Below are 235,053 nucleotides of genomic sequence, written 5' to 3'. Positions count from 1 at the left end.
CTCTATTATACGATGCGACACTTAAGTACGTTATAAGCCGCATAGCTTACTAGGAGTTGTACAGCAAGGGCAAGAGCCAGGTTACTAGCTAGCTTGTTAACTAGACTAAGAAGAGGTATCCGTGACACGGGTGAGTCGATAGAACGTGTAATCGGTATCAGATTGTTAATACACTCTAAAGAAAGAAGAAGGAAGGTCGAGAGAAGCTCGACCTCCGAACAAAAGGGAAGGGCAGCTGCTCGTGAAGCTGCTAACCAAGCATGCTCAGGTATACCCAGGGCAGTACTCCGACTGCACCCCGTGACACATCCCCCTCTTAAAACCGTGTATCGTCTCGATACACTGAAACCAGCGTCCGCAATGCCTCAAGCGGCAACCAAATCAAATCAAATGCCTCAAGCGGCATGCTCCAAAACTTTCCTTGCTCCAAACAAACTTTTCCTTCTATGACAGCGAGGCGCACAAGGCGTACAAGATGCGCACCACCAACGGTGAGGTTTTTAACAGAGCTGACTAGGTGATGTCGCAAGAGGTCTCTCGGAGACACCGACACGGCGAACCGCTGGGTCTCACGGAGACACACCAAGCTCGTCAATCAAGTCTCCTGTCCTTAGCGGGCTACAGACCAACAGCGTAACCGAGTCCCTCTATGTTCTCTAAGCCCGGCGTAACCCATCCTTGCGGCGGTGTATAGTTCTTAGGTCTGTCCGCACTGGGGTTTAGCCAGTGGAAGTCCGCAATTAACTCTTAACAATGTTCCAAGTCCTCGGGTTTGAAAACTTCTGTCAAATCTCCTCCCTTCTATCGTAGGGTATAGTATATGTTCTTCCATCGGCCCTTGCGCCGCGATGATACTACCTCCTTAACCTCCTATTCCTATTCCCCGTCGATAAGGTCGGGCGGTGGTGTGACGTTGTCGCGGTGTTGTGTGCCGTAGGGATCGTCGGCGACCGGTCGGAGAAGATTAGTATAAAAAACATCGTAGATCTGCGTTTGAAGGGCACCAAGATCGAGCTGGTAGACATTAGTGAACAATACCTTTCTTACCTTGAATAGGCCGGCCTTCTTGTCGGCTAATTTCTTTGTTGCGCGTTTGGTGTAAATGTTGCGCGTGTCGAGCCAGACTCGATCCCCTGCCCGGTAGGTGCGAGCAACCTAGTGATTATTGTGCCTCTCGCGGCGAGCTTAGGTAGCGACTAGGGTAGTCTTGCAATGGTCGTAGATGGATTAAAGTTCTTTGGCGAAGCGGTCTGCGTTGGCTTGATTAATTCTTTGTGCGGCTATGGGTAGCGGCTTGGCGTCTACGTAACGAACTTGGATCTCGGGATTGCGACCAAGTGTTGCGAAGAAGGGCGAAACTCTAGTAGCCGCCTTCGCGTTGTTAAGAGCGAACTCGGCAGTCTATAGCTATCGAGCCTAGTCGTTCTGGGTGTAGTTGACATAAGCGCGGAGGTATTGTTCCATAAGCTGATTCGAATTCTCGCTCTGACTATCGGTCTGGGGGTGCTATGTAGTACTGAAGTGTTACTTGGTGCCGAGAAGTTCACTTAGGCGCCTGTAGAAGGGATCGAGGAACTGCGTGCCCCTGTCTGAGACAGCGTAGCGGAAGACGCCTTGTTAGCTAACTATATGTCGAAGGACCGCCTTAGCAGTCGTTTCTAGGGTCATGTCGGCTACCGGAATAAGGTAGCGTCGTTTGGTGAGCTGGTCCGTAACCACGAGGATGTTGTTGTAGACCGGTCTATTGCTGTCAAGGGCGCTGTCTGGCAGTTGGACGACATAGTCTAGGGCGATGGAATCATACGCTGCTAACGGCACCGGTAGCTGACGGAGCTGTCCCTAATAGGCTTCCCTTAAGGCCTTAGTTCGCTTGTAGGTCTAGTAGTTGCGCGTGAAGCGTTCGCAATCTTCATAGAGTCCTGGCTAGTAGTAGTCTCGCGCGACGAGATTATATGTGCGGTCTCGGCCAGGGTGTCCGGCCAATAGTGCGTCGTGGTAGTAGCGGAAGACTTTAGTGCGAAGATCTTCATCCTTAGGAACGTAGACTCTGTCTTTGATTATGATTATTCTTCCTTGCTTGCGGCAGTCCCCGAGGGAGATGCGCGCGTTGAGCGCAGGTGGCAGACGTGAGAGACCGTCGTCGAGAGCGGCCGAAATGGCCTGTGCGAGGTCGTCGTTAGCGTACGCTTTCTGAATTATCTCGTTAATAGAGAGGTCCTCATCCTCGAGAAAGCGCATAGCGCACTGTCGTTAGCGCAAAGCTCTATGCTCCTCCTCGCGCGCCCGGGCGGCGGCTAGCTCGGGTAACAGCTGCTCCGTCTTTAGGAGCGAGACATTGCGGTTATCGCGGTCGGCTGTTTTGTCCATGTCTTGGGAGCGCCTAGTTAGGGCGTCGACCTTGCCGTTTAGTTTGCCGGCACGGTATTTAATCTAGAAGTCAAACTCTGCGAGGAACTTAGACCAGCGAGCCTAACGGCGGTTGAGTTGCTTCGTTAACATAAAGTATTCCAAGCTCCGGTAGTCGGAGAGAACACGCGTATAACCGGCGACCAGTTCAGGGCGCCATTCCTCGAAGGCCTTAACGATAGCCATAAGTTCCTTATCGTAAATCTCGTAATTGCACTCAGCTAGTAACATCTTCTTGCTAAAGAACGCGATAGGGTAGAGGACGTCGTTCTCGTCGTATTGTGAGAGCACTCCTGCCGAGACAGTGTCGGAAGAGTCGCATTCGAGAACACAGGGCTTTTCCGGGTTGTAGTACGCGAGGACTGGGGCGGTAGTAAAGGCCACCTTTAAGGCTTCGAACGTAGACTGGCAGTCGGCTGTCCAGACGAATGCGGTCTTCTTCTTAGTACTATCGATATTCTTCGCTCCTTGCCCTTTAGAAAGAGCCGTAAGGGGTCGTGCGATAGTGGAATAGTTATGTACGAATCGCCTATAGAAGTTAGAAAGGCTAAGAAAGGCCTATACATCCTTCAAGCAGAGGGGAGTCTCCTAGCTAGTAATAGCTTCAACTTTGCGAGGATCTATCTTCAATCTATAGGTTGTAATGATGATGCCTAAGTAGACCACCTCTGAGACGAAGAACTTGCACTTGTCAATGTCGAGGGGCAGGTCGGCGTCCTATAGACGCTAAAGAACTTTGCGCACGTGCTTAACATGCTCGCTATACGAGTTGCTGTAGATGATTAGGTCGTTAATCCATGCCGACGCGAAATCGTCGAGGTATTCGCCCAGGGTGCGGTTAATATAAGCTTGAAACTGGGAAGGGGCATTGGCGAGCCCGAACGGTACAACCAAGTACTCGTATGTGCTATATCGAGAGGTAAAGGCAGTCTTCCACTTATCGCCCTCTCGGATTCGTAGACGGTTAAAGGCGGTAACGATGTCCAGGACGGTAAAGATCTTAGCCTTGCCTATGCGGAGCAAGGTTTCCCGAATGTAAGGTAGCGGATACCTGTTCTTAATCGTAATAGCATTAACGGCGCGGTAGTTAATGCAAACGCGGATGCCGCCATCGCCCTTTTTAATTAAGAGCACCGGCGAACTACAGGGAGACTTGCTTTCCCGAATAACACCCTTTTTAATAAGGTCGTTAATATGCTTGCGTACTACAGCTAGCTCCCTCTCCCCTATTAGATATGGTTTCCGGAAGGGGATCTTCGATCTAGGCTCGAAGTCGATTCTAAGGTCGCTATCTGCTCTGTGCGGCGGTAGTAAATTGGGCAACGACTCGGCGGCTTGTCGATCGAACAGGTGCTTATAGTCCTTAAACTCGCCAGGGACGTCCTAGGTATAGTCCTTGTCGGGCTTGCCCTTTATGTATTTCTTAAAGTCGGAAGGACTGAGTTTGCATATTCGAAGTGCCCTGTCGACCTCCCTACAGGTTTGGTAGACCTTATTAGGAAGGCAGTCCTATACAAAGAAGCCTTCTTCGCCCCTCTGCATCGCCTCGTAAGCCTCGCTACTCGACGCTTAAGAGACGGAAATGGATTCGAGCTTGATGTCGCGTCGCGAATCCGGTTGTAAATAGTCGGCGTCTTCAGCCGTGGAATTGTAGTAACGGATGTAAGGAGCACTAGCTAGGGAATCGCGTGTAATGTGGCCCGCGCAACAAGGTCGGTCGAAGGTAATTGTGCCCTCTAACTAGTCTATTTGAGGATTGTGCTTGCGGAGCTAGGGGCCTCTAAGGACGAGATCGTACTCGAGTTGCGTAACGAAGCAAGGAAGCTCCTCCTTATGTCTATTAAGGTTTAGTTCTACGCTCGTCCATTTGGTAATTAGCGTACCCTTGCTACTATCAGTATATTCGACGCCTAGCGGCTTCTTAAGGGTCTTTTTTCCTATCTTCGCTACAAAGGCCGGACTGACGCAGCATACATCGGCGCCGCTGTCCATGTGGATGCGGATCTTCTGATTTCCTACTAGTCCTTCGAACACAATGTGATCCGAGATTTCTACTGGCAACGCCGCGCGAAACGCTGTCGCTGAAAGGTGTACTGACGAATTGGCGAGCTCTGGTGGCGGCTCGTTGAGCTCTACTACGGCCCAACGGAAGCGAGGCTCTTCCTCGTCTTCCTCCTCTTCGTCGTCATCGTCGGATGAATTAACATCGCCGCCTATGTCTTGGGCCTTGCGAATTGCCCTACGTTAGGCTTTCTTAGCCGCACGGCGAGTACGGCGGTTAGGACTAGTTAGGGAGGGGGCCTTGTATGGAACAGCCCTCCTGCTAGTGTACTCGCGAAAGCTAGTCTCCTTATGCGGGTCTGGCGGACGTGGTGGTACTGGTAATGAAGTGCCCGCTTCTAAGCTACTTAGGTGCGGGCGTAAGCATTTCCCGAATCGGCCTCAGCGGGGACAGTAGTGTTGTCCAACTCGGCTAGCTGGGTAGTCGAGGCGTTCTGCCGAGTCTTAGTGTTAGTATTGCCGCGCTCTATGCGGTGCTTAAAGAGTGGGCAGTTAGCGCTGCCGCGGTTGTGTCCTTCGGTCTTGCATACGAAGCATCCATTCGCTTTAGAGAGACGGTCCATCTCGGACTAAGTTATAGGCTTGTAGGACCGGCCGATCTTAGACTAGTCGTAGGCCTTAGTCATGCCATAGTTCATGCTGCTGAGGAGACTACGCTCCGGCTGGGACTTGTCCTTAGCCTTGTTGCGGGCGCGACTACCGCCTCTATTGCCGTTGCTGGCAGCGGAGGGCTCGTTCGCCTTCTGGCGGCTCAGGTCGATGTTAATGCGGCGTAGGTAGGCCTTAATCTCCTCGGCGGTGTTAAAAGACCGCCTAATCAAGTACTAGCCAAAGCGGCTACTCTCTACCGCGCGTGTCAAGTAGTAAGCCTCCTGTTCGGGGCTTTGATTAACATACATTATACACTCGTCGAACTCGGACAGGAAGTCGTCGAGATCTCCGTCTCTAGCTAACTTAAGGCTCTAAAACTTGCTCTGCATGTAAGAGTCTTCGTAGTGCTTGCTATAGAACACCGTAAGCAATTCCAGCACCTCGGCGACAGACTTAAAGCCCGAGGTGTTCACTCGCGGCTGGAGTTTCTTCTAGGCTGGACTACTAGTCTGAGCTACGCAAGCGTCGATACAATGCTCTATGTTAGTGTAGTGTCCTGACTTATACTAGAAATGCTTGTTAATCTTTTGTTTCTACTTAGTAAACAGCATTGTATCCTTGTCCTTGTCTCTATGCCACTTGTCCGGCTTCTTAAACATAACCTTCTTGTGCTTGTGTGCGGTGCCGAATTCTGACAGCACGGAAGCCACCGGCGAGGGAGCGCGCTGTAGTTGCTAGTTCTTAGTGTGGATAGGTACGCGGTACGGTGTGCGTCCGCGGAACTCGGGTTGTAGGATGACATTCGAAGAGGCTCGGGGGGGCCCCAGAGGGGTGGCCGCAGGGGTAGTCACCTGCTGTGGTGTGGGAGTAACGTCGCGATCTTGGTCGTCGTCGTGGCTGTTAAGGAGGTTGTCGAGCTCATCGTCTTCATCATCGGACGACAAGTCATCCGCCTTCGCGCGGATCTGCGGGGTGTTGATTGTAGCACGCATCTTCTCGACACGGGCCTTTATGTTCGGGGTCTTAGTTTCCAGAAGCTTGTCGAAGTGAGCACGAGTTATCTTGTACTCGGCGTGGAAGTGGTCGACGAAGGCCTTAACTTCAGATTCGAGCCCTAAAATCTGCTCCTAGAGCTCCTCTTCGCGCTAAGCAGATTCTTGTTCGCGTTGAATAGAGTTAGCGAGCTGCTCCGCCGTCGACTCGTTCTTGCGCTTCTATGTGGCAATGTCCCTCTGAATCCCCTCGATGAACGCCTTAATCTTGCCGGCGCGGGCCTCGTGCTTGTTAACCTTGTTAGTTAGAGAGCCGTTATACTTTGTAAGCTCCTTAATCTTGCGCTCCAAATCCGCGTTCGCATTACGAATACGGTTAAGCATTAGCTTCGCTCGAAAGAGCACGTCGTAGAAACGACCTCGACCTCCTATAGTGTATTTAGTATAGAAGTCCTCGGGATCGGCAAACTCGAACTAAGAGCGCTCGTACTTCCTCCTAGGGCGCCCCTTAGCATCGGTAACACCTTCTACGAATGGAATGAAGTCCACAAGGTCGAAGGGACTAGTGTGTTGTCCTAATGCGTTGCGCATTTCCTTCGAAGGTAGGGGTAGCTCGGAGAGAGAGTCTTCGTTGTCCTCCTCCTTAGCATTGCCCTTATGCTCGTATTGTTTACGAATCATCTTGTCCAGGTCGTCTTCATCCTCGATTTTAGTTACCTCCTGCTGTTCGGGAGGGCGGGCGCGCATAGCGGACTTCGCACGATGCGTACTCGGGGCGCGAGGGTGCTGATTACCCTGCATAGTGTTCTGGGACATGGTGTTCTAAGAGGACGCCGTGGCGTACGAGGCTTGAGTCTCGAATTGAGACTGTGACTAGGCGGGACGTTGTACCGCGGGCTGCTAGGACTAGTTGCGCATGTTCGTAGTAGACATTTGATCGAGGAAGGCTCTGGACCTGGATCGTTTCTAGGGTCTAGCGCGGGAGTTGGACTTGGACTTGGACTTGGGCTGCTTTTGGGCCTGGAGTAACTCGTTCTTGGTCGATTCGTCGATCTGAAGTTCTTAGATAGTCGACGAGTTGAATTCGTACTCGGACTAGGTTGGTGTCTTGTTTGCGTAGGCGCGTACTTCGTCGTCGCCGGTCATGAAGAAGAAGAGAGAGGTTGTACCTACGCTGAATAGGCGCGTATACTTACTTTCTCGTGTTTGCGGGTTTGCGGGTAGAATCAAGCTGCGGCGACCAGGCTGGTTAGCGGGTCGGGGCAGGTTTAAAGCGAGAGTATATGATGACACGGGTGAGTCGATAGAACGTGTAATCGGTATTAGATTGTCAATACACTCTAAAGAAAGAAGAAGGAAGGTCGAGAGAAGCTCGACCTCCGAACAAAAGGGAAGGGCAGCTACTCGTGAAGCTGCTGACCAAGCATGCTCAGGTGTACCCAGGGCAGTACTCCGACTGCACCCCGTGACAATCCGAAGCTAGATGCATCGAACGATGGAGTCTGGTCGTTACGCGTACCAAAAGAGAAGCTGCCGGACATAGAGGACCTGTCTGAAAAGCTTTCTAAGATGACTATTGCTAAGATTAAGCGTGCGAGAGCTAAGAGAAGTGCACGTGTAGCTGTTAATCTACCTAGAGACTTTCCGAAGTCTTACATAGCTACGCTGCATACTAATAACACCCCTGATTCTCCCGAGTACTACTCGTACAATGTCGCTAGACCTAGACTAGTGCCCTATTAGTTGTCTAGCAGCTCGAACCCCTTCTACTAGGAAGCTTCTAGGTATATATGCTTTTATTGCTTTAAACCCGGTTATAATGTTTACGAATGCAAGTATATAAACTACCTCCTAAGTGCGGGCTAGACACACCGCGACAGTAAAAAGAAGTAGTATATCGGACGAGAAGGTAATGTTAACAGACGAAAGGTGCAGTTTAGGAACTAGCCGGATTAGCCTAAGCTCCGGATAATAGCTCCCGCTATCGAGAAAGCATAGGGAAGGGCTATTACCTAGCCTGCCGATGCGAATATCGAGGATGCTAAGAAGTACTAGCCAGCTTATAAACTACCTACAGCTGCCTTTGCTCCTCGGACACATATACCGAGTACACCTCTTAACCCGGCACTTGTTCCTAGCCCTGTTCTACCGACCTTAAAACCTGTACCCTCGTTACTAGCTTAACCTAGTTACCTAGGCTAAGGCTTAGGTTCCCCTATAGGACCCGTACTAGCAACGAACATAAATAGAAACTAGTGCAACATCGTCGCTAGAAGTACGGTTCCTAATAATCTAGTGTACATTAATAAGCGAGACCCTCGTGCCCCCTATATAAATTAGATCCGTACTAACTCTCTGTCTGCGAACGCTGCGACTAGGCTAACGAGCACGGCTAAGGGAAAGGAGATAGCCGCTAAGCCGAGCAATAATACTAGTCGTGTTATAAAGCCAAAGAAGATAGTATCTATTAAGATCGATGCCCGCAAGATCCCTAATATAGAAGAGTACATAAAGGTAGTCGAAGAAGGCTCGTAGTCGACATAGGGCACTCTTACTAGTAACAGTGCATTTAACACCGGTAACTAGCCGTAGTCCGCAAACGACAGCCAGACCTAGGACCCTACTAGAAGCATAGATCTAGATCCTACCCCTCCTTCTTAGGGCTTCGTTAACCCCCCGCTGCTAAAGAAAAAGAAGAACTAGAAGCCTGCTGCGACTGGAAAGGGGGCGTAGAGAAGGGACATTTACCTTCGAGAGCGGCTTAACATAGAAAAAGTGCTGCTCGATAGGATACTAGCGCAACCGTCTAATATCCCTGTTAGGGAGCTTCTCGCTGCCTCGCCTGTAGTAGCTAGGGGACTTCTTAAGCGCTGTGCTCGGAACTAAGAAGACTTCGCAATAGCTGCTAAGGAAGCCGGGCTGTCGATTATCGTTAAGGAGGATAACATTGCAGCTACTGCAGCATACTAGTACGATATAGACGAGCCGCTTCGTTCTTACGGGGTGCGAGTCGAGTTTGAACTTAGCAGTGCTACTACTAAGCACATCCTGCCCTCTAGATTTTATGTACGCAATAGGTTCGTAGAAGAGATAGAAGACGATAACCCTACTTTCCTCGGTCCTATAGTTAAGGAGCTATATGTTATAATGCCCCCGAGACTAATGCAGGACCTGTACGAGGACCCTAAGGACGCGAGGTTGTCCTTTAACGACCGAGACTATGTTATTATACCCTCGCCCGTTGTGGAATGCATTATTAGTCCAAAACGACACAGGGAGCGTCGTGCTATGATCGACGAGGGATCTAAAAGGAACATTATAAGCTAGTCTGCGGTAAAGCGAGCGGGTGTTAGCATACGCACCTGCCGGCTAATACAGATAAATACGGTTAGTAGCTGTGCGGATTTCCTGGGTATTGTAGAGCAGGTACCTATTAAGGTTATAGGAGTTCTTACCTACTCGTCGTTTCTTGTTGTACGGACTGCACCTTTCCTTCTCGGCCGACTATAGACTAGACAGATGCGGCTTAGATCTGTAAACTGCGACGACGGGTCCCTCGAGTGCATAATCGCGACACCGGATAGAACAACGATTACCTTTACTAGAGTTAAGGGATACGGAGATAGGTACGGTCCGACCGAGGCATTTTACATAACCAAGCCCGAGGAGTCGGGAAACGAGTAGGCTACCGACACCCCGGTAACGCGGTAGCATTATTTAACTATCCGGAGGATTACTTACAGTCGTCCGGAACGAGACTACTAGTCGAAGTCGACCCGAAACCTTTCCTAGACCCCGGGTCTAGCAAACATTTCCTTAGCACCTAGGATAAAGTAAGGGCTTAGGATAAGTTCCGGACCGTTACCTCGACAAAATACACTATTAATCCCTCGGATACAGTCTAGGAAACCACCTTATAAGCTCGAGTAGCGTCGCTAATTATTAAGTAGGCGGATATTCTCTAGTTAGATTACCTCTAGCGAAAAACAGAATAGGAGGCAGGATCCGCTCCGAATGCATACACTATGTACAAACGCAAGGCGGACAAGATCAGACCCGTTAATAGTAGTATTTACGATACTAGCAGCAAGCCCCCTAGTAGTACTTTCAACTAGCGGCAGAGATGTCTTAAAAATAAGGCCAAACTTACACCGAGTACGCACCCCTAGGACAACAAGTACCTTATCCCTAAGTTTTCCAACATCGAGAAGGGTTCGAGACTTACCCCTAAACGTATAAATAGCTTTAAGACTACGATCGAATTAAAGCCGAAAGAACTCGAGCTTTTTTATGCCTGTCTCTTCCGACAAGAGAAGTCTCTTACTTAGGATTTCTTATATGTCGGTCGCCTAAACGAGGATGTTTCCCTACTAGTAGAGATCCGCACGATTCCGCACAAGGCCTAGCAGTGCAAGAACTTCCCTATCCCCGCAGCCCTCGAGAAGGTGGTAATACAGATAGTTAGTAAGCGAGCCTGCAATAGAGTAATCGAGCTATCCTATAGTGCATACCGGAACCCCTGGTTTATCGTGCAAAAGAAGCTAGACAACCTAAAGCTACTAAAAGCCAAGGACCCTATGCCGGAAGGGGAGCGTGTCCAGGAAAAGAAGGAGGAGAAGAAGTACCGACTTATTAACTTAGCTACAGAAGTAAACTATGTCACGCTAAGGGATGCTAACATGCCACCGGACGCAGACTCCTTTTCCGCAGACTTCGCAGGGTGCACTACTACCTCGCTTATAGACCTCTTCTCTAGATACGACCAAATACCCCTAGCCGAGCACTGTCGGGACCTTACCTCCTTTTACATACTGCTCGGGCTGTTTAGGCACACAGGGATTCCTATAGGCGGAACGAATTCGGTCGCTTAGTTCCAAAGGATTATAACTACTATCCTTTAGGAGCACATAAATCACCGAGCTCGCCCCTTTCTAGACGACATTAGAGTTAAAGGTCTACGTACTACGTACGATGACGAGGAAACCGAGCCTAGCATCCGACGTTGGGTTGCTAAACATGTTACGAACCTTAACGTAGTCCTTGCCGACATTAAGAGAGCCGGACTTACTATATCAGCTCTTAAGTCGCGATAGTTCTCGATAGGGGTACTAATTGTCGGGTACGTTTGTAATGTGCATAGCCGTTACCCTAATAAAGTACGAGTCGTTAAGATCACCGAGTAGCCTGCTCTAGACAACCCTAAGGAGGTTCGAGTATTCCTAGGTGTAGTCGTATACTTCCGCATCTGGATTAAGAAGTATACATAGGTGTTAGCTCCGCTGTACAATCTACTAAAGCCTAATATGTACTAGTGTTAGACTACCGAGCATAACGCATCGATAGAGAAACTAAAGAAGGCTCTCGTTACTACACCGGCTCTTAAGACTATAGACTACGTTTCGGGAGGATAGATCATCCTTGCTATTAATACATCCAGGGATAGGTTCGGAGCAGTCCTTATATAACAAGATGTTAACAACTATAAGACAAGACACCTATCTCGGTATAAAAGCGGCATCTAGAAGCTAAACGAGCGAAAGTTCGATACTAGGAAACTTAAGTGTCTCGGTGTTTTAAAGGCATTAAAAAAGCTAAAGTACTATCTCTACGGTGTTTACTTCCTACTTAAGCTAGATGCGAATACTCTAGTCTATTAGCTAAACCGACTACCGACCGACTTACCTAACGCAGTAATAACAAGGTAGCTTTTATAGATACGACTGTTTGATTTCGATGTAAAGCATATTCCCGGCCGACTACACAGTGCTACAGATGCGCTGTCTCGACGACCGCGTACTTAGTCCGATAACATCGACGAGGAGCATAAGCAGGACTACGAAGAAATAATTAACAGCATGCTATATATAGTATACGCGAATCGTGTCGAGGCCGAAGAGATTACCCCTAATCTAGAAGAGGAACTTGTTCGGAATAGCATTAACAGCTTCCTCTTAGACTTCTACCGCGATGTAACATACTACCTCCTAACCCTTCGACGACCGGTAGGAGTAAACAGGAACAGCTGGTATGCCTTTAAGAAACAGGCATCTCGCTACCTAGTTAGGGAGCGCTGCCTATAGTATTAGAAAAGAATTAACAAGCCGCTATGTAGAGTTATCGATAAGGAGACTAAGCAGAAGTCGATCATCTATATCCTCTATAGGGACCCTACCTCCGGCCACTAAGGGCGTAAAGGGACCTATATAAAGATCGCTTGTCGGTATTACTAGCAGGGCCTATATAAGCAGGTCCGAGATTTCATCGGAAAGTGCCCCAAGTGTCTTCTTCGATTGTCCGGACTAGCGAGTATGTCGGAACTGCACCTAAGATACAACAGCTATGTTAGCAAGTCGTAGTATGTAGACGTCGTTTATATCGATAGCTCCGGAAGCATTATTATAGCTAGGGAGTCTCTCTCTAGATAGCCGGAAGGAAGGATCGTAAATAAGGGGCAGAATTAAGGTATAAGCTCAAGGTAGGTCGCGAAGTTTCTTTTTAAAGACGTCTTTTCACGCACTAGAGCCTATAACCGGATCTTCTTTAATAGAGGGCCTAAGAACTACGGCGATGTGCCTTAACTACTAGCTTAAATAGATACAAACCTTAGTCGTGTGTCCGCCTACTACCCTAAAGCGAACAGTCTAGTCGAGCGTAGACATCCCAATATCCTAGACGTCCTCTTAAAGTGCACGCAGGGCAAGCTAAAGGGCTAGAGATCCTTTTTCCACGTAGCACTATAGGCAGACCGCACTACTGTTCGCAGGTCTACGGGATATACGCCGGCAAGTCTTTTCTATGCATTTAATGTCGTCCTTCCTATTAAGCTACGGTACGACACTTGGAAAACGATTAACTAGAAGATGGTGCGTACGACCGAAGACTTGCTAGCCGCTCGAGTAAGGCAGATCTTCTGCTCTAAGAAGGATGTTAGAGAAGTTACCGCCCTGTAGCGAAGGCTACGAGATGCCTAGAAGGAGTACTAGGATATAAACTATAATGTCGACAACAAGCCGCTTAAGAAGGGGCAGCTCGTACTGTTAAAAAGAGGCGAGCGAAAGTCTACCTACGAGAAGCTGTCCTTTCGATAGAAGGGGCCCTACCGAGTAACAAGTATAAGCCTAGACACCGGTACCTATAAGATTACAGAACTAGACGAGGTAGAGCTCTAAGGCATATAGTCTAGGGACATACTTCGGGTAGTCCCTACAGACTACCTCGAGCATGTTAATAAGCTCGAAGAGCTAACACGCGGCGACTTAAACCCTAAATGGCTTACAAGTGTTAAGAGTAAGGATAAAGAGCCGGCATTACCTTACGGCGACGACCCTACTGCTAAACAGTATAGAGAACCGGCTCCCGGACCTCCGAATATCGTGCAGGGGGTAAGGGAATCCTCGCTGTCCCCGGAAGAACGATTACAGTACCTAAGAATCTAAGTGCGGCTATAATTCGCATTAAAATGTTTCCCAGACTAAGGGTCTGGCAAACATAGCGACGGATGCCCTTAGCTTACTATAGTTGTTTCTTAGACTAGTAGTCTAGCAAAGGCTCTGCTCGCTCTCTCAGGCAAATATTATTATTACCCAAAGAGACACATACATTTCTTTGTGTTAAAGTAAGCTCTTTCGCTTATAACAAGACCCCCGGCACGACCTTATCTCCGTCCTCGCCGCTATCTATCTAATAGACCGACACCGCCAAACTCTTCCGCACTACAATTACTAGCGTATTTACGAAGAACAATTACAAGCAAATTCACGCACATAATCACGAGCGAGCAGCTGTTGTTATTGCCTCCTGCCGGCGGACATCTTTTAAAGGCTAGTACTGCCGGATAGGCCTAGTTGTTTGCCAGACTATTTAGGGAAAGGGGTCTAGTAAACATTTGCGAAGGATAGGACATTGCCTAGGTGTCTCTGCTAGCTACAACTAATCTACTATTGTTTAGAGCGTACTAAACATACGTTCTCTACCCTAAAGGGGAGGGAGTTATAATTTACGAAGCCTAGTTACCCTTTCGGACATTTAGGGGCTAGGCTGCCTTTTTCTGGACAATTATGCACATTCTGCTATAATTACGAGACTGCTAATGCGAAATATTTACTAACATAACAATTACCGACACAATAATTACAGGCCTTTCCTAAGGCCTTTCCTAACAATTACGAGCTCTTCTAACAATTACGAGCACAAGCACGCACACAATTTACGAACTAACAATTACTAACACAGCAATTACCGACACAACAATTACAGGCCTTTCCTGATAATTACGAGCTCTTCTAACAATTACGAGCACGAGCACGTACATAATTTACGAACAAGCAAGGGACCCGCTTTCTGCCTGCTCGCCCTACTTAAAAGCCTTAATCTTCTCTACACCTCCGACTTCCCTACAACATCTACTATATCTTCTTTCTTTCCTATCTCCTTGCACATCCCCTAACGACTCCTTTTCCTCCTAGACGAACCTTATCTGCGTCCTCGCAGACCTTCGACCTAATTAAACACCCTCTACGAGCCCCCCTCGACACACATACCAACCGAGCGCATTAGCGCAAAACAACACACATACTAACTAAGCGCATTAGCGCAAAACAACACACATACTACCCAAGCGCATTAGCGCAAGAACAGCTTCGAAACGATACGAGCGCACCGAGCGCACACAATACACCTTAATAACGAGCGCAACTGCGCATACTACTACCGACATAGACAACATCCTAGCTCGCCTCCGGAGCGCATCCTTAACAAACAATAAAGAAATGCGTATAGCCTTCTCGACTACGTAGAACACTAGGGAGCTAGGAAAACTTAAGAGTCTCCTTAAGAGCATGCCAGACGCGGACCGCGAGCGAGTAGTATTAGACATCGTTAATACCTTGGAATTAGGATTGGAAAAAGCAGCAGAGTTTGTAGTAGGTATGTGGGATTTCGTACAGATAAACCGGGTCCCTATTACCTTAGGAACCGGGAGGATTACTAGACAGGACAGTATTGCAGCTGCTTATCCGAGGCTAGTAGCGGCAGCTACGGATGGCAGGAGGACCCGCAACCGTAAGAAGGGCATTTACGACGCCCTTACAAAAGAATAGGGATAGGACGTAATAGATGCAAACCCGGAACTAAGGCAATACGTGTACAAATCTAAGAACATGGCAAAAGAGATTCGAAAGCTAGCTTCGAAGTACAAGACGTAGTCCGATAAGGGTACGATAGTGGCTATGCTTGTTTCACGAGAATACATTCGTCGGTACAGCCAGGGTGTAGGACAGGGTCATTCGGATCCGAGAGGGACTAAGTACAACAGTCGCCAAACTAGGAGGAATCGATCGCCCTACACAGGAGCAGATTAACATCGTGCGCAACACGTACAACCGGCATATAGATAGTCGTAGGTAGATGGTGCCCTATAAGCCTAAGGGAAAGGAGAAGGAAATTGCGTCTGGATCTAACACTTAGAAGCAGATCGAAGCACCTCCCGCTATAAGCACAAGGTCCAAAACCAAGGAAAAGCCAGCTAATCTCGTTAGTCTTCCTATGCGCGGTACCCCTTCCGAGAGTAGCTCCGGCCGCCCCTAAACGCCCTACTCCGGCAGATCTATTTCTAGCCCTAGTCTCGGAGGGAGTATCTACGCGAGTCCTATTGTTCGCACTACGGGAAGGGCTCGCTTAGTAAGTTAGGCAGTAACTGAAACATAGATCGCTCTCGGCATGCCTATTACGGAACCTACGAACACGACCTGTAATTGTAAGGACGCCTTACCTTAAATCATCGCTACGATTAATAGCCTAAGGAGGCTTCCGCTTTCGCAACGTCTTGCTACCCTAAACTAGCTGTTTCGATACCTGTAGCTGCTATACCCGGATAGTACGAAGCTAAAGGAGGAGTGCACGTTCCTGTGCTACAATTATGCGAGGGACCTGCTTCGATACTTCGGAATTAAGGTAAAGACCGGGAATGTAATAGCAAAGAACAATACGCTCTTTAAACTCACTACCCTTAAGTATAATACGTACAAGCTTAGCTAGCTAAAGACAGGTTCCGAGACGTACAAGATGTGGTTTAAGGATGCTCGTCCGTCTCGACTATCGGACTTCCTTAGGCCGTACCGCTTCGACAATAACGTCCTACGTAGAGAACTCGGCCAGCTTAACTTTAACGGCTTCTTTAACAAGGCTCGCTAAGCGATGTACTTGACGGCCGGTTAGGAGAACGAGTTTAAGAGAAATGGCACGCTTAACATTCCCCTCTTCGCGTAGATCGGATAGGACAAGGCCCTTTGTAAGATTATTAATAAGGAAATAGACATGTACTTGTGGTATTAGCGCGAAATCAATAGCTAGCCTAACTACGGATAGCTTCGCACGATGTGCTACTCTTAGATCTAGCAGCTTATCCGCCAGGACATCTTATACTAGCTGCTATATGTTCTTCTGCGAGGTAACTATAAGCACCGGCTAGTGTCGTACCTATACTACGCTAAAAGTACTAAGAAGGGCGACAACACTACCTTTAAGTATATCGACCTTACGGTTAGCCGCATAGTCGAGGAGAATCGCGGTATTAACTAGATTTAAGGTACGGTCTCCTTAACAGACGAGGGCAAGAAGGACTGTACAGTGCTCGTTAAGAGGATGTACGAGAAGGAGATCTTTTAGGAATAGTACTAGTAGATAAGGGCTAACAACTACGCAGACGGAGCAGTACAGAAGATTAATAATACGGTGCTACCGCAACACTTCCTAGATCGCTATAAGCTTAAGTAGGAACACGTTCCTTGCAAGGCATTTAATATTCGCATTACAGTCCCGCATCTGCTACATAGTGTCGACACTAAGGCCGAGACCGAGCGTCGAACGATTCTTCCCTAGTTCGTAGCTATGCATGTAGATGGTTCTCTCGAATGTGCCGAAGCTAGTAATTAGGAGATGCTGCGCAAAGCTTACATAGACCTAACCGCCCCCGAGAAGATACCCTCCGGGCTTATTAACAAGTACGGCAAGATTCCTTACGCCTTCCCTACGTCTGTGTCTTTGACACTAAACAACTATATCGCTGCTGTACTTGTTGCTTACGAGAAGTAGGAGAGCCCTAGAGTCGTCGTCGAATTAGAGAAGCTTATACGCCTTAATGTTGTCGATCTAAGGGCATAAATTAAGAAGTAGCGAGATGCAACTATAGCTCGAGTAAAGGCAAACTATAAGGATATTAAGTACGCGGAGAGGAATACGTTCGGTAGCCGATCGTACTACAACGCTAAGGACAAGCATCCGACCGACTTCTAGAAGCACTAACCTCTACTAGCTAAAGTCGCGCCTAACGATGTAGACGACAGGGAGCGTAAGCTGCTTAGGCAGGGAGATACGGATATCGCAGTACCCTAGGAAGTCCCCGACTTACTTATCGGCAAGGATAGCAAGCGCGTACCTAGACGCGATATGTAGTAGGAGGATAGTACTTAGCGATAGGTTTATAGCCTTTGCTAGACCTAAAATCCGTATTAGGTCTAGGAAACATTTAGTGCGAACAGGACATAAGGAGCGACTGTTTTCTGCACTAGCGCTTGTTTTAAGGTTCTTTTTTCTTTTTGTTGTTTCTTTTGTTTTGTTTCTTTTGTTTTAGCTGCAATGCATACGATAGACATGCGTAGTAGGTACAAAACCCGAGGATAGGGACAGTCTACGTTAGCAACAAGTTAAAAAGGACGACGCTAGTGCTAGATCTAGAGGGTTTTTACGCTTTAAGCGTGCACAATAGTATAGTTTAGGTTCTTACAGTGTCTGGGTCAGACACTACAGGAGGGGGACGGATGTAGTAGGGAATATCGCACTGTTACGTGTGGTCTGTATCTAGCTTCAGCTTCGTATGTAGGTCGGGGGATTATAAAGACATCGACCTCCGGAAGGACCTTGGACACGCATACGAGGCCTAATAGTACAGAGCTCTTAATACTACCTCCTTTGCCCCCCTACCTTTTACTCTAATTGTACAGTTTACCGCCCTTTTTGCCCCCTATGCTACTCCATACGTCCGCACTGCTACTATCCGCGGGAGATCGGAACCTTTGGAAGTTCCCCCCTCACACTGGCCGAAACCTCCGCGATAACATATTGTAGTTCGGCTTAAAAGGAGTCAGCAACGAGTCGCGCAAGTTCTTCAACATTCTCCATCTCGTCGAGCGCTCGTACAACTCTAGGATTACGGCTATGTTTATCTAGTTGCTGCTCGATCGCCGCCTTCTTAGATACCGCGAAGGGCTTAGCCGAATAGAGTCAGTGTAGGAAGCGGTGCGCAACTTGTCCCCGAGGACATATCTTAACTTGTTATATGAGCTTGGCCAGTTGTCGCTAACGTAGGACGCGTAGACTAACGAGGAGGATCCAGCGTTTACGAACTCTTGTCGATTGGTAAAGGAGGCTGAGCATGTCTTGACTATTCGTAAGGCGGTCCGTACGATGGACATTAGCCAGCTTCGTCGCATGGTGGATTACTTAATTCCATGCTTCACTAGTGCGAAGCAGACCAGCTATAGTCGTTCGATAATCTAGCTCCGCTCGCTGCTCGACGATGCCATCGCTAATAAGGAACTTCAGCATAGCGTCCTTGCAACTAGCGTGGTTAATCAGTCCGGAGTGTATAGCAAAGCAGTTGCATCAGACGAGCTGATCGAAGAGCATAACAGGATCCTCTCCGAAGACTTCGTAAGCAAAGGTAACTCGACTTACGATCCTACAGCAACTATAGTAGCCAAGGGATTAAATATAGTAGCAGCTTAACAAGCGCAGACTCTGATAGAAGGCGGGCTTAGAACCGACCAAACCACCTACCATACTAAGAAGAGTACCGCGATCGAGGTAATAGCGTATGCCAATTAAATCCAGACTAAGGGTTTGGCGAGAAGAAATCTAGCATTACCGGACACGGATGTTAAGGCCCGCGGTCTGTCGGATAACATCTTTGCCATTAGTTATAACATGCTTCCAGCGGCGGTTAAGGCTGCTAACGCTGCTAGCAAAGCAAAGTATGAGAAGTAGACTTGCAACATCTCGGACACGGCCATTAAGGGCACGGATAGGATCGATAGTGCGGATGTACGAGAGACTAGGGATAAGATAGAGGACGACGAGAACGATTACTTCCCGACATTCGAGGAGCTCGCCGTGCTTAACGTAGAGGTTGTGGACCTCTCCGGTATGCAGTGATAGTTAGCAAATTAGCATAGCGGAAGAGCCGTAACTTAGTTTAGAGCAGCGTGGTTTGGAGCAGCGTAGTTTAAAGCAGTGTGGACATAGCGGAAAAGCAGTGTAATTGATTGTCTAGTTAGTTGATTTAAAGCAGCGTTTGTCTTAAGATCGTGATATCGCAGTCCTTTAGAATAAAAGTCGTTGTCGCCAATACCTCCCTTTATCGTGTGTGATATTAGCTAATCTATGTGAGGTTTGGTCGGGATTAGACTTCTTGTTATTACACAAATCATATAATAACAAGAATTAAAGTCCCGGTTCTCGCTTGTTATTGTCGTCGCCGTTGCATTGTTGTTAGCAAAACTTAATAATAACAAGGAAGTAAAGTAAGGGTCTAGACAACTTATATCTTCCGTTTGAGGCCGAGTCGGTTTTTCTCTTCTTCAGCAATAACAATAGTATAAGCAGCAGCAGCAGCACTACTACTATATTGTCCGTCGCTCCTCCTGTCTGGCCGTCTCTTTTCTTCTTCTTTTCGATCTTTATTATTACCGCCGCCGCCATGTCTTGTCTAGGCTTCGGTATCTCGCTCCGCTAGTCTAATTCGTCGGTATGTTGTTTGTTTCCTTCGAGTCGCTTAACGCATGTATGCATTGCTAACATGACCTTAGAGCACTATCTGGCCTTCTGCTCCCGGCTTCGCCCCTTATGCGTGTCGTCCGCTGCCGCGCGACTGCATCGTTAAGAAGACTATTACGAAGAAGAAGCTGCCTTCCGCTGCCGCCGCTCTTAACAACCTTCGCGCGCGAGAGCGCACCTTTAACACACCGCGCCGCGCCCTCCTCCTCCCGGCTCAGCAGCAGCAGCACGACGACGACGATGCCGGCATGCCTCTCTTCTTCTCCCCGGCTCCCTCTCCTTCTCTTTCCTCCTCGCCTCTCTCCTTACGCGAGCTCTCTTAGTCGGTGTCGCCAGCGAGCTACCTTCTGTAAGTCCATCGCTAAACGGATCTCCTTCTACATTTGCTAACTAAAATCGATGCAGCCCTCTCTCCGCCGTCGCCGCCGCTACCGCTACTACTACTACTACGACGACTATGGCCGCAGCGCTAACAACAACAACAACAGGAGGAGGAGGAGGACGGACTAGTCGGCCGGTTGGAAGTAGAGCTGCTAAGGTGTACGTGCTAATAATTAATAGTGCGTACTATAGCAGCCACTCTAATGCGGTTGGCCAGGTCCTGTCGGACTAGAACTCGCGCCGGCGCTCGCATGCCGCGCGGATTAAAGAGACTGCGTTTGGAGAAGATCGTTCGGAGAGGTGTGCTCGTTATGTTAGGCGGGACCGTATTGGGGGATATACCCTATGTAGAGTGTACACCGCGGCTGGACGTGCTCGGTTTGATAAAGGGCTTAGTGTTAGCAAGTGTGCTCGCTGCCGCTTTGGCGGTTACGTATACGAGTAGATAGTAGCAGAAAATCTTGTTCGTTAGCGTTAGTTAATTATGTGCCTCCTGTCCTTGCGATGTCCTTTGCTATGTCCTCTGCTATGTCCTCTGCTATATCTATCTACGGCTACTCGTGCTCGGAGCTTTGACATGCGTCCTAGTAGCCTTAGTTAATTCGCAGAGGTCGTGGCGACATAGTTTCCTAGCGATTCGTCGGACAAGTCTACCGTTACTAAGTCTACCTTCTGCGAAACGAGCAAGGTTTACCTTCTGCAAAATGGCTAAGTCTACCTTCTGCAAAACGACTAAGTCTAGCACCTTCACAAGGTCTTCTTTTGAAGTCCAAAACGATAAAGTCCAAAACGATAAAGTCTAGCTCTGCGCTAGAGCAAAAGACTCCCCTGCCCTTCGGAGGTAGGTTGTAGAAACCGCATAAGTAGTTTACTTTCTCGTAACTAGGGACAGTTGGCGCGCAATGTACATGTCCCTTTTACCAATTGCTTAGTTAACAATTTCTCGGGGGTCTAGTACTACGAGTATCGCGCGGCCGGACAAGACTAGAGCCTAAAGAATAAGGGTTTTTAAGCGGAGATAGGCCAGAACAACAGGTAAATGCTAGACTAATAGAAACAGCCTTGGTTACTCCGCAAGGGAGCGAAACGAGCAGGCTAAGTCCTAATTGGACAGCGGTTAAAGGTAAATCTAGCTCCGGTAAAGGAGCGAAAGCAAGTAAATGACTCTAACAGCAGAAGTTTGGTATAACATCCGACAGCGGCACCTATTTACCTACTAAATAAGCGAAGGTTGCCTACCGCCGCAATAAAGCAACGTAGCTATTGTTTAAACTCGTTTGTGCGCAAAAGTTCCTAAAAGCGAGGCCGGATTATTCAGGCTAACACCAAGCCTAATAAACATGGCTATTTACCCGTCCCAAGGTGAATAAGGTATGTCGATACGATGAACGGGCATTCAAGCGTACGCACTACTACTAAGCTATGCCGCCTTTCCGATAGTAAGTCGGTCGACGATTAGATGCCCGCGTTAAGAAACAATGGTATATAAAGGTGCGACTGTGTGGCGTTGGTAGCGGTGCAGCGGTGGTAAAGGCTAGTAAGGTCAAACGGTTAGGTAACTATGCATTTGTTGCAGCTATTTAATAAGCTGATAAGAGACCGACTCTAAGGGCGGCAATCGACTCCTTTGCTGTCGTCCGGTTCAGTCTGGTCGAATTTAGTCTGGTCGAATTCAGTCCTTCGCAAGAACCCTTAGTCCTTCGCAAGAGCCCTCAGTCCTTCGCAAGAGCCCTCAGTCCTTCGCAAGAGCCCTCAGTCCTTCGCAAGAGCCCTCAGTCCTTCGCAAGAGCCCTCAGTCCTTCGCAAGAGCCCTCAGTCCTTCGTAAGAGCCCTCAGTCCTTCGTAAGAGCCCTTAGTCCTTCGCAAGAGCCCTTAGTCCTTCGCAAGAGCCCTTAGTCCTTCGTAAGAGCCCTCAGTCCTTCGCAAGAGCCCTTAGTCCTTCTACCATAACTATCCTGCTACTACAATCGTTCTTCGACAGTATGCGTAACCTTGCAAGCAGTCTAATCCTTCGTATCCGAGTCTACCTATGTATCTATCTGTCTGGTAGCAGTCCTCCTACGGCTACTTTCTTACTATTGCCCAGGATGTCTTATTCCCTTGCTCTTTGTTCCTTACTACTTGTTCGCAGATTCCCCTTCTTCGGGTCGGCAGAAGATCTAAAGTCCAGTGTAAGAACAGAAAGTCCAGGTGTGATAATAGAAAGTCTAGGTGTAATAACAGAAAGTCTAGGTGTGATAACAGAAAGTTCGGTAGCCTTAGATTTAATCTAACAGCTGTGTTTGCCAGATTTCCGCAGTTGGGTTCGTAGAGTCGCAGTTGTAGAGTGTTTGTATCGCAATGTTAAAAGGATAAGGTTAGGTTAGGCAGGCGTGACGTGTCGGCAAGGGCAGGCTTTACACCTTCCGCTGCTGTTTCGAGCCCTACTATCGCGACTCTTAACGACAAGACATAACGCACATACACACACCCTAACACCCAGAAATAAATACATAACATGCGGCTTACCGGACTCTGGCATAGAATCGCCTAAGCGGAGGCTTTAGAATACGACATTAGACGGATAAAGACACCGAAGGAAAGGGACGAAAGAGAACGATTTATGGGTTCATAGCTTAAATAGAATACACACGCTCTTCGTACACAACACACGTATTAAAACAAACTGGACGCCATCTCTGGTCGACCTGTCTTGCTTTTAAGCATACTAAACTCCGACCACGTCGCTTTGCGACCACACCGCTTTGCGACTACACCGCTTTGCGACCCTATCGCTCTCCGATCGTATTACTCTTCGACCACATCGCTTTTGGACTACATCAATTGCCGCGACGAGCACGACGAGGACGTACTAGACTCTCTTCCACCTCCGAGCTAACCAACTTATCCAAGTTACCGAACTCCGCTTCTATAGCCCTCGCTTCCTGGATTCTGCGTAATAGCGTACGCTCTCGACTACTGCCGCTGCGACGGACAGTCTTATTAGCATTACGCGCGCTAGTGGCAGCTGTGCTCACGGATGGAGTTGCGGATGTAGATGCAGACGCGGTTGCCGTTGCGGATGTAGATGTAGATGCGGATGTTGCAGCAAGCCCTGGAGTGACCATGGTCTCACCTTCGATGCGAGGAATCTAAGTCTTACGCTCTGCCTCTTCGCCAAGCGCCTCTAAAGCCAGGCGAGTACTAGCGGTGCTGGACCCACGACCTCCTGATCCTAATCCTGATCCTGTTCCCGTTCCGGCTCCTATCGCCCTTCCCCGACTACGGCTGCCCTTGCGACCGCGGCCGCCTTTTAGTCGACCTCTACGCCTAGGCCTACGTCCACGGCCGCTAGTATCGTCGTAATCTTTATCGCTATTATCTCTAGCCGTGTTAGCCAACAACGCCTAGCGAAGGAGAGTTGCCTCTAGTGCCGAGTTACCCGCGCGCTTGCTTAAACCGGTCTGTCTCTGCTCGACAGTAGTCTCTAGTTGTGTCGACTCGGAGACTGGCTACTCTCGACGCTCTTTATCAGCTGCCTTCTTAGCATCGGCGGCTGCTTTCTTGCGAGCATTCTCTTCTTTGGTCTAGTAGAACTTAACGTATACCTATAGAGCTACCTTTGTAATCTCCTTGGCTAGCAGATTTAGCGGAATTTCCTGTCTGCGCTCGGGACTGCTATCCGTATGCTACTTCACGAAGTCTGGAGCCAGATCCTTAATGTTATTAACAGACAGTTCCTCACCCTTACCCTCCTTACCCTCACCTCGCTCTTCGAGCGAAGTATAGCGGATGCAGGTGTAGAGCTCCTACATATACTCGTCTTCGATAATTAGACTGTACGGTAAAGGAGCTATTAGGTTAGTAAAGTCGTTCGTCGAATTATATAGGAAGGATGTCCGACAGAAATCCGCGAAGATTTGCTTTAACATTAGCATAAAGACCGCCTACTTGCTATTTGCTCGTAGAGCTGTCTTGCGCTTCGGGACGACTAGTAGCTCTCTGCCTTCCTATTCGATCAACTTTAGCAAATCTGGGTTGTGCATGTCGTAGCACAACGCCATTTCGACGGGCTGGGAATCGTACATCTTCAAGTGCTCCTCGTAGTATTTGTTGGACACTATTCGGAAGTATAGCGGCTTTAGGAGGTACCGACTGTTTAGAGCGCGCCGTACAACCTTCGGCATAGCGTCGCGCCACCCGATCTCCTGCTTCGTCCAGTCCTTCTTCTCGCTTATATCCGTGTCGCTATCGCCGTCCAAGTTGTTACCGTTATTGTCGACATTACCGCCTTGTTAGTCTAGATCTCCTTCGACATCCTCGCCTGGGAGGGTTGTGTTGCGCAGACCGCTCGGCCGGATCGTAGCATGCGGCAGAGCTCGTGCCGGCTCTGTGTCATATAGGACACGCTAACCCTCGCGCTGCACTAAGGAATCGTAGTTAGAACCTTCGGGAATACGACGCTGTATGTCGTTAAGCTAGTATAGGTAGAACCAGACGAAGTAACTATAAAGCGCAGCTGCGCGCACACAGCGACCGGCTTTCTAGTAGACATCGTTAAAGTCCTTGCTAATGGGAACCTTCTACAGGATTACCTACTTAATGTCGCCGACATTGCAGCCGTGGGCTAGAGATAGCGTGCTGTTCATAATCCGGACGATTAAGTTGGGCTTCTTATACTTATCGTATCGCTGGCTCTAGTTAAAGGATGGCACGCGAGATGTGTAGAAGGAGACGACATTAAAGACGTCGAGGCGACCACCTCCTCCCTAGCGATACTTGTTAATTCCTTTAGCGTTGTCTTTAGTTAAGTCGACTAGCTAGGTACGTAAGGACGCCGTTATATTCTTAATAGCACTACGACCATCCTCGAAGTTGAGTGTCTTCTCGATATTCTGCAGCGTTGCCGCGTTCGTCACTAGATCGACTGCGTTCTTTAGCTCGAAGTAAAGCATGCCGTAGTTGTTCAGGCCTATCTGGTCCTTCGGAATCGGCTTGGAGATGTAGCTAATGTTAGTGCGGTCGATACTAGCTTGGATAACCTTAGTTATAAACGCTTTGTCGCCGATTTAGCGGAAACTACCTCGACTTAGGATATACTCCCGCGTGTCTGCGGCATACGTAGCTAAGGCACCGAGCTAAACTGTGTCCTAAGGCACTAAGCCACGCTAGATGTACACCTATAAGAACTCCTTCCGGAAGTTCTTGCCCTATTTCTTAATTAGATAGCACTCGTCGAAAGCGAACATGCCAATACTGTCGCCTTTCTCCTTTATAAACTCTTAGAACTCCTTCGTAGCTATCTGTTTAGGGCTAGCTGCAATCAAACCGAACTTCCTACTGCGCAGCTTTCCGTACAGCTAAGGATTAGCCTTCTTAGACTCGGCGGTAATAAGCATGCACTACACGATATCTAATTTAGCGTTAAGCATCGTGCGCTTAATGTCTGCTTTTTGCTCCTCTCCGATCCGGTTAAGAGGGATAACCTAGATGACTATTATGCCTATAAGGAAGTAGTAGGCTTAGTAGAGCAGACTCTTGCTAGCACTCGTGCCGGCTAGCGCGAGCATATCCTTCTTAGCAAAGACGAGGATGTACCTAGATAAAGGTTAGTAAGCACGCATTATAGATTTTAGGGCTAGGATAGCTATATACAATATATCGACCTAGAAGTCTGTTAGCTAGTATCCTTTCTCCGGATAGAGCAAGTCGAGCACGACTTCGAGCGCATCACGGGTAATACGCTTCTAGAATGGTATACTATAGACGCTGTTGCTAGCATCTGTTACTAAGATCTAAATCTGCTCTACGGTTAATTCCTTAATGTCTACGCAGCGATCCTCGAAGTATTTAGTCTACTCGGCTGTAGGTGCGTTCTTTGCTAGCAATACTAGTCTCGCGATTCTCTACTTCGGCGCTAAACGACTAATTACTAGTCGGCCTAGAATCCTTACCGTTAGGGGTAGGATCTCTTTCTCCTTGCCCTTGCCTGCATCTTTCTTCGCCTTCTTGCCGCTAGCGCGTCTAAGGGTATCTGCTTCCTTGCGGTGCTACTTAGCCGACTTCGACGGTCCTAGCTGTACTATGTCGGGTGTTGTATGCGCTTTGTGTGCGCTTGGTTCTTAGGAGTAGATAGTAGGAAGTAGAAGGTAGGAAGTAGAAGGTTGTAGGTGGACGGTAGGAAGTAGATTACAGAAGTAGAAGACCGGTTGCTAGTGAATTAAAGATCGAGAGCCTAAGGAGGCAAAACAGTAGGGCACAAAAGACGTTTGTCGTTTGCTGTAGGTAAATGTAGGAAGTGTCTAGTCTACACTAGGTAGATAGTTTCTATTATTACGCGATTTGTGTGATAATAGAAAGTCACGACCCGCCAAGAAGATAAGCGACCCGGACTAGACTCTTCTATTCGAACTAGCTAGACTCCGCTGCGGCGTATAGGCTGTAGTTGCAACGATTGCCGGGGTAGATGGAATAAGACTGGCTGCCTACATATGTTGCTGTTGCAAATATTAACACCGACCTAGAGATTCTACTATGTAATGTACGACCAATTCTAAGGTTAACACGAGACTATTATCGTCTCGTTGTAGCGACATTAACACAGCAATATAGCAGCACCGGAAGCGAGTTACATGGAACGCAATGTTTAGCACGACGACAAGGATAGCTATAGCGAAGGTTAATACAACAACGAGCGACAGACTATAGATGCTAATAAAGGCGGGCTAGAGGATGTGATTGTTAAGCGTAGATAGAATGTTAAACACGCTTTAACAAACAATCTCGATGCTATCGACAGCCTGGAGCCGCCGCCGCCGCAGGAGAAGAAGAGGAAGAAGAAGAAGAAGAAGCGGCTCGGATGTAGATGGAACAATTGTAACCGGCTTGATCGATTTATCCTCGCCCCGGACCGACTAGAAGGCTGGCAACGTCCTATTAAAGCGATTTGCGACTTTCTGTTATTACCTAAATCGTGTGATAACAGAAAGTCTTCGATTACGACGCTAGGATATAAAGAAGTTCGATGCGTACGACTACCACGGGCACGCTAACTACCACAGGCAGCCCGCGCACGCTAACTATTACGAAGAAGCATTCCGCTAGGCAGCCCTGAACTGGGACTATGCTACCAGCTCTTAGCCTCCTTCCTCACCACCGCCGTACATCTCGGCCACTAGTTCTTAGCCTCCTTCCTTAACGGCCGCCGCACATCTCGGCCACTAGTTCTCAGCCTCCTTCCTTAACGGCCGCCGCACATCTCGGCTACTAGTTCTCAGCCTCTTTCCTTAACGGCCGCATCATTTAACGCTAATACCCTCGCGGGAAGAAGCCTACCAAGAGGGTCGCTATAGTAGTGGACCTTTGCGACTCGGATTAAGAGCAGATCTGGACTTTTTTAACGACGACGACGACGACTACGACGACGAGGAGGAGGAAAAGGAGAAGGAGAAGGAGGAGAAGGAGGAGAAGGCCGCTGCAGTAGTAGACCTTTGCGACTCGGACTAAGAGCGAATCTGGACTTAGAAGGTTACCCTTACCGGCCTACAAACGCCCTGCCCTAGCATTTCTAGTAACATCCCGGCTTTGCGATTGGTGACTTTCTGTTATTACTAGATTCGTATGATAATAGAAAGTCTTCGGTCGAGTCGCTAGGATAGTTAGTTATCGACTTAGATTTTTTTAGTAGAAGGATTTGGTGCATCGATCGAGGGCTAGATTAACCACTTCCTAACGCCGCATAGACAAGCATGCAATTAGAGTAGATAGAGCGTCTTCTGGCGAGACTCCTCGTGCAATTAGTTTATAGGATAGTAGTGTAGTGTTAGCATAATAAATAGCGACTTTTAGTAGCTATCTAGTACTAGATAGATATCCTTTTTGACACAGCAGTTCCTAATTTACTAAGCCTGCAATTGTGCACGTATAAAAATAAAATCTATCGCGTTGAAATCGCCGTAAAAAACTGTACAGCTAAGGATAGGTTGCACATTAGTGCGAGTGTTAGGTGTTAGGTAGTATTTGCATATATGGCTATCTAGTAACACGGATATGTCCCTTTTGTACAAATATTCCTTAGGCGCTCCGCTGTAGAGTCCAGGCAGCCTATATATAGAGAAGGAAGGTAGTAGTGGTGGAAGGAAGGTGGTATACGGATCCGGTAATTTCAAATAACGTGACGTGGCTGGATTCGGAAGTGGAGCGCACTGAGAAGGAGGCAGACCGGCTGGACGGTTTCCACTTCCGAATACCGAATGCATCTCCACCGTCCTCAAGACCTCTCCCACAACACTTCCGAGACAAGATCAAGCAAACCGAAGTCCCACGCTCAACATACCGCACTGGCACAAGATGTCCTGCAAGCACTCCACTACGATGATCGCTTCGACCTCTCCTCCCTCCAAGCCATCGTGAGCCACAATGGCAGCGAGACAACAATCCCTCTAAGCGAGTGGACCTTCGACCAAGACTCCCCCGGCTATGCCAATCCCTCAACCCTCCTCTGCATCGAGCGCATCCACGACGGCGTACACATCTGGAACCCCAGCATCAATCTCTCCCAGCTCTCCGACTACACCTCTCTACCCACGTACTACGGCGTCGCAACCCTTCTCACTTCCGACTCAGACCTCCTCTCCGCCTCCGGGATGCCCTCAACCGATGATGGGGCGGGGATACAGAGAGCGGAGTTCGAACGACTCGATGCTGGAGGGGACGTGGTGGAGGTGCTGAGAGGGGTTGTGTATCCAGGACGGAGCAGGGGTGGAACAGAGGAGGGACTGGGGCAACATGGGATCAAACTGAATTTGAGCGAGAGGGCGGCGAGTAATCGGAGGTTGGTGGCAGGGACGGCGTTGGAGGGGAAGGGATGGGAAGAGGTGACGGAGTATGTTAGGTGGGAGAGGGGGAGGGCGTTGTTTTGAGAAGGACTTTGAGAGTGGTGTATATTTATCGTCTTGCAAATCGCACCGACGTCTGCTGCTTCAAATATCATTCCTGGGATCTGGATGGCCCCCTGCTCTGTAGCATTCTCTCCCGCTCGGCGAACGCTGGAGATCTATCTGTACGTCACGCACGCTCTATCTCTATTTGGCGATCTCAATCCCTCCAGTAGCGCCTACACAATAGTCAGCTCTCTCTCTCCAAAACTCCTCACCAAACCACCACGAACTTACCAAGCATCTTCTTAATATCCCCATAAATCGCAAACTGCCCCGCCGTCAACCCACCAACCATGAACAGCCTCGTCGGAAGTCCAGCAAACGATCCACGGAACCCCAACTCGCCCGCGATCTTCACCAGTCTCGAAACGGTACCCTCACCGGGTAGACCCTTGGTCTTGTTGATCTTGGACAGCATAGTGTCGGCTGGCTGGGATACAATAGCCGCCGCGAATCCCGCGAGGAGACCGCAGCCGAGGTTGATGCCGGTCTGAGCGGAGTCGGAGAGGGTGGACTTGTCGAGGCGAGCGAAGGCGAGTTCGGAGATTTTTTCAAAGGCGGCGAATTTGGTTACTGTGTAGGGGACTCTGTGCGGGAGGAGAAGGTTCAGCCGAGTCTTTCCTTCTGATACCTCACAATGTAACTCACTGCTTGAAGAGAATCGGTCCAAAGCCACTGTAGAACCCACCAAGGCCTTCCGTCTTGAGAATCTTGGTGAACCCAGTCACGAGGCCTGAAGCGAACGTCTTGTCCGACACGAGTCGAATACGCGTCGCTTCGAGCGGGCAGAGAGCGACTGAGGCGAAGAACTCCGCGCTGGCCGCCGACACGGAGTAGACGGCGAGACGATTTTGACGAGCGGACTCCAGTCCGACGACCTCCACGGACTTCTTCTTGAAGAACTCGTACCCGCCGAATTTGAAGGCTCCCTGGATGAAATAGCCGGAAAAGGTCGCGCCGGCACCGGTCAAGAGTGCGGCGGCGCCTTCATTCTGGATGACTTGGCGAAACCCGCCGATCATGCCGCGGTTGTAGGTGAGAGGGTCGATTTGCATGCGCGTCTTGACGCTAGGAGTATGGAGCTCTTGTTGTCAGAGATCTTATTTCCCGGCATGGAGACTCTTCTTACTCACACATCTACGGGCGTGAATGCGCCATGGGTCACGGAGCAGCCGAGAGCACCGGCGAGGGCAAAGCGAGAGTACAGGTTGATACCCTCGGGAGGTGAGGAGGCCATGTCGACGGAAACAGTGGAAATGGAGAGGCAGGTAGAAGGTGTTGTCCGGAGTGTGGTGCAAATGCCATGACAACTTTTCGTCTTGCATCCTTCGAGTCGCTCGGGCGACGCCGGCGAGACGCTCCGTGCAGATCGGTCGTGTCAGGTTGATCAGCTCATGTCCACAGTCAACTCGCAATCAAGTCTCTGATGATTCGCGACTCATATGTCAGTGGGAGTGACCTCAATGGCACGCGCTCGGAGCGACAGTTGGACTGCACTGTCCTGTTGTACGACCGTGGCCATTGGTGAGGTGAGGTCGAGAGTCTAATCAAGTTTTCATGGGCCGCTCTCAAAGGTTTGATGAGCAGGTGGGGGCGCTTTGATATGTCATCATCAGCCACCACAGCCCAGGGCAGATTGCCGCGAAGGTCTCGAGCTCGTACCTTGACCAAGGATCCCACCACGCGGCCATCCCTTTGACTTTGCCTTTGTGTCATATATCAACATGCCTCGATACCCTGATGGCAGATTTTATTCAGTCTGTGCGGAGTCCCAGTGCCGAGGCTCTAATCTACGAAGACGAAGCCGAAAAGGCTCTGGACAATTACTACGATGAAGTAGAAACCGACCGCATTGCTGGAGATCAGCATCAGCCTGGCACTGAGATACGACCAGCCAATGGTGAAGGCATTTCGCATGTTCTCCCTTCCCCGGTCAAGTCGATCACTCGAGACCAGTCTGAGTTCACGTATCGAGATCTTCGTCTCATGGGACAGTCGGCCACCAACTCTCCTTTAAGAGTCATCGCTTTGATCGACTTTGACGCCTTCTATGCACAATGCGAGACCGTCCGCCTCGAACTACCTGCAGACAAGCCACTGGCAGTCCAACAATGGCGGGCCATTATAGCTCTCAACTATCCGGCCAGGGACCATGGTCTCAAGCGTGGCATGCCAGTCGACGAAGTCAAGCGTCTCTGTCCGAGCATTCACCTGCAACATGTTGCGACTTGGCGAGAGGGCGAAGCGAGCTGGGCGTATCGGTCTGATCAAGACAAGCACATGTCCAATGATAAAGCTGCGCTGGAACCATATCGAATCGAGTCGAGGAAAGCGTTCGCTTTGATCGAGAGCTGTCTGCCTGTCACTTCGACCGTTCTGCTGGAGAAAGCGAGTATCGATGAGATGTACCTGGATCTATCCACGTACGTTCACGACGTGCTTCTGGATCGTTATCCCGAACTTCTCATCTCATCACGGGATACGGAAGGCCAATACCTCCCACTGCCTCCAGCTACCAGTCTCGACTGGCAAGAAGACAACATTCTCGGCGATCAGGCGCAGAGCCTTGACTGGGACGCCGTTGCCATGAATATTGGTGCTGGCGTCATCCGCGAGCTGAGGCACACGGTACACAGCAAGCTCCACTACACAGCTTCGGCAGGCATTGCTTCGAACAAGATGTTGGCGAAGCTCGGCGCCGGCTGTAAGAAGCCGAACAACCAGACTATACTCCGTACGCGCGATGTGCCCGAGTTTCTATCGTCTCTGAAGTACAAGAAGATTCGTGGCCTTGGTGGACAGCTTGGTACGGCCGTAGAGGAAGCTTTCAATGTGACCACGGTCGCCGATCTCCTCCCCGTCTCTCTGAAGCAAATGCAGACACTTCTCGGCGCCGACGAGGGAACATGGATCTACAACGTCATCCGCGGTCGAGAACACAGCGAAGTCAGCACCCGAAAACTACCCCAGAGCATGCTGTCGCAGAAGACATTCACGCCAGCCATTGCCAACATAGAGAAAGCTTCACATTGGCTCCGAATGTTCGCAGCAGAGCTCTACGATCGAGTGGTGGCGCTGGATACTCCTACTCTCCGTCGTCGACCTCGGACGCTGGCTGTGAACCACCATATCAATGGTCGTTTCGGCCCAACTCGCAGCAGGCAAGCCACCATATCCACTGGCAGCACGATGTCTGCAGACTTGATCTATGAGCTTGCCAGCAGCAAACTTCGTGAGATCTCTGCCGAGGCCGTCTCATGGCCATGTGCTGCGCTTGGTGTTGTGTTGTCGAATTTTGTGGAGCTCGATACGCAGAGTCTTTCGATTACGACGTTCTTCAAGCCTGGAGTGCAAGCACACTGTGAGGACTCGATGGACTCGCAAGCGATTACGAACAAGAGACGGGCCTCGTTGAGCCTGATGAGCCCATCAAAGGCGACTAGGAGGGCATCATTGACTGCGCATCAGGAACGACCATCAACCGACTGTGTAGCTGCAGAGTCCTCGATTGCAACTTGCGATGCTCATTATCAGTGCCCGACTTGCAATGCCCATATCGCGGAATTGGACGTTCTGGAGCACCTTGATTGGCATGTCGCTATGGACCTGCAAGGCGAAGGATGATAAGCCATCACGATGGAAATGGTAATGACACTTATTGAGTCAAACCTGGAGCTCGTGCCCCAAGGTCGAGACGATGAGGTTGTATTCCATCTGCAACTATTGCATTCATGCCGATCTGAGAACATGCATGCGTGCGTCGACAGATGCCCTCACGGCCAGCTCGCAAGGTGCTCAAGCCTTCACTACTCGATCAAACCAGATCAGGCCCTCGATGTCCGGCTCCAACTTCAAGCCCATCTTGACCACCAGCCCATTCTCAATCACAAATCTCGCCTCCCAGAATTCTTGGTTTGCGCTCTCGAAAGGTCGGACGAGATTCACAAGGAAAAGTGTCCCATCGCTGAGATGCTCAAATTTCAACCAGAACCCGTTGCAAGACCGATCGCTCATATCAACGAAGAGCTTTCCCTCCTTGACTTCCATTGTCACCCCCCGATACCCAGAGTTCCAGTATTCTCCTGTGTACTTGTCCAGCGACCCCTTGAATGGCTGAGGTTCCTTCAAATCTGAGCAGACCTTCTCGAGGACGTCTTCCCTCTCGTGTGCCGACTTTTTCGCCATTTCATTGTACCCCTTCCACCTGATGGCGTTCCAATCTGGTCGTTCATCCTTTGGAATCTGGAGCAACTCGTCAATGAGCTCCTTCATTACCACCTCACCAACACTCGACGCTTCTTCCGTGTTACCAAAAAGTGCACCTCCGAGTCCGTGTTCCGGCAAGAAGAAGTGCACGCTGGAGAATCCGCCGATGCAGCCGTCATGTCGCACAATTTTCAGTCCGCGGTAGAAGTACGTTTCCCACGCCAAGGCGTACATTTGGAAAGAGGTATGTGGTTCCAGGTCGCCTGCGTCGGCATCGCCATTGCAGATGGTTCGTGGTGTGGTGAGGCCTTTCACGAGCTTGGGCGACAGCGGAGCGGATTGGGATATGAAAGCCTGCAGCCACTTGCAGTAATCGGTCGGCGTGGTGACGATGCAGCCCGCGCCTGCGGCCTCGGGAGTGTTGTCGTACGGGATAGTGCAATGGTGCTCTTTCTCTGCAAACCATTCGTAGCCAACCGCGAGCTCATGGCCCTGACTGGATCGTTGCGCGACTTCAGGATACAAGAAAGTGGACTTCATACCCAAAGAGTCGAAAATCTTCTCTTGCAAGAAGTCCGCAAAGTGCATCCCGCTGAGGACCTCCACCAAATGAGCAGCAACAGTAAACATGATATTACAGTACTGGTACTTGGCTCTAAGACCCGCATTCAGCTCCAGATTTCTCAGATTCCGCGTCACAGACTTGGGCGTGTCGGGCGTTGAAGCGGTCTGGCCGAGATACGATCCATCGTGAGTCGGAAGACCAGTGCGGTGGCTTAGGATGTCTTCGACGGTGATGTTGCGGGTGCAGTCGTCTTGCGACATGACGAAGTCGTCTGGGAGGAGCTTGGAGATTGGCGTGTCCCATTGGACGTGAGGGTAGTTTTCGTCATCGTCGACGAAGAGGCCGACGGAGGCGGCGGTGAGAGATTTGGAACAGGAGGCTATGTCGAAGAGGGTGGAGGGTGTGCATGGGGCGGAAGAGTCGAGGTTTGGTTTGCCGAAGGCTCGCGATGTTGTGGTTCCATTGTGGACGAGGGAGATGGAAAGGGCGGGAATGTGCCATTCATCGATGAGTTTGCTGTTCAATTGTTAGACCTGGGCTCTCGGGAGGGGAATGGTGTACGTGCTTGATGCGAGTGTTGTACTCTGCGGACTCGAAAAGATCTACTGCGGCTTGGGGATTGCTTTTGCCTGCCATTCTGGAGCTCATCGTTGATCCGGCTACTGTTGTTTATTCTGTCTGGAAACTATCTATGAGCAGGCTTCAGAGCCTTTTTGAGTCGCCGTACCAGCGAAGGATCCGGCTGACGAATGAGCCATATCTATGAGTGGCTTCGGCTCATGCATCATACGCCATGTATCGACTCACAATGAGACAAGCAATGGGTGGAGGCCAAGGTTCAAGTCGGTCCCACGATGTGAGGCCATTCAAACATTCCAAGGTATGCCTGAGGCTACAAGAGCTAAGTCATGCTTCGCTTAGTCACGGCTCCGTCGTGCCCGAGGTGGGTGTCTCCGTCTGTCTTCCATTCCACTCGTGCGTCTTCTTCCTTCCATTCCTTCGCACCATGCAGACGAGTAGCTGGGCATGTATGCGATATATTGTCTCTTGGCGATTCACGTCCAGAAGGCTGGATGCCGTGAGGCGCTGGCCATCTTTCGGAGGAGTATACGGATCCGGAGACCTACTCTTACAACTTGAATTGTTATTCACAATCTTCATCACTTTTCGGAGACAATCCTGCATGCCGCAGTAGCATTGCCTATCCGCTCTGCTGAACTTTTTTCACGAAATCTTTGTAGCAAGGACGATACCTGATCATCTCGCCAGTGCAACCGTGGCGAAGGCTGAGAGCTCTGGTCAACCAATGCAAGAAGCACTCTATGCTCAGAACATGCAAACCTGGCGACTGCGACGCCCATGTTTACTCTGGAACACAATGGATGACTTTCGCAGCAGCAGAGCACTCCACGAGTCCAGCGATAGGCAGCATGATGTGCCAATCGTGTGGTGCTCATAACTTCTGCAACAAATCGGAGAAGAGTCTATGGCTAGCCACGAGCACCAGTCCAATCAGACTCTCCAGAGCACCATTGAGAGCACGAGTAGGAGCGATTCGCTCGGATGTATCCAATGACTCAATGGAACACGGCGCACGGGCTGCGCGCATAGAACTACAAGCCTGACCTTGCAAGTTGCTACATTCAGCACACCACCTTACATCCCGAACATCTGCCGGAGCGTGCACGCTGTAGGTTTGGACCTACATGGTCTTCGCATTTCCGCCTGGTATGCCGAGATGCGCTACGTGAAGTCTGATAATAGAGCACACCGCCAGCCGGTGACAGGCATACAAAGTGCTTGAATGTCAACGGATTCGACTCCGGACTTTCCACTGCACAACACGGTCGTTCAAAGCGCTCTACTCAACACCTCATCGAATAATTGCCATAGACGCCCGATCGCAAAATGTGGACTACGCCGCTCTTACTCGTGTACGTATTCTGGCATCTGGAACGTTCTGTGGAATCTCAGCTGACTTCCGAGGCGTTGCTACAGCGGTCTCAGCGACGGCGAAGATGTCTGGCTGGTACTCCGTGATTCCCAAGACGCTGTTTCCTTGGCCAGTAAAGGTATGCACGACGCTCGCCTCCGATTTCGCGGGATGCACAAGCCAAACCTCCGGTGCGCCAATTATGGTGACCAGGAGAGATCCATCGGGTCGTACTGCGAGGTTCTCCGCAAAGTGGCCATCGGGAAATTGGTACACGGTCTTGAAAGCACTGTCTGGCAGGCTCCGAGCCTGAGCAAATTGGTCAGTGGGACGTACAGTTGCAATGGCTTCGGGAACGTACGGCCAGTCCTTCGCTACTCTCTTTTCCGGTATTGACCTTGAAGGGGCTGGCGCAACATGCTGAGGCACAGGTTGGAGAATACAGCGTCAGTGAAGTCAGTGGAAAAGAAGGGAGCTGGTCGATCTGGAGCCTGGACTTTTCCGGTGGCTCCGTGAAAGCAAGCAAGATCACTGCCATTCCTGCCGCAAGTTTTCTCAACGGTCTGACTTCCTTGTCGTCCAAGGGGATTGTCCTGGCCGCCGATTCCGCTCAAGGAGTCGTTTACCGCATCGACACCGTGACCGGGAAATCGAGCGTTGCGATCGACAGTGCCGCGCTGAAGCCGAATGCAAGCGCCACGTACCATCTGGGCGTCAATGGCATCCACGTCCACGGGCCGTACTTGTACTTTGACAATGCAGGACAGTCTCCCCTCCTGGGCCGCTTCACCCTGAGCGCCGACGGCACATCGTCCGAGTCGGCGGAGGTCATCGTCGAGGATCCCACTTTCCCCGTCAACGACAAATATTACGGCTTTGACGATTTCACCTTTGACGGCAGCGGAAATGTGTGGCTGGCGACCAATCCCAGCAAGCAAATTGTGAGGATCTCGCCTGAAGGCGTTGCCACCGTCGAGGCAGGCAGCTTGGACGATACTACGTTGCAAGGATGCACGTCTCTGCAATTTGGCCGCACTGCGAGCGATCGAAATGTGCTGTATGTGAATGTTAACGGAGCTGGAGGCAAGCTGGTGGCGGTCAATACATCGGAGTAGTTGGAGAGCAGGTGGTGCCTTCATCTGGAGAACAACGAACGCCGCGGAACATGCTCCGGATGCAGCAGCGAAGTCAAATGGTATCCTGGCTGGAGCTATCGTAGCAGGCTTCGGAGCGGTGACGCTTGAGCGAAAGAAGAAGTAGTCCAGATCGAGAGGATGAGGTCGAAGATCAAAGCATTGGCGCCGGGAAGAAGCTCGGCAAAGACATACATTGCTATAAACTGCCCGACTGTCACTAATCAGATTTTTACTGATGGCTGGTCAAACGTACAGTAGACGACAGGCCATTGGCCGTCCACAGTTGTGGGCTTGTGATGCACCATCGCACAGAACAACGGCCTCGATATCAGCCAAGCCCTATCCAAATACCGCTGTCCATTCCGGCATGCTGACAAAACCTGATCTTATCCTAGTGCTCTCTCTACGACTGAGGCAGACTCGATCAGGTTGGTGTCCCTCGTATAGAGGATGATGCCAAAGCATGAAGTGGTGTCCGCTCCCTGCGACACTCCCGAACCAATCTTACTTCGACAAAATGCCGACACCTGCCCAAAAAACGAGGCGCCATGGTCATGGGAAGCCAACACTACTTCCCTTGTGCACGAGTAGGGCTATGCAGCATGTTAGCACATCGAAGTTGTCACCGTTCAAGCTATGCCTGGACGTTGATGGCTTGCTACCAGAAAGTCCATCAATTGCGCCTCGGACTACGCCTGAGCCTGCAAGAAAGATTACCACTCCAATGTGCTGACACGCTGTACACCCATGCCAGGTCTCTTGTACGGCAATCAATGGGCTCATCATGTGATATGCTACCTGGAGGTCGATAAGTGCCAGGCATTTCGCACTCTCGCCTCTTATTTCCTTCCTTGACTTTCTCCACCCTACCACCTCGGTCTCCAATGCACACTCTTCCGCTACTTTCACACCACCACCACAAGGCTTCTACCAGCGTGACCCGCACGAAGACAGCCCGCAACTACACTTCTTCACAACGATGTGCTCCAACATGGTCGCAACTTTCGCTCTTCTCGTTTCGGTCGCTCTGGCAAAGTACAAACATGTCTGCGTCTTGAATGGAGCATCCAATGGAGACCACAACAAGCCCTGCCCTAACGAAGTGGGTGTTGATAATCTCACTGCGTAAGTATATGCTCTGCTACCCTCTGCGTGCTCCTTCCACTGCCTCTAGCTTTGAATTGTTGCCAGTCAGCCGGTGGTGCAGATTATGACGAGCTCCACTGCGGAGACAACTTTCCCAACTTCCCCTACGAATATCGCTGGTATTCTTTCTCCAACATCCCATGCCATGTCAGCCTCCAGGAAAACAATGGACAAGAAAATGGCCTCTGGGCGTGCGTCTACAGATAATCTCACGACTTGTGAATACCCTTCTACGCCCGCGGCCCTTGTGTCAACTATTCAACAGCAGCTCACCCTCATGCCCTTGGTCTTCCTCTCTGGTTGCGCCGCATGTCTCGCCCGTGGGACCGCGGAATCGATCTGATCTGGAGTTGCCTAGCTTGGACTATGCGACCTCTGAGCAATGGCAGGGAGTTTGGGAGACGGCGATCGGTTGTGGTCACGAAAATATCTATTGAATCTGGCGACGCAGCGCGAGTAGTTGAGGACGGCGCAGTGCCATTGTGTGACAGCGTGGAGACATGACACTCACAAATCGCTGACGCAGTATTGCATTCCCTCGAAATATCTATTCTTCTCCCGTACATCATTTCCTTTGGCCTTGCAATTGTGGGAATCGAAACGCAGTCGAAGATCATCTCTACCTTACTGCCGCCGTAAGTCCGTCCGTCCGTCCTCGTCGCCGGGAATCTTCTGTGGACGCCATGCTGACCACTGGTGCAAGGAGGCCCATTACGCGTGCATCTTTGTCCCGAAGTTCAACAAAGGCCAATGCTTAAGTGAGTCGCACTTTGTTCGTCATGTCGTTCGGAGGGTTGCGCTAAAATGGCACGCAAGAGTGCCGGCGTCGATGTGTCGTTCAAGGAAGAGCCGAGGGCTCTCTGACAACATGATCGGTCCGCGAATTGGACTTTTCGACATGGCGAGGATATGGAGGCGGTCTTCGCAGATGTCGTGGCTGCACTTGGGCAGATGTGTGCCTATTTTGCTGGCGAATCGAACGGATCGTTGGCAGCCGTGGGAGTCGCGAGGGCACATAACTCAGTTTGATCGGTCGTCGGGCTATACGTCAAAAAGCGAACCTCTGTCTCGTCAACAGCGCCGACGATCAATGCACTGCGAGCCATCCGATAGGAGATGGGCCCAGTGCTTGTTCTGGAGGCAGCAGGCACAGCCGGAGAAGACTTCTCCTGGCACACGATTCGTATACTCTCTCGTAGCGAACCAGGTAAGCCTTTCATGGCCATATCTGGCGTTCCATGACTTCGACTTCGGTCCCGACTTCCGAAGGACCAGGAGTGCTTTCGGTAAATGCTCCAAGCAGGGAAAAGGGGAAGATTGAGTTGGACGGACCCCTGAGTCTTTAGCCGCGCGGTGTCGGGCCTGCGACGAAGCTTGTCAACAAATCCACGTAAAAATGCCTCACTCGACTCGAGGTGGGCGTCGTCGTGGCCTGACTCAGCCTGGTCCCTATTGAACGCATTTGTACTGTAAGAAACGCAATGGACACAGCCAATTTCTGATTGCCAATTTCAAGCACACACCTCAGTAACGCGGAAGTTGCCTTTTCGACTGCACGGCACTATTGAACACCACCGACTATTGTTGCCTGGCCACCAGATTGCGAACTCTACGCGGCCTCCGAATGGACTGCACGAAGTCTGCGAGTGCGCGGCCTCCGAGTAGACTGCACGAATGCCGCACGGCTCAATCGGGCGCGTACGAAGAAGCCCACATTTTCCCCTGGAGCCAGTCATGAACCGCACCTACTCCGGACCGGACCATGGCTTCGCAGAACGATCTGTAAGATCAAGAGCCAAGGCATGTTTTACCGTCGGGCGACGTCGTCCGGCGTAGGGTGACGAAGAAGAGTCTTCCTCTCCAACGGCGCATCGCAACCAACTGCCGCGGCTGCTACGGTTCATCTTCTTCGGAATCCTTCGCGCGAGAAGGATTTAAGCTTATCCTTCCATAGCGCACGTTGCTGCTACTCTAGCGCTGTCGATCGAAAGGGAAAACCCACCTCGTTGATGGACCCCGATCATGTTCTGCGATCAAAGTATTCCATTGCGAACAGAGATTGCCCTATGGCTTGCCAAATTCCACATCGATCCGTCATCATGTAGACCATGAAACAGCTCATCAGTTGGCTGCTCATGCCTATGGCAGATACTGTCGCAAGAAGCTTCTCGGCTTTATCCTTCGTCAGAAGAAGAGTTACTCCACCCCTGAGGTTGCAAGCGGTGCTCGCGCCGGTCTATCTCTGATCTGCATCACTCTTCTTCAACAGATCCGTCTTCCCCTTGCTGGTCACGCCGCTTCTCAACACAGAGAAGTCCTTTGCTCCTATCATGCTTTATGATCAGCATCTTGCCGCCGAATCAACAGGATGCATTGATCCTACGGTACTCTCCGCCTAACAATCACCGCTTCGAGGTTCCGAGAACTCTAAGTCGACGCAACTGCAAGAATAACTCCATTTCTGCCCATGACTCCAAGATAGCAATTCCGTACCTGCATTAGTTGGAAGTCTGCTGCCCCTTCGAGCTACAAGGTTTTGACCATTTGTCTTCTGGCTGAATCTTCTTGCCCGTGCTTTGTCTTCTTTGGGACGCCCTTGGTGGACATGGACTTCTATCGCAGGTCTGTAGGTCCCCCCGCAACACCATGATGATTGTGGCTGACACGCGAAGAAACACAGACATCAGGACCGAGCCTTCGACGGACGAGGTGTGACAGAGCAGTCTTTGCCTCTTCAAGTACGTGAAAGCGACACGCCACACGAGATCCAGAGTATTATGACAAAGCTCTACTGACCACGCCGAGCTGGACGATGCTGTCTAGTGGGATGCATACGGCACTGCACTGCCCGGTGCTCGCCACCCAAGATGTCAAATATACTTCTGTCGAAAGACCATGTGGATCCTAGCGAATTTACACTCTTGTGTGTTCGCCGGATTCGTCCTTCGGCCGCAACCATATTGGACGCCGATCCACACACCAAGGACTTCGGGCGGCGGCGGTCCAGGCCATCTCGGGACTTGGAGCGTGTCGTGAGCATTCAGGGATGTGCATCAACATCCTTATATACTGCGACTTCGTCTTCTTTCCTTGACTGCTTCATCACTTTCGTCGCTCATTCTTTCGCTTGACAGCTCACACTCCTTTGATCGATTCCAGATCACCACACTCATTACACCCCGACCGACTGTGCCCATCATGTACACCAAAGCCGTCGCTGTCGCGTTGACGGCCGCCGTACACTTGGCCTCTGCCTATCCCGCCTCTCCCCCTTCTTACGAGGGTAAAGACACGAGCAAGTACGAGTCCTCCGACAACACCAAGACCGTGACCAAATACTCCGCGGCTTGCATCGCTTCTCTGAGCGTAAGTTTTGCTACATGGCTTCGATCAATTCGGTCGATCGATGATCTGTATCGATGACATGCACTGACATTGCATTGCAGAACGTCGTGCCCGTTACTCAGGTCTCGACCTCCTTGGTCAGCTCTTACACTTCTTCCAGCGAAGGCAGCTCTTCCACCGCTTCGAACTCTGGGAATGGAAGTGTGACCACCCCACCGGGTAGTGATGATCAGTCTTCTCAAGGCTCTTCGCAAGGCTCTTCTGGCTCTGGCTCCGGGAACGGAGTCGGAAGCGGAAGTGCGAATGCCCCATCGGGCAGCGGTGGCCAGACTTCGCAAGGCTCCTCGCAAGGCTCCTCTGGCTCTGGCAACGGAGATGGAAGCGGAAGCGCGAATCTCCCATCGGGCAACGGTGGCCAGTCTTCTCAAGGCTCCTCGCAAGGCTCTTCTGGCTCTGGCAACGGAGATGGAAGTGGAAGCGCGAATCCCCCATCGGGCAGCGGTGGCCAGTCTTCTCAAGGCTCCTCGCAAGGCTCTTCTGGCTCTGGCAACGGAGATGGAAGCGGAAGCGCGAATCTCCCATCGGGCAGCGGTGGCCAGTCTTCTCAAGGCTCCCCTCAAGGCTCCCCTCAAGGCTCCTCCGGCTCTGAAAATGGAAATGGAAACGGAAGCGTGACTACCCCATCTGGTAGCGATGGTCAGTCTCTTCCAGGCTCTTCCGGCTCTGGAAACGGGAATGGAAACGGAAGTGAAAGTGGAAGTGGAAGCGTGACGATGCCACCGGGCAGCGGTGCGACTTCGTCTTCGAGCGCTTCTCAAGGTTCATCTCAAGGCTCATCTCAAGGCTCTGGCTCTGAAGATGGGAGCGCGACAACGACGTCGTCGGGTGGCGCAGCAACTTCCTCTCCAAGCTCTCCTCAGGGTTCTTCTCAAGGCCCTTCTCAAGGCTCTACCTCAGCTTCAACCGACTCCGCATCTCAGAACCCATCTGCCTCTGCCTCTGTCTCCGGAGGCGGAAGTGAGACCCAACCGGGCAGCGGCACAACTTCATCTCCAAGCTCTTCTGAAGGCTCAAACGGCTCAACCCCATCAGGTGCCAGTTCATCACCGCCTGGATGTGTTGAGAGCAATGGCCTTGTATGCATTCCGGCCATTGCTGGACTCACCGCAGACAACTGCTGCCCAGGCTTGGTCTGCCGTATCCTCCAGATCGGAGAAGTCAAGCTTGGCAAACGCCTCGAGGTCTCCTCTGGCTCCACGACGATCGCGGACGTCCTTCAGTGTCTGCCGCCTCTCACCACCTCGACAAGCTCCATGATGGGTTCTGCAACGACATTCCCCGCAGGCCTGATTACTTCAGTTAGCGGAGCTAGCAGCGAGACCTCAAGCTCTGCCGCGGCTTCGCCTACGAACGACTCCGGTAGCGGTAACACAAGTCCCGGCAGCGGTAACACGAGCCCTGGCAACGGTAACTCGAACCCTGATGTCTCTTCATCTACAGACAACTCAGGCAGTGGTAGCACGAGCCCTGGCAGCGGAACTTCAAGCTCCGTCGCTTCCTCAGCTACGAACAACTCGGGTGGCGGAAACACAAATACAGCCAGCTCTACCTCGTCCTCCAACGGCGCCTCTTCCAGCGCTCCTTCATCCTGCATTCCTCAAAACGGACTTATCTGCACTCCAGACCTCCTTGGCATTACGAAAGACAACTGCTGTGAGGGCTTGACCTGCCGTATTCTACAAGTCGGAGAAACAAGCCTCGCAAAACGCCTCGTCGTTGGTGACAGCACTAATCCTCTTGCCGCTGTCCTTCAATGTCTGCCTCCTCTCACCACCTCCACGACTTCCGTCGCGGGATCTGGCGCATCTCCGTCCATGAGCAATTCTGCTAGCGGATCTCCTACCTCGATCGACGGTGCCTCTTCTAGCACCTCTGCGTCCATGACCACTTCCGCCAGTGGACCTTCAAGCTCGACGGGCGGCGGTTCTTCCGGCAGTGGCTCTTCCGGCAGTGGCTCCTCCGGCAGCGTAGGATCCTGCATCGCTCAAAACGGACTTATCTGTACTCCAGACCTTCTAGGAATCACGAAGGATAACTGCTGCGAGGGATTGACGTGTCGCATCCTCCAGGTCGGTGAGAATGATATCAGTCTCGGAAAACGCCTTGTCGTTGGTGATAGCACTCGCCCCGTCGCCGCGGTCCTCCAATGCTTGCCTCCTCTGGCGTCCTCTGGCTCTGGCTCCGGTTCGGGCTCCGGTTCGGGCTCTGGGTCCAACACTGATTCAACCTCGACCGTTCCCGCGTCATCGACAGGGTCCGCCTCGCCAAGCGGTTCGTCATCGTCCACGGGATCTGCTTCCGCCCCATCGTTCACAGCATCCAGCTCATCCATGGGATCGCCCTCGTCCACAGGATCTGTCCCGTCCGTCGCCGGTCCTGCGTCGTCTGCCGTTGCTGGCACTACAGGTACTTGCATACCTCAGAACGGACTACTCTGCATTCCAGGTCTTCTCGGACTCACCAAAGACTCTTGTTGTCCGGGACTTACATGCCGCATCTTGCAAGCCGGAGAAATCAGCCTTCGGAAACGTTTGGAAGTCAACCTTGGCGGCAACACTGTCGATGTCCTTCAATGTTTACCTCCTCTTTCGTCAGATGCTAGTTCGATCACCGGCAGCCTTGGCGGTCTCGGCGGCTCCAGTGTCTCTGGCGACCTTGGTAATACTGCCGGCTCGGGCAGCACTGACGGATTGGGCAACATCATCGGCTCGGGCAGCACTGACGGATTGGGCAACATCATTCCGTCTTCCAGCGCTGGCGGGCCGGGCAACATCATCGGTTCGGGCAGCACTGGCGGATTGAGCAACATCATTCCATCTGGCAGCGCCGGCGGTATGGGCAACATCATTCCGTCTTCCAGCGCTGGCGGACTGGGCAACATCATCGGTTCGGGCAGCGTTGACGGATCTGGTAGTATCATTCCATCTGGCAGCACTGGCGGACTCGGCAACATCGTTTCGTCTGGCAGTATTGGCGGATCTGGGAACATCATTCCATCTGGCAGCACTGGCGGACTCGGCAACATCATTTCATCTGCCGGTGCCGGCGGACCGGGTAGTATCATTCCATCCGGCAGCGGTTCGGACAGCATTATCGGATCTGGTAGCGCTCAGGGCTCGATCGCCGGGTCCGGCAATGCTCAAGGTTCCACCTCGGGCTCTATTCAAGGTCAAGGCTCGATTCAAGGATCCGGAAACGTTCAAGGCTCAATTGGAGGATCCGGAAATGTAGAGGGCTCGACAAATGCCTCCGGAGATGCTCAAGGCTCGACTCAAGGTTCTGGCAATGCTGCAGGTTCGATTCAGGGATCTGGCAATCTAGAAGGTTCCGGAGATGCTCAGGGCTCGATTCAAGGGTCCGGAAATATTCAAGGCTCGACAAATGCCTCCGGAGATGCTCAAGGCTCGACTCAAGGTTCTGGCAATGCTGCAGGTTCGATTCAGGGGTCTGACAATCTAGAAGGCTCGATCCGTGGCTCCGGAAATGTTCAAGGTTCCGGAGATGCTCAGGGCACTGCCGAAGGCCAAGGAGCCGCCACCAGTCAAGGCCAACTTCAAGGCGATGCTCAAGGTTCCGTAGCTGCTGAGGGCTCGATTGGAGGATCCGGCGATTCTGCCACTCCAGGTCAAGGCGTGGCCAGTGGTCAAACTAGCGGTCAAACCTCGACTGGTGCTGACGCCTCTGGAAACGCTCAGGGCCAAGCTCAGGGAGCTGTTCAAGACCAGGGCTCTTTCGATGCCAATGGCCAACTTTCTGGAAGCGCGGAAGCACAGGCGAAAGCCGCCGCAGAAGCACAAGCCGACGCAAAAGCTCAAGCCGATGCAAAAGCTCAAGGCCAAGCTCAGGGAGCAGTTCAAGACCAAGGCTCTTTCGATGCTAATGGCCAACTTTCTGGAAGCGTGGAAGCAGCCGCAGAAGCAGACGCAAAAGCTCAAGCCTCAGCCCAAGGTCAAGGCTCAACTGAAGGTTCTGGCAATGCTGCGGGTTCGATTCAGGGGTCTGGCAATCTAGATGGCTCGGTCCAAGGATCCGGAGATGCACAAGGCGTGGGCAGTGGTCAGACTAGCGGTCAAACCTCGACTGTTGCTGACGCCTCTGGAAACGCTCAGGGCTCTGCGAATGCTTAAGCCTCCGTCTGACAGACGAATGACAGCAAGAAGCACGGATAAGGGAAAAGCATAGCCACTTGTTTCTTTTTCCAGCGAGGCTCACGATCATCCAGCTCGGGCGTCATGGTACATTAATGTTTAATTGTTAATGAATTGAGATTATTGACGAGCCCGCTAGATATGTAGCAAAACTTCATCATCAATCTGGTACGCAGTCTTCTCTTCTACGTTTCTCCAGGGTGTTGTCTGAAGCTAGTCGGTGCATGGCATCACCTATAACACGAAGACGAGAGCGACATCCACCGGACTGGGACACAGAGTTGCACATCATCACCACAGCACGTCCACGCACTGCGATACGTCGCACACCAAAACCGTTGAAATACCCTGTCCGATCAGACACACTACCTAATTAATACATGCGCTGCATTCCCTCCTCGAAACGACATTCATCCAGCAAACTCAACTTTTTCCATCACCTTCGCAACGATACCCCGCCTGTCCCTGATCCCTTCGTCACATCCAGCGCCATTCCCCCTCACCCGTCCATCGCCTTCAAACTCAGCACTCCATCCGCCGCAATGTCCCAAGCGGGAATTCCGGTTTTCAATCCCTTTCAAACGGAAGTAGCGGACGCTTCGCTTCGCTCGACTCCGGCTGGCCAGAATGTCTCTGCCTAAGCAAGAGCCTTGGGAGGGAAAGGAGGGCATCCACCTGAATCGGTGCAACAAACTCCCGGGATTCGGCACCACCCCCCGACCCACGGACACGGTTCTTTGTTCTGATTGCAACAGCCCAAGCAGTCCCCTGAATTGACACAAGTCTTGTCGTAACAGGTGTGCACCAACCAATCGCGGGTGTAGCCGTGCTTAATTCGACTGGCTTGGCAATTTTCGTGGCAGACTTCGCATCTGTTCGGCTCGCAGGCGAATGGAGGGTAATCTGTGGGAGGGAATTAGATTCGACGACGGTGGGGTACGGAGGGGAATGGGAGCGACGTACGAACGAAGTCGCGGGGAATGAGGGACGCGGCGTCGTCGCGGGGAGTGAGGGACGCGGCGAGGGTGGTGGTGAGGGTCAGCGCGAGAGCGAGGAGGAGGTTGCGTTGCATGATTTCCGTGATGGGGGATGGGAAGGTTGTGACTGTGTAGGGGGGATGGGTTTGGTTTCGTTGTGCGGTTTTGGAATGGATGAAAGATTTTTGAAGATGGTGGAGTTGTTGTCTGTCTTCCAAGTCAACAATGAGAGGGAATGAGGCGCCTGTTATATGTCTCTTTCCCCTTCGGCGCACAGCAGCCTCAACACGGAGCGAGTGGACACCATTCGAACCCTCGTGTGAACTTGCGCTTGGAACATGTTAGGTTCATTGTTGACTTGACCATAAAACTTCCGTCTCGCAAGGTTCTTGGTGTGATGAGTCCCGCCTTCAAACACCGATGAGCGAGGTTCATCATGGAGTTGACCGTGAAGTGTGAACTTTCGACTCGCAAGGTGCTTGACATGGTGAGTTCCGCCTCCAAACGCCGATGTCTCTCGAGGAGAGTGCGGGGTGACCCTGCCCTGTAGTTTTAGCTTACCTTAGTTCTACCTTACGCCTGGACCAGACTTCAGGTTCCGACACAACCTGGAACCTGGAGTGGCGTGCCCTGGCCGCATGGAAGTACTTATTAGCCAAGGTAAATATGCCCCATCTTGAGCTCGGACCAGTGCACTCCCCAGATGAATGCCCATTCTCCGGGCACGTGGAGAATAAGCGAAGGCAGATCCGCGATTGTGCCTGGCTTAGTAAGTGCACGACGGTGACCTCCCCTCATGCTTTCATTCCGCGCGCCATACATGTCCTTCGCGAGGCGCAGAGATGCGTCGACATTGCATCTCCAATCCGGCCGGTCTCTTGAGCAGTGCATGGTGAGCCTTCTGGGCGCGATCTACAGCATGTTAGCACATCGGAGTGCTCGCCCGTCTTGCAGGCTCAGGGGCATTCCGAGGCGCAATTGGTTAGCATCCTAGTAAAGCAGGCCGTTAAACTCCAGTTAAGGTTGAACGGTGAGCACTCCGATGTGCTAACATGCTGTACAGCGTATCAGTGCATTGGCTTTCGACCTCTGTCCGCACCCCGGCCTAGAGTAAATGACTTCCAGCAGACTTTTTTTCGGTGCCAGCACTGCCAGCATCGAATCATGCCGCCAGAGAACTCTATACACGACAACACTGGAGACCTCGAAGCTCGCTTGCATAGCCGCACGGTCTTTGAGCACAGCAGATGCTGGTGCGACACGATACGACGAATGTGCGTGCACGCTCGCGACTAGGACTACAACACCGTGAGTTGCCGCATGCCATTCTACGACACCGTGAGATGCCGTATTCCATCCATCTACAAATCCATCACATCTCATAAACTTTTGCAGGATTAGACATTGACAGCCGTTGTGAAGCCTTCATTTCGCTCCACCCCGGCTGGGCGACGGGCACCCACACGTTTCGTCTCGGAGCAGCTACGCATCGTAAAAGTACGCAAGCCACGCCCGTTTGCATAATATACAACAGACTATGCTTTCTCTTTGAGCGTCAAAACCGTGCGCAAAAGCGTCAAGAACGTCCAGACCGAAAATACATCGATGGAGCAGAATGCAGCACCACAAGGTCCAGAACACTATGCCTGCTCACCGCGTGCGAATCGAGATGTCGGATCGCTGTCGATACGAGGTCGAAGGCCTGTTCGGGCAGATACGCTTTAGTAAAGTCTCCCACGTGTTACAGTCACCTCGCAGCGCCGATGGTGATTAACCGCTCTTGGTCGCTATTGCAAGGGTATTGCCATGCTTACCCGTGCGTCGTGAAAACAAGGGAGTTACCAGGTTCGGAGCAACCGTCCGGACGACCTTTCAGCACTTGCAATCCTTTTGGCATGCTCCAGAGCCGTACACCATGGGTACCTTGACAGAACATGGTTTAAGTGGGTCACCATCGCACTGGTGAGGTGACTGTAGTAAACTCTCCCCACGTGTTAATCTTCTTGCATTCCCCGGATTTCACTGTTGCCGACAGTTCCCTGCCTGACCACGTTCACGTAGCCGCATCGGAGTGGTCATGTCTCACCGTCCAAGCGGTGACTACGGCCAATCGCCTAATTACCAGGAGCTAGGCGAATGACCCCTGAAAATACCCCAGAGCCTGCAAGCAGGTGGCCACTCCGATGCGTTCGCAGCATTAGCGTCCACAGCACTGTATACCAATCTTCTAGTGAACGAGCATTGCTTTATGCGCTCGAGTGAAACCCGTCGCTGCCGCGAGCTCGATCTCCTTTCTAAACTCACTTCCCTCGCTGCTTAACTCCACGTTCAGTCCTTGCTCCACGTTCAGTCCTTGTCAAGAGGCTGTTAGCCTGACTACAAGGGCGCGCCAACGAGGCCTGAAAATCAACCCTGAGGCCTGCAAGTACGCCTAGAGCTGGCCAGATTAAATCGGCAAGATCCATATCAGCGGGTGGACTAGGATGGCCACGCGGACGTATCTTTCGACCACTATGGACTAGATCAAGCTAGCTGTATAGAGCAGGCGCTAAACCGTACGAAGACCTCTTGCCACAGGCATGCGACAGGCATGCTACTAGTATCTTACTTCTCGATTTTGTCGACAGCGACAGCGAAGGCGAATAACATCGTACGAAGATTCTAAGTGCGAGGACCGGTCGCTACTCTGCGTCTCTATCGATGCATAGAATTATTCCGACTTAGCCCGGAAGTCGCGTATTGCTACGCTAGACAGGGTAATATCGTCCACAGAACGGTCCATTCAGTCCACACGGTGGCCCACGCGGACAAACCTATGTTCCGCTATGGATGGCCACCCCTAAGTACGCCCACCAGCGGTGAAGGATCCGATGCGCTCGCATGCTGTACCCCGCTACGTCGCAAATCCCGGCTCGCTTGTTTTTGGAACGTGCGCTGTACCAAAAGTCAATGCCTGGATACCGGTCGGCACCACCAGGGGCCAGGGGGAGGCTCTGGCCCTGCGTGCGTTCACCTGTACATGCCGCACCGAACGTGGGAAGAATGTTCCACCAATCTCTGCGGCGAGAGCATGTCGAGACACGAAGACAACGGCGTTCGACCAGGACGACATCCATGAACCAATTTATGACCACAGGGAGCTACTCCCCACATCGACGGTTCGAGCCTCGTCGATACCATGCGTCGACTCATTTACTGGCACTAGCAATTGGGTCATTCGAGACCACGGCATGTTTTGTCCGTATCCAATGCGGTCAGGTGCTAGTATTGCACAGGGTGGAGTGAACACCGAGACAAGTTCTTCCACCAGTAGTCGCAGGGTAATTGTGTCGAAGGGCGACAGCGTCTGATCGGAACGACGAGAGGACGGCTTTTGACGGGACCAAATCGGGAACTCAGCTCTTGAACACGGAAAGTCAAGGGCTACTCCTCACTTGGTTGTAGTTTCACCCGTGATGCCCCGTGGGGAACCCGTCGTTCTTCGTCGATATAAGACACGGGACTCTTGCTCCTCCTCCCGTCTGGGCTCCTTCCAACGCCCCAAAGCACTTCACAATCCAAACCTACCTTACCGAGATCAAACTTCGAAAACCTACCACAACATGCAGCTCTCTCAACTCCTCATCATCGCCTCCCTCTTCTTCGACGCCAGCCTCGCCTGCGGCGGATTCAATGTCTGCGGCTGCTTCGACGAGCACAACCACATGATGTGCACCGAGGACCTTCCGTCTCCCTTGGAGGAGACTGATTGCAACGATTGGTGCGGCAGTAAAGTCTGTCTTGGGGACGGCGGCAGGTCCGGGCCGTGTCGTGTGCCCATCGGAAAATGCATCAAACCCTACGGCAAACCGGGGAATTGTTACGACAAATACAAGAATGACCCTATCAAGTCTCTCATCTTCGGCTGCGATCCAGATGGTTACTGCTGAGATGTGTTGTTACCCTACAACCTTTGATGCGAGACTACACGGCAGGTATGTTTTGTGTGATTTTTTGTTCGATTGACGAGCTTGGGAAGCGCGCACGCTGACATATCGCAGTGCAAACGGGCTGGACCGAGCGTTGACGGCGGGTGGAAAGGGAGTGAGAGAGGGAGAAGTTGTTTGGACTTTCGGCGGGTGGAAAGGAAGGGAGCGATGGAGAAGTTGCTGGACTCGCGGACGTGACACATAGCAACACTTCAATTTCCTCCATCTAGAATCAAGTCTTTCTCTTCTACGTCTCTGCGAGGTTTGGTGACGGATCGGTGAGTGCCATGGACATGGTCATCTAATGAGGCGACGATCTAGTAACCGAATTGCTTGGAGTCCGATCGGCGGTGCCTCGTGACCCTGGGATGGCACCCTGGAGAAACGTCCGCCTCTACTCCGCTTGTGCAAGGTTGTTCCTGGACCAACGTGTCCAGACTCCAGGGACTAGGGTAGTGCTTCCACAGCGGATTCTCGCTCAGCCGCGTAGGCCACAGTATGGACCAAATGGACGAGATTATGGACTACTTGCCCCTGTCTGGGGCTAAAGATTGCTCTCTCGTCGGTCGTTCGAGTTTGAACATAGCGTAACGTAGTACGAACGTGCCCGCCTGTCTCTTAAGATCGCGTGCTAATGCGACGTAGAGCGCATTTACTATCGCTGTCGTGTAGAGGCAGGCGAAGACTAGGGTGCACCTCGAGCTACTCGAAGCAGATTAGCGCCTTCTATAAACAGTTAGACGCAGCTAGTCCATCGTGGATAGGATGGCGCCCCATACCTCCAAATTGATCACAACGTCGATTTCTCGATTTCTGCGATTTTGGTGTTTTTGTCGAAAGACAGATCTGCATACTATTTGCTAAGGCCTATATATCTACTTCGATCGAGAGCGGCGTCCTATATTCCGAGTAAGGTAGACATCTTGTTTAGGATTATAAGAGATGTTTCTTACTATCGATATCGCTGTCGTCGTCGCTAGAATCGATCGGAGATATCTTAGTATAGACTACGTACTTTATATACTAGGCTTTCGAAACGCAGTATAGATTATACCTCGATAATACTATAAAATACGCAGACCCGACGACGACAGTAACGATAGTTTTCTTGCTTTTACGTAGTAGGAACGGTTTGCAGTTGCTGTATATAGACGGCGTAGAAAACGATACGTCTTCTACAGCCTTAGAACCGGCGGCTTGTGCTTTGAAAATCGCAAAGTGACGTTGTGATCAATCTGGAGATATGGTACACCATCATAGATGTATCGTCCGCATAGGCCAGCAGGTCCATCTACGGATATAGACGCTGTGGATTGTGGAAGCCCAACCCTACCAGGGACTCGTCCGTTCCTTGAGCGTAACACAGGCCCGTTTGGGGACAATCTTACGAATTTGGAGTCAGTGCCCATGGCAGAATGTTCGTCTCTCCCTTACCCTGCACCCTGGTGTGGTCATATATATCGTTAGTACCTACATGCGATTGGAAAGACGTGGTCGCCGTCGATATTGCACAGCTCGGGCGTCGGGTCCATCTTGCACGGCCAAGCGAAATGCTATACCACTTGCATTGGCTAAGGTCGCCGGTGATTATGTTGGACCAATACTACCATCGCTGATGCAGTGAAGACAGATTCGAAAGCAGGCGAATTGGTAGTCCAATAGTAGAGAAAGCTACTCGCGACGTTAGACACGTGGTACGAGTGATTCCTCCCTTCCTTGCCTCTCTTCCCTGCTCTCAGCGACATCTCGCGCTTGAGTTCAACCCGTGCGAACTGCTCCGATCGAACTGCTCCGGCAATAATCGGAATCATGCTGGGATGAGATGCGCCGTGGTACGACGACGCTTGCACGGTCAAGTGGAACAGGGAGTCTCCCAAGAGAGCAGTCGCAGTACCTCGTATCGACGGACGGTCCGTCAAGACTATTGAAATTAAAGCTCCCGCTGAAGGATTATACTTGTTTACGACAGCGGGGTGGCAGTCGGCGGCAAAACGGCGTAGAAGGGTATATAAGGACACGGAATCGCAGCACTACGTCCGTCATGCCATCCCACACCCTCCACCCCTGAAGATGAAAATGGAAGTCCTACTACTCACGGCTCTTGTGCGCCTTGCATTTGCCAGCGTTACCACTAGTCCAACTGATTCGCCGGCACGTACCTCGAGCGGTCTTGAGGTACTCCTGCAAAGCACTGGAAACACCATTATCAGAGCCACGGTCTCCAACATCGGCAACCAGGATTACAACATCTTCAGCAAGAATACCATAATCGACCAGTCCCCGGTCGACCGAGTCCAAATCACGGTCGACGGGGCTCCCGTTCAATCCAGAGGACTCCGACTCATATACGGAACTGACGAGCTCGACGAAAGCCTTTTCGTGCCCATCCCCGCGGGTCAGTCTGTCGAGGTCTCATTCGACATCGCCGCAACGCACTGGGTCCACCAATCCCCCCATGGCAAACACAAGATCACGGCGGTCGGTTCTTTCCAATATGCCGAGCTCAACTCCACCAAGATTGTTGGACATATTCCCTACCGAAGCAACGGCCTGGCCGTGGAGGTCGACCTTGTCAAGGCCGCAGCGGCCTTCGAAGGATTCCACCCTCCCAAGGACGAGCTTCGCAGGCGTGCTTATATCTCCGATAAGCGTTGTACCAAAGACCAGATCGGGCAAGTACGCAATGGAATGGAAGCGTGCGCGAAGGCTGCGCAGGCAGCCGCAGATCAAGCCGCCAAAGGCGGCTCGCTTTACACCGTCTACTTCAAGTCCGATTTCTACCAAACGGACATTTCCAAGCACCTGGGGGCGATAGCGAATGAGTGCAAGAATTTCAACCTCGGTGCAATCAGGATATACTGCGATGACGTACCGGGCATAAATGAGTGCAAAGTTGGAACCGCGGCGTATGCGATCCAAAACCCCGACGAACTGACCTTCTGTCCACCGTGGTTCAAGCTCCCGCTCTATGAACGCTGCGATCTGTCGGGTGAAGGCCGAGCTGGAATCGTCATACATGAAATGGCGCACTTCAAACGTGTCCACGACCCCGGGTGCGCGGATTACGCATACTTCAAAGGAGCCTCAAAGGAACTGAATGCTTATGATGCTTCGCAGAATTGTGATAGTCTCGGCTACTTTGCGATGGATTTGTATGGCAAATGTCCAGCGTGAGCCGGCACGACGACGTAATCAGGCCGCTGCAGATTCCACCGCTGGGAGCTTCTCCGTGAAACAAGATCTTAGCGCATTTGAAATGACCATGCTTCAGATCAGAACATATATGCTTCATCCCTCGTCTCTATCGTATACTCGACGTACTCGTGCTGCCTGCCGCGGTGGTCGTCGTAGTAGTCGTGACCGGCTGCGGCCAATCCGGAAACGGCGGTGCCACAACTCCATCACAAGATCGCTGCACCAGATACGGCGAGTAAGCAGTACTGCTCCCGTTCGACGCCGTGGACCCATCAGGCGCAATGACGGTAAGCCTGAATTCCGCATCGCCTCCCGCATTGGCGTATATGATCCTCATAGGGACATATTCGCCCAGCCTTGCCGTGTAACTATACGAGACGGAGGTCTGCGCATTGACAGGTTGGCTGGCGTTGTAGTGCTGCGTAGTGGCTGCATTGCCGCGGCTGAATTGTCCGTTCAGAGCCGTGGTTCCGACCCATAGTATTGCGATGTCGTCGGCGATGTTGAAGAAGAATTGGAATGTGCCTGCTTGTTGAGCGAAGAGATAGCCGCGGTGGTGGAGGACGGTCTGTACGAGAGTACGCGCGGGGCCACCGTAAATGGAGCCAGTTCCTCCGTTTGGCACGCGCGCAAGGCCGATGTTTGGTGTGGAGCCATTTACAGAGGGGACTACGGTCTCGAAGGGCTGGGCCTCGAACGCGGAGTACTGTGGATCGGTGGGGCTGCGGCCGCGGATGTATCGGTTGGTTTGGACGGCGTATTGGAGGCCATCGTTATTGCATCGCGATGCGGAGGTGCTGGCGGGAGAAGGTGTTAAGGAGGACGAGGAAGAAGACGATGTGGTTGTCGTTGTGCGAGTTGTTGTTGCGGTCGGAGACGGTGTTGTAGTCTATATTAATCAGTTTATATCCCTGGAGACAAAATAAAGCGCTACGTACCGTGGTAGTGGCAAAGGATGGCGTGGTGATAGTGGTCTGTAGCGATGGGTGATCGATCAGCAAGCGTCCCTTAGGGCAGAGTATTGACGCAGCATACCGTTGTGACAGTTGTAGAAATTGAGCTCGTTGTCTTTCATACACAAGTCAGCAGCGTCATAAAAAAGTTGCGGCGAGAGAAGGATGCGTACGGTTGTTATCGTAGGTGTGAATGTAGTCGTCTTTGATGTGTTAGCAATATACTGAGCAAATTCAAAAGGGTGGCTTGTACCGTCGTGGTGACTGGGGCGCTCGATAGACTTGAAGATGAACTGGTCGAGCTCAGACTGGAGGTGGAAGAGGTGGTTGTCTACGAAAATGTCAGTACTGATTCATCTTGCCCACATCAGACTACGAACCGTCGTTGTGATGACAGGCGAGATAGTCTATCAAAAGTCGTTCAGTAAGCATTCTGTTCTGGTCATTGCTTGGAAGTGCGGGGCGGAGGGGCACTCACGATGATTGTCGATGAGAAGCTCGATGAAAGGCTCGACGAAGGGCTCGAAGAAGAGCTCGAGGTACTAGTAATTGTTGTACTTGTAGTCGTACTAGGAATGTCCGTAGAGAAGAGGCTGCTCGATGATGAGGAGCTTGACGAAGAAGAGCTTGATGAAGAAGAGCTTGATGAAGAAGAGCTTGACGAAGAAGAGCTCGATGAAGATTCCGTAGATAGAGAGCTGAAAGATGTCGAACCGGACAACGTCGCTGAGCTCAGAGTGGCGCTGGATGACGGGGACGGCGATGATGATGAGCTCGACGAAGAGCTAAAGAATGTCGAGGAAGACATTGTCGTGGATGCGGTGCCAGAAGACGGAGTCTGCACCTCAACGATGCCCGACCTGGTGCCGCTGCCTAAGATCGTCGTAGTTCTTGGCTCGGTCAAAGTATCAGCTCCAGTGTACAACACAGTAGTCGTGGCGAGGGGTACAAAGCTCGTGGATTCCTCTGACGTCGCAGCAGGAGTGGGTTCAAAGATCTGCTCGGGCGTTGTCGAGATTGTCTGTTCGATCGACGTGGTAGTCGTAGTGTCGGTAATTTGTGTTGTTGCGGCAGAGGGACTAATAGTAGAGATCGAGATTGAGGAGCTTGGCGACGTCGTTTCCACGATGGACGCAGATGTGGTACCGGGAATGTTCGGTCCTGCCTCGCTGCTGGAAGATTGCGGGTCGATAGCAGCGGTCGACATCGTAGATTCGACTTCAGGTGGGGATGGGATCTCCGCTACTGATGACTCTGTCGCTGGTTCACTTGCAGGCGCAGAAGTCGCTGTGCCATCAGCCATTGGCGCGGAGGACACTGGAGCGGTAATCTCCGTAGAGACACTCGCAGGCTGAGTGGCCGGAGCAGTAGATTCTTGCGTGCTGGTAGCCGAGACTTGTGTTTGGACTTCCACTGTATCGGCCATCGTGCCACTGCCTGAAATAGTCCTGGTGATTGGTGCAGTGATACGCCCGGTACCAGTATATGCCACCGTCGTTGAAACAACTCTTACTGGTGGTGTCTGAACTTCGATTATACCGGACTGTGTTCCGCTGGGAAAGATGGTGGTCGTGATTGCGGCGGTGATAGTGCTACTCCCCGTATACTGGACTGTCCGCGTCGCAAAGTCTTCTGGTGTCTGAACTGGTGCCGTCAGTGCGGAGCTACCAGTGTACGGCTTTATTGTTGTGGCATAGCTCGGTGGTGGAGCAGACGGGATCTGCTCGAGAACAGTGCCTGGCACCGTACCTGATGCACTTGCAAGCGTGGTAAAATATGAAGCAGGTCCTCCGATCGTGGTGAGTGTAACGTATCTGTCCTCGGTGGTGAATACTATCACCGTTCCAGGCACGCCATCTGACGGCTCGGCCACAGTAGAAGTCAAAGCGCCGGTCAGAGGGTCCTGCCCGGTGTATCGGGACGTCAAAGTGTTGTATGTGCCAGCAGGAGTAAGAATGGCGACAGTTCCAGGAGTACTGCCTATGGGAACAGCGATTGTCGACGTGATCGGACCAGAGATGGACCCCGAGCCTGTATAAGCCGTCGTGACTGTGGCGAAGACAACAGCCGTTGACGAGCTCCCGCTGTACAGCGTCGTCAATGTCGTTGAAACAGGTTGCGCTGGAGGTGTCAAGATTTCCACCAAGCCAGGCATGGTCCCGCTCGGGGAGGATAGAGTCTGCGTGATAGGAGCAGTGATCACTCCACTGCCGCTGTACACAGTCGTGCGAGTTGAGTAGCCAAAAGACTGTACTGGCGCTGAAGGAGTCGATACAGGAGGAGAGGCGGACAACGCATCGCTAGAAGGCGGGTTGGAAGCTGCTGGCGTGTAGACGAATATGGTGCCGATTCCTGACCCTTCCGACGGAAACACGGTCGATGTGAACGGAGCTGTTATTTGCGACGTTCCTTCGTACTGTATCGTAGTGGTTACAAAGATCGGATCTGCTGTGCCGGTAATTGTCGTCGCGAAGGGATAGCCAGACGGTGTGAGCACTTGAACAATCCCCGGGAAAGTTCCCGAAGGCTGAACAATAGTCGTTGTGAGCGGCGCTGTTATTGGCGATGTTCCGGTATAGGCTGCAATTTCGGTCCTGTAGGCGCGGATTACAGGTGTAAAGACTTGAACATAACCTGGTCTCGTCCCGGATGGCGGTATTGTGATGGTCAGCGGAGCAGTAAGAACCGAAGTCCCTGTGTACGCTAAAAATGTCGTGGAGAGATCGCTGGAGGACGGAGCTGGAGTGGCTGCGTCTAACGGCGTCTCTTGTAGAGTGGCTGCCGTGGACGTGACGATAGGGGTGGTTGGAACATTTCCAGGAGAGGGCGCAGCTGTGGCGATGAGGCTGGTTGAACTCGAACGAGGGATGATCAGTTCAACCGTGCCCGGGAGACCGTCACGTGGCAATGCCACCGTCGAAGTGATGGCAGCTGTAATCTGGCCTTGACCCGAGTACTTGACTGTGTTGGTGATGAAGCTTCCGTCTGCTGCTGGATTGAGAACCTCAATCGTGCCCGGCGAAGTGCCTTGAGGGGTCGCGAGTGTCCTTGTAGTCGCAGCTGTGATTTGACCAGGTCCGGAATAAATGCCAGTCCGAGTCACGAAGGAGCCGAGACCAGCAGGCGGCGCCGATACTTCCATGGTACCTGACAGCGTCCCTTGAGACTCCACTAAGCTCGTTTCGACTGGTATCGTGCTCTCGGTAATCTGAGAGCTGAACTCAGGCTTGATACTGGAGTACCCAGGAACAGCCGGCGGCGTGATGACTTGAACGAAGCCTGGTAGAGTTCCATTTGGCTCGATCGTTGTGGTAAATGCTGCAGTCAGGCTATAACTCAACGTGGTCGTGACATAGCGCCGCACTGGGGTAAAGACCTGAACGATACCAGGCTGTGTGCCGGATGGCGGAGAGATTGTGGTTGTTATTGGCGCTGTAATGAACAGTGTCCCGGAATAAGCGTATGTGTATGTTATATATTCGGCTGATCTCGTTGGCGACAGTGTGACAACTCCAGTTGTGCTTGATGGTGCTCCTGCGTCGTATGAAGATATAACGCTAGCATCTGCTGTCTCTTGAGGCAGCGCCGGGGATGCAGTGACGATTACTATTGTCCCTGGGCCACTATTGGAAGGATATGCGATCGTGGAGGTCCGTGGCGGAGCAGAGATGTCGGTGCCACTGTAAATCGTCGAGGTAACATAGCCGAAGACGGTCGCCGTGACCGTGGAATATGGTGTGCCGCAAGAAGCAAAGACTTGCACTTCGACGGGTTCCGAGTCTCGCAACAGCGAATCTTTGGGAGAGTTTGGTGATCAGCATGGTAACATCGACATTCGATCAAGCGTGCTCACCAGCTGACGCGATGCCACACAAGACAGCACATGCTGTCAAATAAGTCAGAATCATGGCGGACTCATGCACTGGTCGCACTTCGTCGTCGAGATTTGATGTATCGGAACTCGAGGACACTCCAGACGACTGCTGTTTTGGTTGCAGTCTTGGCAACTAGACGCGGAATGTCCGTTCTCGTCGCCAAGCTAGTGTTCTCTCCCTTGATACAACTGATTGGGACACATTGCGGACTGCTTATCCGCGCCCTGCGTGCGGCAAGTTTAAGCATGCAGCTGTTCGTCGCATAGCAACGGAGGTCAGTCCTTCATCCATGGTCCAACATCGTGCTTCCTTCCGCTGACAATGCACATTCCCCGACACCACGCCATCCTAGCTCTCGTGAGCGGCGCCATCGCACAACAAGGCTTGGTGATGAGACTCCTTACCACCCACGATCGCTCACCGAAGATCTATAGACCTGCCAACTAGGCCAAGATTTCCGAAGGTCAAGCAGCTGGCAAGCGCACTGGCTGTGGCTTCGAGTCCGCCTGCTGGGCCGTACGTCGCTCGGAAAAATCACCGCCTTGTAACGTTCATTGACACCGATGTGCTCGCAGGACCATCCCTGTTTTGCACGTCAGAACCGCTGCGAGCATCCACCAGAGTTTCCTCTGGCTTCACCCTATTCAGGCATAGTTCACCACACGCGGACCACGCTTGTGTGAATCAGCAGGGTCCTGGCAAGGCGCTTTGCGATATCAGCACTTGACACTCGAACCGCGACGATCTTGTGTGTTGGAGGATGTTGGTACAGTACGAAGTCGTCGAAGCCGACACCGAAATGAAGAAGCTAGACATCGACCGAGTCAAATGTTTATTTGAGTCGTACCAGAAACTTCGTATCTGGTGTGTCGCGCTGTCCTGCGAAGGCTCCCTTTGACCGACAAACATCAGACCAAGCAACATCCGGCCACGCTGGCCGATCCTGGAACGCCTGATCTATATCCCAAACAGTCTTTGAACGCTTCGCAGCGATCTGCTCTTTCTGTACATGGCCTGCGCCTGACGCCATGCAGTTCTTCTCGTGCCACGCTCTTCAGATGATCACCTTCTCCTCAGCGCCCTGCGTCGTCCTACAGGTCTCCATTCGGACAACTCTTTCCATTCTTGTCCCGACTCCTCTCAAACACCTTATCGGGCAGCAAAAGTATCAAAACCCGCGAGAGCATTGGCCGAGATCAAGCGATTGGTTTTCGCAGTCAAGAATGCAAGGATTCGTGCGTCCCTGCAGGTTCAGTGACTGTACCGAAGGACTTGACAGTCGAACGTCAGCTAAGGCCGCGGACCGCCGAGCAGTGAAGTAGCTCGTTTGGACTGTTCTGCTACCAGAGCCGTGATCCAGATCCGAATACTGCTATCTGATAGTCCTTCAATCTGTTGGTTGGACGGATGATCGTGGATGAAATTAGATCCTGTTTCTCCAGGGGTTTGAGTCAAGAAGTTGAGAATACGACCGGGCCCCAAATCATCATCCTCCTCAACTCGGTCGCCCGGATGACCTCCCGTCATTGAGTTTGAGATGCTCACTTGAGCATTTCTTGCGCTACTAGCGTACCCAGAATCGGACTCTGGATGTGGTAGCTGCTTCGTTGAATCCGTATACGGCACACGGCCATGCACTCCTGGTCCTGCATCTCTCCCGGTTCCTCCTGCGGAGGAATGGCCCCTCAAGGACACGACCCTTTCGAGGTCGCTATCAATGCTAGCATGACTTGTCGAGTCACTCTCTTCGGCCAATCCAGGTAGCGTTCGCTCGGGTCGTGCTGAGGGCTCGAAGCTTGCCTTGAAGCACGATAGGAATCTGCTCAAGTGCGGGGCGTATATCACTCCAACGCTCTTGACTTTGACGTTGTGTTCAATGGTGTAGACCTTGCTAAAGTTTATTCGCGATGCTGAATCGAGTGTGTCCAGAGGATTGTCTGGAACGGCACGAATGCCGGGTCTAAGCAGTCCATGCTCCATGGCAAACGGTAGTGGCTCATTTTTACCGGTGTATATGACAGCATGATGCTTAGGATTTACGCCACGTTTGGAAGCGCCTTGCCGTCCATATGATACAATAGGGAGTGCGATAGAATGGCTTTCGTAGGACGCGACGATGACAAACCTTCGGACCTTGCTGAAGATCCGCTCCCCGTGGTAGGTTGACGACACCAAACTGCGATCGATGGCGATACCAGCGCTTACTGGAGCTGGCTCAGCCCACAACACGGCACAAACGCGACCAACGGCAAAGAATCCACGATTCCGGTGACGGTAATCAGGGAACAAGGTCGGAACCCCTGTTATGCTACCAGTAAGCGTGCGAAATTGTGGCTGCGATTTTTGGCCATATCTGATAGAAGGAGTTGGGTAGGGTCGATCGTCCAATTCTGGCCGGGAAATCTGGCCCGGTCTTCTCACGGCAGAGCGTTCGCCTGCGCTGTCCATTGAATGTGACTTGTTGTTGTCCTGTCCGGATTTCGATGTCTCTGTAGACAGCCGAGGAGACGGTTGTGTCGGATCTCTCAGGGGCCCTGCATCTGCGGCGCTTGGAGGATTGATCGACGTGATCGACCATTGGTCGCCTTACTTGGAAGGTGGAATGAGAAGTGATGTTGCACTGCTATGCCGCCGAGCGATCAATCCCGTTCGGTTGAAGATTTCTCCGTCGGCCGAGGGATGAAGTGCGATGTACATCTGATCGGGGAGGTACATCATCCAGCTGACTGCCCTGAGGCCAAGAGGTGACATTGCCGTAGTAGACAGGCGGCGCGCCACCCGAGCCGGCACGAGACGGGTTTGCAGCTGACGCAGGGCACTGTTGGGTGAAGCGTGGTCCGTCGACGGCGGTGTAGCCCTGGCTCACTGAGCCGTACTGGTCTGACGAGGGTACGAGACCGATGTACGACGTGTAGAGGTCACGATCTGTCTGAGTAGCACGAGCCAACGCTTCTTCTGGAACCTCGTGTCTCGACACTGGCGACACATCTCTCGAGACTTGCTGCAGTCTTAAAGCGTAGCTGTACTGCGACTTTAAAGTGCGGAATAGGCCATCGATTGTAGCACGCACCACGTCTAGGCGCTCTTCTAGCTCATGAAAATCGTCTGAGCTTTCTTCGACGGCATCGGGCCATGATGGGGAGGCTCGAACCTCCAATTGCTCCGACTGCTCCAAAGGCAATCTCAGATCTCCTACGACTGCGCTGACTGGACCTGGGTAAGCGTTGATCTCAGTGGGCTGAGAACTGAGCGGCGACTCACCCTCGATCAACTCGTTCTCAAGGTCTGCAAGATTTTCACACACGCTAGAACGTGCTATCGCTCGAGCTTGTGAAGGCTGTGAGCGACTTAACTCAAGGATCACTGTCTGTAGATCTGTTCGCCATAGCAAGAGTCGTGTACGTTCTTCGTCCCAAGCATGTATCGAAGTTCCGTACCATTTGTTCGCATTTGAGTTGGCCAGAGCCTGTTCGAGCGAAGTCACACAACGATTTACGCAGTCAATCGTTGGCTGGTAATCTGGATGCATGGAAGCGGTCCCAAAGGACGCATGGCTGTCCATGTCTTGTGGTTTGCGTGAGCAGTAATAATATTCAGGAGGGTGGGGAATGTGACACTTTGAGGCATCCTTGTTCGCTGCATTACCTAAGCATGCTTGGACTAACTGGAACCTCCTCGGCCCCTCCTTCCGCTACATCACTACCTTAGACACATAGTCACCGCCGGAGACGGGTCGAGCTTCAAATGGAGCTACACTGCCATTATGGAAGTTGCTGGAGTGGTACTCGGCGCTATTCCAGTATGCTTGCTTGTCCTCGAAGGCTGGGAAGCCGTAGAGCCGCGAGTGAAGACATTTTGGCATGCTCATATCGCCATATCTCGATACGTATGTGCTCTGAGAGGCCATCGCGACAACCTCGAAGTCATCATCAAGACGATGCTCCACGGTTGCATGCCTATCGAAAAGATTGAGCGCGATTTCCGAACCCTGCTCACAGAGGACTGGAGTACGCCAACACATATTCATTTGGCCAGCAAACTCCGATCCAAGCACGGAGAAAACTACCAACTGTTCCAAGCTGGCATGCAAGGTATCTGCAATGACATCAAAGCCGTCGTGATTATTTTAGGGCTCTGGCCTAGTCGTGACGAGGTATGCAGGACGGCTAATCTCATCGCGCAATATCGTCCTGAGCTGACACGTGATGGGACAGATGTCGAATGAGCAGCTTGATATCATCGTAAAGCAGCACCGCTCACCAAGTAGTGGTTCATCTCGAGTCCAGACACGGTTTCGCTTCACTTTCAAACACAAGGCTATCAAATCTGCATTCACATCACTCGCGACAGATATCGACTCACTGAGCAATCGATTGAAGAACAACCAAATCTGGCAGAACCTCAAACATAACGAGAGAGTGCAGGATGCATCTGACCAAGTGCAACGCCAAAGACATCACCTGAAAGCTCTCGCTCATGAAATCGAGCGAGCCACCGCCTCCGCTCGTCACACGAGATCAGTCGAATTCGCGATTCTACTGGATTCCGGGACTGTGGCGAGAGAACATATGCCGCAGGCAGCAAGGTCAGTGTTCTTATGCGTGAACCAGTCAGCGTTCTGGCGCTCACATTGCACGAAGATACCTCCTCGCTTTCCACGATCAGAGTTCTTGGAAGCAGGCCAATTTCCACGTATCAGACACAGAGGCAGTCCATGATCTGAGCCCCCAGCACGGCGGAACTCCTGCCGACATTGAAGATATTTGGAAACTAATCCAGACATTGGTCCAACCACAACAATGTATTGAGCTACATCTGGATCTCAGAGGTCAGCCTTGTCTGACAGGAAACTACATCCCCCAGCCAGGCTCTGGGCTTTCTACGCACCACAATCGACTAAATCTCATCTCCGCGCGTGGTATGCTCGGAAAGACTGTGCCCAGGGCAAGCCGACTACAGACCGCTGCCATATTCACCTCGTGGGTGCAGCTATTGTATGGAACACCTTTCATGACCACAGCTTGGGCCGCGGACGATATCAAGTTCAACGACACGGACCCCGGGACGCTCCCGTTGAAAGCTCCTTTGCTATGCCTTCGAACTGGCCTTGACCAGGTCTCAACGGCTTTGCAGTAAGCTCCCGTGATTGTCATGCCCTACTGTGCTGACATGCTGGACAGAACTCCCGCACCCGCCATGCAGGGCGCAGCTCTGTTTATGCTCGGCATTTTCCTCATCGAATTGTACACCAATAAGCCGTGCAGCGGCCTGCGAGATCCAACACACATCTCTACAACCGGCTTGGCGAACCTCTTGAACGAGCTCATGGAGACCGAGGCGCATGATTTGCCCATTGCCTACGCGAGAGCTGTAAGCGACTGCTGGCGCCTTGGACATATGCCTTCTGCATTTGATGCAGAGTTCGGAGATCTGACAGATCGAGTGACCCGAACCGCTGCAATACTCTGAGCGTCGGTTCTCGAGCAGCGGACGATTAATCATGCGCAGAACGCAGCACTTCTCGCTATGGATACCTTGAATACTGTCACAGTCGGTATCTTACTATTGTTCATTGGGCTGCGCTGGACAATGTAGTTTGCCACTCGTCGATTGACATGTTTGTCCATTAGCATCAGGGTCTTCAATAATCTGCCGCTTTCTCCATGTGAACGCTAGAGCAAGCATCCATGATCCTCCCTTTGGCTCCCGAACGGTCCTTGCGCTCCTCCAAAACTCCGCCAATGCTTCAACCAATTTGTACTCACCACCTACGCCTGACTCCAAAGTCCACACTGTTTTCTGTGCAACAAGCCTTTCTAAATCACCACCTTCTCCTTAGCGCCACCATTGACCCTCCGCGCATCGTCATAAAGATCTCCATTCGGACTACTCCTCCCACTCTTGTCCCGACTCCTCTCCAACACCTCGTCGAGCATGCCCGCGCTCGCCGCAATGAAACCCAGATACGGCTTACTTGGCTCCAGCACTCTTGAAAGGTACTCGGGGTGGTATTGCACGCCGACGAACCACGGATGGTCCTTCAGTTCGATGACTTCCATCCTCACGCCGGTTGAGTCCTTGCCGATGAACGCAAGACCGGCTTCCTCGAGTTGCGGAATGTAGTCCGGGTTGACTTCGTACCGGTGACGATGGCGTTCGGAGATCGATTCTCCGTGACCGTAGAGCGCGCGGAGTTTTGAAGTTTCTGAGCCGGGTTGCCAGAATGTTGGTTTGATACCCAATCGCATCGTGGCGCCCATCTCACCAGGATTGTGCTCTGGCATGTCGATGATGATGCGGTCCTTGTCCGCGCCATCGAATTCGTACGAAGTGGCGACAGGCAAGGGAATGTTGCAGACATTGCGGGCGTATTCGATGACTGCGATCTGCATTCCTAGACAGACGCCGAGGTAGGGCGTCTTGTTCTCACGGGCCCAGTTCGCTGCAGCAACCATGCCTTCCGTGCCTCTTCCGCCAAAACCTCCGGGGATGAGGATGCCCGCAGCGGTGCAAACTTGGTGCCATGCTTTGTGGAAGGCAGCCGGATCGGATTTTGACGTGTGCTTCTCCAGCGCTTCAGCGTCCACGTTCAGCACCTTGAGCTTCTTCCGACAGAACATGGCCGAGTGTTCGAGTGATTTGATGACAGAACAGTAAGCATCCGGTTGATCGAGGTATTTGCCCACAAGCACGATTTCGAGTTCGTCGCGGATGTGTTCGAGACCGAGGGTGAGTTGCTTCCAGGTCTCCCAAATCCGGATTCCCTTCTTCTGGAGAGCAGGGCTGCGAGGGAGGTCGTCCAGTCGGAGTGTGGAGGTCATGAGGGAGACGAGATTTTGCTCGTGGAGGAGGATCGGAACTTGGTACGTCGAAGGCATGTCGCGGACGGCCAGGACTTCTGCTGTCGTGACTTGACAGAAACGGGCGATCTTGTCGATGGCGCCGGCTTCGAGAGGTTTCTCGCATCGGCATGCGATGAGATCTGGGATCAGACCAGCCGAGCGCACGGCTTTGATGGCCATCTGTGTTGGTTTCGTCTTTTGCTCGCCATGCACCACCGGCACGTACGAAACGTGGATTTGCATGAAGTTGTCCCTGCCGCATTTTCTCCTCAATTCTGCCAATGCCTCGACGAATGCCATGCTCTCGATATCTCCAACGGTGCCTCCCAACTCCACAATGCACACATCCGGCTCCTCACCAGTGTCGTCCACCGGCACCTTTGCAACCCTCTCAATCCAATCCTCAATCTCTCCTGTGACGTGCGGCACCACTTGCACTGTTTTACCCAAATACTTTCCGTTCCTCTCTTTCCAAATGACCCTCTCGTAAATCTTGCCCAGCGTGATGTTGTTCTGTCGAGTCAGGGTGATGTTGAGATAGCGCTCGTAATTGCCCAAATCGAGGTCCACTTCGCCGCCGTCGTCGAGAACGTAGACTTCACCGTGTTCGCGTGGGTTCATCAGACCAGCGTCGACGTTGATGTAAGGATCGATCTTGATGCTAGAGACCTTGAGGCCCATGGTTTTGAGGAGCAGGCCTGCGGATGAGGCTGCAAGGTTGGAGAGACTCGGTCAATGTGGTTCTCATGCGCAGACGAGTGAGGAGCAGACATACCAATGATGCCCTTCCCGACGCCGCTGATCACACCTGAGAGGCATTGTCAATACTCGATCTTCAACTCCAGCTCGAGTCCTCGGAATATGACTGACCTCCAGATACCAGAACATACTTCATGTTGGCGAGATCTTCCGACAACACTCCAATCCTGCAATGCCAATCATGCGCTACTGTTTCCTGGGTCAGATTGCACCTTGTGGTGGCCTCACTCGAATGTGTCGAGGGGAAAGAGAAGAAAGGATCGTCGCGGGCAGAATTTGGCTAGAAACACGTTCGGACCGCGTAAATTTTAAAGTTTCGGGCGCGTCCCATCGAGTCGTAGTGGGGCTTTCTGTGGCCTAAGGCAGGAACGACCTGACGAGGACGACCTCATATTCATTGTCAAGATGTCTCCTTCATGAGACTGGAATGAAGCACATCTCATCTACATACTGGTATCCAGTATCGACATGAAAGCCCACAGAAGTCGGCACTGTACTTTCACTCTGACTTAGCTGGCCTCGAAAGATGATGGATACGTACATACGCAGAGGTTGATATATGGCAGGAATATGATACAGAGTATCCTTCTCGTCTTCCTTCATCCCATCATGACACGCCCAGTCTATCCTCGTCTCGATTTCTCGCAGTGATTCACAATCGACCATGCTCCGATCGGGCAATCAATCTCGGGTCTTCCTCCTCTTTCCCTTCTTCTTTCTTTCCACGGCTTCTTGGCTTCCATTGTCGCTGAGCCCATCACTTCCCTCACTGTCTTCTCCACCATCGTCCTCACTATTGTCACTCCCTCCTCCGCCCTTCTTGGCTCTCGCTTTTCCCTTGCCCTTCCGCGCCTCACTTCCCTTCTTCACCCCGACGCAGAGTCCTTGTCTCCGCAGCGCCTTCAACAGTCCACTGCTGGCCCTCATGCCCGGGAAGTCCTTGGCAGTATACACACTAAACACATCCGTAACCGCAGTTGCGATAGTCTTCAAAGGGAGTGTCGGTTGCATCGGATCCATCCTCAGCATTTTGAAGCGCAGTCTGAAGCGACCTGGAGATCGACAGGACAGATCCGGGAACACGAAAAAGGTACCGGCGACGCCGTGCTCGTCTTTGGCTTGGTAGGCGGACGCGACGGTCTGTCCCATCAAGCGACGGGTGGGTGGAAGATCAGGATGAGACGATGGGAGCTCGGTCTCATCTTCCTCGGAGTCTGGGCTGAGGAGGTTACAGTACAGAGCAAATGTTGCGTCCGAGTCTAGTTCTGGGTAGCCGGTCACTGGATCCGTGATCTTCATTTCGAGGATCGGTGGAGGGTCGATGACTCTGCGATCGCGCTCGCCGTAGCCGCAAGCGCGAGCGGCTACGGGCTGTTGCCGGATGGTGAGACTGTAGTTGAAGTTGGGAGGTGGGCGGGCTTGAATTGGCGGCAGAGACGATCGCGGTGAAGCGTCAGAGTGGCTACGATAGCTAGTAGGAGAAGAATAGCCGCTCAGGGCGGGACTGTATGGCTGAGTCTTGACTGGAACCTGCTCAGCAGGATGAGATGGTAGCGAAGGTGGATGCGATCGCGGGAAGTGGTGATGCTGATGCTGATGCTGTGGCGGCTGCACGGAGTTTTCGAGCTGGTACAGAGACGCTGGCTGTCGGAACGGTGCTGGCGCATGATCGAGTCGATGCGATGGAAAAGGTGGCAGTTGAGATCGAGGCTCGACGGGCGAGCTGGCGAAAGAACTGGTTGGTGATGGGTGATACGATCGTGGATACGCTGGCAACGTCGGCCGTGAACGCGGTGGTGATGATGGCTGCGAGAGCAGCTGGGCCACGGAGATTGCTCGAGGAGGATTCGTTCGAGGCGGAGAAGGCGACGGCATCTGGATAGGCGGTAGTTTCACATGTTGAGTTGAAGAGCCACCGCTGCCGTAGTTGCTTTGATGTCCTCCTCGAAGGTGAATTGGAGGCAACTGCACGCCCTGTAAATGATGCCCGCCGAACCGTCGCTGAGATTGAGCTTGAGCCATAGCCATTGTAGGTGTCGTCTCAAAGGGCGGCTGTATGGGCGACGGCCGGGTGGATGGCGACATGGAATCTTTGTTAGAGGTAGTGATGTCGGCACCACGGCATTGAGGAAGTCCAGTGGTCCGATACAGTCGGCGAGGAAGTGTGCAAACTCAGAGTCAGGAGAGGATGCACGTTCAGATGAACGAGAAGGACGGCAAAGCAACGGAGTCGGTGAAAGAAAAACACAATCGGCCTCGTTGTGTACAACGAAACAGGCGGCGGTGGAAGTGGTACTGAAGGAGGCAGTGGTAGTCGGTCGTCCCGAAACCCGGCCTCGGGGTACATGTATGTGTGTCTGGACTAGTGGCGTGCGGCGCGGATGCATGCCTCTTGGTGTTCCTACAGAAACAAGACCAGACGAAATCCGCCCAGCGGGCGTAGGGATGAATGTCGGAGAATGGAGGACAGCACATGTACGGATCGCTCCTTCCGGCGCAAAGCCGAGCTAACTAAAGGGCAAGGATGCAGGTGGACGAGATGGTGGAGATGCATGATGAGTCGCTACATGCAGTGCACGCTGGGAGAACAAGCTGCGCCATGGTAGCAAAGAGCGGTCGGGAAATGGTCAACTCATCGAGGGCCACTTGAACACAGCGCCAGTGCACTCTGCCACTCTTCTTGCTTCCCCCTTCGTTGTGTCAGGCACCCACAATAATGCTGGGAGCACTCGTTCGATCACCTTCAGCCGCTAAGGTCACTCCCTGTGCACTCCCCGGTCACCGTAGACGAAGAGCCGGTAGCGAACGAGCCAGGGTGTGTCGTGTAACTGGCGTGCACATGTTCTGCCGACTGTCTGGAGTCGGAATCGCCGTCTGTCGCATTGTTGCGTAATCATGTCCAGCGCTTTCGACCATGTCAGCACACGATCATGCGAGATTCTCGTACCAAAGGCAAGGTGATGTCGAAGTAAAGGTTGAAGATTTGACACGCGTGCAAAAGTGAAAGGCCGGCTGGACTTTCCGAGGCGCCCGGCCCCGTGTGATAGACTTTGACTAGCCAAAGTCAAAGCCAGCCCATCTTTATGCAATATTGAATACTGACCCTGGACACTCTCGTCCATTGGCGGGAGGCAATGAGCATGTTGTGAGGAGTCGGAGAGTTCGTCTCGGGACATCTATCCCGACTTGTGTATCGCGAAGGTGATGACGTTCCCGGGTTGCGGAGCAGGGACTGCAGCCATCACTCCGCATACATATGAACCTGGATCCTTGTCATCACGATCAAGACGCAAGTAAGCCTTCGATATGGACTTCAAGCCGCCAATCGAGCGAGAAGGACCCGAGCCTCGATTTGGCAAGTGGAAGCTGTGCAAGAATGTGCCTTCTCGCTGAGAAGGCCATCGCCCATGCGACAAGACTTTGCCCAATTGAGCACGCAGGCGGATGCAAGACAACACAATGATAATGGTTGAGACATATTGATTCGCGTAGGGGAGAAGAATGTGTCCGCGGGTTGACTTCCACAGTGGTCTCTACCGCTTGTGCCGCGGTGAAAACATGAGCCACGAGAAAGCCGGTACTGTCCCGCAAAGCTCAAACGCGTTCCGCGAAAAGCAGGCTTCTGCTCGAGTCAGACATTGGTTGGTCCGCCCGTCAAAGGAGGACTAAGGCGGACAGAGATTCCGGGTAAGCGTGTCCACCGCATGGAAGCGGAGCAATGAAGTACTCCCACTTTTATCCCATGGCGTCGGAAGGTTAGGGTTTTCTATCAAACAGGGAACAAGGGCTGACTGAAAAGAAAGTGGATCGTGGGCATTCTCCGGCTTCTGTTTGCCTGGCCGGGATGTTTGCGTGTGCGCGCGCCGCGAGTGGCACCACGCGAACAATCAGACCTGACGCCTTCAAGAAAAGGCCACGCAAGCAGGTGACCTCATGGCTAGTCTTTCGACTCTACTCCCATGACTTGCTGTTGCCTTGACGATGGCCTCGCTCACCAATTGGCATTGTAGCAGGACAGTAAGCGACCGCTTTACCCTACCTTATCCCACTCAACAGGCACGGCCCCTGGACGATGCTCCGCATGTCGTACACTACCGAATTTCGCTTCGATGATGGTGTTCGCCCAGAATCTCACGCGATGCGCGTGCCGCACGCAGTCACTGTCTCCACAATCACAACCAATCCATGACCTCCCGGACTTCTTCCAGCGTCGAATGCTTGAACATCGGTGGTCACGAATTATGCACGATCGTCTGCCTCGCCCAGACTTCGCGCCGGAACCAGAGATAGGGAGGTAAATGAAGCAGCAACCATCTCGTATTCGAGATCTTTGTGCGGAGACCAGCCTCGTGGAGTCGTGGCTTGCTGTAGCGCTGGGTGCTCGATATTCTGGTCGAGCACGGTGCCTCGTGGCACACTCTCGCGTGTCCACGACGTGGCACTCGCAGCATGGACCGCAACGGCCTTCTCACCGGTGTACTTCATCGAGTACATGCTTTCAACAATGTCACCATTTCAGACTCTTCTTTCGTCACATGCGCTACGGATGGGGCCTTGATCATCATGGCCTGGTGCGCGATGGACCTACAGCTGCTTGGTCGCGATGCATGGCGGTGGAGCACTCAACATGGGGATGAACAAGGGCGATGTGATCCAGATTAAGTCGGCGCTTGAGGCGACTGTCAAGATCGTAGCAATATCTGTCTCATCTGACTCGCAGGATCTACGGCCGTATTCTCGCGGATCAGGACGCAAAGGCTGCCTTCTTGCTCGCACGTGCTTTTCGCTTGAGCCGCGAGCCTCGAACTTGTCTTTATCTTAGCGAAGGTCTCTCGCATGGCAACTTTCACGGGCTCACGACAACCTGATTGTCCAAACCTCGAGCGACGACCTACCGTTTCCCGTTTGTTCCATAATCGCAAAAATCTTCAACTCCCCGAGACACAGTACCTTATCCACTTCTCCGTCTGACTTGCAGCAGGCCTGGAGGTCGGAGCTATCTTCTGACATCTCGGGACATCCAATCAAAGCGAGAGGATAGACGATAGTGCCGGCGTGTGGAGAGCTGCATAGCTATGTATGTGCACGCTGACGAGCGTGGTTCGCGTGCCCGTATTGATTGCTCGGACTTGCATCATCGAGCAGAGAAGAGGCGGATGCTTTCCTGCATTCGGAAGATTATTGAAGCCTACTTCGATACCCACGAAGCCGTTATTGGGAGCCTTAGAGGGACCCATCACGTTCGCATGCTCAAGCTCGGCACAGTGATGCAGCAATGCATAACTTCGCTTCTGCTCTTCGGACTTCGCCTTTCACCCCCGGAAAGCACGCACAGGCGATCGATGCATTCAGTGCGCCGATGAGCTCTTATCCGATGCACCACCCTCGCGATGCGAACGTGGGAAGACATATAGGTCGTACACGAAGTTTGGATTGAGAAAGGTCTAGCCAAGGTCACATAGGAGACGAAAAGCGAAGACGCAGCAGACCGAATCTGGCGTGCGTGTTTCTGGTACACTTCCTTGCAGTCGGTACTGCTGTGCCTCGTGGAATCACGAAAGTACCAGTCCAACGATCGGAAGTGTCACGAGAGAACCAGCATTGCAGCACTTGCAATATTTCTGCATGAGCAATCAAATATTCGTACATTTCGGCACAGTCTTCGGCACAAACCTCGCCAATCGTCGAATGCAGTCCGACTTGCAGAATACCGTGACGCAGCAGCTGCACTGATGCGCAGTCCTGGACCAGCGTGATGCGATCCCATGGCAAGCAGCGGAGTCGGACAGAACTAAGAGGCACTCTCAGGGATGCCGTGTGTGTGTCGGCATCTCTATGAGGACTGTCGCAGCATTCATCGCCGCAGGCAGTGATTGTTGTGCGATTGCCACATGATTTCAGACATGGCACTAAGATGCGTTCGAGAGGTGAAGAGTAGCGCAACGTTGATCTGCTCTTGTGTGCTTCATGAGCCTACGAAACACGATGTACTGTCCAATACTCTAGATGTCTCGCCTCTCAGAACCATCTCCTGCGTCTGATTCTTTTCTGATTGCCTCTTCCTCTGCCCTCGATCTCGCCAACAACCCTCTAGCGTCAAATCGGGCTCTCGGATCCATATCATGTCTCAGAGGAGACGAGTTCAGGTCGTGAGGTGGGCCCGACGTGTAAGTCGGTGGCAAAGTTGGATCATATCTTTGACGTGCTCCAGGCGTTGTTGCGGTCGGAAAGCATTGAGCAAACCTGGTAGGCAGTCTGTCCGCAGTATGCGTCCATAGCGGGATGTGAGGCGGTGGACTTTGCATCGTTGCAGCAGGAGGTGAAACAGCTCCGTGCGGCATGGTTGACGGCAAGTCAACCATCTCAGGAGAACGAGCAAGGCCTGCGTGTGTAGAGAGGCCTCCTTGTGGCACGACAGGCGGTTGTGCATTGTGGTTAGGGACTCGTTGTCGCATAGTCTCGATCACATCCTGTTCTGTCATACCTCCGCCACCACCACCAAGGCCTCCATCCGGACGTCTTGGTCGAAGACCGCCTCGAGGGCCTCTAGGAGAAAAGCCTGTCGAACGTCGGCAGTCAGCTTCTGCTTTAGTCCTCCATTCGAGTATTTTGTACGTACTCACCGCCATCGCCACCAAGTCCGCCGAGCATGTCGTCGTCGTCGTCCTCCCATCGTCTTGGCCTCTGTCGAAAATGTCTTCCACCTCTGCCGCCGCCATAATCTTCAGAATCACCATCGAAATCAGATTGATGAGCGAAACGACCTCTCCGTGCTCGTCCTCTCCGCCCAAAACCACCACCACCACCCATGCCGTTCATTCCCCCGCCTCCCATCATTGGACTTGCCTGCGGTGCCATACCTCCGAATCCACCCATACCAGCTGGTGCCATCGGATTCATCATGCCTGGCATACCACCCATGCCTACTTGAGGCATTCCCATACCCATCCCGCCCGGCATACCACCACCTATGGGCATCGCCATCGGCGGCATCATCCCACCGCCACCACCACCCATGCTTGCCATCATCTGTTGCTGGGCGATCATCTGACTCAGCTGAGGCATGATCTCTTGCAGCGTCTTGAGCATGTTCTTCTGATACTGCTCCCTCCTACGCTCCTCGTTCGACCCAAACAGCATCGCATCTTGCTGCGCCATGTGTCGTTGATATTCCTCGGCCATTCGGCGGAACTTCTCTTCCACACTCTCCTGCATACGCTCGATGTCGCCCCACGAAGGGTATGTCCGGCGTCTTCTCCCCCCTCCACCTCCTCCTCCTCCTCCTCCTCCTCCTCCACCGCCGCCGCCTCCGTAGGCAGAATGGTTTTTAAAATTGTCCCAAGGCATCATTCCAGGCTGAAACCCTGCATTCCGACCTCCACCTCCTCCTCCGCCGCCTCCCATTTGTCTTCCTCTCTCCCTCACGGTATATTCCCTCAAAATCTCTCCCAGTCGTTCATAGTCTCTCGCCGTCCACTCTCCCGCCGGCTTCCACGGTACTCCAAACCCACCGCCTCCGTTTCCGTTTCCCATAAACTCCTGCATCATATCCACAGGGTCTCGATATCGCTCTCGTCCGTCACCGCCTTGCTCAACGTACATGTACTTGGATGTGCGGTGGCGATGAGTGCTGTTGCAGAAACAACGATCGGGATGGCAGAGGCGAAAGGTCTCGTGGGGAAGGTAGAGGGAAGTGCTGGATGGTGTGATGCCCATGGTATAAGAGTCAACGAGAAAGAAGTATGAGAGAGAGATTGCAGGTGACTGTTGCTTAAAGCAGATCTTGCCGCTTATTGCCTCAAGCAGTCATCAGTCAGAAGTGGAGACTATGCGCTGTGAAGAGGGCGGAGTAGAGCAACTGCAAAGAAACCAGGCAAACGTATGCACTTCTCCCTTTTCCTTCATCACTTGCGTCAAAGCGGACGATAAGGCCAGACAATGGTCTCCCGGACCGGTCAGCCTCACCGATGCCCAAGGACGTACCGATCATATGCGACTTTTCTTGTCACGCGCAGAGGCATTCGGGTAGCTGCATGTCCCGTAGCAAACATTTGTTTGCTTGGGTCCGACAGTGTGACCTGCGGTATTCGGTTTTGTGGATATGAGGTGTCCTCGCAGTGGGTCCTTCGGCAAAGTGTGCTGTCGCTTTTTAAGACGGCGTTGTTCTTGTGGCGTTATTCTGAACAACCTCTTGATGAACTTACGGCTGACTTTCCTCGTTGTAGTCACAGCAAAGTGGAGAACGAGAGCGGCCTCAACGGAGGACAAGGCAAACCGACAGACTCGAGAGCATGCAGTGCGATATACGGGTACCCGCAGGCTCACGGGACCTCGCTTTCGGGTAAGAAGTCATGAAGCCATTGCCGGTCCTGGACACTCACTGTGTCACCGTCAATCACACCGCCAGATCAGTGACCCTTGCCGTGCTCTCTTCGTACTCCTACCTCTGATCAGAATCCTGTCTTTGGAATTAATATTGTTGCAAGAGCAGTGCCGTTTGATCTCATCCATGACGGTACAACTTGCTAACCGCTCATCTGGCACGTCCTGCGAATAGCTTCGAGGCTCGACAGAGCAAGCGTTCTTTCATGATGATGATCGTCCAGCATAATACTTCAATCTTACGACCGCCTGTAGCTGCAGAAGCTCGGCTTCATCCCTCGGCTTCGGCTCCAGTACAGTGCGAGGTCGGCCACATCGAGCAGCACAGAGTGATGACCGTATCCCAGTGTCACCTTGCGTGTCTTCATGATCTTTAGCCCTAGCCGCTGCACCTTGATCCAACGGCCTCATGTGCAGCGTCCGTGGCGAGAGTGGCCATACTTTTCACCGCGGGGTCATCCCGACATGTAGATGGTGTCCGACGGCCTCAAGGCCCTTCGTAGCTTGCCGAAAGCGGTACGATCATGGCCCTCGGGTCCATTTCGGAGCCTGAACGGCGCCCTTGGACCTGCATCGGCACAGCAGTCGGTTTATACAGTGACATCCCGCGCGTCCACGTGTGATACTTTCCAATGCCAGCCATCCACGCCGACCTGCAAAGCTGGACCCGTCCTACATAGGCGCGGGAGCTATCCTGTCGAGATCGGGCCAACGTCGGCCCTCAAGGACAAGCAGATCAGAGCTATGTCTGAGATGTTACAGAAGTGCAAGCTGACCTGCTCTTGGGTGGTAGCGGCAATGGGCACACTGTAGAGCGTGCTCGTTGTCTCCACTTTCGAAGTTCAAGTTCGAAGTTCAAGAACTGACTCCGTCTAGATATGCCTTCCTGCGGACTGGATGCTTGACGGAGGAGCTCAAAATGAGCATTGCGACAAGGCGCAGTGATTTGGCCATCGTCGTAAGACAAAGCGAGGACAGCATCGACATCGTTCGCCAATCTCTCGCAGAACTGACTTCCAGCGGCAGATCAGCGCAGAAATACCGCTGCCGAGAGTAGTCGGACTGAGCTATCAATATCGGGTTGGGAGCCAGCCATTACGGGCGATGTTGGGAATCAGAGTCAGCAATGCCACAATGAGCAATGTTTTTGGTGGCGGTCCACCCGCCGATTTGGCTTCCTCTTGAGTCCAGTCGTGCGGCTCGTGTCGGAGAAGACAGCACCATGATATCCTGCGTCATTGCCACCTCCACTGTGCTGACAGAGTGATGGTGCATGTCGCAGCACAGCAGTCTTCAGTCTTTGTCTTGTCGTTGTCACGAGCCAGCCAGATGCTTGATTGCTCACATAAGGCTGGCTAAGCCTTTGTCTAGCGCCGCAGGGCGCGGGGCACGTCAAAGTCCCTGGCGGGTTGCGTGATTAAACGTCTTGGCCGCGTCAGCACGACATAGAACTACAGCCTCCCGTCACGCTTACGAGACTCCTTGCTTCCATCATTCACCGCACCAACGACTCTGCTTACCTTCGGACTTCCCCACGAACAATTCATCGATCCACCAGCCTCACTCTCCACCCTCCAACGCTGACAACGATATCACCATGCGCCGCTCAGCCGGCATCCTCACTCTTACGGCCTGCGCGATCCGCGCCAGTGCCTTTCTGCTACCACCTGGCTTCACTATCGCGAGTGGACATCGACTGGATCCGGCTGCATTACTAGGTGCCGGACTGGCGAAGAGCCGTGCCCTCACACTACAATGCTCGGAATGCGCATTCCCACCTCCAAAGGCGGAAATCACAGAGGAGGCTGAGGGCGACGTCTTCCGCATCCAGGGTGGTGCGAACAGCGTCTTGGTGAATTTCAGCATTGCGGAAGACGGGAAGAGCCTAGAATTCAACGGCAACACAATATACCCATTGGATAGTGTGGTTGATGTTTTCAGCAAGGCGTACGTCAAGCAGGTCCCTGATTCGGCCACTCTGGAGGAGATCAAAACCAGCGAGTCGAAGTACACTCCGCTAGAAGTGACAGGATCGGGCGTTGTGGTTCAGCAGGAGGAGATGGTCACACCGGCGGGAGATGTTCTGATTCCGATCAAATACACCATCTTCGGGCTCGAAGGGCAGCCAGTATCGATCGACGAGGTCCAGATCAAGCTGCTCAAGACTACGGCAGGAGATCTTTACATCATGCTCGTTGGGACACTCGGGCGACTACCACCTAGGCCCGACGACACCATTTTACCACACGCGGGATACATTGACATGCTCTTCCCACCGCCTCCATCGCACCAGAAGACCGACGAGGACTGCAAGGTGCTCCCACCTGCGCTTTGCAAACTACGCAACATGCTCGAAGCGAAGATCTCCGGCATGAAGAAGCACGGCGGTATGAGGAGACCGTGCCCTGGCATGATGAATATGAAGGATGGTAAATCCCGCCATCACCACGATTCCAAGCCTGGCCGTCTCCCACCAGGTCTCTTCGGCATCAACCCGACTGACGCACCACCCTCACCTCACGGTCGTCCACACCATCACCGACCACACCACGGCCACCACCAACACAGCTTCTTTGAGAACTTTAGCCGTGGCTTCGCTGCCGTGCTGATCCCTACCTTGGCTGGAATTGCCGTTGGCATGATGGTCAGCCTACTCGGTCTTGTGCTGGGTCGCGTCATCGGGTATCTGTGGATCAAGCTGTATCGTGGTGGACGGAAGGGTTACGCCAGTGTGGCACTGGATGAGTCGAGCGCTGAAGCCGTTGACGGTGAGAAGGCGTTTGTGGAGCAGGGTGTGGTGGAGGGTGGTCTACCAGCCTACGACGGCCCGCCGGCTTACGATGAGGTTGCAGTGAAGGCGGACAAGTAGCATCGTGGCGCATACGTGACGAAAGGGAAAGGGTGGACTGGGGTTTGGGAATTCTGGTTTAGCATTGCTTGGGCGTTCTGCTTTCACGTCAATCTAGCAGGATACCTTTGTGCCACACGTGGCTTCTCACCTTGTGCTCTTATGTTCCACACGTCCTAGTCCTCGTTGTCCTGTGATGATTGACACGTCGGCCTTGCACTCACCTTCTGAGCAGCTCATGGCAGCCGCAAGAACGCGCCCAGCCCAAATGCATGAGCCCGACGGAATGAAGCACGGCTCTTCGAATGCGAACACCTCAAATGCGTGTTCATCACTGACTCGAGTTATCAGATTCTTGAAGCCCGAGAGCAAGATCGTCAGACCTGGTGAGTTACAGTATGCGCCATGCTGTAATGCACACCATCAAGAAATGCCACCACGGTCGATCCCTGCATCCACTGACTTGCGAGCTCACAAACTTCGAAGCATGTGCAGCAAAGCCAAGCCAGGAAAGCTTCCATCGCACAATGTACAACAGACCGGTCGCGGACACAGACCCTGCAGCGAAACAATATGGAGCAGTGAACGAGCCGTGAGAAGCCGTGCGAATATGATAGTCTCAGAACCTCAGTCCATAACCGGTAAGCTTTAGCGACAACCGTTTTGGGACGGCCGTCGCAAGCTTACAGGTATAGTCTGAGGGCCCAACTCGACTTTTTGTTAGATAGAGAGTTAGTTACTTAGATCTACGCGTACGATAATATGGCGTTCTAAAAAATACCGCAAGCATAGAGTGTTAGCTTAAATTTTTCGAAAATCGAATAAACGACGATATTGCGACGACGACATCGAAATCGAAAAATCGCCGTTAGTCATCTTGTAGCTATAGATCGTAGCTTTAATATAAACTACTTTTCGTCTCGATAGCTTTCGAACTGCGGGAGGAGTAGGCTTTTTTCGTTTTTTCGAGTTTGTTAGCAAAAACATCGAAAAACGCGAAAGCCTACTCCTCTGTTAAAACCGGCTCGAATTTTTCGAATTTTGCGGCGTTAGATTCGTCGTGTCCGGCGCTAGAAGATAACTGACGGCGATTTTCGATAAAGGGTGTCGTTGTCGAGGTATCGGTGTCGGCGTTCGTCGTATTTTGTTGTTATTCGGGCTTCAAAGCTTGCGCTAAAACCCTATCTGCCAAAGCCGCACTTGGGCACTCAGACTCTCGAGGACTCCGACCCCGAATAGGAAGGAGGCAGCGAGAGCTGAATACTGAGACTACGAATATGAACCGAATTTCTTGAAGGACCAAGGGTCCTTGTTATATGAAAGCAGAAAGGTCGAGATGTTGAATTTGGGGGCGGTTCCGGAGGTCTCCACGCTGCCAAATGTCCGATCGATCTGTAGGTCCAGACCCTGAGTCGTCTTGACACGGGCATCTTCAGCCTTGGACCCTGCGTCGAGGACGCCGTCCCGGTTGTGCAGCTTTTGGTGGAGATGGTGTTGTGGACGCCCAGGCATAGCTGACCGGGATGATGGGAGAGGGTAGGACAAAGATAGATCGTGGTATAGATCTTGGAACATTGGGAAATACAGATCTACCTGGGTCGTTCACCGCCTTACGATGTGGCGGGCGGGGCGACGGCGTTGGGCGTCGAGGTCGCGAGGCGGGATTTTGGTGTTGCGTTGTTTCTTTCAAGATCTGGAGGGCGCAGGTGAGGTGCTGGGGATCGAGAGCCAGTGACCGAGAGTCGCTTGGTGGATCGCCTCTAGAATACTGCAAACTCAATCTTGAGCCTCGACGATGATTTGCAACCTCATCCTGAGTTCCCGCCGGAGCGCGACGGGTCTTGGCCGGGCGCGAGGTCCACTCCACTACTGTCCATCATGTTTCGGGACATCCGGCCTTCGAGCGGTGTCCACACGGCCTGGGCAGTTTCGAGTCGGGCAGACCTTTGTATGGCGCGGCAGTTACGCGGGTGCGCCTGATTCAAGCCTTCATCTGGTGCCACCATCCACAAACCGGATACAAAAGGTCTCATACCTAACCCGTATTCTACCGGACCATCTCCTGCGATCACCATCTTGGTGCACGATCGAGTTTTGAAATTTCGACCTTACTCCACACTCTCTACGACAACGATCGCGTCTCAGCCTGCTTTCAGCCGCGGCTTCCTACTTCGATCGACTACGCATCCAATCGAGAGCCGGCATTTCCAAGTGATTGATCTTGGTTGTCTCCAGACCACGTGGAAAATATAGCTTGTTTGTCGCGATCCGCAGCTCCCACGCCTATCGGAGAGCAGTTCCTAGCGGATGCGGCTCAAGGAGGACTGTCTCGTCACTCTGCATCACTGCCTTTAGAGACATCTGTAGCAGACAATACTTCGACCGCTGCAGCTTTCGACGTCGCAAGAGAACCAAGTTTCGAAATCGAAGAACAGCATTCCATCGACTTGCTTTCGAACATCGCCACAGCAACATCATCATCAACGATCGAATTTACTGCGTCGACCTGCCCACTCTGCTCTTCGAATCCAACAACAATCATGCAACATCTTCAATCCACCACGTGCTCCTGCGGCAAATCAATGTTCGAGAACCTCACGCATTGTCCGACATGCGTCCAACAACGCCGCTCTTCCATCAAGCAAACATACGCTCTTCCGCTACGACCATCCAGCAAATCTCTCACTCCACCGCCCAGCCAACCAAGCAGTCCTCGACGATCAACAGAAGTCACCATCCCAGCCGCACCGTCCTATCAATCTCCTCGGAGACCATGTGCCGGCCGAGCTCTCGCAACCGCCTTATCCTCCTCATCCGCTGAGAACGACGACGACGACGCCGAAGACAGCGACGCAGAATCCGACGGCCCATCCCTCTTCCCACCCCGTCTTTACCGCCAACCATCCGACTACCGACGGCGTGCAGCGTCATCCCGAAGGACGTCAGACGACTCTAGAGGCGAATCTTCTCGAACTTCTTCCGTGCCGACTGCTGCTAAGACCGGATCGGAGAGGAAGGATTCGCGATCCTCGACGTCCAGTGGAGTTGGAGAGGCGCCGATGGCTGAGGCGTTTGCGAGACTATCACGCAAGGCGGAGAGGCCAATGGCCGAGGTACGGACCAGGGACTTGAGTGCGAGGATGTTTGATGGCCCGGCTTGATGGTGTGGTTTAGGTTGTTTCTCGGGCGGCGTTGGATTGGCATCGAGCGTTTGCGCAATTCAAGTTGGGAGTGCTGCGAGAATCGGTCATTGGGTTTGGTTATTGGAGCGAATGAGCACGGCGTTTGGAACAGGACTCAGAAGCACCAGAATGATGCTCACAGTTGGGCATGGGATGGTTCGATCCGAGCCTGGCGCGACATTTGCTAGCATAATTCCGAAGGATTCCAGCAGTGAATGAATAACATGATCCTACTTTCACAACACCTAGATATTGCGATATATCACGACCACAACGTCGATGAAAGCGGACTCTCAAAATCCTCACAGCTGTTGATGCGCTTCGGTCGTTCGAAGTCTAGACTTCACATTTCAAACCGCCCCCATTTCCGACAAGAGTACCAGGGTCCCGACCGGGCTCGCACTATCAGCCTGTAATTCATGGATATACATCTCGAACCTGCACGAATCGCTTTGAGCTTACATCAAATGCCGGGTCTAATTCTGGGCCTTGGACGGGTCGGTATATAGCTGGTTGATGCCGTGATATATGGACGGCTTGTTCATTTCGGAGTCTGAATCGTGGGCAGTGGGATATGCATGTCTATTTTTGGTTTGCGAGATTGTAGGCGAGGATGTGAGTGATTTGGATGGAGATGGAAAGACTCGGATGGAAGGGCGGACTCAGATACGGCGGTGGGCATGTGGCGTGAGCGATTTTTGAGATGTTGTTGTCGATGGTATGATTTGAGGTTTTGGAATTCTGGACCGTTCGGGGATTAAGAATGCCGAGTCAGCTTCGGCCATCTTAGGCTGCTGACCGTCCCTTCCAGTTCTCTCCAGTTTCATCAACGACACCGTCTTTCTCTGCTCGGCATCGTTCGTATGTTTTTCCATTCCGAAGGTCAATTTTGTTGACAGTGGTCCAAGCGAGCGAAAAGCGCGGCTACCGGTACGAATGCAACCAAGGCGGAGGAAGGTAAGATGTTCGATGTCGCTCAATGTTTGGAGAAAGGCAAGACGTGAGACGACATCACAACGTTGCCTTCTTCATCTTTCGACGGGCCTGATCATCGCTTCCCTCACGTCCCGCTCCCTCTTCCCGCCACGCCCTTGGCGAAATCCTCACACGTCGTCATGAAACCGGTCACATTCGCACAATTGAACTCCACCCCTTCTCTCGCCGCATCAGGACTCGTCGTACCGCACCCGTCACTCAACAACACACAATCAAAACCCTTGTTGTACGCATCCAACAACGTCCCATGCACGCATTGATCCGTATTCACACCTGCTAGAACCAATGTCGTGATGCCTTCCTTGCGCAGAAAGGCCTCGCAGTCCGTCTCCGGACCCCACATACCCGACATGCGGTTTTTGTCAATCCACACATCTGGCTTGTCAGGCAGTTGCCTACCCTCTTCGTACGCTGCTGCAAGAGGTGGGTACAGTGCCATATTCCACTGATCTCGCATCAACATCCTACCAACTTTGACCTCCTCTCCCGTTCGCGGGTCCGTCACACTCCCCATATCACTTCCCATGCCTTTGAATGCTCTCCGTTCTGGCGGGATGGGACGGCCTTGTCTGTCTAGTGCATTGCCGTTGGAGTCGGTGAAGCCGAATGCACGCCGGACGCCTCCCGGCATGGAGGACAGATCTGCGTCGGTCAACCCCCAATTGAGCCAGATCGTACGGATGCCGGCGGAGCGGCAGGCGGGAATGCTGTGTTCGAGGAGTTGGGCAGAAGCGCGGTGGCCTGGTCCTTCCGTTCTGCCTAGGAGGGGCGAGAGGAAGAAGTTTTGCATCTTTTGGGAGCAAGTTAGGGTTCGCATATTTAGGTGGTGAAGGAACAGTGACTTACGTCTATGATCACGAGGGCGGTCTTGGCCGGGTCGATAATGATTGGTGTTGTCGTCGTTTTGATTGTGAGGTGGGAAGGGGAAGGAGTCTCAGAATGGGTAAGGTCGAAGCCGCTCGATGAGGAGTACTTCCAGACATTGTCACTGTCGCCGATGATGGCATTCCGCTCTCGACTGGGGTCTGTCATCTTTTCGAAGCAAAAGGTTGCAGTTGCAGTCGAATGGAAGATGATACGGACCATCTGTAGACCTGAGATAGATAGCAGTGGAGTTGGTCGATACGGGTATTTCTACTTCGAGCCAAGGCTAGATCGATTCTGGTTAGGGCTGATGTATTAACCCATCATAACTTGGCAGCAATCTCGTGGAAGGAGAGCGTGGACAGTAAGGTACTTCTTCAACACCATCACCATCACCCAGATCCGATCTGGTATCAAGCCATGCATCCCATCATATGTGTAGCTCAGCGCTCGCCTATGTCAGGGAGGTCCCCACACCTACGCACATCCTTAGCCGCCCTCACGCCTCCAGCACCGTGGTCGAAGTCGGAGAGACCATCGTGTATCCATGTTAGAAACCGACAAATCGAATTACCTGGCAAACACCGATGTGTCGGCTCCTAGGAAGCTCCATCACCCGTACCCATTCTTCGAGGCTTCACGATCTCGTCCGCAATGAGTTTCTCCTTCACCTCGTGAACCCACTCACTGCAGCGACGAACCGGCTTCGAGATGTCGATTTGCTTCCCACGGAGGTTCAGCTGAGGGCCCGGGACTTCCACAGCCTCACAGGCGGCTTCGAAGTGAGGCATGCTCTCCCGGTCAACCGTGCCGATCATTTTCATGGAATCGGGGATATATGGTACTTCTTCCGTAGGGTTTCCACACTCTCTCGTCTCATAGAACATCCCGCTCAGGATATTACCGGTGACGTGGAACAGTCGGCCGCCCTTGTCTGGGCCAGTCTCGACGAAGATTGCGACGTGGTTTCGGCTACCGCCTCCGATGCGCTCCAGGGTGTAGACATTGTAAGTCATGATGTTGAATTGGTGGATATTTGGAGTATGACAGGCGACGAAATCGTGCGCACTTGAATAGATGCGCAAACACGGCTCTTGGAGATGAGGTTGCTAAGTGAGTATTGGACGTTGCGGTAGGAGATGCGAAGTGGCCGACATCTTTGTGCTGCTGCGGTGAATCCCTGAGCTGCTACCGTGGTTGCCTAAAGGCAAGCTGCGGAATCTTGGCCGCTCATGATCCCGGTAGAAAAACATTGACAGGCAGGTCGGGAACTGCTGGGGACTTCAATCTGCCACCACATACGATTCCGATGGCAGGCGTCGTCCGCGCTGTACCTTCCTTACCTGCGGGAGCCCAGCAATGAAAGGATAGCTCGTTTCTGGAGTGATCGACGGCCAAGTGAAGCTTCGCCCGACCAGATAGGAATATTGGATATCTCAGCTCCTACGAAAGAGATATTTACAGCTCTTGAAATGTCCACGCTTTCCCGCTATGGGTACATACCTCGCCATGACTCGCTTGCGCATAGACCAGCTCTTTTCGTCTTCACCGATTATCATGCAAAAACGCCCGCATTCCAACTCTGCTCTTTCGCCTTTCTACTCCTCGTACTTGTCTGCGGGAATCATCTCGCGACCCTTCTCCAGAATGTCCTTCAGGTATTCGTACACAGCGAATGTCACGGCTTGACCGGGAGCCACACGTGCGACACGAGGCGTGATACCCATCCAGAAAGCACGGGCACCTTCTTGCTTGAACATGTGGTTTGCGATCGCAGTGATGCGTCCCAAGGCGGTCTGGCCGGGCTCAGCTGGAGTCTTTTGTAGACGAGTCTTGATGGTATCGATGGGTGCATTGCAGAACGGACCGACGGCTCCACTGATCAGGCCGATCGCAGCGGTGGTGTAGGCAGGTAAAGGAGCTTGCGGGTCGACAGCGCGCTCTTGAACGATCTGTTTTATCTCGGTGTAGGCGGTGAAGTTGGCGGCTTGGTTGGTGCCCTGGCGGAGGGCGGTGAGAGAGACACCACGGTAGAGCGCACCGAATCCTTCCTCCTTGATGACAGTGTAACAGGCGTGTGCGGCGTTGCGGTATTTGGGAAGGTCGAGAGGATCCGCCATGCTGTGGTGCTGGGCTTGCAGTCTGATCTTGACCACTTCCATGGGACATACCACCGCCACGGCTTCTGTGACACCTGCTGCGAGACCAGCCAAGAAGTTTCCCGATCCCTTGACCTTGCCGTTCTCGTCTGCCAGCATTTGCTTGTACCACTCATAGCTGGTGAAGCGAATCGCCATCTTCGGGACGATTCCGGTCAACACAGCTCCAAGACCTTTGTACAGACCCAGCGGTGTCTCCTTCTTCGCGATCTCCATACCGGTCTTGATGAATCCACGGCGCTTGATGCCTGCCTTTCGCCGCGAAAGCTGCATACGGACTTTGATGGTGTCGAGAGGATGACACGCGAGTGCCTCCATCATTCCAGCTCCTCCACCGGCTGTCGAAAGTCAGACAATTGCTCGAGGATCATATTGCTGTTCATTGACTTACCAATGAGATTGGTCGCCGCAGATGCAGGCTTCCTGCCACCTGGGCCCGCTGTGGACTTTGCCGACATCTTTGCTCTGACAATGCTCGAAACAGCTGGGCAGTTCGGATTGTATGTTGTGAGCCTTCGAGGTCGAGGAGGATCTCACACACGCGATCTGGCTTCTGCACCGTTGTAGCACCGTGTCAGTCAGTTGCAACAATGTAGGATACAGGAAGAAAGTGACTCTGAGCTCAAAATTGTTGCACGAGCGCATTCGAACGGCCGAGGAAGTGCTTTAGACTTATTACGTAGCGTGCCAGCTCCCGAGCTAGATCTGGGCGCGTCCGTCCACGCGGAGAGCTTCTTGGGCGAACGGAGCTGGACCTCGGGTCTGCACGGGCGAGATCGGAGTCTGCGAGAACGGCGATGTCTGACCCGAGAGATTTCTGGAGACGGCTCCGAGGCACGAGCTCGGCTGACTCCATATGAGCGCTTTTGAACAACAATGATCTTGCATTTTATTGTCTTCGTTTCGTGCGTAAATGGATCTCTAGCCGAGCTCCGACAATGGCATGTGCAAAAGGTGGCGTTTTTCGCGGGGTGAGATATGACGCGGGGATCCTTGAGCGAAGATCGGCCAGCCCAGTGGCCCTCACATGCCGCCAAGAGAGGACCGCGTTCTATAGAAGGACATCCTCAGGCTCACGACCGCTCGTACAGTTCGAACTTGAGGGAAACATCCCCATCTGCCACGTCGCCTTCTTCAATGTCTTCGCCAACATACTCCTGAAGCTCGCGATGCAATGCTTGACGCCACTCGGGAGTTCCGTATGACTCCGGAAAGAACGTGTCGCAGTCGTATTCCTTGGATATCCTGGTAAGAAGTATGCGATTTGTTTGCGGGAGCTCCAATGCAGCTTTGTAGATGCTTGCGCCGCCTATGATAAAGGCTCGGCTAACAGGCAGCACTTTGCCGTCTTTGACGAGGCTTTCCAGCGACTGCAGACCAGACAGAATATCAGTAGCCACGACCACATCGTCTGGAATAGACTGAGATCCTGATTGAAGCTGTGATCGGTCCTGAGAGCTGATGACAATGTGTGTTCGTTCCTTCAATGGTCGGAACTTGGGCGGAATGCTGTCCCAGGTCTTGCGGCCCATGATGACCACGTTTCGACTTGCGCCTGATTGATTGCTCTCGTTCAAAGTTTCAAACTGGGCGGAGTCCGTATTCTTCGTTGTGTGTACTCGCTTTGTGACCCTTGCGAAGTATGCCATGTCTTTCTTCAGCATCGGCCAGGGAAGTCCGCCATTCTTGCCGATGCCGCTTTTGGCTGTGGCGGCGACGATGAGTGTCAGCGGGAGTTGGGTGAGTGATGACATGTCCGTGGCCATTGATAGAGATGGTGTCCGGTTTTGAGTACGGCGATGAGTTTCAAGTTTGGTGTCTGATGATATTTGGCAATGGCAGGCGCAGAAATTTGACGCTAATTTGACGCTAATTTGACGCTAATTTGACGCTAATTTGACGCGCAGTTCACGAGATCACTTGTTGAACCTCATTCACGTTTTGGAAAGCACCACCACTCGTTCTAACATACGCATCATCGCAGAAATACGCTGAAGCCGGAATACCAAGCAAGGTCGTCATGTCAGCAACGAAGTCTTTCCTTGGTAGACTTGGCAAAAACATGGTGGACGCTTCAGGGCAGACAACATATCTCTCGGTCGTGAGCCTATGCGATGAGTACGTTGTAGCGGAGGCTCTTTGCCCGAACTGAGCGCTTTCCTGACATCACAATCTCCAGCTTTCCATTCAGCGCTGCCGCAGTCGAGGAGTACTATCAACTGTACCTTCCCAGTGATGATCGGCCGCACGGCTACATTATTCCCGAGATAGTGTCCAAAATGCCCTGGACCGACCAGTTCTCCGTTGAACATGAACACCCAAGACGCGTAACCATCCTAGACGTCTCAAACCGAAGCGACTTTGCCCGAACCATCACCGCCGCTTTCCAAGAGCTCGTTGACACTTGCATCGATCGAAACCTATTCCGTGTGCTGAGCGGACGCCACAGCGAACATGTCACAATCTTGAGCGCTCAATACGATCGACCCGTATGTATAGAGCGTTTTGCCGCCAACCTGTTCGGCGTGACGAGAAGTGGAGCCCATCTCATTGCGTATACGACGTCCCGGAGTGATGAGATGAAGATATGGGTACCTCGACGGTCGCCGCATCTGTTCACCTATCCGAATCTGCTAGATTCCACGGTAGCGGGCGGAGTTAAAGCAGGAGCATCACCACTTCAGACCGTAGTGGAGGAAGCTAATGAAGAAGCATCACTGCCGGAGGAGCTCGTCTGTCGATGTGCTCGTTCGCGTGGAGTGGTCTCCCATATGGGACTTACCGGTAAAGGCTTCGCCGGTGAGCAAGGACTGGTCGAGCCGAACTACATGTATGTGTACGACCTGGAGTTGCCGGCCGATATTGTTCCGAGACCTCACGACGATGAAGTCGAAGCTTTCCACTGCATGTCTGTGGAAGAAGTGCAGACTGCGCTGTTGGCGGAGGCCTTCAAGCCGGACTCGGCGGCCGTCATGGTGGACTTTTTGATCCGACATGGTTTCATTACGCCGGAGAACGAGCCTGATTTTGTGGAGATCAGTATGAGGTTGCATAGAACGCTGCCTTTTCGGACGGGATGAGTCTTCGGGGACTCTTCAGTCGATCATGATGTGGATTCGGGCATTGACGACCCGTCTCATGAAGAAGGACCACAGGATTCGGAAACGAGCACGCTGACGAATTTGCTGTGTTGTGGCAGGTGCAAAGGTGTGGTAAAGGCTCATTAAACAACGTGGCTAGGAGCATCCCGTCGGCCCTGCGGCTCTGCGTCACTCGTATCCGAATACGAACGTGTCGGAGCCGAGGCCACTTGCTTACGTCCGGAGCTACGACTCTGTCAACACGCCTGCACACTCGCTATTGTCAGAAGGACATTCAGACAGCCTCACAGATACAGGGAGAATTTCAGATCTGAGGTAAAATATGGCGGCACCCGCGAGACGGCTGGGTAATACTCATGGCTCTGACCACGGCATGGTCCTAAGCTGATGTGCAACGTATAGTGCGACCTACGCTTTTGTATGGTTCAAGCGACCCTACACCACGATCCCCGGGCTGACGAGACGTCACCAGTATCTGCGATTTGCAGGAGAAGTTTAGGAGTGCGATCTATGAATTCCCAAAGGTCGTCGCCACGACGCAGAAGCTCCTGAAAGCCAGCCAAGTGCTCGACATCCCAGTCTTTGCAACGACGCAATTGCGAGGCAAGCTAGGCGAGACATGTCCCGAACTAGGCCTGGACGCAGAAGGTGGTGTGAAGACGAAGGCGCACGCGGACAAGAGTGCTTTCAGCATGTGGATCCCAGAAGTGCAAAAGGCATTCAAAGAGCTTGGACCTGAGAAGAGAGAGGTAGTGATCGTGGGCATTGAATCACACATTTGCGTCACGCAGACGACGCTGGATCTGCTCCGGGAAGGACATAAGGTGTACGTTCTCGCGGACGGAGTGTCGAGCTGTAATCGGGAGGAGATTCCCATCGCACTTGCTCGCTTGCGGGCGGAAGGAGCGGTCGTCACCAGTTCTGAGAGTTTCCTGTATGAGTGCATGGGAGACGCTGGTCTGGCGGAGTTCAAGGCGATCGCGGGTATAGTCAAGGAGAACAGCGGCAAGACGAAGGAGAACCTGCAAGCGCTTTGCAAGTTTTGAGGTTGGGTGGACAAAGCGTAGCCAGTCTGCAGCCAACAGACTCAGCTTGATTGTGCAACAAAGAAACGAAGGCAGGATTCTGCTGAGCCTGATATCTTGACCGCTTCGATGCGTGCATGTGTACCTGTGCCGTGTGTCATCAATGCCGGGGCTGTAGAGAGATGAGCACGATGAGGTGTGACGGCCGTCCGGTCAGCCAACTGTGGCTATGTGTTGCACGCAGTGATATTGTGCATGTCAGCCTCAGCGAGTCTGGCGGTCTCGAGTTGAGGAGGTAGACGCAAGAAGATGAGACACGGAGAAAGCCTTCACACCCTGACGCCCACGTTTGGAGGCCATTGCCAACCTCCGGCTAAAGTCGATGAGACGAGCAGATCGATGCGATGGACAGAAGCTCTCCGATATCGTCGATATCGTGGAGTAGAGATCGCGGAATAGCTGAGGTTCTTGTCTATTTCTGTCGTTGTACTATACGGCGTACCGTCCAGCACAGCACCATCCTTCGCTTCCGTCTCACGCGCCTGTGCTTCTAGCTTAGCCCTGCACTAGAACTAACCTAACAAAAGTGGCCCTCTCCGACGGAAACGACGTCAAAATCGGTACTTAGCCGTCCACGCGAAAACCCCGTACCAAGCATTTGAGCGAGCGTGCATATTGTCCATCCAGGTTCAGGCTCGTGATTACGGAGAGCAGGACGTGGTTCAGCCATAAGCAACAGCGCCTGGTGACAGAACCGTCCCGAGAGTGTTTCTTTTTCCTGCGGTGGTGCTCGTGTGGCGTCGTTGTTCCTGTTCAGTCAGCGCGCGCGTGTGGGAAAGCCCAAGAGTCAAGCGCCCCTGTTCAAAGAAGGAAGCAGTAGCGGTCCTCAAGGTCTCGAATTTCCGGCCTGCATCTACCATCTACGAGAACGACCCTTTACCTCCCACAGATTCACGACGACATCCCACCCGACCTCTACGATCAAAGGCGTCCTCCTTCCCCATCGCCCACGACTGCGATCCGCTCATCCCGCGCTGCACTCCGACGCGCACAACGAACTTGCCGCCACGGGCTGCAACCCGATTGCTCCACCGCAACTTCATTGTCCGCTGCGGTCCTTTCCAAATGGGAAGCTTGGCCACATTCACTACTGATCTGGTACTGTCCTCGTGACATTGTCCCGACTACACGCAATATGGCGGGCCTACCGAACGGCCAACGATACGATCGACATACACTTCCTCGACCCGGTCTGCAATCGCAACAGTCCAATTCCGTGCCATCAACACCCCACCAGAAGCCACGAGACCGCATCTTCACCTCAAGATCACCTTCGCCACGCCAGAGCGCACGGAATCACTCGCCGCACTCGGTGGTGTCCGAGGCGGTCGGTGCGCTCAGCAATCGAAATGCACCCACGCTATGCAAGTACGAGACGGGAGATGAGATCCGGAAGAGGCGAATACCATATGTTGACGGAGGTCATGAGGAACTCGGACCGCCGAAGAAGGAGCCGAAGAAAACGTTGGAACCGGACGAGCAGGAGAAACTGAGTGGCGACATGCGGGAGCTGTACGATCGGTTATTGCCATCTGAGGAGAGCGAAGAGAACAGGGCAAAGTTGCTTGTGAAGCTGGAAAGGTTACTGAACGAGGAGTGGCCGGGCAATGACATCCGCGTCAAAGTGTTTGGTTCTTCTGGCAACTTGCTCAGCTCGACGGACTCGGATGTTGATATTTGCATCATCGCACCGCTACCGCAGTTAATATCGATGCATACCCTGGCTTCGCTTCTTGCGAAAAGTACGTTACTAGTTTATGGGGGATACCTCGTCAGGAGTGCGAGTGGCTGACAATTTCTTAGATGGCATGGAGAAAGTGGTCTGCCGGGCAGCCGCAAAGGTTCCAATCGTCAAATGTTGGGATCCGGAGCTTCAGCTAGCGGCTGACCTGAACGTGAACAATGTTCAGGCACTGCAGAACACACGCATGATCAAGACATACGTCGAGTTGGACGACCGAATACGACCGTTGGCGAAAATCATCAAGTACTGGACAAAGCGGCGAATATTGAACGATGCTGGTGAGTCGGGTGTCTTGGAACCGCATGGCCATGATATTGACACTTCCTTCCAGCATATGGCGGCACGATCAGCTCCTACACCTGGATATGTATGATCATCAACTTTCTGCAAAGACGAAGTCCACCGATCCTGCCATCTTTACAGAAGATACCCGGATGCCGATTACCTTCCGAGACTGGCAAAGTCTCACCTTTCGCGGACGACATTGAGGAATTGAAGAAGAGCGGTGCTTTGAAGGGATATGGAGATTCAAATAAGGAATCGCTGGGGGAGTTGCTGTACCAGTTTTTCCGACATTACGGATACGATTTTGAGTACTCTCAATACGTGGTATCAATCAAGGAGGGCAAGAGTCTGTCGAGAAAGGAAAAGGGATGGCAGCCAAGCAATTATCTCGACAAGGAGGCACGGCAACGACTTTGCGTGGAGGAGCCGTTCACAGTGGAACGGAACTTGGGCAATACCGCGGACGATTATGCATGGCATGGAATTCACGGAGAGATTCGTCGTGCTTGTGATCTGCTCGCGGATAACCTTCAGCTGGAGAAGTGCTGCGAACAGTTTGAGTTTCCACCGGAGGAGAAGCACATCTTTCAACGGCCGGTGCCCAGGCCGAAGCCGACTTTGACGAGGAGTGCATCGCAATCAGGACGACCTGCCGGCGAGCCAGGTTCTGGCAGAAACAGGAACAAGAACAACAATCGAAACCAATCTGCGCAGCGGGCTGGGAACCGCAGAGCCTCGAGCGGTTCCTCTTTTGCGAATCAGCGATCAGCTCCCTTCAGTCCGCCTATGGGCACCAATCTGGCAGACTATTTCCAGGTCAAAGGCAACCTACATGAGGCGTTATACCAGCAATACCAATATCTCCAGGCTCAGCAGGATCTCCTCCGGACTCAATTGATGCATCAGCAGGCTGCTGCTCACGCCCGGCCCGGCGATCTAGCTGGATCACCTCGCGCCAGATCCTACGCCAACGGTCTCGCTAGTCCAAGGTTTGTCGATGTGGCACCGCAGACTGCACCGCTACCTCTGCTCCCTGGCTATTTGTATCACTATCCCGCACGATATGCGCAAATGCCGCCCAACACACCGCAGCAGACTCGCTCGAGAGATGGAAGCAACACGAACCCATCATCGCCGTCGTTGACATCAGCAGTACCTGCAATGCGAAGACAAGCGCACCGCGCTTCCGTGACAGATGGTTCTTCCAATGCCGGTCGATCTCAGTCCCAGCCTGGGCGTTCGTTACCACATCCTCTGACTTATCAGCAACTCGCTCATCCCGGGTACGATGTGTCAGGAGCACTTCCTGGACATCTACAGGATCCGCGCGGTCAGGCGTATCCAGGGCATCCACTGCTCCATTTGCCACAAGGCCTTGGAATTCAAGCGGACCACCTCCTAGACAATGCCATGCCGAAGGAGTACGTCGGCTATTATGTCTCTCCGCAGCTCACACCACAGCAACATGCAAGAACATTCCAGACGCAGCCTCCGCCCATGACACTGAGAGACCCGCCGTTGCGACAGCGTCGAGTGACACCTGATCTCATGCCGCCGGTTTTGAACGGACGACACAGCTCTCGTTCGCCTTCACCACTTGGGGACATGCGCAACTTCTCTGCAGCCAGCGATGCGTCCGGACAGTCTGGCCATATGCTGCAAAGTCCGACCATGTGCGATTACGCTGCTCCAGTGGTCATGGCTCCCCCTCCAGAGATGGATCTGGGCGGGCCTTTGATCGTCAATGGCTCGACCTCAGGAACAAAGTCAAAACAAACGGAAAGACCGAACGGTTTTCCTGGTCCTGGGATTCAGCTTCTGAATGAGATGCCGATGCCAATCTACCACGAAGATCTCTCGCGGGTGCGGTCTTTGCCTATGCGGAATGACTTCGAAAGGCCTGTGTACGAGCACGAGAATGGCGTGGAGCGACTGACCTCTTCACCCCAATTGGATGCTTCCGCGAAGCCGAGGCCCGAGCTGTACCTCCCGCAAAGCAGTACACCGCCGATGAATGGGATGAACGGGCACTTCCACGATGGGCACCCGCTCAATCCACCGCTGCTGTCTCCCGTTGCCGAGATGAGGACTCCCTCTCCGAATCGGAGTTTTGATCTGAAGATCAACGCATTGCCCGAGACGAATGGTCACATTGCGAAATCTGCCAAGATGAATGCAGCCAAGCAGGTCGACACGCCAGCAACGGATGTCAAGCACGAGCGGAAGTCGAGTGCATCGAGTCTTACCATGGCGTCTGGCAAAGACAAGACCACTGGCAAGTCATCGGCGCCAGCAAATGCGACCTTGCAACCTCCTCAGCAGGGCGGATGGCAGCAGGCTGTATCCAAGAAGAAGAATCACAAGAAGGCTAAGCCGAGCAATGGCTCGCTTGCGGTCAATGGATCTCTGGGACAGCCACTGCCTGCGAACGAGGCCGAGAGGAAGGGTGGCTAGGCGTGAGACGAACTGACTTTGCTCGCCACATCGAGTGCTACCTGTCGATGCCATGGACTTTTAATGGGAAGAGGCCTGAAAAGCCGATTCAACACGATTTCAAACGTCTCTGCTGCTTTTCTGCTTGGTTTGCGTTGACCGTGTCGGGCCGACCACCACGATCCCACCAGGGGTCGCTCTCGATGCCAGCAAGTCCTTCGCGACCACTATGATGCAGATCCGCGCCACACAGCAGTTCGCACGGCCAACGCCCGACGCCCAGACTACGCGGAAATCCGAGAGGCGCCGCGAACCACGACCGATCTCCTGGACATGCTGTGCGCTGAGTTACGTGCATGCCGACTGCCTGCTGGCGAGAAGGAGTTCGCTTGAGGGTGGCACAAGACGACGTCGTGCAGAGAGTGATGGGCCAAGGCTCTCTGCAATGGCTTCAAGAAGCATTGGCTCGATACATCAGACAGGAGTGAGACGGCAGAAGGACAGAAAAGGCAGACCGTACAAAGACATAGGGCAAAGGCATGCGAAGATCGATTACGCACGGCCACTCGGGCTACAGTGGGACGGTCACGTGCATACATGGGAGTGGGCCAACATCGAAAGCACCAGCGGGATGTGATTTGCATTTGGGCATTTGAAAGCGACAACGAGTCATCGTGAGAGTCGATTGACGATGGTGAATTGTATTTTATCGCAGAGATGATGGTCGTATGGAATGAGAGGCACGAATGCCAGTTTGTACAGTTCTCACGGCGAGGACTCGCTTTTGAAGTGACGTGATGGTTCTCGCTTCTTTTTGCCCTTGTGACGCTGATGTGCGCTGAAGGTACTGCTCTTCAACTTGGATGTGTGATTCTTCCCATTCCATTCAAGACTTCAAGTAAGAAGGTTGAGGCTATTAATACCAAGCTTTCCGGGTAGATCTCGGGATGCACGCGATCGCGCTTGCATCTTCCAACGTCGGATGACCCCGGCGCCTTGACCTTGACCTGACCCATATCGTCACCACCAAGTCACTCACTTGCACAGGTGACTTGCCCGTCCATCCTGACCGATCGTCAAACCTCCTCCATGCCTCCCTAGGATTGCTTCCATCACCATCTCCCAAGCAGACCCTCATCATGGACCGCCTCAAGAAGCTCTTCGCCGGCGAGGACGAGCAACGATACTCCGCCCTCCACACCAACGATATCGAAGGCGATGAAGAACACCCATCATCACAACTAAACGACAAACCTCTGCCCGTCCGCCATGTCGAATACTCCATCTTCCTCCTCCTCGGCATCTCCATGCTCTGGGCCTGGAACATGTTTCTCGCCGCAGGCCCATATTTCCAGCACCGCTTCCGGTCCAACAAGTCCATCTACGCCAACTTTCAAGCCGCCGAAATCACCGTCTCCACCGTCACGAATCTCGGATCGATGCTGATCCTCACGAAACTCCAACGCGCAGCGAATTACCCGAATCGAATTGTTCTCAGTCTGTTGATCAACATGGCCGTCTTCGCGTTACTGGCGGCGAGCACGGCGGTGGAAGTCTCCGCGGAAGTCTACTTTGTGTTCCTCATGGGGATGATTTTCGCCGCGAGTTTGGCAACGGGACTGTGTCAGAATGGCGTGTTTGCGTACGTGTCTGGGTTTGGAGAGCCGAAGTTTACGCAGGCGATTATGACGGGCCAGGCGGTGGCGGGCGTGTTGCCGTGTATTGCGCAGATTGTGTCAGTCCTGGCCGTACAGCACTCGAAGTCCGGTCAGTCAGAGAGACATGGTGACAAAGGAGAGTTGCCAACTGGTCCAACTCCGGTGAACTGGAAAGCGGCGCTGGCATACTTCCTCACCGCAACCCTCATCTCCATCGCCACGCTGCTCGCTTTCACCTACCTCCTCGCTCGCACGCGCCCTTCCATCTCCTCCTCCTCAACAACGCCCAACACGCCCACCGCATCCACAGCCGATCTCCGCGCCACAACGACTTCCCTCAAGAAACCCATCCCCCTCACCCTCCTCCTCCGCAAACTCCTCCCCCTCTCCTCCGCCGTCTTCCTCACCTTCGCCGTAACAATGGTCTTCCCCGTCCTCACCCAACGCATCCTCTCCACCCACCCTCCCCACTCCCAACCACCTATCCTCCAACCTCCGTCTTTCATCCCTCTCGCCCTGCTACTCTGGAATATTGGCGACTTGACCGGGCGGCTACTCACCGGCTTACCCGCTATATCCCTCGTCCATCGACCCTGGATTGTCCTCGCGATGGCGATCGCGCGGGTAGGGTGGGTGGGATTATACCATCTGTGCAATCTTGATGGTAAAGGGGCGGTGGTGGAGAGTGATGTGTTTTATCTGGTGGTGGTGCAATTGGGGTTCGGGTTGAGTAATGGGTTCATTGGGAGTACGTGTATGATTGGCGCGGCGGAACATGTTGATGAAGAGGAGAGGGAGGCGGCGGGTGGGTTTATGGGATTGTGTCTGGTGGGGGGATTGGCGGTGGGGAGTGGGTTGAGCTTTTTTATTACTTGATGTTTGGAAGCGGGATTGAGTGGGGTTTGGCGGTGACTTCGGTATAGACGGTACGGCATGGCATGGCATAGCATTGCATGATACAGACATACAGAACGCGGAACCTGATGCACATGATTCGTATCGGTTGGAATTTTCGGGAGACGGTGTCACGCCTCATTCAAGCGTCTACAGTCTGAGGAGCAAGCCTGTGATATACATACTGCAGCACCTCTAATCTCGTGAAAGCTTTATCTGGCTCTGCAATGTCTGTACACTCTGCTAGTGATATGGATCGATCTTGCTCTGTTCGCACGTGGGCTGGGTGGGCATGACTACTACCACTACTAGTCTCCTTTCCTCCTCCTTGCCCTTCCCCTCCCTCTTCCTCCACCTCTCCCATTGCCTCCACCAGCGTTTAAGAACCCATCCGGCACATCATTCCAGTTCGCCGTCTCCCTATCTCTCCATCCCACGGTCTCCCCTACGTCCTCCTCATCACTACTCGTTTCATACTCATCCCCGCTCCCTTTCCTCCGGTCCAGCGGCTGCATCATAACGGGACTTTTTCCCTGCGCTGCTTCATCTTCACTTCTTGCCAACTGCTGATTTTGAGCTATAATCGGCGGAGGGACCGGTGGTCGCGCGCGGTCGACGAAGCCGGAGCCAGGACTCCAGCGGTATCGAGGTTGAATTGGAGGAGGCGGCAGACTTGATCGATCATTTCTCCAATTTCCATCGGCGCCTGCGATACTGCTGGCTTCGCGATTCGTGCGTTCTGAAGCGAGTCGTTCCCTCGCGCGGACCCAATCGGGACTGACATCCCACTTCCAGCCGTCACCGGAGGTGTTGCAAATTGGTAGGGCCCAGTATAGAGGATTCCCGCCGAAGACGTGCAGGAGATTCGCGCGGTACCCGAGATCAAAAGCATTGGGTAGGGAAGCGGAGGCTTGTTCGTCGAGGTAGGAATTGTAGCGTTCGTTTTCGCGGTCGCGTTCGAGATCTGCGTAGGAGCGATGGAGGGATTGTTGGGCTGGACTACCGGCAGAAGGATGAGAGTTGTGGAGGCGCGTGTCTGGTGCTGGCGAGCGGGATGGGCTAGGATTCAAGGATGCGTCGCCTTCTTCTGGACGTAGGATGCCTGGGAGAGCGTTGGCGTGGAATTCTTTGATGCGATCTGTGAGTGGTTGCTCTTCCGCGGGAGAATATGCAGGATCGTGAGTTCCATCCGCGGAGAGGTAGGTTCGTTGGGATTGGAATTGGTGCTCCATGGTTTGACGGAGAGGAGTGAGGTAGCGAGTTTTTTCGAGGGATTCGATCGTTGTCTGGCCGGTGAGGACGAGGTAGATGTGCCAGCCTGTGAAGCCGGAGAGGACGAGGCCGATGATGCCCGCGAGGACGGAGAGGAGGATGGTGTTGACGACGAGGATGGACTGCTCCATTTGTTCATTATCGGTGATGGCCGCCCAGACCCACCAGGCGGAGATGGCGAAGGCGACCCAGCAGAAGAGGGAGGTGTAGATCAGAAAGAGGAGGAAGGGCTTGTAGTTGTGTAGACCGACGCAGGTGGCCAGCCAGGGGCAGTGATGGTCCATTTTGAGGACGCATTTACCGCAGGAGGAGCAGTGATGGGCGCGGTCCGGTTTGATGCATTGACATTTCTTGCAGAAGCGTTGTTTGCCGTCGGATTTGGCCGTGACGCTGGTCATGTCCGCACCAGGGCCGATGGTGCTTCTTGCATGTCTGCCACCAACATCCTCCTCGTTGTTCACCTCGTCCTCATCGTCTTCAAAGCTGGGCAGACCCTCATAGACTCCGCCTTTCCTCCTTGTTGATCGTGAGCCGTCGAATTTGGGATCTATCGGTGAGCCAGGGTTTGTGAAGACGGCGATGGTATAGGAAGTATTGCCGAGAGCGTAGAGGGTGAATGCGAGGGCCGCCTGGAGGTAGGAGAGGATCGTAGGATGTCCCACCACGGAGACGCCAACGGAGACATATGTGGCCCAGGTTGTCAAGCCGTAGACGAAGGAGAGAGGGAAGTAGGAGACGGTTTTACAGCAGCATCGTTCGAAGCGACGAGCCCAAGATTTCCGTCGGCGGTGAAATGGTGGAGAGGGCGTATGCGAGGCGGAGGTCGGAGCCAGCGTGGGCGGAGGAGAGGACGAGGACATGCTGTTATCGGTGGGCCATGTTCGTCATGTGAATTGGTCTGTCTTTTGGTTCAGCAGACAATTGTCGTAATGAATATGTTGAAGAAGACAAGGGCGCAGTGAGGACGTCAATGTCAAGACGATCGTCACTCGATACACGCGTTCCGAGATCGATCGTCAAGACGTGTGGCGCAGGCGAATCCAAATCGTCTTCCCCCAAACTTCAGCCCCTGCCGCTCGCCGACACCTTAAACCACAACCTCACCTCTCACTTAGACTCCCTCTTCAATGCGGTACCATCCAAACGACCAACAAACTCCTCCGTCACACAAAGCTCAGTCACATTGCGCTATATAAACACAATTCTGGCCATACGCTCCAACCCACACCAACATCCAACTCCTCCATCTCTCCTCAAAGCATCATGTCCGACACATCCCTCTCCGCCCAAGTCAACAAACTCAACATCAACGACTCCGTAGGTCCTCACCCTTCCACAGGGCATGTCCCTCCAACAAACGCCGGCGCTAAACTCCTTCGGCAGGCCTCAAATTCCGACTCAACTCCACCCTCCGAAATCGTCGGCCTGGTAGACGACATGCTCAATCAACTCAACTCGAAATTCAACGCCGTGTCATCGGAGATCTTATCAAAAAGTACGTCCAAATCCTCGCCTTCTTCCCCACGAGTATACGATATCGGAGTCCCCCCCAAAAATGGATAGAGGCTTCCGGTCGTGTGACAGGACGATGTGCTAACGAGAATGCAGTGGACGCCATGTCCAAACGCCTCGACTCGCTAGAATCCAACATCGCAGCGGGCAACGCGGCGGCTGCAGCGGCCGCGGGGAAGAAGGAAGGGGAGTAGAGCTTAGCGTACCGAGTGGATTTGATTTTCGCTTGGGATGACTGGCGGTTTTGTTCAGGTTCGCGACAAGTAGAGCGGGAGCGGAAAAAGGCCGTCGATCTGGGACACAGGTCCTTGATTGAAATTGAGAAGGAGAACCGGATTCACAGACTTGGTGCATCAAGTTACCCGAGTCCTAACGACAGAGGGTGACGCAGGAGTTTTTGGGAGTCTGGTGAAAGGATACCTGCAGTGGTTGCGGAGAGACCCAGGTTACAATGGTTTTTGAACCGAATCGATCGAAAAGGACAGTGAAGTCAAGTATTGCATCGACATTCGTAAATGCGACACGATCCTGCTTTCTCCAAATCGGTCTCGACGGTTTTGTACAGACTGTACACAGGACGTGCTCTGTACATACAGCTCATCCATCATCTCCCCACAGCAATGCTCCTGAACAACCCCTCAGCCGATCAGAAGTCCCGCCACGCAGCACTCCCAAACATCACAAAAGCAGACTGCAAATTGGGTATCACGCTTCGAACAAACCCCGTCCCTCACTCGCCCTCTCCAACCCGATCAATACCTCCTCACCGGCGCCGCCGGCATCGGCATTGTCCCCGGAAATCGACTGACTCCCTGCCCACCACCAAACGTCCCCGGAAACCCCTCCCCCTTCGCCAACAACCTCACCCGTTCCATGAGATGATTCGCAGGTAGACTCGGCGCCGAACAAGCTTTCACCAATTTCACCCTCTCATCATCATCGTACGCGTGCAACGCATAATGCTCTCGTATTAACCTCTGCGAGTCGGGATGGCTGGCGGCGAAGATTTTGTGAGTGCAGCCGTCAAGAGCACAGAGCCATGTATCTTCTTGGAGAGGGTCGGAGACGTGGTTGGCGGATGATGGATCGGAGAGCGAGAGCGGGGAGGGTGGAATTTCGATGCCTTCGTCGGAGTCGGATGTTGCTGCGTGCGGGCGTTTGTGAGGGCGATGATTCGGAGGATGGGAAGCTTTTCTTTTCGCGGTGGGAGAAGATGTCGGGTCTTCCGCTGCTAGCGAGAGAGGTGCGTCGTGTCCTTCTCCTTCATCGTCCTCGGATGCCGGCAGGGGTTGCTTGCCCTTTCGCAAGGTGGCTTTATTGGCTTTTGTCGCGCGAGGACGGAGGCCTGACTTGTTGAACGCGTGGCGGTCAGTGTCGGAATCGGAGTCTTTGGATGGCGTGGCGATGATTTCTGGATGGGAGCGTGTGTTCTTGATCCTGGGTCTTGCGGCCTGCTTCTCCACTTTCTCACCAGGCACGGTGTCGCTGTCGTCCAGATTTATGACCTCCACAGCATTACTCAGTCCACTCTTCGCCCTTGCTGTCTTCCTCTTCACCATACTCGTTGTTGAAGAAGTCGTGTCCATGGAGTCCTGCCTCTTCTTCTTCCCTTTCTCCACCTTCCCATTCCTCCTCGCCTTCAACTCCTCAAACTCCTCGGGAAACTTCCTCTTCATAAACTCCCACAACGGCAACCGTTTCCACTCCAACCCCTCCTTGCCAGCCAACATACAACTCATCACAAACGCGCGATGCTCCACGAATCTCTCCCTGGCTCCCTCCACATCACCCTCATCCTCCAACACCTCCCCCGCATATTTCGCAAACAGCTCCTCCGCGGTGTAGTCCGGTAGTGCCACCGCTTTCTTCCCTTTCCCCACCTTCCTCTCTTCGCGATACGCGTCCGCGATGAAGTACCACAGTTCGACCGCGCGTTCCATCTCCGCGAATGTGGCGCGATACGCCCTTCCCGGCCGTATCCTAAACCAACCCGCTTTCCCCGCCGCCCAGACTGGATACCCAGCGTCGTCCTCTCCGTACGAGAAAGTCATGACATCGGTGAGTTCGATGGTGGTGCGTTTTGTGAGGGGCGAGCGGAGATAGAGGTGTGCATAGTTGCGATCTAGAGGTGCGAGGTGCCCGGTCACGGTCAACGGGTGGCCGACACTGGCGGTAAGGAGGGAGGCGGGAGTGGAGGGCGATGAGGGATGGGAAACGAAGACATTGGTGAGTTCGAATTCGGGCCATTCGCCGTCGGAGGTGGAGGGGTCGCGGGGGTGGAGGAGGTGGGTTTCGGGGATGGGTTTGGCCATTGTGATGGTGGTAATGTCGTGTTGATTCGGTGGAGTGTATATGTTGCTAGTCTGTATTCACATGATCGTATGTAAGTGAATCTCGTAGCAATGCAATCGGGTGTGATGTTGTATGTGAAGTGGAGTTGAAGCACGCGAAGAGTCGCGCTTTCCTCGTTCGCGGGAGAGAAAGTACTTTGCGACTCACACTCACAGGGCAGCAATAGCCGAGGACGGAGCGCAGTCCGGCTGCACCTTCCCTCTTCAAACCAAAGCTTCACATGAAATATTGAAGCTCCATCGCACCTTCTTCCCGTCTTCCATTCACTTACATTCCGCTCCTTCCTCTTTCACACCAATCGAATGCCCCCACCAACTATAAGCAACACCCTCTGGCGCTCTCTCAAGTCCATCACCATGTCCTCCTCCTCCTCCAACAACAAAATCCTCGAAGGAGTCTTCGGTACTGTACGCTTCCACCAACCCTCCTTCCTCCCATCCACTAACCCTTCTTCTCCAGCAATCGCCAAACCCCCCTCCATAACCTCCGCCCAAGTCATCCGCTCCGTCCAACAACACTTCGAACCCTCCTCCCTCTTTGCACCGTGGCTAGCCCGGGAAAAAACCCGCCAACAAGCCGAATCCGCGAATCAAAAGACTAAACGGAAATGGCGCGGTCGAAGGGCCGCGAGTGTGAAAATGGGGCATGGAGGAACATTAGACCCGATGGCCACTGGCGTGCTCATCCTCGGCGTGGGAGCGGGCACGAAGCAACTTGGATATTACACAACCGGCTGCACGAAGAGCTATGAGACTGTGGTTCTGTTTGGAGCGAGTACAGACACTTACGATGTGGAAGGAAAAGTGATCGCGAGGAAAGCGTTCGAGCATATCACACGGGAGAAAGTGGAGACGGCCTTGGCTGCGTTTCGAGGGAAGATCCAGCAGAAACCGCCGATATACTCGGCGTTGAAGGTGCAAGGGAAGAAAATGTACGAGTATGCGAGAGAGGGCAAGGAGGTTCCCGGGGAAGGGATCAAGGAGAGGAGTGTGGAGGTGCTGGAGTTGGATGTGGTGGAGTGGTGGGAGGGTGGGGAGCATGAGTACAGGTGGCCGGAGGAGGCGGTGGCAGAGGAAGTGGAGGAGAAGGTAATGGGCGATGGCGAGGGGGCGGTGCAAGAGCCTGTCGCTGGCCAAAAACGAGAGCGATCGCAAGAAGAAGACGACAGCAGCGCACAGCCGACGACGACAGAAGCCGCTGAACCGCCCGCCAAGCGCTCCAAACCAGACAAGACTCCGCCGCCATCACCCAAAAAGTCAAAGAAATACTACTCTGCCCCTCCACCCACCTCCCAGACTCACCTCCCACGCTGTCCCGCCCCAGCAGTCCGCCTCCGAATGAAAGTCACCTCTGGCTTCTACGTACGCTCCCTCTGTCACGACCTCGGAGTCGCCGTCGACTCCTTGGCAACAATGGCGAGGTTAGTACGTACACAGCAAGGAGACTTCGAGCTGGGCAAGAACGTGCTGGATTTCGAGGATTTGGAAAAGGGAGAGGAGGTCTGGGGGGAGAAGGTTAGGGGTATGCTTGGAGGAGGAGATGGAGACGGGGTGAAGGGTGAGGATGTCGAGGTGGAGGTGGAGGAGAATGCAGTAGAGGCGAAGAATGAACAGGGCACGCGAAGTGGTCAAGCGTCTGCTGTGAAGACTGCAGAGGCGGTTGAGCAGACCGAAGGAGGAGCGGCGCAGAGCAGTAATGCTATACTCGAGCGCGACGCTGCAGAGGCTGCAGAACAGACCTCTACAGAGAAGGAGGATGCAAGGAGAGCAGAGCTTCTAGCCAGCAGAGGCTATTCTTGAGGAACGAAGCGCAATCCATGACTTGGTTGGCGAGACGAAGCCTTCACGAAAACACTTTGACCGAAGCCGAAACCTCTGATAAACCAATCCTGTTACGTTCTATACAGAGTACCTGTTACCTCCTCAACATTACTTCAACTCCGTCAACTCGTCCTCTAACATGACCCTAAAACTAAACGGCTCAAACGCGACTCCCTCGCCGACGAAATGTTTACTCATCGCCTCCACCCAGTGCAATCGGAGCGAATGCAACATGGCCGACGTACCTTCCATGACCACCAACACGGCGATTGTGAGAATGAACCACAGACCAAAGGCCAGGAAGATGGCGAAGATACCGACTGCACCTTCCATCGCGAAGGCGTTGGAGAGGGTCATGTTCCAGAGAACGATGGAGAGCTGTTGATGGGCAAGAGAGAGGGCCCAGAGGCGGAGGTAGGAGGCTGTGTGGGAGACGCAGTTGAGGCAGAATTCTAGGATTCGAGGTTAGTATGTGGAATGAGATGACGGGATTGAGGGATAACATACCGATGGTGTGGATGACCTGGTGGATCATGACTTCGCTGAACTCGAATTCTTCGCCTTCCTCGCCGTGGCCGATGTCTTGTGTGATGACGGCTCCACCATCCATGTCGCTGTCTGCGAAAGAAGGACGGCTGGCATCGCCATTGGTGTGCCCTTCGTCCTCGTCGTCATCGAGAGCGCTGACGTGAGTCGTCTCGCCAATTCCGCGGTATCCTTGCGCACGAGCGCGGTTGTGCTCCCAGCGGAGGTAGAAGGGCTTGAGGAAAAGCATAATCGGGACTTGAGCGACGGCGAGGAGTAGGAGGATGACTTGCACGGTACCTTGGCCGGCATAGAGGCGCTCAGTGACGGTGCCGGGCGACAAGAACATGTAGATGAGCATGTTGAGAAGACTGGGTGGTTGGTCGCCAACGGCATACCAATCAACGCACCATTTCCAGACGATGGTCAGAACGAGATAGCCGAAGATGCCCTGGAAGAAAATCATGCCGGGAACGAAGTTGCCCCAGATGTCGATGGGAGAGCGGAAGTGGCGGGCGTTGACGTAGGAGAGGCAGAGAGAGTAGGTCATCTGTGATGAATGTCAGTTATGTTTACATGATATTCACTCAAAGTTGGAACATACGTGTGCCCATCCCATGATGATGGAGAGCTTCATCTTGTAACTGTTGCTGAACAAGAGGTCGTTCTCAGTGTCGTGCCATCTCCAGTCCAGTCCGAAGGGGTATGTGTATCCTTCGACTCTAGTAGCCTTGACAGTGCCATTGGTGTAATCGTCGGGGAAGTTCCATTCCCACATACTCTTGGCCAGAGGAATGTCCTTGGAGAAGACATCGCAGTAGATCAGTCCAGTGTACATCGAGAAGATGCCCATCATGAGCATAATATAACGTCCGTAAAAGGCCATGCCGAAGAGCTCATCCTGCTTGCCGCGCTGGAGTGGCTTTTCCCAGTAGATCATGGCAACAGCGGCGCAGGTCATGATGAATCCGTGGCCAAAGTCACCGAACATGACAGCGAAGAGGAAGGGGAATGTGACAATAGTCGGCAATCCCGGGTTGACTTCAGTATACTTGGCGGTACCGTAGGCGTCAATGATGGTCTGGAATCCGAGAGTGAACTTGTTGGTCTTGTTGTAAGTTGGAGGGGTCTTGGAAGTCTTGATCTGGTTGACAATGGTCGGCACGGTGAGTCCAGCTCGGTCGTTGACGTCTTGCAGGGTAGACTTGATCAAGCCGAGCTGACTGGTAGGGCACCAGGCTTCTGCCACCAAAGTCTTCCTGGCCGGGTCGTATGAGAATCGGTTGAGCGTCTGGTAGACGCTCTTCTCCTTCTTGATCACAATCATCCAGGCGGCCAAAGAACGTCCGATCTGGGTGAGCTCCGCGTCGAGGGTACGCTTGGTGTTGCCGAGAACATTGCCCAAATCCTGAAGACGGCTATTGACCTCGTGGATCTGATCACGGCGAAGCTCGCTGTTCTCATCCACGCTGTAAATGTCCGCGCCCAAGCTCTCCGAGATCTTCCTGATCTTTGCGATGATCTCCTTGCCGTGTGCGAAGATGACGAACACATTCTTGTACGTCTCTTCACCCTTCTCCGCATTGATGATCGGATCAGGAATCTCCGACTGGTTCATGTACAGGTTGCCGCGGAGCGTACGCCAGAGAATACGCTCGAAAGCTGCCATACGCTCTCTTGGGATGACACCGGCGACAAAGCCAATGTTCATCACGCTGAAGCTGTTTTGTGCACCCTCATTGTTGTTCGTGGCCTGCTCCATATCCTGCAACAGCGGCGCATCGTCGTTGGAGTCGATAGACTGGCGGATCTCCTCCGTCTGTCCACGAGCACGATCGAAAAAGCCTCCAGCCTCCCTCAAAACCCATCGCCACTCGGTAAGCTCAGTCTCCCTCTTCTTCAATGTCTCGTAGCTCTCGTTCAAGCTTTGAATGCGCTGCTCCAGGCTCTGGCTGCGGTCTGAAAGCTCATCGATCTCAGAGGCAGAGGGCGCTGCCATGGTGTTGCTGAACTCGTAGATGGAGCGCATCTCGATGCCGCTCTTCTCGATCTGGGTACGGAAGTAGTTGAGCTGGCGTTCGACGTTGTCTAGGCGGCGGATCTCCTGAGTGAAAGTGCGCTGGAAGGCTGAAGTTTCCGGGTTGAGCTGTACCAAGTCAGTGCCTGGCCATGGTCTGCGCATGTCTCTCTTCCCCACAAGCACGTACATCGCGGAACTGCATAGCACCGAGCTCTCCCAAGGCGGAGACAACCTCCCGTCCGATCTCGTTGGCGACATAGAGCTGGGTCAGGGTCATCGGCTGAGACCTGAACAAGCTCTCTGAGGGCGCCATGATGGATAAACCTCTCTCGCGTTGTCCTGAGAGGTGTTGTGGTTGATTAATGGTCTCGAGGAGGTGTGTCCCTGGACTTCGCCTTCAACGATGATGGTGCAGTTCGACTGCGGTCCATCCCGTGATGCCTCAGGCACACAACTCTTCTGAGGAATCAGTGGATTGGCCTTGTGGACTTCACGCACTCATTACAACACGATCTGCCATTCATTCAATTGCGCAATGAGCCCCCTTTCAAGCATCCGCAGAGATCGAAGAATCGCGTAGATGAAATGGAGACGTCCTCACGCAAGGTTTCTACATTGCCGACCGTCGACCAGCTAACAAGGGTACCACGACGACACGCTTCGAGCATGAGCCGGGGTTCTGCGGTAGGCTGAACCCAGCAGTCGCAATCATGACCAGAAATGGCATATATAACAGCAATTATCGGGCACGGTGCTAGAGTAGCGACCGTCGTGTCGGCAGCCGGGGCTGACAAGACGGCGACGACTCACGAGCGACCAACCGAGCTTCCAGAGCCCACCTCAAGCATTCTTGGCTAGAGAGGTCTTCACAGCCACGCGCGACGCAACGTATCTACACCACCTCAACTACGTCTCAGAGTTGTGCGGGGTCTGGGTTGCGCCCGGATTCGAGATCCGATCAGCGCGGGTCTGCATCTTTCATAAACTACACGCATCCTACTCTTGATACCTTCTGGTTCATCATTCCTTCAATCAACCGTCACCCTCGGTGATATCTTCGTCCGGTTATTATATATTGCTGACTGGACTCCTCTTCTGTCGCTTTCATATTGTTCCATTGATACTCACAACCTCTTCCTATAAACATACATCATGGCCACAGCAGACGTCCTTCAAAAGGTCGACCTCCTAGGCCCACAACCGGAACAAGTCAACCTTCAGGCAGACTTTGAAAAATCCGAAGCACCGTTACCAGCTCTGGATCCTGTCAAGCTCAAGGAGAGATACATCGCCGAGCGAGACAAGCGACTCGAAAATGGCGGCGGCATCAACCAATATAAATTGATTGACGACGGCGGAGAGTTCTCACACTACCTTACAGACCCTTGGGTCGAGCCCGGCTTCAAGAGAGATCCGATCTCTGAGCAAGTCGATGCCGTAATCATTGGTGGTGGTTACGGTGCACAACTTGTCGCAGTTCGCTTGATCGAGGCCGGCGTGAAGAACATTCGATTGATTGAGAAGGTATGATCATATTCGATGTGTCATATTGCTCATCCAATGACATGTGCGTCAGGCCGGCGATTTTGGTGGCACTTGGTATTGGAACAGATATCCAGGTATGCATCCGTCTATGCTCGTCGTCAAGACACAACGCTGACAATGCGCAGGCGCTCAATGTGATATCGAGTCGTACATTTACATGCCACTTCTGGAGGAACTCGGCTATGTGCCAACGGAGAAATACGCACACGCAAAGGAACTGCTCAAGCACTCCGAGATGATTGGAAAGAAATGGGGACTGTACGAGAAAACTCTCTTTCAGACAGAGGTCGGTGAGCTTCGATGGGACGAGGAATCTGCCATGTGGACTATCAAGACCAGCCGCAACGACGAGATCAAGACACGCTTTGTCATTCCTAGCGCTGGTCCCCTGCATCGTCCAAAGCTTCCAGGTGTGCCAGGTCTGAAGGCATTCAAAGGCCACAGCTTCCACTCCAGTCGGTGGGACTACAACTACACTGGCGGAGACAACGAAGGTGGATTGACCGGACTGGCCGACAAGCGGGTAGCCTTGATCGGAACAGGAGCCACCGCCGTACAAATCGTCCCGAACGTAGGCAAGTACGCTAAAAGCCTCCACGTCTTTCAGCGTACACCCTCTTCAATCGATTACCGCAACAACAAACCCACCGATCCATCCTGGTCCCAAGGCCTCGAGAAAGGCTGGCAAAAAGAGCGCATGGACAACTTCAACCTCATCGTAAACGGTGCGATCCTCGACAAAGACCTCGTCCAAGACGGCTGGACCGAGATCCTCCAAATGCTCCTCGCCCGGCGCAAAGCCGACTCAACCGACCCCGAAGCCGCCGCCGCCGAACGCCAACTCGCCGACTTTGAGAAAATGAACAAGATCCGCGCCCGCTGTGACTCCGTCGTCAAAGACCCCGCTACCGCCGAGGCGCTCAAGCCGTGGTACAACCAACTCTGCAAACGACCCTGCTTCCACGACGAGTATCTCGAAACCTTCAACCGGGAAAACGTACACCTCGTCGACACGAAAGGTCTCGGCATCGACCGCATCACGGAGCAAGGCATCGTCTCCCAAGGCGTAGAATACGAATTCGACTGCATCATCTACGCGACCGGCTTCGAGCTCGCAACCGACTGGTCGCACCGTACAGGAATGGAAGTCTACGGCCGCAACGGCCAGTCCATCACCGACTGCTGGAAAGACGGCGCCTCCACCCTCCACGGCTGGGCCACGCGGGGTTTCCCGAATTGCTTCTGGATCTCCATCGTGCAAGCGGCGCTGACGCCCAATTTCATACACGTCACCTCCGAGCAGGCCAAACATATCGCGTATGTGCTGGGCGAGTGTGTGAAGCGGAATGTACGCACCATTGAGCCGACGGAGAAGGCGGAGAAGGAGTGGGTGGCGACAATTGAGCAGTTGGCGGGTCTGCGGGCGGCGTTCTTGAAGGAGTGTACGCCCGGGTATTATAACAATGAGGGTTCTGCGTCGAAGACAGGAGCGAGGAATGCTTCGTATGGAGGTGGGTCGCCGGCGTTTTTGAAGATATTGGAGGATTGGAGGGCGACGGGGGAGATGGAGGGGTTGGAGATGCAGTATTTTGAGAAGTAGTTTACGTTTGTACATTGGCATGCTAACTTTCTATGTAACGAGAAACGATATTCAATGCGTTTTCTGTGCGGCTGGTACTCTTAAGAGGCAGCGTATTCAACCCTTTCCTCATAAAAATGGATTCTGCGGCGTTGGTAATCTCAGCTCGACGGCGCGAACTTGGTTTGCTCCGTCCGAATATGTCGCCCGGAGTGCTTCAATGTCGCCCGTCAGAACCAGGACTGTATCAGTCGTAAGGTAAGCAAGCGTGGTTGCAGGTTTGGCTGTTTGAGTAAAGCACGCGTCAGCTGGGAGAGATCACAATGTGAATGGATCTGGTGCTGGGACTTACTGCCATCGGAATTGATCCATTGTGCAGTCAGTCGGTCGGAAGCGTCGTTCAATATCCACTGGTATTTGGTAAGCCGAGGCAGTGCACGCATTCGATCAGATTCGGTCTGACTATAGCTGCCTCCACCGGTCGGTCGGTAGCTCCAGTCTTGCGGTTATACGAGTTGTCTACCATAGCCGGAGGACTACCCGCAGTTGCTGGGAGGCGGGTCAGTAAGCTTAGTATGCACGAGTTCCTATGACAGATGGCACCTATTTGCAGCGGAGTTTCCAACGTACACATAGCTGAGGGTTTGGAATCAGCTATCATCACCGGAAAGCATCACACGAATATACTCACTTTGATGATCCTCGCCCTATGACGGGACTTTGGCCACTTGGGGAGATACACATTGGCGATGTTGCCACCCACTTCACGCACCAGTCGGCATGCTGAGTCGAGTGTCAAAACGGCAGCATCGGAATCCTGGTCGAATCTGAAGATCTCGTCGTCCTGGCCCTCGTTGAAAATTGCTCCTGGAGCTCCGCTTGTCACATATTTGTTTGCGTCCGCTTGCAGGGTGAATCTTCGGCCATGCAGTTACGCGAGACTGGAGCAGCATAAAAACTGCATTCGCTATTGCCCACCGCGAAGCTTTGGCACTTCGACTTCTGCCTGCAATAGCTGGAACACTGTTGAGGACTGCACTTGCTCTGCTTGATGACTTGGAAAGGCGTGTAGTGTTCTTCACTGTAGCCGGCAACGTTGCACTTGGGCGAGGTTGAGTACCTCTTGTCGAGCGAAGCGTTGACGTCTGGCACTTCGCCAGCATCTTGAATGCCCACGGCGGCGGCAAGAGAGCCGCCGATCGGCAGAGCTGCTGCAAGAAGGGGTAAGAAACGCATGACAGCGAGTAAGGATAGCGAAACGAGAGGGAGGTCCTGGTGAGGAACGCATGGCTGCGCAGCGCCGTAGCTTTATCGCCAGCCTGTAAAGCCATTGCATCTACGAGTGAATTAGCGAACCAGGACCAGGTCTGGCCACAGCTCATAGTCACCATGCGAAGCGTGGCGCTACTGTCGATGTCCAAGCGCTGCAGAAGCTTTCGAGGCTGGCCTGACCGGATTCTAGCTGCCACACTGGCCTGACCAGATCATACCTGCAAGCTGTGAGCGTGCGGCATCCTCTTCGGGTCAGAATCAGAAGCATCTCAATTGGAGGTTAACGGCTGGTGGCAATGAAAGTCGAGTGTCCTGCCATACAGCAGGGCGATGCTTTCAAACAGGCCTGCACCAACGTTTATCATCACGATCTGTCTCGTTGTCAGCGGTGTGTGCTTCGGACTCTAGGTGGAAGGTGAAGAGCTGAGGAAGTGCGGCTTTTCGGACAGGGCAAGGCAAGGACCTAGCCGCAGGGTTCAGATCAGTCGGCTTGCATTGACTTCCGACTTCACAACGCCTCATCGCGTAGAGGACGTCTGCTGGTTATGGGACTGGATCGGTCTGTTCGTATTTCGGTTTTCGTTTTCATTTCCTCTGCTCTGAGCTCCTCCACTCACTCTCTCTCCATCACTCTCTCTGCCTTCGTCCTCATAGTCCTCTGCCGTGTCTTCTTCTACATACATGCATCGCGCAAATCTCAAAGGGGGTGTGTGTAGGGAGTGGAGGTATAAAACGCCGTAAAAAATTGCAATGCATCGTGGAACAAGTCTTAGGCCAAAGGTGTTTATGCAAGCCAAACCAACAAAGTCAACCAAGCAGCTCCCAAACTCCGCGCAAATCCCAGCAATGTCTTTCCAAGGAAGACAGGTCTCACCAAGGGTGGAGGTGTATGTACAACTCGGATTCCGCAGGCAATTCCGATGGTGTCCGGCGGGTTGTGGCAAGATATCCAAACAGACCAGGTTAAGAAGGCGAAGCAGCGCACTTAGTCATATCCGAGGTCTCCCGCATATGGATTTCGCGGTTGGTGTACGCGAAAGCCAGGAGACCAATGCAAATCAAGAGCGGCGACTCATTCTTCTCCAGATAGTGGTCCGTCAAGAGGTAAATTGCCAACCCAGCCAGGAGAATCATCGGAACGCCCGCGGTAAGTTACCCATGCCCTCTACTGCCTCCTCCAACTGGAGCGACAGGAGTGCCGACCGGAGCGGGAGGTGGATAGTCGTTTGAATAATGATCACCAGGGCCAACAGGTTCGTATTCGTCCGCATAGTCCTCGTCGTCATCGTAGAACTCTTCGCCGTCAGGTGGTAGGTCGTTCGGATCGTAGTCCTGCTGCAAGTGAGTGCCGTTACCAGAGTTGGTATTGTTGGCGTTGGTGGCAGCAGCATTATTCTTCGATCCCTTGCCTGATCCCTTCTTGTTCTTCCTGCCCTTCATCTTCGCCTTTTCAAGCAGACGACGCTTCTCCGCAGCCTTCTTGTACTCCTGTCGATCTTTGATCTCGTACTTGCGAATCATGGCGTATGGCGGGGCACCATAGATGTCTTCATACTCGCAGAACTCGCATATCCACATGTCTTCGGGCTTGGGAGGGTGATGGTAGTTCTGGTACTGTTGGTTCTTCTTGCGTGTGGAAGCTTGCAAAGCATACTCCTTGCTCGGACTTCGGCGAGGTCGAGGCTTTGGCGGTGGAGCTTGTTGGTGTTGATTTGCAGCTGGTGCATTGTGAGCGGGAGGCGGCGGAGGTCGTCCGCCGTTGTGCGTCTGTTGGCCACGGAGAGGCGGCGTCGTCTGAGTGCTGGCACCCTTGGCTGGCAGACCGCCTCGCTGCTGGGAAGGCGTGCCTGTGGCATACGCTGCGGCCGCTGTTGCTTGCTGGTCCACCATTTTAGTCGCGGAATCAGACTCACAGGTGAAGGTGAATTGGGTCTTGGGCGTGGCGTTGGGATTGGCACTTGTGGCAGAGTGAAGTAAACTCACGTTTTCTCTGCCTTTGCCTGCGGGTGTGATGGGACCTTGTTCGGCGGCGGTCTTGATTGCTTGGGAGATTATCCCGCCCGTGTTCTCGATACCGGAGTCTGTGTTGGCAGTTGATTAGCAAAGTTTTCGAACGCCGTTCCAAGTTTCAAGAGTCCTCACCTTCACCACCCTTGACATCACGGGCCGGCGCGCGAGAGTTGTAGCCGTTGATGACGTTCATCGTATTGCTGCCCAGTGGTCGCCGGTTTCTCGCATCCTGTCGGCCATATCTGCCCCGACCAGCACCACTGATACCGGTTCCAGACCCAGGAGAACTCCCACTTGTGGCCTGCGGACTGCCTTGCTGCTGCTGTTGAGCGTGATGGTTGTTCTCGTCTGATCCGCCACTTCCCACCCCATTGCTTATTCCCATGCTCGCCATTTCCGCGCTCAATTGACTCTGGTGCATACTCGACGTTGCAGACAGAGGTATCTTCCGCTTCTTCTTGTTGCTGGTGTTTTCGAAACTTTCATACCCGTCCGCAGAGGAAGCCGTAGAGCCAGGAGGCGGCGGCTTACTTGCGGACCGCGAAGCTTCGACCAGTCTGCGCTGAAGTGAATCTGCTGGCTTCACAGGAACCCCGTTTGCACCAGGTGCAGTGGAGTATCGATAGTCAGGATGATCAAATTCCACTTCGTCGTCGCCACTGTCTCCCTCCTCTCCACATGTACAGAGGCTGTGCGCCGAAGGATGATGATGGTCATGGTGGTCGTGGTGATGATCATGGTGATGGCTCGAGTGTCCGTTGGTCAGGCGTGGCTGCTGATCAGGTGTGCCCATCTCTTGTGCGCCAAAGCTAAGCGTTGGTGAAATCGGCGGCGGATCGGGAGGAAATACGAGAGTCGATGCTTGCTCTGGAGATAGCTTGGACTTTAAGCGACTTTTCGGCAGAGGACGGATCGCTCGGAGGGGATAAATGGGCGACGCGGTGTCGGGCGATCGTGGAGAAGTGTTGTGATAGGCCTCGGAGATCTCGGCTCTCCTGTCCATCTCTGCAACTGGTCAGTACTGATATTGAGTAGGTCAGCTTGGGCTGCGGAGGAAGGGAGAGGCAGCTCTCCAACCGAGGTGGCCAGGAGTAGCAATCACGGCAAAGTCCATCCTGAAGCGGTACTTCAAGGCATTTGACCCAGGCCTCGATGCTGTTTTCCACTGCTATCATCCTGGCCACCTATTTCACTGTCCAAAAGTGTTTGCCCCTCACGTTCCTCCCGCTCCTCATCGGAGCACGCGAGCCTCCATCCGCACCATCATCTCATTGGGAAGAACTGACCGGCCATTTGTCTCAGTGACTGCTGACGAGAAGCCTCCCGCAGCACTGAAAAGGATTCGTAGGCAGCATTGGGAGCCGACCTATCGATGGTTTTGGCCATGCCCAAGGAGCAAGACGAAATCCACTTTGCATGCCACCAGCTGTCAGTTATCGATGCATCTCTTTGACTTTGATCCCTCGGATGACCGTTTGGACTCGCTTACAGGGTATGCCGCAATGCTCGATGTTGCTGTAGCAAAGTAGAGGAAGGATGTTGGTACGCCGAAGCGGAAATGCAGACTGATAATATGCGGCTCTAAGATGAGAGGTGGACTCGAACACCTCATGAAGTCCACTCGGTCTTGGCTCGAGTTTACTCAGCAAAGCAGGACCGGGAGAACTTCGGATCCACCAAGGTAATTTGCTTTGTTCATCTGTGTTTCCCCCTCCCCTTTCTTTCGTCTGACCTTACGAGGACTCCATTCGACCGTTGAAAGCTCTCTTGCATGTCGGTTCGAACAAGGCAACGACTTTCCAACAACGGGCGTCACTACCGCTGCGATCGAGCCCAATCTACGCTTTGCAAGTTCGTCATTATCCTATCTATCGATCCCTGTACTTGTATGCCTTAGAAATCGACCACGCAATTGTGCTGTCTATGTTACGGATCCATGGCCAAAAGATCGAACATCGTTTCTTCACGATAAAGAAGGTCCATGCTCAACGAGCCACTGGAAACAGCCTTCCATTCTTCGCAACCGAACCGAGGTGCTCTTCTATGCTTGATCAACAAACAGACTTACGGTGCTTGGCTCACGTCTCCAGAGATGTTGGTCAAACCTCTCATGGGCAGTCTACGTACCAGAAGTCCGTTCTGTCATTCATTATGGTTCCTCTCAGCCGACGAGCAAAATGCAGCTTCACGGCTTTGAGAGGACCCATGAACGACGAGCGTATGTACCTAGCTACCTGTCTCATGGCGGCATCAGCACATGATCGTGAACTCCTAATCATGCATGTGGTCGATGGAACCACGGTTCAATTAGCAAGTGAATCTCCAGATACCTTATATCTTACCTGTAGAAGCCTCAAGTCTGAACCCTGCAGCTCCCATGTGCCCGCCAGCTTTGTCGATCTTCCACATCTCGAACAACCCATAACCTCTCCTCCAACCTCACAACACCTCCACAACGACCTCCCAACGACAAACATTCACCTCACTCGACCGCCACAATGTCCTCCAAAGTCATCCCCATAACCTCCACCGCCCACTTCTCCCAAACCCTGCAATCCTCCACCTACCTGATCGTCGACTTCTACGCCGACTGGTGCGGTCCCTGCAAAGTCATCTCCCCCGTCTTCGAACAACTCGCCGCACAAGAGTCCAAACCGGGCCGGATCATCTTCGCAAAAGTCAACGTCGACACCCAAGCCGAAGTCGCCAAAACATTCAGCATCTCCGCGTAAGACCCACCCTAGCCAATCCATGCACCTCCGACCTCACTTACACCCATACGTACACCTTGCTAATGTATTCTAGCATGCCAACCTTCCTCGTCCTCCGCGGCTCCAAAGTCATCGAAACCGTCCGCGGCGCCAACCCCTCCGCCCTCCGCTCCGCCATCCTCTCTGCCGCCGCCGACGCCGCCAAAGCCCCCGCTCGCACATCGCCCATTTTCAGCAGTAAAGGGCAGACGCTAGGTGGAGCCGGCGCAACATCACGACCCGCGCCCACGAGTGCGGCCTCGCTTCTTCCGAATGTGAATTTCTCGCAGCTCTTGTCGGCGCCGGGGAGTGTGGCACAAGGAAGAGGGTGGGTTGCGACGGTGGTGAGGTTTTTGGGGTTGTATGTTACGACGATGTTTAGTTTTGATCCGAATAAGACGGCGGAGGAGAGTCCGTTTGCGGTGAAGAGATCGAATGTTAAGTCGAGGTGAGGGCTAGGGAGGATGGGATGGGATAGGATACCATGGCGTTCATGAGGAGTTTTGGGAATGGGAAAAGCGGGTTGCATTGGCAGAGACATGTAATTGCTGAGGCGAGGTAGATGGACATGAATTCATACTATGATATTCGGTTTCCAGTGGATAATGAAGCTATGTTGAAGTATTCAATATCTCTGACAAAATGCTCAGTCAGATGACCGCCGCTGCTATGATCCAATGCGATCAAACATTAAGGAACGCCCATTGTGCCCGTGCATATACTACATTACGAAACAACAGTCCAAGCTATGCCCGCCAGATATGCTATATACCCCTCACAGCGATCCATCCGCCCACTGCTTCAACGTCAGCGTTGTCGTGTATGCCATCGTTCCAACACCGAGCGCGATTAGCAAGCAGTCGTAAATCTTGTCCAGCCTCGACTCTGCTACACCTTTCAAATGGAGGGTAGCAGGGTAGATGTAGACAAGGGGCACGCAAGCACTAGATAAAAGGTCAGCATAGTCGCAGAAGTCATCCCAAGAGGGTTATCCTTCACTCACAAAGCACCAATCAACGACACAAACTTATCCAAATCTGAAGCCCCCAGGATCGCAATCACACCACAAAGCAGCATCATGGCACTCCTCAACCCATTCTTCTTCCACTTGATCGACTTGCTCTTCTTACCGGAAGCCCGATCGCCGAAAATAGCCTGCTCGATGATCCTAACAGCCGGGAAGAGCTGCACGGGTTCGCCGACCAAGACAGCCATGGAGTACAAAAACTGCACGGCGTTGACCAATTTGCTGTCCTGCGGGAAATTCGAGATAACCTGAATTTTCGTCTCGTCTCCAAAGGTGGCGTAGCAGAGAGCGCCGACGGAGGTGAAGATGATGGTGATGATGAACATGACGAGATAGAGGAGGTAGCTGAATTTTTCCGGTTGTTTCATGGAGGATTGGATGGGAAGGATGAGGCCGATGCCTTCAAAGGTGAAGATCGCGGAGCCGATGGTTAGCGTGAAGGCGTCGGGGTTGAAGAGGACGACGCTAGGAGCTTTTCCATAAGAGGCAAGGCTGGAGATGTCGTAGTACCAGATGTAGATGAGGCCAATGAGGATGAAGACGTCGGCTAGCAGGGCGGCGGGTCCCAGCTTTCCAATGTTGCGGATGAGTGCGAGAGGGATCAGGAGAACAAATTGCACGGCGATGAGTGCCTCCACTCCAAATGGCTGGTCTTGTCCCTTCGGAATGACTGCGTTGAGGAACGAGAGCAAGTTTTCGGCGGTGAAAATCAGTCCAGCGCAGACGAATCCCAGTTGCGAAAGAGTGATCGAGGCCAGAATCAATCCTCTCACTTTCTTGCCGAAGATGGCATCTCCAAGCTCTCCATAACCACCTCCACCGTACTTGGCTCTGCATGCCAGCAACAGCCGAAAGCACAAGACCGTGACGATGGAGACTGTGATCAAAGTGATGGATGAGAACAGAACACCACCATTCCGGAACGCCTTTGGCAAGAACATGATTCCAGTCCCGACAAATGCCTTGAGCAGAGTAAAGAAAGTCTTCGTGGTACCAGCATCGCCTTCACGCTTCTGCCGCTTCGAGCTCTTCCGTCGGTTTCCGAGCAGTGGACGCCTTTCATTGGGTTGATCATGCTCCTCATGCTCGTCTTCGACAGCAGACTCATCGTCATCTGAGTCTGTATCTTCCAAATCCTCGCCAGCAAAACTACCATAAAGCTCCAAGAAAGAGACAAAGTTCCTCGTGACGGGCGTGGCAAAGGTGCTCTGCCGACGCTTGATAGTATGTCTCTGCACATACTGTCGTCGGAATCCACCGGGCTCCAGTTGATTCTCAATGGCCGGCTCTTCGGTCACCAATGCCGGACTGGTGAGGTTGGAGAATGTTGCAGATCGCCTCGGAGCTTTTGCCCGAGCTTTGATCTTGAAAATATCTCGGTGCATATCGCCACCTTGCAGCATTAATGAGGACTGAGGCGGCGATGACGAGGCCGTCTCGTTGAAAGCAGCTTCGGCTTGAGCGTCATATACGACGCCTTCTGGGTCTGCTGTGAAGCCATCTGGCAAATGTCGGTCTACAATCTTTGCCTCGCGGCGAGATTGCTCCGAGTCCGGTGTGTCGGCCATGGCGGTGGTAATGAGTGTCCTATGCTTTGAGTATCTCCGAGAATGGTCATAAACCTCTGACGCGAGCAGAGATATGGATTGGGATCAGTTGCATCGGTGTTGGTGGTTAAAGATGCAAGAAACGAAGAGTCGGTGGAAAGTGTGAGGTCAGAGGACATGAGAAAAGCTCTGGACCCATTGCGTACCGGGACGAGGACCCGCCAGCAAGGATTCGAGCCTTCCCTTGAACTCTATTTCGACCTGTACATCTCCCGTCGTGCTCATCACCGCCCGCCTCCTTGTCATCAACTTCGTCTTGAACATTGATCGTACAAAAAATGACATGCATCGATTGACAGACTATCGTGTAAAATCGAGGTATGTTATGAGACGGTATGTTATGAGACGGCACGCCATGAGACGGCACGCCATGAGACGGCACGCCATGAGACGGCACGCCATGAGACGGCACGCCATGAGACGGCACGCCATGAGACGGCACGCCAGCTGCGAAGATGATCCGCCTCCCAAGCTCTCTCGCAACGTCAACATGGCCATGAATAGTTCTAGCATCGATCGACAAGCGCCCCAGCCGACAACCTAACTCAAGAGTCAAGCATGACATGAGCGAGAGAAAGTCCTCCTGCACCCAGACAGCCCGCCGTATCAATGATACATCAACCGAGTGAAGCCCGCATTGAAATCCTTCGGACAATTGTGCACCCACATCGTGTACCCTCTCGAATTGTGCTCACTCCTCTCAATATAGTGGCCGAACGCCTTCACCGCCTCCGCTCTCGGTTCCGGCGGGCCTGACCCAAAAGGCAGCAATGTCTGCCCTCTCTCCAGCCGCCTCGTCCAAACGACATCCTCCTGCTGGTCGAAATCCTCCTCCGTCACACCCAACCCAGGACACACCTTCATCGGCGTCACCGGACTATAATGCTCCTTCGTCCACTCCGATCCACACCTCAAACATCTCCCCGGCATCTTCATAACCGCCAAACTACTCTCCTCAAACCCAAGCCCATCACAAAACCGAAACAATTTCCTCAACATCGGCGTGTTAGTACACAACCCATGAATCCTCTTCCCCGCCATCTGCGTCCCTCCCACCTCCGCCTGCAATTCCGTACACCACAACATCTGATTCTTCAACCCCGGAATCCCCCTCTTCAACAACCCAATCGCCCCAAGGGTAGTCTGATACAATTTCCACGCGTCCACAACCCGTAAATACATCTCCTTCGGAACCATCACGCCCCTCAACGCCTGCAAACTCCAATTCGCTTCAACCATCAACGGCACCTTCAACGCTCGACTCGCTTTCGTGCCGAAGAAAAACGACACCGTCTCCACATTCTGGAGATACTTCCACTCCTCTTCCACATCCTCCTGAAACCAACCTTTCGGATACCGTCCCAACCCTCCCCTCGACCCTGCACTTCTCACTCTCTGCCCCAGATTCAACGCCCTCATCTGCCTCCTCTCCAAGTCCTCACAATCCCACGTTCGAATCGCAATTTTCCTGATCAAACCCCTCGCTTTCTTGCAGCGGATATGACATCGCACCCGCCACTGCTTGTCGTCTTCACATCGCACTTCATGCGCGCGGAAGTCGGGTCCGCGGAGAGGTTGGTCTTGCACGAGGGAGATGCATTCGAGGTAGAATGTGTTGATACCGTAGAAGATGGGGAGAGTTTCGCGGTGGATTTTTTTGCAGGCGCGCATGAGGGCGAAGCAGGTGGTTAGGGAGAGGTGGTATTCCCAGTCTTGAGAACGGAGTGTTGGTTTGTTTGAAGCGTGCTTGGGGAGGGAAGGGTAATTTGTTATGATGTAGGGGACGAGGAGGGCTGATTCGTACACGCGATTTCGAAGTTCGGACGGCAAGTCGAGGAAGGATGCGCGCTTCTTTTTGGGGGCAATTCCAGGTGAGCAATTGACCGGCTTGCTCGAGGAGCTTTTCCTACGGCTGAGCCATTCCTGGATGCTTTTCATTGTGATGGCTATGAAGGTCAGTGTGTGAAAGAGAAGAGGAAGAGCAAGAGAAGGAAGAAGCAACTCTTCAAATCGCTCGAGAATTTATATTTCGCAGAATACGTGGTGCGGCGCCGCCTTAGCATATGAACGGTATCCGCATGGCACCGTACCGATGGTACAGCGACCTCATCCGCACATCGACCAAATGACTTGAGAACAAGCAGCCATGGTTCATGATACCGAGCAAGACGGTGTGGGCGAACAGTATCCGCGTTCCAAACCATCAAACTACCATCCTCCACGCGGGAGCCCCTGACTTGGACTGGCGGACATGATCGATTTCGTCTCTGGCCACCAAGATTTCGACGATGCCTCACGAGCCGCCTTCTGGACACTATTTGATAAGGAAGTGCTATAGATGTCAGTGCATGTAATTGGGATAAGACTCGCTAGACCATGTCACTGAAGACAGACGGCATCGCGGAGCAGAAAATATCGAGAAGAGAGCGGTATTCTGTAACAACTCTTTCATTCATTCCTTCATTCATGTCTGTGTTCATCTATGTTGCCGACATCCCTCAATTGCTCCATGTTCCCGCGAACCTCATCGGCGGGCCAACTAGTGGTCATTCGGAGCTTAACCCTCAGCCTGCATTCAGCATCGTGTCTGGCGCGAAGTTTCATGCCATTCCTTGGTTTTGAACTTGGTGTAGCTGAGCTCGAGCCGATGCTTCGATCCAGTTCGGCGTTCGACGATTCGCTCGTATCCGTTCCGGCAGCAACAGAGGCGGACTTTGGAGCAATCCCTGAATGCGTCCGTGTTGCGCAGGTGTCTGCGTGGTCCGCAGCACATGCTGGGCGGATCGTAAGGATGTGTTGCCTGCGCCTGGGTGTGTCCGTGGTCTGTACGCTATCGTAGACCGTGACCGTACGAAGCCTCCGCACAAAGCTGGCGGATCCCGCGCAGTCTTGCCGGTATGATGTATCGATAATTTCCGTTCCAATTCCTCCCTTCCCTTTCAAAACTCGTCCCCATCCCCACTCTCCTTCCTCTTCTTACTCTTTCTCTTCGGCTTTACCGCCTCCTCCGAATCGCTCCCCTTATCCTCCTTCTTCGCCTTGCTCGGCGCATCCGGTACTTTCCCCACAATCTCCTGCAAGAAATCCAGCTTCTCATCCGCAAACACCGCTCTCTTCAAATGCTGCGCCAGCACCCGTTTCTGTCCCTTTCCTGCTCCTCCACCACCGGCTCCGAGGGAATTTCCTCTTGCCTCGTGCGCCGCCGCGGAGATGAGTTTGATCATGAACAATTCCAGTGCGCGACTAACGACTGTGGGCGTCACCTGCGCGACTTTGCCAATGTCTTCGTCGGCTTGCATGATGCGTTTGATGCGGGCGACGGGGAAGGTGGTGCGGATTTGGCATCCGAGAGTAGGGTCGGACATGTCTTCTGGTTTGATGTCGGTGGGATGTGAGGTGAAATGTGTGCTGTTGCCGTTGGAGGGTTGTTGTTCTTGCTTCACTCTTCGAGCGCGTTTGGAGGGTGGTTGTTGGGGAGCGTCGGGCATGAAGTCATCGTCGTCCTGCTGTTCGGACTTGAAGCCGGGCATGCTGGTGGGTGGGATGTAGGTCGGTTGATGTTGTTGTTGGTCGTAGTATTGAGGAACAGATGTGGGTTGGTATCCGAAGCCGTGACCAGCAGCGGCGGTGGAGGGGATGTATGCTTGCGGGTCGTGCAGGTCGTGGGAGAAATTTGGAGCTGAAAGATCGGGGCTGATGGGTCGAGCTCCCGACAATGAACCGAGATCGGGACTGGTGGGTCGGTACGAGTCCATCTTGGGGGACGTGTTCGGTGACGACAGTCCCAGTGGATTGGGTGCCTCGAGCTTAAAGGAATTCGGTCGTGGTGCAGCCCGAAAAGGTACGACAACCAATGATCGGAAGTGGTATGTAAGGTATCGTTGCAATGCCGGGATCTCTTTTCCTGTGTCAATATTTTGTGTTGTCTGTTTCGAGAAGGTGGGGGTTTTGCGGCTGTCCTCAATGACGACGGGAAGGGGCAGGTTTGCCGATTGATACGAGGACAAGGCCAGCAATTCAGATTCAGTGAAGCGCGCGGCGGGGGAAGTCACGGGTATTTGAATGGCCAGCAAGATCCGCTCCTGCCGCGCTAGATCGATAATGGAATAGCGCCGAGTTGAAACGTCGTGACGAAACATCGGAGTTGAAATGTCATCCACGGTATGCTCATATCAATGGTATGCATTTCTTACCAGCAAAGGATTCTGATTGTCTGCTTACTGCAAGGTTTCCATGCCTCAGATCTTCAGCATTGACAGAGATGAGAGACAGAGAGGCCGGCCGTACTTCCGTCTAGCTTGATAGCAGTTCTGTTCTCCAGATCTTCAGCGAATGCATGAGCTCATCCAGACCACCATGCCCATCTTATCAAAACACAGCCTACTCCATCTTCTCCTCAGCCTACGAACTCCTCATCCCCATCGGCTCAAACGGAAAACAAGCCGCCGTAATCGCCATGACAATATACAACGCCGCGCATAAGAAAATCGGCACCGACGTCGCCGTGTCCGCGTACGTGGCGATGACGGCCGACATGATGCCCATGATGCGGTTGAGCCCGATCGAGATGCCGTTGCCCGTGCCGCGGTGTGCGGACGGGAGGACTTCGGGCGTGTAGGCGTAGAGCGTGCCGTAGTAGATGTTCTGTGGTGAGGGAGAAGAGGGGTGGGTTAGTCGGTGATTGGATTGGAAAGGGGCGGAGGGGGAAGGCGAGAGATTGGCCTGGAAAGTGTGAGGTGACGGTTCGTGGGATGAAGGAGTCCAATGGATGTCGGAACGGCGGGTGAGAGTCCAGAGCTCCAGGACTGAGAGACATCTGGCTGGTCTGTCGCGTTGGGAGGAATTTCCTGGCTGAATTTTCATGTTGGGGTTAAGATCGAGCTATGGCGCCTTGGTCTTCTTCCCGACTGCATGGCGTTGGGTTGCCATGGTGTCGGTCTACAGTCTACAGCATCTCAAGAGGTGGGATTTTGGTGCTTTGGCAACGATGGCCGGTGGACAGAGAAGGAGAGTCTCAATCATTCTCGAGTGGCGCGCTGGACAGAGTCCGCATTGGGCGGTCGCATATGGCGGGCGGAGGTCGTGGTGGTCGCATTGGCTGGTTGCATCGGGCAGTCGCATTGACTGTCCGCGTAGGGTATCCGAATAGATCCAAACGAGTGACGGTGATATTCAAACCGGTCGAGCAGTCCAGTGGAGTACCGTCTTATAGAGTACATCGGGTAAAGCCGGAAAGTTGGGACACGTGCTGGATTTTGCTATGCAATACGGGAGAACGAAAGGAGAGACAGGACTTACCAAGCAAAAGTTCACAGCACACGAGAACCCCAGATTCTGGGCATTAGTCCGGATCTGGGTGTAAGCGAAGAAGAAGACCATGGTGAGGAGGGCACCGATGATCTAAAAACACAACCAGTCAGCGATGGAACCTTCGCGATGTGCTGTGCAATATCTCACCATCGTTCCTCGTCGTCCCCAGAACCACTTGCCACGACACATGAATCCCGCAAGAATAGGACTGGGGATACCACAGAGGTTGATTAGGGCGTAGTTCCTCCAGCGAATGTCCGGGTCAGTGACGCCGACCTGTGCACCGCGGGTTTGGAGGTAAATCGGCAGGAAGACGTTGTAGAGCGGGTAGGCGAGACCTGTTACGTATTAGCACTTCCAAACGAATCATGGGATGTGACGACGATACCAATCAACAACCAACTCCACCAGATCAGCGAAGTGCTCAACGCCATCTTCTTCGTGGCAAACAGTCCCTTCAAATGCATCCCCACCTCGCCAAATGAAAACTTCGAATCGGCATGAGCTGACGGCGCCGTCTCACCACACGCCTGCATCATTTCCAAAGTAAGACCGCAGGGTCGATTGTACTTCTTCGCAATGTACTGCATCGTGTCAACGACTTCCGCGTCGCGCCCCTCACCGACCAGAAACTTCGGCGTCTCACGGAGACGAATGACCGTGACTCGGAGGATGGACAGGACAAACACCAATGCACCGCTGGTGAACCACATATATCGCCAACCCGCGTTGTTGTCCCAATTGCAGTCCACGCCGGTGGTCGCTGGATCGCCAGGACAAGAGTAATTAGGCATGAACGCCCAGGCCAGCAGTCCAGCAATGAGTTGACCAATGCCCCACCACGCCGCCATGAGAGTGAGCAGCCAGGCGTCTTTCGAAGGGAGGTACTCCAAAAACACAGCCGTGTCGAGCACGAGATTTCCACCCGCTCCAAACGCTGCCAGACAGACGAAGAGACCCAGGACAATCCAGTTCGGCGACGCACCAGCCACGATGCAGAAGATGGAAGATAACAGCAGGGACACATTAAATGCATACTTCCTTCCAATGACATCGGCAGAAAGTCCCCAAAACAGCGCACCCACTAGCATCCCCACATACACCGCAATCGTCATGCCATTCGCAAACCCGGGGTTGAATTCATAGGCCGCGTTCTGCGCGATGATGGACTGGATCAAGAGGATCAGACTGTCAACCGCGTACCCGAATCCGTTGAGGCAGAAGAGTTTCCACTGGTAGCCCGTCATGCCGATTTCGTCAATGGCATTGTTGATGAGGTTCATTTTCGCGTCGAGAACCGGGTCGAGGGATTCGAGGCTGAGGAGGTCGCGTTTGTGGATGGAGTGGGAGTGGGTATCGCTGGCGGCATCGTAGGTGGGGAGATGGAGGTCATCTTGAGGGGAGGATTTGTCGGTGAAAGCGGAAAGGTCCTTGCTTTTGGGGTCGAGAGCAGCCATTTTGAAGCTGGCTCGGGAGAGGAGGTGTTCGCTTTCCAGGGTGGAGGAGTTGATCAGTCGTGGTGTGGTAGAAGGGCGTCAGGTAGACAAAAGGAGTGAGGAAAGAGTATAGAAGAATTCAGGGTCGCGTGCGAGAAAGACGTCGATCTTGTACCTCCGACAGTATGCAAGGCATTCTGCCAATCCGAGCTAACTGAAGACATCCCGAATTGTGCAGATCGCTAGAAGATACGACCCAGTGAAGGATGCGGTTGTGAGAGGTGAGATGAGGGTTTGGGTTGTTGTCTAGGGCGGAGCCAAGGCTCGCTACCGCGGCAAATTCGATCTAGCATGTGTTAGCGCCATGTCGGCTGCGAGCACGTGGGTACGACAGAGGCTTTCCAAGCATTTCGGTTTGTTCGTTGCGAGCGGCAGTCTTGGGATCTTGGAAATGCTCATCGTGGTCGCGTGTGTGAGTAATTGCACAACATTCTGTTACTGCGTGGCAACAGGCGTAAGGTGTCTTCTCGGTGGGGTGCGAGGGCTCATGTTCAGGGTACAACCTAAGGTATACAGTACATTCCCGCGATCAGGCCACCTGCCACCTGTAGCCAACGTTGCGGCTGACGGCAAGTTCTCAGAGAGCTTCGCCAAAGACCATATCGTTAAATCAGCAGGACGGTTCTGTGGTAAGTATTGGTAGAGAGCGATTTGGCACACTTTTTGTAGAAGGTCCAGCCACTTGTCGACTACTGGTTCAGTGTTCGTTGCGATCAACAGAGCACAACAGAGCGATGGCCATCCTGCTCATGATGTGCTACCGAGCTGTTTCGCGCCCAGCTTCATCTTGCTCATAGTCTCGGTAGACTCCTCCTTGAATTCGTCCAACCACCGACTCTGCGGCTTGCGCTCGTACACGACATCACCCATAGTCCACATCATGCGCTTGCGGTCCGTCTCCCAGTCGACGTCATTGTCCGGGCAGATGGCGTAGAACTTGTCCTCACCCATCTTCTTGTAGAGAAAGTCGGCGACCTGGTCGGCTGACCAGGCGCCATCTGGCTTCTCCTTCATGTTTCCGCCACCGGTCAAGCCAGTGAATGTCCAGCCCGGAACCAAAAGGTGAACGGATGTGGAAGGGCTGGACTTGGCGAGATCGAAGTGAAGGTGCTCTGCCGTCGTCTTGACTGCGCTCTTGGTAGCATTGTAAGCCGCGTTACCAGGAGGATTGGTGATGCTGTTGAAAGAAGACTCTCATTCCTCACCTCGATAAAGGACCTTTAACCGTTCTGCAAACGGCATCCTCTACAAAGAGGATAAAGGGCCCGTTCTGCAAACGGAAAGAGAGGTAGAAGGTTACTTAGTCGAGTTGCTCGCTTATCGAGCAACTCTCTTCTGTATCTGTATCAACACACACATTACAGTTCAAGAGATGCCCTGCTTGGACCCCGTGATGACAATAGCCTTCTGCTCGCCCTTGTTGCCGTCAAAGTGCGGGTAGAATGTGTTGATGCCATTGACGACACCAAAGTAGTTGACAGCGAAGATCTTCTGGAAGTACGAGCTGTCGGTCCAGTCGCCCTTCAAGCCAATGCCGGCATTGAGGTGGAGGAAGTCGAGCTTGCGGCCATCCTTCTCGACGCTGGACTTCAAGCTGGACCAGTCGGAGAGGGAGGACACATCCAAGGAATGGCTTTCGACTGTTCCGGAGGTGGAGATTGCTGACTTGGCCTCTTCGAGCTTGGAGGTGTTGTTATCGACCAGGATCAGATTCATGCTCTTAGCTGCGCACAGTTTGGCCACGGCGAGACCGACGCCGGAAGCAGCTCCGGTGATGAGAGCAGTGGCTCCTTGTCGGAAGACTGCTGTGGGAGGTGCCATTTCTGATGATAGTTCTTGTGTTTCTGCTATTGTGAGGAGGAAAAGAAGTGATGTATGACTTACAGAAGAATCGTGAACCGTGTTGCCGTTGACTGACTTCACCTCCATGACGTTGCATGCTGATCGTCGGCGATTGAAATAGCTATCTCCGTTGGAGACCACAATCCCTTCGCATCGCCCTGTTGTTTCCACATGACAACGAAACACGGCCTGCAAATGATAAGGTATGCAGTCAATGCTATTATATGCGGATGTTGACTGGATGGGACGGGATGCACGACGAGAATGATGGAGTCGTGCAGAATGGAGAGAGAACAATCCTTGAAATATGTTACTATAGCAACCCTAGGAATCAACAATCATGCGCGTGAAGCAAGCCAGGGCACCACTGTCGAACTACTTCAAACTAGTGGCCCATCCGCCGACTACTTCCTCTTTCCAGTAGTCCAGCCTGGCTCTACTCTTCCTCGTCCTCAGCACCCACCATGGACACCAAGTCGCCAGCCAGCCACCGGCGCAATGCCTCGTCCAGATCAGGCATCTTACGCTCATTGGTCTCCTCCAAGTCAAGGCAGATCTCCCCAGAATCCAGCCTGACTTCAGCGCACAGTCACACCAGGACCGTTCCACTTCGACCCGCGGACGACTCACAAGGAGCAAGCACAAGAGGCGTGCTGGGAGAGCGGCAAAACAATGTTCAGTCACCGCCATCTTCTCCGTCCAAATCCTCGCGGAAAGGCGACAAGTCACCCTCGAAGATCAAGACTGTGAAAGATGGTCTCAAGACGTCCAAATCATCCTCGAACCTGGCAGCTGTGTTTGCCCGACTAAATCGCTCAAGCAAGGATCTCTCCACCACAGCCACTATGGGTAAGGACAAAGAGAACAAAAGTCCTCCGAATTCGAGCGACGGGCAGGTTCCGACCCCGATATGGGCACAATTCGCTAGTCCTAACTCGCGCCCAGAGAGCTCTGACAGCAAGTCCTCTCGCAGCGTCCGGGATGAAATCGCGAGATACACACCACAGGAGTACTCTCCGAGCAAACAGCGCAACTTCAACGGCACAATCGAGCAACCAACTCTTCGACCAACATTGGGCAAAGCTCGACCACGGAGTGGCTATTTCAGCTCCGAGGCTATCGTTGGGGCGTTTGGGAGGAGAGCCAGTGGTGAGAGACCCAGCACGGACGTGAGGAGATCGGAGGATTCGGGACGGAGGACCGTTCAAGAGCAAGGTGATGGCAGGGCTTCGGTGGAGAAGTCGAGATTCCTTAGGCGAAACGTCGAGGACCGCAAAACAAGTGGAAGTAGTGCGGAGGACCCGGCCAAAGCGAAGCTGAGCATCGCAAAAAGAGGTGGTCGAGTGATGGCCGCTGTTGCCGCTTTCCAAGGGAAGACAAACGAGGACAAGTCTCAGAGTGAGAAGAAAGAGGCACCTCTCAACCCCAAGACTGTAGAAGAGGCATTCGAGAATGTACTGGTCTCGCGGAACATCCCAGAACCGATGCGGCAGAAAATGCGAACATTGACGCTCCGCGTCAAAGCAGACTTCGTTCGACAGGATCAGGAAGCGGCAAAGACGGCGAGGAGTACTCCGGTCGGCACTCTCAATGGCGATACGACCAAGCTGAAAAGCAATACGGCTGTCGTTGAGGAGGCTGTGGACATCAAGGAGCACGAAGAAGACGACAGCAAGTCGACGAAGCGATCTCGACCTCGAAGCAGAACTTTCACATTCTCAAGAGGCGATCGTAAGGACAAGAGTGAAGGCTCGCCGACCAAGAAGCCAAGATCGCAAAGTAAAGGTCGCCCGACTTCGATTCATATTCCGAAGGAAGGCTCCCACAATCCTCAATCAACGCCTACCACTCCGATCAGCGGATCGTTTGGTCGCAAAGCTGCTCCACCTACGAATCCCGCAGACTACATCACGTACCTTCGGAAGCATCAAGACCCGACGAAAGTTGAAGTTGGCCGTCTCCACAAGCTGCGTATCCTGCTGCGTAACGAAACTGTGGCGTGGGTTGATAGCTTCATCTCTCAACGCGGTATGTCGGAGATCATCGGACTGCTGAACAGAACCATGGCGATTGAGTGGCGAGAGGAGCATGAGGATCAGCTCTTACATGAAACCTTGCTGTGCTTGAAGGGACTGTGCACGACTGAGCGTGCAATGGCAGAGCTTGATCAGGTCGCCGATGAATTGTTCCCAGCTCTGTTGGCAATGCTGTTTGATGATGAGAAGAAAGGACCCGCCGAGTACTCTACCCGCACCATCATCATCAACATTCTCTGTCAGTATCTTCCGACGATCATGATCACGGCACCCGCTAACATGTTCTAGTCACATTCCTCTCAACTGCGACAGACTACTCTGTCACCGCCCTCGAACACCGCTCTCGCCGCATCCTCGCCTACCTGAGCGCTCGTCCAGCTCCGGAATCCGACCTGCCAGTCGCCTTCGTCCTCACAATGCACACTCCTCGACCGTACAAGAACTGGTCGCGAGAAGTCAGCAACGTCACCAAAGAAGTCTTCTGGATCTTCCTTCACCACCTCAACGTCGTACCACTTCCCAGGCCAACCACCTCAGACCCTTTCGAATCTCCCTCTGACCGTACTGACATCCTCGCGGCGACCTACACCCAACGTCACTTCCCCGGCGCCCGCCCTCCCGTGCCTGCAGCACCCTACATCGGCGGCGTAGAATGGGACGCAACGACCTACATGACAGCCCATCTCGACCTCCTTAACGGCCTCCTCGCCTCTCTGCCCACTTCCACCGCTCGCAACGATCTCCGTCGTGAGCTACAAGCCAGCGGTTTCGAGAAAGTCTGCGGCGCGGTTCTACGGACGTGTAAAGAGAAATTCTACTCTGGCGTGCACGATGGATTGAGAGCTTGGGTCGCCGCTGCGAGTGAGGATGATTGGGATACAAGATTTGTGAGGGAGGGGCCGACGGATGACGAGGTTGCTGAACAGGCAATAAGAGCTAGGAGCTCGAGTCCGAAGAAGAAGAAGGGTGATGAGGCGCCGAAGCTGGAGGAGGTGAAGACACAGTCGCCAAGACTGGAGTTGGATCTCGGTGGTAGGAGGGACGGAGGTGATGATGATGGATGGCTTGGATGAGAGACGACTAATCTGTTGGATGAATCACGATGATGAACGGCTGGCGATGAACGGAATGACGAACACTGCTCGGATTTCTGCTACTATTTTGGATTACATCCTTTTCGCAACCACTGGGATCCTAGTGGTCATGGTTCTGGGTTTTCTTTCGGCAGGCGTTGGTTGATTATTGGCACGGGCAGTATCAACAGGCTGGCCATAAACAGTGCGCAACACGACAATTGAGCAACGACAATTCTCCGATCGCAATTGAACGATATATATGCAGCAGCATGAATACACGACTATCTCCTTACTCTTATTGTTCACCTTGACCTTTGGAGTGGTCTCCCGTCGAAGTCTTGGACCGCATCACCCTGGCTTTCTCTCAGTGAGGTTTTGACCCTTTTAGGAAGGAGGGAGTGGGATAGAGTTTGGCAAGACGGCGCTAGCTGCGTTTTCCCAGTTTACTGCAACCACTGCTTCGAAGTGGTTGACTGACAAGGGTTTGTCCTGGATCCATTGTTGATATCCAAGTTTGATGATCAACATACGTCTTACTGCATGCGTACATTGCGTTCGACGTCATGGCTATGACGTATCATGAGGCAGTGTTGTCGCCTTGCAGGATCCTTCAAAGGAAATATATCCTCACTCGAGCTCAACACACACTCGCAGTAACAAGATCGAACTCTAACCCGCAAATTGTAGGTCTCAACTACACCAAATCCTTATGCACGCTGACTTGAGTTGCAGATCAAACCAACCCACCACAACCATGCCAGTCGGAGAGCAAAACAACAACGGCGCTCAAGGAGCCGCCAAAGCCGTCACTTCCACTGTACACTCCATCCATCTCCATTGTCTTTTACAGCATACTGATTTCCTCTTAGCTCGGAAACCTGACCGGAGGCCTCACCAAAGCCGCCGGCGGCGTAGTTGGAGCTGCTGGTCGCGGAGTTGGGGAGACGATCAACTGTAAGAGTTTGTTCGGAATATGAGATGGTGACTGTGATACTGATTGGGTTTGTGTAGCTACGACGGGTACGAAGGCTGTGGGTGATGGACTTCAGTCTGTGACTGGTGGGCTTGAGGATGGAGCGAAGTCTGTTGGAAAGGGAGCGGAGAATGCTGGACAGTGAGTATGCAACGACGTGGTGCACAGGGGGATGAAGCTGATGATCGGTCTTAGATGGAAGACTTCTTAGTTGTGTGTCTCGTTCTATCATGCTTGAGAAGCGGTCTTTCAGAAGCATCTGCTTTTATGTGAAATCACTTGATCACTTTGCTAGACTTCTCGCGTCGTCCATCTCCCACGCCACCAGGAGGAGATCTTGTGCCAATTGAAGCTCGAGATCATATAGCGTGCCGTTTGCTTGGTGGATGCTTCAAGTAAAAGCATATTCTTTGCGGTGTTCTTCGAGGTTGATCGCTGGCAGCAGGCGCTGAGGATACTTCACGTCGCGGATGGTGATCTTGCTCTCGAGCTTATCAAGCTCGGCCTCGAACGGCTTGCTGTAACGGCCATGACCCCAAACAAACTGCGTGACGAGTCGACCAGACTTCAGTCTGAGAGTGTGCTTGTCCTTGATCGCCTCCCAACTCTCCATTTTGCCGTACACTTCCTCGGGCTTGGTTGCAGTATCGCCGACGAGAAGTATGGTGTCGCGAACTTTATCCGCTAGATCGTATGGCTCGATCTCTTTGCTGCGGCGAGAGTAGTAGACAACTCGCTTCCAGTCTTCAGTCGGATAGACAAGGCGTTTTCGGGAGATGTCTTTGAGAAGCTTGTTTGGCAGCTCTAGGCGGACGAGACAGACGCCAGCCGGCGCGACTGCTTTCTTAGCATAGTTTGCGTAGTGCTGTGCTGCTTCCAAGTCGGGCGTCCAGTACTGTGCTCCCTTCTTCGCCGCAAAATCTGTTGCGGGCCTGCTTCCCACGTTGGCGAGGCTGAAAGTCCCAGTGCGCAGCGGTCCAGCCCACATATGTTCAGCTCTAACACGCAGCACGCCTTTCCAAAGTGGGATGTGATTGAGCTTAAGAAGCTCGCCTGACTCGTTCATCGGCTTGCTGTTTTCGTACGACCAGAGTATTTTCTCCACATCAGCATCTTTGTCGAGCTCAATTTCCGTCAAGGCATGCACGCGGATTGCATTGCGATTGCCAGGTGCTGAGACATCTATGCCACCTTTACCTCGCAGATCGCTTCTCTTGTGTACCTCCAGGAGCCACTCCCATTTCGCCTCAATCACATCGTTGACCCACGATGCTGGAGACTGTGTCAGGCGGATGTCATCAAAAGCTTCTCCTCGGTCCGCGAGGCCACTGACGAGTGTTTCGTTGATGCCAATCTTGCGGAGATAGGTGCGCCATTCCTCCTCGCTTTCTCCTTCGACGCTACCTTCTAGTTCGACACAGTTATAGAATGAGTCGCAGGTGAAGCGACAGAAATCTCCATTGTAGTACGTCTGATTTATTGCGATCCATTTAGCCCAGAATTGGTGAGCGCGTGCATCGTTGAGACCGAAGAATGTGAGCGTAGCTTCGGACTCAAGTTCGACAGGCACAGAGGCGTGATCATCCGGATCTGTGATATCGGTACCAGGACTGGATGTGTTGCTGAAGTTGAAGCTGGCGAGATCACCGGGGGCTGTGGTGGACTTGGAGCTGTTTGAATTCTCGCTCGAATGATTTTGCAGGCGACGTTGACTTGCGCGAATGGTGCCCGCGGCTGGTGTCGATGGGATGAGCGGGTCGTTGCCGCTGAATGTTCGCCGTGACTTCGACATCGTAGCTGCTTGGTGAGAAATGTAAAGAGTGTGCCCAAGTGAAGTGTGAAATTGTTGTGGTGTTGGTGAGAAATGTAAAGAGTGTGCCCAGGTGAAGTGTGAAGATGTTGTGGTGCTGTGCGACTAGAGAAATTCTAAGTGTCAGCAGTCGAGAAAATATGGCAGCTCGGGCTGTCAACAAAACTATACCTAGATGACTCAGAATGTACAGTCCCGTGACACCGCGAGGGAGCATCACCTTCCATGGTATTCTCGTAGACCCGGTTCATCACGGAGCCGTTCGGAACTTCCCATTTCTGGGCAATGCGACCGAGCAATGCATCAATGCACATGTTCATCAACAGCGGAATGTCCCTGCGATCCGCAAGCACCCACAGCCTGGAGAGCATACTATCCCATCCGTTCTCAGCCAGAGCTTCGAGTTCGATCTCGCCGCTGTACAGCCAGTGGACAAGGCGCTGGAAGAGTCCGACCTCTTCTTCTGGTAGCATTATTTTGCCGGTCTTCCCCTCCTTGAAGTCACCGTTCAGGGCCTTGTCGAAATATCCGGAATAGTGACAGACGATCCCCTTGTGCACCTTGAATGTCTTCTTGCTCTTGCCGATGCCAACGGTAATTTCCACGATTTCATCGTACATCTCCCTGTTATCAATGTCAGCGTGTGTTGGAAGTCATGCTGAGTCGTGAAGATACTGACGAAGTCGGACCTTTGCCACGGACCGAAGGCGGTGCCATGGGTATGAGATGCCAGTAGCCAGCAACGACGTTTTGAGCTTCACGGGAGTCGTGGAGAAATGATGTTGTGAATGGCAGTGTAGGTAATCGAATTCTGATGTGTTCAGTTGTCGCAGTCTTCACATGGTGAGGCGTTGATTGTGACGAAGCTGAAGAGTGTGGTGAAGTGGTGAAGTGATGAAGCGATCCTGCTCTTGCGCGGCCACGACTGACAGTTCGGCAGTGCACGCACGTGAAATGTCTCACGAAAGAGAAGACCAACTTCCTAAACGACAGGAGAGGGACATAGCGAGTGAAACAACAGGAGAGAATTGCTGACTTACGGAGCTGATCAGAATCAGAGATGCCATACTCGCCCACGGCCCTCCTCGTGGGCTCGTTCCAGACATATCATCCTGCTGTCCCCTGTCTCGCCATCACCGCCACTACAACGTCGTCTGGCCCGATGCTATGCAGTACTTTCACTCTTCTCGGTAACGTAATAGTCCTTCGCTTTGAAACTACCAAGGGCCACCGTAGCGGTCATGACCGACCCATCTGTCCAAACAGCCTCCGCCAAATCGAGAAGCGCATCCTTTGGCCACTCCTTTGCACTTGGAAGGATCTTCCGTCCAGCAACCTTCTTCACAAGATCAATCAGCACCCGACGTAGCGGTGAGCCAGGCATCGTGTTGGAATAGATGTAGTCGACCGAATTCGATGGCGCAGACCGCGTCGTCGCTGCCCGACGAATCAGCAATGCCATCGCCGCATTTTGTAGAAGCGGAACGCTGCGCGCATCGCCGAAAACCCAGAGCTTGCAGAGCGTTGTGTAGTCGAGTCCTTCCCCAGGGGGCGGTATGCAGCCTCTGTATAGCCAGTAGACGAAGATGGTGAAGATTCCGGGGTCTTCTGCCGCAAGGTCGATGCGCTTTGTCGTGGCTTCGATGAACTTCCCATTCAGCGCACCTGTGAAGTATCCCGAGTAGTGGCAAAGGACATTTTTGTGGACGCGGAAAGTGCTGCGATTGTTCTTCGGGCCGACATCAATTTGAACGAGGTCGCCAGTGAAGGAGTCCCTGAGCGCAAATATTCAGCCAAGTTGCTGTCTGCTGTCGAGCGAGGCCTACTTACCTGGGCGGGCGAGACGTTTCTTCGAACAAGCTTGCCATTGCGAGGGACCGAAGTTAACACCGGAGTCGCGGTCGAGAAGTGTCCGTTTGACAGGACGTTTTAGTCGGGGTGGTTTCGAGCAGAAAAGAACGGGGAGCCTCAGACCCGTGAGAAGAGACAAACTCGCGACTTGGCACCGATTCACGAGCGGCCTGGGCGTCGCGCGCAACGCATCGAATGTGAATCCCGCGCACGTGAAGTGACCTCAAGTATCAGATGTCAGCTGTTTCAACAGGAATACGAACCACTACTCTCTCCGGTAAACCCCGATCCCCCATGCAACCCTCAACAACCCCAACCCAACCGCCATCCCAATACTATCCTTGATGACATTGAGCTTACTCCCTAACACCTCCTTCCATCCAATCGGCACCTCAACCATAGGAATATCCGCACTCTCCGCCAACATGAGCATTTCCACATCGAAGATCCAGCCTTCGGAGTGCATGTAAGGAACGATGTAAGGTAATGAAGGCCGTGAGAAGAGCTTGAAGCCGCACTGCGTGTCCTTGATCTTCGCGACACGGGGAGTCGTGAGCAGCCAGATCCCGAGATGGAATGCTCGCATGAGGAGGTTTCGCAGGGCGGAGCGCTGAACATGGGGAAGATTAGCATCACGAACGGCGGGGACAAATGGACTGGGACCCACTTGTACTACAGCCTCGGTGCCAACCATATGAGCTCGGGAACCTACGCCCACTGCTCGACCCTCTTTGTCCTTTGCTTTCTCGCACGCCTCGACAAGACTCCCGAGATCTGTGAATCTACTCGCTCCATCTGCGTCGGCGAAGACGACGTACTTTCCTCTCGCATGCCTCATACCATGTGTGACAGCGCCTCCTTTGCCTCTATTCACCTCCAATTGCACAACTCTGATTGTCCCAGGCAATATCCTTGTAGGCTTCTCGGAACCGGGAGTATTCCATGGACCTTGGGGAGTAGGCGGAGGTTTGCCCAATTGATGTGTCCGAGCGAAGTTCAAAGCCACCTCAACAGTCTTGTCCTTCGAACCGTCGCTCACAAGGATGATTTCCCATCCTTTCCTAGCATGTCCTTGTTTTCCATTGGCATGGCCGTTGCTACTGCTCTTGCTCGCCATCGCATGGTCTCCGTATTGCTCCTCCAAGTACTCCACTGCCTCCTCCAACATCCCACTCAATCGATCTTGCTCGTTGTATGCCGGAATAACCAGAGACATGAAGATCTCAGCATCGTCAATTTGAAACGACTCTTCCCGTGAGATCTCCTTGCTCTTTGCCAATTCCTTCAGGGCGACATTGCTGTCGTACCAGCATGGCAGTAGTCGCGGGCTTGATGTCTGGCCATCCTCGTTCACAGTAATGTATCGTTTCTCGGATTGTCGGGGCGGTCGTGGGATCGGAGCGAATAGGGATAGGAGAACGTAAAGCTGGTGGAGGTGCGGTCAGCATTGGAACATTTTATTGCAATCGAAGTTGCGATTGATGGCCTGCTCTCGACGAGGTAGCTTACCACGACCAACCCCCCAATCAAACCACCGACTCCCAATACCAGCAGGAAGTATACAGGTGATGTTGTGGCTTGATCTAGAGCTTCCCACACCTCCTTCGGGACAGAGTCAGCATTGTCCATATCAGGCGATGCTTGACTGGCACCGCGTCCCGCTGTGTTCAAGGCGTTCTCCGGCGGCAGAGATATCCAGACGACCTCTCCATTGAATCGCTGTCTGTTGTACCGCGCGTCGTGACTCGGGAATTAATTTCTCTGGCTTGTGAAGATGCAGGGTGACGGGATTGTCTTGGAGCTTCCAATGACGGGAATTGACAGCTTTACTTTGGGCCATGCGTATATTGTATACTGTTGTGCGTAGAGCTCGATTGAGCGACTGAGATATTTTGGGGCCTTCCTTTGCGCGCGAGGCATATGTCCTTTGCTTCTATCATTTCCTTTGAAGCAACATCGACCAGCAGAATCCATGCAGCGAAGCATGCCATTGTGCGAGGAGAAAGTTGCGTTGCATGAGAGTTCTTTCCATTCGGCCTGATCTGATGCCTGCTGTTCAGAGCAAAAGTCTTTGCCCGTTTAGGAGAATCTAACAGCTTCTACGCAACCCAACTTTCCTCCTTGCACAGCGGGAATTGTGCATACAAGAGCGATACTCGGAACAACCGAACGAATGAGAGCATCATGTCGGTACTCGATCGGGTTGTAAATGGCGCAACTCGACATGGCCCGGGAACTGTTGCCTGCTGTATCCTTGAGGACCTCTGTATCTGTCGCCTCCTTTCTGTCGCCATGCTGCGGCATGCTAAAGATATAGGTCTGGCCTTCAGGTCTTCTGCAACCAGAACTACGATCTGCTTCCTTCGACAATGTACCTATCGACAGAAGCATTGCCTGTCCCGGCAAAGGATCGTTTCACGCCTCCCTCCATTCGACAGCACACAGTCATGCATAAGGTATCCTCGCCCTGTTCTCCCTCTTCCTTACGTCCGCTTGGCATGCGGCTTCACCTGCATCTGCAGAAAAGAAGACGGCTCAGCGAGTCGCTACGCTGCCGTTCACAACGGCTTGCCCTTCTTCAACCAAGTGGACTGCAACGAATACTGCTACAAGCACACCTGCGCTGGAAGCGACGCGAAGGGTCAACCATGTCGCCTCCACAAGAGAACTTGTGATGCCGGTTTTACTGCTGGAGAAGGATTCTCCGTGACTGTAGATGGCAGTTTTTACATAAAACGAACAAATGCCTGGAAAGATTACAGCTGCCCGAACGACTCTCAAACATACGTCTGTTGAGACTCCTCGTGATGCTGACGGACACAGCACTCTTGGTCCAGCTTAGGCCATCCGGTGACGACGAGATGGTAGCATGGCCTTGCGCAGAGAACAGCGCTCTCGAGCTGCGCTGTTTACGGTTGAAGCTGGTGGTGGCATTGGATGCGTGGAGCGCGGGAGGAAGGAGTGAATCGAGCGTGAAGGGCTCGGAGTCGATCGGTATGCAGCCGATGTGGTATGTAATCAGGAAAACTTCGCTTGATCACTTCCATCCGCTTTGACCTCACACCATCGTCGTGTGAAGACGAGAATGCAGTGCGATTCGTAGTCAGAAAAACCAATGGACATGGCAAGCATACCGCAGCAGCAGTGAAAGTCTTTGTGCCCTGATACCCTGACACGGAAGCATACAAGTGTATACACAACAGCCGCGAGCGTAAAGTTACATCTAGTCCGCGCTTGCTAATCCAACCAAAGCCAAAACTGCCCACGAGTCATTGCCTCCACACTCCATGCACAATCCAACCAGAACCAAGCTGCCGTCGCAACTGATCATCCACTCACCTCGCGTTCCAGCTCGAGCTGAAAGACCGCGCGGCCACGCGAGCGCGATAACCAGGTGACGTGCTCATGACAATCCTCGAAGTCCCTCCCATGCTCGCCACCTGTTGTCCAACATCCCGCTGTCCAGTCTGGCAATGAGCATATTGACTGCCGGCCTGACCTCCGCGTCTTCTTGAAAGGGATGCCCGAGACTCAAACTCAAACATCGAAGTAGGTACCATACGGAGGTATGCCTTCGGGAACGAGGTCCAGATGCGATACAACGTGTCATCTGAGTATTGGTAAGGTACATAAACCACCACACCAGCCGTCTGCATGCACGCATTGATGACTGGCAGGTAACCGCTGCAGCTGATCGTACCATCCGAAGATTGTGGCTTCCAAGTTCGCGAGGGGAGTGGTTGGTCTCAGGAGATGGGCCATGTGGTACAGATGTAGCTGTTAGTGGGGTCCAAAGTCAACGTTGAAGCTATTGGGGGTGGCTGAATGGATCGATGGTTTTCCGAGGACTGTACGAGTTCTGCTCCTGCTCGATGCTCGCGTCTTCTCGCGTTTCATTCGTGTGCGATGTTTCAATCGCAATGGTCTGTCTCCTGAGCGTGTCGGATTTCCCTCGGTTGCAGAATGGAGAGGCAGACGCCACCCGAGCTCAGCGTCGATGCCCAAAGGAATACACTCTGGCTCGTTGGAGCTCCGATGGCAACGAACGAATGCGAGAACGAGTCAATCGACCGGTCTCGAGGCCGGAAAGGTGTCTCTCAATGGCGACATCAAATGTGGCAAGTTGTGTGCCGGGATGTTCGAGGCTACTAGGTAGTCTGGATGTGCAATACATTTCCAGATGGACTCAGGTACAGATGCGCCGAACGGTTCTTGATATCGATGTCAAGGTCGGTGGTAGGCGAAGCGTCGTGAGCACATCCTCAGCTGTCCAGTGTAGAGCGCAGTCGTGGCCAAATTCAGATGCCTCCACCAAGCCTCACAAAACCATGCTTCATCCTTCCTTTCAGCAAACAGCAAAGCTCCTCCGGATCCAGATCATGAACTCCTCCTCCCACTTATCCACTTGCTCCACTGCCACTACTCGTCGACGTAGAAGAGGCCGGTGTTGAAACCGTCGAGGGATCCTGCATCAGCATCGGAGCCGGCGGCGGTCTCCACCAGTGTCCATCTCGAAAGTTGACAATGCCACGGAGATATTCATGGACGGCGGTTTCCCTTTCAAACGCAATCCAATACCATTCTTCCGCGATTGCCCATTGTTCCTGTGGCGAAAACCCTTTCTGCTGGAGTTGTGGATAGAATTGTCGTTCGGAGACTGGATAGACGTAGCCTCCTAGGTAGCTGAGTATACAGGGGAAGCAGAGGCAGAGGCCTTCGCCTTCTTCTTCCGTGGTTTCCTGGTCGGTCATGGTCTCTTGATCGGCCAGGGACATATTGATGTTGGCTGGTGGTCGGTACGCCGTCCGTGTATGGTATGGAGAAGACCAGCATCGATAGAGCGCATTTGCAATTCCACAACAGGATGGAGGAGAAAGTGCTGAAACAGTTTGTAGAGGAGAAACAGAAAACCACGAGAGCTGGCGTGCATGATGTATACTTGAGAGTCGGGAAGGAAGAAAAGCGTCACCCAACCCTGTAAGGGTGCGTCGGCGTGTGCATTGCATCTTAGCTGCATGGCCTGACTAGACCCAGTGCGGTGGCATGGACAGCGAGGGGTGAAGAAGGCCAGTAACAAATCAGAGACGTCGTCTGCTTGCCGACGGGCTCGCCAGTTGAGAGGCAGGATGTTTTGCCGATCTCAGAGGAGAGCCGACCAAGACCGACCTAGTCTGGAGTTCCCGGGAGCTCGTTCCGTGCGATCAAGCGTGCGCGTGGTGGTCAGCGTGCGGCACCTCAAACTTAATTGATAGCCTTGCGATGGCGTATATGCCATCTGGAATCTCCACGCCGCACGTCTTGTTTGGTCGGCCATGATGCGGTACACGTCTCCCTTGTTCAATGCCGTATGTCCCGATAGGTTGCTCTTACTCCCTCACCCTGGGCGGCCGCCGGCCAAAGATCTCCGACGCTGCAAGCACGTCAACCACAAGCATCTCGCTCCATCGCCTGCAACTCAGCCCTAGGGGAAGTCGCTCCCCGAAGGCACATCGAGCACCGCAGTGCAGTCGGCCCACTCGCCGCTGGGCTGCACTGAAGCGAGATGCTCGTCGCAGTCTCGCTGCAGATGTAGTTGGACGTGGCCAATAGGAGGCGTAAAGTGGCTGCAGCAAATGCTTGCTCGGGGATGGCGGGCCTGACGGGGCAAAAGGCTTCACGCTACGATCTATCTCTCATCTCTCGGTGACACGCGAAATTTTGTCGACGTGTATTTTGAGGTCGGAAATGGGCGAACCATTCTGTTGGGAATGAAATGGAAGCTCGTAAGTCGTATAGTCTCCCTACTGCTCGGAAAGTCAAGTGCGAAGAGGCAGACGCCTCTTGGACCGTCGAATTGGTACCCATTTTTCTTGCTGGTGATGAGCCTGGCAACCTGGTCGTTGCATTCTGTCGATCTGTTAGCGTTGATTTCATGAAACAGGGTAAGACTAGGGATATTGACTCCAACAGCCTAATTACGTAGTTAGTGTCCTATATGATATTATAGGATATTGGCAATAAGACCCTAACCCCTTTTGGGTATTTGGAATCACGGCGTCTATATAGTCTTTAGGTCGATAACCTTAAGAAACATATGGTTTTTCTTAATCTTAAAGTTCACCCCTATATTACACTACTTAATTAACAGTTATAAGCCCGGTTTCGACTTAAATAATAAGATTAAAGACAAATTCGCATTAATAAGCAACAATAGAAGGTCTTAAGCTAGACTCGTTAGGTTTTCTAACCGTAATAGGACTAAAGCGTCGAGAAATCGTCTATACCGATTAAACTAAGTACGACGAATAGTACCTAAACACTAAGTCGGCGGTAATTAACAACTATATATAGCAATACATACGAGAGACAACCCTAATAGTTATAGACGGTATAGCCGTAGACCGAACTTTAGAACTAAAGGTCCTAAACATACCGAACAAGACGGAATTAGACCTTACAGATACTTAACTTCTAGAAAGCGAGAACTTTATAAAGTAGCAACAAAATAAAGCTATTTTCGACTCTAAAATGAAGAACTATACTAGAGAATCCGTTATCTATAAGACGTTTAGGAAGAAGAAAGAAGATTTTAAAAAATACTTTAGCCGGACTATTCCGTTAACGTACCTAGACGACCTTAACGATTAGTCTAGGACACTAGCAAGCTAGATAGACTTCGTAACTAAGATATTCGCGCCGGACGACGCAACGAGGCGTAGAATGCTTTCTAAACAATATAACGACTTATTGTCTAGACCTAAGTCGTCTAATATCCTTATACACCTACAGAAGTAGATTAAGCTTAAAAAGAAGATAGTTAGAGAACACTATCCGGCCGCTAGCATCCTAAAAGACGACTTCGTACGGATAGTAGAAGACAAGATTAATATTACTATAGGAAGACTGTTAGCGAGCAAGAATAATCTTAGTTAATGCGTTTACGACGTAACTACGTTTATTAACAGAGACCCTAGCAACTTAGCTAAGCAGTTCCGTACAAACGCTACGTTTAGGTCTAAAGAGGCTTAAATTACTAGAATAGGTTAGGTAATATTTAACGTAACGACTAATTTAGGTAATTAAAACAGAGGGAACAGGCCTAATAATAAGGATAGGACCTATCGACCGTATATAGGTAAAGACGCCGACAAAGTATATCTAAAACTAGGAGATTGTCCTATTGTTAACTATCGTCTTTAACCTAATAAAGCCGATATAACAAAAGAGGATAAGAAATTCCTCGACAACTACCGGGACGTACTTAAGAAGGACAAGGCTAAGTGCCTCTAGTAGATAAAGTTTAGAGACCCTATTACTATAGGACTAAAGGATTACTATAAGATTACTAAGGTACTAAAGGAATAGACTAGGTCCGGAACACCTAGTTTAAGCGGGACAATCGTCTCTAACGAACCGAAGACGTAGTATAGTAGTTACGCTATTAGAGCGGTAACTTAGTTTAGAGTAATATCGACCGAAGCTTACGACGAGAAGAATCGATAGCTTCTAGATAGTAGCTCGAACGTTTACGTTATAAACAATCTAACTATAGCGGGATTCGAGGTCGTTAATATACTATATAACGTATCGATTTACGCCGGGAACTAGCAGATAAAGGCTGCTGCAAGAGGCACGGCAAAAGTGTAGTTCCTATTACCCTTAGGCAAGCCGATTACGCTATTACTAAGGGACGTCCTGTATATACCCGGATTTTACGTTAACATCGTATCGACTAGACTATATAGAGACTTCGGCCTCTTCTTAGACGAGAGGACCGACAACTAGATAGATAAGTCCAGAGTAGTTGTTGCTAAGATTAAGCGATATAGCGGCCTACTATACCTAAACCTAGCGGCTACGCCGAAAGTAAGGATTAAAATCGTCAACTAGCTACTTAACAAGGACAGTTAACCCCTAAGCGTCGAGATAGCGTTAAAAAGGGATTAACTAGCCGATTAAATACGGCTCGTCGCCTTCGCGACGGATAGTAGGGCTACGAGACGACCTAGAGTCCTCTCTTAGGCCTAATAGCACCGAGTTATAGGCTACATTAGGGGTAATCGTATATTAGAACTCTATCGAGCCGCTAAAGGCGTAGAGTATCTAAAAGATAGAGATGCGGCCCCTAAAATGCACGAATGCTACTTATACGCCTAGAGTAAGTTAAAAAGAGTTATTTCTCGAAGAAAACCGGTTAAGATTAGGATGCTAGCACCTTTTTCCGACGTTACAGCCGATATCGTAGAATTTAATATAGCAAAGAACGGAGATAAATACATATTTTACGCCGTAGATTTAACAATATACCTACACTTCGTTTATACGATGCCGAACGCTAATTAAGCGAGCCTAGTACGATACTTCGAGGAACTTCAGACCTTTATAAAGAGTATAGGTCGTAAAATATTCGCCCTTAGATCGGACGTAGACCCTAAGTACGGATTAACGTTTTAATCCGCACTCCGTAAGGGATTAGTAATGTAGAAGCCCTTAGCACCGTATACGCAAGTACAGGACCTAGTAGAACGAGCCGGCGGCGTTATCGTCGAGATAGCAAGGACATTAATTATCGAATCGAGGCTCCTAAAGGATCTCTAGAATAAAGCCTACGTAATAGCAGCCTATATTATAAACAGGGCCCTAACGTAAGCATTAGGTTACAAATCCCTATAGGAAATAGCGACAAACTAGAAGCTAGACATCGCCTACATCTATAAGTTCGGGTCGAGAGCGTATATATACAAAACTAATCTAAAAGACGTCCCTAAAAGGGAGAAGATAATAGAGCGAGCAAGAATTAGATACCTAGTCGGCTTCGAGGGACATAACATCTTTCGAATCTAGATTCTAAGCCTAGACAGGGTAATTAGGACAAGAGATGTAGTATTTAACGAGAAGATAAAGTACGAAGGACTCTACGACTTTAATCTAAATATAGCAGTACTACTTAATCTTACGATTAATGTCGAACTAGACTACGCTATAAAAGCACATTAATTTTATAACCTACAAGAGGCTATATACATAAGCTACATCGCTAGACAAGGTAATAAGGTCGAAATTCCGGAATCCTTCCGAAGAGGTGCTCTAATTTAAGACGATAGTAATGTCGAATATACAATCCCCTATAACAGACCTAAAGAGATGCGAGAGGACATCGTAGAAACGTTTGTTAGTGTCTAAGGCATCGAATATATAGATAATTAACTCTTCCCCTTCTATTAAGCTTAGAAGCGGGGACCGGAACAGATAGATCCGGACGATAAGCTTAATAAACTAACGCTATTAGCTTAACGGCAGAGAATAATCGACTACTAGCTACCTCTAAGCTTTAACTCCGAGGTTATAGACTTTAACTTCGGCGAAATAACCTTATTCGACACTATAGGAATGTTCGCGACTTATACGACGATAGCTAAAGTCTACGCTATTACTACGATAAAGGCGGTTATAGAGGAAGGAGCATCTACAAAAGACGCACCTGTCCTTATCGGAGATTTACCGCTAGAACCAAAACGCTAGAAAGACCTTATTATATACAAGTACTTAAAAGAATTCGAAAAGGCTGCTAGAGCAGAGTTTTAAAAGGCTCTAAATACTAGAACGTTCTATTAGATCCCTAAAAGTTAAGTAGGAAATAACCTAACCGTCCTATTAACGTAGGTGTTTAAATATAAGCAAGACTTAAAAGGACATTTAGAGAAGTTTAAGACTCGAATTTGTATAAGAGGAGATTTGTAGTTAACCGAGCTTGATACATACGCAGCTACCCTCGCAGCGAGGCTATTTAGGTTGTTAATAGCAATTATAGCACACTTTAACCTAGAAACAATCTAGATAGACGCTGTAAACGCCTTTCTAAACTCTAAGTTGCCGACGCTAATCTACCTTTAACCCCTAGACGGTTTTCGAGACCCGAACATGCTATTAAAATGCGTTCGCGCCCTTTACGGCTTTAAGGAGTCCCTAGCGCTATAGTAGGGAGATCTAAGTAAAGGAGTCGAAGAGCTTAGACTACGGCAAGTCGTTAATTATCTATATACCGATAGAAAAGTTATAATCTTCTTCTTCGTCGATAATATTATATTAGCATTTTATTATAAACACAAAGTTCACGCCGAAGATATATAGAAAAGGCTAATAGCTAAATACGAGATAAGGGTTATAGGCCTAATCGACTACTTCTGTAGAAGTAAAATTATCCGGAACAGAGAGACTAGGGATATATAGCTTAACTAAGACACCTACATTAGGAAGGTCGCCGGAAGATACAATATCTTATTAACTAAAAAAAGGGCGGATATACCTCTACCTATAAACTTTAATTAGGAACCGGCAAAAGAAAAGGCGAAACCCTACATAATTAAGGAGATGTAGTTAAAAGTTAGTTCTCTTAACTTCGCAGCATCCTACATAAGACCGGATATTGCTTTTGCAGTTTCTTTACTAGCACGTTATCTAGTAAATCTAGCCGAACATTATCTTAAAGCAGCAGATTATTATATTAGATATCTGCTACAAAGCTCTTAATTAAGCGTTTAGTATAGCAAAGACGATAGTAGGCTTACCTACCTATCGTAACTGCTAGAGTTCTTCGGAGCCTTAGATACTTCGTTCGCAGACGATTTAGAGACGCGAAGAAGCTTAGAGGGTATAGTTTTCTTCTTGTTTAGAGGAATTGTCGACTAGAAGTCTACGAAGCAGACTATAGTTACTAAATTATCTACGGAGTTAGAGCTATATATACTTAGCTATGCTAGAACAGAGATAATCTAGTAGGAACGAGTATTTAAAAGCATAGACCTAAGCCTTAATAGCAAGGGTAGGTTGTTATATAATAATAAGCAAACTATTCGAGTCGTTACTATATAAGGCTAAAAGCTAGATACTAAGATAAGGTATATAGATATACAGCAGTGCTAGCTGCGTAAGAGGTACTAAGCCGGAGACCTTAAGGTCGAATAGGTCGAAACTACCTTAATACCCGCGGACGGGATAACAAAACTGCTATTAGCACAACGGCATCGCGCCTTTCTAGACTAGCTCCGAATAATAATACTACCGGATCTAGGGGGTAAGGACTGCGCTAATAGTAAAACTTTACTACCGGATCTCGGGGGTAAGGGCTAGGCAAATACCTAGCCTAACTTTACTATTAGAAAGAAGTCTGCATAACGATTAGGAGCTATTAAATAGCCTTATATGCACATTACATGCGGACTTAAATTATTACGTTTACTACCTTAACAAGTAGTCTAGGACGTATACATCTAGGGATCTATTAACCGGATTACCCTTTTAAAGCTAAATTCACTTTACTTTTTGCGCTAAACTAAAATTAGCAGCTACTAAAGGCCTAAATAGCTATTATATGCCGAACTACGCGTACTTCTAAACCCGTAACGCATTCCTTAGCACTAGTCTGTACTTATTCTTAGAGCTTATATCTTTTCCGTTTGTACTTCTACTTTCTCTTCTTTTCTTTAACTACCTTATTTTGTATTAGTAGAGGTGTTAATATTGCATAGTAGCACTATTACGATAGTAAATACTAGAAATAGGCGCAACCTTAACCCCGAGAACGAGGTACTACTTCTAGACTTTAACATACTCGAAAACGTCCCTAAATTAACTAAGAAATCGAGAAAATACTCGAAAACTACCTCCTCGATAGGCGACAACTAGTCTAGCATCGACGCTAACGACCCGAACGCGCGCGTCGACACTCCTACTAATCTAATTACTCTAGAATAGCTACGTTAAGTTACCGCTAAGGCCGCAACTGCTCGTGCGTAAGATAAAGTTTAGGACAACTAGTAAGGTGCGTAGCCTTATCTAAGGGAAGAAGACGTAATCGACGTAGTAGCTAAAGCTGTAGTTAACCGCGAGTTGTTAGCGGCTAAGGATTAACTAAGCGATAAGGACGACATGTTCCGACACCGCTACCTTAATTAGCGCGTAGTAAGCAATGCGCAGATACTAGATTAAAGCACACAAGTCCTAAACGACGGGAACATATAGGAGGATACTACAGCAGCTAGAGCTAAAGTCCTAAATAAGGACAACGCTCCTCCTTAAGAAATAGTTATCCTCGATAAAAAGGAGTTTAAGAATTACGCTATAATACTTTATTAAGCTAATCTAGTTACTAGACAATCAGATAAGGCCTTTTAGGCCTAGTAAGCTAGGGACCTTAAAGCTATTTAGTTATACGAAATAAAGTTAAGAATAAATAGTTATACAACCGAAGAGGACCTAATAGCATACTAGGACGCAAAGGTAAGAGAAGCGGCTATCCTAAAAGTAGAGAAGAAGGTAGAGAAATAACGCAAAGCTGCTAAAGAAGCCGAGTCCGAAGCCGTTAACGTTAAGAAGGAGTTGTAGGATAGATCCGAAGTCGACCCTATCCCTAAGAAGAAGACTAGAAAGGGTAACTTTAACTAGGGCCCCTTACGTAGAACCTTTGTAATAGAGACTTTACGTCGTTAGAACTAACCTTAGTAGACCCTAACGAAGAAATTAACTCGCACTCCTAAGACCCTACGCACAAATAGTAGGTAGTAGAGTGCTAAGAGGCCTACAACTCTTCTAGACAAATAACCTAAAATTACTAATAAGGTCGTTAAGACTTACTAAAATGCATTCGACGACTTCTCTAGAGAATTTAGGTAGTTTACTAACTTTAGTGTAACGAAGGAGTAGGCGTTCCGGTAGAATAAAGGAGAAGACGGAGTACTCTAACGCGACGCTACGGAAAACAAGTTAAAGCCTAAGAGGTAGTTAAAGTCTATCCTGCTTACCCTCTATAACTTAATTAACCGTATAAAGGAGTTTAAGGCGCTAATTTTAGCAAAACTTTACCTATTAGCTCCCTTTATTATTAACGTCCTGTACATCGACATTCTTACTTAGCTTAAACGCATCTATAACGATATAAAGAGCAGAGTTACTATCTACTACCCTAGACTTCTTTAGATTCTTAAGGACCTAGAGGCCCTTTATACCTTTAAAGGCGAAAGAAAGGATTAAATTATTAAAAGCATCGACCCTATCGCTACGTCTACGATGTTAAAAAACTACACTCGCGCCTACGCTACGCCGACCTAGGACGACTAAACCCTAAATAAGCCTAAAGCCGATACTAGAAATAACCGGATCCTAGATATTAAGACTATACGCTAGATAGTAAAAGAACATAATCGTAAGTCTAAGGCCTCTAAGGAACGTAAAAAGAGGAGATAGGTCGCTTAGGCTGCCCTAGACGCCTTCGACGAAGAGTCTAAAGGAGATAACGATCTAAAAAACTACCTTACTCCGTACTACTCCGGACTACTAGCTCGCCTACGACGCAATTAGCCTATTAACGACTCTTCCGACGAAGAGGAGAAGGAGCTTATACCTGTACCTAAGCCGACTAAGAGGAAGGTACTAGCAAAGAAGCAACCTACTAAGGCCGTTGCCGTTAAGGTCGAGAAGCCCGCGAAACGTAAACGCTAAGATAAGGACGAAGACGAAAACGTAATAGGCGTTAATACTAAGTCTAAGCAATCGAAGACTAGAAAGATAAACCGTAACGCTAGGAAGGTCGCTCCCTTGCCTCTGCCTAAAGGACCTCGATCGAGCAACGTTACTACTCCCGACCGGATAATAAGAGACGCCTACGCTAAGGAGGACGCTATAACCGCGATAGCGGGGAACTAACGTAGAAGAGGCTAAGGAGCCGCCGTCTTTAACGCTATAGCCAGCGGATCCGGCGAGTTCGAGCTAGAATCTCTTAAACTTCAACGCCGTCGTTAAGCCGCCGCCCTAGCGCTTATTAACATTCTACTACCCGGCCCCGAAATCGAAGGTCCGGACGACGACTCTAACAGCGAGGAGAGCGAGGATTAAGATCGTTTAGTATAACATAAACGGATCTCGGGGGTATATCGATCTATTAGTGTTAATTTTATAAAATAGGGTAAGACTAGGGATATTAACTCTAACAGCCTAATTACGTAGTTAGTGTCCTATATAATATTATAGGATATTAGCGATAAGACCCTAACCCCTTTTGGGTATTTGGAATCACGGCGTCTATATAGTCTTTAGGTCGATAACCTCAAGAAACACATAGTTTTTCTCAATCTTGAAGTTCACCCCTGCATTGCACTACTCAATTGACACATTCTATCGGCCTCCACTTTCCTGCCGGAACGAATGAGATACACTCCCAATCGGCGAGCCTCCCGAAAGCCTCAGAGTACGGAAAATGGATCCCACGCACTGCTTGTAGCCGAAAGGATCAATCCGAATTGTTCGCACCAGCATCACCCTTGCAGCTCAATACGGGGGACATTTGCAAGGCGGCGGAAAGGTGGTGAATGAGCAATTGAACTCGGCAGCATGTGACAATGAAAGATCCGCAACGACCAAACGGGCAATAGCACCGTACTGTAGCACCGAAACTCGAACAAATCTACATTGCAAGAACAAACAGTAGCGACCTCAATTTCCAATTGGCACGCGAATTGATCTCGTACGGCTAGATAAAATGGTGATTGGCTTCCGCTACACCACCACTTCTCAATGCCGAATTATCGCTTGGGATCACGGGACAAACACTAGTACTACGAAGCAAGTACAGTAGTGACAGCCTGACAGGCGGCTGCTTATTACGCCATGAACGCCGTGGCCTTGCCCAGTGTATACCTGTTTTTGTGTTTACGCCGTCATCACTGCTTTTTGATTGCCTTCCCGGACGCCTTGTGGCCCAAAGTGGTGAGATGAGATTCGAGTGGCTGATCCTCCATGCGAGAGTGCCGAGCCAAGATGAGGATGTCGTGCGCGGAGGATTGAAATATCGTCAAGAAATTACATGATAATCGCCGGAGCTGCAGACTGTGTGTTAGCGTCTCGCTTCTTACATGATCAAAGCCAGGGTACTTACTGTCGACGTTGGCCTTGATGCTCTTGTGAGGAAGCACCGAAGCACCGTTGCAGTAGATCTCGTCGCCAATCGTCACATCGTCACCGAGCACCGACACGTTCTCCATTCGTGCCCATCGACCGACTGTGCTGTTCCATCCAACAATCGTGCTCTTGATCCAGGCGTGCTCCTTCACCTTGCTGCCCGCCAGGAGCACACATCTTTGGAGACGAACGCCATCACCAACAACGACATTAGGTCCGATGGTGACATTTGGTCCGATCTTGCAGTTCTGGCCGATCGTCGCCGATGGATCAATCATGACATTGCCGCCGTTGACGTACGATTCGCTGGTTGGGGTGAGGAGTTTGCTGCCCTTTTTCGTGAGGGAGGAAAGATACAGGCAAGTACCGCTGAGGAAATCCTTGGGCTGACCGACATCCATCCAGAAACCCTCCAAGTCGAAAGAATGGAGTTGACCGTCCTTGACAATGGCTGGGAAAGTCTCCTGCTCGATCGAAGTCGGGCGTAGCTCAATACGGCTCAAGACTGATGGGTTGAGGATGTAGATACCAGCGTTGATGCGGTTGCCGACGAACTCGATTGGCTTCTCGACGAATCGGTCAATGCGCGATGGGTGATCCGGCTTGTGCACGACCACACCGTACTTTGACGGCTCCTCGACCTTGGTCACGACGATCGTACCCTCTTGACCGTGCGCGTTGTGGAACTTGACGAGCTCTTGGAAGGGGAAGTCACAGATGACATCCGAGTTCAGCACGAAGAAAGGCGAGTCGTCTTTGCCCAGAATCTTCTCCGCGAGCTTCAGCGGACCAGCCGTGCCGAGTGGCTCTGTCTCCACTGAGTATGTAATTTTGACATTAAAGATCTCCTCGTACTTCTTGAGCGCAGCGGTCATCATCTCGGGTCGGTAGTTCACGGCGAGGACAATGTCGGTCACGCCGGCGGCGGCGAGTGCCTCGATCTGGTGGAGGATCATGGGACGGTTTCCGAACTCGACCAAGGGCTTGGGGAGCGTGAGGGTGAGCGGGCGAAGACGCGTGCCGAAGCCGCCGACGAGAATGAGAGCTGTGCTTGTCGTGAGCCATTGACATTGATATTGACATTGCGCGCCGCATTGGCGATCGTATACGTACCCTTCATGCTGGGTGGTGGTCGTGGGGGTAGTGGAAGCTGCGGGAGATTCTCGAGGTCGTGGGGAGGGGTCGAGTGTCTTGGAACGAGAGTATAAGAGGCCTTGCGATGGAGTACAAGGTCGAGCTGGTAGCGGTCTGAGTATTTCGCGGTGTCCTTGGAGTTGTTGTTCGTCAATGGGAAGATCACGGAAAACTTAGGAGTAACTAAACGCGCGAAGACCACTGACCACTTGTCCACCCCACTGCTGTGCTGGACGCGAATCTTTCGGCAGGGCTGGATTCTTTCCCCGGCGCTAGGATTTTTCGAGGTCTCTCCTGTGCTCCTTTTCGGATGGAAACCCTGCCAATACGACCCTTCTTTGCCCAACCTCGACCCCACGTGCCGCGTTATGATTTCGACCAAGCATATCCATGCCATCGACTGTCACGATGCCACCTACAATGACTGCTTCAACGCGTTTGATGAGGCTCAGGTGGCCGTCACATGAGCCGAATCAAATGAGGTCTCGCGGCTCTGACACGGCGACGATGACCAGCAAGGTGTTTCCTCGCATGATAACGATACGCATCCTGCAGCACGAGAACGTGACCGCAATATCGTGCTCATGCTGAAGGAGAGAACAAGTGTTGGAATGAATGCTCACAAATGCTCACATGTCTCACATACCAGGGTCATAGGAGAACGCGGCAATCGATGCGAACTAATCATGCTAGTCCTGCCGCTGCTGTCTAGGATCTGTCTGGGGACTGGTTTTTTCCCCATGTATGTTTTCGCGCACGAGTGAGCGAGACGAGGGTAACGCGACACAGAACAGCTTCTCGGACTGAACGTCACCCACTGCAATGGTGACTTGCCAACAAAGCGATCCGAGACCACTCACTTGACATGAGACATCGCGTCTCAGCACTTCCTCGCCATTCTTCCATAAGGTACTCGCAAGCTCAAATGGGTCGACACGGGAGCCGGCTCTATTGCGACTTCCCATTTCCGGTTCTCAGTAATAACAGCCATCGGGTACAACCACTTCACCGAATATGGGCGCAGCAGAGTCCAAAAATGTACAGAAGAAGGAGGAGGTGGGAAGCGCATTACTTGGTCCTGGATCCGCGCGCGAAGACACAACGCAATTAGCACCTGCTGTTTCCGAAGATGATTCTCCACAGCGCACTGAAGGGCTGAAGCGTCGGGCACATGGAAGCTTATCATCGCGGCGAGGCGTCAAGAGGCGGAGATTGTCAGGAGAGTCGAACTTCATGGAGGAGACAGAGGAGCGAATGCCGGGATTTCGTGTCCCAGCAGGTGCAGGAGCAGGTGGGTTTATATCAACCAGTCCCTCGTGCGGAGCTCCTCTGGCGACCCTCCACGGATTACGCGAGGATGTAAGTCGCGACCTTGCTTCCGAGACATCGGGGCAAACAATGTCGCAGCCGGGTTCGCCAGCACAGCAGCCTCCGTCAACTAGTCATGATGGAGATAGTCAGCTGCGGAGCACAACAATGCCAGATCTCGACAGCCAGCTGGCTGAAGTATCGACGGAATTGCGCGAAGCGCTTGTCTCGCTGCGCGAACCAGAAGATTCGATGGAAGGATGGAAGGATGCGCCAGCACCTGCCATGCCCGAAACTGAACGACAGACCAACCGCCTGATCGTCCGGCGAGTAATGGAGTCATTACGCGGCGTACATCTGACCTCGAGCCTCTCAGCGGCTAGTCTTCGACGGTCTACAACCACAGTTGCAGATTATACTTTACCAGGAGAGGTCAAACATTTCTTCGACAACGTGGAAACCCGTCTGATCACCATCGTACGGCCCTCGGAGCCTCAGTGTCAGGCCCAAGAAGACGGCAACGGCGGAGAACTGCGATCGGCCAAACGGCGACGTCTCGATGAACAAGGCGGCAGTGGGAGGCAGCATAAGCGACGGCGCAGGAGCACACACACCGATCTATACCCATTGCGATCCACCGGGCGACTACGAAAGTTGACCGGCTTGTGGAAACGGGATGGTTGGAGGAATATCTTGAAGGGATGACTTGAGTCTTTGCTACAGACGTGTCATCAATGCTTTGTTATGCGTCTTCCTGTTTCGAACAGATGAGTCAAAGCAATGCATGATTGCCAGGACCTGCTTCATTGAACGAACACATCATAAGTTAGACAGTTCAAGAATTATACCACCGGTCGACTGCGCTGCGGAACCAGAATGTGCGGCGAGCGTTCCGCCCGAAGTAGTTCCGCTTCCGTCATTCCTTAGGGTTAGGCACATTAACCTTCGTGCAACCTTCCACCTTTGGGAACTTTTCTCCCTCCATTCATATCACCAATAACAATCATGGAGCCTTCATCATTCACCAATGGCGATGCAAAGCCTGGCACCGAAAAGCTAGATCAGCGAGTGGTCCCTCCTTTGGGCATGACCGGCCAGCAATTTCAACATGCCGCAACGTCCGTGATCAATGACATTGAACAATACTACTCAACTCTCGCGGACCGGAAAGTCGTGTCTGAAGTAGCACCAGGCTATCTACAAAAGCTCCTTCCGACGTCTCCTCCGGAACAGGGCGAGTCATGGCAGGATATCGAAAAGGATATCGAACGCACCATCATGCCCGGCATCACGCATTGGCAAAGCCCCAAATTTATGGCTTTCTTCGCCGCGAGCAGTACATATCCAGGGATCTTGGGTGAAATGTGGAGTGCAGCATTGACAGCTCCGGCATTCAATTGGATCTGTTCGCCAGCCGTGACGGAGCTTGAGACGATTGTTATGGACTGGATGGCACAAACCCTGGCCCTCCCGGACGGCTTCCACTCAAAGGGTACGGGCGGCGGTGTCATTCAAGGCTCCGCTTCAGAAGCTATTGTCACAGTCGTGGTCGCCGCACGAGAGCGCTATGTCCGAAGACAGATCGCACGCGAGGGTTTGACAGATCCTGAAGCAATCGAAGATCGCTCCGCCGAGCTGCGGTCAAAACTGGTGTGTCTTGCTTCCGATCAGACGCACTCTTCGACGCAGAAAGCTTCGAACATCGCGGGTACTCGCTTCCGCAGCATTCCAACTCGGCACCAGGATGCATACGCCCTCAAAGGCCGAGACCTCCGTCAAAAGATCGAAGAGCTAAAAGCCAAGGGTCTCCACCCTTGCTACCTCACTGCCTCAATCGGTGCGACTCCGACTTGTGCCGTCGATGACTTTGAGTCCATCGCTGAGGTAGCGCGAGATTATCCTGATATTTGGATTCATTGCGATGCTGCGTGGTCCGGAGCAGCCCTGATCCTGCCAGAGTACCAACACCTCTCTCGCCAGATGTCGTTCGTTGACTCGTTCAATTTCAACATGCACAAGTGGCTTTTGACAAACTTCGATGCTTCTTGCTTGTTCATCCAGAAGCGACGAGATCTCACTGACACGTTGTCAATCACACCCGCATACCTCAAGAACGACTTCACAGACGGCGGCCTAGTGACCGACTACCGCGACTGGCAAATCCCTCTCGGCCGCCGTTTCCGCGCACTCAAGATGTGGTTCGTCATCCGGACCTGGGGCGTGCAAGGTTTGCAAGAGCACATCCGCCATCACATCCGTCTGGGTCACCTGTTCGCTGAGCTCGTAGTCTCACGGAGGGATCTCTTCAGTATCCTCGCGCCTCCCGACTTTGCGCTCACTGTACTCACTGTCAACCCATCAATGTGGCGGAACCTTCAGCTCTCCCGCACATCAAGTGGCGGAGTCGACCCGCGACCAGATCACGACACCGACAAGCCGGTCGAGCCGCAAGTTGACGATCCGATCTTGAAAGCTGCGAATGATGTGACGAAGGAGGTGTTCACGTTGATCGACCAGAGGAAAGAGTTCTTTCTGACTTCGACCGTCGTTGGTGGTGTGTATGCTATCCGAGTGGTATCGGCGAACCCACTGGCAGAGGAGAAGTACGTGCGGCAAGTGTTTGAAGATTTGGTCATTGCGACTGAGGAGGTGTTGGCGAAGCATTTGAGCTAAGTGAGAACCGAGTGGGCATGAGGCCAAGACTTGAGGGCATGCTAAAAGTTGTATAGATGAAATTCCGTCGATATGAATAGATGATGTTGTACAGTTTAGAAGCTGCTTCTGATGGTATGAAAGATGCCAAATCAGTAGTCCATTAGCGGGTGACATGTTGGAAGTGCTCAGGAGGCATTTCTCATTCACTTGACTGCTCTGGTATCCCCACTTAAATTAATGGATTCGGCCTACGAGCGTTCGCCTTTCATTCACTCGTCCTGTTTCGCTTTGCATCTTCTTCTTATCCACAACGACTACACCAATTGACGCTTCATCAAGATCTTGTTCTGCCTCCTGCCGCTTCAGCTCGTCAGCTATTGCACCGGAAACATCGCAAGCGCGCACATTCATCATTGACCGTCGACAAGGGAGCTTCAGAACAGTTTCAGCATGTCTGAGCCTTCTTCGACGGAGCCACTGACTTTGGAATCACCTGCCGACAAGAGTCTGCATGACTCGCCAATGGTCGTTGAGATGGACGTCGATAACGTCAAGCCCTGCAAAATCCAACGCACCACGCCTGTGGCCACCACCTGGTGCCCGCCGTTGCAGTCAGTCGATCGCGATCCCTCTTCCCACAGACCACTTCAATGCCATCTCCATAATACCTGCTAACGCATGACTCCTGCAGAGAAGCCAAAGACAGACGCCGCCTCGTCACCTTCTTCCTAGGCAAGAACTGCCGCGACGGCGCCAAATATGAGATCCCCATGTCCACCATCCAGACCTACACCGACGTCTTCGACCATTCCTTCTCTACATCCCTCATGCCCATGCCGATCGACCTCATGCGCGACTCCCCCTCCGTCTTCGGCCACATCAAGCACTACTTCGAACACCACAACTGGTTCAACTTCCCGCCTGCACTACAACACCTTCCCGAAGGACCCGCCATTCCCTTCGAAGAAATTGTCAGCATTTACCTTTTCGCATTCCATCGAGAAATGCCCGCCATTCAAAACGCCGCGATCGACCTCTTCGCCAACCGTGTGAAGTATTCCCAAGAGCTACCGGATCGGCAAACAATATACCGAATCTGGTCGGCGACACCACCGGGTTCCGCGCTGCGATGTTTGCTGGTCGACCTCGTGAGAGCCATGTGGATCCCGGAGTATCACCGCCATGCCTTGTGGGGTGCGCTTGTAGGAGGCAAGTCGGACAACTGGATGGATTTGATGGACTTCATCGACGCTCTCGGTAACGAGGGCAAGAGGATTCGAGTGAGCGATCGGATGTGGCGGAGGGTTTTGGGGTGCGATTGGCACGTGCATGCACCGGGGGAGTGGTGCGATTATTCGGAAGAGATGAGGTTGGGAGAGGAAGGGCCGGGTGATGGAGAGGTGGTGCTTGGACCGGTACCGGTGATGGGTGAGTTGATCAGGTCGACCGTTGGGTAGGGTGTGGGTGCCTTTCATTTTCACTTTTACTTTGATCTTTCGGAGGGGCGTATTGACGACGGCTCGTCGAGACTTGGTCCTTGGTTTGGCATGGACAGAAAGAGAAAGTCGATGAATTTATCGAAGGGAAAAGCTCGCAGTGCGAACAACACAAGAGAGGCAGATTCAGGGATGAGACAATGGTTCATGCCAGGGCTTTAGAAACTCGCTGTGGCCGACGAATGCACCTCATCCAATCCCTCCCTGTATCCTCGCACGGGCTGCATATGTCCCGGCGATGTCGATAACGGAGCGAAGAGGATGTGTCCTATACAACCTGTCTCGTGCACACAGAGATACCCACTCAGAGAGTCTGCTGCCGCAATCCGAAGCCTTCACGAATCTTCGTCAAAGTCGTCAAACGGCCAATGAGCCCGGATCATTTCCCTCTCAACTTCATCATCCGCATCGCGCAATGCACTCTGCTTCATCTCAGCAGCTCGATCCACGGCGTCGCCATAACTCTCGCAAGGCATCCAACCATCCGAAGTGACGCCAATCACATCACGCAGAATTGCCATCTGTCGGTCCATCTCCTCCTGCGCTGAGGCATTCTGCATGATGTCGTGGACCTCTGCCTCGCTGTAGTCGATGGGACAAGCAACGTTAGGATCTCCTAACGCCGGCCAGTCGGACATCAATTGAACCAAGGCGGCTTTCAACGGGATACTGTTGCCTTCCCAAGGCTCGGCGGCATGCTCGTAGATCTTTCTTCGCAACAGTCCACGAGCCTGGGTCATGGCTTTCCAATGCATGTTCAGCTTTGAGGCCGTCGCTGCGACGTAATAGTAATGGGCGTGTCGACGGCGATAAAGCTCTAAGTCTTTTCGGTAGTCGTCCTCGTCCTCGTCCAAATCATCGGGACTGGGCATTTTCGGCTTCTGCAACTCCTCCGACTGCGGATCGCCGTAGTTTTGGAAGGATTTGGGGATGCCGGCGTGAAGGAATAGTGACAGCACAGAAGCATGCTGCCAATCGATGATGCCGGTGATCCTATAGTCCTCGTCAACGAAGATGTTGTTTGGGGTCAGGTCCGGGTGTCTGAGGATCTGGAGGCAAAGACAGGTCAGTAATCTGTAGGAGATACTTCTGAGGCGCTTCGTCGGAAGTGGATCATGCGGTAGCGCGATAATTTGCGAGAGTTGCTCTACTCACCGGCCTGTGCAGCCACTTCTCGCTTGGCACGATGTATGGCGCGACTTCGAGGTAGGCCTCAAGTGCCTGCAAGTGCTCTTTCGGATCTGTCTTCTGGTAGTCGAACATTTCGCGAAACTCACGATCAAATGGCAGCCTTGGTCTTCCGTGCGTGCGTAGCCACATAACCTCCTTCTCAGCGGCTCGTTGAAGGACGGCAAGGGGTGTAATACCTGCAATGGGCAGAACGAGCGCTGCTTCGCGGCACTAGACCGATACTTTGACACTTACTCGGCCCCCTTCTAAAGTCCAGATAGGATCTTGTTCCAAACCAGTGCTTGAGAGAGACATCCGGTCCTACGCAGAATTTGCCTTCCCGTTGTCCAATCTGCACGCGATCAAACCCGTCCGGCAGATCTGCATTCTGATAGATGCTCCCGTACGCAGGAAAATCGATATTGAACAGCTTGACTTCCAGATCTACAATCTCACCCAACACCTTGACACGCTGCGAGTCCGAGAGCTCAAACCAGACATCCGCAAGACATCGACCGGACATCTTTTCCATCAGGATATACTCCGAGCCGACGAAACTGTAGCAGTCCGTCGAGTGTCCGTATACAGCCGGTGTTGGAACTCCATGGCTGCGAACGAGATTCATGGTAGCGACTTCGCTGGCGGTAGCGAGGCATCTGGGCTGATTGGAAGGATACGGCAGACGTGCGATGACTTGCAGCCCGTCTCGCATGGTCAGTGTGAAGACTCGGTTGAAGCCGCCCTCCGCCAGCTTGATGATGGAGATGATGTCTTCTTCGGAGCGATTCAGGGACCGTGCTGCAGCAAGGCGCAAAGCGGCCATGTCAAAGTGCAGACATCGTTCCTCCAGCCTTTTCCTCTCATTATAGCTATTGGCTGGTTAGTGGGTAGCCCAGCATCTGAGCAGACGAACCGACAGCCATCTTCCAGACGTATAGCGGAAGGCATCGTCTGCTAGGCGTGCCGTATTGGCTAACCGCCGGAACTGGTGCTGAGATTGGGATGGCCTGGACGACGCCAGAGATGGTCGACATGCCTGACACCATGAAGCAAGAAGAACTGGCCGCCGGATCTTCATGGCTGGTCCGGCCTGGCATGTTCGGCGATGTAGGGAGTTACGGTAAGGGCTGGAATTAGAGTTTGCCGCTAAAGAGCCGCTATCTTAGGGGGGCTTCAATCATAAGAAGGAGCTTTACACGTAGAATCAAACTCTTAGCGATGCCATATGTTGTCAAGGGTAGCGTCTTCCATTCCATGGTCTGTACAGTTTCCATCCCTTACAAAACTCCCGCGCAAAATTCCATGCCTGTCGATGTGTGGTATCTCTCATCTAAACAATCAACCCAACGCCGCACCCAAACGCAACAAGCCAAATCGCCAATCCGCACAGCACATTCAATTCCATCGACCCCATGCTCACCCTCCCGGCAGCCGCGCCCTTCGACTTGCCGCCCTTTCCTCCAGAACTCGTGCTAGACCCACCTTCCTCCTCGCCTTCAACCTGCGCGCTCGCGGGAACAGCGCCAACGCCCGTCGCGGTTCCAAGTGGAGTAGCAGCCGTGACCACACTGAATGCGCTCGTCGCGCCGGGCACTTCGGGTGCTATGCTCCATGTATTCGATGGTGCTGTGCTGACCCCTGACACGGCCTCTGCGACACCCGTCGGGCCCGCGGCCACGGTCACGATGTCCGGCGCGTCGGTAGAATTAACGTTTGCTTGTGCGATGGAGACTTGGCCATTGTCGAGGTCAAAGACCACATACATGCTTCTCAAGATGGCGTCGCCAATAGGTTCATAGAGGGAACCGTCGGAGGAGGGATCGGTGGGCACGAGGAGAAACGCGCAGGCATCCTCGCTGCGGCTGTAGGGCACAGATTCGCGAGTGGTAGAGTTGATGACCGGGACGATGAACTGGCGAGCGGGAATGTCGATGGAGACTTTGCCACCGAATTCGAGGGTCAGGGAGTCGGAGGAGAAAGCGTGGGAGCAAGGACATAGGCCTTGGCGATCGACGTAGGGAAATTGGGGAAGGATGAGGTTGTTGAAGATTGATGAGGGAATAGACCAGGCGGTGGAGCCGGTGTCGAGGAGGACGGGAAGGGCGTTGTTGGAGCTGTATGCAGAAACGCCGTCTCGTCCGCCGGACCAGAGCTCTTTTGTTCTGCCGTTCACAGTGGCAGAGGCGCCTGTCACAGTCGTGATGAATTGGTTGACGATTGCAGTACTCTGCCCGTCTCCAAATGCGGCTGGTATGAGGTTGAGTGTGGCAAGGTCTCCCTTGTATTTCGTTTTGTCGATGCCACCGAAGAGAATTGTACCGGTATTTGCATCTGACTCTTTATTAGCGTGAGTTCTGGAATTGAAGCTAACAGTATACCCACCAGCATCGTTCAAGTAGATCGAGTACAGCCTGCTGTTGATCTCGCCAGATCTTGCGAGGACCTCCGGTAAGTTCTCGTAGAAGTCAGTCGTCCCTGAGACAGCTTCATTCGTAGAGTATCCCAATCCTAGCAGTCCAATCGAGTATCCAGTCGAAGTGTCCACCTCTTCAGCTAGGCCAAACTGCACGGGCGATACCACTACATCACCAATCCCGATCATATCTTGCCCGTACGGACCTACGGCGGTAGACCCATCTCCGAAGCTGGTATTGAAAGCAGGCGAGGCTTCAAACTCGTTGTATGTATCGGACTTGGTCTTGTCGAAAGTGCCGCCTTGACATGATTCGGGCCCGGAGGTTTGACAGGTCTCCGCCGAGGAAGAGTCGAAGTAGAGATCGGAGGAGCCAGTGTCGAGGATGACCGTCTGAAGTTGAGGTGGAGTGCCTACGCTGACTGTGGATGCGATCGTTAGTGAGAGGTCTGGGAGGTATATTGCAGGGACAAGGCAAGGAGAACGACGCATACCATTCGTGTAGTATGCACCACCAAAACTCCAGCTCTCAACGTCAAAGATGTTTGAAGAAACAGTGTCTGCTCGCTTGTTCAGGCCGACGCTACGAGCGTAATGTGTCGTTGCGCCGTTGTTGTGTCGATCGCGTTTGGAGAGTGAAAGCTCGGGCAGGGCGTAAGCTGACGAAGCTGCGAGCAGGGAAACGATGGGCTGGGATCGCATGTCGAATGGTGAAGGTCCGTGTGATCGATGGACTGTGAGATTAGATGCTAGACCCAGGAAGCAAGAAGGTCGACGAGATTGTGTATGGCGGACAGGACGGCGGACAGGAAGATGATGTCTAGACTGGAGAGGAGTATTAAAGGAACTGCCAACGTGCCAACCTGTGGGATAAATAGATGTTTGAGGCAAACGTCACAGAGGCCGATCCGCTTGCCGCAAACTGGAATTGCAAACAGGCGCAGCAGTCTAACAACAGCCGACGTATTGCGACAAGCACGGGGGTAACGAGCTTCATGTTGGTGTCTTCTGCTCAGTAGTCCAAGCCCGAACACTGATTTTCCAGTTCCAGTTGGTGAGAGCCGATGCTGGCCTTCTTGTGTCTGTGGCCGGAGGTATCGCTCCGACACGGCGGTCATCATATGTACAAGTGCAGATCATGTCGACGTGCCGATGCGTCCACGCGTCCCCAACATGATTTGACAGGGCAGATCTATTTCTACCGCTTGACTCAGCACTGCCGGAGCCGAGCCAGAACGTCGTTGCTGCGGATTCCATGTTTTGCAGTCGGCGTTTCGCCATCGTGGAGGTCGTTCGGCGACGTCAGAGCTGATGAAACATGGCGTTGCGTTGTAGAGAAGGAGGGCAGGGTCGAGATGGGAACACAGACGACACTGCAGGATGCAATGTTGTAGATCCACAGGAGCGGAGTTGCAAGTGAAGTCTTCGATACGCGTTCCACCAAACAAGCATGCCATGCCGAGCCGCATCTGAACGGCTTCACGGCTTGGTAGAACTATTGACGCGGTCTTGTTCGTGACACGCGATAAGTGACCGGGTGCCATAGTTCTAGAGAGAGGACTTCCTCCCTGGCGTTGGACGAGCGCATGTGATACCAACGACGACCGCCGCCTGACTTTCTGTCCTCACCCTCACCCTCACCCTCACCCTCCACCGCTTCCGACATACATGGCATCTTCCACTCCGCCGCCCTCCGCTCTGATCATCATCCTCGCTGTCCCGTCACCGCCGTGGTGATGTCGCATGCCGCACTCCTCCCTCCAGAACCCTCCACCATCGCCGGCGAACAACATGTCCCCACGCTGAACCTCGATAACGGCGAGATCACCACTCCCCACAGTGAAGGCAACCAACATGCTCTCATCAAGCTGGGAAAATGGAGGAGACTGGTCGGCCTGCTGCTGCTGGCTCTGACCGTATTCCTATGGACTGCGACCAATTTTTTGACTTCGGCAAGTTGGACATAAATTATGCTTCTTCTGCCTCTGTTGACCTTACGGCTGACTCCGCCCTCTCCAGACCATCTTCGCCGACGATACCTACAGCAAACCGTACTTCGTTACCTACGTCAACACCTCCTTCTTCATCCTCCCGCTCATCCCGATCCTCATCGTCAAACACCGCCGCAACCCAGAGGACCTACGAAGATGGAAGGAAGAGCTACGGAACAGGATATACGCTCGCTATGCGCCTCTCAAGCAGCAAGAGGAGGCAGATCCTCCAGGATACTACGACAGTCCCGTGTTCCACCATAGCGCGCCATCCACCAACCCGTCCGCTACCCACCTGCTCGACGATCCTTCCAACGACCTCTCCCAAAGCCAAGTCCTCAGCGCAAAGGATGTCCTCTCTGCGCCCTCCGCCCCATCCCACCTGCAACCACTCAATCTTGCCGAAATCTTCCGCCTCTCCCTCGAATTCTGCATCCTCTGGTTCCTTGCCAACTACTTCGTCGCCGCTTGTCTGCAATATACCTCTGTCGCATCCTCCACGATTCTCACCTCCACTTCTTCCGTCTTCACCCTCATCTTCGGCGCCATGTTCAAAGTGGAAATCTTCACTCTGCGGAAACTCCTCGGCGTCATCGCTTCTCTATCGGGTATTATCCTCATCTCCCTCATCGACTTCTCTGGCCGGTCGTCGGACGACAAACACCGAGGCGACTTCCCGCACAAGTCGACGCGAGAAATTGCAATTGGAGACTTGTTGGCGTTCGCGTCGGCGATCATGTACGGTCTGTACGCGGTGTTCATGAAGAAGAGGATCGCAGATGAGACGAGGGTGGATATGCCGATATTCTTTGGCCTGGTGGGCGTGATCAACGTTCTGATCCTCTGGCCGGGATTGTTCGTGCTGCATTTCACCGGCGTGGAAACGTTCGAGATGCCACCCACCGCGTACGTGTGGATGATCATCGTGTGCAACTCTCTGGGCAGTCTGGTCAGCGACATGGCGTGGGCGTACGCAGTACTCTTGACGAGTCCGATTGTCGTCACGGTCGGGTTGAGCATTACCATCCCATTGAGCCTGGTAGCTCAGATCATCATCAATCGGCAGACTGTGGGACCGTTCTATTGGGTGGGAGCGTGTATTGTCGTGGCGTCGTTTCTGTTTGTCAATCATGAGGAGAAGAAAGATGAGGCTGTGCTCGTGGTGGGACCGACAGCGGCGGAGGAGGAGGGACAGAGGCAGATGGATTTGGACAGTGGAGGGAGGAGAGAAGAGGATGAGGGATTTCCTTGAAGAGGTAGCACGAGGTGATGAGTATCTATTGGAGAGTGAAACGATTCCAACAAGCGGCGGAATAGTGGATCCGACCTGAAACCGCAGAGCAGTTCTGGAGCTCGATCGGAATGGCCAGCGCATCGTGTAGGAAACAGTCGGAACAGACAACTCGGCAGCGTTGCATGCCTCGAGGAGGTAGACGGTGTCTCCTGATGCAGCACCAGGAAAAGGTTTTTGACTGTCGAGCGAGAATCGATTCGCTTCGGAGAGCCGAATTTCTGCAATTGCACGTGGAAGTTCACGTGGTCTGATATTTGAGCGTCGACAGAGACGACAGACCAGGGCAGAGGGCGCTCTCTCGGGCAGGATCGAGGTGATGAGGTAGAAACGGTTGGAGGTCTCCAGGCAGACATGTCGTGGGCCTCAATGATAATCGAGGAGGGAGCGGGAGGGAGCAAGAGGTCAAACGCGGACCACGAAGGAGACAACGAGTGGCCCGCATAGTTAGCATTATGCCCTACATTCATATTGCAGGCGCAAAGCATGTAACAAACAAACAAACAAACAAACAAACAAACAAACAATCAATCAATCAATCAATCAATCAACGGACTGATCAATGGATGAAGCACACTTGGAAAATTCTTGAATACGTTGCACACAAGAGAACGTCGTCGAATTGCCGTTATACGCCCATAAACCAGTGCTGCTTGACGCAGCGGGCGAGAGAGTGTCCTTCCTTTCTGTCATCCCGTGCCAGCAGTCTAGTAGTTGTTATCATCTTGGCCGGCTTGCTCCCTCTTCTCGCGTCCCGACTGCTCGATCTTGTTGTTGCCGAGGAGGGAACCAGCCTATCATCACAAGTCAGTCGTGGTAGAGGCTGAGCCAAGCATGTATGTAGAAACTCACTTTCTCCAGCAACTTGCCCGCAGTCGAGTCCTAAAACAGAAGGGCAGAAGGGTTAGCAACAATTCGGACAGGAAACAAGGGCAGACTGAGACCTGCTAGCATAGCCCGAGAGACAATCTCGGACAGCTGCAGGCGTTCTGCCCTTCGGTTTTCTTACTTTGCCACTGCTGTTGTTATCGTCGCGGTTGCTGGAGCCGTAGGAATCGTTATCGTTTCGGCCGCTGCTACCGCCGAATCCTGAACAAATACCATTGTCAGTAATGGTCAAAAAGCTTGGTAGTAAAAGAGAGTTGGAAAGAGACACGAACCAGAAGACCCGGTGTTTCCACTGCCGTAGGAGTCGTCATTGGAAGAGGAGATGGCTAAAACAGAAGAGCAGAAGGGTTAGCAGTGGTTCGGACACAATGGTAAAGGGGCAGGCTAAGACCCGCTAGCATAGCCCGAGAGACAATCTCGGGTACCTGCAGGCCTTCTGCCCTTTGGTTTTCTTACCGCCAGTGTGGCCGCGGGAGCCGTACGAGTCGTTGTCGTTGGAAGAAGACAGTCCGCCTGCAAAGCAAAGCGTATAAGGTTAGCGGATGTCTAAGATAGTCTAGTATGGACGAAGGCCTCGCGTCCGAGACAGTTTCAGACCACGCAGGCCTTCTACACTTCGGTTTCTTACCGCCAGTGCGGCCGGAGCTGCCATATGAGTCGTTGTCGTTGGAAGAAGACAGTCCGCCTACAAAGCAAAGCGTATAAGGTCAGCGGATGTCTGAGATGGTCTAGTATGGACGAAGGCCTCGCGTCCGAGACAGTTTCAGACCACGCAGGCCTTCTACACTTCGGTTTCTTACCGCCAGTGCGGCCGGAGCTGCCATATGAGTCGTTGTCGTTGGAAGAAGACAGTCCGCCTGCAAAGCAAAGCGTATAAGGTCAGCGGATGTCTGAGATGGTCTAGTATAGACGAAGGCCTCGCGTCCGAGACAGTTTCAGACCACGCAGGCCTTCTACACTTCGGTTTCTTACTGCCAGTGCGGCCGGAGCTGCCATATGAGTCGTTGTCGTTAGAAGAAGACAGTCCGCCTACAAAGCAAAGCGTATAAGGTTAGCGGATGTCTAAGATGGTCTAGTATGGACGAAGGCCTCGCGTCCGAGACAGTTTCAGACCACGCAGGCCTTCTACACTTCGGTTTCTTACCGCCAGTGCGGCCGGAGCTGCCATATGAGTCGTTGTCGTTTGAAGAGCTCAGATTGCCGGTGCGGCCAGAGCTGCCGTACGAATCGTTGTCATCGGACGAGGAGAGACCCCCGCCAGTGCGCCCGCTGGAACCGTATGAGTCGTTGTCATTGGAAGAGCTGAGGCCTCCTCCGGTACGTCCGCTGCTTCCGTATGAGTTGTTATCGTTGGAAGAGCTGAGGTCGCCTCCAGTACGGCCAGAGCTACCATATGAATCATCGTTGTCGTTGGAAGAGCTCAGTCCGCCGGTGCGGCCACTGCTGCCATAGCTGTCATCTCCTCCAGTGCGGCCGGAGCTGCCATAGGAGTCGTCATTGCCGCCGCGGTTGTTGTCGTCCTGTCAAGCGTGAGCACGGTATCATGCTGCTGCTGAATCTTGGAAGACGTACGCCGAAACCGCCGGATCGGGAGTTGTCATTGTCGCCATAGCTGCCTCCGGACCTGGAGCCTACGAAGACGATAGCTGTCAGCTTTGTTCCATGGTAGCTTGTATCATGGAGAATGGCCTACCAGAGTTGTCGTTGTCATTGTCGTAGCTGGACATGATTGCGGCTGATTGCGGCTGATTGATCTGAGGCGTGAGAAGCTTTGGAGTATGGGTAATTAATATTCTGTAGCGAAACGATAAACTTCAGAGACGCATTCAAGGAGGAGGACTTTATATCTCCCTCACCCTCTCTCCTTACCTCCCAGTCGGGCCGCATGCAGTCACCGTACATGGCACCGGACCAGCCTTCCACGGTTTAGTGACGCCCCACGAAGCAGGGTCCCGTTTCATCACGCCAGTCAAGCAAGGACTCTCCTTCGTGATGGAGCTTAGCTTGCCAGTGCTGCCCAGCCATACGAGAAGTATGTGGCACGTTTGTGCTGCAAGGTGAGCAAGCGAAGCGGGCACTTCCATAGTAGGACGCATCCTGCATCACGTCAGGTACTAGGGCTCACATCGTACGTTGTTGGCCGGCTGGCTGGAACGTGTTTGTTCCGTGGTCCAGCGGGGTGCATTGGCGGTCTTTGGTATCGTGATGTTGGCACGATTCGCTAAGCCTGGCTTGTTGCAGCTCGGCGGAGTTGGAAAGATCGTCCGTGATGATCTCATGCGGCTTGATCCTCGACGTACAGAACTCCTCGAAAGCAAGGAAGTCGGGACACGAACGAAGCAGATCCTGAGATCCGGCTCTCCCAGAGACCAAGGTAGAGCTCGGCGAGTCCTCGTCTGCGGCGTCCAGGGTAATCGGACAGACTGAAGTCGTGATGGCGGGGTCGTGGTCTTGCCTGCGGGCAAGCTGGCTGGCAGGTCAGCTTGAGCACGACCTTGACCCCACCTCTGGCGTGACGTCGCCTTGGAAGGCCTGGACTTCATGGCCAAGTGGGGAGAACATGGACTGTGATGAATGTGATCGGTGGATCGATGGCCACTGTTCAGGTGAGAGCAACGGTGGTGTATTCGATGAAAGGATTCGAGTGTGATGGCTGGGGACGACGAGGTGATGTTGAAAATTTAAACTCACCAACAACAGGTCAAAGGGGTCAGGCATAAGAACATGCGGCCCCAGTCAAGTCTCGATGGACCATGAGATACGCAAAGGTGAAGATCTTGACCACAAGCCGACTTCTGTTCGTGGCAGGTGTTCATTCGACCTCGAGCGTCAGTTTGGCAGGGATGATGGGCCTTCATTGGGTTGAAATGATAGGCAAAACAGTAGGCGCAAGGACCATCAGGTTCACTGCACGACCATCAGGTTCACTGCACGACCATCAGGTTCACTGCACTTCACGCCATGGCAGCTTCTCTCACAAGTCTCCACGATGTGCCATACACCTCCCCGGAGACCTCAAGAGGCTACTGACAACGCACTCTCTGCCGCAGGGTCGAAAAGATACTTGCAAATTCTTCTTGCATTTCGACGCATACACGAATGTCCGCTGGCCAGCTATACAATGCTATCCTCCTCACGCTCATACATGATGCCATCGTACTTCTGCCTCTTGCTGGGGATGAGACGGTAGAGTCCCAAGTAGGGCGTGTTGATCGGGCTCTCGCCGGTGAAGACGAGGAGGTCGTAGAGGAAACCGCCAAAGACGCAGCCGATAAATGGAGCGACCATTGGGATCTGGAGAGAGAGGAAGTCAGCGTAAGGAAATTGGGTGTGAGAGTTGCAGGATCGTTGACTTACCCAGAAGTAGTATCCTCCCGCCGACCACACCTGAGTGCCATATCCAAGCATGTACGACATCAGACGCGGGCCGAAGTCACGAGCAAGGTTGATTGCTGGAAACGAGACAATGTCAGCTCAACCGTCCCAGTCGAATAGAATTCTTTCAAGGACGACGACAACATACCGTAACCAGTCTCCCAACCGAAGCAAGCACCAATACCAAAAATGATAAAGAACAACACCAACGGCGTCAAATTCTTCGCTCCGATATTATGATCGTCCTTGATGGCGTAGATCATGAACATCAAGATCGTACTGGCGATGAACTCGCTAAAGAACATGCCCGTCCTCGTCATGAATTCGGCTGGGTACCTAAAACAGAAGGGCAGAAGGGTCAGCAATAGTTCGGACAGGGTATAAGGGCAGACTGAGACCTGCTGGCATAGCCCGAGAGACAATCTCGGACAGCTGCAGGCGTTCTGCCCTTCGGTTTTCTTACGTGCAGAAGATGCCCGCGGTCGCCATCGTCCTGATTCCGGATCCGCCTTCGAACTGATCGATGGCCGAGTAGTAATTGGCGTACACGACTCCCGAGGCACACATTGCGCCGAGGACTTGAGCGATGAGGTAGATGGGAAACTTCCTCCAGGGAAATTTGCGGAAGACGCAGTTGGCGAAGGTTACGGCGGGGTTGATGTGGCCGCCGGAAATGCCGGATGCGTAGACACCGAGCATGACACCGATGCCCTGTGTTACGGTCAGTACGATGGCAGGATATTGGTCGATGGTGAATTGCTTACCCATCCCCATGAGATTGACTGGTAGTCGCCCTTCTTGCCATCACTCAACACGACCTGTGCAACAACACCATCACCGAACAAGATCAAGATGAACACGCCCATGAACTCCGAGAAGGCTTCTCGCATGGTATGTCTCCAACGAGGCCATGCAAGACCAGGGTTCGATTCCTTCTTCATCTCCGCTGTCTGGCTGCGATTAATGGGAGCTCCTGTCTCCGCGAAAGGTTTGGCGGGTGAGGGCACTACGGTCGAGCCGTCCGAGCCGCTGGTGCGGTGCTCGCGGTGGGTGATGAACATGTCCGAGTTTTGCGTGGGAGAGAAGTCGTGCGTTTTTGGAGTGTATGTTTCTGATTCTGGAGAGTATTGTTTTTCGGGATCCATGGTTGGCTCTTGTGGTAGGAGAGAATTTGGGTATGCTGACTTGAAGGTGTGGTATGTCACGCGTAGCACAACAAGTCGTCGAAGTGGATGCAGTGGGATGGATCGGTTCTATTGATAGGACGCCAGGAAGAGGAAAGCAGGTGCAGAGTAGAGATGGAAATGGTCAACGGGCGATCCGGGTTTACATGTACTGCCAGGTGAGATGATTCTCTTGGTAAAGCTGACGGATAGAGCTAATGCTGGTCAAGGAGAGCTTCGCCAGTACTTGTCAACGAGACGGCTGACAATCAGGTAGCGATGTTAGCACTTAGCAGTCCTCGAAAGGAAGGAGGGCAAACCTTGGTCCTCACCATAGGCGCGTGCCGACTTTCAGAGGTACTGAGGCGACATGCAGGGTATTCATCAATGCCACGCGGAGGCTCCGCAACGGCAGGAAGACGATGGAACTTTACAGGCGAGAGCTCAGCAACGGGCGGCAACACGATTCGCTCACGTTAAGATTGACTTGCATTCTGGCAAAAAGGTTCTCCCGCGAACGCCTTCGAGAAGGAAAGTGCACTAGGAGCCACGCCCGAACGGGCTCGTTGAGCCGGTTCCAAGCATTGCCATGCGCGGAACGATGGTCAAACTCAGGTTGGACCCGCATGTGGTTGCGTTCGCGAGAGACACGGAGGTCGGACGTTCGATCCTGCAGCTCGATTGTGAATGAAAGTGACTCCGAAGGTGGTATGTCCGGATCGTGCAGCTGTCCGTCAAATGCCGTTCGCGCGGTGGAAGTTCTTCGGTGGCACAGAAGGCTGGTCTTCGAAGCTGTACCCTGGTGGTGGAGGTCGAAGACGGATTGGTCGGCAGCGTCTCTTGCTTGCAGCAAATGGAGGGGGAAAGTGAGGAGGCGAGGAGGGCTAAGGATAAGGTTTTCGTGGAAACCGAACCAAGGATTGTGCTGAAGCCGAACCTTCGTATTCGTGAACCGTGTGAACGGTATGGAGAATAACCAAGAGCTTATTAGGATGAATCGTGGTCATGTCAGCGTCCGCATGACCCTCATCTTCGTCTCGAGATCCCAAGGTACGACGAACTGCTTGTTCATCAGATCACGAAGGGACGGAGCCGGACGACCACTCGCTCCGGGTTGCTCCATATGATTCTTACCCCTCTACTAAGGACAGCTTGAATCGCCACAAAGATGGGGCAGAATGTGCATACAGTGCTGGGCCCTAATAAGCTCTTGGCCGCCAACTCGAAACAGGAAGTTCAACAGACGAGCAAGCCTCCAACTATGCCTCAATGCTTCGTAGAATCAGTGCCGAGCGCTCCACATTCCGATGGCAGAGACATGTGCGGCAGGGTTCTCCGCGCATGTTACCAGCACGGAGCGGGCGTTCACGCGTGGACTGGCCAGGATTATTGCTCTCGGTGAGTGTGACAGCTCGGATCCGGAGGGGAATCCTTCATTGCTGTACCTCACCTAGCCGAGCCCAGTAGATGCGAATGCCGTTATTCCTGGCTCACGTCTCGCTGAGTGACTTGGAGACCAAGACAAGAGGCGCGGCACGGCTGCACTTTCTTGGGCGGAGTTCGGAACCCCGCGGGTCTTTCTGCCCTCATGGACATGATCCAGGTATGATGCAGATTTTTGTCGTAGCCTCAAAGTTCGCTGTAGCATGGTACAGAATGGCAGAAGTATGCTGTATTGATCAGCGATGGAGGTAGGACATGAAGTCTCAACCGTGGAGTCGCATCCCCAGATTCCTCGCGATCGTGCCTCCACACACGTCCGCGAATGCTGGAGATATCGGGCCTTCTCCAGTCATTGAATGTCGGTCGGTCTCCACAGCTTGGAGTTTTAGACGAAGTCATGGAGACGGAAGTGGGGTCTGGAAATGGGCCTTGGCACTGGCGTCTGAGAACGCCCCTTTCAACCTCCCGTCGCGTTTACCCGGAGCAATGTACAGAGTTGAACAAACGAGACTCCACTGCAGGAAGAGCGGTATGAACCAGACTCGAGCAAGGATGGTCCAGCTGTGAACAATTTGCACACAATCTCCGACACGGCGCCGACCGACGACATGCCCGGCGACCGCGGAAGGAGTGGACAGAGACATGCCCGGCCAAGAGGAGCGATCACATGGTCCAAAGTGTAATGCGGGCAGCCTGGCAGCACTTCCGATGCTCTGCTCGCGTGGGGCATCACATGCGAGCGGTACTGGAAGAGGGAGCTCCCTCGAGCTGTCGTCGGCTGTTGTCGAGTAAAGCTGACACGACTGCTTCTGTCTCTATTGTTCTTCCTTCCATACATCTCCCTCCTCGTGCGCTCACTCCTACATCTCATACGCGTCCACTCACGCGAGCAGTCTGTCATCGCTGTGTTCATACCATCTCGCCTACATTCCCCGCAACCCCGCGTTGCTCGCTGCCCCTCATTCGAAACAGCACAACAGCAACAAACATGGCTTCTTCAGACATGGACTTTGTTGGCAGCATTGACCAAGGCACGACCAGCACTCGTTTCCTCATCTTCGACCGAAACGGCGAGCCAGTCGCGGTGCACCAAGAAGAGTTCTCTCAGATCTACCCAAGCCCAGGGTAAGTAGCATTCGTATTCAACCAATGACGCGCAACCAACTCACACCTCCTCCCGCCTCTCAGACGACACGAGCACGACCCGGACGAGATTATCAAGTCCGTCGAGAACTGCATCGCCGGTGCTGTCAAGATCTTCGAGGACGCCGGCCACTCGAAAGACAGCATCAAATCGATCGGCATCACGAACCAACGCGAAACGACCGTGGTATGGGATTTCAGCACCGGAGAAGCTTTGCACAATGCCATCGTATGGACCGACACTCGCACAGCGGCATTGGCGAGAGAACTCAAAGGACGCTCGGGAAGTGACAAGCTGCAAGACATCTGCGGTCTGCCCATCTCGACCTACCCATCCGTCACAAAACTCCTCTGGCTGTTGAAGAACGATGACAAAGTCAAGAAATGCTACGATGCAGGAAATCTGGCATTCGGTACGATCGACAGCTGGTTGGCATACAAGCTGAACGGAGGAGCCGAGAAGAAAGTGTTCGTTTCGGACCCGACCAATGCGAGCAGGACGATGTTCATGGATATTCACACGTTGAAGTACAGCGACACACTGCTCGACTTCTTCTCTTACGAGTTTGACATGAGGAAGATCCACCTGCCGGAGATCGTTCGCTCCGCCGACAAGGAGGCATATGGAAAGCTGTCCTCTGGTCCTCTGAAAGGCTGGCCTATTCAGGGTTGTTTGGGTGATCAGTCCGCCGCCCTGGTCGGGCAGAAAGGCTTCGAGCCAGGTGCGGCAAAGAACACATACGGTACTGGATGTTTCCTGCTTTACAATGTTGGTGACAAGCCGACCATTTCCACGCATGGTCTGCTCGCGACCGTAGCATACGATTTCGGCAAGCCAGTGTATGCTCTCGAAGGCAGTATCGCAGTGGCGGGATCAGGAGTCAAGTTCTTGATGAACAACCTTGGATTCAGCCATTCTTCCTCGAAAATCACGGAGCTGGCAGAGACAGTCAAGGACAACGGCGGCTTGGTCTTCGTCACAGCATTCAGCGGTCTCTTCGCACCCTACTGGATTGACGACGCTCACGGCACAATGTGTAAGCTTTTGCTCTATCATACTCTCCACGACTACCACTAATATTTCTCCTCCAGTCGGCATAACCCACCACACCGAACGCGGCCACATCGCCCGCGCCACCCTCGAAGCCGTCTGCTTCCAAACCAAAGCCATCCTCGACGCCATGGAGAAAGATTCCGGCCACAAACTCTCCGAACTCAAAGTCGATGGCGGCATGTCCAACTCGGAACTCTGCATGCAAACCCAGGCGGACCTGGTGCGCATCCCGATCGTGCGGCCAAAGATGCGCGAGACGACCGCGCTAGGAGCGGCGATTGCGGCGGGCTTTGCGGCGGGCGTGTGGAAGGACTTTGAGGAGTTGAAGGAGGTGAATACCAAGGGCGAGACGACGTTCGAGCCGAAGATGGGAGATAAGGAGGCGGGACGAATGACGAGGAAGTGGGAGAAGGCGGTGGAGATGTGTAGGGGTTGGTTGGAGGAAGAGGAGGCGGAGGCGAAGGAGGAGATTGAGGAAGCGGAGAAGGAGAGGGGGAAGGAGAAGTTGTAGTTGATCGATGCTCGATGCTCGATGATATTGGCGATTGTGTAGTCCTTGATGTGAGATGAGCTGATGTGCAAGATACCCGCGAGCGCTGGCCATGTAGATGGCTATCGACGAAGTCGACTGTCACGACCGCAAGCTTTCACTGTCATCTATGTCCACTTGTCGTTGTATGTTGATGCAGACCATCTTTCGACCTGGCCTGTATTTTTCAAGGACGTCGGGGCGAATGGAGAGCTCTCATAGGCTCGGTAAGATCGGACGCTAGCTCATGCTCTCAGAATCCAACCTGACCGCTTAAAATCTCCCAACCGCTTAAATTCTGCCAACCGCTCAAAGATGTTAACGGCTTAAAATTTGATAAGCGCTTGTGCAAGCATCTGCTCAACACCAGCAACCATTCATCGCCAACAAGCACTCGGCATTGCCTGCAACAATGCGACGGCCGACAGGCACACTCTTCGACTCTGGCAAAGTCCCTGGGTGGCATGATGGAAGAGCAAGAAGGCAAGACAATAGCACGCACGAACAAACAGTCGACCTTGTCAAGTCACAACGATCGAAACACGAGGAAGCAGTATGAGGTAAGTCGAGATTGTTTTCAATTCCGCACAATCATAAATAAATTCACTCGTCTCTTCTTCTCATAGACACATATCGTGATTGAAAATTGCCGTTACTCCATTTCCAATATCATTTCCACATCGGGGTCATTGCCCTCAATCCATAAATCCGTTTTTCATCCATCCATATCCATCCATCGTAAGAACGCCGTCTGGGAAAAGCAAAGACAAAAGGAAATGGGGCGATGTTCTAGAGATCCTGCTGGTTGATGTCGAGTACGATCCGAGCTTCAAGCAGGTCAATCGGAGAACAACGTCCGGGAAAAGTCTGGCGTAAAAATGTACGAAATCTTGCGTAGGTGGTATCATCTCCAAGCCGTAGAAAGAAAAGAAAAAAGGTCGTGCGGTGCCGGCGGCAAGGACAAAAGCAGTGCGATGCTTTTCGTTCTCGTGAGGGCATGGACCCATCGTCGTGGACGTGAGTGGTGTGATTCATCGTGCGTAAAGTCGAGGTCGTCATGTATAAACAATGTTCATCGATATCGTGAGCGGGCAAGTGCAAGACCGTGATGCATGATCTAGTTCGCGCGGATGACCAGCTTGCTGAGGAACTTGTTGGTGAGACAGTCGAAATCGTCAGGGTTGAACTTGGCGTTAGAGCGGTCTTTGAGGTAGGTCTCTGTTGTGGAAATTAGCAGATAACTCGATGAAAGTGACCTCAGAACGAACTTACCATATTTGTTGACGTGACCCTTGACCTCCGTCAGAGCATCACACACAGCGACGTTGGAATTGAGAAGGTGGTGATGCTTCTTCGTGTCCCACTCCTGCAGAGCGGGTAGCTTGGTCGAGATCGCCTGGAACAGACCAACGATGACACCAACGGGAGTCGTCTCCATGTCATCGCAGAATTTGTTGACAGCCTGCTCGTCCGGCACACGATAATGGCAGTCGAATTGCATTTCTTCCCAGATCGCAAGGAGAATGGCCGCAAGCATGAAGATGGTCGGCCAGTGTTTGAGCTTCTCTCCGGAGTAGACGGACTGATACAGAGATGACAGCTCGACCAGAATATCGCTTTGGAGTTCGCGCCACATGTCTGCCAGAGCGCACTTGACTTGGAAGTTGATCATGACAGGCGCAACGGTGCTGCCACTCCACTTTGACTTTGGATCGTTGATGCGGCCTTTGAATTGTTCCTCTTCTGTGAGTCCTTCGATCATGGTGACGTGCATTGTGAGGTTGTAGGCGAGGACGAGCTTGAGCGCCTTTCGTATTGAGGGCGTCTTCTCCTTCTGGTAGTAGCGATATGCCGTCTTGAGGATCTCGGTGAGGAACTTGGTGCCATCAAAGTAGTCGTCGACAAACTTCTCAAAGCCAGTATCAAGGTGGCGGTCAAGGTACTCAGACAGGAGTGTAGTGCTGACACCCTCCATACCAGCGGAGAGCTTGGCTGTGCCGACGTCGAATTCCACGGGATTGACACTTCTTGTCGTCTCGACCCAGTCGATGCCGAAGCACGAATCGTCTCGGACAAAGACTTCGCGGGCGGTGATGGGAAGGTAGTGTCCATAGCCATGAGTGATGTAGAGGGTACGCTCAATTGTGCTAAAGCCTTTGATGTTGCCGACACTGAATCCGAGACTGAAGTGGCGCTCATAGTCAGCCTTCCAGTCCTTCATGAAGTAGCCAATGTCCTTGATGTCCATGCGTGTGCACGGTACCATCCATAACCGGGCGTGACTCGGTCGACATCCGCCGCAAGGCTCGCCCTTGTCACAAGTCTTCTTCAGGAACTTGCATCGTAAGCAGGCACGAAGTTTTCGGATCTCATGTGCTTGCTGGCGCTGGTCTGGACGCAGTGGCCCTCGTCTCCGGCCAACCTTCTTCTCTGCCGGGCCGTCCTTGCGACCAGTTGGTGACTTCTTGATGACAGACTTGGTCGTCTTCCCCTCGAGAGGCGATTTGCGACGACGAAGAGGAGGCGATGTAATACCTGTTGAATTGGGAGAGGTGGTTGAGGAGCCGGACGAGTGGTATGAATGTGCGTTGCCCGTCGATGGGCTGTCCTCGGAAGACGATGATTCGGGTGTGACACGGTGATGGTCGCAGTGGTCGTGAAGCTCTTGTAGCTGAGCACCGTGAGTAGCAAGGTAATGTGCGTCGAGGAAGTCCTGGCCGTGGAGCGCATGTGGCGAATGCGTTGGCCATGGCGCGACCTCCTCCCAACTGCCGGAAAGCTCCGAATGCGGCCCATCAGACGATGTCTCTGAGTGGGTGCGGATATGAAGGTTCTGGCTAGGGTTTGATACCGTGCCGAACGAGTCGAGAGATGCACGGTTGGGATTGAAGTTGACGATCGACCATGAGCCCTCGTTGTCGGAGACAGATTGCACTTCGAGGATGGATCCTGTTGGCGAGCTCCCGGAGTTATTTGAGTGGGAGGACACAGAGTGCCTGTGGATGCCTGCGTTCATGTTCATCTGAAAGTTGAGGTCGTTGTGGAAGTCGTTCAACGGGTTGAACATGGCGTTCATCGAGTCCATAGGACCAGCCATGGTCATGAATGTTGCACCATCCATGGCAGAGGTGACCGGGAAGTTGTCCATCGCACCCGCGGGCATGAACTCGACGGGCGACGCCTGCAGGTGAGCACCAAAGGAGGCGCTGTTGTATGGATTTATGTTCATGGTCATGGCGTTGTTGTCTTGCATGATGTACTGCTGCTGCTGCTGATGCGTCGGGTGTTGTTGCAGTTGATATGGCCAGTCACCTCGCAGCATATTTGCGTAGTCGAGGTCGAGGCCAGACGTCTGTAGAGTGACGGGTTGGGTATCATGATTGCTACTCGGGCGACTCTGCACTTGCGGCTGCTGTTGTATTTGTTGTGGCTGTTGCTGGTTCGAGGTGGCGGCGATATAGGACTTGAAGTCCTCCTCTTGCTGCTGGGCGAGCTGCTCGTGGTGATGTTGTCGGGTCATGGTTTCGTACTTGATCGCGCCCAGCTCCGTCGTCGACCAGCTTTGCGAAGGATACTGCTGGTGCTGATGGAGCGGCTGACTTTGGTGGTGCGAAGGATCGAGCTGCTGTTGCGGATGCGGATGCGGATTTTGGAGAAATGGCGGGTAGGAGTGGGCTCGAGGGTCGTTCGGAGGGAAGCCAGGGCCGTAGTCGAACATGGCGTCCTGCTGGGGATAGTTGGCGTAGTGGTCCATGTTGAGCGTCGAACTGCGGTGAGCGGGAGAATCCTGGGTCAGCTCACTGCTGCTGAGTGTAGTCCGGTCGGGTTGGCGCTCGCGCGATGGTCGAGGCGAGGCGAGCGAGGCGTGGGTGAGTGGTGGAGAATAGTTCAGTATCACACCGCCGCCGTGGATGGAGTCGAGGAATTGAGCTTCGACGGGCAGGTTAAAGCGCCACGCTATCCGCTCTCTTCTCTTCGCTCCAGGTCCCGCAACGCGCTCATGATGGGCGGCGAGAGGCAGTCTTGATCGAGGCGGTGAGCAAACCGGACAAGCGCCTGAGGTGCATATGCAGGATATGCGACTACTGTGCCATCCTTGCCAAAGAGGCTAGAAGACCTCGACCAATCGGCAAGCCGTGCCTCCAGCCAGTGCCAATATTTTCGACTCGTCAATGCTGTCGATGCCGAATCCCAATGGCTACGGATACTCGGCTGTTGTAGAATGCCTCACAACGCATGTCGGTTCTTCTATTGTCTACGAACAACTGTTGTGAAGACAGGCGCGATTGACGCCCACGAGAATGCGATGGGCGCTAGGGTAGAGAGAGTTGGCTCGGCTCGAGCTCCACAGCGACGGCAGCAGGGCAAATAGTGGGGTAACGAGCAACGGCTGGACCATTCATCGTCTTCGGCCCGCCGACGATCTAGTTGGACGCCTCAGATCTTTCCTTTCTCTCTATTCCCAACGGGAGATCGATATACAGCGGTGAGAGACTGAGAGTGCCCCCGAGTCAGTCAAATAGATCCCCATCGTACCCACTTGGCACTCGACGCCATCTTGTGGTGCACCACTACTCGACAGGGCCTCGATCTGGAGAAGAAGTGGCAGGGCGAGTGTTCATCGTCTTTGACAAACCCTGCCTCATCAAGTCCGCACCTGGCTGGCTATAGACAAGGTTCCATGCCATAGCGTGCTCGTGCAGGATCGGACTTGTGACCGTCTTCGAAACACTGAAACACATCACGCAAGGTCGACGACGCCATGCGGACAGCATTGCGCTGCGCAGCCGTTACTAATCGCCAGAGTCGATGCTGTGGTGCCACGCGGCAGCGCCGACTGGGACCGCAACGTCGGCCGTGATGCTACGTTACTCCAAAATTCACTCGACCGGCTATCTGCATTCTGCATCTCCCATGACCTTTCATCAAGTCATGAACATCCATCTCATTTCATGTCACTCATAACCATTCTACCCGTCGGAATCCCGCAGTCGTCTCTCAGCCCGATACACACCGAATCCGTGCGCTGCGGCTACTGAGACGACAACGCATTGAATGACGATCTCTCCGCGTCACGCGACATCGAAGACTTGTCTGGACCGCAAGTCGCAACCCCATCCAGGCACTTCTGCGCACGAGTCGGCCAATCTGGAGAAGAGACGACTCAGTGGCTACATATGCCGTGCAGATTTCTGTCCGCACATCCCGGTTCCGATCAATGCATGCCATCGTGAATTTTGCGATCCATCCAATGTTTTAATTTAACTGCCAACTTGAATGCAGACCGATCAGGGACCGCAAATCTCTTCATGCAATAATGCGCCAATGTCGGTTTGGTGGAAATGCGGCCAGAAAGGCACCGCTTCCAACCACGGTGGCATCTGTCTAGATACCGCCATGCAGATGCAACCTCTTTGACGATTACTGATGAGCTTCTTGCCACCCATATCGTCTCTTGGTGTGGAAAGCCATGAACGCTTCCATCGCTTCGACAGCCTCTTCTCTACGGAACGCTTCTGGCCATCCATACTGCCTCCACATCTGCTTAACGAACAGCTCATCCAATTCCGTGCCCCAGTCCTCCTCCTGTGCACGTACTTCCTTCTCCGTAATCGGCCCGCCTCGCTCCTCCCTCGCTGACACCTCATGCGCCTTGCTCGTTGTAGCCAGCCATACCTCGCGACCAGGACATACTAAAATTTCCAACGATCGGTATTTCTCCTTCTGCCTTTTTAAATATTCCCGGACGTCGATGGACGGGTACATAGCAACCCGAATGATGTCTTCAATCACCACGCCCTCAGAAATGTCGAGTATAAGATTGCATCCGCAGCTGAGAAGCCGTCGTCTCCCAGTCCGTCGAATGCGATCTCTTGGTGGTACGCCGCACGTTCGTGCTGCTCGGCGTCTATGTAGTCGATCAAAATGCATTGCAAGTCGACCTGGGTTGACTTTCGCGCGTTTGAGAAGTATGGGAGATGGCGCATAACTTTGACCATGAGTTCCGACTTCTTTTCGACAACACTTGGCGGCAGGTCGGTGATGTTCCAGCCTTCGGGTGGAGGAACCTTGAGGTTTTGAGGGTCGTAATGGAGAGTGGCCAGAAATCGGTAGAAGTCGGTGAACATCTCTCCAAGCTCTTGGGCTGAGTAGGGAGGCTCCTCCTCAAAGCCTTCCTCGCTCTCGTGCTCTTCTGACTGCATGTCCTCGATGCCAATGTCAGGAGTGTCTTCCTCTTCGCTGAGAGTATGATCTCTGGAGAAGATCTCGGGTTGAGTCGTGGATGTGGTCATCTTGCCTGAGTGAATCGTCTTTCGGAAGTGTATCGATCTGCTTACAAGTGATCATTTTAAGTGAATTGCTCTCGCAAGGGGTTCTACTCATTAGTGACCGTCAACATTGGCTCGCCTTGGCATGTTTTGTATCTGTTCTGGTGCTCGTAGAAGATCAAGCTCGAGTGTCTGAGATGTGTTCACTTGCATAGATCACGACGATTGGACTTCAGTATACTATACTGAAGTGCATCTGCCGTTCTGACGAAAGATCGTTCAGCAGCCTGGAGCCTGGGCATTGAAAGGACGTCGAAGCAAGCAGATTCCTGCATCGTAGATTGCAGACTCACAATCGACTCCTGTCAGCAGTCGTCAGCGTGCGGTCCCTCATCCGCTGTGCGAAGTGCTCGGCTCAAGCTCTGAAGCCTCTGACACGGTGTCATGGTCACTGGCAGCATGAACCTGGCAAACCTCTCCCGCCACGCCAAAGCATGAGCCTCGATCCGCCCAGACTGTTGTGCGTGCTCTCGTAGATGGCTGGCGCGGCTGTCGAGGCTGGGAGATCCCAAGCCATGGACGATGATGCTGTCGACGATGATGAAGGGGAGACGTTGCTGCAGAGAAGGGACCCATGGAAAGTATCCGGGCTAGCCGGGTGGGCCGGTTGTTGCACTTCAGATTTAGCCGACTTAACCGGTATTTTGGACAGACCTCACCTTGTTCTATTTCTTTCCTCTGCTACACTACACACTCCATGTCAGCATCACTTCCTCATGGAGATCAACCTGATTGAGCTGACATGTACCTCTACATGTCATGTGGAGTCGCTAGGCGACCTCGCTGCAGGTCGCAGCACAGCCGCGATGCCTCAGCCTCGCCACCTCCGTCCGCACGATCAAGTCATCGACCATCGGGGCCTTGATATCAGGTTCACGGATCTACATGCGTCGAACTTGGTGTCAAATATGCGCAATGAACGAGCAAGCATCCCTACTTGAGCTGCCGGACGCGATCAGCCACGAAGGCGTGAGGGTTGACCATGATAGCTCGCCGTACACCCGCCTGGACCGCCATTCTCGAAGCATTCGTCTGCTGAAGATCTTATCGGGGCAATATACAGATCCAGTGTCATTCAGAAGCTCGTCGCATGAGCTGAATGCAGCGCCGAACTATGTCGCGCTCTCGTACACATAGGGTCGCCCTGATCGCGATGCCGCGATACGCATGAACGGACGGCTGGTGAATGTGAGAAAGAATCTTGTCCGATTTTTGCTTCAGGTTCGAGGTCTGGCACGTTACAGAGCCACATACTTCTGGATGGATGCTCTTTGCGTCGACCAGACCGACGATGAAGAGCGTACGCACCAGGTCGAGATGATGGCATCGATTTACAGCAGCGCAATGCAAGTCTTGGTGTGGCTCGGGCCCTCGTATTCTGGTAGCGATCTTGCCATGTCGACCCTTGCGCGTAATGGCAAGGTGTGGACAGAGGCCAAGATGAACAGATTCTGGTCGATCGCCGAAGGCACCGGATTTCGTGGCCTGTGTGAACGGCGCTACTGGACCAGGCTGTGGGTGGTCCAAGAGCTCGTGCGTGCGAAAGAAGTCGTTATGTGTTGCGGATCAAAGCTGGTCTCATGGTCGACCTTCGAGTCATTCCTTTCCAGCGCTCATCGATACTGTCCCTCGACTCGGCTTGGGATCATTACCGATTACACGGCGACCATGGGCAGTAATGCCGTAGCCATGGTCAGGCAGATTCGCGACATCAACGCGGAGGCGACCCTCTTCAAGCGAATCGTGTCATTCGGTCATCTCGAATGCCTCGACCCGAGAGACAAGGTCTATGCTTTACTTGGTACTGTGCAAGACGATCCTGAACCAATCGTCCCAGACTACACTATTGGTCTTGCGGCTCTGTTGAACACCGTCATACAGAATTACGATCGTGACCGGCCTGGAGTCAGGCTTCAAGATTGGAAAGAGCGATGTGAACAGCTTGCAGAAGCGATAGGAGTGGACCCGAACCTGATTTTCCTCCCGGAATCTGCCAGTACCCAGCCGACCAAACCATCTTTGCAAGAGCTACAAGACTGTTCCCTCGAAGATGAAGCAAGTGGGATATCACTTTGGTGGACAACGCACTACAAGCATGAGCGTGCCACTCATCTGTGGTCGGAAGCTCACGGTCGTGCCCAGATCAGCGCTTTGTTCGCATCTGCCGCAGCGTTCGGCAGTAAGGCTGCATGCGAGTTGCTTGTCCAAATTGGCAAGGTTGACCTCAATCATATAGATGCAGAGCTACGGACCGCGATGCATCGTGCAGCCGAGAATGGCCACAGTCACATCGTCAAATACCTGATGGAAGACCTTGGAGTTAGGGTCGACGTGCATGGCTTTCATGGAGCGACGCCAATGGGTGCGGCTGTGCATCGAGGACACGCTGACATTGTGCGCATGCTTTTGGCCAAATCGAGCGGCAAGATTTGGAATTTAAAGTCTTACAAGTTGCTTCTCGCGCACGCCGTGAAGCGTGGACACTCATCAATGTGGACCTATTTGACCGAGGTTGGCAAGGAACAAGACTTCGAGCCGTTCGATCAAGCGACTTTGCGTGAATTCGCCTTGCTCGCCGTGGAGAATTGTCACATCTTATGCCAGGCTGGGAAGAAGCAGGAAATACAGCCTTCCAGTCAAGCGTCTTTGCAGGAGTCGGCATTGCTGAGCGTGGAGAGTGGTCATGACAGCTTGATGACCCATTTGGTCCCCATTGCCGCTTGTCAGCCACCTGCTCGGCTGAAGATACTCAAAGATGCCGTTGCTCATCGCAGCGATCGTTTGATCCTGGCCCTTCTTAATGCTCTTGGCTTTCCCATACCGCGCGACTTCCAAGACCTACTCGAGATCGCTGCTCGGCGGCCACGTACGACTGGCCTATCTCAATTACTACGCGTCGCCTTATTCGAGTACGCTGATCGGAAGCTGTCCTCCAGGCCATGCGGAATAGCAGCATACGAAGGCAACTTACCCGCCCTCAGAATTTACCTCGATCATGCTCAGACGCATGGGGATCGCCGCACACTCGAGAATTTTGCGCAAAAAGCGCTGCTCGAAGGCGCCAGGGGCGGTCAGGTTGGAATCGTGGATTTCATGTTGCGCACCCATTCCGAGATCCTCAATGTTGACGGGTCGGCTCTCATCGACGCCCAGTCCCCACTTCACGAACAAGAAGTCCTCATAGTCGCAATGCGCCTTGGGGATCACGCCATGGTCGACATGCTGCTTTCGCTATATCCCAATATCTCACTGGACTTCCGGTCAGGGAACATGAAAGCAGCCCTGAATGATGTCGTAGCCCGTGGCGACGTGGCCACGTACCACACACTCCACGCTACAGGAAGGTTGATGCCCGATGAACCTTGGGCGCTGAAGCTGCGGGACTACGAACAAAGCAGAGCCGGTGCCAACAACGGACCTGTTAATTTTCGCACAGACTCTATGAACATGACGGCGGCGTTGAGAGCGTCCCTCGCGTTGTTCATAGTTGGCGGACCGCGTGAACGCCATGCTTTCCCATCGTGGAATGGCGAGTAAATCGATCTATTGGGCCGCCGTTGCAGATCGATGTGATCAGCCCAGCTTTTGCATAAAATACTGAACACCAGCCTGGCCATCGAACGAGGCGTGGTCCCTAACGCAGAGAGATGGCCCATGAGGCTTGCATTGTGGCATAGTTCGACATGCTCAACGCTGACATATAAATTGTATCTACCATTCAGTCTTCCACCCCAGTCGCGGACTCAACTGTCTAATGTTCTTTCTCAGCAGCGCACTCGATGCAAAAGCAAGTGGAATGAACGATCCGCAAACAACGGGTATCTCGCAACTCATTCACCTTCAACCAAATATCAGATCAGCACAAAGAACTGTGTTCCATCCACGACCCAAAAAGTGTATCAATATCTCTCCTCCCACTTCCTCATGCCAAATGTCATGCCCCACAACCGCCAGCACCTCATAGATCAATCAAACTCCCACCCTGCTGTTGCTGCTGCTGTCTCTGCTGCTGCGGCGCACCAAAGGGATTCGCGCTTCCCATTCCAAATCCACCAGCCGGTCCAGTCTGAGCAGGGAACTGCTGCTGCGGAGGCGGCTGGGAGAAGAATGGATTCGTACCCGTACGGCTGGCTTCCAATCGCCCCATGCTGCCAAGACCAGCCGAATTGACATATGTCCCTGGAGCCGTGTGCTGAGCAGGAATACGCATGTCGCCGGTGTTGCCGAAGGTGTCTTGCCCTTCGCCGCTGGAGAGGAGCTGGTTGAGCTTTGCTTGATACGGGTCTTGAGGTGGTCTCGCGGCTTGTTGCTGGACTGGAGATTTGGCTGGTTGAGGAGCTGTGAAGTTTTGAATCGGGTTTGGTCGGGTGTTGAATTGGTTCGTGGTTTGTTGCTCGGCAAGAGTGTTGAGTGTGGGCTGGCGGAAGGGTGAAGAGGTCTGGCGAGCAGCTTGAGTCTGTGTCGCGAAGGGGTTGTTCGAGCCTGTAGGCTGAATGCCAATAGGGGCAGCCGTGGGTTGAGTCGATGCCCAAGGGTTGTTCGATCCAGCCTGTGCGGTTGGCTGTTCTTGGACTGGTTGTTGCTGCTGGCCAAAGCCGTTCATTTGCTGTGCCCAAGGATTATAAGTATTCTGAGGCTGGAGAAACTGCTGCTGTGGTTGCTGCATTTGCTCGTAGCCCGTCGGTTGTGGTTGTTGATATCCAAATCCACCGCCATACCCATTCTGGAAAGCAGTCTGCTGTTGCTGCAGTGGTTGGCTGTAGGCATTCTCGACATATCCGGTCTGCTGTGGTTGCTGAATGGGATTGCCAAACCAGTCAACAGCTCCCTGCTGCTGATAGCCTTGGTTGAAGCCAGTAGGCTGGGTCGTTTGCGCCGGTGTGTCGTCGAACAGCAGATCGCTCTGGTTCTGATCCTCCAATTGTCGCTTTCGCAGCTCCTCTTCCTCCTTGCTCAATTTGATGGCCTTTGCGAGATCATCATCGGTGTCGTCTACATGAGTTTTGTTCCTGCGATTGGCTTCTTCAGCCTCATTCTTCGAGGCCTCCAAAGCGAGCTTGTATTCGAGATCGTCCTCATCGTCATGCTGCGGTCGGTTCACTCTTTCTCTGCGTCGATGGGTAGGCTCCTCACCACCCAGGCCAAACTCTTCAAGACCAGTCACTCGAGATTTCCATGATCCCCGATTCGTCCTTTCGGCGCGGAGGCGCTCCTCGTCGAGGATTAAAGAAGTCAACTCCTTGGCAGAGGCGCGGACTACATGCTGTCAGCGGCGGAGAACTTTGTGTCCAAATCGTTTCCCAATCTTACTGCTTGCGCCAACATCCCTGCCATCATCATCAATGTGCATGAACTCGCGCAGAGTCTTGATGATGTAGATGTTCTTCCGAGCCCATGTTACGACCAATTCGGAACCTTCATGCAGACAATAGTCCAGCACCTTCAAGCTCTTCAAAACGTGCCGCCAGTTCTTGCCCTTGTCGTTGAGCCGCTTGTCAAGCATGTCCATGACTTCGTAAAAGTCGGTAGAACTGATGTTTGGTACAAGTCAGCGAATGCCACAACAGACTCGCATGGCGAGACACTCAGTCGGATTTAGATGTCTGGGTGGTTTGAAGCCGATCAACAGGGAGATGCGGACGTACCTATTGAATGTGATTTTGGCAATATCAGCCATATCTGCGCCGGTTGGGCCCCATGCATCGTTGCTGGTCGCTACTCCCAGTCAGTCATACTCGCAGCAGACAAACCATGATATCGACCTACCCTTGCGGACTTTCACCTGCACTGAGCTATACCCTTTTGTGACATTTTTAATGCTGCGGAGAGCTCCCGACATGTTTACGGGCGATGGCTGGGACGAACGTCGCGCAGCTCACGGAGTGTCGTAGGCGGAGTATATCGAGGGTACTATTGTCCTCCTCGTGTAGGTATCCGGGCCCAGTTCTGCTCTTGTTCGTATTCGTACTGTCGAGTAGGCGGTCCGCGAGTCCTGGCGCAACGAAGACAACGAAGCGGAAATGCCCAGGAGAAGTCGACGAGGCGCAGCAGGGAGTATGTCGCCGGTAGTCGTGTCGAGATTCAAGGCTCCAAGTATGTCACGAAGGCAAATGGGTGTGGAGGATCGAGAGAGAAGCACAATGGCTGGTCCGGGTTGTGTGTGAGAGAATAGAGAGCAGAGCAGCGAGCTTGCGACGACGGCCATCAAGTGTCACCAAGTCCTTCGTCATACGCCGCCAAAGCCGCTCGCCGCAGTTCCACTTTTGCTTGGAGAGCGGATGACATAAGCTGGGCCCAAGCCAAGCCAAGCCAACAAACCCGTGGGACAGGATGCGCACCACACTCGATCTTTTAGCACGAGCGAGCTTTGAGATTTCCTTTGATTGTGCTCGACGACGACGACATCAACGACTAACCCGACTTCTACCACCACAGCAAGTCAATCATCATGGTAAGCACGACCACAATCCTCCAACACCGCAACGTCTAGCCCATGGCGTCTCTGCTCGCTGATCAACTGTGTCCGCGACCGATATCTCGAATGTTGCCCGCTCCACACGCGACAGCGAGCATGCCCTGGGCATGACTTGTCTTCCAATTCCACCATCACTCCGAGGAGAGATGCGTGTGACAATGGCTTGAGCTGCTGTGATTTGCCTTTTGGGCGTCACGCAGTCTCTTTAGAGAGAACAGCACTGACTGTTCTTCTCAATGACAGCCTCCAAAAGCCGGCGGCAAGAAGGCCGCTCCAGCTCCATTCCCTGCCAGCAAGGCTGGTGGTGCGAGCAAGAAGCCAGCAAAGGTAATGTGTACTGTCCCTTCCATCCTTCTGTCAGCCTACTGACCTCCGGAAAGAACCCACTCATCGAGCGCCGTCCACGCAACTATGGTATCGGCCAGGACATCCAGCCCAAGCGCAACCTGTCGCGCATGGTGCGATGGCCCGAGTACGTGCGCCTGCAACGCCAGCGCAAGATCCTCAACATGCGCCTGAAGGTCCCACCGGCGATCGCCCAGTTCTCTCAGACCCTCGACCGCAACACCGCCGCCCACACCTTCAAGTTCCTCAACAAGTACCGCCCGGAGACCAAGGTCGAGAAGAAGGAGCGTCTGCACAAGGAGGCCACCGCCGTATCTGAGGGCAAGAAGAAGGAGGATGTCAGCAAGAAGCCATACACCGTCAAGTACGGTCTCAACCACGTTGTTGCCCTCATCGAGGCCAAGAAGCCTGCTCTCGTCCTCATCCCCAACGATGTCGACCCAATTGAGCTTGTCATCTACCTCCCAGCACTGTGCCGCAAGATGGGTGTGCCATACGCCATTGTCAAGGGCAAGGCACGTCTCGGAACAGTCGTCCACAAGAAGGTATGCATGAATGAGCAATGTCCACGTCGATCAACACTAACAACGTTTCAAGACTGCTGCCGCTCTCGCCATCACCGAGGTCCGCGCCGAGGACAAGACCGAGCTGTCCAAGCTCGTCCAGGCCGTCAAGGAGGGATACCTCGAGAAGAACGAGGAGGCCAAGCGCCACTGGGGAGGAGGAATCATGGGCGCCAAGGCCCAGGCACACCAGCGCAAGATCCGCGAGCGTGCCGAGCGCGAGATCAAGATCTAAGTACGAAAGTATTGAGCATCTTGTTTCTTGTGTGTACCTCCTCAATTCGATCATGGGCATGGCGTGTGGCGCAATCATCAAAAAGTGCAGAAGCAGTCCACGGTCTGTCTTACCTGTCTGCTGGGAACTGGTTTGGGCTTTTTAGCTGGGGAATGAAAATTCGAAATGACACTTCAATGAGAATCTTCAAACTGCAGCTGCTCGATTAAGACCCGCGGCAGCATGATCACTTCACTTCCCGTTTGCCTGTTCGTCGTGCCTGTCTGTACTATGCCCTGTGTATGTATGCTGTCTCCCCGCTTCGCTGCTCCCAATGCTCCCGAGGCCTGCTCGATGCACCTCGGCTGGGGCTACCGTCACAAAGGAACCGCATCTATTCTCATCATGTTCGTTCTATGTCGTACTACCGAAAAGGAACCATGCGATCTATGATCTAGCGCTCATCATCTCATTCCTCATTCCACATCCCGTTGCTCGTCTAAGCCCACATAGCCCTAAACTTCAGGTTAAATTCAGTCTGCAGCTTCTGAAAAGCCTTGAGCACAGTCTTCAATCCCTCTCCACCCTCTCCATCCCAGCTCGCCGGCAATTCCTGAGCCTTCGCCTCCGCTTCAGCATCTTCCTTCTGCCGCACAGCCTTCGCCGCGGCGTCCTCCTCCTCACCAGCGAGATCCTCCCACGACTCGGCGTTCTTGGCTTGCTTTTTGGTGGGAGCAGCGGGACGTTGGCCGTTGGCGTTGCCACTGCGGTCAGTGAGCACGATGCCCGAGTCGGCGGCGCTGGGACCGGAGAGGTCGGAGGCGGTGTCTTCCGCGGCGGCGACTTTGTCGTCTTCCGCTTCCTCGTGCGCATCCATATTTCCCATCACGTCCAACATATCCATGTCCGTGCCATCGGCAAGTTTCATGAAGTTGAGGAGCGAGGTAATGATGGTCGCGAGGACCATGGAGAAGTCGTTCAGAAGGAACCAGATTTCAGCGCGGCGGATCTTGTTGGCGCGCTCGATGGTCATGACGTCGCCATGTTTGAAAAAGTCCAAGAGGTAGGCGTTGAGCGGCACGTCCATCTCCTGCGGGTAGACATCCATGTGAGGGATGACCGCCTCCTCGAGAAAGACACCGTCGCGAGTGGTCTGGCACAGGTCGTGAATCGAGGTGAAGTCATCGCCGTGGCCGGATAGGCCAACGAAGGAAGATCGAACGCGAGTCGGTTGGAGAGACTTGAGGTTGGCGGCTGCCGACTGTCCAGATGTTGCGCCGACTTCGATCTTCGAAAGTGGCAAAGTGCGGTCCGCTTCGGTGATGTGCTGGTTCACAAAAGTCTCGACGTATGCCTTGTACACACGCAGAGTCTCGTGATTGTGGTCGATGAGGATCTTGGATGCCTGCTCGGGCATTGGCGGCAGGAATACAACCGACGACGAGGGCTTGACGACCTTCTCTCGGTACTCCTGATCGGATTGACGGCACGTCTGTCGATTGAAGAGATGCGACATGACAAGCATCAAGGTCTCCAGCGTATCCTTCTCGTTCGAATTGATCTTCGAGCACAATTCGTGGAAGTATCCCTCCTTGAGAAGTGCGTGGAACGCGAACGACGAGTTCTCTGTGAAGTACAAGTGGCTGACCAGTCCTGCGAAGTTCAAAGGCTGACCATCAGATCCCAGGAGGTGCTGGCGACGCAGATACTCGATCGAGAATCTCAAGTGATGCATTGTCTGGTCCTTGAAAGATGGCCCACCCATGTACAGGCGAGGCTGCGAGAGAAGAGCATTGATGGCGCTGACGGCATACTTGGCACTGTTGGAGTCGTGCAAGAGAGTGAACAGCCGCAACACCAGAGTCGTGGTGATTGGGAAATGTCCGTTCAGATCCGGCAAGCGGGAGCTGATGAGTCTGCACACCTTCTGCCGCGAGATGCCTTGGAAGACAACGTTTCCAAGAAGATCGAATCCACGGCGTCCAGCACGGCCAGCACATTGCCTGTAGTTGAGCGCAGTGAGGAACACGGAGTCTCCTGAGAAGACAACCGTCTTACACGGCATGTTGATACCCAGAGCAAGAGTGCCGGTGGCGATGATCACACGCAGGAAGCCTTTGCGGAAGAGAATCTCCACGACTTGACGGTACTTGCGGTTCATACCGGCGTGATGGACTCCGACTCCGCGACCGAGAGCATCGATCAACCAAGACGGGACCTGACGTTTCCAAAGTTGTCCAACGTAGATCTGAAGCTCAGACGTTTGCACCTTGGTGTGGTCGGCAAAATGGTAGCCTTCCATTGGCGCGTCTGGATCGAAGGACTCCCACTTGGTATCCTCTCCGCCGGCGGCCTCTCGCTGGAGATCGAGCTTTGAAGCCTTGTCTTCATCACCCTCATCTTCCTTCGACTTCTTGCTTGGCTTCTTCTGCGCAGCTTTAGAGGCGCGCGAGTTGGCCTTCGCCTTCATTTCCTTGTATTCCTCAAACTTCTCGAGAGTCTTCTCCCACTTAACACCACTCTTCTTCTGACTCTGCTCGGCTTGTTGGAGCTGTTCGGTCACGGCCCTACAGACCTTCTCACACTCGTGCCGATCGAAGTTGAAGCAAATGGCAGGTAGCGCGTCTTGTTCATTCAGTCTGCAAAGCATGGGCAAGGTGGTCTTGAGCAGGTTCTGAGTCGTTTCGACCCCGGGCTTGTTGCTGTTGCCAGCTGCAGTAGAGTAAAGCTCTTCCTGGTCGTCCTTCCTAAACGACTGCTCCAGCTCCTTGACCAGCGCATCGTATGGAGACGTAGGGTCTTCGAGCCACGTCTGTAGCAGAGCCTTGAGAGACTTCTCCCAGGCGAGAATATCGACTTTGCGTGAGACGGCAGGCAATGTCTTCTCCGGGCCAAGGCTGGTGGGTACAGCGTGCTTATCTGTCTGGACCTTGGCCATGGCGTTGTACAGGAACAAGCAATCGCGAGCCTCCAATGCTAGATCCTCTGGAATGCCGCGAGACTTGTCGACCAAACCAGCAACGGGGTGAACATAGTTGAAGCCCTTGAGACCTTCGAGACCCAGCGATCCAAAAGCTGACTTTCCAGGTACGCCCTCAAACGAGAAGCGCTTGGGTGGAACGTAGAAATACTTGCGCAGATCCGAGTACCGGTAGGGATGCTGCACTGTGATGAGCTCCTTGCCGATGGCTTCTTGGGTCGTTGCCAGCCATCCGCTGAACTCGCCGGGGTTTCCGACGGTGGCAGAGAGTGCAATAATTGGACATGGAGCCATCAGCAAGAGCTGTTCCCACACAACACCGTCTTCAGCATTGCCGATAGAGTGAATTTCATCGAAGATGATGCGTCGCACACGGCTTGACCACGAGTTGGCATTTGTCGGAGCCAGCAGCATGATTTGGAGAACGTGTGGCACCGTTACCAAGACTTGACAGCCGTTCGGGCTGTTGATGCGGTAGTCTCGAGTGTGGATGGCCCAGACCGATTTGCCACCATACTTGAACTTCTTGCTGTAACGAGCTTGAATTTCGGCAGCGATTTGGTTGACCAACGCCTTTGTTGGCGCAACGTAAACTAAGACGCCATCATCGTCTGCTTCGAGCACCTTTCGCATGGCGTAGAACGAGATGAAAGTCTTTCCGGAAGAGGTCGGAGCGACGACGAATACACTCTGATCTGCGTCAATGGTGTCAAGCACCTTCCGCTGCCATCCATCTGGTTGGAAGTCAACTCTGGGATCTGGTCGGGAGTCGAAAGACCGCTCGAGGTATGGACCACACTGCAGCAATTGAAAGTCCTTAGAAGATAGGCCAATGGACAATGGCTCGACCTTCGTTGGGAGAGCGAAGGTGAACGCGAGCTTCCTGTCAGTAGCATTCTCGGTAGTCTCCGGGACTGGCGGAAGGCTCAGGGTCTTGACAGTCATGTCCAGATATTTGATGATAGTCTTGGTCAGAGTGTTGCGCTGGGCAATGCTTCGAGTGTGACTCCAGATCAAGGCAGCCACCTGGATACGATTTCCCTGCTCCTTCTGGCGACATGCGGCGATCCAATACTGTAAAAGACAGCTCAGGAGATAGAGCTCGCACTCGGGTCCGATAGTGTCCTTCCATTCGGCTCGAAGATTCGTGAGATATTCCTTGGCCTTTCGGTACCTCGTCCGAGGGTCGCTGTCCGCCTCGAAGCCTTTGCAGGCGACTTGCCAAGAACCGAATATCTTGTCACCAGCACTCTCATCTTTCTTCGCCTTATTGGCAGCGATCTGGTTCATCATTGCCTGCTTACCGGCGTTCTTGGCCGCAGTCTTTCCTCCACCGCCTTTCTTAGCACCAGGCTTGTTCTTACTCTGAGTCGACGAAGCGCCGCTGTCTGATGCATCCGAATCGGCGGCTGACTGTGTGCTAGGCTTGACCTGTGATTGTCTCGGAACACCGACAATGATGCTCTCGGGGTCGAGACTCTTGCCGACAGCGTTGGTCAGGGAGGCAGCGTATGTCCGCATTTCGGCCATGAAAAGTTGATTGCGTTTGGCCGCCCAGAACGCATTCTTGACCTCTTTCGGCGTCAGTGGTGCCTTCACAATCAGAGGTTTCTTGGCATTGTGCCAATGTGTAACCTCCTGAAAGATACGTCTGGAGTTCAAGCTGCGCTCGCCACCAGCAGCTTCATCGATTTCGATACGAACCGACTCCAGGTGCTTATCGAAAACCTTGTTGGAGAATGGTAAAACAGCAAGGCTGTCTTTGCTCGATCCCCCATTTTTCGTGCTAGTAGCCGGCTTGGTGTCCGAAGCAGATGCCACCACGCTGTCGAATTTTGAAACGTCGGTACTGGTCAGGCTCTCGAGCGCCTTCAGCAGCTGATCGAATACAGCCTTGGTTTCCGGAGTGACGTTGATCTGAGATTCTGTGATCTGAAGAAGTAGTCGTCCGTCGAGGAAATCCATCACATCGCAAGAAACACTCGCGTCTTGCAGCACTGACTCCCAGGAGTTGCTCCTCAAAATCGACTCCGCCACAGATGCAACAGCATTCAGCAGACCCTGCGCTCCCGTTCCACCGGCCGAGTCCTCCATTCGCCGTGCAGACAATGGTAGCTGTGTCAGCAGCGCTTGGTGAAGAAGGAAAGACGCGCATAGGCGGGCTTTCTGTTCAATATCTGAGGCTGTCTCTTCCAGCAGCTTGCTAACGCACAAGACTGCTAGTAATTGTCGCTCTGTGAGATCCTTGTGGGCATCAATGAGCTTCTGCAGATGTGCGGAGACATCTGTGGTCGATGAGTGTGGCTTTCGGGAAACCACCTCCACGTTTGCTCCAATGTTCGCTCGTCTCCGGCCTTCCAAAACCATCGTCATCACCTTCGTATCCCTCCACTCCAAACCATTGACCAAGGCGACGTTGAATCCACGCTCAATGAATGACAGGATCATCTCGCGCAAGTGCACACGATGGTCATTCGGAAAAGCCTGTCCGGAGTCCTCCGAGTTGAAGTGTGATTTATGTGCCACCGCTTTGGCTCCATCGTGGGTCATCAAAAAGTATGGGGAGGCCTTATGCAAATACTCAATGAACTCTGGCGAGTCCCATGCCGTGAATTCGGTGACCGCAATGGAGTGGACCTTCGAAACATTCTGCTTCAAGTGTCTGATGACAGCCGCGCGCGCGAGAAAGTATTTGCTGGCATTCTTTTCCGATGCTGATGAAGGAACACAGAACTCCTTGTTACTGTCGAAAAAAGTGATGCTGAAGTTGCATTTCCGCTGCACAAGGTTTTGAAGGAAGTGTTCGACATTGTAAACCGCGTGAAGAATTTGGCATCCTGGATCAAAGTCGAGATGCTCGTCTTCAAAGCATCTGAGCAGCAGTGAGTCGCCTTCGATGATGAACAACTCGTCTCCGGCATAATCGCCCACGAGATCTACTCTGCGCGAGAGGAGGTGGCGGTATGACGAGAGAACTTTTGCATCGTGATCGGTGTCGTCGTCCTCCGAGACGAGGTCTGAGTCGTATTCTTCGTCACTCGTGTCGGACGTAGCACTGCTCGTGTCTTCTTCACTGTCGCTTGGCGTTGGTGGTGCGGGCTGTGGCGGGGGACGTTCCCCGATGGCGCCTGTTCTGATGGTGCTCATGCTTCTGTTTTGTGATTGTTTTGATTTATCTCTGCCCCGGCATGTCGAGTATGAGGCACTTCAGTCGAGAATCTGATCAGATAAGTGCTTGTATGAGAGATAGAGATGAAGATGAAGAGAGAGTGGATGTTTCTTGAGCACGATTATCGTTGAAATTTGGAAGGTGCCTCAGGCTGAGAGTGTGACAGGGATGCTGCATGAGGTCCATTGGGTCCACTGGTTGCTTCTGACTCCTGAGTCACCTGTACTTGCTGTTAGGTTACTCTACTGTTGTCATGTCTAGATAGTCAGGCTATCCGTACCACTGACGGGATAATGTGATGAGTCAAAGGTACATAGAGAGACGGCCATGTACGAAGGTGAACTGCCCTGGTTTCCTTATCGATAAGAGGACTTGGAGGACAAAAAATGACATCAATCAAGTGCGTGACTCTTGTTCTAAGTGACGCGTGCTGTTTCTTCATTTCTTCCTGATAAAGATCCGATATATCCTCGCCATAGGGAGCATACGAACCTTACAACAACATCCATGGCTCCGAACAAGCTCGCCGAATTACCGCCTGAGCTTCTTTCCGAGGTAATTGTTCATCTAGAATCTGCTTCCTCAATCGCAAGACTCGGGACCACCAGCAAGAGTCTACGCGCATTCGTGGAGAAAGATGCCTGGAAAGGCTTCTGCAAGACTCAGTTCCCAACTACCGCACCACAAACCGACTGTGGTCAGGCATATAGCCACACCGCCCGCACCTTAACGAGCCTCTCACAAGCCTTCGATCGGAGGGCGTTCATTGCAAGATACATCGAGCCACGCGGTGAAGTGACCGCATTTCCGCAAGGGAAGAAGCTTGAAAGATGGACACGGCCACGCGGTCAAACAATTGGATTCATACCTCATCTGGACGTGTACGAAGATATCTCCTCAACCAGTAGAGAGGAACATTTGGCATTCAGTGCCGGCGCCGAGGTCTGTCTAGGACAGACATCGCGTAGGAAAAGTTCAGAGAAGACAGCATGGACAACATACAAACCACACTCGGCGTGTGAGGGAAGAGACGATGTTACAAGCCTTCACTTAGTGCGTCCGGAGGTTGGTGGAAAGTCCAAGAGGGAAATCATCATCGGAACAGCGAACGGAGACTTGCAGCTGGTGACTCTCCCATCTGGCTCCGACGATCAGAAGGTGGAAATTACCTACTTCACTACGCAAGGCCTACCTGTCAGATCGAGCAGTCTCTATCAGCGACCCGGTCAACCCGCGATTCTCGCGGCAAGTCTGGGCGAGTCTAAGATAGCTCTGTATCAGATCGATCGAGAGCAAAGGAAGATTGCTCCTTCCAGCGAGATGACACTCAAGCCTGTCCTTCGTGCTGATGGTAACCCTTCTACCCAACATCGCGCATGGTCAACGACAATGCTCTCCTCGAGCCTCCTGGCGGCCGGTGTGGGGCCCTCTACTGAACCAATACACATCTATCCTATCACCGAAGCTGGGATAACAAGAGACGCACTCAGGAAGTTCAGTCTGAACATCGACGGCGACAAAGTAGACAATGGGTCCAGCTCGCCCGCTGGCCTGATGTCGTCCGTGTACACCATCGTGCCTCTGCCATCTTCGTCAGACTCGAGCTCAAGCAACGTCTTCCTCTCCGGCGCTTATGACGGCATTGTACGACTTCACGACCTCCGTTCTAGCCGTGACTTGGAGCAGTCATACATCGATCCCGCAGACGATAGCGCAATTTACAGCATATTACCGCGCGGCCAGGAGAAATTGTTGACTGGAACCAGCAGGCACAATTTGCTGAAAGTTTTCGACCTGAGATTAGGCAAGAAGTGCTACGACTACAGAAACGCAAGTAAAGCTGGACGAACAAATCTTGGCTCCGAATCCGACTTCAACATCTTTCTCCGATCAAATGAACCGCCAGGGCAAGGCAACAGAGGCTGGCAAAGGAACCGCACGAAGGAGTCCAGCGTCTACTCGCTCGCGTCGTCTTCTGCCGACTCCCCGTACATATACGCCGGGCTGGAGAATGCCATCATGTCTCTCGCATTCACCGAGATACTGGACGACCATCCTGACTCGACGTTCTTCGATCCGTGGTCATCACGAACCGATAAGAAGCTGGCATCAAGCTCGAGAATGGTCAACGAGAGAGAAGTCTTGAGCCTCGCGATGTACGATCAGGGATCGAATATGAGTCTGCGTGTTCAGCGGAGTCCGTGGGAGACATGGCAATTCTGGCGGAGTACTGCGCAGAAGACCCGTGGGAAGCTCGATGAGAGATGGAGGAGCTCTGCTGATACAGGCATCTGATACACGACTGTGCTTCTGAAGTCGACTGTATGGCTTGAAAAGTCGTTCTGTACTGAGGAGAAGACTAGCAATGCGGCTCTGGTCCAAATCTCGGATGGATCTGGGCATATCTTCGGGAGTATAAGAGACCTTGCCTAGGCTACTACAGCAATTACACTACGACGCTTCCACTGCCCCGCTAGTCGAGATCCCAGCATAGTCGGGGACGATCAATTCAATCGAACGCCGAGCCGCTGCCTCGCAAGTCGCAAACGCGAGATTTGACACGTTCTAAAGAAGACGGTCGCGCTGATCGAAGTCCAACTAGCAGTGCGACAGCAACTTCGCTCGAAGACATGTCGCCCTGTCCACATTGCCAATTTTCCAACCGTCACCCCAATGGCGACTGACAGACCATGATCCTCACCAACAACCCTTCTGAGAATCCTCAACTCCACACCATCTTCTCGCCGTCAACCCAAACCTGGCAATTCATCCTTGCCGATCCATCCTCAAAGCACGCCGTGATCATCGATCCCGTCCTAGACAACTCTATCACCTCAAAAGCCATATCGACGGCAGCCGCCGACGCCTTACTCGCCATCATTCTAAAGAATGACTACATCATCGACCGCATCCTCGAGACGAACTCCTCCGCCGACTGGCCCAGCGCAGCCAGGTATCTGCGGACACAGATCTGGGAGAAGAAAGGTTACAAACCTCGAGTGGCGGCGAAGAAGAGCTTGAATATCCTAAAGCGGATGCATTTTCGGAAATACTGCTTGACGAATCGACAATGGGAAAAAGACTTTGACGGAGCGTTTGCGGATGGAGAGAAGTTTCTGGTTGGTTCGCTGACGGTTCGCGTTATGCGTCTGTCTGGCCGCTCGAAGTGTCATGTTGGGTATAGAGTGGGTGATTTACTGATCACGGGAGATTGTGTCTTTCATGCGGAGCAGGCGGGCGTGTCAAAGTCGGACTATGAATCGATACAGGCATCGATGAGGAGAGTCTTGAGTTTGCCGAAGGGGATCGTGTATACGACATCGATGTGCCGAGCGGGAGCGAAAGAAGCAGTCGTTGATGATGGAGACAACAATAAGGCTGCGATGGCTTGCCAGGGTGTCATAGCAGGTGTCGCCGTTGTGCTGAACAGTGGGATTGTCTCGTGACGTGGTTTGAAGCAGGCTTTATGCTCAAGGATTGATGGAGATATGATAGAATTTGCTTCGGCCGCTTGGCTCGTCGTTCTAGTTGTAGCATATTCAATTCATCTCATCAGGTATTCCCAAGCTTTCCGGTCATGATCGTCTTCAACGAATAGCAGCCTGAAGCTTCTCCAATCGTTCACTGACGGCATCGACAAGCGCAGACTCCCTCTCCAGTAGTGCAAAGACTTGTTCAAGTTTTCGTTGTCTGAAATTCGAGGCACCGGTGCCACTGGATGTAGGCCGCTTTGCCTCTGCCTGAGCAGCTTCGAGTGTCTTCTGCACAGTCGCTGCTTGTGCGATGAGCTGCTGATACACATCTTGCGCAGCCTTGACGCGGGCAGCGATCGACTCCTGATCTTCGTCCAGAACAAGAGAGTCGGAGGGATCGCTGTCTCCCAACTTCAGCAACCCTGCAGGAGTGGTTGGCGTGGGCGTGGGTAATATACTGCGTTCGAGCCGGGCCACTTCGTCCATGAACGCGCGCTCTTTCGCCGAGAGCTCTTTCCCACCAAGTCCTCGCATCTTCTTCCGTAGCCTATCCACGCGCTCCTTGAGCTCCAAAGTCTTCTCTTGTCTTTGTTGGATGCGGCTCTCAATCTTGTACCGCCCACCCCGGACAAATTCCGGCTCACCGGGCCGTTGCTCGGGGAATTCGTCCTCGCCTGTCACACTGTTGACACGATTGGACAGTTCTCGTACTTTGTCGACTTGAGCTCTCATCTCGCTGACCATCCGCTCGCATCGACGGAAAAGCTCTGCTGCCGCTAGACCCAAGGTATGGGTCTCATGGCTGAGGACTCGGTGCGCATCGGTCAATTTCTGAAGAGTGTACGGGGAGAATCTTATTTCTCCATTGACATCTCCCATCGACCCAGATGCGCTTTCTTGCCGCCATTTTCGGAGTCTGTCTGGCAGTTCGGTACTTTGGTAGAAGATCTCTGCAGGCTGGTATGGCGCTCGTGATTCGGGTGCAGGCAGCGCACGCGTTGGTGCCAGATCTTCTGGCTCGAATGGGTGCTGTGCCGTGGCTGGGATGTCGAGTATGGTCACGAAAGGCTGGTTTTGGGCTGATGTAAGAATGACATATCCAACATCCGCATCAACATCGGCCAGTACAGCAATGGCAGCGTTGACTTCATTCTGGGCCGTAGAGAATTTGGAGGTGACGGGCTCAGCAGTAGTGCGCAACGACTCGAGCAAGACATTGAGACGTATGCCAGCACCTTCAGCATCAGTCTGCGCTGCAGAAAGCTCCTCCTCAAGAGCGCCGATCCACGACCTGAATGAGACGCTGTAAACACCAGATGCCTGCGTGGTGAAGACCTCGTATCGATCCACGGGAGAAGTAGTGAAGGTCGTCCAGCTCTCCGAGGCTGCGACTCGATCATCGCCACCAAAATGGACGGTGTCCAGCAAAAGTAGCTCTTTCACATCGTCCGCATCTTCCAGTGCATGCGTCCGAGCACGCTTCGTAGGCAACCACTCAGCCTCCACACCTTCGACATTCAGACAGACATGAACTTTGCCAGTCATTGTCGCCAAGCACACGATTCCAACGCTCAGCCCTTCATCGTGCCCAAAGTCGTCATAGTCTTCCTCGTCATCGAAGAACTCCTCCTCGTTCAACTTTGGCGCGATGACGTGGATGTCAGTGATCTCTCCAAAGTCGGGCTCCGGCGAGAGCTGGAACGGTCCTTGCAACTTTGGGATGACGCCTGGACGCTCCGGGCGGGAGTAGATCTCCATGACATTGTGGTCTCCCTCCACCGTGATTGGGTCCTGCTGGTCCAGGTCGGCAAGCCAATTACTCTGCTGATGTGCAGCGCGCTTGTCCGATTCGGAGACCTGGCGATCTTGATCAAGTACTCTTGTCTTTGCGACGATGCTCGTGCTTAGACTGGGTAACAACGAAGGTGGTGCCCAGAACTTCGCCGGCAGAAACGGGCAGAGAGCGTACACGTCGCCCTCGGTCATAGCTACCCACAAGGTCATGCTCGACCAGCCGTCCTCAGCATCTCTGCCCTGCCCGCCGAAACAGCTGCTCGCGACCTGCATTTCCACATCGTCGGCAGAGTAGCCTTTGTTTACGCCGTACTTGCTCGCACTGAAGTCCTCGCGCACAGTGGAAGCATTGCCTAGCTTCTTGAGATCCACTGCCAGAGAGGGTTCGTTGAATGTGCCTCTGCTCTCAATGTCCAATTCCCACAGCCGTACACATGCGTCTTTCGTGACAGTCACAAGGCCATTTCCAGACGGAGACAGTGGGTGCCAGACAGCGCTTACCAGGGGAGCTTGGTCCAGGACGTGAATCGTGGGACCCAGTTGGTGGTAGCGGAGCTTCAATGGCTGCGTATCCTCGTAGTTGAGATGCTCACGCGCGGGTAGCACCGCGATATGGCAGGTATGTGAAGTCAAAATGGCTAGAAGATCTCCAGATGGAGAAACAGATAGCTGTTGAATCTGCTTGTAAGATGGAGCCCGGAGAACCTGAGGAATTGATTAGCTGAAATCTACAGCTTATTTGCAATTGTCCTCTGCCCACCTTGTAAGCTGGCTTGTTATGCCCGTGCCGATGTTCATATCTGCCTTCTCCTTCTCCAGCGTCTTTCAGCACTCCCAAGTCACTCCATCTCAATTCGTTGCCAACGACAGTGAAGACCTCGCTCCCTCTATGTGCGATCTTTCTCGGCGGTGCGACTCGTTGCTCATCGTGCTGCTGCGGTGATGTGTTCTTGTCGGGAGGCTGGAAGAAGTCGAAGGCAGGCGTATTGTGATCGAGCCAGCGTGGCTGACATGAGAGGATTTTCGGCATCTCGTGCGAATCCTAATGGCAAGTGAGATTATGCCAGGCTCATGATCGTAGTCAGTAAGGAGATTCAGAAGCACAAATAGCAAGTCAGATGTTGAATAAAAGATGCAGCTTGCTTGTGAAGGGCAATCGCGTGGTCTAGTTCTAGCGCGTCGAGCTCGGGCTTCCGAGAGCTTGACTTACTCCAACAGACCAACACGACACTACACAAAAATGCCGTCCTTTCAGATGAGAAACACAGTCGATCGGCTCGATAAGCCATCATCATACGCCATGAGCAAGGTACGACTGCGCATTGGAGTCGCATGCGCCGCACCATTGATCACTAACACTGTTTTCAGTACAAGAAGCGCAAGCGAGACCCCAACTACGATCAACCGGCCGGCACCGAGCGCGCACCGTCACCAGACCTCGAAGAGAAGCTGTCCGCAGCAACGACGCTCTACGTCGGCAATCTATCCTTCTACACCACCGAAGAGCAAATCCACTCCCTCTTCAGCACATGCGGCGAGATCAAGCGTTTGGTGATGGGTCTAGATCGCTTCAACAAGACACCCTGTGGCTTCTGCTTCGTCGAATACTACACACACGAGGATGCGCTGGACTGTCTGAAGTACGTGGGTGGCACAAAGTTGGATGAGCGCATTATCCGGACGGATCTGGACGAAGGTTTCTCGGAGGGCAGACAATATGGACGTGGCAGAAGTGGCGGACAGGTCAGAGACGAATACCGTGACGAGTATGATCCAGGTCGTGGTGGATACGGACGGATGCTGGAGCAAGCGGACAGGTACGCCGATGAGTACGGCCGGGCTTAGGAGGTGCACATACTGGCGTTTGAAGGCGATGGGATGGTTCTTTTATGAGGGTATGAGAGCTGAGTGCAGGACGATACCCTACGGTAGTTTTGATCTACTCAATGTTGCCCGCAGTACGATCTTGCGGGTGGACTGCGAAGCCTCGCGTCTATGCGACCTCTGCGTTGCCTCTCGTTGGCTAAAGTTCGGGGCCTTCTTGACCTCCTTCTTTGAGCAAGAGGACCTCTTTCAGCCACCATGCATGAATGCGCGAGTCGCCCGTCAACTCTGGATGAAAGGACGTTCCAAACACATTCCCCTGCCTGACAGCAATGATGTCGCCGTCCTCGCCGAGCTCTTCAGCTGTGACAGTCTTGTCGCGAATAGCTTTGGCTCTACCTGGCAAACGACCCAGAATCTCTACTGTGGCCGAGGTCTCCCGTCTTGGAGGAGCAGAGATCCTTCCTTCGGCACTATGGTCGATCGGAGCTGCTGATGGCGGCAGCACTTTTTCCACCACCGGTGCTCGAATGAAAACCGATGGAAATCGTCTCGAGTCTCCCAAGAATGGTAAATCCAGATCGGCCGTGAAGCTTTCAACCTGACGTCCAAAGTAATTCCTGTGAACCCGGACGTCCAATCCTCCGATGAGTTCCTGTCCCGTTGACTTTGATTTGTTCGCGCTTTCGGCGAGCAGGATCAGGCCTGCACAAGTTCCCCATACAGGTTTCCTGAGCACTTTGACATAGTCTCGGAGCGGCTCCAGAATTCCACTTCGCTCAGCTACCAACGAGATCGCGGTGCTTTCGCCGCCCGGTAGAACCAGAGCATCGCATTGTCGTAGCTGTTCTTCTGTCCTAACTTCGATGCATGTGAAGTTTCGAATCTTGCCACTTGTAGGATCGTTGCTGGACGCGAGAAATGCGGCAGCTTGCTTGAGAAGAACAATGTGCTCGACGAAGGCGCCCTGCAGGGCGAGCACACCCACTGTGAGATCTGTCATCGCTGGAGCATTATTTGGTGTTGTGTTGAAGAATGAGGGATGCAATGTTTCAACGATGTACTAAAAATCGATGATGAGTCAGGCAGGGTTCTTCACGCCGTCGACCACATCTCTTCCACCTTGCATTGTGGACATTTCGATTATACGCGATTCTGAGCTCGATGTTCCGACAGAGCAACGAAGATCATCAGACTGACTCCGGAAAGAGAGCGCTCGCAGGGACTGTGACGACTGGCACAGTCCGATGCAACTTCCCGACGTCAGTGTCCAACTGCATTGCATGACCTGCGGTGCATCGATTCGATCTTGCATACGACACCGTGTCATCGGGTCTCCAAGTCTTTCGACATTACGCTAGACGCTGCGATGATGTATCCGTGTAGCGACGTCCTTCATTGAGCCTTCCTCCTCGCTTTCATCGTCGCCCCCGGTATCATTGTCCCACCAGTTTTGATTGCGCCATCGGGAATTGACAACAGGGGGATCCGGCCTCGAAATAGCAACGGTCTCGCTACACCTCATCTGCATGCAATCCTGCGTGAGATCGTAGCTACGTCAAGAACTCGAACGCGGGCATATCACTTGTCAGCTCAGCGGTGCTGGTCTCAGCCGCTACTTTTCTCCTTCGATTTCCGGTCGAGATCGGCTGCACTTTGGACTTTCTCGTTACATTCCCCCATACTCGTATGTTCAGTGCCATCGACGAGCAGGACAGCTTCAAACCATGGCCCAACAACTGCAGTCGCTGTCAGACAGCCTGCCGAGTGTCTCGACTCTGGTCAATGGAATAACCAACGCCTTCCACAATGCCACATCTCTGGTCAGTGGCGCTCCGCACGCTGGCGAAATTACCTGCTGGCTGATCGATACTCGAAAGCTGTGGCCTGGAACCAAAATCTGGGATGCTCCTGGCGCAGCAGAAGCCATGGGTTTGATTTCTGTGGCCGAGCAGAATGCCATCTCGACGAAGATGTTCATTCAAGACGCACGCATGAGCCTTGCAAGTGCACTGATCAAGCGACTCTATATCTCCAGAACCCTGGACATCCCCTGGAAGGACGTGATTCTTGCTAGGAAAGGTGATGCACAGCATGGAAAGCCATGCGCGGTAGATGTGGCCGGCAAGCCCATCGAGGGCATCGACTTCAACGTGTCACACCAGGCAGGACTGGTGACCTTGATCGGATGGAACGGCAAGCTGCGACATTCGTACAGCTCTGAAGGTATCATCGAGGGATCTGTCAATACTCCAGCCGCCGAAGACTTTGACACGAATGTCATGGTGGGCACTGACATCGTTTGCGTACACGAACGAAACGATGACCGCACCATAGAAGAGGAAGGTCTGGAGAGCTGGGTCGACACCTTCGACTTTGTCTTCAGCGATGAAGAGCGATGGAGCATGAAGTTTGACGTCGACTATGTTACTCTGGCGGACGGCAAAATCTTGAGCAAGGAAGAGCTCGGCCGCCACGACCGTTGTGTGCAGCGCAACAGAAACCTTGCTGTCACCACGAAGGAGGGAGAAGCCATCACATTGAACTCCAACCGTATCATCGAAGCCAAGCTGCGTCGTTTCTACACGTACTTCTGCTACAAGGAAGCATACATCAAGCTTGCTGGCGAGGCACTACTGGCGCCGTGGCTGAAGGAACTGGAATTTTTCAACGTACGTAGTCCGAAGCCCGCTGATCCGCCTCAGAAGGACGGCTCCAGTCAGTGGGGTGAGGAGGTCAACGATGTCGAGGTTCACCTCAGTAGCGAGGAGGTCAGCGATGTTCGCATGAACATTACGGCGTTTGACGAGAACCACATGGTGTCGACCGCCATACAAGGCAAGATCAAAGGCATCAAAGTGCCGCCTTTCAGCTCCATTGATCTGCAGAAAGACATTCTGGACTATGCCTATCAGCATTTGAAGATTGCTCCAACAACTCACACTTGAAGTTCCGACACTGCCGAAACTGAGGCCTCCTGGTAACGCGATATTCCGGATCCTCTCGCAGCATCGGATCATGTAAGACCAGGTCAGCTGCCTTGCTTGAAATCAATCGAAGCAGCATTCCGAGGCCGCAGAGGCCAAGGACTCCTACGGGAGTCGGCCAACAAGCATGTCGGTAGTACGCTAGAAGGGCGCTAGAAGCTCCCCGGCATTTGAGGCCGCGCGCTACGTAATATATGCTTGGCTTATCGAGGTGAACACATCACACGGTCTGCGAGCTCCATGGCATTGCAACCAGACGACTGGTTCCTAAGAAGTCTCGCGGCAACTCGGCATATCTTGCAATCCTTTAGGATCCTCGTCAAATCAGTGTCGACGCCCTGCTGTAGGGCCAGCCAATAAGCGGAACACGTTCTTAATTCACGCAGGTCTCGCTTTGACCGGTCCCGACTTGCGTCTTGTAGGTGGACCACCTGAGCAACATTGCCGCCATACATGCAGGTAGTCGCGTTTCCGCCAATACGTTGTCGTATGACTCTTGATGATCTTGCGTATTGTGCAGTCACGCACGTTCGCACGGATGTTTTGTCGCCTTGGCCGGCACGCTAGATGTTCTCACATGAGCAATGATGCATCTTCTCGACTGGAGTTGGTCCTGGTGATACCGAATTCAGGGAGGCCGGAGACATAAAGGCAGGTCGAATCCGACACCGAAGTGATCTCACAAAAATCGACTGCTCCAAGACCAGCTCGAACACACAACGAACACCAACGCTCAACCGGATTAACAGCACTACTAAATCACGACCAACACCCAAATCATCCAAATATACGATGCAAGCCTTCCGTCGATCAAATACCGAGAGCTCTCAGGCATGGGACACGAAGTCCTTCATGTCTTCGACGTCTTCGTTGGAAAGCTGGACGCCGCCCGCACCACGAACCACCCATAAGCCAGAGAAGCGCAAGGTTCGGACTCAGAGCCAGACTTTCAGCGACTGCGGCCGCCACAGCAACCAATGGCTGTTCAACAACCGATCCATCACCAACACCATCAAAAAGATCTTCGAGAGATGAGGGAGGGGAGATAGTGGGATTGTGAAGCCATGCATGATCCACGACTACGGGCTGGCAGGCATCCATCTAGAGGCCCTTTTAAGCTAGTTGAAGGATCATGAGCATGACCGAGAGGAACGACAAATACTGTCTGAGGGAGCTTTCGAGTGAACGACCATGGGTGGACCGCGACTCATGGCATTGGCGTCACGCAAGCACAGCTGCTTGTTTATTGAGCGACGAAAGGTGCGGGATGATGGGCAGCGATGACAGGATCTAGCTATACGCCTCCGAGACAGCGAACGGCATTGGGACTGGCCGTAGGTGAAGGTGGAAGATGCGTAAGCGTATATCGTCGAGGCAAAATCATGACTCTTGTACCCGAATCCCGTCGCAGACCATTATGCGAACGCGCTGCTCTGCCTTGTCACTTGAACTTGAACTTCTGAGTACTCTTCCCGAACTGTTGTCAGTAAAATATATATGGTCGGCCTTCCACGATCTCGGCATCTGGAAATCTAAGCGAAACTCTATTCCGTCCGATCCCGGACTTCACATACAGAAAATCCCAGGACCTGCACATCTCACAGCCCACATTGAACCAGATATTCGTCCTCTGGTTCAAGAACAAGCAAGATGTCGACCGACAATGACACATACCAGAAGTAAGTACACGCTGTCAAATTCGGGTCAGTGGAAGAAGCAGAATGCTATTATGGCTGTAGGCAGTGCAAGAAGGCTTTGCATACGCATGCAGAAAATAGATGGTCTGCATGATTGTGCGAAGCACATAGCAGAATGAAGAAGCGAGAGAAGCATTGATTCAAAAAAAAAGACTGACACATTTCAGTCCCCTCAACTCGAGGTACTGCTCGCCGGAGATGAAGTACATCTTCTCTCCGCGCAACCGCTTCAGCACCTGGCGACAGCTATGGGTGCACCTCGCCGAGTCGGAGCGCGAGCTTGGTCTCGACATCTCAGAGACCGCTATCAAGCAATTGAAAGATCACGTTCGCATCGAGGACGAGGAGTTTGCTACGGCCGCTGTGGAGGAGAAGCGGAGGCGCCACGATGTCATGGCTCATGTTCATACTTATGGTATTGCCGCGCCTGAAGCTGCTGGTATCATTCATTGGGGAGCGACGTCTTGGTGAGTTGAATGCAGTATTCTGTGCGAAATGGGTCTAATGGACTGTGTAGCTATGTGACAGACAATGCCGATCTGGTATGCACCATTGGCTCTTTCCGAGGATCCCATGACTGACATTAACAGATCTTCCTCCGCGATGCACTAGACGTCGTCCTTCCCAAGCTTGCAGCAGTGATCCAGCGCTTGGCTGCATTCGCCGTGGAATACCGTGATCTTCCTTGCCTAGGCTACACCCACGGACAAGCAGCTCAACTCGTCACTGTCGGCAAGCGTGCCAGTCTGTGGATCACCGACCTGCTCCGCAACCTGCGCAACCTCGAAGTTCAGAGAGAAGAGATTGTGCACTCTTTCCGTGGCGTCAAGGGAACCACTGGAACCCAGGCCAGCTTTCTGGCAATCTTCAAGGGCGACCACGCTGCAGTGGAGAAGCTCGACGAGCTCGTGACCGCCAAGTCTGGCTTCAAGGAGGCCGATATCTCGACCAGTCAGACCTACTCACGTCTCATCGACGTCGACGTCCTCCACGCGCTGAGTTCTTTCGGCTGTGCTTGCGAGCGCATCGGTGGCGACATCAGACATTTGGCCATGTTCAAGGAGCTCGAGGAGCCCTTTGAGGCTGACCAGATCGGATCCAGTGCCATGGCTTACAAGCGCAACCCGATGAGATCTGAGAGATTGTGCTCGCTGGGTCGCAAGCTTCGCAACTACAGTGCTGATGCTGAGCAGACTTATGCTTCGCAATGGTTGGAGCGTAGTCTCGATGACTCGGCTATTCGCCGGATCTCCCTGCCTGAGTCGTTCCTCTGCGCCGATGCGTGCCTCATTCTGGTTAGTTGTGCTTGTTCAAGATGATTTGGTTGAGTCCTAACACGGCCATCAGCTCAACAACATCTCAAACGGTCTCGTCGTCAACAAGGCTGTCATTCAACAGCGTATTGACCAGGAACTGCCGTTCATGGCGACCGAAAACGTTATCATGGCCATGGTCGAGCGTGGCGCCTCTCGTCAAGAGGTTCACGAGGAGATTCGGTGAGCTCGGTCGATTGTTGTGTTGCTGCTCACCTACTAATAGAAGTCTAGAGTGCTATCCCACCAAGCCGGCGCTGTCGTCAAGCAGGAGGGCAAGCCCAACGATCTCATCGAGCGCATTCGCAACAACAAGTACTTCGATAGCATCATCCCTGAGCTGGACGCGCTTCTGGACCCGGCCACGTTCATCGGACGTTCCCCTGAGATAGTCACGAAGCTTGTCGAGACCAAGGTCAAGCCTGCGATGGAGAAGTATGCGGACGCTTTGAAGTCCGCTAAAGTGGCGGAGTTGAATGTCTGATCTTGCGATTTAGAGCCATCACCTCGTTCTGTAGACCTTTAGAGTAGACCCCAAAACTGGTATATACGCCGACTCTCCCACACTAAGCGGCTGTTGTCACGCTTCAGACATCACGCTCTTGTCGTCTTCAGCTCTAACACCACAACTATGCACCTCCTTCAATCACCATATCTTATCATCTCTTTTCCAGTAAAGCAACGCTCCACCAACCAACAACGAATTCAACGCAGCAATCACATGCCCACCCGCCAATGAATCCACCCCATTATTCTTCACCAGCAACGTATCCGCGAGCGCCGAAATAGCACTATACGCCACGGCGAACCCCAACGCCGTGCGATTCCTGGTGTACAACCCAAACGTCAAGATCAGCGCGCCGTTCTGCACGTGTCGGGAAGCGATGGCTTTGACGAGTGCGCTTTGGGTCTTTTGTGACTGAGTGGCTTGAACGCCCTCGGTCGCTGCGTCGATGGGGAGGCCGTAGCCGTTGGAGAAGTCGGAGGGGTTGGCGAGGCCGCCGAGGCCGAAGACGACGACTTCTGCGCAGCCGACTAGGATTGCGAGGCATTCGGCGGGGGGAGGCATGTGTGCCCAGAGAGTTGCGCCGGGACCTTGGTATTGGGAGGCCATGTTTCGTATGAGAGACTGGTGTTACGGTCCTGGTTCCCGTAGTCGTTGAGGCGGAGGATTAGGAGGCGCTGTGTCTTGTGTGTTGCTGGAAGATGGACCTTGAAGCTGAAGCTGAAGCTGGCCAACGCCGTGTCGTCATGGCGTTTGGACGCGAGGGAGCAGGCGTGACCGTGAATCGTGAACGAGATTCCTTGCTGTCATCAGAAGCCGTTTTCTTCCTCTCCATTGATCGAGACATGTTCTGGTCGAAATCCTCCATCGACCGCGCTTTTGCTGACCCTGAAGAAGCCATATACACCACAACCAGGCCACTCATCTCATTACACTTCGAAACATCCCTGATGCTCTAGAATTATCGGCATTTGAGTTCGTCCGGACCGACCGAGATCGAAGGTCCTTTCTTCAACGCCTTCGCAAGATGGATCTATTGCGATCCCACTGGACATCTATCGTGGTCCTGTTTGTTCCGTAGCTGGACGACACAAGTCACGTCTCGGTGACGACCTCTTGAGTCCTACCTTCAAGGAACATATGAGTGTACGTCAACCGATGGCGTCCCGCCGGCTTCGACAGGCACCTCGAGGTAAATATCCTAGCGCTTCCACTCCATTTTCTTCCTCCTTCACCGTTCCATCACCAGATCAGAGCATCAAACCATTGTCGAGAACGAGCTCAAGAAATCAAAATGACAGCCAGAACACGATACACCCGCGAGGAGCTCGAGGAGTACTTCAACCGCGTCTGTGTCCCCTCCTCAAAGCGCATCTACAACATCAGCACTCTCTCTGAAGACCAAAAACTCGACTATCTCACTCTCCTAACAAAACATCAACTCTGCAAAGTCCCCTGGGACAACCTCGTCCAGCACTACTCCTGGCACGCCGTTGTCCACGTCACTCCAAGACACCTCTTCAAGAAAATCGTTCGCCATCCCGGCCGCGGCGGGTATTGCATGGAAGTGAATCTCTTTTTCCACACCGTCCTCCTCAGTCTCGGCTTCGACGTCTACCTCACCGGCGCCCGCATCTACGCCGCTCCCAAAAAGTCATACGGCGGCTGGACCCACGTCGTCAACCTCGTCACAGTCAACTCCACTCAGCACCTCGTCGACACCGGCTTCGGCGGACCGGGACCATGTCGACCCATCCCGCTCTCAGACGGCACCGAGCATCCCCAAGTCGCTCCCGCCGAGATGCGTGTCGTCTACCAATCTCTCGCCCAAAACCTCACCGCCCAAAAATTCTGGATCTACGAATCCCGCTTCGACGACAACGCACCCTGGGTCCCATGCTACTGTTTCTCCGAACTCGAATTCACGCCCGAAGACATCTCGTCCATGAACTTTGCCCCCTCGACATCACGGCACACCTTCTTCACGCACAAAGTCGTCGCCGTGCGCTTTACGACCTCCCAGGAACGCAACGGATCCAGCGGCACAGGCTCGCCCTCGGAAAGTTCGTTGGAAGGAGAGATTGATGGCGCGATTACATTGAATCAGAATGTGTTGAAATGGAGACGGAACGGGAAGAAGGTTGTTGAGTGGCACTTTCAGAGTGAAGAGGAGAGGGTCAGTGCGTTGGAGATGTATTTTGGAGTGACGTTTGAGGCGGAGGATCGGGAGGCGATTGAGGGCACAGCGGCGGCGTTGGGACATGGAAGGGCGTTGCCGGAGCGGGATTAGAGGTGGAGATGGAGGAGCAGGGTTGGGGTGGAAGTGTATGTTGGTGCTGTAGGATGTCATGGAATGCAGAGCGATCAATCTGGTGCCGCTCGCCGGTCGTGCCGCAGCACTGCATTAGCGAAGTCCGCCTCGAGTCAAATTCAACAACCATGGACGCTGCATCGACACAATCATAACGGGGCGTCCGGCGCCATAGTCGCGAGTCATGGCAGAGTCTCTGGAATCGGTAATATTCGAAATGTCCATTCCTTGCTTCCCGCAACACGCATTAGAGGATTTTCATTCCGTTTCATACCACATATCGACGAGATCGTTCCGCGTTGCTCGTCGTCGTCCTCCAATAGCAGACACGAGACCTAGATCAAGAAAGAAATTTCTCCAGACCATGTTCAACGCAGCCTGCTGCTGCATGCAAGTCCACACCTCGCAAAATCATTTCAAAATATCAAATCGCAATCCATGGCAACATGAAGGGAAGGCTCCGGTTACGTGCCATACATCGGGGTATCGAACGAGAAACGCAGGCTTGCTTTCATTTTTCGCTAGTAAACGCTCCTTCAATCCATTTTGTTGGTGGCTCCTTGAGGTCCCGAGCAAGGGCAGTGGTATAGTCTCAAGCGATAATGTTCACAATGTTCGGATCCATTTGGACGCATGCTCGAGTGGCCATGTCGTCCGGGAAGGGACGAGACGAGCCTATTGTCATTGTCCAAGCCGGTTGGCAGGAGCGCATATCGTGGGACACCAAGCACAGTCCAAGTTGCACCGAGAATATGGAGATCCTGTCCGATGGAGGTGGCATCCATGTCCTGTCGTACGGCGAGGCGCAAGCATGATACCCCAAGTCCGATCGTGGCAGGATAGGCCAGATAGGAGAAGATCTGAACTATCGTCTGCTACGACGATCGGAGTCGCTGGAACGGCTTCCCAGCCCTCCGAAGACACTTTGTCGATTACGCTTTGAGGAAGTCGGCGCCGGTGGTGCGGGATTGCTCGGTGCTGCTGAAGTGGGCGGATCAGTACAGCTCAAAGGTCAGAAAGGGAGGAAAGAATCGTGGACACTTACGTCTACCACCGTACTGATCGTACGATTGCGACGGCATAGTGCCATATGGACTGTAAATGTCAGTAAACCGATAATAGACAAAATGCAAGCCTCTCAAGATGCGAACCTTGGTTGTTGAGGCGCAGTCATGGGGTCTCGGTCTCGAGCGGTGACCGATGACACTGTGGCCGCTGGACTGGGGTAGGCATACCGTGGATCCCTGGGGTCCGCATACTCTGGCTGTTGGTACCTAGGGTCTCTCGGATCTCTGGCCTCGCTCCTTTGTTGCGGCTGGCCACCAAATCCTCCGGATGCTCCATATGGGTCCGATCTACTGGGTATAGATGGCGCGGGCTCATACTGCGTGATGGGAACAAAATATTGGCCTTGTCTCACGTAACCGGGCGGAGCTCCATCACTGGAAGGTGGGTATGAGGGCGCGAACCTGGGCTCTTCGCGATACGCAGCCGATACGGGAGGACGTCCACCATATCCGGACGGCATGGGTGCCTCTGGTTGATATGAAGACCTACCATCTGGCGCGTACCCTCTGCTATCAGAAGGGAATGCTCTGCCGTCGGGTTGGAAAGTAGCACGATTCTCCGCTGGGTATCCTCTGCTTTGCGGCTGCGGCGGATCGATCTGCATCCTGGTGTCCATGCGCGTGTCCATGCGCGTATCCATTCTGGTATCCACTGGTATTCTATCCCGCGACGATGGCGGCAGTCCATATGGTCCTTCCAACGAGGGCGAGTCTCCTCCATCGCGGCGGTTTTGCACGGTGCGGCTGGCACTGGATGCATTATACGTTGAGGAACCAACATATGATTCTAGACATACGTCAGGTACTGTGATCCCTGATAGAATATGTTCATGTGGGCTGTCACTACCTCTTGTGCCTGTCTGGCGCTGCTCTTGTCTCCATCGGGCGGAATCTGCGCGCAAATCTGCGATCATGGCCTGTGTGGCGGGTCAGTACGGGACCGTGGATGGTGAGCCGTGAGAGGCGCATACAGATGTGAGGTTGCGATAGGCCTTGATCCAGTATCCTTGGACGCCCTGGCGAAGAGTAAGCATTCACACGTTCGACACACCACAGGTTGCGCCGGATGGGCTGACCTGGTTCTCGCCTGTTCCGAGTCCGGGTCGGACGGTCGCATCGTTCCCAAGGTATCTCTGGATGTCGGCGGAAATGACATGACGGTCGATGCCGTCGCCTGGGATGAACCACTGTCGCGCGATTTCCTGAGGCATGGCTGCCGGTCAGTGTGGGAGCTGTGGGGCGCTCTGCTGGTTCCAAGAGGGCTGGTCTGTCCTATCCGTGGTATGATGGAAATCACTGATGGCGGTGGCCTTGGAAGCACAATGAGGCACTCCTGGATGAGTCCGGGTGTGGTATAGCAAGACAGCTGGCATGGGCAATCCAAACACACACAGTTGCGACGGCAGCTGAAGCAAAAGGCAAGGATCCTGATTCCCCACGGGCGGGCAGTCACTCAAATGCTCGCGTTGGACCACGTAGAAGGCGAGACCGACGCGGCGGAGTGATAGAAAATATCCTTTGGGGCGGCACGTGGTGTATTGCGAGGTGAAACGGGTAGAGAGTAGTGAGGTGAGGTGAAACAAAAGAAGGAAGACGATATGATGTGAAGTGCGCGAGTAGGTGGAGGCCCAAAGGCGCCCGGGGAAAGGAAGGTGCGACCCCGGGAACCCAAGCGCCCAAGCGCCGCTGACTTTCGCTGAAGAGTGAGACCGAGCTCAGCGAACAACACGGCGTGGATTGCTCCACCACCACCAACCAATTCCAGGCTGTGCTGCTCTGTGGGTTGACGTGCGTGAGGATCCTTTGAGTTCTCCTTGGCTATGGCAATCGTTGTGGTGGTGGTCTTTGCCGTGTCGGTATTGGAGCTTCCCGTACCTCGAGCGGTCTGCACGCTGGGAACACACTTTGCGGGTACGATCTAGAAGACGGAATAGACAGACCACGGGGCGGTGAACGCATCGTCAGCGTATAGCAAAGATTTGACAGCATGCAGGCGAGCTCCTCACGGTGACGATGGCAGTGCTGTTGGGCATCTTCATTGGTCGGCGACGTGGCAAGGCAGGTTGGGCAGCAACCAAGCAGCCGGCCTTATTGGGGAGCCATCTATCGCTTAAGACCCGACCGGTCGCCTTTTCATCGACCCACGTCCTGGTCCTCGACCCGCGAATTGTGAATGGTAACTCACATATTGGCACTCGACAGATGCAAACCCGTTCACTATTGCCACAGCGGTGCCTTTCGATCCGTTGTGACGGCAGAGACTATGAGCTTGAATATGCAATATAGCCTCACGCCTCTCGTCAGAACTCGTACAAATAGCAAGTTTGTTTGCCTAGAAATGCTTTGCTGCCGACAGACAGCCTTTCGCCAAAAGTTGACAGCCGTGAGCAGTCGTGGACATCGTCCATTTGTTCGCCTTTGCCTCGCACGCAGCTGTCGGACTAGAGAATGCATGCATGCGTTGCATAGAATATCCGCAGAGCCAGGCAGCCTGGACATGTTCAGGCTGCTGCGGTCAGACGAACATGGTCCGGACCGCTGGCACACTGCTGCCCATTCAATTTCCGATTCCGTTCACGCTTTGCTCGACCCCGGCTATAGCTTTGCAGCGTCAACGGCTCGCACTCTGAACTGCCATCGTGGAGCATGAACACGTATCTCCTCGCCTGACTTTGCTTGAATGGCAATGGCGACCTCGTCCTTGGTCAACTTGACCAGTTTACCGTGATCCTGATATTCTGTCAGCGAATGTATGTTTGCTTGCGGGCGACTGCTTACTTGGTGTGTATAACCACCGCCATCGGTCGGATACAGCTCCACTGTAGCACCTTGCTTGAGGTTCAACGGATCACTTTCATCAATTGTCGTTGCCTGGTCGGTGAAGCTTGCCGAAGTGACAAACTTCACAGCATCCTCGCCCTTAAGCGACACGGCTTTAGGCGCTTGCTCTCTCGCTTGCTTCAAGACAGCCCGGAATCTGTCTCGCCAGGCGAAGAGTTTTGGGTACTTTCCCGCGGTGAAGTAGTCCGTGCTGGCTCTCAAGTCCTTGATGAACCAGTCGATTGCCCACAATCCTGTGATGCCATAAGCTGAATACTCCAACAAGCAGGACAAAGCCAGCTTCCAATTACTCACCTTCAAGGTCCGCCAACGAAAGCTTCTCCGTTCCAGCAATCCACTCCCTGCCATCGGCAAACATCGACTCAATAATCGCAAACATCGCCCGCATATGCGTAATGCCCTCGGCGCGCGTCGTCTTGCCATCAGTCTTCATTCCCGACTCCGGCATGAATTCAGCTCGATCCTTAGCAAACTTGGGATCCTTCCACACGGCAGACGGCATCTGCTTGACGACTTCCCGAAACACGCTTCCTTCGATCGTCAACTTTTGCAGCAAGCTCGCCACGCCGGCTGTCTCTGGAGTCGAGAGAGCAGGGTGTTCTGCCGATGGCGGGAACATTTGCTCCAGTTTTGCAATCATTAGTCGCGTGTCGACGTAGAGATCACGGCCGATAGCCATTACTGGCGAGCGGCGGTACTTGAGACCTAATGCATCAAGAGTCGGGCGAGGGAGAATGTGTGGTTGGATCTATGCATAGACGGCTTGTCAGTCTGGGTGGTGTATTGTCAACTGGGACACGACATAGGCTTACACATTCTGCGTACGGAATGTTGCGAAGAGCAAGATACCATGTCATTCGCCCTACAGGATTCGTTAGAGTTACAGCCCGCTGTCCCACGTGGGAGATATAGCACAAATATAGGAGGCACGTACTTCCGTAGGGAGACGAGGGGTACCAGAAAAGGACGATCTCGTTGGGCACCTGGGTGCTTGACATGCTTGAGGAGTCGTGTAGAAAGACCTCGTGTTTCAGATCGTTTCCGGTGTCAATTGGCGATTGGATGGCGATATGACGGATAGCATCGATGTTCTTGCTTCCGCCGAAAGATCTTCAAGAACGTCGGCACGAAGAGAGGCCACAGCCTCGGCGTCGGCAAGCCGTAGATCGTACCGAGCCAAGAGAGCTAATCGTTGTTGACCACTCCTTCGAGGAGCTCTCCAGGAGCTCTGCCGCCTCTGCGTGTCTGCTGCTTCTCTATCATCCAGGCTCTCACCGTACGCACGTGAAGACTGGGCCGCCACATTTTCTATTCCGATTATGACATGGGCTTAGCAAGATGGAATCACCGCTCATAGTCCAGCACTTCGACTTCTGACGCCAGCAGTCATGCCACCTCTTACAATCACGAGAAACGTGAGAGAGAGGAGGCTGTGGTCTTCGAAAACGTGGAGTCGAGAGGAGGCTGAGGGGTTTCGTGTCCATGAGGCTCATCAGTTCATGCTGGTTTTGAGACACGTTCACAATTGAGAAACAGTGCAGTCCAGCCAAGATCAGCGACGTTCTTCAGCAACTTCAAAGCGCTCACTGGAAGGGTCCACGACCAGCAAAAGTTGTGTTGGAGATGCCATGTGTACCGCAGTAAGCGAGCACGAGGTTGAAAAGTACGATCGAGATAGTGCACACCTCACTTTCCTTGTTTCAGCCACACCTATGACGGTCTTTATACACGATCAGCTGGCAAGCTCGTGGTGCCAAGGGAGCCAAGAGTGTGAAAGCAAGGATATCCTGTTTGTTCATGGCCAGATCGCCTGCCAGATGATGTGGAGGGCGCAGTATTGTGTGGCTGAATCCGATTGTCGTCGATCGTGGTCAGGAGCGAGTGCAAGACCTGCCAAACATACATAAAGCTCCTACATCCACCCAGAGCAGATACGATCCTGTTACACAACACCTCCATCACAAGACAACTACTCCAACAACACCACTTCCACGAACACACACACAAGCAATCAATCACAATGCCTTTCATGGGACCCAGATACACCAAGGTAGGCCACCCACCCAGCTCGATCATTGATAAGACCGTATGCTAACAACAACACAGGGCGTCGGCGGCAAGCACGCCGGCGGCGGGATCGTCGTCGACCGACACGGAGCTCACCGTGCTCCTTTCCGTTTCCGCTTCTGCGGCCTCAACTGCTTCCGCTGAGCACGAAACCACAAGACGCGCATGATCACACTACACAACATGCGCCGCCGATCAGACTGGGAGACATCACAAAGGATTGGAGACTGGTCACAGCACGAGGCATGGCGATATGGTTATGCGCGTTTGCTACGAAGTTATGATGGATGGACAAGGTGGGATCGCGGAATGCGAGCGGGTGTTTTGAAGGATAGGTCGATTATGCATGAATAGCATAGCAATCAAACTGTACCGCCTCGGTGTGATTTTAGAGCGCATCTTCCTGCCCCCATCTGACGAGCTGCGTGCAAGCGGCCGTCACTCTCCACTGGTATATATGCATTTGTTCCTTTGCTCTTCTCCAGACCGCAACTTTCTAGCTCGGCCATCTGAGCTTCACCAGGCGCATTGATGCATGCTCCAGTTATGGCTCAAGCTGCAGCTCCGCCGGTCTGACTCAGAGCTCGCTGCAATCGCAATCTTCGATTGTCGTGGCGTGACTTTGTCGACGGCCATGTTGCCGCGCATTATGGTCACGCCAGCGCATCGTGTCGCGAAGCTGTAGTGGTGGGGAAGCGTTCCGTCAAGTTGCAGCTTCTCCTTTTGGTTGGCTCCCGTCTGGCATCCTTCATAGTAACTGACGACAGCAACGGAGTCCTCATGAGCTAGAGGAGTGCCCTGGAGTGTACATTTCCACTTCCGCCCGGACCTCACTTCTTGCCCTTCCCCATCTGATTGAGAACTTCAATCGGTAAATCCATTCCCACCCTCCTCGCCGTCAACCTGACACGATCCTCCTCCGTCATGTTCATGCCCGGATTGTACCTCTCGATCAAAGTCGTGTACATCCGCTGACCAGCCAGATACTTGACGTATTCCTCTGCCTCTTCCAGTCGTCGTTCCACCGGCTTTGTCGCTTGATGTTGAAGTGACGCGGAGTCTGTCGATGCGGAGAAGTCGGCGCGGATGTGCTTTTGCATTGGCGATGGGTTGGCGAGGAGGGAGGGTGTGCGAGCGGGGAGTTCGCGGAGGAGACGGCGGTAGACGGAGCGGGCTTGGCTGGCGTGGGGAGACATGATGGTGAGATTGACGGGGAGGTCGTGCTCGAGAGGTAGTCGGTATGGTGAGGGACGGACGATGGCAAGATGCCCGGCGGAGACATTGACATCTTTAGTTTATGTTGCGACAGCCAATCGGGCGAAACAGGAAATCTCGGGGTTAAGCAACACTTCGCGTCTTCCTCTCAAGCCTATTCTCTCAAGCCTACGTACCTTACTATCATAACCCGCTCACCTCTGAACTCATCCTCACGTCCTCATACAGTCCGAAGGCATGTCACCACCAGCAGAGTGCCACGTTCTGAAGCTGCCGGTGGAGAACATTCAACTCATATTCGCAGCCTCGCCCAAACCGCGGGCTCTCGACCTGCACAATCTGCGTCTTGTCTGCAAGGCTTTTGACGCCGCCGTCTTCGATGACTGGGCGAGGATCTGGGTCAGTCACCTGTGGTGCTATTTATTGGCTCCGCATCGCATGGAGCGACTGAGAGCCATCATCTCATGAAAGCATCTGGCGGCGAAAATCAAAGCTATATGTTTCGGCCTGGACCCTTGGGAAGACGAAAGCCCGTCAGAGATATACGTTGGTCCAACGATGCTTCACAGCACCTATATGGCCAGGCCATGGGATTAGGCCTTGTACAACGAGCAGGAGAACTTCCATGAGGCCCACCAACTGCAGATGTATGATGACTATCGGCTTCCGGCCCCTGGAGCTCTGGAAGACATCTTCGCAAATCTCGAGAGTTCATGCAAGCTGAATCTGAACCTGAAAGTGATTTGCAGCCAGATGGGCGGCACTACGAAAGTAGAAGACGATCGACAACAGATAGTAGATACTATCGTGGGCACGCACTTCCCTGGTCTACGAGAGCTGACGCTATACAACACCGAAGTCTCGAGCGACTTGTTGCTCGGAACTCTCCGGCGATCTTCAGACAGTCTCGAGGAAATCATCCTCAACGCTGCTACTCTCGACATGGATTCGGGAGACGGCGAGGATTCTGACGTATCCTGGGAGAATCAACGTCTTGCTGCCCTCCTCCAGACGTTACTCGACTGCACCAACCTTCAATACTTGAAAATTGACGATTTGGTGGTCTCAGAACAAGAGCTTCTGTTCTTCGAAGAAGACGGCAGCAGAGTGGAAAGACTTGAGCTGGATAATCTGCCGGGCATACTCGTGCCAGTCACTTTGTTTAAGATGCTAGACAGGGGTAGTCAACATTTTCAGGCAGAGCAGAAGAATCTGCCGGGCACTTATGTGCCAGTCACTTTGTTCAAGATGCTAGACAGGGGTAGTTAACATTTTCGGGCAGAGCAGAAGAATCTGCCGGGCACTTCTGTGCTAGTCACTTTGTTCAAGATGCTAGACATGGGGTAGTTAACATTTTCGGGCAGAGCAGAAGAATCTGCCGGGCACTTCTGTGCCAGTCAGATAAAGAGCGTGTAAGTGAAAATCGGGCCTCACTACGGACCCTCACGTTCGGGAAAGTGAGGTGAGGCAGGCCGCATCCGCGTAAAGTCGTGACTTCTGTGTACGCTAAGCGTTTTGAATTTCAACTTCCGACTTTTCTCTTTGTCTGACCTTCTTCGTACTTGCTTCGTGAACAACCCCTATTGTACGACGACGGCGACTTCACGCTTTCCTGGCATCGACCACTTCACCCTCGTCTAACCGACCGACCGATCGACACTCACCGTCACAGTGTCTTACATCTGGCGACGTTCACTTCACCGAGCAACAAAAGTCCGACATCAACGTCTACAGCCTGCGAGATGGCGGACGCCGAAGATTTCGATCCGAATGACTTCGATTCCGACGACCAAGATTTCGGCGAGAAGCCTGGCAGAGAATTCTCCAACGCCAGATTGCGGTCATCACTTGCGGCGGCCGCGTATCCAACAGGGAGAATCCTCTGGCCCGTAGCGTCGGCTTTCAGCCTCATATACTGCTTCATGCCCCGGACCACAGCAGCGATAACGGGAACGCACGCCTCGGAAGCATGATTGTTGACCAGTACGTTAGCCGCGAGAACGCCCAGAGTATTCTTGTATTGCGACATGACGTCCAGAGTCTTGAAGTAGTGTTGCAGAAGAGAAGCCGTGTACGAGGCCGGAGGATCGTTTCGACGAATGCACTTTCTCGGTGTTGTGGCCGCCTGTAGAGCTTAGCAAACTCGCTGTAGACATACAGGGAGAGATCGACGGACGACGAGAACATAAATGCCTGCTTCCTCCAGCAACTTCATCGCCCGGTCGTGAGACTTGGACACATCGATGGAATCTAGTCTTTTAGCTATTGTGCCAATGCTTCTGTGCGGCACATACATGCAAAGATCGTATTGATCCCGAGCTCCTTGAACAATGATATGTCGGCTTGTAGTCGTGATAGTCGCTCATCCGAAAGAGCGTCGAAGCGGTCATTTGCCATTCCTCGTTAACAAGTTGATAGACGACTCCGCGGACCAGGAACTGGCTCACGTCAGTGAGCTGACATGCCTTGTGGTCGCAGAGACGCCTCCAACCTACCCGTTTGTCCCCACGCCAGAAGTATCGTCCCTTCAAGGTAATGATCTCTAATGCCGCCGACATGATTGTGGAGTGTAGAGAAAGCAAGCGGGACAAGCTCAGAGATGTGGGCGTGGACAGAGTTGCGGCTGCCTGAGTCCGAATCCTGCCAAACTTACATTGCCTATGCATCCGGACGAAAAGCAGTCCGTTGATAGTCGGCCACAGACCAACGCGATGTCGACGACGCAGACGCTCTGCACCATCGGTGGGATTGCCCGCTGTCTACAGTTGGAGGAAGACAATGCAACTTTGAGGTTGCAAAGAAGGAAACGACACCCGGACCTCTCGGGCTCGATACCTGGCATTACGTAAGCGCGGCACCTGATGAAAACGAGATTCAACAACCAGGCATGCTTCATCATCAAAACACATGAACGCGACATATCTAGCTACCGCACACGCTCAGAGGATGGCATTGTGAGCAATGCTGAAACCTAGGTGTTCCCCAGCAGCTTGACCGGCTGGAACGCAAGCCTGAGGTTTGCAGCCTTGAACCTGACCACAATGTCACCATCGGGACGAACATCGAGTGAGATGCGCCGCGCCAGTATACGGGCCCCGAAAGTAGGGCACAAGAAGTCGCGCAAAGGATGTCAAACTTGCAAGGCTCGCCGTGTCAAGTGCGATGAAGTTCTTCCAACATGCAGTATTTGCGCAAGACTTGGGTTGGACTGTACCTATTCCGCAGTGGAGCCACCTCGTTCGCGGGCGAAATCGAAGAGCGCCGAGCCAAACAGTACTTCGAAGGCGTCTCCTGGGCATACGGTGTTGAAGGACAGCTCTCCGGTGGCAAAAGTCGAATCACAGGCTCCGGCAGCATCAACTTCGATGCCGTACCAAGATCCTGGACCCATGGAGTCAGAACAAAGGCGCTACATGGAATTGCGACTTTTACATCATTGGATCGTCAACGTCGCTCGACCTTTCGGTATGACATCTCCTCATAGCTGGAAGGAGTTGTGGTGGGCAGAGGTGCCACAAGTCGCACTCGAGAACAAGAATGTGCTGTACGCCATGTTCACGATGACAGCTACGCATTTGCTTGGGATCTGTCCGAATGACGCCGAGTTGTTTCAGGCGAGGGAGAACTATTGGGTCTGGGCGCTCCAAGAACAAAGAGCCGCGGTGTTCGATATTGAGAATTCCAACATTGATGCGGTGTCCTTCGCTGCTCTGCTCATCGCGATGAACGCACTGGCCATGCTTCAGGAGCGGAACCTGGAGCCATATGCACCGCCAATGGAATGGCTTGAAGTTGGGAGAGGTGCTTTTACCGTTCTACCGCCGCCTGAAAGCGTGAGCGAGGGATCTGGCCTGAAAGTACTCATGGAGACCACCGCGCCCATCTGGCAGGCAAACCCGGTCTTCGATGCCGAGATGCAGCGAGATTTCGGCGCTATTCTGAGCCGCGACATTCCATCCATCGATGTCTGGGACGAGGAAACTACCACCACTTACGAGACCGCACTGAGCTACATCGGCTCCTTTCGTCGGGCCATTCAGAACGGAGAGCCCGCTGACGTCAATTTGCGATGGATTTGCATGTTTCCATTCATGGTGAGTCTACAAGCATACGAAGCCTGCGCAGTAGTCCAAGAATGTCTCCGGCAACGCTAGATCACTCTTGGTCACCCTTCGTCTACGTTCGCGCTAATCCTCGTGTCAGGTTCCACGAGAGTTCACCACATATCTCGCGGAGGGCCGACCCAGAGCATTAGTTGCACTGGCCTACTTCTTCGCTGTGATCGCACGAACAGACGCTTTGCAGTACTTGGGTAATACAGGTCATCACACGACCGCGAAGAGAGAGGTCCGAGCCATTCGCGCGATGCTGCCAGAGGAATGGCACGGTGTCATGGAGTGGCCGATGCGCGAGATTGGCGAAGGCTGAAAATCTGCCTGGATGGATTCCATATCACGAGCCATGTGCTCGATCCGAGATCAAGGCCGTTGACACACAAAGACGTCGAGAATCCCTCTGGTGGAAGGATCTGTCGACGCATTGAGTTCGCCAGCCATCCGCGAAGCATCTCTCCGGCATTCGTCCAAGCTGCGAGGCGGCGCTTATGGTCGAAGAGGCCATCACATGGTCTGCAGGTCAGTCGACCGTAACGGGAATCGCGTGAAGATTGGCAAGGTCTTCGTGTCAACAATGAAGCATGCCGTAACGACATGACGGAGTAGGACAAACTGCCGGCACAGACCGACGGAGGATGTGAGAGGATATGCCGGCGCAATGCAGGGAAATGGAAAATGATCGTCTGCACCGATGTGACTGTATTGAGCAACTCAAAATATGGCAAGCCCTTTTGGTCCGAGTCCAACCGCCCCCGCCTCCCTTCCGAGCTCAAGTCCTGCCCTCGCCGCCGCAGGCTAATAGCTCTCTTGACCACAGAACACGGCGAGCCAGTCGCTGCCGAGTCGCAAGGATGTCCAACAGCTCCGCATGGAACACCTGGTTGGCTTCGACAAGCACAAATCGATTGGTGGGTTGATCTGACATCTTCTGTAAGGCTGCAGTAGCATCTTTGCTCCTAGAAATGCATTCCGTGTATCCTTCAATGCTTTGCCCAAAGACACAATCCTCGACCCTGTGCCAAAGAGTCTCTGAATCTTCGCCTCCGTCTGTCGCGAGCTTGCGTATATCTGCTTGGACTTCAAGCAGTACACGACCGATGCTTAAGTCTCTCCACCTTGTGCCGGTGGCCTCACTGGAATGCAGAACAAGGCCAATCCCCTGCACGGCCTTGCCGTCTGCCGTGTCCTGCAGAATGGCCAGGTGTTCGCGCTTTGTAACAAGTACAGTCTCCCGGCCGAGTCATCCCGCCGAGGCGGCCGACGATGTCATCTGGCCGTATGCTTTGCAGGGTCATTGCACACTCCTCTGGCTTTCGGCACCAGTGTTCCTTTGGGCGCATGGACAGAAGTACAGGGTGCCGGCGGCGATCGTCGTTTGGCAGTTTCGCAGAGTTCGACGAAAGTCAAGGAGTGACCACATTTCTCCCATCGGACGTTGTGCGAATAGCACATCTTGAGTCCGCTTCTGTGAGGAGTTGTCGATAGGTCCGATGGCTCGCGAGGTCGTTGGATGTACGATTTCGACACCGCGAGAGACGTTGGGTAGAAGGCTGGATGAGCTTGAAATGTGACAGAAGGAGAATTGTCCTGAGGGCGAAACGAAAGGCACAAAAATGCAGAGAAAGGCAAGTGCCACACAGTGGAGATCACTCCGTTTCGTGTGCTCTGCGAGTGTAACATAAAAGTAGAAGCCGATGACAGAGGATATGCACCTCATGGTATTTTTGCCATAGCGTACCACGGTACTGTTCACGCCCCTGCAGTCACCACGCATGTCTTCAGGGCAGAGCCTGCAAAGAGTGAGCGCAATTTTCCAATCACCAGTGATGCCATGTTTTCGACGAGTCGAGTGATTGCTGAAGGTTTTGTAGATTTCCACTCGGACTGCTCGGGAGAACAGTCCAGAGGATTTGGACGGCAGCCGTTCTGGACGACGATCATTAGCCTGGATCCTTTCATGTGATTCGACCTGTCAACCTTGCTAGAGGTCAGTCCACGTTGCGACAACGTAGAGGCTGGCTTAAAATCAGAGGCCGGCGGTGAGTGAAGCATGAACAGATGTGGCGTTGGACTTTCGATGCCTTCGTCTCAGGCATGCAGCAGGGGCAATGATGAATGCAACCCATTGGGCGGCAAGACAGGCTGACGGAGACTGACCTCGCCAACGCAGTATCGAAAGCAGCAAAAGTCCGTCGCCACGATTCTGCCATGGAATAGCGACGGCCTGGCGGGCACGAGGCCCATAATGCACGTGTTCAACTTGTTTTATCAGTCATTCGTTCATGAGATTTCGTTAACATTAGGAGCAGCAAACACCACACAAGCCAAATACTGCCGCTGAATATGCTGGTACCGCAATGCGATGCAATTCCTTCGATGCTTCATTTCTCCCCGACCTCTTCTTCTCTCAAGACACCAACGACAGACTACCTTTTGGTAGCGTTGCCCGTTGGGATGCCCATTGATCCCGTGCATCTCTTCTCCTTGTCCTCACCGGGACTTCCCACTTCCCGTGGAGTGGAGTTCTTTCATGCTGAGGACGTTGCGGTTCATGAGTAGAGTGTGTATTGGCGTCGTTGACCGCATCTGCTGGAGGAGGCTATAGCGGCTTCGCGACAGGTCACTGTGGGAACCGGGATGGGAAGCGTTCGACGTCCTTGCCGGGTCGCTATGTTGGTATGGCGGAGTCGATTCACTGGGCTCAGTCGCTTCGCTTGGACTGAGTGGAAATAGCAGCAGTAGGAGGCGAGAAATGGTTCCTGGTATCATCAAATCCGTGTTGGCGTAAATCACAGAACATGGTCCCAGTAGCCGCGTGGCTTTAATGTTTGTCTTCGACGAGAAAGCACAGGATCCGGATCGGCTTTGATTTTGATTCTCTTGGTCTTCACTTCGGATTCGTCCCAGTCTTCACTGTCGGAATAGTTATAAGCCGATAGCCAGGACGAGTCTCTCTTTGGTGACGACTTGGTGAGGGACAGTGGCGTTGGCAGTGAATACTCCATGGCCGGTGAGCAGACCGAGATGGAGCTGTCAGTTTCTGTGCCGCTGCTTGATGCCCGTGTCTCCTCCGAGAGCCTGGTCTGGACGACTCTCCACAGCATCCAACGAATGACCCAATTGCCATTTCGCCCACCAACGATGTCGTAGATGCCTTTAGTTGACGATGATGCAGTATCGTATATCTGCTTGATTTCTTGCTGGAAGGCGACCTCCGTCATCTGCACAAGGCTGAAGGGCGGAACCACAGTCAGGTCGTGTATCAGTTCCTGCTGCAAGGACTTTCTGCTCTGGAAAAGTCGTTCCATGCCCGCTCTGGCTTCGGACTATACGCAATCAGCACAACGTTCGAAACTATGTCTGCACGACACGCTATACCTTCATCTTTCGGTAGAGTACCCTATGGCGATAGTTGCTCTCGTGTAGACCAAGATGGAGGAAGAATTCGCCGCGTGTATCATTTGGAGATACAGATGATCCGGTAGGTCCATCAAAGGTGAGGAAGTCGTCCGGACTCAATCGTGAGCATAGTCGCTCTTTCTTTGGTAGAATCTTGCGTACTGGCGGACCGCGTAGATTTGCTGTATTTCGACACTCCATCGTGTGAAACTGGTCTCGAGGATTTTGGACAGATACCATAGCAGCCTCTCAGGTCTGAAATTGTGCGCTCGAGCAAAGTCCGGCCAAGCGCGCACCTCCGGTAGAATACAGGTCCTCGCCTGGAAAGTCGAAGGAGTATATACACTAGATGCAAGGGAGCGGAGCGGTCCTCGACCTCCGGAATCCGGTTGGAGTTCCCAATGCACGACGCCCGGAAGCAACAATATCACCAATTCCAGCAGGTGTTCGATGATGAAGCAACGAAGGTGTGCGAACGTGGTACTGGCCCGGACACCAGTGGGAGGAGCAGGCAAGATTCTCCGCCCGGCCAGCAGGGCGCACTTGATATGCGGCTAGAGGAGCCATGCTGAACGATCCCATGGCGTGGTTGAACGGCTCGGAGGCCCGCTCGATCGAACATCGGGGCGACAGCGGCGTGGCAGTTGCATTGACAGGCGCAATTTCATTGGGCGGGCTTGTGTCGCAGCTCTTAGCTCGGAGGTCTAATGCTCAGCCCAAAGTCGATCACACGAACTCTATGCAGCATCCTGCGCAGTATTTCGCAATTCCAGAGGACCTGCTGGCCCAAGCGTTCATCCCGCCTGCTCTTCCCTTGGCCTCGCAGACATCCGTTCCAATCAGTCTTCGTCGCGAGAGCTTCCCTGCAATGGAGCATCTTCGGCAACCAGGCTTACCTTGACGGGCTTGCTCGGCAATCATCTCACTGCCTCGCACAAATCGAGGACAAGGCAACGGACAAGCCTTCGCTGGTCGTTGCTTGAGTGGATCGTATTGCATCGATAGGGGCAGGAGGGTGAGAGTCTGAGAGGGGTTCGGGAAGAGAGGAAGGATGCGGGAGAGACTCCGACTCTCCGGACCCCCACCAAATATTCACCCTCGTGTGCGTGACCCGTCTGTGATAGACTCGACGCTAGCTTCAGACCTTAAGGTAAAGTATTGCTGTTGTGAAGAAAGGGCAGGTGTAGCACCAACTGCAAGGCTACCTTACAACATCCCACAGTAGTAGCTCTTGGGCGCGCTTGGAGTGCCTATCACCGTGCGCGATATTACCGTATGCGTCGCAATTGTCATGACGAGGGCAATTCGGCCGGCTTGCCTACCTTACCAACCGATCGCACGTTGACTGCGCAATAGACAGGGGCGAGCAGACCATGAGACACTCCTGCATCTGGCATCATGGAAGACATTGCTGACGCTCGCCCTGCATCGCATTGGAAGAGCCGAAGACTCCTTCGAATGACAAGACGAACAACTTGCCGACTCTGCGAGTCATGCCGTAGCTTTCTGCAGCTCGCGAGTCGGTCCACGATTCGCTACCGAAGTCGGGAAGTAAATCTCGCAGAAACGCGGAGACCTATTCGCACAGGCACACAGCCTCAACAAGGCTTTTGCTTCCCGCGGCTGCTCTGCGAATGTCCAAGCTATGTGGTGAATGTGTGCAGGCCGGCAATTCCTACCAATGGGTCAACCAGCTGCTCAACATGCTCATCGAGGAGGGAATTCCGAGCAGTCGGTTGTGGATCTTCGGTTCTCCGCCTCGGAGGTACTTGAGTACTGATGACAACGACACGGCCCGAAGTAGATCTATCACCGTGAACTACTCATCACAAATACTATGTGGACAGGACGACGCACGCATGAGCCTTGCACGTGTCGTTTCGTCTGGACATTGATGACTTGATCCAGATCTCGTTCATGCTTGCGTGGATTACAGAACGTTTACGTGCAGATATGAGTCGAATGATAGTCGTTCAGGACCATCGCAGTCGTTCTGAGGAGACCATGAGAACGACGACTATTCGCTCAAGACGCCACTCTCCAATCCGCAGTTTTGCTTTGCTTTGCAATTCGCGGAGCCATCTCATCACCTCGTTCACGACAGAGCTATGATCCGATCGGCCAATGCTGGCAGCGTGGGCTCTTCGACTTCCATGGTCCCGAACAGATCTGGCAACGGGTCGTGCTCCAACAGCGAACAGTATGCTCCACGGTACCTGCATGATCATCCCTGGTCAGCAAGAACGAAGTACACATGGCCTCCACGAGACTCACCCGATGCGATTCGCAGCAGAAACGTCCCACTTATGGGCAGCGGCGAACCAAGGCCGTTCTCCTTGGTTCAATTGTTCGAACAGCGGCAGATATCCCGACAACGTGGGCTTTGCGATACCCGTGTCGTCCGAAGACACAAGATTCTCCAGTGGCAAGTCCAGTCCAGCCTCTTCGAAGTATCCTCTTACTCGACCCTTATCAGCGGCCGTCATAGCCCAGACGGTGAAGCCAGCATCCCGGAGTTTGGAGATACACTCAACCGCCCCATCGCGGAACCTCATCTTGTTGTTCGCAGCCATGATGAACGCCAGATCCTCGGCGGACGCGAAACCGTGTGGATCCTGGATGCCAGCCGAGAAGAGGATACGGTAGAAGACGGCCTCGAAGACGGTATCGAATGGCTTGTATGCGCCGGCCATGCTGAGGTAGGTGTACTCTCGCTCCGCGACTTCGATCCATGTGTATCCGAGGAGAGAGGGCTTGATGCCTTCTTTGCGGAGTCTGTCGCCGATGCGAGCGTCGATGCCGTCGTATAGCTCATCGTAGCAGGCAAGTGTGCCGACCACGTCGAAGACGACGTTCTTGTTGCCAGGCATGTTGCAGAAGTCCGGATCTGGCCTCAGGTTTTCGGAATGTGTGTTGGTATTGCGAAAGATGTGTCGTTGTGCTCTTGAATGGGAATGTGCTTTTATCTATGAGATGCAATGCTGGTCCGACATGACTCAAGCATCGACTCACAATTCAGCTTGACGACTCCGGCAAAACTATGATCCGCTCACCGCACAAAGATCGAAGAGTCTGCAGGGCTATACCTGGATACAGAAAAAGCAAGAGATGGAAGCAAGGATTGTGGGTGAAACATCAGGAAGAACCTGAGAGTGAATGTCGAAGCGGCCTGCGGCTGAAATACATGCCGTCAAATCTTCGTCGTCGTAGTCTGATAGGAGAGGCATATCGATCCGTGCAGATCAACCGTATCAACCCAGATGTCTTCAACACGCGCAGATCTTGTCTTGCACTTTCAGACATAAGCTCGCTTCTCCGTTGCATCTTCCACGTCGCCGCTCGACGAGTCTTTCTCCCCAGCCTCTGTTCTGCTCCGACCGATTTCCGCCAGACTTCGACCATTGGCTCGCATCTCTTCAGATTCGTGGACGAGTAGTGCTTCTTCGTCTCGTTCCTCTTGCGTCATTTCGGGACCCAGTAGAATCAATATCACGATGAGGCCACACGCTGCGCCCATGAAAATGCCTGCATAAAGTCAGTGGCCTGCAAGATCCGACTCCTGCTCGCACTGCTTACCTATGACTTTGCCATAGTCGTATCTCTTCGTGCCGGTTGCTGACGGCGGAAGAGGGAACTCTTCACCGATCGTCGCTTCAATGGTGGAACTCGCGGCGCTGGCAAGATTCCCCAACTGATAGGTAACTCCGTAAAAGAATGCTCGCACTTGTGGTGGTGACAACTCGATCAGGTGTACTGCCATCGGTGCCCAGACCGCGCCGTTGAAGAAACGTTGGAAGAACTGAAGTCGGAGCAAGTCAGCGTGTGTGGTACGTCCTGGGGTATGCATCGGTGCGTGCTTACCGTGACGGCGATCAATTTGTCGCCCCTGACCAACACATAAGGCGCCACGAGTGCACCACCGGACAAACAAGTCACAATAACTGTCAGACGTCGGCCAATAAAGCTTGAGATCCAGCCAAAGATAAGACTTCCTATGATGGCGCCGATCTGTCCAATGCAGATCGTGAGGGTGACCCGATCAGGGCTGGCGCCCCGCTGTTGTTTGAGGAAAGTCGCATATAGATCGTCACCGCCATGCGAAAGGGCAGTGAAGGCAGTCATCAGCACGACCATGTAGATGAACAAGACCCAGTTTTTGCGGAGAGCGAAGCTCGCCTCGCTCAAAAATGCACGGAGCGAGCTGGGTCTTTTATGATCTTGACGAGTATGTTTGTCTTCCCGGGAGGCTTTGAGAATCTGAAAGCTGTTGGTCTCCGGCAGGTAGAGCCGCCATAGAAGGACAAGAAGAGGAGCCCCTGAAGCGAACCAGAAGAGAGATCTCCATCCGTGTGATGGAACCCAAGCACGATACATTGGTGTCGCGAGCAGATAGCCGACCGGGTATCCAATGTTCACGATACCGCTTGCAATACCTCGAGACTCATATGGCAAGTCCTCAAGAGCAGTGGTGGTGGCGACACCGATAAGTCCACCCATGCAGATACCAAAGAGAGCTCGAACTCCGATGAATTGAGGCAGATTATTGCAGAATCCGGAGCACATCTCCACGATGACGATCAGAGCGAGATTTCCGATCATGATCCACTTCCTCCCGTATCTGAGACGGCGGCTATCAGCATTTTCGCAAAGCTCGAACACTGTGGTAACAGGGCTCACCTGTCGCAAATGCAACCAGAGATGACTGCTCCAACAGAACGCAGCATGAGGGTTATGGTTATGCCCCAAGTAATTGCACTAGGCATTTCCCCAAACTCTTTGGCAATCTCCGTCACAGTCAGAGGAACTGTGAAATAATCGAACGCTAGCTGCTCGTCAGACACGACGTGGAAAGTTGCGCCGTTGCCGTTCTTGCAACTCACAATCGACCGTCCAGGCAGCGAACCCAACCAACAACATCGACCATTCATGACGGTCGAGTGTTCGCAGAACAGCGTACGGATTTTGCAGCTTGGTTCGAGGGGGTCTCAGCGTCGTAAATCGAGTAGCAAAGTAGTGTAGCATCTGCTTCGGTGTATAGAACCATCCCGCTCCCATATTATTCCTCATCTTGGCGGTTCAATCCCGGAAGCGCCACAGAAGGAAAGCTTGAGCGACGTGAAGCGATTGAAACGGCACTCGGAAGCATGAGGGAAGGGTGCGTTATGAATCATATCTCTGTGCCGGCTGCCCGGGATGATAACATGCATATCGCAGTATACAGCTCCTTGAACTGTGTACAGCAATATCCATTAGGGGAGCGTCCACAGCAAGAGCATCCATGCAAACCGAGATGTTGGCCAATTAGAGGCATATGACTCGAGCAGTGATAACCTTGAACGTTGCTCTGCAGGGATGAGGCTCTACGACAACGCAGATCATGCAGGGAACGTGGTTGCTGAAGCTTGATCTTCGACGATGGAAGTAGTGGGTTGCTAGTAATCTTGAGGCATTCGCAAAAGTTTTGTGTAAACGCCGTGCTCGGTAAAGCAGCCGAACCATGCCATCGCACGTCGAAAGCGTTGCCACCGACGGCAGGAAATCCAGTCGAAATTGGATGGGGACGTGAAGACGGAACGATTTCAAGCCTGAGAGCGTGTTCGCGCCTGTGGCGCTGCAATGCGATGATGCGGTCTGAGTCTAGCTTAGTCGACGCCGATCTGAACAAGCGGTGCAGGTAGCATATCGTCCGGGTGATGGTGACTTTCCAGATGTGAGTTCTGGAAGATGCGGTGTGTAAAATTACAGCACCATGATCTTGCATGATGTCAGCCGACGTCGTCGTTGCTTGCATATTTTCCATCGCACATTGGTATTCTTTGACTTGAGGCAACACGTTCGTAGAACTGTGATTTTTCCTCATCGTCACTTGCTCTCCGCATCTCGTGCTGTTTTGCGCGGCGGACGTTCTCATCGTCCTCTGTGTAGTCCGGGGTGGAAGTCAGGTCAACCGTAACCATCGGAGTCGAGAACGTTGTTCTTCACAACGATGCGATGTAAGGCAGCCGGAAACTCAATCGAGTCTTTGAAAACCGCCAAAAGCTTTTCTCTCATCTCCGGCTGTGCCATCTTCATGGGAAGTCGAGCCTCGGGTGATGTTATCAATGTCCATCCTCCGCCCATGCCTCATCACCATTCTTTCTTCCTGATCCGAATAGGTCCGTCCAGATCTCGCAGACCCACTTCATCCCCCAGAACCTGTCCTTTCCTCAAAAGCTCGCAGTCTCCAAACTCACGCATCTCGAACGCGAGCTCATACACAGCTGGAATAGCATCTTCCTGCTTCTTGTAGCCCAAATCTCTTAGCTCCTTGTCTGTCAAAGCCTCCACGACATCACGAGCCTTGAAAGTATCGGGAGGATCGACGCGGTCTAATAGCTCTGTAAAGTGCGCCTTCAGAATTTCGCTCGTGGCAGCGTCGGTGGTACGCAATTCGGCTTTGGGAGGATCCAGCTTCCAGAACCATTCGTACCATGTCTGTCCGCGGACACGACTCGAGGAGGCGAGAGAGCGTATGTGAGCATCGCGATCGATACGGGCGTCCATCGCCGGTAGTACTTTGGGATGGCGTCAAGTGGATGTTGTCGAAGCTGCTTGCCTACGGTAGAACTATAGTTCTACGGCTTGTACGGCTTCAGTCTTGGCAAGGTACCTGGTAGGATGGTGACTCTCTTACACAAGTTCCTGGCGGTCCGCACCTGTAAAAGCAGTTTGATGAGCAATTCGAAGGTGATCACTATGACTACTTTATTCATAGTAGACAGATGATGGTCGCAGGTGAAGATCTACTACTGAGATCGATGCAAAGCCAGCTAGCTCTACTTGTCCTGCAGCGTTCTCATAGAAGGGGGGCCCATGCTGTGCACGGATCACGTTATGCAACGTTCTTACGAGAGCATAGCTTTATTGTAAGCACTACTTTAACAGTAATTATTATTATAACCACGAGTCTAATAAACATGCTATATAGCTTAAAATGATCGCATTAATTACATCTATTAGCCCTAAGCAGCTTAAAGTCGCTGCCTTAATGTTATGCGTGTTAGAGGCTAGGAGGATTTAGCTACCTGTATAGCCCCCCTCTGTAACGAGGGCACCTTTAACACTACAATTAACACCGGTTTATCTACTGCCTTCCTTCTGCAGCGCTTAGCTAGCTATGTGTATCGTTTAGCTAGTAGTACTCTACGAGTAGAGGCTTAGAGGTCGATATTTAGCTGTAAATTAGCCTTCTTCGTCTCTAGCAATAAAGCCTTCTTAGCCTTCTTCTGCGCTCTGTCGGCTATAGCTTATATCCGCTATTTAGCTCTTAGTTGTTTATCTACCTTCTTTAATATAGCATTAGCTTCCTTCTTCTTCTTCTCGGCGACCTTCTTAGCCTCCTTAGTAGCTAACAGCTCCTTGCTAGCTTGTAGTTTGGCTGGTAAATAGAACTAAGCAGCTTAGCTATAAGGTATAGCTATTAATAGCTTGCTACGAGCACGCTTCTGCTTCTTAGCCTTTAGTAATTTACGCAAGCTATAGCTCTCGCTCTTAAGGAGCTAGCACTAAGTTTAAAGGTGTAGGAGGGTGTTGTTTAGCTTCTAAATCTTCCTCTTATCCGCGTCCTTAACTGCCTTAATTACTACGTCCTTTACTAGGGCTCTAATCTGCCGCTAGTTGCTTAAGGATATTACAGAGGTGTTAGTGCCTGCTGTATCCGGTCTAGCTGTTATCGGTCTGCTAGTGTTAGTACTAGTATTAGCCTCCTTAAAGCTGTTTAGTACGACTAATAGATCGAGTGGATATAAGCTAGTCTTCTTAAAGCTAGAAGCGATGTTAGCTAGTATAAAGGCGTTATTGTAGGCCGGCTAGAACAACCTAAAGAAGTTACGCTTCGTAACCGCTAATAAGCCTGTTAGGATTGCCTCGTAATAAGGCAGGGAAAGACTAAAGTAGGGAAGTATCGAACAATGGGTTTTAGAATGTAACGACTCGATTCGTTAAAGGAGGGAATAGAAGAGGAGAGCCTCCTTCGCTATATATATAGCTACTGCTAGGTTCTATTCCCCTATCCTTTACTTCTCTCGTTATAAGCGGGATCGTCTATCCCTTCGTAGCCCTTCGATCCTTATCGTTAGGCATTAAGAGGCAAGCTAGATCGGACTGCCTTAATCTGTACGCTATTACGCTCTTCGTAACTAGGATAGCTTGTTATTGTGTCCTTCGAAACTAGGTTAGCCTAGCTTAGGGGAGATAAGGCCAGACTGCGCTTACGTAAGGGGATCCTTACATTGCCCCCCTCCCCCCGGTGCAACTAACCTTAGTTGCGTGCGCGAATCTTTAGCAGCGTTTAGCTACAGGTTTAATTTACTAACTGCTAACGTTACTAGGCTAGCTGCTCGGTGTCCTAATTAGGAAATAAAAGTAGGTCCCTTACGTATATACTACTCTTTCTCTTCCTCGAATTCTTCTCTTCTTACAAACATCTACTAAAAGTAAGTACTAGCAGCTAGCTCTAGAACAGTCTAGATTAGCACTAGATTAGCTAACATTGCGACTAGACTAGCATAATGTCCGGCGCACTCTACTATCTTCGCGACAAGTACTATAAGAAAGTCCGAGCTAGCAGGTAGAACGAGAATCCGTGCTCGTTATGCCTTTCTAGCGTTAAGGAGGGCTAGGACCTGTCTAAGATCTGCTAGATTGCAGCAGAGAAGCCCCTACCTAGTAACATCCTAGCTAAGTATTCCGGATGCCTAACTAGCAAGAATGCGGACTGTCTTTAGGTAGGTCGATTTAGTTAATTCTAGCGTATTCTGTCGCTAACTGTCCTACTTAGATGCCGGTCGACTAAGAGCCCGCCTAGAAAGCTATTAAGCAGGACATCGACACCGTCTACGGCCGCACTACCTAGTCTAAGGCTAAGAAGGAAGACTTGCTAGATCGTATTCTGTGTTTTACAGGCTCTATAGAGGCGTAAGTATCCCTTTCTAGTATGTTCTAGACTAGCAGCTAATTAGGATAGTTAAACAGGAAGTTAGATAGCAGTTTCTGTAGCGAGGACGGTCTCTCCTAGCACCCTAGTACTACTACCTAGGAGGATACTAGACAGAAGGTGCCTAAGAGGGACCGCTCGGCTAGTGCGATCTTAGCGAAGGCTGTATGTACTATCCCTAGCTTAATCTAGCCCTTACTAACATTCTTTATAGCAGTCTAGTAGCACCCCTAGCAAGAAGCGCCGCTTAATAGACGTACGCGGCCGCAAGTCGGACTATAAGCGTACTAAGGAGGCCGAGGATCGCCTAATCGTAGTTAGCACTGCCTTAGAGGCGTTTAACCGCATTATTATAAGCGACTAGGCTCTAAAGAAGGGACAGTTGCGCAAGATAGTCTTTCCGACGACCGCTAAGGACCGTAGTAAGGTAGAGGACCCGAACTAGGGCGACTCCGACTTTAATTAAGCTATTCTAGACTAGAATAGCGGGCATAGGTCTTCCGGGACTAGGGGTATAATAGATAACGTCGTTATAGCATATTAAGACTATAGCGGGGCCTAGATAGTTGTTAAATAGCGCAGAGTTAGTTAACTTAGACTAGATTAGACTAGAATAAAGCCGATTCCGCCCTTCGAATTTTTAAATTTAAGTAATTTTGTCTAAGTCCCTTAGAAATCCTCGGGATTTTTCTTATATCTTCTTACGCCTTTTTAGCTCCTTCTAGCCTATCTTGCGGCGAAATGCTCTTATTGCTGCCGGGCTTATGTTGTATTTAGGCTCCTAGGAGTTCTCGTGCTCCCCGAAGCCCTTCTACTTAATTAGGTAACTAAAGTTGTATAGGTCGTCCTCTTTTTTATCTAAGATGTCTTCTACCTCCTATTCGTCCCTGTCCCCTGCGTCGTACCGCTTTATTTTGTCCTATTTGCGGCTAGAGTAGTCCGGGATAGACTTCTTAAGGAGCGAGACGTAGAAGGTAGGGTAGATGCTTAGCGAGCTAGGGAGGTCGAGTATGTATATTACGTAGTTAACTATTACCTTAACCTTGTATAGTCCGATGTACTTATAGTCGAGCTTAGGTAACGGCCGCATAGACTTAATGTTCTTCGTGTTTAGGTAGACTTCGTTACCTACGTTAAAGGAGACGTCCTTCCTATACTTATTCGCCTACTTAGCTATCTGTTTCTTCGTCTTAGCTAGTCTTTCGCGTATTTTCTTCTAGTTAGTAATTATCTGCTCCGCGAGTTAAATAGCCTTTAGCGCCTCGCTATCTTTCTAGCGCATTCTAGGCTAGTAGGACCTTCGTAGGTCCCTCGTTGTGTATGCTTAGAACGGCGTTAGCTTAGTTGCTATATATACACTGTTATTATAGGCGAATTCTGCTGTCGACAGTAGAGAGGCCTAGTTATCCTGCTTATAGTTGCAGTACGTCTGTAAATACTGCTCTAGTATCTAGTTCTGCCTTTCCGTCTAATTATCCGTCTACAGATAGAACGCTATACTTAGCTTCCGGCGTACCCCGAGGCAGTAGCAGAAGGTACTCTAGAATTTGGAGGTAAGGATTAGCCCGCGGTCAGACGTAATTATAGCCGGCTGGCTATAAAGGCGGACAACCTCTCTTATTATAAGTTTAGCGAGGTTAGCTAACGTAATCGTTTTCCGGCATAGCACGTAATAGATTATCTTAGTGCAGCGGTCTACTATTACTAGTATACAGTCGTAAGACTAGCTTAGGAACTTGCTCGGCGGGAGGTTAGTAATGAAATCTAGCGTAATATCGGCCTAGGGAGTTAGTAAGGGGGGTTCGGGGTGTAGCAGGCCGTACGGTTTGTGCCTTCGTAGCTTCGCTCTTTCGCACGCCTAGCAGGTCCTTACGAACTCCTTAACATACTTCCGCATCCTAGGCTAGTAGAAACTACGCTAAAGCAACTCTAGGGTCCTTACAAAGCCGAAATGTCCGGAGAGAGGGTCGTCGTAGCATTCCTAAAGTAGTTAGAGCCTTATAGCGCCTTCTAGCACGTATGCCTTGCTATTTATGTACGCAACGCCCTCTTCTAGGGACTACCTCTCCGCCTAGAAGGCAGGCTCGGCGATAGCCTTCTCCTAGACTATCCTCTTATAGGTAGGGTCCTTACTAAGGGCTTTCTTAAGCCGCTCTAGAAGGTTCGGGGTCCTTACCGCTACCCCGACGTACCGGACTAGGCTATCCTGCCCTGTCGGCGGTGCAAATACCTTTTAGAAGAGGCGGACGCTAGCGTCTGCTTCCTCCTCGGTAGCCTATTAGCCCGAATGCGACTCCTTAGTAAGGTCTAGTCTCCTGCTAAGTGCGTCGGCGGCGCTATTCGCCTTACCCGGCCTATACGTAGTCCTGAAATTAATCTGCAACAGCTATTTAGCCTATCTGACTTACCTCCTCGAGAGGGTCTTCGTCGTTATAAGGGTCTAAAGGTTCGCATAGTCGGTTAGCAACTCTACTTAGTAGCAGGCGCCCTTAAGGTAGTGCCTAAAGTATTTAAAGGAGTCTACTATAGCAAGGAGCTCGCTATCTTCTATTCCGTAGTTCCTTTCTGCCGCAATTATCTTCCTTAAGAAGTAGGCGACCGGGAACTACTGCAGTTTGCCCTCCTCGTTATAAGGCTAGGACAGGATGCCCGATATTGCTTCCCCTAATACGTTAGTCTCTACCTAATAGGGGAGCTCTAGGTTATAGTAGCGCAGAACGGGCTCTTCTGCGAACTTGCGGCGTAGCTTATAGAAGGACTAGATCGCCCTATCGTCTAATTCGAGATAAGCACACTCTCTTCGGCGCTAGTTCGCCGCCTTCTTACCTTTAGTGTAGCAGTTTAGGGCGGCCGCTAGCCGTAAGAAGCCCTTAATAAAGCGTCGGTAGTAGTTAGCAAAACTAATAAAGACCCTTATATTATAGATAGACGTAGGGACTAGCTACTCCTAGACCGATTTAATACGTTCTAGGTCGATCTATAGCCTATCTTAGGTAACTACGTAGCCTAGGTATTCGACCTAGCTTTTATAAAACTCGCATTTAGCTAGGTTAGCGTACAGCTTATGCCGTCGCAGCCGTTCTAAGACCTGCCGGACGTAATCCTCGTGCTCTTTAAGCGTTCTAGAGTAAATTAGGATGTCGTTAAGGTATACAACGCAAAAGACATTAACTAGTCCTACTAGGACGCTATTAATAAAGTTCTAGAACACTACCGGGGCATTATAAAGCCCGAATAGTATTACCGTGTATTTAAAATAGCCGTACCTAGTCCGGAATGCCGTCTTCTACTCGTCGCCTTCCCTAATACGCACCCGATAGTACATATAGCGCAGGTCGACCTTAGTAAAGTACCTAGCACTAGCTAGCTAGTCGAGGGACTCGCTAATAAGAGGTAGACCCCCCCTGTTCTTAACTATTACCGCGTTTAGACCGCGGTAGTTAATATATAGGCGGAGGGTACTATCCTTCTTCTATGCGAAGAGGACTAGAGCGCTAGCCGACGACGTCGACCGCCTAATAAACCTGTTCTTCAGGTGTTCGGGTAGCTAGGTCCGTATAGCCTCTATCTCTACCTCGGATAGGGCGTATATCGGACTAAAGGGGACCTTTCCTCCTTCTACTAGCTCGATCTTTAGATTATATAGACCGTAGGGAGCTAACTCGCCTACGAGTTCCTCCGAGAAGATATCCGCGAAGTTAGAGTAGGCGCTCGGAACGCCCCCCTAACCCGGACTAGCTTCTTCTAACGCGTCCTAGATTGTTATAACATAAAGTGCCGCGTTTACTTCGCTAAGGCACTCCCTATAG

The 235,053-nt window shown here is 52.7% G+C and overlaps 73 protein-coding genes across 73 annotated transcripts; 31 read left to right on the top strand and 42 right to left on the bottom strand.

The window, feature by feature from the left end:
* Positions 1–6,272: 6,272 nt before the first annotated feature.
* MYCGRDRAFT_91670 (uncharacterized protein) lies at positions 6,273–6,866 on the bottom strand (the record flags this gene model as incomplete). Its single annotated transcript, XM_003853767.1, has 2 exons — positions 6,273–6,478; positions 6,575–6,866. The coding sequence occupies 2 exons, from the start codon at positions 6,864–6,866 to the stop codon at positions 6,273–6,275; spliced, it is 498 nt and encodes a 165-aa protein (XP_003853815.1).
* A 22,305-nt stretch (positions 6,867–29,171) lies between these two features.
* MYCGRDRAFT_103694 (uncharacterized protein) lies at positions 29,172–30,647 on the bottom strand (the record flags this gene model as incomplete). Its single annotated transcript, XM_003853766.1, has 5 exons — positions 29,172–29,355; positions 29,414–29,766; positions 29,828–29,988; positions 30,082–30,247; positions 30,313–30,647. The coding sequence occupies 5 exons, from the start codon at positions 30,414–30,416 to the stop codon at positions 29,324–29,326; spliced, it is 816 nt and encodes a 271-aa protein (XP_003853814.1).
* A 443-nt stretch (positions 30,648–31,090) lies between these two features.
* On the top strand, positions 31,091–32,527 carry MYCGRDRAFT_11773 (uncharacterized protein; the record flags this gene model as incomplete). Its single annotated transcript, XM_003854400.1, has 1 exon — positions 31,091–32,527. A coding segment is annotated over one exon (1,437 nt), but the record flags the coding sequence as incomplete, so codon positions are not given.
* A 447-nt stretch (positions 32,528–32,974) lies between these two features.
* MYCGRDRAFT_69770 (uncharacterized protein) lies at positions 32,975–34,606 on the bottom strand (the record flags this gene model as incomplete). The annotated part of the gene is made up of 2 exons (XM_003853765.1): positions 32,975–34,466; positions 34,516–34,606. The coding sequence occupies 2 exons, from the start codon at positions 34,596–34,598 to the stop codon at positions 32,975–32,977; spliced, it is 1,575 nt and encodes a 524-aa protein (XP_003853813.1).
* Positions 34,607–35,656: 1,050 nt separating this feature from the next.
* On the top strand, positions 35,657–36,998 carry MYCGRDRAFT_91665 (uncharacterized protein; the record flags this gene model as incomplete). The annotated part of the gene is made up of 3 exons (XM_003854401.1): positions 35,657–35,678; positions 35,844–36,022; positions 36,315–36,998. The coding sequence occupies 3 exons, from the start codon at positions 35,657–35,659 to the stop codon at positions 36,996–36,998; spliced, it is 885 nt and encodes a 294-aa protein (XP_003854449.1).
* Positions 36,999–44,578: 7,580 nt separating this feature from the next.
* On the top strand, positions 44,579–45,562 carry MYCGRDRAFT_15670 (uncharacterized protein; the record flags this gene model as incomplete). Its single annotated transcript, XM_003854402.1, has 1 exon — positions 44,579–45,562. A coding segment is annotated over one exon (984 nt), but the record flags the coding sequence as incomplete, so codon positions are not given.
* A 1,569-nt stretch (positions 45,563–47,131) lies between these two features.
* On the top strand, positions 47,132–48,420 carry MYCGRDRAFT_91663 (uncharacterized protein; the record flags this gene model as incomplete). The annotated part of the gene is made up of 4 exons (XM_003854403.1): positions 47,132–47,182; positions 47,284–47,355; positions 47,897–47,969; positions 48,230–48,420. The coding sequence occupies 4 exons, from the start codon at positions 47,132–47,134 to the stop codon at positions 48,418–48,420; spliced, it is 387 nt and encodes a 128-aa protein (XP_003854451.1).
* Positions 48,421–50,297: 1,877 nt separating this feature from the next.
* On the top strand, positions 50,298–51,383 carry MYCGRDRAFT_91662 (uncharacterized protein; the record flags this gene model as incomplete). The annotated part of the gene is made up of 5 exons (XM_003854404.1): positions 50,298–50,455; positions 50,586–50,669; positions 50,736–50,778; positions 50,894–50,941; positions 51,336–51,383. 5 exons carry the CDS (start codon positions 50,298–50,300, stop codon positions 51,381–51,383), a joined length of 381 nt encoding a protein of 126 aa, XP_003854452.1.
* Positions 51,384–52,739: 1,356 nt separating this feature from the next.
* Positions 52,740–53,837, top strand: MYCGRDRAFT_39241 (uncharacterized protein; the record flags this gene model as incomplete). The annotated part of the gene is made up of 1 exon (XM_003854405.1): positions 52,740–53,837. One exon carries the CDS (start codon positions 52,740–52,742, stop codon positions 53,835–53,837), a length of 1,098 nt encoding a protein of 365 aa, XP_003854453.1.
* Positions 53,838–55,290: 1,453 nt separating this feature from the next.
* Positions 55,291–56,166, top strand: MYCGRDRAFT_91660 (uncharacterized protein; the record flags this gene model as incomplete). Its single annotated transcript, XM_003854406.1, has 1 exon — positions 55,291–56,166. One exon carries the CDS (start codon positions 55,291–55,293, stop codon positions 56,164–56,166), a length of 876 nt encoding a protein of 291 aa, XP_003854454.1.
* A 4,359-nt stretch (positions 56,167–60,525) lies between these two features.
* MYCGRDRAFT_27543 (uncharacterized protein) lies at positions 60,526–60,978 on the bottom strand (the record flags this gene model as incomplete). The annotated part of the gene is made up of 1 exon (XM_003853764.1): positions 60,526–60,978. A coding segment is annotated over one exon (453 nt), but the record flags the coding sequence as incomplete, so codon positions are not given.
* Positions 60,979–62,435: 1,457 nt separating this feature from the next.
* On the top strand, positions 62,436–64,354 carry MYCGRDRAFT_108587 (uncharacterized protein; the record flags this gene model as incomplete). Its single annotated transcript, XM_003854407.1, has 4 exons — positions 62,436–62,839; positions 62,901–63,271; positions 63,513–63,818; positions 63,951–64,354. 4 exons carry the CDS (start codon positions 62,450–62,452, stop codon positions 64,153–64,155), a joined length of 1,272 nt encoding a protein of 423 aa, XP_003854455.1.
* A 148-nt stretch (positions 64,355–64,502) lies between these two features.
* On the bottom strand, positions 64,503–66,507 carry MYCGRDRAFT_69768 (CTP synthase; the record flags this gene model as incomplete). Its single annotated transcript, XM_003853763.1, has 3 exons — positions 64,503–66,238; positions 66,304–66,336; positions 66,399–66,507. The coding sequence occupies 3 exons, from the start codon at positions 66,421–66,423 to the stop codon at positions 64,503–64,505; spliced, it is 1,794 nt and encodes a 597-aa protein (XP_003853811.1).
* A 370-nt stretch (positions 66,508–66,877) lies between these two features.
* On the bottom strand, positions 66,878–68,474 carry MYCGRDRAFT_103692 (uncharacterized protein; the record flags this gene model as incomplete). The annotated part of the gene is made up of 1 exon (XM_003853762.1): positions 66,878–68,474. The coding sequence occupies one exon, from the start codon at positions 68,370–68,372 to the stop codon at positions 66,969–66,971; it is 1,404 nt and encodes a 467-aa protein (XP_003853810.1).
* Positions 68,475–70,526: 2,052 nt separating this feature from the next.
* On the bottom strand, positions 70,527–74,308 carry MYCGRDRAFT_91655 (uncharacterized protein; the record flags this gene model as incomplete). The annotated part of the gene is made up of 8 exons (XM_003853761.1): positions 70,527–70,782; positions 70,876–70,966; positions 71,183–71,352; positions 71,621–71,731; positions 71,935–72,120; positions 72,531–72,846; positions 72,911–73,983; positions 74,271–74,308. The coding sequence occupies 8 exons, from the start codon at positions 74,306–74,308 to the stop codon at positions 70,527–70,529; spliced, it is 2,241 nt and encodes a 746-aa protein (XP_003853809.1).
* A 1,863-nt stretch (positions 74,309–76,171) lies between these two features.
* MYCGRDRAFT_108584 (uncharacterized protein) lies at positions 76,172–78,113 on the top strand (the record flags this gene model as incomplete). The annotated part of the gene is made up of 3 exons (XM_003854408.1): positions 76,172–77,534; positions 77,869–77,903; positions 78,004–78,113. The coding sequence occupies 3 exons, from the start codon at positions 76,267–76,269 to the stop codon at positions 78,111–78,113; spliced, it is 1,413 nt and encodes a 470-aa protein (XP_003854456.1).
* A 1,551-nt stretch (positions 78,114–79,664) lies between these two features.
* Positions 79,665–80,279, bottom strand: MYCGRDRAFT_103691 (uncharacterized protein; the record flags this gene model as incomplete). The annotated part of the gene is made up of 1 exon (XM_003853760.1): positions 79,665–80,279. One exon carries the CDS (start codon positions 80,057–80,059, stop codon positions 79,850–79,852), a length of 210 nt encoding a protein of 69 aa, XP_003853808.1.
* A 1,480-nt stretch (positions 80,280–81,759) lies between these two features.
* On the bottom strand, positions 81,760–82,727 carry MYCGRDRAFT_69761 (uncharacterized protein; the record flags this gene model as incomplete). Its single annotated transcript, XM_003853759.1, has 2 exons — positions 81,760–82,485; positions 82,542–82,727. 2 exons carry the CDS (start codon positions 82,725–82,727, stop codon positions 81,760–81,762), a joined length of 912 nt encoding a protein of 303 aa, XP_003853807.1.
* Positions 82,728–83,158: 431 nt separating this feature from the next.
* On the bottom strand, positions 83,159–83,575 carry MYCGRDRAFT_39421 (uncharacterized protein; the record flags this gene model as incomplete). Its single annotated transcript, XM_003853758.1, has 1 exon — positions 83,159–83,575. The coding sequence occupies one exon, from the start codon at positions 83,573–83,575 to the stop codon at positions 83,159–83,161; it is 417 nt and encodes a 138-aa protein (XP_003853806.1).
* Positions 83,576–84,038: 463 nt separating this feature from the next.
* On the bottom strand, positions 84,039–85,284 carry MYCGRDRAFT_56657 (uncharacterized protein; the record flags this gene model as incomplete). Its single annotated transcript, XM_003853757.1, has 2 exons — positions 84,039–85,056; positions 85,110–85,284. The coding sequence occupies 2 exons, from the start codon at positions 85,174–85,176 to the stop codon at positions 84,158–84,160; spliced, it is 966 nt and encodes a 321-aa protein (XP_003853805.1).
* A 507-nt stretch (positions 85,285–85,791) lies between these two features.
* MYCGRDRAFT_85170 (uncharacterized protein) lies at positions 85,792–86,472 on the bottom strand (the record flags this gene model as incomplete). The annotated part of the gene is made up of 1 exon (XM_003853756.1): positions 85,792–86,472. One exon carries the CDS (start codon positions 86,470–86,472, stop codon positions 85,792–85,794), a length of 681 nt encoding a protein of 226 aa, XP_003853804.1.
* A 438-nt stretch (positions 86,473–86,910) lies between these two features.
* Positions 86,911–87,798, top strand: MYCGRDRAFT_38554 (uncharacterized protein; the record flags this gene model as incomplete). Its single annotated transcript, XM_003854409.1, has 1 exon — positions 86,911–87,798. A coding segment is annotated over one exon (888 nt), but the record flags the coding sequence as incomplete, so codon positions are not given.
* Positions 87,799–88,099: 301 nt separating this feature from the next.
* On the top strand, positions 88,100–88,865 carry MYCGRDRAFT_69755 (uncharacterized protein; the record flags this gene model as incomplete). The annotated part of the gene is made up of 3 exons (XM_003854410.1): positions 88,100–88,166; positions 88,222–88,237; positions 88,292–88,865. 3 exons carry the CDS (start codon positions 88,142–88,144, stop codon positions 88,863–88,865), a joined length of 615 nt encoding a protein of 204 aa, XP_003854458.1.
* Positions 88,866–90,039: 1,174 nt separating this feature from the next.
* MYCGRDRAFT_38269 (uncharacterized protein) lies at positions 90,040–91,611 on the top strand (the record flags this gene model as incomplete). Its single annotated transcript, XM_003854411.1, has 3 exons — positions 90,040–90,646; positions 90,708–90,926; positions 90,980–91,611. Coding segments are annotated over 3 exons (1,458 nt in total), but the record flags the coding sequence as incomplete, so codon positions are not given.
* Positions 91,612–94,427: 2,816 nt separating this feature from the next.
* Positions 94,428–95,900, top strand: MYCGRDRAFT_99524 (uncharacterized protein; the record flags this gene model as incomplete). The annotated part of the gene is made up of 1 exon (XM_003854412.1): positions 94,428–95,900. The coding sequence occupies one exon, from the start codon at positions 94,506–94,508 to the stop codon at positions 95,898–95,900; it is 1,395 nt and encodes a 464-aa protein (XP_003854460.1).
* Positions 95,901–96,652: 752 nt separating this feature from the next.
* On the bottom strand, positions 96,653–98,023 carry MYCGRDRAFT_22858 (zinc finger DHHC domain-containing protein; the record flags this gene model as incomplete). Its single annotated transcript, XM_003853755.1, has 2 exons — positions 96,653–97,636; positions 97,694–98,023. Coding segments are annotated over 2 exons (1,314 nt in total), but the record flags the coding sequence as incomplete, so codon positions are not given.
* A 1,942-nt stretch (positions 98,024–99,965) lies between these two features.
* On the bottom strand, positions 99,966–101,014 carry MYCGRDRAFT_91646 (uncharacterized protein; the record flags this gene model as incomplete). Its single annotated transcript, XM_003853754.1, has 2 exons — positions 99,966–100,000; positions 100,174–101,014. The coding sequence occupies 2 exons, from the start codon at positions 101,012–101,014 to the stop codon at positions 99,966–99,968; spliced, it is 876 nt and encodes a 291-aa protein (XP_003853802.1).
* A 396-nt stretch (positions 101,015–101,410) lies between these two features.
* MYCGRDRAFT_37784 (uncharacterized protein) lies at positions 101,411–102,853 on the top strand (the record flags this gene model as incomplete). Its single annotated transcript, XM_003854413.1, has 1 exon — positions 101,411–102,853. One exon carries the CDS (start codon positions 101,411–101,413, stop codon positions 102,851–102,853), a length of 1,443 nt encoding a protein of 480 aa, XP_003854461.1.
* A 129-nt stretch (positions 102,854–102,982) lies between these two features.
* MYCGRDRAFT_69748 (uncharacterized protein) lies at positions 102,983–105,763 on the bottom strand (the record flags this gene model as incomplete). The annotated part of the gene is made up of 4 exons (XM_003853753.1): positions 102,983–103,326; positions 103,382–103,949; positions 104,004–105,545; positions 105,607–105,763. 4 exons carry the CDS (start codon positions 105,730–105,732, stop codon positions 102,983–102,985), a joined length of 2,580 nt encoding a protein of 859 aa, XP_003853801.1.
* Positions 105,764–106,461: 698 nt separating this feature from the next.
* MYCGRDRAFT_108578 (uncharacterized protein) lies at positions 106,462–108,564 on the top strand (the record flags this gene model as incomplete). The annotated part of the gene is made up of 3 exons (XM_003854414.1): positions 106,462–106,943; positions 106,996–107,038; positions 107,090–108,564. 3 exons carry the CDS (start codon positions 106,572–106,574, stop codon positions 108,562–108,564), a joined length of 1,890 nt encoding a protein of 629 aa, XP_003854462.1.
* A 498-nt stretch (positions 108,565–109,062) lies between these two features.
* MYCGRDRAFT_91642 (uncharacterized protein) lies at positions 109,063–109,779 on the bottom strand (the record flags this gene model as incomplete). The annotated part of the gene is made up of 3 exons (XM_003853752.1): positions 109,063–109,092; positions 109,235–109,360; positions 109,522–109,779. 3 exons carry the CDS (start codon positions 109,777–109,779, stop codon positions 109,063–109,065), a joined length of 414 nt encoding a protein of 137 aa, XP_003853800.1.
* Positions 109,780–110,967: 1,188 nt separating this feature from the next.
* MYCGRDRAFT_108577 (uncharacterized protein) lies at positions 110,968–114,068 on the bottom strand (the record flags this gene model as incomplete). Its single annotated transcript, XM_003853751.1, has 7 exons — positions 110,968–111,693; positions 111,799–111,896; positions 111,958–112,830; positions 113,112–113,156; positions 113,315–113,340; positions 113,894–113,944; positions 114,052–114,068. The coding sequence occupies 7 exons, from the start codon at positions 114,066–114,068 to the stop codon at positions 110,968–110,970; spliced, it is 1,836 nt and encodes a 611-aa protein (XP_003853799.1).
* A 228-nt stretch (positions 114,069–114,296) lies between these two features.
* MYCGRDRAFT_99521 (uncharacterized protein) lies at positions 114,297–115,027 on the top strand (the record flags this gene model as incomplete). Its single annotated transcript, XM_003854415.1, has 2 exons — positions 114,297–114,553; positions 114,631–115,027. 2 exons carry the CDS (start codon positions 114,324–114,326, stop codon positions 115,025–115,027), a joined length of 627 nt encoding a protein of 208 aa, XP_003854463.1.
* Positions 115,028–115,192: 165 nt separating this feature from the next.
* On the bottom strand, positions 115,193–117,170 carry MYCGRDRAFT_99520 (uncharacterized protein; the record flags this gene model as incomplete). Its single annotated transcript, XM_003853750.1, has 2 exons — positions 115,193–115,519; positions 115,579–117,170. 2 exons carry the CDS (start codon positions 117,168–117,170, stop codon positions 115,351–115,353), a joined length of 1,761 nt encoding a protein of 586 aa, XP_003853798.1.
* Positions 117,171–117,815: 645 nt separating this feature from the next.
* On the bottom strand, positions 117,816–119,147 carry MYCGRDRAFT_91638 (uncharacterized protein; the record flags this gene model as incomplete). The annotated part of the gene is made up of 1 exon (XM_003853749.1): positions 117,816–119,147. One exon carries the CDS (start codon positions 119,145–119,147, stop codon positions 117,816–117,818), a length of 1,332 nt encoding a protein of 443 aa, XP_003853797.1.
* A 1,115-nt stretch (positions 119,148–120,262) lies between these two features.
* On the bottom strand, positions 120,263–120,550 carry MYCGRDRAFT_30583 (uncharacterized protein; the record flags this gene model as incomplete). Its single annotated transcript, XM_003853748.1, has 1 exon — positions 120,263–120,550. A coding segment is annotated over one exon (288 nt), but the record flags the coding sequence as incomplete, so codon positions are not given.
* A 1,060-nt stretch (positions 120,551–121,610) lies between these two features.
* MYCGRDRAFT_69737 (uncharacterized protein) lies at positions 121,611–124,046 on the bottom strand (the record flags this gene model as incomplete). Its single annotated transcript, XM_003853747.1, has 4 exons — positions 121,611–121,853; positions 122,508–122,609; positions 122,667–122,857; positions 122,908–124,046. The coding sequence occupies 4 exons, from the start codon at positions 123,974–123,976 to the stop codon at positions 121,611–121,613; spliced, it is 1,605 nt and encodes a 534-aa protein (XP_003853795.1).
* Positions 124,047–124,762: 716 nt separating this feature from the next.
* On the bottom strand, positions 124,763–125,836 carry MYCGRDRAFT_37982 (uncharacterized protein; the record flags this gene model as incomplete). The annotated part of the gene is made up of 2 exons (XM_003853746.1): positions 124,763–125,192; positions 125,403–125,836. 2 exons carry the CDS (start codon positions 125,834–125,836, stop codon positions 124,763–124,765), a joined length of 864 nt encoding a protein of 287 aa, XP_003853794.1.
* Positions 125,837–126,321: 485 nt separating this feature from the next.
* Positions 126,322–128,966, top strand: MYCGRDRAFT_91635 (uncharacterized protein; the record flags this gene model as incomplete). The annotated part of the gene is made up of 2 exons (XM_003854416.1): positions 126,322–128,131; positions 128,182–128,966. The coding sequence occupies 2 exons, from the start codon at positions 126,322–126,324 to the stop codon at positions 128,964–128,966; spliced, it is 2,595 nt and encodes an 864-aa protein (XP_003854464.1).
* A 3,951-nt stretch (positions 128,967–132,917) lies between these two features.
* Positions 132,918–133,514, bottom strand: MYCGRDRAFT_38100 (uncharacterized protein; the record flags this gene model as incomplete). Its single annotated transcript, XM_003853745.1, has 1 exon — positions 132,918–133,514. A coding segment is annotated over one exon (597 nt), but the record flags the coding sequence as incomplete, so codon positions are not given.
* A 320-nt stretch (positions 133,515–133,834) lies between these two features.
* On the bottom strand, positions 133,835–135,316 carry MYCGRDRAFT_56633 (uncharacterized protein; the record flags this gene model as incomplete). The annotated part of the gene is made up of 3 exons (XM_003853744.1): positions 133,835–134,213; positions 134,271–135,029; positions 135,113–135,316. 3 exons carry the CDS (start codon positions 135,230–135,232, stop codon positions 133,869–133,871), a joined length of 1,224 nt encoding a protein of 407 aa, XP_003853792.1.
* A 12,851-nt stretch (positions 135,317–148,167) lies between these two features.
* Positions 148,168–149,824, bottom strand: MYCGRDRAFT_108572 (uncharacterized protein; the record flags this gene model as incomplete). Its single annotated transcript, XM_003853743.1, has 3 exons — positions 148,168–148,455; positions 148,512–149,579; positions 149,648–149,824. 3 exons carry the CDS (start codon positions 149,652–149,654, stop codon positions 148,436–148,438), a joined length of 1,095 nt encoding a protein of 364 aa, XP_003853791.1.
* A 298-nt stretch (positions 149,825–150,122) lies between these two features.
* Positions 150,123–151,681, top strand: MYCGRDRAFT_108571 (uncharacterized protein; the record flags this gene model as incomplete). Its single annotated transcript, XM_003854417.1, has 2 exons — positions 150,123–150,959; positions 151,152–151,681. The coding sequence occupies 2 exons, from the start codon at positions 150,683–150,685 to the stop codon at positions 151,679–151,681; spliced, it is 807 nt and encodes a 268-aa protein (XP_003854465.1).
* Positions 151,682–152,062: 381 nt separating this feature from the next.
* On the top strand, positions 152,063–153,649 carry MYCGRDRAFT_85159 (uncharacterized protein; the record flags this gene model as incomplete). The annotated part of the gene is made up of 2 exons (XM_003854418.1): positions 152,063–153,371; positions 153,450–153,649. The coding sequence occupies 2 exons, from the start codon at positions 152,063–152,065 to the stop codon at positions 153,647–153,649; spliced, it is 1,509 nt and encodes a 502-aa protein (XP_003854466.1).
* A 1,813-nt stretch (positions 153,650–155,462) lies between these two features.
* Positions 155,463–157,375, bottom strand: MYCGRDRAFT_38168 (uncharacterized protein; the record flags this gene model as incomplete). Its single annotated transcript, XM_003853742.1, has 4 exons — positions 155,463–156,176; positions 156,283–156,464; positions 156,553–157,166; positions 157,215–157,375. 4 exons carry the CDS (start codon positions 157,373–157,375, stop codon positions 155,463–155,465), a joined length of 1,671 nt encoding a protein of 556 aa, XP_003853790.1.
* Positions 157,376–157,627: 252 nt separating this feature from the next.
* MYCGRDRAFT_38027 (aspartyl protease) lies at positions 157,628–159,202 on the bottom strand (the record flags this gene model as incomplete). Its single annotated transcript, XM_003853741.1, has 2 exons — positions 157,628–158,628; positions 158,680–159,202. 2 exons carry the CDS (start codon positions 159,200–159,202, stop codon positions 157,628–157,630), a joined length of 1,524 nt encoding a protein of 507 aa, XP_003853789.1.
* Positions 159,203–160,732: 1,530 nt separating this feature from the next.
* On the top strand, positions 160,733–161,953 carry MYCGRDRAFT_39484 (uncharacterized protein; the record flags this gene model as incomplete). The annotated part of the gene is made up of 1 exon (XM_003854419.1): positions 160,733–161,953. A coding segment is annotated over one exon (1,221 nt), but the record flags the coding sequence as incomplete, so codon positions are not given.
* A 613-nt stretch (positions 161,954–162,566) lies between these two features.
* On the bottom strand, positions 162,567–164,677 carry MYCGRDRAFT_103686 (uncharacterized protein; the record flags this gene model as incomplete). Its single annotated transcript, XM_003853740.1, has 11 exons — positions 162,567–162,786; positions 162,845–162,874; positions 163,002–163,081; positions 163,153–163,206; positions 163,337–163,393; positions 163,509–163,565; positions 163,681–163,737; positions 163,853–163,909; positions 164,025–164,400; positions 164,453–164,511; positions 164,574–164,677. 11 exons carry the CDS (start codon positions 164,605–164,607, stop codon positions 162,700–162,702), a joined length of 948 nt encoding a protein of 315 aa, XP_003853788.1.
* A 1,317-nt stretch (positions 164,678–165,994) lies between these two features.
* On the bottom strand, positions 165,995–167,196 carry MYCGRDRAFT_85156 (uncharacterized protein; the record flags this gene model as incomplete). Its single annotated transcript, XM_003853739.1, has 5 exons — positions 165,995–166,174; positions 166,238–166,332; positions 166,404–166,591; positions 166,719–166,966; positions 167,020–167,196. The coding sequence occupies 5 exons, from the start codon at positions 167,194–167,196 to the stop codon at positions 165,995–165,997; spliced, it is 888 nt and encodes a 295-aa protein (XP_003853787.1).
* Positions 167,197–169,006: 1,810 nt separating this feature from the next.
* On the top strand, positions 169,007–171,569 carry MYCGRDRAFT_108567 (uncharacterized protein; the record flags this gene model as incomplete). The annotated part of the gene is made up of 5 exons (XM_003854420.1): positions 169,007–169,021; positions 169,383–169,540; positions 169,834–169,986; positions 170,050–171,041; positions 171,097–171,569. 5 exons carry the CDS (start codon positions 169,007–169,009, stop codon positions 171,567–171,569), a joined length of 1,791 nt encoding a protein of 596 aa, XP_003854468.1.
* A 1,135-nt stretch (positions 171,570–172,704) lies between these two features.
* MYCGRDRAFT_85154 (uncharacterized protein) lies at positions 172,705–174,909 on the bottom strand (the record flags this gene model as incomplete). The annotated part of the gene is made up of 3 exons (XM_003853738.1): positions 172,705–172,805; positions 172,860–174,593; positions 174,702–174,909. The coding sequence occupies 3 exons, from the start codon at positions 174,907–174,909 to the stop codon at positions 172,705–172,707; spliced, it is 2,043 nt and encodes a 680-aa protein (XP_003853786.1).
* Positions 174,910–177,008: 2,099 nt separating this feature from the next.
* On the bottom strand, positions 177,009–177,880 carry MYCGRDRAFT_91624 (uncharacterized protein; the record flags this gene model as incomplete). The annotated part of the gene is made up of 2 exons (XM_003853737.1): positions 177,009–177,280; positions 177,478–177,880. The coding sequence occupies 2 exons, from the start codon at positions 177,878–177,880 to the stop codon at positions 177,009–177,011; spliced, it is 675 nt and encodes a 224-aa protein (XP_003853785.1).
* A 1,203-nt stretch (positions 177,881–179,083) lies between these two features.
* Positions 179,084–181,453, top strand: MYCGRDRAFT_108566 (uncharacterized protein; the record flags this gene model as incomplete). The annotated part of the gene is made up of 1 exon (XM_003854421.1): positions 179,084–181,453. The coding sequence occupies one exon, from the start codon at positions 179,084–179,086 to the stop codon at positions 181,451–181,453; it is 2,370 nt and encodes a 789-aa protein (XP_003854469.1).
* Positions 181,454–181,874: 421 nt separating this feature from the next.
* On the bottom strand, positions 181,875–184,074 carry MYCGRDRAFT_69716 (uncharacterized protein; the record flags this gene model as incomplete). Its single annotated transcript, XM_003853736.1, has 4 exons — positions 181,875–183,172; positions 183,227–183,447; positions 183,562–183,631; positions 183,683–184,074. 4 exons carry the CDS (start codon positions 183,753–183,755, stop codon positions 181,875–181,877), a joined length of 1,662 nt encoding a protein of 553 aa, XP_003853784.1.
* A 219-nt stretch (positions 184,075–184,293) lies between these two features.
* Positions 184,294–185,706, top strand: MYCGRDRAFT_103683 (60S ribosomal protein L8; the record flags this gene model as incomplete). The annotated part of the gene is made up of 4 exons (XM_003854422.1): positions 184,294–184,367; positions 184,635–184,718; positions 184,772–185,281; positions 185,334–185,706. 4 exons carry the CDS (start codon positions 184,365–184,367, stop codon positions 185,532–185,534), a joined length of 798 nt encoding a protein of 265 aa, XP_003854470.1.
* Positions 185,707–186,012: 306 nt separating this feature from the next.
* MYCGRDRAFT_69710 (uncharacterized protein) lies at positions 186,013–191,640 on the bottom strand (the record flags this gene model as incomplete). Its single annotated transcript, XM_003853735.1, has 3 exons — positions 186,013–189,856; positions 189,908–190,977; positions 191,020–191,640. The coding sequence occupies 3 exons, from the start codon at positions 191,638–191,640 to the stop codon at positions 186,013–186,015; spliced, it is 5,535 nt and encodes a 1,844-aa protein (XP_003853783.1).
* A 529-nt stretch (positions 191,641–192,169) lies between these two features.
* Positions 192,170–193,957, top strand: MYCGRDRAFT_91619 (uncharacterized protein; the record flags this gene model as incomplete). Its single annotated transcript, XM_003854423.1, has 1 exon — positions 192,170–193,957. One exon carries the CDS (start codon positions 192,170–192,172, stop codon positions 193,955–193,957), a length of 1,788 nt encoding a protein of 595 aa, XP_003854471.1.
* A 425-nt stretch (positions 193,958–194,382) lies between these two features.
* On the top strand, positions 194,383–194,979 carry MYCGRDRAFT_26862 (uncharacterized protein; the record flags this gene model as incomplete). Its single annotated transcript, XM_003854424.1, has 1 exon — positions 194,383–194,979. A coding segment is annotated over one exon (597 nt), but the record flags the coding sequence as incomplete, so codon positions are not given.
* Positions 194,980–195,249: 270 nt separating this feature from the next.
* Positions 195,250–197,996, bottom strand: MYCGRDRAFT_99512 (uncharacterized protein; the record flags this gene model as incomplete). Its single annotated transcript, XM_003853734.1, has 3 exons — positions 195,250–195,539; positions 195,594–197,634; positions 197,690–197,996. 3 exons carry the CDS (start codon positions 197,957–197,959, stop codon positions 195,250–195,252), a joined length of 2,601 nt encoding a protein of 866 aa, XP_003853782.1.
* Positions 197,997–198,489: 493 nt separating this feature from the next.
* Positions 198,490–199,757, bottom strand: MYCGRDRAFT_69702 (uncharacterized protein; the record flags this gene model as incomplete). Its single annotated transcript, XM_003853733.1, has 2 exons — positions 198,490–198,629; positions 198,976–199,757. Coding segments are annotated over 2 exons (922 nt in total), but the record flags the coding sequence as incomplete, so codon positions are not given.
* Positions 199,758–200,480: 723 nt separating this feature from the next.
* Positions 200,481–201,701, top strand: MYCGRDRAFT_91615 (putative phosphopantetheinyl transferase; the record flags this gene model as incomplete). The annotated part of the gene is made up of 1 exon (XM_003854425.1): positions 200,481–201,701. The coding sequence occupies one exon, from the start codon at positions 200,481–200,483 to the stop codon at positions 201,699–201,701; it is 1,221 nt and encodes a 406-aa protein (XP_003854473.1).
* A 1,649-nt stretch (positions 201,702–203,350) lies between these two features.
* MYCGRDRAFT_103679 (uncharacterized protein) lies at positions 203,351–205,302 on the top strand (the record flags this gene model as incomplete). The annotated part of the gene is made up of 6 exons (XM_003854426.1): positions 203,351–203,419; positions 203,605–203,904; positions 203,955–203,979; positions 204,028–204,732; positions 204,785–204,933; positions 204,985–205,302. 6 exons carry the CDS (start codon positions 203,391–203,393, stop codon positions 205,232–205,234), a joined length of 1,458 nt encoding a protein of 485 aa, XP_003854474.1.
* Positions 205,303–205,395: 93 nt separating this feature from the next.
* MYCGRDRAFT_103676 (uncharacterized protein) lies at positions 205,396–206,115 on the bottom strand (the record flags this gene model as incomplete). The annotated part of the gene is made up of 1 exon (XM_003853732.1): positions 205,396–206,115. One exon carries the CDS (start codon positions 205,862–205,864, stop codon positions 205,397–205,399), a length of 468 nt encoding a protein of 155 aa, XP_003853780.1.
* A 434-nt stretch (positions 206,116–206,549) lies between these two features.
* On the top strand, positions 206,550–207,545 carry MYCGRDRAFT_39307 (uncharacterized protein; the record flags this gene model as incomplete). The annotated part of the gene is made up of 1 exon (XM_003854427.1): positions 206,550–207,545. The coding sequence occupies one exon, from the start codon at positions 206,550–206,552 to the stop codon at positions 207,543–207,545; it is 996 nt and encodes a 331-aa protein (XP_003854475.1).
* Positions 207,546–208,158: 613 nt separating this feature from the next.
* On the bottom strand, positions 208,159–209,844 carry MYCGRDRAFT_108560 (uncharacterized protein; the record flags this gene model as incomplete). The annotated part of the gene is made up of 6 exons (XM_003853731.1): positions 208,159–208,241; positions 208,612–208,661; positions 208,802–209,420; positions 209,481–209,550; positions 209,605–209,649; positions 209,710–209,844. 6 exons carry the CDS (start codon positions 209,842–209,844, stop codon positions 208,159–208,161), a joined length of 1,002 nt encoding a protein of 333 aa, XP_003853779.1.
* Positions 209,845–211,228: 1,384 nt separating this feature from the next.
* Positions 211,229–213,074, bottom strand: MYCGRDRAFT_69696 (uncharacterized protein; the record flags this gene model as incomplete). The annotated part of the gene is made up of 5 exons (XM_003853730.1): positions 211,229–211,363; positions 211,412–211,707; positions 211,769–212,222; positions 212,287–212,336; positions 212,409–213,074. 5 exons carry the CDS (start codon positions 212,470–212,472, stop codon positions 211,229–211,231), a joined length of 999 nt encoding a protein of 332 aa, XP_003853778.1.
* Positions 213,075–214,371: 1,297 nt separating this feature from the next.
* Positions 214,372–214,737, bottom strand: MYCGRDRAFT_91610 (uncharacterized protein; the record flags this gene model as incomplete). Its single annotated transcript, XM_003853729.1, has 1 exon — positions 214,372–214,737. One exon carries the CDS (start codon positions 214,735–214,737, stop codon positions 214,372–214,374), a length of 366 nt encoding a protein of 121 aa, XP_003853777.1.
* A 1,343-nt stretch (positions 214,738–216,080) lies between these two features.
* MYCGRDRAFT_91609 (1,3-beta-glucanosyltransferase-like protein) lies at positions 216,081–217,314 on the bottom strand (the record flags this gene model as incomplete). The annotated part of the gene is made up of 3 exons (XM_003853728.1): positions 216,081–216,088; positions 216,437–216,881; positions 217,252–217,314. 3 exons carry the CDS (start codon positions 217,312–217,314, stop codon positions 216,081–216,083), a joined length of 516 nt encoding a protein of 171 aa, XP_003853776.1.
* A 407-nt stretch (positions 217,315–217,721) lies between these two features.
* MYCGRDRAFT_69693 (uncharacterized protein) lies at positions 217,722–219,184 on the top strand (the record flags this gene model as incomplete). Its single annotated transcript, XM_003854428.1, has 3 exons — positions 217,722–218,029; positions 218,111–218,850; positions 218,960–219,184. 3 exons carry the CDS (start codon positions 217,798–217,800, stop codon positions 219,182–219,184), a joined length of 1,197 nt encoding a protein of 398 aa, XP_003854476.1.
* Positions 219,185–219,834: 650 nt separating this feature from the next.
* Positions 219,835–220,419, top strand: MYCGRDRAFT_103675 (uncharacterized protein; the record flags this gene model as incomplete). The annotated part of the gene is made up of 1 exon (XM_003854429.1): positions 219,835–220,419. The coding sequence occupies one exon, from the start codon at positions 219,855–219,857 to the stop codon at positions 220,326–220,328; it is 474 nt and encodes a 157-aa protein (XP_003854477.1).
* A 3,526-nt stretch (positions 220,420–223,945) lies between these two features.
* MYCGRDRAFT_103672 (uncharacterized protein) lies at positions 223,946–224,381 on the top strand (the record flags this gene model as incomplete). The annotated part of the gene is made up of 1 exon (XM_003854430.1): positions 223,946–224,381. One exon carries the CDS (start codon positions 223,974–223,976, stop codon positions 224,163–224,165), a length of 192 nt encoding a protein of 63 aa, XP_003854478.1.
* MYCGRDRAFT_69689 (uncharacterized protein) lies at positions 224,366–225,198 on the bottom strand (the record flags this gene model as incomplete). The annotated part of the gene is made up of 2 exons (XM_003853727.1): positions 224,366–224,486; positions 224,545–225,198. The coding sequence occupies 2 exons, from the start codon at positions 225,138–225,140 to the stop codon at positions 224,366–224,368; spliced, it is 717 nt and encodes a 238-aa protein (XP_003853775.1).
* Positions 225,199–225,565: 367 nt separating this feature from the next.
* Positions 225,566–227,325, bottom strand: MYCGRDRAFT_38280 (uncharacterized protein; the record flags this gene model as incomplete). The annotated part of the gene is made up of 5 exons (XM_003853726.1): positions 225,566–225,795; positions 225,847–226,069; positions 226,132–226,888; positions 226,948–227,092; positions 227,151–227,325. The coding sequence occupies 5 exons, from the start codon at positions 227,323–227,325 to the stop codon at positions 225,566–225,568; spliced, it is 1,530 nt and encodes a 509-aa protein (XP_003853774.1).
* Between the last annotated feature and the right edge of the window lie 7,728 nt (positions 227,326–235,053).

This window comes from Zymoseptoria tritici, chromosome 3, assembly GCF_000219625.1.
Source record: "Zymoseptoria tritici IPO323 chromosome 3, whole genome shotgun sequence".
NCBI classification, from domain to species: Eukaryota; Fungi; Ascomycota; class Dothideomycetes; order Mycosphaerellales; family Mycosphaerellaceae; genus Zymoseptoria; species Zymoseptoria tritici.
This window is presented reverse-complemented; position numbering and strand designations above follow the sequence as displayed.